General features: G+C 42.6%; 2 protein-coding genes across 2 annotated transcripts; one reads left to right on the top strand and one right to left on the bottom strand.

Moving 5' to 3' along the window:
* Positions 1-11,037: 11,037 nt before the first annotated feature.
* On the top strand, positions 11,038-16,885 carry TWIST1 (twist family bHLH transcription factor 1). Its single transcript, XM_063118949.1, has 2 exons — positions 11,038-11,830; positions 16,168-16,885. Exon 1 carries the CDS (start codon positions 11,167-11,169, stop codon positions 11,791-11,793), a length of 627 nt encoding a protein of 208 aa, XP_062975019.1. The 5' UTR covers positions 11,038-11,166; the 3' UTR covers positions 11,794-11,830; positions 16,168-16,885.
* A 61,340-nt stretch (positions 16,886-78,225) lies between these two features.
* Positions 78,226-246,970, bottom strand: LOC134413411 (histone deacetylase 5-like). The gene is made up of 14 exons (XM_063147590.1): positions 246,943-246,970; positions 237,800-237,933; positions 227,424-227,548; positions 223,238-223,283; positions 211,158-211,265; positions 195,916-195,971; positions 195,564-195,651; positions 181,452-181,571; positions 181,029-181,126; positions 141,767-141,885; positions 108,852-108,985; positions 96,798-96,882; positions 92,240-92,393; positions 78,226-78,265 (listed from the first exon to the last, which is right to left on the bottom strand). The coding sequence occupies exons 1-14, from the start codon at positions 246,947-246,949 to the stop codon at positions 78,226-78,228; spliced, it is 1,314 nt and encodes a 437-aa protein (XP_063003660.1). The 5' UTR covers positions 246,950-246,970.
* Positions 246,971-288,358: the final 41,388 nt, after the last annotated feature.

Here is a 288,358-nt window from a genome sequence, read left to right as displayed (position 1 = left end):
ATGGCATATATATGGTTCTGCTGCCCTGAGTCACATGTGTGTTTTGATGTGCCTGTGAAGCTCTTTAAACATTCTGTTCGATGATGTGGGGCCACAACAGCACCCTTGTGTTTTTCTATTGATATCCTCTTTTGAAGGGAATGGTGAAGCCTGAGTGACTAAGCTAATATAATAAACCATGTACCAATTCTTATTGATAGAATTCCTACCTAATGAAACATTGGAAGACATCCATTAATTCTAGCAGCCTTCAGAACAGGTTCAAAGATCCAAAATGTCAGACAATTAAAACATGCCATGTGTATTTATCTGTAGATCTGGGGAATTATTATTATTATTATTATTATTATTATTATTATTATTATTATTTGCATTTTTATACCACCCAATAGCTGAAGCTTTTGATATATACACTCTCCTTTTTAATATATATACTCTCCTTTCAAAGGCCAACAGCACAATCCTATATGGGTCTACTCACAAGGAAGTCCCAGTGAGTTCAGTGGGTCTTACTCCTAGTAAATAGGTATAGGATTGCAACCCACTGCTGCAATCCTGAGAACACTTACTTAAGATAAGCCCTGTTGGTCTTACTTTTGAGAAAACATGCATAGAATTGGGCCACGTATATGACAATGAGCTACATAATCAGCCTATTTTGGCATCTCTGGAAACAGAACTTTCTTTTTAATGAGTGTTGGGCTGTATTTCAGTTCTTAAGATTTTAAACAGATTTTCTTGATGTCAATTCTTCCAAATGCCAGTGGAATTTGGATCGGTCTAGCAACCTCTCCTATCCAAGAGCTGGGCAAAATGGGAAAGGTGCCATTTTGCCATCTGGCAAAGTTCCAGTTCAGTCACCATCTGTGCGATGTTCTACCTCAGCAGACACTTTCATTTGGAAGGGCTTTCATCCAAGTCTTGGCTGGACCTGGGAGTTATTACAGATAATTTCAACCCAGGTCAAGCTGACCAAGGTCACACTTGCCTCGGTTCGCAGAGACAGCTGTTCATTGCCTCTCTTTTTTTATGGACATAACCTACCAATCCCCTTTCCCCTGCCAAAGCTCCCCCCCATCTTAATTTTTTTAAAGCATTTGATGACATGGGTGTTGTTGGGTGGGTGGGTGTGTTTAAAGCTTGCCCTTCTTCATTTTATGGCTTTGTTGATAAAGATGCAGATAGCTAACTCAGGAAGGGTCAGTGGCGCTGGGATTCTGTGTAATGCAGGACTTGCTCTGGACAAGGCCCAGGCTCATAAACAGCCTCGAAGTCCAAGAGGGTCTAAAGGCCTGTCAGAGTGACTTCAGTCCCTCTCCCTGTTGTGAAAATGGGCCCTTTGTAATCACCTGATCCCAGCATGACTATTGGAGGGTGGGATTTCCAACTTACCCAACCTGAAGCACCACATGAGATTCTGTATGCATATCCGAGCAATTTGTATACTCCAGTAAAAGAAAAATTGTGGTCCACTGGACTTGGATCTAGAGACTCACATTCAAATCCCTGATCAGAGATGGAACCACTGGTTGCTTAGGTCGAGGAACTATGACTCCACCTCAGATTTCACCTGTAAAATGGGGGAGTCCTAGGAAGACCTATCTAGTCAAGCATTCTGTTCCTACAGTGACCAGCCAGATGCTAATGGAAAACCCACAAGCAGAACATGCTTACAATAGCAGTGCACCCTGCTGCTTTTGTTCCCTGGCAACTGGCATTCATAAGCATAGTGCCTCTGCTACTGGAAGTAATATTTAGCCACCCTGACTAGTAGCCCTTATAGCTTGTGCTCCATAAACTTGCCTAATCACCTTTTAAAGCTGTCGAAGTTGGTAGCCATCACTACATCGTGTGCTAGCGAGTTCCACAGTTTAACTATACTCTCTCTGCGTGAAGAAGTACTTCCTTTTATCTGTCCTGAATCTCCCACTATTCAGCTTCATTAGGTAACCCCAGATTCTAATATTATGAGTGATGAAGAAAAATGTCTCCTTATCCACTTTCTCTGTGCCATGCATGATTTTATACACCTTTATCTTTGTCCCCCTGCCCCAACTCAACTTTTCTTCTAAGCTAAAAAAACCCCAAATGTTATAAACTTTTCTCATAGGAGGTTTTTGACAATTTCCAGAAAGTTCTATATTAGTTTATTGCAGTACCTAAAAGATCAAAAAAATTATTTGGGCATAAGCTTTCATGGACTATCATCCACTTCATCAGATGCATGGAGCATTAGAGAGAGTTTCAGGTTTATGTACTTTAGTGGGGGAGGGGAGGAAATATGTCATATGTCAGCCTCCTCCCCAACTTGGTGCCCTCCAGATGTTTTGGACTACAAATCCAAGGACTCCTAGCCATTGGATATGTTTGCTTTGGATGATGAGAGTTGAAATCCAAAATGTCTGGAGGAACCAGGTTGAGGAAACCTGCTGTATGTACTGTATATATTACATACAGTACATACAGTATTCCAAGTGTATATATACAGTATTCCAAGTGTGGTCACACCATAAATATATCTAATAAAAACATTGCATTATTGGCAGTTTTATTTTCCTTTCCTTTCCTAATGATCTCCAAGGTGGAATTTACTTTTACACAGCAGCTGCACACTGAGTTGATGTTTACATTGAGTTGTCCACCACAACCCCAAGATCTCTATATGATCTGCCACCTGGACATAATGTATGATCAATAACAGGTGAATAGCAATGGTGATTTATAGATTAATTTTATAGCTATTGATTGCATCTTATTGAAATTTGATTTCAAAGGGACTTCAGTATGAATTTGTTTATCCTGCTGCTAAAATAAGGCTATGCACATCAAACCTATATTTGCAACTGTTAAAGAAATATTTTTATTATTTTTATTTTTATTTACATGGCCACAATTTATTTACATAGGGACTTTAAACATAGGTACCTCTCATATATTTTCCCCCATCCAGCAGCTTGAATCAAAAACTGTTGCTGCACAGATGAAATCACACCCCATATACTCTCTCTGTTAATGAACGTTAACTTCTGCAAGAAGCATATATTTAAAGGGTACAAAAATCTACTCTTTTTTACTGCTGTAATTATCATCATTGCTGCAAGTACAAAATGATAAAGGGAAAGCTAGCCTTACCTAGGCCTTTGAAATTATCCCTACAGATGTAAGTCCCATTGATCTCAATGACACTTACATTTAAGTAACCATGGTTAGGACTGCAGTCTTAACATTCAAAACCTGCTTATGGCAAGAGGAACTCAGGTCCATGAATGTCATTTGAACTGGCTTCCAAATAATGGTGTTAGAACTAATATATTTATTGTGAACCACTGAGAGATTTAATTATATTCAGTCATATGCAAGAGTCCCAAATAAATAATAAATAAGTAAATAAATTCATCATATTTAAAGAAGTGTTCAGCATCAAAGGACTTGATTTTCATCACACACTTTCTCCAAGAATCTCAGGGTGATGTCATGATGTCATCCAATGTTATCCTCACAGTGACCCTGTTGGGTAGGTTAGGCACAGAGAGATCATGATTAGACTCAAAGCCAGCCAGTGATCTTCATGGGATCTGAGCCAGAGTTCCCCCACCCAAAGCCAATGCTTTAGCCACTGCACCCCATCACCTCATTATTTTTCTTGTTTTGAAAATAGGTATGAAAATATGTAAAGAAGAGATTACTTCTGTGATGGCTTCCACTTGTGAGAGTGTGGTACCCATTTTTGCATTTCCCAGATCCTGATATGAAACTTTTAGTGGCCCTCCAGAAGTTCGCCTGCCATCAGACCCAGCCAGCATGGCCAATGGTCAGGGATGGTAGAAGCTGTAGTCTAACAACTTCTAGAGGTCTGGAGGTTGCCCACTCCTGGGTTAAACAATGCATGTTTGTGGGGATTTTTAATGGATCACTTCAGAATGTTTACTTAGGACTCTAAGACATGCTGTCTAAGGCTGTAATCCTAAACACACTTACTAGGAAGTGAGCCCCTTTAGACATAATGGGACTTACATTTCAAGGAAACATGCATAGAATTATTCTGCACATGGAACTTCCAAGTTCAGGAACACATACTGCAATTAAGAGGAACGTCCATCCAGATCTTTTGGGACTAAAATGGCCATCATTCCTGGCCATTGGCCATGCTGTCTGAGGCCCATGGGAGTTGGAGTCTAACAATTTCTAGAGGACTTCTGGTATCCTGAGGGGAGGGAGATAGAGAACAAATAATGGAAGAAGAAGACAGATGCCTCCTTAACCTGCTTGTGAACTTCAGAGAACTTCACCTCCTTGGCTGCTTCTTTAGGGAAAAGATGCTGAAGTTGATGGACTATTGGTCTGCTCTACCAGGGTCTATCTTTTTCTCTGCACAACCCTCTGTGTTTATGTTCACCAGGGCCCACCCCACCCCCGGGGCAAGTATGCATATAACAGCTTTCTCCAACCTGTCCCTCTCCAGATCTGTTGGACCACACCTCTCCCATCATTCCTGGGCAGCACAGTCAGTGGCCACACTGGCATAGAATGCTGGGAGTTGCAGACCAAGGTACCACGTTAGGGAGGGCTGGTATATCAGTTGGCAATCTAAAAGAATTTAAAAGTGCCTTCAGTACCCCTCTTACTTATTGGCAGCCAGTGGCTGCTTGTTTGTTTGTTTCATGCTGGTTACAGAGCAGAAGAAAACCCTCTTAAAATGCAGCCAGTAGTCTAGTAAATGTAATGGCTTTTCTTTCTCCATTACAGGCCAGTAAAGCTAAATCCCACGTCTCTCCTTTTAGAATCATCCACCAAGTTTAAACAAGAAAGTATTGCAGGCCTCTTCTTAGGTTTACTAGAAGCCTCGCTTCCAGGAGGCTGGCAATTGTATTCACTTGCAGGAGGGGTGGGGTGGGGGATTGTTCATGGTTTCTTCCCTTCCCTCCCCCACCCCCCACCCCCGTTGGCAGCACTTGAAGGGGTTTCGTTTATTCCTCTCTTTTCCCCAGCAACTGACTTGTGGCTTATTAAAAGCTCCATCTGATATAAATATTTTTGGGTGGTTATATTAGATCGGAGTGGGTAAGTTCCAGATAATGCAATCGTCTTGGCTGGAATAAAAAGAAGTAGAAAAAGGTGGCTCTGGTGCAGCTCAGCAAAGGAGACTTTTCGCCAGGAGATTCTCAAGGGGAAACTTCCTACTTGGGAAGAGAGGGTGATTTTCCCGCGTCAGTTTCAGAGCGTCTAACCTGCTTCGCGGGACTATCCGTACGCTTTGTTGTCAGTTTCATGGAAAGGTGGGAAAGAAAGGAGGGGAAGAAAAGAGAAAGTTTGTTTCAAGAAGCAATTCTCCACTTTCTGCTAGGCAGCACCTTGCGCGTCTTTCCGGTGCCCCTTTAGAGCAGGACAGTTCTACAAAGGGGAGGGCCGTTGCTCAGAGCGGGGGTTGCTGAGGTTTTGCGTGCAAACGGTGCCAGGTTCAATCCCAGGTAGGGCTGAGTCTGGATCCTGGCGAAGCTGTCAGTGTGGATCGGACTAAATGGACCAGTCCAATTCAGTCGGTTATAAGGTCGCCTGCTGTGACAGAGGTTGGATTTGGCTCATGAAGACCCCATTTAAAAACTTGCTCAGCCAAGAATCTCGTTGGCTCTTTCAGCCTATCCTACCTCGCAGGGTTGCTTTGAGACTAATAAGGGGAGAAGGGAAATGTGAACCATCTGGCTTCCTGGAAGGAAAGCGGGGTGCAGATGTACATTTATTTATTTATTTATTTACTATTAAATGTTATTGAAGTTTGGCAAAGTTATAAGAGATATCTCCTCAACCAACATCCCGCCTTCCCGTTTAATCCACACTGTATCCAACCCTTCTGAGCGAATCCCGCCGATTCTCTTCCAAGACCTGCTGGTTCAGATACATTCACGTGAATCGCTTGAGGAGTCCTCTCCATCACTGCATATGTGTGGAAGATCCATTCCTAGGAGAACTGAGTGTTCCTCTCAGCTCAAACACTCAAGGCTTTCCAGGGGAGTCCCTTCATACGTCCAGCCCTTATGCATGAAAGATGTGAACAAATCAGGTGGAGCAAAATGAGCGTCCTGCCTACAGACCGGGTTTCCTCGCGTTCTTCGCGTAGGACATCTGTAACGTCTGAAGTGGGAGGGGTGCTTAGAATCAGGAGCCACACTACTACGTTACAGCGGCATCGAAGTGCACTGACAATGGTTGGGGCCCAGGACGCACTCCATATACAGCTTTCAACCCACTTCCACAGTGTTATATCCTGCTTGTTGTAGATCTGGCCCCGGGGACCAAGCCATTCTTCTCTCACTCTTACCGCAGCTGCACTGGCACTAGTCTCGGCTGGAAGGGGATAAACCTGGAAAGGGCTGACCCCTTCCATCCCAAGCAGTGCGTTTAAGGCCATCGTCTGGCACCCGGGTCCTCTGCTCTTTTTAAATTGAAGCAAGGCCAGCTGCGTCCAGGGACCGCCCTGTCGATGCCCCCAAACCATTCCTTCCAAAGGCACCACTTGCCCCCGCGATCAGGTCGTTAAAAACCAGGAAGAACAGGGACGGGGCGGATTTAAACCGGAGAAAGCGGTGAAATACGCCTTTGCTCTCTGGAGCCTTTCTGCTCCCGATCCCTCCAGCACAAGCAACCATCGGACTTTCCTCAGGCATAACCTATATTTAGGCCCTGAATCCGTCAGATTGTACAGAATCCGGCTGAATACTAAATATCTCCTAACCATGCGGCTTGTATAGTGTTGTTTAGCCAATTTCCCAGCTACTCTAAGCTCTCGTTCACCATTTAATTTTTCTTTCTCTTCAACCCCCGGTCATCTTTTCCCCTCTCTTCCCCCTTCCCGGTCCATACAGGTTACTTTTTCCTCCATTATTTGAGGGAGCAGAGGAACCCAACAACTCTGTTTATCCCCCCCCACCACCACCACCCACAATCTCCTGTCTTTCAGATGTGGCTTAGTAAACCAACCAAGCCAAAGTGACGGCTTTCCAAAGCAGCGCTTCCTCTCTCGACCAAGCTGAACAGTTGACATATACTAAACAAAGGGGTTTTACTTTTATCTGTACTGAGAAGGAGATGGAGAAGGAGAAGACCTTCTTCCCCAGAGGAGGAAGGATTCCCATGGATCTTTCCCAAGGAAATGTTAGGAAGATCTTCTTGTTAGTCAACATAGATCTTAGGTTCTGGGTGTCAGGGCGTAAAAAAGAACCAGGAAAGAAAGGAAATGTATGTGTAAGCTTTACTTTTTGTATGCTGAGATGTCACTGTGACAGCTCTTTCTTGTGTTCTCTTGTCTGCGGGAGGGTGGGAACGGTTGGATTGTGGTGGTGTTGCTGCTGCTGCCAGAAGGTAGCGCAGGAAGAGATGTGACTCCGTTCCTCTCGGACTGCCTTCCACTCTTCTAACCCTGACATCACGCGTCCACTACAGGACGATTCTCGTGTTGTCGTTGGTGTGGATTTTATAGCCAAGAAGTTCACCCATATGCATAGCTGCAACCGTCCTTAATACCTGCTTTGACCTCAGTGGGATTGGACCATTTCAATAGTTTGGACGTGGGCAGGCGCGGCATTTGCGCCCGACCAATGGAATAAGTCCTCCCCTCTTATGTCATCAGCTGACGCCCCTACGACGTCATTTCCCTTTACTCGGCTCATTGGAGAATGACTCCGATCGATCAGCAGCCAGAACAGCTCGTATATACAAGTGCCCTGCAGAACATGTGGATTTTCTTTCTAAGGTGGAGCGATGTGGATTCTTCTAAAAAGCCCAGTTGTTTGTTTATTTATTTATTTGCAAAAGGAGTGGGAAGGGGATGAGGTTGAGTGTGGCAAGAGATGCCTTGCATTCGGTTCTACATATTTAAACATGCAAGTCACATATCACTTATTGAAAAACAGGGCCTCTGTAGTTGGAAAAAAGCAGGATCTTTTCGATGACCTGGCTTTAGATTTTTCTGGAACGAAAACTTTCTTCCCAGGCTCCTATATCTGGGCTGTTCCCGTTGGCTTGCCCTTTTTGGGTCTTTCCTAGACTAGTAAAAATAAAAATAAAAATCGAGTTTTAAGGAGAGTTTAAGTTTGAACTTTCCTTTTGAAGGACAAGGAGCTTCGATTGTTCTCCATTTCTTGAAATGTCATTTTCTGAGGATCGGCCTTGTCTGTCTATCTGTCTCTTTCTGTTTCTTGAAAATTAGGGGGAGATAATGTAACATTCTACATGTAGTTCTCGATTGTGAAGTAGAAGCTTTTGAAAGAAAGCGAAACAGAATCAACACAAATCGCCTGTTGTTTCCCAGGGAGGTGAAGGAAAAGGAGTGTGGAAATGCTGATGAAAACATCCGAATGCGAATCTGAAGTCGAATTAGCCATAGAAGAATGGGATGACGCCCCCAAAGAGAAAAGGGCAAGTTGGACAGAAGGAGGCAGGTGGATTACAGTGTATGTAAGGCTGCGTACATCCTTAAACCCACTTTCCCAGGGGTATATCTCTTTGAAATCCACATCACTTTCCCCCAGGGAAAGATGCATTGGGTGAGTTGTGTATGCTTAGGATAGAGGACCCAAACAAACTGATTATCTGAACTCATCCAGGCAGGATCTACACTACTGCTTCAAAATGGTTTATAACGGTATTGACAACCAGGACACACCCCATATACAGTTTTCAAAATGTTTTCAAAGTGTCATATCCTGTTTGGTGTAGATCTGGCCATTCGCTGAATGCAGTGGGGCTCATTCGGTTCGCAGACATTCCTTAAGAAGTAAAGAAATGCCTGCCAACTGAATGGGCCCCACTGCATTTCTTCCACTGCCTCCTGATCTCTCTCTACTACGTTGATCCTAAACCTCTCCATGTGGAACCATTCAAATCTATGGGAGTTGTTCTTCGGAGCAATCGAGTTCACCATTGGGGGTGGGTGGGGCCAGTCTTCCTCCTTCTTACCTCACAACTATGGCCCCATTTGACTTGAATGTGACGGATCCGGCGCAAACCCACTGTGTGGACAGAGGATTGTCCCACTCCCACACACCCGATTCGAAATATTGATTTTAATATCCGAAATTTTATTTGCACTGGAACGGGGAGGGGGATTCCTACATTTATCTTCCCATTTAATCCTCTCATGGAGTTATGCCTCTCTGCTGAAAATTAGCGAACTTCCTTATCCTAAACAGCCCCAGTGGGCATTTCCTGGACAATCAGCAGGCTGAGGCTGCAGCAGCCCACGGAAGAAGGCTGGTTTCAGAAAGCAAACTAAATTAAGGGCATAACTACGTCCAGCAGACACACTCACAGCTGGCACACCTAACATCGCGCTACCGCTGAGTGACCAGGTGCACAAGAAATGGTGGATAATTTGCTTGGGCAGGCAGGTGGGCAGGCGGGATGTGATGGCTCTTGGGAGCCGGTACAGAGGGTGAACATTAGAACATAAGAAGAGCCATGCTGGATCAGACCGAGGGTCCATCTGGTCCAACTATCTGCTCACACAGTGGCCAATCAGCTGTCGACCCGGGTGGAACAGCGAGACACGGGTGGAACAGCCCCCTCCCACCCATGTTCCCCAGCAACTGGTGCACAGAGGCTTACTGACATCCAGTCCGGCTGTGGATTTCACCTCTTCTCCTCTTTGAAGCTGCAGCCAGGAAATCGGCGGGCGAGGAGGCCACGCGACCCTGTGGCTGGCGCTCCTGCTGCTGCACTTGGGCTCAGCCACCCATTCATTCATTATACGAAGGTTCAGTCGCCGGTAGCGACGGCTCAGCTCGACGGCCTCTGCACTTAAGCCGGGGTATTGGGATGCAAGAGCGTGCCTTGATCGCTGGCCCGCACGGAAATTAAGACAAAGTGCCCTTGAGAGCCCTGCGAGGATTCCCTCCCCCACCCGACCCATCGCCCAGGGCACGCGCGCGGGCTGCACAGCGGAGGCGCTAAGCCGGAGCGCCCGGGTTGGGACTCGGTCCAAGTGCGCATCAGTGAGCTCCGCAGCCCGAGCCTCGCCACTTCCTCTTCTCGGAAGTCAGAGGATTTCCCGGGACTTCGCTTACGGAAGTGAGCCGCTTTAGGATCGCAGCCTGAAGTTTTCCGAGGCGAGCGGGCGGGAAGCGAAAGGGGGTCCAGCGGCTTTGTCTTAAAGGGGGTGGGTCGGGGTGGGTGCGGGTATCCCTGCGTCACAGCCGGATCCCAGACGTATTGCCTTGAAACGTCTCTCCCCTGGAACCGGCTCGCAGTGGCAGGCCAATGATTTCAGCGCTCGCCCCGGGAAACCTACTTGCCCTTCGAGTGCGCGCGCGCGCGCGCGTGCGTTGGCGTAAGACTCGGAAGTAGAGGCGATTGAGATCAATGGGCCCGGCTTCCAAGTAAACAGAGTTGGGCTGACGTTAGGGGGGTCAGTCGCCCCCATTGATCGGAGCGAAACTGGCTTCAGTGGCCGAGCGCTTAAGAGCGCAGCCTCGGAAGGAAACGGTCTGCGGATCTCCGGAGCCCGTGAGCGAGCGAGCGAGAGCGAGCCAGGATTCTCTAGCGCCGCTGCCCCTACCCAGCCGCCGCCGCCGCCGCCGCCCCGCTCTCGGCCCCGCTTTGGGGAAAGACTGTTGGGTAGTGGTATCTTATAACACCTACATCAGATGAGAGGGACCGGAGGCTTTGGGACGGGGGCTCCATGAGATCACTGGCTAACGGTCTGATGGGGAGGGGAGGGGGAAGCGGAAACTTTCGTCTAAACTTCGGCAAAGTCCCTCCTCTCCACGTCAGGCCAATGACACCGCTGCCCCCAAACTTTCCGCCAGCAGGAGCTATAAGAGCGTCCCAGGCTGCAACTTTCGCCTAACTCCCAGCCAGCTCCAAGGAGCCAGAGGGAGGGAGGCTGACACCGCCGGAGAGATTCCTTTCCCCTCCTCCTCCTCCTCCTCCTCCTTCTCCTCCTCCTTCGTCGTCGTCTCCCTCTCTCTTTTGGGGCTCCCGATGGCCTCCACCCACCCACCCAATTGAGGTCCTCCCCACCCCACCCCACCCCCTGGTCCTCCTCCTCCTCCTTCTCCGCTTGGGCAGGCCAAGGATCCAGCCAGGGGGAGCTGGCTGGCTAGGCATCTCCCCCCTCCCGCTCCCTCGCCCCCTCAAAAGGGCCGCTCGGTGCGCTTCGGGTTGGCCCCCGAGATGATGCAGCAGGACGAGTCGAACTCTCCAGTCTCGCCCGCCGACGACAGCCTGAGCAACAGCGAGGAGGAACCCGACCGGCAGCAGCAGCAACTTCAGGGCGGCGGTAAGCGAGGGGGACGCAAGAGGCGATCGAGCCGCAGGAGCGCCGCCGGGGCCGGAGGAGGAGGCGGAGGCGGAGCCGGCGCGGGGATCGGCTCGGCGGAGGAGCCGTGCAGCCCGGCGCAGGGCAAGCGGGGCAAGAAATCCGGCGGCGGGGGCAGCGGGGGAGGCGGCGGCGGCGGAGGAGGAGGCAGCAGCAGCGGCGGGGGCAGCCCGCAGTCGTACGAGGAGCTCCAGACGCAGCGGGTGATGGCCAACGTCCGCGAGCGGCAGCGCACGCAGTCGCTGAACGAAGCCTTCGCGGCGCTGCGCAAGATCATCCCGACGCTGCCGTCGGACAAGTTGAGCAAGATCCAGACGCTCAAGCTGGCCGCCCGCTACATCGACTTTCTCTACCAGGTCCTGCAGAGCGACGAGCTCGACTCCAAGATGGCCAGCTGCAGCTATGTGGCCCACGAGCGCCTCAGCTACGCCTTCTCCGTCTGGCGCATGGAGGGCGCCTGGTCCATGTCCGCCTCCCACTAGCGTCCCGCGTCGCCTGGCCCGGCCCGAGGAGACCTAGGTAAGCGGGGGCGGCGCAGGGGCGGCAGCGGGGCAGCCAGGGAACCAGCGGAGGCCCGGAGCCGCGCTCGGCCTCCGCAGCAGGCCCGACAGAGGCTCCTGGCTCGCCGGGAAGCCGCCTCCAACCCCGTGCTGCTGGCTCTCCAGCCTCTGCTCGACGTATCTCCCCCGGGCGGGCAGCGAAGGGAGCGTGGCGGGAGCTCGGCCCTCCTGGCACCCACCCTCAGGCTGGAAGTCACGGTCCACGGGGAACGCCTGCCCAAAGGCCTTTGGCAGGACTCCTACGCGAGAGGAAGCCCTCTCACCTCTCTCTTTAGAGCGACCCTTGCCAGGGTGCCAACCCGGGCCGCCGCGTTCTCTCTGGAAGACCCCCAGGGACTTCGAGAGCCCTTACCTGATGGAAGGGGATAGTTCAGGAAGCGCGTGCCCCAGCACACTGCATCCATGGGACCCTCTTTCGTAGCGAGGGGCGGGGAGAGAGAAGGCCCCTAGGGATCTCCTCCAACTGATGAGAGGTTTAGGATCGCCAGCCACTCTGGCGCCTATTTAACCAACCGCTTCCTCCTGAGAAAGTCCTCCTGGACTCCGAAGTGGACTCGCTTCTTCTTGAGGATTGCGGGGGAGAGGAAGAGAGTGGCCTGGAGAGTAACATCCCCTACTTCTCTTCCATCTCCCCTGGATGGAAGTCTTACCTGCTAAGAAGCAGGCCCAGGACCTAGCTGCCCATCTGAGACGTCCTTGCTCAGTTGCAAAGGACTGGATTCCGTGGGTTACCAGGGGAAGCCCGGAGAAGCTAACCGCCCCTTGAGGAACCTCTCCTGGGTTGTAGGGGTGTCTACACACGCGTTTTGAATGTCACCTCTGCTACACACCCACCTCCCTCCCCATCGAAACGCATGGCCCTCCCAGACATGCACGCTGCGTCCTCCTACTCCCATTCCGAAGTTTTATATTGACTTCCAGGGGACTTCCCGGATTGTCGCCTTAGAAGGATATTCCCTTGAAAAGCAGGGGAGGGGAGGGGGCTTTAAAATGCAGCCCTTAAGGCCCCTGACTCCCCAGTCCAATAAGCCCTCTTCCCAAATGTAAACACGTCGCCCACGTTTATTTGGAAACGAGTGTTCTCCACATTGGGAAGAAAGCAGAGCAGCGGGACAATCTTGGGGAGCGACTTTTATGAAAGAAATCGATCCATCCTTAGGAAGAAACAGGATTTCCGTGTGTGTGTGTGTGTGTGTGTGCGCGCGCGCACACACACACACACACACACACACACACACGCTCGCGTACTGAACACGCTTTCTGGTGGAGGTACCCTCTTGACTTTGGCGTTGCCTTTAGTATCGCTGCTCACAGTGTAGCCAGCCAGTAATAATACACCATCCTACAAGCATCTACTTAAAAAGCATGTTCCCCTAAGTTTTGCTGTGGTATTAAGGAAGTTTAATCTTAAATCGCACCAAAATCTTGTGGACTTCCCAAATGCATCCGCTCGGAAATTCCCGTTGATTTCGGTGCTACTCCTTCCCAAGGCAACAGCGGTTTTAAAGCAGAGAATAGTTATAAGTTAGGCGGAGAGCCTAAATACAGTCCTTCCCCCACCCCACCCTCTCCCTCCCGAGAAAAATCTCATGGATTCCTGTGGGATAGGCTTACCAAAGGTTTGATGGAGGTTGCGCCACCAGGCTGACTGATTTATTTGCTAGGCTACTTGAACATAATTCTTCAAATCTAACCAAACTACTACTAGCCTACTAGAAACTTATTTAGGGTTGCCAAAGCAGTCTATTGAGCAGTGAGTCAAGCACATGTTTCCTTAGACTCCTGTACCCACTGACCTGGGAGTAAGCCCTATTGTACTTGATGGGACTTACTTCCGAGTAAACATGTCTAGAATTGCATTGTTGGGGATTTTAAGGACTGTGATGACAACCTCACCATTACTGTCCTGCAATGTGTTTTATTATTTGCTGTAGCTGCATCCACTGCTAAGTAAATAGCATGGATTTCAGTGAGGGTTTGCTGCCAAGTGAACATGCTCAGGATAACAGCAGGATCCTGTGCATGTTTATTTGGAAGTAACTCGCGCTGTGTTAGAAGGCGATTACACCCGAGTACTCGCATCATACTGCGGCCAAAACCTGTATTGGTGTCACCAATATGCCAGGGGTTTTTTTTCTACAAATATTTTCATGATCCTTTGCACAGTTACCTGGGAGAAAGCCTCACTGAAAGCCGAACTTTCTTCCAAGTAAGGGAACTTTCTTCCCTTCTTCCATGGGATCAGGCTGTAAAACTGATTACTTGGAACAAAATGAAGTCTCATTGATTTTTAATGGTTCCTTTTTAGATTCCTACTCGTGGAGCTTGGTTCCTTGGAACCCAGACAGGATTATCAGCCTTGTAAGGCTTTAGGATAAAAACAACAACTGTGATTTTTAATAAACGAGAGAAAATAATAAGAAGATAAGTAAAATAGATTGCTCAAGGAGTGCAGTGTGGAAAAGCATTTCTGCTTCTTTGACTTTAAGCTGCAAGGGAGGAAGGTCTATTACTTACTCCAGAGTCAATAGGTTTGATCCAGATTTAGTAATGTGCTTAGAGTAGACTCTTAATGTGACTAACCTTAACCAAATATGACTAAATCTGGATCCAACCCAATATGTATAAGATTGTGCTAGGGATCTCCTCACTTGCGGCCTAATGTATAGTTCTTTGAATCAAGTCCTGATGCGATGAGGACAGTCACGTGGACTGAACGTGCATCCCTCGGAACCTTCTGCAGCCACGTTCTGCAGGAAAAGTGTGGAGGGTGATGTGGAAAGCTGGGACCTGGGAGACAGAGAAGTCAGTCCCACCTCAGCTGCCCACAGATCCGTAGGCATTTGAGGGCTCCAATGTTATGCACGATCCCTTAAGAATCAGAGCTTCTTGAGAGATTTCAAAGTAAATATGTACAGCTTCGGGTTGCATGGCTGCAGATGGGTGCACCTTCCTCGGGATGAGATGCCATTGATTCAGCAGGGCTGAAACGTGCATGGGACCGACCGGGGGCGGGGGGCGGGGAAGACAAGAAAAGACCAATGTTAGTCTAATTTAAGGTCCATTTATTTCAATGGGTCTACTTTGAGTAGGACTCTCATTTGATGCCATCCTGTCCTCCCCCAGGCAACCTGAGCTCCTAGCCACATCAACTCTACTTTGAAGTCATCCTGGGCTTACTTCCGAGTAAACCTAATCAGGATCGAGGCCTTAAGTGATACTTCGCATAACACTGCTGTGTGTCATGTTTGCCTCACGGTAGCCTCTTCGAATTGCATCCGGTATGCTATACTGAACCGGAGGGGCGGTGAGGGTCGCGATCAGAGTCTTCCTTGTCCGAGAGAGGGGGTGGGGGGTTAGTGGAGGTTAGCAGCTTAACTGTCGCGGGGATCGCACAGTTGGGCGTGCTTAGAGCATCTGCCGCAACCGAACTGCCATCTGCAGACGGAGGTGGCTGGATGCCGCTCTCCTCCCGCCTTTGGCGAGATGGGCAGGGAGTGAAGTTCCCAAAGCAGGGATGCTCTCGTCCTTTGGCCACTCCGCCGCCGCGGGTTAGGCGTGCACCGGAAGAGAAAGTGGGCGGCTGCGGAGCGTGCCCAAGCTGCTGTAACACAAAGCAAAACAAGCCGGTTTGGGTGTCCTTCCTAGTAGTCTCCAATCTCTTTGGGCGCAGCGCGCAGGCAGCCAATGAGAAAATCCGTTTGGAACCCGGATTATGTCGGCCTTGAGGTGGCTGGGACCCGATCCACCCACCCACGCCCTTAGCAGGCTGGATTTGAGTTCCAACTAGACCCTCCTAACCGCAGTGGAACGGCTCGCCTCGGTGGGTTGGTTCTTCTTTCACCTTAGAAGTCTTTCAGCATCTGTCAGGGGATGCTGAAGCGTGCTTAGGATCGCTAGGAAGAGGCTTCCTCGGAAGTGAGTTGCCCTGAAATCCAGTGGGACCTGCTTCCCAAGTAGCTACGCTTAAGCTCCGGCAGGAGGGGGGAGAGAGATAATGTGTCCCCCATCTACTAGATTCGCTTAGATATCCGTGACACTTCCCTTGGCGCGTTTCCTAATTTCATGCCTTGCCAACTTTCCCCTCCCCCTCCTTCCTTTGTGCTTTAATCCCCCCCCCTTCCCCCGGTGCACATACAAAGTACACATCCAGGCAAGCACCTTGTTTTAGCCGGCTTGAACCAAGCATGGTTAAGTGTTGCGAAAAGCAGCGATTTCTTTATCGTTTTTATTTCTCTTTAATTTTCCGCTTCCAGTAACGGTTTCCTCCTCCTTTCTCTCTCTGGGTTTTTGCAGATGACATTGTTCCCAAAGGAAGAGAGAAAATGGACAATCTAGAGACTCTGCACTTGGATTCGCCACCCCTCCCGCCACCCCCTCTCACGCAACACACTTTCGCCCCCCCCCTCCCAAGACAATAGAGCGCCAAGGATTTTCTTGGAAATTTAGAAGCGTTCTTGGCTAAGGTTGCAAAGAGCTGGGCGTGGGGAGAACATTTGAGGCGAGAGACCCAAGGGCCCCTCGGACGGTGAGGCGGCTGATCCAGGGAAAAGGCTGAATGGCCTGCCAGACATCTCTGCATTCGGATAGAAATCTGAACCGGCTTATTTTTATTTTTCTATTTTGACGAAGAATGTTGGAATTTAACTTTTTTTTCCCTTACTTCCTTTTTTTTCCTTGCATGCATGCATTCCCATGAGCCACTCATGAAAGGAAATACGTTACTGTGGACTCCCCCCCTCTTCGTTTTTGAACAGCTCTAATGTCAACGAAATCTGAAATACCCAGTTTAGAACGGGTGAGAAAGGAAAATCTATTTAAAAAGTGTTTAGGATAGCAAAATATTATTGGCTCAAACTCTTGTACGCAAGCCTATCCGGTTCCTCTTTCATTTTTTTTTTAAAAATAATTCTTCCTGAAAAATGGAAGGGGGGGGGCAAAAATGAAACATTTTATTTATTTATTGATGACCCATGTTAAAATGCAAATAGATCCGGTGTCTAAATGCATTCCTATTTTTATGATTGTTTTGTAAATATCTTTGTATATTTTTTCCCTGCAATAAATAAATTGAAATGTTAAAGAATTTTAAGGTTTGGTCTGTATGGAGGAAAGCAGGCTTGAAACTCAAGGTAAATAATCCTCGATCGGGTAGATCTGAAGTTACCCAGGAGAGTTGGGGGCGAGGGTCGGAGGGGGAGGGTATATAAACAAACAAGAGAAAAACGCAAATAAACTAGCTACTGACAGACACATGAGTGTTAATTATCGAGACAGGTTTATGATTCTCTTTGGGGCTTTGCTGGGCTTCAGATTCTCCCCATCTTTCAATCAAAATGGCCAAATACACAGAACTTTTTTTTAATGAGAAAGGTGGTGAAATGGTTTGTTTGAGTTTAATCCTCCGATCTAAATTGATGGCCATTCTTCGGTCTGGATGTGATTTCCACACTGCTGAGCCTCTTGCTATCTCAGGGCAGATATTGATGTTTAAATGTAAGGTCTGTATTTGTGTGCTGTGTGAGAGGGGAGGAGTTAAGGCCCATGTATAAACCAGATACATAGAAAGTTTTGTTTCTGTCTACAAATCAGTAGGGAATGGAAGTTTTCACTTCTGCCTTCGAAACAGATTTATAGGAAAGGAATAGAGTCCATTTAATTATAACCTAGCCTACTTGATAGGATCAGCAGGCTGGGTTTCAAAGTCATTGTCAGTTTTCTAACTTTCAAAATGTTTGAGCTGCCTAACAATAACCAACAGCTTTAGAGTGCAACCCTGTACATGCCTATTCTGAAATAAGTCCCATTGAATTCAATGGGGCTTACTCCCAGGTAAGTGAGTACATATGACTGTAGCCTAAAGGCAGGAGCAGAAAGTGTCCCCAGATACTTTTTGTTGCTGTGGTTCAGAATAATGATGACCAATAAATGAAAAGCGGTCACATACACTCACGGCCTTAACAGAGGGCTTGCAAAGTAAATCCCGTTCATTCCCAGTGAACTTACTACCACTGCGCCCAGTTTCCTAGCAAAATCCCAATGTGTTTTTATTATTTCAAGCATAAAAGCTTGTGATTGTGTGTGTGTGTGTTTGGTTATTTATTTTTTTCATCTGTAGGAAAGCTTAAGTTCTCATATTTCACTGCTAAAACATTTGATCTGTTTTCATGTTGTTGTTTCACACAACAGCACAACTAGCCTTCCTTAACCCATTTACAGATTTCTGAGGGGCGCACCTCATTGATCCCAAATGTATATAAACCGAAGTGCACCCGGATTCAATCCGATTTACCCTAAAGACAAAAGGGTGTGATCCTCCTTCTGTGTTGGAGTCAAGGGCAAACTCCACTATTAATCATGGAGCAAGAATACGCCCATTCCGTGGAAGTAAGTACCAGGGAAAGCAATCCAAAGGTTCCAAAAGCCAAATGCTGCAATCCTGTGTGCACGCTTACTTGCGAGTCCACGGGGTCTTACTTTCGAGTAAACAACGCATGCATAAGATCGGGCTGCAAGTCTGTTGGCATTAATTCGGCTCCAAGTGTCTAAAGATCCAGTTGCAGCATCGAAGGCCACACTTCTGTCGCTTCTCTCGGCGGGTTTCTATCTGAGCGAGCTCACCAGTACCCACAAAAAATGGACCTTGAGATCTTTCTCCGCCGATCTGCGATGGACTTGAATTCAAAGCCCTCCCGAAAGTTTGGGAGAGCCCAACAGGGGGACAGGCTCTCGTTTCTCCCTAGCTAGCAGCAACACTGTCTAGGATCAAGTTGCATGGTGTGTTTCTTCCCAATAAGCCGTGTTTGATTAGCCCAGGTTGGGTTGACTTTTTTGTCGTCTTGGTTTGCCTGTTTCTATATTCCGCTGTCTAACATCTCTTGCTGACTTAAGCATCTTTGTGATGGCTTTTCAAGATCCGGTAGACTTGGAGCGCGCTAGTTACAGTATTTTACTATATATTATTATATATAGCCTGCAGAGTTTGTTTGTATTAAAGGAGATTAGCCAGAACTTTGAAAAGTGGATTGAGGTTTGCGGTGCTCCCCGCGTCAGAAAGAAGGATGCTTCGGCAGAGCGGGTCGCTGAGAGGAGACGACGCTTTGGAACCGACTGGATTTCCCAAGATCAAAGGGCGTAAGATTGCAGATGTCGAAAGCTTCCTGCCGAGATGTCAGCTAGATCTCCCCCAGAGCCCCAAAACAAGAGCTAGTTGAAAAGGTAGGAGGCAAAATCATCTCTCTCTCTCTCTCTCTCTCATTGTTTTCGGGTGGGACACAATATCGATCTTCTGAATGCATTGCGATTGGCGGAGGGGCGCGCGCACTGATTGTCAGCAAGTTGGGATCTCAGCCCCATCCGACCACCGTTGCTGAATTCGAATTCATTCAACTAGCCCGAGACGCACACTCCCTTGGGATTACGCTTTCTTCAGTCCAATGGGATTTACTTCTGAACAAACATCCATAGGGTTGTAGCCAACGTCGAGCCTTCTTAAAGTAAACCCATTGAAATGACTGGGATTGAAAGCTAGTCATAAATAACTTAAATTTCATTCATTTCAATGATCTACTTGGAGTAGCAGTGACAATGAATACAACCCACAGTTTGCGTCTGCATGTCTCACTCATTTCAGAGGTTTACTGCCAAATAAGCATGATAAGGAACGCCAATTAGGGCTGCGATCCTAATTACACTTATTATGGAGTAAGCCCTGCTGAACGCAGTGGGACTTACTTCTGACCAAACGTGCCTAGAACTCCACTGTAAAGCTGCAGTCTTATCCACACTTACCTGGAAGTAAGTCCTATTGAACTTAATGGGGCTTACTTCTGAGTAGACATGTACTGTATGTGTTTGCATCTGGATCCTAAATTATTGCAGCTATATAATAAGGCCCTGTGATTTCAATGTGGATGCCAAGTTAACATGCACAAAATTTCAGCCTTAGTTCAAGTTTAACAAGGATTATTCGGCAGTAAGATCCCTTGATTTCCAAGTAAGCTTTTTTACAAATACAGCCTTAAGCTCGGCTGCTGAAACCCGACAGAAGTGCTGTAATTCCTCACCTACGGAGGTAGGAAGGTTGTGCAGAGACGTTTGCTTCTAGGCAAAAATGTGTTGGGCACCATCAATGGGCCGAAACCTGCTTCAGTCAAAGTCCTTCGATGTATTGGCCGGACTGAGAGTGCAAACTGGAAGCCCTTCCAAACGCATGTCCTGTTTGGAAGGGCTTCTCTAGCTAGGATTGCAATCCTATATCCACTTACTTGTGAGTAGACCCGTATAGGATGGCACTAACGCAGTAGGATGACTCCTTTCTCTCCCGCTATTCGATCTTTCATTTTACCTCGTTAGCCACAACTAAAACCCTTTTGGCTAGCTTGGTGGCGCAAACAAAGAACAAAACTATGGGGAATACCTTTCCAGTGGGGTTGTTTGTTCTTGTGGGGTATACCATTCCCGTTAAGGGGGGGGGCAGCTTGCTTCAGAAATCCAGCTGTCACTGGGGCCCTCCAGATGTTTTGGACTACAACCCCTATCATCCCGAGGCAACATGGTCAAAGGTCGGGCATTCTGGGAGTTGTAATCCCCAACATCTGGATGGCACTTGGTTACCTATCACTACTTTGGAGGATGGCCACTCTGCCTAAAGTGCAGCCACGGACTGTAAAAGCGGACCGCAGTGCAGAGCTCTTGTCTTCGGGGTATTGAGAAACTGCTGCAAGCGGGGAGCGGTGGGGGAGGTTAGGGGAGAAGAGCCAGCTCTGGGTTCGGAAGAGGCAAGGAGAGTCTCTGGCTTCAAAAACGCGCCCGTCCAGGGGCTTCGTACGTTCCGCGCCCCCTCCCCGCCCGGCGTCACCTCTGCTCAAGTTCCCCATCGGGCATGTTTGGTTGCCATGGTGATTACGGTCTTGCGCAACAGGTCCTGATGACAGGCGAGAAGGCTTGGAGAGTCGACCAGCCCGAAAACTGGCAAGGGAGAACAATGCATGCTGGGACATTGTTGCTGGTTGGTTTAAGACTTGTTTTCGCAAAGGCTCCTGGGACTTCTTTTGTCCCTGGGCTTCAAAGACGGCGAGAGGGCCTTCCTGCCCTTCTCCTCATTCAGGAGGTGATGGTGGTGGGTGCGCTGCTGCTGCGGCAGCAGCAACCCCGTCTTGGAACCCGGCCCTCGTGCGAGCCCGCCGAGTTTTCTTGCACATTCCACGGTTTGGCAAACGCCGACCTAGTTATTTTCTCTAGTCCAGTATCAAATTCTTCTCAGGCATACGATTTCACTTGAAGTCCTGCCCAGGAATCCTTCAAAGTGAGCGCTTGTCTCTCCCCCCCACCCCGCTCCCAGCTCTCATGATGTCAGGCGGTTTTCCCTGCATCTGTATTTTGATATTATTATTATTATTATTTATTAGGAGAAAAGCAAACTTAAACTTGCGAGGACCATCAAATGTGTGATGGAAATCCAACCAGAATTCGATGAAAATTGGATTAAGCAGATTGGAAGGGGTGGGGACCGGGTATTTTACTGCGACTTAAGTACCTCCTCAGGACGGGGACAATCGGGGCGTTGGGGCTGAGCAATGCGGAAAGGGCATCTCGCATCGCGATCCTATGCGCCTTTACTCTGGAGTAAGTCCCACTGATTTCAGGGGGAAGTCTCCCCAAATGTAGCTTGCAGAGCACTGTAATCTTGAACACGCTGGCATCTAAAAACCCAAACGCACTAGGAGGGTACCCCCCCCCTCGTTCCAATAGGACTTCCACGGAGAGAAGGGAGCACTGGATCGCAGCCTGCTTACCTGGAAGGAAGAGCCATTGAACCCTATTGAGCTTACTTCTGAGTAAATATGGATAGGGTGACGCTATAAATCGATGTGCCATTCCATGGAAGTTGGGTGGCTTTAGACTCAATGTGCCGGTAGTCCAAGAGAATGTATTTCGGATCTAATAGCTGGCCGGCATGCAATAAAGCGCCATCCACAAGCCAGCCAAGCCGAAGCAATTAGAATATAATCCTGATGTACAAAAGTTTAGAACCCCACATAACTCATTTATACCTTAATTCTACGCATGTTAACTCGTAAATCCCACTGTAATCCGTGGGATTACTCCCAGGAAAGTGAGCAACAGGACCTTAGCCTTAGGCTGCGAAGTTATAAATACCCTTACTGGAGAGTAAATTTCACTGAATTCATTGGCACTTACCTCTAAGAAAACAGGATGCAATCCTATATCGGTTTACCTCCGATTGAACTCAAGGCTTACTTCTGAGCAGACATGCCTAGGATTGAGGGGTTAGAATTGCTCTGTAGGAGCTGTCCCGTGGAGTAGTGAGCTAAGGATCGCAACAGGAGTTTCTCCCAAGGAGAGATATTAAACAATCCCGGGGAAATCCAAGCAATATATATTTCATTTTAAGATGGAGTGTATCTTACAGGTTCCACTGCACTCAACGTAACTAACTTTCCAAGAAAAGATGGTCATTGTGTGTTTGACTGAGGTTTTAACCTGCAGAGAACACCCGAGCCACACACGAAATCTACCTATATGTGTATGATTCGGGGCTAGCTCAAATCTTGTTTGGGCTAATAAACTGCAGTTATTTATTCAGGCTACTCCTGCGCTGTGTGTTGAATGGGGGAGTTGATGGAACCGATATCAAGGCGGTCGGGTACTCTGGTGTGCTCCGAATTAGGAGCAGCAGCACCGGCAGTTCCTAACTCGCCCCCCACCTAACCTCACATATTTCTGCCTGAGACGCCACGGGTTGCAACGGCACCTTCTGTAAACAAAGCAGGTGCTTTGTCACTGACCTTTCAGTCCTGCCCCAGTAGAAGTTGGTTGCACCGAAATTCATTTGGGATCAATATGCCAGTTGAATGATCAGGCGGATGACGACCTCAAGATTATACTTGGCAAGAAAGAGGATGAAGGAAATCTGCGCTGAACGCCAGGTGTGTGCCCTTATCATGCCACCCGACTCGTGATCCTTCACCTCCTATGCATCCATTCAGACTTTGGTTAGGGCCTGATAGTTGCAGCATTTTTTTTAAAAAAAAATTGTCTTGATTTGTAATTAGCTCTTTCATTTGCACATCGAGCATACGCTAAATCTCCTTAAGCTTAATGGTCCTTATTCCCGAGTAAGTGTGCGCAGGTTTGCATAGCCCCACAGTGCAATCCTATGTGTGTTTACTCCAGGTAAGCGTGTGTGTGTGTGTGGGGGGGGATGCAGCCTAATGCTGCAATCCTATATACATTTACGTAAGTCCTTTTTAGCCCATAGGACTTGTTTCCAAGTAGGTATGCATATGATTGCACCGTTAGTCTATTTTCTGTGCCTTTCTTAAAGGAGAAAGAAAGACCTTGAGATCAACCCACAACAATCTTGTCTAGTAGACCTGGAGAAATAAAACGTCTTTGGATCCCAAACCGCTTTGATTCATTCACTAAACAACAAAATCCTTTCCTACCTCTTCTCCAGGCAGTAAACATTGTACAGAATTCCATCAATATTTTTTTTTTAAAAAAAAACACTTGAAATTTCTTTCTCTTCTCCTCTTGCAGGACTTTCTTGCAGTCTTCGGTTGACTTAAATGGTCTTGGCAAATCAAAGCACGTGTTCTTTGAAGAAGGTGTGTAATTGGCGTTTAAGGCATGTATGGAATTCCCAGATGTCTATAAAATAAGAAAGTGCATTTGGCAGGTCACTTCAAGGTGGAGCAGGTTAAAATCACTCGCACAAGAAGCCCCCCCCCCCCGCCCGGCGCTCCCTAAACAGCAAACCCTGTTTCCACTTTAGAAAGGGCCAAACACGTGATATGAATCCGGAAAAGGTTGCGGCTGGTATCCAGTGGGAATAATCAAATACTTGTTTGAAAAGACGTCTAAAAGGCGATCGTTTTAATTATACTCCCTCCCGCTCCCAGTTAATAATGCAGATGCACAGATTCATGTATTAATCTTACTTGTTTAATCAGATCCTGCCCTAAAAACGCGTGCTTAAAACAGATGTTCAAAAGGAATCCAGGCAATGCATTTGGCCCCAATTCTTGAATCCAATTACTTGGAAATAAATCTCACTCCTTCTCAGTAAAAGTGTTTAGGATTGGAGATTATCTGTTTTGTTTTGTTTTGTTTTTAATTATGATTTTATCTAGTTCAAGGAATTTTCCATCTTCACAAACAGTCAATATATCCACGTTTATTTGACTAGTTACAGTGCAATTCTGTACGTGTCTACTCAGAAGTCCCGTTGAGTTCAATGGGATTTATTCCAAATAAATGGGTATCAGATTCCAGGTTTAATCTAAACAACAATGAGTCTCGTGGCAATTTAAACACTATCCAATTTATTATGGCTGGAGCTTTCGTGTACTGCAATCCACTCCACGAAAACTTCCGCTGTAATAAATTGGCTAGTCTTTCAGGTGCCACAGGACTCTTTGTTGATTTTGCTGCAACAAACTAACATGGCTACACCTCTGAAAGTGTGGACATTAATCTGATTTATTGATCGTCTGCTAAATCCCTGGAGTTGGTGGAGAGGTTTAAAAGCCTAGAGAAACCACCCAATTGCTCTTAAAACGCAATCCTATACATGCCTACTTAGAAGAAGGAAGTCCATGGGGTTCAATGGGGCTTACTTCTAGGTCAGTGAATATAGAATTGTAGTTGAATTGGTTCATAATGTGGTGTGCCTCTTCCGTTCATCTCTTCCACAAGCAGGTTAATTAACAAAACAGAAAGTGGAGGGTGAAAGAGATGTTTCTCTGAGTATGAAACATCTGCCTGCACATTATTATTATTATTATTATTATTATTATTATTATTATTATTATTATTATTATTAAAATACAAACGTCCAGCTTGATTAAGGGTTCTGAATAACTGGAAAACTGGCATACTATGAATCTTGCTTGATCCTAATGAAGTTCGTCTTCTACTGTTTTAAGGGCCAACAGGGCTCCTCGTTTATGATGCCACTCGGATGCGTGTGCCTGCCGAAACGCTGTACGAAATTCCCTGTCTTAGATATACCTAGCAAGGAGTTTTGTTGGTTTGTTTTTGTTTTTAACAATACGATCTGAAAGGACCCGTGTAAATATTAACAAAGAAAGGCGACTTGTGGTCCATTAAGACCAATGGCTCAATCTTCCACATGTTTACTCAGAAGTAAGTCTGATTGAGTTCAATGGGGCTTACTCCCAGGTAAGATTGCTGCCTAACAAATGTAGGCAGCCTTACGGTGGCAGAAGCTTTCATGCGCTTAAAAAACCCTGCGTCAGATGAAAGTCCATGAAAGTTGTTATTTAAGATGGCACAAGGCTCTTCGTTTTATTTACTTGTATTTATTTAAATCTACTGATTTATTTAAAATACTATCTGTTGTGAAAGACAGCACCCCCCTTTTGGACTTCAACTCCCATTATCCCTGCCCATTGGCCATGCTGGCTGGGACTGTAGTCCAAGCCATCTGGAGGGCACCACGTTGCCTATCTGTGGACTGACACTTGGTGATGTGGAGAAGTTAAAGAAGGAACTGAAAAACTCGGAGCCCTTTGGAAACCCTCAAAACAGCAAGCGAGTTTTGACATTCTGGTGCTGCTGCTGCTGCTGTTAACTAGGAGGAAATCGTTTGGGGCTTTTTTCGGAAGCAAAGCGTGGCTTCTGCTGGTCGGTGTTTTCTTTCTTTCTTTCTTTCTTTCTTTCTTTCTTTCTTTCTTTCTTTCTTTCTTTCTTTCTTTCTTTCTTTCTTTCTTTCTTTCTTTCTTTCTTTCTTTCTTTCTTTCTTTCTTTCTTTCTTTCTTTCTTTCTTTCTTTCTTTCTTTCTTCCTTCCTTCCTTCCTTCCTTCCTTCCTTCCTTCCTTCCTTCCTTCCTTCCTTCCTTCCTCCCCAAGTGATTTTTCAGCCTCCTGCCAGGATTGGCAATCGGGATGGGTGTCTGGGTTTTGGCCCCGAAGCTTTCGCTTACTTGAGAAATTAAGGCTGAGATCCCATCCCGACTTGCCTGGCTGGGAGTAAGGAAGCCCCACGGAACAGAATCGGATTGCCTTCTCCGTCTCGTTGCAGCCCCGGAGATCACAGCCTGCAGTAAATCGACTTGACAACTGGGTGGGTGCTTCCAGACAATACTTTGATTGTGCGATAATAAATTCACCGAATTTGACATAGGGGTCCAGAGGTGAACAGGCGATAGGCTCGTTTCGAATTGCTGGGCAGGAGCGAAAGCATCGTCGAAAGTGACATGGACGGATTTGATTCGTCCCTGCCCGGGAGGGAGGCTGCGGATTTCTTCGAAACTTAGTTCCCCCAAAAAGAAAGCGGGTGTTTACAGGTTTCGAAGGGGTGTTGGTGAACATCACTTTCTTAGACTCGTGGGCCCGGTGTCTTTACTCGGAAGTAAGTCTCACTCACTTCAACATTCCAATACCATGCCTAGGATTGCAGCCTTAGGGTTGTATCCAGAGCGTGCCTAACTTAAGTCCCATTCATTGCAATGCGTCTACTCTAAGTAGGACTACCGCTGGCCATGGGCGTTTACTCGGAAGTAAGTTGTACTATGTCGAATGGCGCTTACTGCCGTGTAAGTCTGCAGCCCGATCCATAGCATGTTTACTCAAAAATATGTCTGGCACCATAACTGCAGGCAGGGTTGGAGCCTTAGCCTGTCATCTTTGATGTGGCTACTCGGGAGTAAGCCCCACTGAGTTCAGCTAAGTGTGCATAGGATTGCAGCCTCAAAGCGACAGCCCAATCCCCAACCCCTAGTCACGACTAACTTAAGTCCCAATTATTTCAGTGGGTCTAGTCTAAGTTGGACCTACGTTACATTTTATCCATTGGTCCCAACTTCTCTTTTCTGCGAGTATTGTGCCTGGGTGGGTGCACTTCTTAAAAACGATCCCACTGCTACCTTTGGGTATGGTGTGTGTGTGTGTGTGTAAACGCGGAGCTCTGCAGTCAGAAAGCGGTTGACCTCAGGTACCTGATGGAGGCTGATTTTGAGCAGATGTGGAAGCTGGGACGGAGGCACTGTCACATGAAGCGAGCAGATGTAGAAATTGCCAGCCGGGCACCACCTTCCTTGTTCTTGCTAGTGAAAGAGCGGGGGAGGGACAGGCTTGAAAGGAAGTTCAATCACAACTTCTCTCTCTATTCCTCCATCGCACCCTTTTTAATGCCCGTGTGGGATTTTCCATGTAAAAGAAGTGATTGCCCACAGCAAAAAACCAACCAACCAAAAACCACCTTTCCATTACCGTCTACTGCAGGAAGGCATTGGGATAGGATCGCGCTTAAAATGAACAACGGTTTGCTTTTTATTTATTTATTCCCCTCTCCTGCCCTGCTTTGTCTCCTTTCCCCGCTTTGGTAATTCGATTCAGAGTTCTTTGATCTCAAGCGATTTCTGAGTGCTAAATCGCACTCCTGGAACCTGGGAAGAAGTCATCAACCTCTGATCGAGTGAAGAGTGCCCTTCTCTAAAATAACAGTAAGGGTGCGATCCTATGCATATTTAGGCAGAAATAAGTTCTAACATTCCCAGAATTCCCCAGCCAGCCATGCTCTGTGAACAATGGGGAGACATCTAGAGCCGAGAGTTTGGATGATATCCAAAGGCTTGAAACCCGGGAGCTCCTATTTTGGGGAAATAGGGGGAGGGGTGGGCTGAACCTGACGTGTATTGGGGTGGGGGGAACTGAACTGAAAGTAGTGAGAAGAAGGTTGTAGAATTTAGACGGGGCATGTAGTTGAATGACATAATCCTGTGCATGTCAAATAGAAAAAGTCCTACAAGCTGGCTGGGGAATGCTGGGAGTTGTAGGACTTTTTTTCTGTCCAAATATCCAACCGATTGCTCCCATAGTATGCAATCCGTGCAGTGCAATCCTGTTCATGTCTACTCAGACTTAGGGCCCAGTTAAGTGTGTATAGGATTGCAGCCTAAGAACCGTTACCTGTCAGTAAATCCCATTGATTCCAACGAGCCTTGGACTCTAATCCCCAAAACAAGGGCAGCCCAGTCATAGGGCAAAGTTCAGTGATGTCTTGCATTTGGTTCAAGTTCCGGGCGTTTCCGCTTAAAATTAGCAGGTGAGGGGGAAGTCTTCTCTCGGCCTGAGCATCTGGGAAGCAGCAGCTGCTAGTCAGAGTAAGCGATAATGCTGGGCGGGATGGGCAAATAGTTTGACTTGATGTTGCGCCTGTTCCCGCATGCACAATTCCCTCTGAATCCAATGGTCCCAATTCAGCCTTATTGGAAGTCTGTTTCCTTTCATTCACATCAAGGGGATTCATTTGACTGTCTGTCTGTCTAGCCTGCCTCACAGGATTGTTGTGAGGAGCTGGCCTGAGCTCCTTGGAGGAAAGGTGGAATAAAAACGTATGAACGATTTCCAGATAAATGAACTGAAAGTCTGGGTTTAAAATGATTTGTGTTTATGAGTAATTTGTGTTTTGGTTAATTTTCAGAGGTTTAGCCTTATTAGGCTGCTATACCAAAACAAAACAACAAAACCCAGCAAAAAGTCTTGAGGCACCTTATAAACTAACAAATGCTATTTGGTAGACTAGAAAAAGTGGAGTCTGTGCCATAACACCTTTGTTAGCATTAAGATGTTGCAAGAGTCTTTCTCCTTTTTGTTAATATGACAAAGTTCTGTAACTCTTTAACAATCTTTTCATTGTCACATATCAGAAGAGAAAGTATTCTCAGGTGCCTAGAAAAACTTTTTGGGCCCCAACTTTCTAGGTACCGGAGACCACTTTCTCTCCTGATTTGTGACATTATTATTAGTGCCTTTCTCATTTGCTGTTTATTTCAGCTTCATCACTGACCAGCCCTGTTGGGTAGGGTAGGCTGAGTAACTTGCCAGAGGCATATTCCTGAGTCAGGATGTGAACCTTTGTTGACTACCACTGTACTCATCCTTGCTCCATTTCATTTGTCTTTACTTGGTGGGTTGTGATCCACTATTCACCAAAGGTGAATTGTAGTGTACCACCAGATCCATCACCATTTTCTTCACTGGTCCTTTCCAAGAGGAGGAGATTGTATGGTCAAAAGACAGAGGGAAGAGGTGGGTATCTACGGTATAAATAAATACATTTAGGGTACAATCCCATGCATGCTTAAATAGAAAAAGCCCTAGAACTCCCAGGGAATCGTAAGACCTTTTTGCTGGGAATTGAAGGACCAAAGTGAAGCACGTTTATGTTCCATTGACTTTAATGGGATAAATACACTAGACCTGCAATGCTGTACCTGTCTTCTAAGAAGTTCAATGGGACTTTACTCCCTGGCAAGTGAGGATCGCAGCCTTAAGCACACACTTAAAGTTCCTGTTAGAATGCATGGGATGGCAGAGTGCTTCACTTGGGATGGATCCTGCCAGTTATGCAGGTATTGATTGGGGGATAACACCACTTGGATTCGGTAGCAAAGTCTTTCCTTTAAACGCAGCGAATGAAAAGAATTGGAGTGGTCCATGCTGCCCAGTGCTGGGTTGGATTTGGATCGGAGAGCGCTGGAAGATGCTGCCAGTCTCTCATTGGCATGACGACCCCTCCGCCTGTAAAATGGAAATTAGACCCACCTCCTGAGACCAACCTAAGAAAGCAGCCCGGAAATACAAAAGGTGACAGAATGAGTGAGAACATCATGGGCCAGATCTACACCAAGCAGGATACAACGCCTTGAAAATGATTTGAAAACAGTATGTGAAGTCTGTCCTGGGCCCCAAGAGTTGTCACTACTGTTATAAACCATTTTAAAGCAGTAGTGTAGATGCTGCCACGTTCTTTTCCATGTCTTTTATTAGTGGACACTCCGCACTTAAGGCAGGTTCGTTTAAAGACCAGCACCTCTCTGTAGGAAGGCGTGGAGGAGGAAATGGGGGCGTGTGCTCTCGTATTGCTGTGAACCAACGTAGAGCCGATGTAGAGCCGTGGTTACATGTTGTTGGTCTTGGCTATGGAAAACCCAGATCCAAATTCCATCAGAAATCCAGTGGGTGGCCTTGGAGGCAATTCACCTTCCCCTAGTCCAACCTACCTCACCAGGATCGAGTAGGGTGGGGGGTTGTGAACTTGGGAGAAAAGTTAGAAGTAAGCCGCTCGGAACACCGACTAGCAAAGGGCTCTTCCTGGCTGCTTTGTGGGGTACTTTGCCGGAAAAGTTTGCGACTGTGGAAACCACACTTCCTAGACAATGTAGAGTGCAACTTCCAGATCGAGAATCCATAGGCGGGTGCGGGGCGGGGCGGGGCGGGGGGGGGGGAGGCAGGCAGGCGAACAGCTTGCCCCCTCCCAGCCGTTTTACCCTGGCTAGACGCCTGTGGTAACTTAATGGAAAGGCACCTCTCCCATATACAATTCAACCGATCCCTAAAAACTGGAAATGAAAATGAAATCTGGTCACTCTAGCATAGAAATACAAGAGAGGGCAGGGCTCCTGAAGCCTTAACTGTTGTAGTGAAGAGGGAATTTCACCAGGTGCTGTATGCATACCAATGACACCTGCTGCAATTTCCTTTTCTATTCAACTGTTAAAGATACAGGAGCCCTGACCTCCTTTCCATATGGTCACCCTAGTTTCGCCACTGGTACATGCCTGACTCGGCCCACATTGAGTTTCTCCCATCCTACCTGTCTCATCCCACCCTGAGTTTTGTAAGTCAGCAGCAGGATGACTTAGGCCAGATCTACACCTTGTACTAAATCATTCATTACCAATGTGGAATAAGCAGGATATAATACTATGAAAATGGAAGGTGGATTGTGCTCCATAAGTTATCAGTGTGCTTCAATACCACTATAAACCAGTAGTATAGATCCAGCAGTGGTGGAGGCAGCACGCACCCAGCAAAGAAAATCCCATGGAAAGGAATGAAACCGGATCACGCTTTTTCGCAGCTCCGTTCATCTTAATGGAGTGTGTGCAGAAGGACTTTTCCATTTGGTCGGGCCCTTGGGCTCTACTGTAACAACTTCCCCTGACCCCTGTCCACATTGTTTTTCTGTCCCTAGTTGTTTTGACATATCTGGGGGATGGCCCAGCAGCACAGGCAACCCATGCTAAAAGGGAGTGCTTCACTTGCATTAGAAAATCCGACTTGGGACAGGACCACTTGCAAATTTATTAGATTCCGGCTTCTGCTCCTAAACTTACTTACTAGGGAGTAAATTCAACTGAGCAGTGCCGGGGCTTATTTTGGAGTAAAACTGTTTAGGATTCCTTTAAGGGCGCAATCCTGTGCATGTTAAGCTTCCATATGTTATATTTTATGCTGTACGTTGTGGTTTTAATTTTTGTGAACTGTCCAGGCAGCTTCAGCTATTGGGTGGTATAGAAATGAAATGAAATGAATAAATAAATAATGTTTCAACAGAAAAAGTTCTACAACTCCCAGAATGCCCCAGTTAGCTGTGCTGGCTGTGGCATACTGGGAGTTGTAGGACTTTTTCCTGTCTAAACATGCATACGATTGCACCCAAATTGCACTTTTCTGCGCTCACCTTCTTAAATTCCAGAAGGGACTTAGCTTTTCTGGCATTTCATCATTCAGGACATCAGTTCATACCATATGTCAACGGAAGGACAGCAGCAGGTATACACCATATGGATCTCGAGTAACAGGGAGAATTAAAGGTTTCCCCTTCCCTTTTTCCTATGGACTTCTTCTAACCCATAGCATCACTCCTCCTAGCATCAAAACAATAACTAAGTTTTTTAAAATGGATCTCAAAGAAGACAGTCTTGTGGCACCTCAAAGACCAGGGGCCAGAAACTGGTGATATTGATGGACTGCAACTCCCATCAGCCCCAGTCTGCATGGCCAATGGTCAGGGATGATGGGAGTTGTAGTTCATCAACATCTGTAGGGCTGCACGTTCCCCACCTGTCTTAGAGGCTAAAGGCTCAAGCCTATGGATGTTTAGACAGAAAAAAGTCCTACAACTCCCGGCATGGCTGACTGGCTGGGGAAAGGATACAATCCTACACTACATTACCTGAGAGTAAGGTCCATTGAATTCAATGGGATTTACTTCTCAGTAGATATGTATAACATTATGCTGTTAGGCTGCAATCTTATGCATGCTTACCAGAGATATTTATTATGACAGAAGCTTTCTGGTAGGAGAGCCCCACCTTCTAAATAATAATAATAATAATAATAATAATAATAATAATAATAATAATAATAATAATGACCCCAAGTAACCCTTTGCCACAACGTAAGGTTCCAGTGCCCAATTTATTTGGCAACAAAACCCAGTGAACAAAACCCAGTTAGATTGTAAGCCTATGCGGCAGGGTCTTGCTATTTACTGTGTTATCTGTACAGCACCATGTACACTGATGGTGCTATATAAATAAATAAATAAATAAATAAATAAATAAATAAATAAATAATAATAATAATAATAATAATAATAATAATAATAATAATAATAACTCAGTGGGCCTGGATCCCTTTCCAGCCAGTGCTGTATAAAAGCCCCCTAGACCCGAGTTCAAGTCGCATCAGAAGCCAGGAAGGATTGCAGCCTTAGGGCTCAAGAAGCCATGGAGCTCATTGGTGCCCCCTTCCCAGCCCATCTTTATCTCTTATCCTGGCCGACCTCACAGGGTTGTTGTTTGCAGCTACATCGGGTAGGTGGAGAACCAGGGCTAGATCTACATTACTGTTTTATAGTGGTATTGCACTGATAACTGTTGGAGCACATTATGCTTTCCATATCCCACTTTCATAGAGTTATCTCCTGTAGTGCTTTTGATTCCACAGTATCCAAAACACCGCAACAAATGTAATTGCATGTCCTATGAGGTATAAACGCGCAAGAGCGATGCAGCATTACATGACGGGATCGTAATGATTTTGCCCAAGGCGTAGATATGGCCGTCATGTCCACTTCCCATAGTTCCTTCGGAAGAAGAAACATACCAATGTTATACATTAAAGACACGGGGATCGGATGGGGAGGGAAATGGCCCCGTGGCCTTCGAAGCTTCTATCCATAGCGCCTTACACAGATACACAGAACAGATATTTGGGTGTCCCCCAACTCTCGAGTGGAAGTCTCAGGTTGTCCATCACTGAGAGAAGATGATGGTGATGCAGCAGCCAGAAGAGAGTTAGTATCAAAAGGGAGGCTTAATTCCAACAACCTGCAAAGGGAGATGTAATTCCAGTAGAACTTGCAGGTACATTTTGTAACACTCCTTTGCCAAGTCATACTGTCTCTTACTGACTATTGATCTTCTTCATTATCATCATTATCATCATCATCATCATCTGGAATTATTCTACATTTCACTTCCGACGCTGGGGCTGTGGTAGGCAAGCTCTTGAGCCCTGTGGAAATGTAACATAATCAAATATTTCAATTACGCCGCTGGTGCGCGTCTCTCCTGCGCTCGCTCGCTCGCTCGCTCGCTCGCTCTCCTGCCCCATTTCTTTTCCTTTCTTCTGTTTGCGAGCTTCCCGGAGCACCTTTCAACTTCAAGGGCTTTACACCAATATAAACCAGATCCAGACCTGAGCGGCTTTTCCTCCCCGCGCCGCAGCCCCACCTCGCTCCTTTTCCTCTCAGATCTAAACTTAAAACATATATCATAGATCAGTTTTCATCCTGCAAATTTAGGCGCAACCCCGAGACCTGTCTTTTCAAAGAGTCTGGAGGCTGGAGTCTGCTATATTTAATCCAGTCAGCTATTAAATGTCCTCCGGCTTGAATCGCGAATTTCAAACAGGAATCTGGAAATGGGAATAATGACAGGATTTCTTTGCTTCTTCTTTCTCTCTTTCTCACTCTCTGAAATAGTTGGGCTAAGTCGGAAGCGAGGAAGAAAACAAACGGGTCTTCGATTTTGAAAAACAAAACAAAACTCTTTCCCTACAAAAGAACACAATTAAAAAGAACACAATAAAAATGAGGAAAAATAAATAAAAGATAATTTGGGAGCTTACCCCTGGGCCCAGCACAATTTCTAAGGGCCATGAGTTAACTTTTTTTTTTCAATAGCAGCAATGATGACCACAATGTCATCCTTTTTGCCTACTTCCTGACTTGTGATGCAACTGGGCCCCATTTGTTATAATAAAACACACATTTGTATTTCAGAGAAGTAGCACATGCAACAAGTCTTCTAGTGTCTGAGTTAGATTAAGACTCTGTGAGACCTACTTCTGATGATAGGATTGTTGCTATTATTGTAGCATATGCTTCCGTAGACAACATCCTGATATAAGGTCCATGGCTGGTGGACAGAGTGTCTCTCTCTCTCTCTCTCTCTCTCTCTCTCTCTCTCTCTCTCTCTCTCTCTCTCTCCAAAAATAAAAGATATTGATATTTGGAGGCAAAGTTCAAAATATATGAAACAATTGAAGTGACAGCAGCTGGGCATAAAAGCAAACCTTCCTAGATTTTCTGAAGGTAATTTAACATGTGCAGTGGGAAAGAAACTCTTGGTCTGGATTGAGTCCTAAACAGCATCAAGTCTTCCTTTGAAGTCTTTTTGTTGGTGAACTCCTTTCACTCCTCCCTCCCTCCTTCTGATATTGCTTTGTCCAGTTCATTGTGTCCAAACAGCTGCTCTGCTTCCTGATGTGTTGCTATCACTGATACAAGATGGTTTTCTCTTTCCCCAGTCCACAAATGAATTTAAATTTGCTGAGGAGGTTTCTCTTTTACCACCAATCAGATCAAGGACATTGTAGATGCAATTTAAAACTCACTTGTCATGATTGGGCCTCCCACAGTTTGTTTTTAGGATCGAGGTGCACAAAAAGAGAGGGGACCAAAACAATCAAGGGGATGGAGCAGCTCCCCCCTGACAAAATACTATATAATGTTTGAGACTGTTTAGCTTAGGGCGAAAGGGTGATAGAGGGGGGCATGATAAAGTTGTATAAAATTACGTGTAATGTGTACTTATACCTGGAATCATCCAGCGAACCTCATTTTTGGGAGATTCCAGACAGATAAAACAAAGTTACTCACACAGCGCATAAACAAACTATGGAATTGGCTACCACAAGCTGTAGTGATGGCCACCAAGGGATTAGACAGATTCATGGAGGACAAGGCTATCAATGTCTACTAGTCATGATGGCTATATATTACATGATGGATGCCAGTTGTTGGGTACTAATGTGCTCATGCCCTGCTGTGAGCACCTGGTTTGCCACTGTGGGAACAGAATACTAGGCTAGGTAGGCCTTTAGCTGAATCTTATGTTCTTCAAATGTATTTTGAATTGGAATGCTCATTTTCTAAGGCTGTTGTTTTCAGTTTCTTCAAATTATCTGAACATAGACTTGATTGAAATCCATGGGTTGTATCCAGTCTTGGAACAGATCCATTGCATCTGAGTACCACTAATAGGAAAGGGTAACCAGAAAAGAACAGACTTCATCTCATGCTATGCAAAGTCTCCAAGTAATCGAAGCACTTTGTAAATTATTAAGTCCTTGCAAGGCGGCAGAGCTGCCTTTCCCAGATATTTTAGTTATAGAATCATAGAATAGTAGAGTTGGAAGGGCCTATAAGGCCATTGACTCCAACCCCCTGCTCAATGCAGAAATCCACCTTAAAGCATCCCTGACAGATGGCTGTCCAGCTGCCTCTTGAATGCCTCCAGTGTGGGAAAACCCACAACTTCCCTAGGTAACTGGATCAATTTTTGTACTGCTCTAAGTTTCTCCTGATGTCCAGCCGGAATCTGGCTTCCTTTAACTTGAGCCCCTTATTCCGTGTCCTGCACTCTGGGAGGATCGAGAAGAGATCCTGGCCCTCCTCTGTGTGACAACCTTTTAAGTATGCTATCATGTCTCCCCTCAATCTTCTCTTCTCCAGGCTAAACATGCCCAGTTCTTTCAGTCTCTCCTCATAGGGCTCTGTTTCCAGACCCCTGATCATCCTCGTTGCCCTCCTCTGAACATGCTCCAGCTTGTCTGCATCCTTCTTGAATTGTGGAGCCCAGAACTGGACACAAGTTATTAATGGATACAATCTAACCAAAATCAAGTACTTGAGCTATGAGATCCTAAGTATGTTTACTCGAAAATGGACCCTCTGAGAGTAAGGCTGCAATGCTAAACATGCTTACTTGGGAGTAAGTATGGGAGTAGTTAACACTGAATTCAGTAGAACTTGCTTCTGAGCAGGCATACATAGGATTGCTCTTCACCTGTGCATAGCATTGCAACATTCAACGCTGTTTATTTCAATAGAAGGGCTTTGTCGTGCTTCTGTCTCTTGCATTGATGGGCTTTCTAGCCTCACTTTGGAATAACAATCCCATCCCCACCCCACCCACTGCCCAGTTTATGCCACAGTAAATTTATTAGGCACCTCTAGACTCCTTACTATTTTTGCTGCAACTGATGAACAGAACTACCAGTCTGGAAATTAGCATCAATAGGACTTAAAAGTGCTGAGCATTGGTAGAACCCCCACTCAAGGTTGACTACTAATCAGCCTGTAGGTTAGAGTGAGCATATGAAAAAGAGGTCAGGGCTCCTGTACCTTTAACAGTTGTGTAGAAAAGGTAATTTCAGCAGGTGTCATTTGTAGGCATGCAGCACCTGGGGAAATTCCCTCTTCATCATGATAATTAAAGCTGCATGATCCCTGCCCTCTTTTGAATCTTGTCATGCTAGACAGGGCTCCTGCAGCTTTAACTGTTGTGATGAAGAGGGAATTTCACCAGCTGCTGCATGCCTACAAATGACACCTGCTGAAATGCCCTTTTCTACACAACTGGTTAACATACAGGACCCCTGTCCTCCTTTTCATATGGGCACTTTATTGTAGGTAGTAGTTCTTTTTGCTGTTGTTGTTCCTCACAAGAATTCTTTGAAGCAGGTAGATATTACTTCCGTTATACAGATGGGAAATTAAGGTCCCATTGATTTCAATGGCTCTACTCTAAGTATGACTACATCTGGATCTAACCTGACAATCTAGAAAACTCATTTCTGTTTATTAGGAGATGGCGGGTGGTGTAGGGTGCCAAGCAATTTGCAGGTGAACCAACCCAGGATTCAGCACACAATGGCCAACAAAATATAAATGGCAATAGGTTAGGATGACCATCTGGAAAGAAGGACAGGGCTCCTGGAACTTTAACAGTTGTATAGAAAAGGGAATTTCAGCAGGAGCCATTTGTATGCATGCAGAACCCGGTAAAAATCCCTCTTCATCACAACAGTTAAAGCTGCAGGAGTCCTGCCCTCTTTTGTTTCTGGTCGTTCTATAGGGCAGAGCTCCTTCAGCTTTAACTGTTGTGATGATGAGAGAACTTCACCAGGTGCTGCATGCCTACAAATGACACTTGCTGAAATTCCCTTTTCTATACAACTGATAAAGGTACAGGAGCCCTGTCATCCTTTCCATATGGTCACCCTACAATAGGTAGAATACTAAATGCCCTCGCCCCACCAGCCAATATCAAGATGCACATTACCCAAGGCTGGCAAAGTTATCTTGACACTTGAGGCAGAAAATCCCACAAGCACCTCTCCTTTGGGAAGAAATGCACCACAATGAATGAATGGAATTGCTAACAATTTGCTCCCCTTTTGGGACATCCAAAATCAGCTGCCTAAGGGAGCTCTTTCACTCTCCTGAATGCAAGGGCTGATCCCTGCAAAGTAAAGGCATTTACATCCTGTTAATATTAGGAGAACTGAATGTCTCTCAGATCCCCACTTTCTCTGCTGATCAAGGTGCATCCTCTGGGTAAGCCAGCCTCTGCCTCTCCTAGGTGTTCAAGGCTTGAGGAGCAATCCTTTGATCTTGAGACATGGCAGGGAGAAACTCGTGAGGGGTCCCAAGGCACTGGGAGTGTGTGATGGGAGCGCAGTTTGGCTTTGATTTATGAGCGAAGGCTTCATTCTGACATCGCCAGATGTAGAACTTCTTACTCCTGCAGAAAAGCTGGAGGAACTGGGGGCAGGGGGGTGGGGAGGAGAAAGGCAGGGGCTGTAAACTTTCTTCCTCACCATCCATTTTTGCTTCTTACTTAAGGTATCATGCAGCATGTTTACTTGGAAAGGAAGTTGCAATCTATCTCCTAGTGTATTCATTCTGTTCCCTAGCATGTTTCGTCTCAATGAGCATTTATTTATTTATTTGTTTATTTATTTATTTGAAAGGTTAATAGCTGCCATTTAAGGTAAAGCCTCTCATGGCAGTATACAACAAAACTTAAAAACCATAAAACATAATAAAATGATAATAAGAATGACGATAAATGAGAATGAGAATGTCAAAATGCCAGTGTGGTGTAGCGGCTAAGGTGTTGGACTGAGAGTCGGGAGATCCGGGTTCTAGTCCCCACTCGGCTATGGAAACCCACTGGGTGACTTTGGTCACAGTCACAGACTCTCAGCCCAACCTACCTCACAGGGTTGTTGTTGTGAGGATAAAATGGAGAGAAGGAGGATTATGTACACCGCCTTGGGTTCCTTGGAAGAAAAAAGGTGGATATAAATGTAATAAAACAACAACAACTTTAAAACCAGGTAATACCTTATGCACAATGGCTCCAGTAGAGTCCTAACTCAATTACTGATTAAAATAAAATAGATAAATCAGTGTAACACTTAGGGCCCAGTCCTAGGCATGTCTCAACAGGAGAGTCACATACTCCTCAATGGAACATCCGAGATGCTTTTCAGTGGCAGCCGCATGGAGAATACCTTGTAGTCATCCAAACGTGGTACAATGAATGTGTGTGTGTGTGTGTTATGGTGGCAAGATCTGAAGAATCTGGGAACAGGCATAGTTGGGGCACCCACATCAGACATTACATAGTATTGTTTTTTAAGGGGGGTACAAACCCACCCAACCCCAGTTGAATCCCTATATTTGGATCAGCATTTCAACTCTCCAGGATCATCACACCTTGTTGACAGGATTAGGCCACAATTTGTTTGTCCAAGTCTGGCACATTACTTCTCCAGGGAGTGGTTCAGAATCTCACCAGGCTTTTTGTTATCTTTCCAGTGCTGGGTAATCCCACCCACCCCCACCAGGTCTTTTACTCCTTCTGAGATTGGTTTTATGCTGCTTTTGTATGCATTTTATTAAATGTACTATTGAATGCACAGTTACAAGAAGGGGGATACTTGGCTCAGCAATACTACAAGTGACAAGGAACTTGGAATCTGTTGTAGATCACAAGTTGAATATGAGCTAACAGTGTGATGTGGCTGCAAAAAAAGCAAATGCTATTTTGGGCTGCATCAGTAGAAGCATAGTTTCCAAATCATGTGAGGTACTGGTTCCCTTCTTTTCCCTTCCAACCCTACTATTCTATTATTCTAGTTTTAAACTTGGTGATTTTTTTTTTTTAAAAAATGATTGCATTTTGTTTGAATATGTTGTAAAGTTTCCTGGAGTACAATTTTCTTTTCAAGGATGGGCTATAAATCTTATGATAAACTAATAAACGGATCCAGCTCTGTCCAGGTTGGAATAGCCCTTAGTTTGATACAGTGAAGCCTTCAAACAAAGATCTGTAGCTGGCAAGAGTTGGACGCATTGGGTAGATCTGGATCAGGGCCCTTGCATCTACTCCAGAATAAAAATGAGCAAAAGATACAGATTTAAAATAATGTCCATTTTGGCTCTCCTTTGTGCCGTGGATGGATTATTATTATTATTATTATTATTATTATTATTATTATTATTATTATTATTATTTGCCCTTTCGTTTAAAACAGTGTTTGAAAAGCATAATTTCTTGTGAGGGGGGGAGATTATTATTTATTTATTTATTTATTTATTTATTTATTTATATAGCACCATCAATGTACATGGTGCTGTACAGAGTAAAACAGTAAATAGCAAGGCCCTGAGATGCTGTCCTTTCCTTTGTTCTAATAGGTCTTTCAGGAATTACTATGATGAAGACCCAGGGCTAGCCCAAGACATTTTGCTGCCTGAGGCAGAGTAGCAGATGGTTCCCCTCACCTACCCAAGTCAAGGTGCATACAATGCAAAGCCAGTCACGTTGTTTGGGCACGTGAGGCAGAAAATCCCACAAGTGCCTTTCCTAATCTGTAGCAGTAAAAATACCATATTAACAAAGTAAATAGCTAACAATTTACTGCCTTTTTAAAACTGCTGCCTGAGGCGGCTGCCTCACTCTACTTCATGGTAGGCCCCATTAAGACCTATCATTTTAGTTCACTCTCAGGTAGTATAAGCAGATCCTTGAATTTCTTTTGAGTCTGTGGACTGATAACAGTGAGCTTCACCCCCATACCTCATACATATATTCCTTGCATGTTTACTTGGAAGTAAGGGCCACTATGTTCAATGAGATTTACTTCCATGTAAGTGTACGCTTATATGTATTCGCTTGTTTGTGTATACACTTAGATGTGGCACTAAGTTCCTTTGGAGCCAGGGAAACTTACTTCCAATAAGCATGCTTCGGATTCAGCTGCAATAAGTGATTGACTTCTACTATTAAGGCTAATCAAAGGCAGCACAGTCAAGAGATATCTTTTGAATTGTTCGCCAGATTCATTGCCCCTTTAGGGAGTGTTGTGGTTCAAAAGAGAAATAGTGAAGTAGCCATCTGTGTTTCCCACCACAGAGCCGTGGAGGCTGGTAGCTCTGATTTTGGTGAAATCTGAATCAGATTACTGAATCAGATTCCAGGATGATCAGGGGTCTGGAAACAAAGCCCTATGAAGAGAGACTGAAAGAACTGGGCATGTTTAGCCTGGAGAAGAGAAGATTGAGGGGAGACATGATAGCACTCCTCAAATACTTAAAAGGTTGTCACACAAAGGAGGGCCAGGATCTCCTCTCAATCCTCCCAGAGTGCAGGACACGGAATAACGGGCTCAAGTTAAAGGAAGCCAGATTCCAGCTGGACATCAGGAAAAAACTTCCTGACTGTTAGAGCAGTATGACAATAGAATCAGTTACCTAGGGAGGTTGTGGGCTCTCCCACACTAGAGGCCTTCAAGAGGCAGCTGGACAAGCATCTGTCAGGGATGCTTTAGGGTGGATTCCTGCATTGAGCAGGGGGTTGGACTTGATGGCCTTGTGGGCCCCTTCCAACTCTGCTATTCTATGATTCTATGATTCTATAGAACTGTGAATCCATTCTGAGTTTCAGTCAGAACCAGCCAGAACTCTGAACGTGCTATTTGAAGTGATGAACCCTATCCCCAAAATGGATTCAGCATCTTGGATAGCACTTTTAGAGTTCTGGCTGGTTCTGACTGAAACTCAGAATGGATTCACAGCTCCATCGAAATCTGATTCATAGCCCTACCTGCCTCCACCACCACCAACCCAAATGCTGTTTACTGATTGAAGCTGTGTTGTTAATGAACCATTGCTTTGATTCAGAAAGAGGGGGGTGCCTATAGCCCCCATTCCACCCATGGTCCACTTGGAAAAGGGCCGAAACATAGTGGTAGAGCACATGCTTTGCATTCAAAAGCTCCCAGGTTCCTCGCATCTCCAGGGCGGGTGGGGTTTTTCTCAAACCCTTGAGTGCCACTGCCAGTCAGTATGCAGACTGCAGCAGCTATACTAGAGTGACCAGGTACAAAAGAGGGCAGGGCTCCTGCAGCTTTAACTGTTGTGATGAAGCAGGGATTTCACCAGGTGCTGCCTGCCTACAAATAACACCTGCTGAAATCCCCTTTTCTACTCAACTGTTAAAAATACAGGAGCCCTGTCCTCCTTTTCATGTGGTCACCCTATTTATAGGAGACTTACAGGTGTCAGGGGCAGGTTAAGGAAAATTTGAGGCACAGCAGGGCCATCCTATGCATGTCTACTCAGATGTTAGCCTTGTAGTTTTCAATGGGACTTACTCCCTGGTAATTGTGCTATATAGCGTTGCATAAACCCATAGAGCATAGCAACAAAACAAAATACAAGTGCTAGAATAAATGATGGAATTGGATATGAGATGATGGACGGGGTAATTTTTTTTTCCTTTCAGTCCTTTTGAACTTGGATCCCCTCCCCTTCTTCACATTGCCTTCCAAGACCTTCCCAAGTTGCTTTCAAGTTTCAACCATCTGTTTGGCAGGTGAGTACAGCAAAGATTTTATGGAGTTTGGATGTACATAAGTGTGTGTGTGTGTGTGTGATTGCACAGCAATGTGCATTGTATCCAATAAACAATGTGTGTGATCACATTGTGTGTGAGAGTGAGAGAGAAGAGAAAGAGAAAGTTCATATTGTGAGTGTGATCTGATTACAGGCCTGTTCTGAAGACACCTTAAACCCTGCAGCAGGGTTTAAGGTGTCTTGTGCGATGCGTTTTGCTAAACACTGCTCACTCATTACCCACAGTCGGGCCATCTGCAGCAGGGTTAGCAGGTCTAACCGTGGCTTAAAGTGCTGTGTGTGACAGCATGGCTTGGCATTAGTGCGAACCCCAGAGAACCACAGTTTTGCTAATCACAGAGCCTGAAGTGTCATCTGAACAGGCCCAATGTGTGTGAACACATATAATTGTGGGTAGATGAGTACAGCAATGTGCATTGCATCCAATGTGCAACGTGAAGGCTGAAGCCAATGAAGATGAAAGTTTGTAGTTGGAACACTGCCCTCTTCCCTCTGCTGTATTACCCTCCTTCCCTTGCCTAGCAGTGAGACCCACCTGGCTACTCTCCAGGATGGGCAAGTCAGTTCTACTTTCTCCTGCATATGACTGTTAAAATCTCAAGTCTTTTCTGTATCAAATGTGAAGAGCACTACGGATTTTAGTACATTTTTACCAGAAGCGAATTGATACTAAATTCTCGCCCATCTCCCCAACCTAAATTCCATAGGGCACAATTGTTCCCAGCATGGAGAGGACTGTGATGTACCTGCCTGCTATGTTGCTGTTAAAGACGGGGAGTCTGTCAGTTAAAAGGGGTGGCAACCCTAATTCAACACTAAAATGCATCCAAAGACAGACCTCTAAGAGCTCAACACTCAAAGCCCTGAGCTTAGATGGACAAATCTGTCAGTTGAAGTTTCTCTCACATTTGCTTTTTAAAAAATAATAATCTCAAATTTGTTTTATCCTGAATATGGAGAACTTTGCATATTTTGGTACATTCTTATTGAAACCGAAATGCAATGAAATTCTAACCTATCTCTAGCTACTCCAGGCATCAGCCTGAACAACAGGAACTGACTGATCAGCTCAGTCAAAGCTTCATCCCGTGTACCTGCTTCTGTCGGATTATCCCCGTAGCGCAAAGCTTTCGCGGTTGTTGTTGTTGTCTTTGCTACCGGGCGACAGCAATCCTTTGCATACCGGGAAGTGAGTTTAAGGGGGGAAATGTAAAAAATAATTAAGAATCAACGGATGACCCAATTCAATTCAAATGTGGTATGCTTAAAGCTCTCCCTAATATCTATTACTGTGACAATTTTTGTGTCTTCATCTTTAAAGCTTACACAGATGTAAGCATTTCTTTAAAATCCTGCTCCTGCGCCCCAGCAGGGGCTCGAAACATACGCTCAAAATGTAGGGGCTAAATACAGCAAATCTTTCTGCTTTATTGCACTATTAAGGTAGGATGCATGGGAGTACTTCACAATCAAAGCAGATTATAAGGTAGAAAATTTCTGAGTCCTTTGCATGAAATTCACAGTGATTGCACAGTATAACGCTAATGTGGTAAAGCTCTATGTCACATCAATCCCTTACTCCCTGTAGGATGGAGAATATCACAATCATGGTGGCAGTGGCTGTCCTGGTGATGACAGTGGGCAATGTAAAACATTCAGTCTATAGTATGTATACTTGAGAATATGGAGGGAAGACTGGCAAAGGTATATGCAGTTGAATGGGGGCCTGGGGTAGGGAAAAGTAGTCTGGGACCAAAATGGTTCTCAGTTTATGAGCAGACCTTTGAAATAATTTTCCTAGTGGGGTTTTGCATTTGGCTGGGATACAAAATCCCAAAGACAAATCCATTAATCTGCCACAACAATGTCTTTTAAATTACTGTCTAGAACTGGATCCTATCCAGAATGAAATCAAAAGGAATTTGGCTAATAGAATATACATAGTATTTGAATTAATTCTGTTGAAGTCCATCTGGCTGGAGGCTGATTAACACATTAAAAGGAACGACAGAGCTAGTTGGCTTAATCATGGATGGTTCAGAGATGAACTTTTCATGACAGGCTGTGCAGGCGAGGGATGTATGAGAACTTCATTTCTGCATCCTGAACATGAGCAGGAGCACTTTTATGTGTGAAATCGTTGCAAATTCCCAAATTTGCAATTGCATTTTTTAAAAAATGCATATTATTTTTCAAAAATGTTCACTTTCAATGGCAGATCCCTCCCAATACACATTTTCACACTTCAGTCAATGTGTGGAAAGTGTGCACTTTTGAAAAATATGCAAGAAATTGGCACTTTTCCCATCTCTAATGCACATTTCCCCCATCCGAACAAGCTGAAAATGGGTCAAAAACTCAAAAGAGATCAAGCTGAAGCAATGTTAGAAGTGATTTTCAGAGAATTTAGGCAAGCTCAGAAATTGCTGGTTCTTGGAGGCTTTTGTCCGGATGCCACCGCCCACAGTGGAGCAACGGGGGGGGGGGGGGTACAAGGGGCAGAGCCTTCTCTGTAGTGGCCTCCCGTGTGTGAAACGCGCTTCCCAAGGAGATCATCAGGGCATCTTCATTTTATACATTTAGACACAAGGCTAAGACCTTCTTCTGGCAGGCATTTAATCTTTAATTTGCTGTATTTATTATCAGTTTCATTGCTGGCTCTTTAATAATAATTTTAACATGTAAAATATTTTTGACATTTTTGTCATTTTCATTGGCTGTATTATTGTGTTGGTTGTTATTTCACTGTCATTTTGGTTCTGTTTAATGACAGTAAACTACTCTGAGGTCATTTGTCAGTTGGGCGGTATATAAATCTAATAAATAAATAAACAAACCCTGAGCTGGGAGGTAAAACCATTGGTAGCCCCTCAACTTCAGTCACTTGTTGTTGTTTATTCATTCAGTCGCTTCCGACTGTTGCTCTTGCATAAATAAACCTTATTTCTTGTTCAATGCACCAGGTTAGCTGGGCCTGCCAAAAAGCTGATGAATGCATTGAATCAGATTCTTAACTGGATGCTGCTGAAATGATATAATGGCCAATTATATATTCTGCCTAAGGGCGCAATTCTGTGTACATTTAGGGAGGAGAAAACATCCTACTGACTGGGGAATGCTGGGAGTTGTAGGACTTCTTCATGTCTAAACATGCATAGGATTGCGCCCATGGCTTGTTTATTTGAAAATGGTGATTCTGGAGTTGTTGTTTTTAAAAAGGCAGTCCATTCTCTTCACCACCACCACCATAGCATGTGTGTGCGAGCACACACCCACACCCACACATTTCCTGATGATCACCGACCAGATCGAAAGGGTTGGGTCGCTTTTGTCCTGTTTCACGTACATCTTGGAGAGAATTTTAAAAGCGATGCTTCCCCAAACTTCAAGCCTATCAAATATTTAGCAGCTGAGAGGGATATTTGCTTTTAGGAGGGAGGCTGAAATGTCAGTTAAAAAATTAATTATTTCTGGAACATATGGGAGCACTTACAAGACCAAAAAAAAGAGAGAGTGATACTAAATATTGATATTGAGGGGATAGTGAACAATATATTTTCATAATTGCTGGTCAGGACCATGTTCACTCTTCCCCCAATGGAAATGGAATGCTGCTAACTGAAATCGTAATTAAGCATGACAGGACCCCAGCATCTAGTATAGCTTGCCCAACTTGGTGTCCTCCAGGTATTTTGGACTACAACCCCCAGAATTCCTGACAATGAGCCATGCTGGCTGGGACTGATGGGAACTGAAGTTCAAAACATCTGGAGGGCACCAGGTTGAGGAAGGGTGCTCTAGTAATACAGATAGGTCAACGTTCAGGTTATGGGTGTTGGAGATCTCTGCAACAGATTCAAATGAGTTTGGATTTCTATGAATCAGATTTGTAGGTTCAACAGTGAAGCAGCCTCTTCCTAGTCACGTGGATTCCATGGACTTATGGACCAGTTTTTTGTTTTGTTTTGTGTGGGTTTTTTTGGCATTTTTTACTTCTGGAAAGGATGTGCATTTGCGAACAGGAATCTGATTATTACACACACACACCGGAAAGAATCCGATTCCGTCAGTGAGGAGACAACTGAATGAAAGTTGCTTGATAATCTACAAAACAGAACAGATTTAATAAAAGCCATATACCCCTAGTTCACTCACATGGGGATGCCAGGCGGTACCTACGGATGCCACAGAACTCCACAATGTCTTGTAGTGCTCATATTTCTATTTCTGCAGGTTCTGCAGCAGACCAGCTTTTTATGAGCTGTGTGGACTGTTCTTTACTTTTTTGAGGGTTGGTGTAAGTGCTCATTTGTGTATGTATAGGGTGACTATATGAAAAGGAGGACAGGGCTCCTATATCTTTAACAGTTGCATAGAAAAGGGAATTTCAACAGGTGTCATTTGTATGCATACAGCACCTGCTGAAATTCTCTCTTCATCACAGCAGTTGAAGCTGCAGGAGCCCTGCATCTGGTCATCTCATGTATATGCACAGTTGCAGTAATGCAGATTAGTGCAAGTGTGCAAGTGCATGAATGTGCATTTGAAAACAGGAGAAGATCTTATTGATATAGGGCGGGAAAGAAATATTTTAAATAAATAAATAAATAATTCTCTTAGATCCAAAGGAAAAAAATGTGATTCCATCAATTGTGGGGATGATGGAACAAAGACACCTGAAAATCCATGAAACACAATGGAACAGATTTTGCAAAATCTGTATGTCTGTAGTGGTACCTGACTCCAGTTGAATGATAGAAGGATACCAGACTTCCATCTGTTAGGAACAACATGCATTGTTTGTTTATGGTAGTCAACAAGAAAACAAATATTTGCATGGAAAATTGTTGTAGTCCATAATAAGTCACACCATTGTATGGCTGTTTGTGAGAAGAGAACATGAGTTGTTGGCAATCCAGTCATCACTTTGCATATTAACCTTCTAGCAATTACTATTCATTTGTTCTCCTTAATGTGGGTCAATTCACCCATGCATACATCTTCATCTCTAAGTGCTGGTTCACGCATGTAATGATCGTAACCAATCATTACCAATCATAATGATTTTGAGGACCACAAAAGATTCACTGCAACAGACAGACATTTTCTAATTGCTGTACAGTGAAGCTCCTACTATCTGTTGGACATGCAAAGGGGGATCCTTGCATTGAAGGGGTGTGGAGATGTGTCACCGGCCCCTCAACAGATATACCATAGCTTTCCTGTCCTTGATGTCCACCCATCATGCATGGATGTCTGCAAAACAGAAGCTTATGTGCATGTTCTGTTACAAAAATAAATAAATAAAAATTAAACAATCTCTGAGATCGCAGGGTGACATACAGACTGAGACGCAAAAATCAGAATGCAATTTTAAGAAAACCTTTATTTAAATAAAATGCAATTAATGTCAATTCATTCACACTTCCCACATTGGCTCAGATAGTTATCACTGTTGGAGCAATGGAAACTGGTGGTCAACCCAAGTTGTATACTCAGAAGCAGGCGGTGTACTAGTAGGCAAGCTGCTTTTCTGGTATTCATTTCTTCCTCAGAGTTTGGCTGATTTTAGTGTATCTTATACGCTCTTTCCCCAGGTCTTGGCATGATGTGGAAATGAATGTTCTTTGACTACATGTTTTGGTTGTACATTAATTGGGCACATCTTGTTTCTTTTGGAAACTCTTCTTTTTGATGCAGAAGGACATCACATTTCCCTTAGAAATGTGTACAGCCATCATTCCATCTGCCAGCAGCTTTCCTGAGTTTTTGAGTTCTGGGCTTATCTCACTTGGCATCTTCTAGTCAGTGTTTTCCCGAAAGTCATTTAATTACCCACATTTTGTGGTTCACGTTCCACAAAATGTAATTCCACACTCAGTTTTGTAATGCTGCACTCAGCGTTGCACATATGCACACCTGTTTTTCTAATTCTTCAGCCTTTTCCTTCTGGTAAGAACTTTGCAAGTCCTGCTGGGTAACTTTCTTCCATTCAAACCTTCAGCAACCCTTTCAACTTACAGGAGGGGCGTTATGTGATTTTACATGATGCCTCTATGTACGTAGGCTCCCCTGGGATTAAGAACCCCACAATGCTGATCAATGTGTGGACAACAGGGGCAGGAACAAGAAAGCCCCCTTGACTGCAGTACCAAGCAGTGACTTGCCTGCGTGAATAAGACATCACAAACCAAATGCCACAAAAAGAACCTACTGTGAGTTAGGTTAGGTTGAGAGAGTGTGACTAGCTTAAGATCATCCAGTGAGCTTTGTGGCTGACTGGAACCTCAGGAACCTGAGACTTCCTGATGTGAAGCAAATACTGTGACTGCTACACCACACTGCCCACTAATCCCTTGCCTCCTCAGATCCCTCTCATCACAACATTTCTGGTTATAGGCCTGCTGTGTGGCTCTTACTCCCTACAGTGCATTAAAGTATTATCACATCTGTTTGAAACCAACTCATCACAGGAGAATATCTCAGTCATCTTCTTGTCCCTTGAATTCATCTCAGTGTAGTGATTTGGGCGATAGTTCATTGGATCCCTGAAGTGACTCCCCACCACAAGCTATGTTGATGACACCAGTGGGTCAAAGGGTGGTGGAGGATGAGCCGCACCACAAACCCTACAGCTGTCCATCACCAACAGGTGATGAGTACCACAGGGAGATGTATCACAAGGTCGGCATTTTCAGTGCAGAAATGCGGCAGTGGGGACAGGGAGATCTGCTCGTTCTCATCTTGTTCTTCATACTTTGACAGTAATAGTTCTTAGGCTCATTAATCTGGATAGATTTGTTCTCCGGCAGTTCATTTTTATCGTGATGGGAGGGAGGCATTTGCAGGGACAGTGTCTCTGATTGGCTGCACTTGCACATACTCGGAGACAGAAAGCTTTTCCAGGGACGATGGATATGGTAATGTTTATTTGCTACCTTGCTTCAGAAAAGAATCAGTCATCAGGTTTGAGTTGAACTTTCCTTTCCTTTACTGAGACAACATCAAAGTCAAGGTTTAAAGTCCTGTAACCTTTTCTTGAGAACAGTTCTCTCGTGTATTTCTGTTTCTTGTTTTGTTTTGTGGTCACTAACCACAGGAGAAATTTGTCTTTTCCCCCCCCTTTAATGTATGCTGGAAATAATTTACTGCTCTTAGAAATATTAAACCACCAAAAAAAAAAAAAAAGACATTAAAGTAATGTGAAGGGTCTGCCTAAAACCCACAAAGAGCCAGGAAATTGAGAGGTAAAACTGAAGTACCAGGCTGACACTCCATCCTTAATTCACCTTGGAACACTTTGATTGGACTGAAACTTCTCAGGCCAGCAGATGAAAGATACTGTGAGATGTATCTTCTGAGCAACTTCCCTGGGATGAGTAGGATGCATAGGGGCTGATTTCTTTTTACTCTGGAGAAAAACATGGACCGGAGAAGAACGCAATGGATTCACAGGCGCCTTCTTTGTAGCTTCTGTTATTTCCACTATAATCACTCAAGGGAAGTAAAATATTCACTCACTAAACTTCCCGTTATGCCCCCTCCCTTGGAGTCAAACAAATCTATACAGCTGCAGAAGAACTTTGCTTCTTTGCAAGCCAGGAGACAATAGGTCTTCCAGATAGTCTTCCCTCTTATGCTCTCATGCTGCTTAGAGAAGCATCACTTCCACCTACAGCAGGGGCTTCTTCTTCCCCAGAACTGTTGTTTTTAAATGAATACCGTTGTTTTTATACTGTTGTTTTTAAGTTTTTGATGGTTTTAAATTTTGTATACTTTTTAATGTTCACTCTTTTTAACTTTTGTAAACCGCCCAGAGAGCTTCGGCTATGGGGTGGTATATAAATGTAATAAATAAATAAATAAATAAAATTCTCCTGACATTTTTAAAAATCGTATTGAGCTCCCTATCAGAGGTTTAAGGATTCAAACAGGGTGCTTCCAGACAGAGGGCTCCTTGAGCTACCAACCCAAAGGCGTTGTGCAGCTAGTCCGGCTTCTCTTCCTTAATGGATTTTCCACAGTAAGAAAAATGATGGGAAAGCAGTGGGAAAACATGGGAGGGTTAAAAGTGTTTGGACCTCCATGAAATTTCATGAATGATGTGACAAGAAAAGCTTCATCTGGAAGCATTATATGATGCTTGAAAGAGGGAAAGGAGATAGACGTCCAGTAGAGTAGTCCTTGGTATCCAATAGAGAAGCCTTTCCCAGCATGGTGACCTCCAGATGTTTTGGACTTCAGCTCCCATCAGCCTCATCCCTATCCACATTCTCCATACCTTGCATAATATTGTACACCTCTATCATGTCTGCCCTTATCCTCCTTTTTTCCAAGCTAAACAATCCCAGCTGTAAGCTTCCCTCATAGGGGAGATGCTCCAGCCCCTTGACCATTTTAGTTGTCCTTTTCTGTACTTTTTCCAACTCTAGAATGTGTGTGTGTGTGTGCGCGCGCGCTGACCAGAACTGTACATAGTTTCTAAGTGTAGCCACTCCATAGATTTGTATAAAGGCACTATGATACTGGCAGTTTTGTTCTCAATTCCAATTATTTATACACACTCTCAAAACCAGGGACATGGATGGATAAAACCCTGCTTCCACAAAGCCAGACTTGGAGCTTTTGCTCCCTCAAACAGCATTGGTCCACAGCAGTGGCATGCACCAATATGCACTCTAAAAACCATGCTCTGATATCCCTTTCCAGGTTTGGAAATTGATCTGTGCTACAGATGCACTTGCTGCCAAACCTCTCGGTTTTAACTGCTGCAACTTATAGATAACAGCCGTTGAGATTACATCACTGTTTTTTAACCCCCTCCCTTCTTTGCTTTTAATTTCTTTCTTTTCTCCCCCCCCCCCCGCCCCGGCCTTTTCCTGTGTAAAGCTTTCAAGATGGCACAATCTTAAAGACCTCGCATGGAAATGATAAATGGCTTGGTGCGCCTTCACTTTGAATGGGTTTTCCCTGCAGAGTATCATATTTAAATAAATTGCCATTGAGGAGAGCAAGCAGCGCAATCGTGTGCATTCAAGTGGAGCCTTTTGATCATGTCGTACAAGGCAATCAAGAACCACATGAGAATTCAAGGACATAATGGACATTATTCCATGCTAAGTAGGTAATGGGGAAGGAAAGGAAAGGATAGAATATTAATTGGGAACTTCAAGTAGTTGACAGAAACATTAAGTCCATCTCTAGCTCTGGTTTAAAACACTTGTTTGCATATCATTGCAAAGTGTTCCTTCGCTGTCTTGTAATACGAACTGATCAATGTTCACAGCCAAAGACAGTTAATGTCATTATTTTAAAAAAGAAGGAAGAAACCTCTCTCTGTTTTTAAAGACCCGGGATTTTCATCCTCAGTGCACATTAGGATGGCCCATTGGGAATTGCTAACTGATGGATTAATTGGGGAAATGTATGGATGCTGTTGAACTTCAGCTAATAATTTAGATGATGGATTTAAGCAGAGGCAGCAGATGTGGGGCCTTGTGAGGAATGCGCTGCCCCCGCCTGAGGAGATTCCTTGCTATCATTTCAATTACAAATGAGAAAACAAATACAGCGGGAAAGTGATAACTAATGCTGTCTGGCAATATTACACACTTGACCAAGAGATGCCATTTGACAAGTGTGCTTTATTGGTGGAATATTATTGCTGCCACCCACCACCACCATGTATTCAGACAGCCTTGACCTCCCTCATTGGTCTGCCTGTCACACAAATTATTTATTTGTATTCTCTTCACTTCAACACCTGGCACTTGAGATGTCTTCCTTGATGTATCAACGTAGCGCATGTCTAGACCTAGGGAGGGGAGGGGGAGGATCCTGCGAGATGGTGATTGTGAGATCCTCCCCCTCAGTCCACATGCGGCACACAACATCCCGGGAGGAAGGAGGATGTCACACCCGCCATATTGTTTTTGCTTTTCTATTGAAGATGGGCACACGAGCGCTCCATCAAAAAGGTAAGTGTTTTGTTGTTTTTGTAAAAAGATCCCCCTCCCCCTCCCACCCCAATGGGCACAGAGCTCCTGAAGAGCTCTATGCCCCATACCCAGTTCCCAGCTCCTCACATTTACCCGTGAGGAGCCATGATGAAACCGGGACAGCTGCCCACATGTCCTGTGTTCTTGGAACGATCCCGAGACCACGGGAAAAGTTGGGATTAAAGCCATCCTGGTTATCCCGGGGAAAGGGAGGGATCATCCCTCCCTGCCCCCGGGATCCCCTGTGCATCATGTGAACGCACAGGATGATCACAGGGTGATCCCCAGGATAAGCCCTCATGTAAACATGTTCATAGTCAGGGCCAGCCCAAGGTGAGGCGAGGTATAAAATAGTGGCCTCACCCATTCCACGTTCAAAAGCATCAAGAAGACTGGCAGCTGGATCTTAGTTTAACACAAGCAAAGGGACAGAATTCTCCAACACACATGAGGCAGCAGAATAGCTGGGGGGTGGAAGGAGGTTGTGTTGTACACACAGGTCTGACCTCCAACACCTCACTACCACTTCTCACCTCATCAGCATCTGCTGCCTGAGGTGGCCATCTTATTCTGCCTGACGGTGTGGCCCAATCGGGACATTTTCTTCCTCTAATACAGAGAATGTTCACATGCAAGAGGCTCTGGCTATTTGCTCAATGGATCCCTGCTCTTTGGTAAGAAGACCATATCATCTTTAGCCAGATCTACACTAAGCATGATACAGCACTATGAAAGTGGTATGAAAGCGGAATATGGAGGCAGGATCTACATTACTGCTTTATAGCGATATTGAACTGCGCTGACAACTGTTGTGGCCCATTGACACATACCATATAATACTTTCACACTTTCATAGTGTTATATTCTGCTTGGTGTAGATGGGCCCCAACAATTGTTCAGTGCACTTCAATACCACTATAAAGCAGTAGTCTAGATCCTGCCTTCAGCAGACACTCTTTCTCCAGACAGGAGGAAATCTTTAGGGGTGTGCACAGACCCCCCGCTCCGCTTCACTTGCAGATCCGCCATTTTCCGGATCGGGCCGCTCCGCCCTGCCCCCGCTCCGCCCACTTCCGCTCCGCCCGGAGCTCCGGATCCGGATCCGGAGCTCCGTTTCCCCCCCCCCATAGGCTTGCATTGAAAGCTAAAAAATTATACAACTTTTTTTCTGTTCAAGTTAGAAACCTCATGTTTGGCACCATGACACCTCATGGGGATATACACACGCATGCCAAGTTTCAAAGCAATCCCATCATCCCCTGATTTTTGGCGAATTTTTGAAAATCGGGCACCCCACACACACCATCCCTGCGAGGTGGGCAGGGGAGGAGGGAGGGAAGGCAGGCAGGCATGCAGCTGGCATTTCTGGGGGCATAAGGAAGTGAGCCAAGGATAAGCCAGTAATGCATATAAAATGGAATAAATCAATCAATAAACAAAGGAGGGGTGGAATTAAAAGCAGCAGTGTTGCTCAATAAACAACAAGAAGAACTTTTTTAAAAAGGCTATATCTGTCTTTTACCAGCAATAGGGGGACATGCCCGGGGGAGGGGGAAGTAGCTGCCAGTTCAAGACACTGACAGCCACAGCTCTGAGAAGAAGTAAAACGCTCACTTCGACTCAGAACAGGCATTGCTCCACCACTGAAAAGTGACCATTCACTTCAACTCATGAGAGGCATTGCTCCACCGTTTTACTCTCTTTGGAAGGCTCTAATGGCCTTCCAGTGCAGGAGAGAGTGGGGGCACGTCCACGATGAGATGCCCTAGGGGAGCTCATCCCCTTGCACCACATCGATTCAGTTGTTCCCCAAGGTTAGGGTGGGGAGCAGTGCTGTGTTTCTATCTCTTATTCTTGGCTTAGTATATGATTTCAGGTTGTGTTTGTGCATTTGGTGGGGCTACTGTGTTAAAAAACACGGGGAAAAGCCCGTTCAGATGAAGAAAGAGAAGTTTCCCAGAATCCCAAGTTACCTGTTTTGCCTATGCCCTCCTCCAACTTTGGGATCATCATGACCGGGAGCTGACTCTGCCCCTCAGCCCTTTGAAAAAGGTATTTTTCCCGCCGATTTTTTAAAAACGTCTAGCCCGCGACCCGTACGATGCAGAAAGTTGAGAGTGGTCTCAAAATGACCCCCATCCACGACTCTCTGTGCACAAGAATTTTCAGAACGATAGCTTAAACCCCCCCCAGTTATCCCCAATTCTTTCTCTCAATGCAATCCTATGGGCGAAAAGCCGAAAACGCAGTTTGAGCCGCGCGGTTGACCCGATTTTCACAAAAATATAGCCCGCGACCCGTACGATGCAGAAAGTTGAGAGTGGTCTCAAAATGACCCCCATCCACGACTCTCTGTGCACATGAATTTTCAGAACGATAGCTTAACCCCCCCCCAGTTATCCCCGATTCTTTCCCTCAATGCAATCCTATGGGCGAAAAGCCGAAAACGCAGTTTGAGCCGCGCGGTTGACCCGATTTTCACAAAAATATAGCCCGCGACCCGTACGATGCAGAAAGTTGAGAGTGGTCTCAAAATGACCCCCATCCACGACTCTCTGTGCACAAGAATTTCCAGAACGATAGCTTAAACCCCCCCCCAGTTATCCCCGATTCTTTCCCTCAATGCAATCCTATGGGCGAAAAGCCGAAAACGCAGTTTGAGCCGCGCGGTTGACCCGATTTTCACAAAAATATAGCCCGCGACCCAGACAACGCAGAAAGTTGAGAGTGGTCTCAAAATGACCCCCATCCACGACTCTCTGTGCACAAGAATTTCCAGAACGATAGCTTCAAAAACAACGTAGTTATGCGCGATTATTTGCCGCAATGCAATCCTATGGCGAAATGTTTTCAAGATGGCGACCGGAGCGCTCCGCCTGAACTCGGAGCTCCGAAAAATGGTCGCTTCTCTTCGCCTTGCTTCTAGGGGGTCCGCGGTCCGCTCCTACTCCGCCTCTGGGTAAGGCGGAGCAGGCCAATCCGCTACTGCTTCTACGCTGCTAATCGGAGCGGAGCACATCCCTAGAAATCTTATTCATGTAACCTACCATTATCACTATGTTAGGATCGGAATGCAATTTTATAAATAATTAGATCAATTTTAAAGATCCAGGAAAGCAATAAATAGAATGAAAGAAAGGTCAAGGTATAAAATAATGATGATTTAATCTCCTTGCTGTTTTGCATAGCTATATGTATGGATGTCTAAGGATGTGAATGTGTAATTGAGATTGCTTAGTCAGAGCTTGCTGAAGAGGCATCAGTCATTCTTAACACCATTTAGAGTTATGTCGATTCTTTGTACAACCATTATCATTGGTTCTTTTTTTTAATGCTGTTTCTGGTTATGTTCTGTTTTATACGTTGTGTTTGCATTTTACTCTGTTTTTATGGTTTTAAATGTTTATGTCTCAGAGAAACTTGGTTATATTACAGTGTATAAATATTGTAAATAAGCAAAGATATTATATGGCCAGATAGATTATCTGTGTCCATATTTTTTTTTTATTTCCCCTTAATATTAGTAATGATGCTGAAATATTTTCAAATTTTTCTTTAATGGTAGGAGTTTCTTGGGTGAAAGAGCCTCGTGTGGCGCAGAGTGGTAAAGCAGCAGTTTCTGCAGCTGAAACTCTCCCCATGGCCTGAGTTTGATCCCAGCGGAAGCTGGTTCTCAGGCAGCCAGCTCGGGTTGACTCAGCCTTCCATCCTCCCGAGGTTGGTAAAATGAGTACCCAGTTAGCTGGGGGAAAGGTAATAACGGCCGGGGAAGGCAACAGCAAACCACCCCGCTGTAAGGCCTGCCAAGAAAACGTCAGCAAAAGCTGGCATCCCTCCAAGAGTCAGTAATGACTCAGTGCTTGCACGAGAGGTTCCTTTCCTTTCCTTTCTTGGGTGAAAAAGGTGTCAGCTGTGTCAGCTGCTTGTTTATTTCTGCATGAATTGAGGAGAGCTCTACACAAATGGACTCTCAAAATTCTCCATCTTGTTTGTGAACGAAGAAATTGAGGGGACTATTTCAATGAATTTCTCCGGGGGAAGGAGAAATTCTCCAGCCAATTCTTGGGAGTGAGGCTCATCAGTAGCAGTAGCAGAAGCACGGCTTCTTTCTCTTCTCCTGTTTTGTTTTGTTGCTGCTTCTGCCTGTGTCATCAGCAGCAAATGTTCTGACAACTTGGCTGCCATTTTGCATCCTTCACAATGATGGTGGACACTCTCATACACGGCGGAGAATATTCAGAGAAAATTCTGCAAAGTGGTCCTGTTTTTTCTTAATGTACATATATATCATGGGGTTTTTTTTACGTATAAAATGATATTTTCAAGAAGGGGAGAGGGAGGGAGAGAGAGAGAAAGGACAATAAATATTCTACAAGTTACTAGAAAATATGTGGTCTAATATTGTCCTGATATTTGCTATAATGTAAATGAATGTCAACATGCAGTGTACCTCTTTTTTTAGGAGGGTGGAGGGGGTGAAAGAAAAGGTGAACAAAATATTAGAGAAATTTCAGCACAGCTCTAGAGACATGCTAGATGCAACCAAAGGCCTGTCTAGTTCAGCTTTCTGTTCACACCAGGTACCCATGGGAAACCGACACAAGCAGAGCATAAGGGCTATAGCAGCCTACTGTTTATGTTCCCAGCAACTAGTATACAGCCTTTGACACTGGAGGTAAAATATAGCCACTGTCACTAGTAGCCATTGTTAGCCTTATCCTTCAAGAGAGAAGAAGCTGTCATTTCTTGCCTCAGCACATGAGCCTTGGTGAAGGTGTAATGCTCACCATCAAACTGAAGTCGAGCACTGTGGCCACAGCTAGACCTAAGGTTTATCCTGGGATCATCCAGGGTTTGCCCCTGCCTGAGCACTGGATCCCCTGTGTGTCACCTAGATGATCAGGTTTGACCCCTGGATGATACAGGGATAAACCATAGGTCTAGCTATGGCCTGTGGCTACTGAGATTTGCTTTGGCTTGGGTTTTAATCCAAGCCAGAGATAAACTCCTCATCCCCCCCCCACCTACCTAGCTGTCAAGCAGGAAGGATGGGAGGGGGTCTCTCCTTCCCCCTCATTGACACCTTTAAAATGCTGTGATAGCTTCAAAGTTATCAGGAACAGGGAAGGGAAGAGAAAACTCTCTCCTTAGTGCTGCCAACTCCACCAAGGAAAGGGAGGAGAGAAGAGAGCGGAGGAAACTACTCCTGTCACTGGACTAGCAGCAGTGACTAGATAAGGGAGTCAGAGGCTCATTGGGAAGAGGGTTGTGGGCAGTGAAGGCTGGTGACTCTGCTTTCGGTGAGCAGTAAATCCATTCCAGGTTTCAGTCAGAACCAACCAGAACGCCAAAGGAGCTATCCAAGGCATGGAACCCTTTTTTTGGTGGGGTGGAATAGTGTTCCTTGGACAGCTCCTTTAGAGTTCTGGCTGGTTCTGACTGAAACCCAGAATGGCATCACAGCCCCACCAAAGTCAGAGCCATCAGCCTCCACTGGTTGGGGACTTGTGGACTGGGGCAGTAAAGGGCGGGGGAAGAGTTCTTTTCTGCATGTTCTCCACTTTTTCTTATAATGGCTAGTCCTAATCCAAACTGAGTCTAGGGGAGTTCAAACTAGTAACCAACATGTTAAATGGATGTTGATTTTGAACTACAAACTCTGAGGCTCTTTGATATCACCACAGCTCAGTTCACCAAAGAGGAAATACATGACTATATGTGCAGTTTATGGGTTTGGGATAGTATCTTTAGTGTTTAGTTCATCCGTGGGTAATCAGATAGACAGGTGGATGACCACCATTCACGCAAAGATGACATGATAAAAGCAAGGAAACAGTGAGTAAGTAACTGTCAGGCTCCTGGCTTGCTCAAGCCCAGGGAGAACCACTTCAGAGGAGGAGGAGAAGGAGGAGCGCTGGGGTTCCTCAGCAGGCCCCACTCCTACAGAAGACATGGGGCAGTGTCACCAGTCCAGTTGCAGGGATGCCATGCATCCACACCCCTGGAAAAACAACACCCTTTAATCCCATTCCAAGTAATGCTGTAGTTCCTGACAATCCCCCACCCACCAGCGGAGGCTGGTTGCTCCAATGTCAGTGGGACGGTGAATCCGCTCTGGGTTTCAATCAGAATGAGTCAGAACTCTAAAGGAGATATCCAACGTGTGCAAGAAATTCTGGGGATTGTAGTCCCTTGTCCCATGGTGCTCCAGAGGACCACTGGCGATGGACCAGGTGGAACATGCAGAGTCATCGTCAGAGATGGTCCACACTGGGATGGCCTTGTAGAGGCAGCCAGCACAGTTTTCTCTACACTGACTGCAAGACAGAGGGGGAAGGAAGCTCAGACTCATGGGTCCAAGGTCAAAATGGTGTCTCTGAGCTTTGATCCAGGAATCTGAACTGTCCTATGGTCCCAGGGACTTTATCTAGGAGCCACGGATAGCTCTCCCAATGAGAAATGTAAACACAGAAACATAAGGCAGGCAGCAGGCATGTCATATTGACATCCATGCCTTGATACTTATGCATCATAGGGTACTTACAACTGAGTCTAGAGCTGAGCAAGAAAATTGTATTTAATTAAAATACCAGTTTTGCAATGCCAAAAATACTTGTATTAAGAGAGAGAGAGAGAGAGAGAGAGGATTTTAATTAACTCATTTGACTGAAAACCATATGACTTTTTCAGCATCCAGCCTTTTGTCAACGTGGCTTGCATTCCTTAAAGCTGGAAAGCTGCATGGAGGGAGGGTAGATAGCACGCAGAGGTCACTAATGACTTTAAAGGGGTGGAAGTCCTCCAAGTGAACACATTACATATACTTTCCCCTCCAAACATGTTCCTGAACTGTAAATGCATAGGTTAAAACTTGAGCAAGGAACCAAAGTCCTCTGCTGCAATTGCTTTCTCATAGCTGGATTCCAAAGGAGAGACAAAAACTGGCCAAGCGCTGTATATCCATTCTAGGTTCTTTTCACCTAGAAAGGGAGGCTGAAATCCCTTTTTAAATGTATAATTCGAGCTGAAATCAATCTCTGAAAGAATACTGTCCATGCTGGGTGAAACGGTCTTTCCGTTTGTTTTCGAGAAAGAAAGCCAACTACCCCAATGCTTTCCAATATTAGATTTACACATTCATATTTATATTGAGTTAGACCATTGGTCCATCTAGCCCAGTGTTGTTGACACTGACTGGCAGCAGCGTTCCAGGGTGTCAGGCAAGAATTTTTCCAGCCCTACCTGGAGAAGCTGGGGATTGAACCTGGCACCTTCTGCATGCAAATCAGGTGCTCTGCCACTGACCTATGGCATGTTACAAGTGGAGATGTGCATGAATTTCATTTCAGTTCGCAAAACCTCTTAACTCGCCCTGTTCATAACCTTGAACATGAAAGCAAATGATGGCACATTTCTCGAAAATGTCTGCACATTCCCAAACTTGCAATTGCATTCCAAAATGTGTATTACTATTTTTAAAATGTGCACTTTGAAATGCCCATTCCCCCCTCCCCACAAAGTAAGTATTTTCACACTTTAGTCAATGGGTGGAAAGCATGCATTTTCCCATCTGAAATGCACACTCTTCCTGCTTGAACAAACTGAAAAACAAGTCGCAAACGGAAATGGGAACAAGCTGAATCGAGCTTCAAAGCTTCGGAGAATTTGGCAAGTTTGAATGTCCTTGTTTGTCCCATTGCAAGCTACAAGTAGACTCTGAAGTTGAACGAGAGCAACAGTAGCTCTAGCCAAGGGCTCATTCAGAAGGTGGCTGTTGTGGCCCTGTACAGCAAACCATGATGCACAGGAAGTTGTCCTAGAGAAAACCAGATTCCTTTCCTTCATGATACATGCAGGAAGCTCACCATGCAGATTTCAAAGCCCCGAATGGTTCCTTTCTAGCCTCTATTAGCACAGTGGACTTCTGCAGTGTATTATTATTTTTATTCTTGAAAGCCAGTGTAGTGTAGTTGCAAGAGTGTTGGAAGCTCACTGGGTGACTTCGGGCCAATCTCAGCCCAACCTTCCTCACAGGGTTGTTGTGAGGATAAAATGGAGAAGAGGAGGATTATGTCTGCCGCCTTGGGTTTCTTGGAAAAAAAAGGTAGGATAGAAATGCAATAAATTATTATTATTGTTATTATTGTTATGATTCTGCCATTCAGGGCATATACACTTACAAAGTGGTTTACATATACAATAACAAAATGCAATAACAATACCACTACAACATTCCAAATTATGTTTGCAAAAGTACCAAAAAACCCACCAAAAAAAACCCAAATGGAAAGTGGGAATTGAAAAGGTGTGAGAGAATGGAATGGAGGATCTTGGAAAAAGACATATCTGGCTGGCTGGCTGGCTGGCATCCTGAACAGGAGTTCTCTACACAGCAACATTTAGTTGCAGGTTCCACTTGTATGCATGTATATGTATATTTAATATTTACAATCTCCTATTTTGATTTTGAAGTTCAAGTTCAGTTTAGATGGATATGTGTCAAAAAAAAATTGCAAATTCATCTAACGGCAATGCCATTAAGATCCCTCTTGCCAAACTCAATTTGTAAAGGTTGCAACAGCAAACAGGCTCCTTATGTAATACTGCACTGCTCTTCTGGGCTGCTCCGAAGGCTCTATACTTGAATGGCAGGAATACCCCAGCCAGTTTGCACACAAAACAGAAGGCACAGTGTATGATACAGCCCAAGAGACCTCACTTTTAGTGTTTTATAAACATGTAGTCTGCGGCAAATGAAACTACAAACCGATCTGCTAAGGAGTTATTCAAAATGACAGCAAAGCATGTGAATCTATGACCCCAGCAATCAGTGCTGGGTTATTGAATATGAGAGTTGTAGGGTAACTAGGGTGGGTGATAATACATGATAATGAATAGGGTCCCCCCTGGACAGGAGTGCAAAATGGGCATCCGAGATCAAGTACTATACTGCCAGTTGTTAAGTTAATGTCAAACTATGTACAACTGTCTCTTGAGCATGGGGTATGTAAGTATGCTGTTGGGGTGGTAGATAACATGCCAGATATCAGCTCACTCAGAAACTTTTGTGAGGTCAGAGTAGTATCATCAGAGCTTGGTGCCTGCAGCTAAACACAGCAAAGCACATTCAGCTATTAAATACTGCTGATGGGAAAGGGAGGGGGGAATCAGAGGCATGAAGCATTTGACAGCATCCACCAACATCTCCTGGGGGTGGGGGCATTCACAGTAATGCTTTGGCCCCAGGTTCCTTTAAAACCCTGTGGTATTGCAGCTGCAGGTGGGGATAGTTAATCCTCACGGCAGGAGGGAATGTAGACTTTCTGGCAGGCATTCAGCTCATCAGACCTGCCCCCTGTCCTATGCCCAGGCTTCCTGCTCCTCCAGTGACCTCACAATGGTTGTGATCCACCCCCAGAATGCCCCCATCCCGAAGCTGAAACGAGGTCACTACCAACAGACAGTGGGAACAAGGTGGTGAACATGTAGAAAAGCAAAAAGTCCTGGTAAGTCCCTGGCTTTTTAAATCTACAGCTTCAGTGGAAAAGTCCCATGGTGGCTGCGAGCCGGCAGCTGTGTCATATAACCGATACAGCACCACTGCACAGCCACCACAGGGCAAATAGGGCACACGCACACACCCCGATGTCTACTTTGATATTATTAAAGAGCAAGGTGAAGACTTGTCTATTTCCGCTGGATGGGTTTATGTTGCTCTTTTAAATTACATTTTTACTTTACTTTGAACTCTTTGTTTGCTACCCTTGGATATTTTGAAGGGCTTGGTATAAATAAATGAATGAATAAATAAACAGGGAGGCTACCCCAACATAGAAGTGAAAAGACTAGTGGTTACAGCCCTGTACGAGGGTCCTCTGTTAAATCACCTTTTTGACCAGAATTTGCTCCTCCCAGAACTGAACGCAGACTCAAACACAATATGCAGCCAGAAGTCCATACAGTTCTGAGCTTGCAATGCAATTTGACCCAAAACAACAAAACTTGCATTTGGATAAAATGTGTATATTTACAAAATGCATACAAACACACTTTAGTCAATGGAAGGAAAAATGCACACCAACAATGCATAAATTTTGAAAAAATGCATACCAAAATATGCACACATTTCCCTGCAAAGGAGATGGGGGGAAAGCCCACCAATCAGTACAGACGAGGGTCAGAATGAGCTTTGGGGTAGAAACTGGAGAACCTCAATGTCCTCTAGTTTGGCAGATCCATGCATCCCTACCCTTGGTCACATATTCTTTCCACTGCATGGGGGCAGGTATGCACAGTCTTGCCCACTATGTGACTGGGTTTTTCAACATCTCAGCCATCACCACAAGATCTTCTGGGTGCTGTGTCTAGCATGCTGGAGTGTTGGATCTAGGATACTCTGGTTATCACCCTGGTTCTCCCATAGATTCATTGTGTAACTTTTTCAAGTTCTGACTGTGAGCTCCATCACACCAGTGGTTTAACGCTCTCTTGCCATGCCTGGGATCTGGTTTTGCAGCGTGGGACTCACACGACACCATCCCTGTCCTGCACCCATTTTGCCTCTTTTCCTCTGTTTTGCATATTATTTGTAAATTGAAAATAATGGTAACCTTCCTCATGGGGTTATTGTGAGTGGTTAATACTAGAAAACGGGCAAAGTGCTTTGGAAATTAGATGCTTACATACATTTTATATATAGCTGGCATTTTATGCATTTAGAAATGGAGCGAGGTTGTAACAATTGCACTATGCCCGAGCCTCTTTACTTATTTTAGTAATTTGTTACATTTATATGCTACCCTTACTCCAAGGCGCCCAAGGTGGCATACATGATCTTTCCCCTCCATTAGATCCTCACAACAACCCTGTGAGGTAGGTCAGGCTGAGAATCAGACACTGGCCTAACATCATCCACTGAGCTTCATGTCAGAATGGGCACTAGGATCAGGGTCTCCTAAATCCCAACCCAACACTCTAACAACTAAAACACAGTGGCTCTCTTTCCTTCTAGATCCTCGGCATTTGCCTTTTCCTTTTTCTAAAGAAAAGCCCAAACAGCAGTAACGAAATGCAGCACAATGGAACGAGGGAGCTAACTAGGACACAAATGATCTCCGTCCTTGGAGTAATGGCTGCAAGCTTTCCTTCACAACCACACGTGTTCTTGTTGTGCACCAAACTGCACTCCAGAAATTTGCCTATTCACCTGTTACAATTTCCAAGGTTGTAATAACACACGAACACCAAATCCCACATGTTTTTATTGCAGGCAAAGAAGGTTGGGTGTGCATTATGTTTGCTTCACATCATCACTGCTCACCAAAAAGAAAAAGAAACAAGGGAAGACAACCATCTCATCGTAACAATAAGCAGAAGTTCCCTGATTTTGTTTTGCCACATGGCAAACTACTCTGGTGGGGATTCCATTTCTGTAACTGCTCTCTAAAAAGATATCACTTGGACTAAGAGCTTTATCACACCAGCGTTATACTGTGCAATCCCTGCGAATTGCATGCAAAGGACTCAGAAGTTTTCCACCTTATAATCTGCTTTGATTGTGAAGTACTCCCATGCATCCTGCCTTCATTGTGCAATAAAGCAAAAAGATTCGCCGTATTTAGCCCCTACATTTTGAGCGTATCTTCCGAGCCGCCGCTGGGGCGCAGGAACAGGATTTTAAAGAAATGCTTACATCTGCATAAGCTTTAAAGATAAAGACACCAAAATTGGCACAGTAATAGATATTAGGGAGAGCTTTAAGTATACCAAATTTGAATTGAATTGGGTCATCCATTGATTTTTAATGATTTTTTACATTTCCCCCCTTAAACTCACTTCCTGGTATGCAAAGGATCGCTGTCGCCCGGTGGCAAAAACAACAACTGTGAAAGCTTAGTGCTATGGGGATAATCCGAGGGAAGAACAGGTACATGGGATGAAGCTATAATTTAACAGAGAGAAGCCTCTTTCCACCACCACCACCACTACCACTCACACACCCTTTGCCTGATGAACTTTAGCCTCCCACTGAAATGTTCTCATTCATTTCTTTAGGCAATATATATATATAGCTTCAAATCATTTTTTGCACTACAGTTTGAGGCACACCATGACACTGAATTACGGCTGCTTAAATAATTACAGCGTGTTAGCTACAAACAATTATGTGCATGTATCATGTTTAGGCCATGCATTTTGCACGCATATTCCCATAGCAGTTTATGTAGGGCGTTCTGTAAATTGGGGAGGGGGGGGGAACAAATCCCTTTTTGAATTAGTATATTATATTGTGGGAAACAATAGTTCAAGGAAGCCAGTGTTCACAGTGGAAAAATAAATAAAATCAAATGGGAATAAGTTATGGTGGGACAGGGGGTGGGTAGCGGGAAAACAAATTTCAATCAGCATAGCTGGTTCTCACTCTTAACCTTAGTTTGAAGCTAAAGAGAATTTGATTGTTAAATGATGTCTTCTGTTGTCTTCATAAGATTTTCATATGACCTCTCAGGGCATATGGAACCTCTTTTCTCATATGGCTGTTTTTGGCATTTATGCGTATATATATATATATATACACACACACAAATTAAGGAACTGAAATATTACAGAAACCCAAAATTGTGGGTGGTGGAATTCAGATGGATTAATTATATAACTCTCACAACATAAAATAGAAATAAGGACTTTTTTTCTCACTTATCCCTTTTACAGTGATAATAACAGGGCCAAATGAATTCATGCCGTAATGGTTTTTAAAGACCAAGCTTACAAGCAGGGATTGGAAATCTAGGGGTCTTTCATTGCATCCTAGTTCACACTGTCAATCCGTATTTTTGACAATGTGTTCTGGATTAAGCACTCAAGTCGATGAAGCTCAGTGGGTGGTCGTGGACCACTCTTCACTGTTCAGGCAAACCTATCTCAAACCTCTCCATATCCAGTCTGGATTTCCTTGGAGGAAGATCAGGAGAGGGATAGATTTAGAGCTGAGCCTAAATGGGGAGGCGTTTTTTTGGAAAGACTTCATTCCTTTTGAAAAGCAGGATTTGAGAGGGAGGGGGTTATGATCTGACCAAGAAAGAGATCTTGTGGTGGACAGCTCGATAAAAATGTCAACCCAGTATGTGGCTGCTGTGAAAAAGGCAAATTCCATGTTGATTAGGAAAGGCATCAAAAATAAAACTGCCAATATCATACTATCCTTATGCAAATCTACGGTGAGACTGCACTTGAAATACTGTGTACATTTCTGGTCACCACACTTAAAAAAAAAGATATTGCAGACCTGGAAAAAGCACATAAAAAGGGCAACTAAATTGATCAAAGGGCTGGAGAAACTCATTTATGAGAAAACATTATAGTGTCTGAGACTGTTTAGCTTAGAAAAAAGGCGAGTAAAGAGGGACATGACAGAAGTGTACGAATTATACATGGCGAAGAGAAAATGGATAGGGAGACATTTTTCTTCCTCTCTCATACTAGAACCCAAAGAGGTCATCCCATGGTTGACTGCTGGGAGATCCAGGACAGATAAAGGGAAGTACCTCTTCATACAATGCATAGTTAAACTATGAATTTTGCTACCACAGTATGTAGAGACGGCCACCAATTTGGATGGCTTTAAAAGGAGATTAGACAAATTTATAGAGGATAAAGCTGTTCATGGCTGCTAGTCATTACCTGCTGTATGAGAGGTAGTATGAGCATAAGGGTGCTATTGCATCTATATCCTACTTGTGGGTTTCCCACAGGAAGCTGATTGGCCAATGTGTGAACAGAATGCTGGACCAGATGAAACCTTAGGCTAATCCAGCATGTTCTTCTTATGTTCTTATGATGAGGGGTGAAGGTGCTTGTAAAGGAGTACTTTACTCAGAATAAAGGCAGAAAATATTGCACTCATTCTGAAATTGCTTTGAGATGTAGTCACACAGCCAGATCAGATCGGCTATGTAGTGCTGTGGTTTCATCACACGTGATCCCTGACTGGCTGGAATCACGTTGCCAGCCAAAATATGACCATGTCTGAAAATGGTGGGGCAGTGAGCACACACAAAAAGTGTGAAAAGTTAATATTTGTGTTGCAGGGAGAAGACATTATTTATCATTTATTTATTTATTTATTTATTTATTTATAGAATTTATACTCCACCCCATCCCCAAAAGCCACAACATGACTTACAAAATATAAAAACAATAACCAATCATAAAACACATTTGTAAAAGGATAAAACCAGCAACAATAATAACACAGCAAATAAATAAAGTATTGAATATTTCAAACCCCCCCTTAATCTTCCTTTCATGCTAGTATGTATTCAGTTCAAATGTGATAGATGAATAATAATACATCCCTTTTCTATTTTGTATATATAACAAAAATTTAGCCCAATGGCATTCTTACTTGATACATGAAAAAGTCATACCATTCTTTATGTATATCCAGTTGTATAAATGTGATTTGCATAAGATTTGTTTCACACAAAGTGCTTCAGAGTTATTACATTAAGTGGAGAAGATCAAAGAGGGGCTGTTGTCATTTTTGGTACAGATGGGGAAATCAAAGGTGGATTTATTTTTTCCTGACTACTTACACATTATGATGGATATGCATTGGTGACTTGGTCTTTTGAATCATTCTTTTGAGTTGTACAATGGTACAATCCAGATTCAGGTATCTTCTGATTTGCCATAAGATCAGAATGCATCTTGAACTATTCGCAAGATTAGGAGGTGAGTGAATATCTGGCATCAAGTTTAGCAACAGCTGATTGGCATATATTTAGGTCCATGCAATGTCAAAGGTGTGCAATGGAACTAAATCTAATTCCAGTTTGAGTGAACAGTCACAGAGAATTTCCTCCTTCAGTTGTCGCCAACTTTGGTCAGAGATGGTACTCTGCCTTTACTGTAGATCTCCATACTCCAAAAATACACTAGCTGTGTCTGAAAACCTGGGAATCAGGGGGAACAGTTCAGCCCCACGTGGATCTGATGTCAAGGAGTGGTTCATAGCTTAAATGATTGGCATATGAACTCTTGATATGGGGGAAGGTCATAGATTTCATAATGGGAGAGATATGTGATTCCCTTATTTGGATGATACACAACCTAAAAAGAAAACAGGACATTCAAGTCACTTCCACTTCCTGTTGCTGATCTTCGTAACAACCAATGTAGTTACCTACTGTTGGCTTTCCTGTCTTGTTGCAGTGGGTATCCATTCTATGCTGTAGTCTCATTTCTACACCAAACAAGAACTATCCATGCCTACTATGTTCATTTTCAGGTTCCATTTGAAATTATGGACAGTTCCTTCACATTTCCATTGTGAACAGTGACACTCATATTAAATCTCTACAATCTCTTATTATTATTATTTTTATATTATTATTATTATTATTATTATTATTATTGAGCTGCTTTAGCCTACTCATCTCAAATATTAAAGAAAAATAGGAACATGTTAAAGGGAAATAAAAATAAAGAAGATGCTGGATGTTATTCCTCTTGTTTGACTTCTTCCTCCATTTGAATCTCTTTAATCTCTAGGATGCAACAGTTGATGATACAGCCATTCTCTGTTTACTGTAGTTAACTAGCTAACTATTTTAAAATGGTTTCTTAAAGGAGAATGCCTGTAGAAACAAAACATGGGTTTCTTTTTAATGAATCATATCCGGACGTTTTCTTGTTTAGAAGACTTACCTCCTTTTTAGAATAATCTCGGGGGGGGGGGGGGTAAAAAGCAGAGGGGATTGTTTTGACTGTGCACAAAAGGCATGAACAAATCAATGAAATACATGAAATCAAATCATTCATTTTCATTATGGACTTATCAAAGAAGTTTATTTTAGGAAATGCACACTTAGCAAACATGGTGCACCAAGCATAATGAAGAACACATGATTGCCTACAAAGTTCACAGACTTACAATGAAACTAATGAGAGATTCAGGCTGCAATCCTATACTCATTTACCTAGAGGTAGTGCCATTGAACTCAGTGGGGCTTATCTTTTAGTAGGCGTGTATAGTATTGGACTGTCAGTGGATTTATCATATATCTGCTAAGTGCATCACACCAGAAGATATTCTTACATATTTTGACATTGGAAAAAGACTCCAAAAATCTCGATGGGGTCATGCCCCCTTGAGTTGGCATTTTATCAAGGTTTTTTTAAGGTCAAACGTTGGGCAAATAATACACATGTGTTTAAACCATAAACCTTTTAGAACAGGGGTGGACTACTTGTGGACTTTCAGATGTCTTTGCCTACAACTCCCATCATTCCTCAGCATTGCCTATGCTGGGCTAATGAGAATTGTTGGCCAAAACATCTGGAGGGTCACCGTTTGCCCACCCCAGTTTTAGAACATTAGCTGTCTTCTAGAAGACTCAATAGTAGGGATGAGGAACTAGCTGCCCTCCAGATGTTGCTGTACTACAAGTCCAATCATTCCTGACCATTGAAGGGCCACAGGTGCCCCACCTGTAATCCAGAGCATCCTACTGGTGGTTAGTATGTTATCTGCTGGGCAAACAAGGGAAGTTTGACATGTGGACATGTGTCTTAACTGGGAGAGGAAAGGGCCCAAGCTTGTTGGCAAGAGTTACATGGCAGGAGGCCCTTCCTTAGAGCAAGGCACTGAGCGAGGGGTGTCCTATGCCTGGCTCTGAGGAAGGACCCCCCTCAGAGCCAGGTATTTTGCTGTCTCCCTGAAGAGCCATGCCAGGAGCTTCCTGCCATTATTGCAATTCTTCAGATAGCCTGTCTTCAAGCATGTTGCGGTATGGGAAAGGGGATGGGGGGCATGACTAGGTCTGTAGCCAGGGGTGGGCTAGGGGGAACCAGGCCCCCTAAATTTTCTCACACCCATTTTTTTTACAAACAAATACTAACAACAACAACAACAACAACAACAACATTTACAATTACAACATTTACAATTTTGTCTTCAAAATGCCTGCAAACTGGATGAACTTTTTTGACAACCCTCCCCCCCCCCCCCAATGTTCTGGCTGGCTATGGGCCTTGGAGTGATTCAGCAAGAAGGGGTGTGGGTGCAACATGGTAGACGGAAGAGGGTGGGGTGAGGAGTGCAGTGGGTGAAAGGGGTGTGGGCACAGCGCAAGAGTGGCAACATGGGTTCTCCCACCTCAGCCAGCAGGGGTGGTCTTTAAGCATGTACAGAGTGTTTTTTCTTCCACCAAAAAAAGAAGAAAAGAAGAAGTGCTTTTCCTTCAGTATGGGATTAGAGGGAAGGTTTGACCAATTTCTGAGAAGTTTAGTATCTCCCCACCTGGCATTTCAAAAACTAAACTTTGTGCGTGTGTGAGGAGTTATTGGTGTATGGCAGCCTTTTCAAATGGAGAGGAAAAAAATAGGCCTGAGCTTTTCATACATTGGTAAGTATAGAATCAGAGTTTGAAGTTGCAGTCTTAGCTTTAGATATTTTTCTTTTTCTTTCTGTGGGTTTTAGGCTGACATGTATCATTACTTTCACATTAATGCTCGCGGTTCCTTTTTTTTATGCACTCCAGCTTGATGGTGCTCAATGTCTTTAAGTTTTTATAGTTAAATTCCTATGATTCAACTAGGGTGGCAAGTTCAGATGCTACTTCTGAAACTTCTATTTCATCCAGGATTTTCAATATATATATAAAAGGGCCAAACATCAAATGCTCTTATTTCAAACAGTGTTCTTTAATACACACAAGAATGAGAGTATAGCCAAATAATTATACAAAACACAAGACGAAAGGAATGTTGTTGTTTTCAACCTGATTGAAGACTACTTCCAGCAATTTCAAAGCTTACATATTTACAATATATACAGATTTTGGAGCACAAGATGACTCTAAATTATTCACCGGACATTCTCAGATACAGAAATGTATCAGGAATAACAATTAGAATACGGCTTCGTAGGCCCCTCTTTGTCATACCAATATGAGTCCCTTTAGCAACGCCTGACATTTACAGCACAAGCCTAGGCAGGTCTACTCAGAAGCAAGAAATATTGTGTTACTTCCAGATAAGTGGATATAGAATTGCAGGCTTAGAATAACTTTGCCTGATCAAACTATTCCCATTGATAGTCAAGACTTTGGGCAAAATTAGATGGTACATTAAATGCCTGTCTTGTTTTTGCCTTTAAAATGAGAACTAGTGTGGTATGGTGGCTAAAGTGTTGGACTGGGACTCAGGAGATCCAGGTTCTAGTCCCCACTCAGCTATGGAAGCTCACTGAGTGACTTTGGGCCAGTCACTGACTCTCAGCCCAACCTATCTCACAGGGTTGTTGTGAGGATATAATTGTGAGTAGAGGAGGAAGATCATATAACTTACCTTGGGTTCCTTGCAAAAGGAAAAAGGTGGGATTTAAATCTATCTCTATCTATCTATCTATCTATCTATCTATCTATCTATCTATCTGCAGTAGGATCCGATCAAGAATGGGACTTCTGTGTGTTGGAAGGAGAGCTTTCTTGGTGCCAATAGCAGTTTACCTTGGAGGGGCAGAGCAGTAGATTGGGGAAGGCAGATTTTTCACTGGAACCGTTACTGAAAGGAAGAAAGACCTAAAAGAAAGCCCACCCTGAGTGTTGCATACCTTTTTCCTCATCAGGGACTTCTTTGGCTGGTTGTTGACATTGTTGTTTTTAATGCACATTAAATACACCTAACAATTTAACATATTTTCCAGCCTGACCGTTTAATGAGAGGCAAAGTATATTTTGTCCACTAAGGTCTACCTTATGGTGAAAGTGCGGGAAAATGAATTGTGGAGTAAATGCTGATCATTTTAAGTAAAACAGACGCTGCAGTTTGCGAGGTCAGAGTGATTTTGCAATAAGTGGATTGTTTTCCTCTATGACATCATATTTTGAAATAATTACTTTACAATAGATAAAGTAGCAACCGGCGAAATGGAGGGTTTTTTATAATTAAAAAAGTACTTTCTTTTCACGATTAAAAAAGTCTATGTATTTTTATTTACTTATTACATTTTTATACTGCCCAATAGCCAAGGCTCCCTGGGCAGTTTACAACTGAAACCATAACATACAACAAGTCAAAATTTTAAAATTTTAAAATACCATATAAAACCAAAATAAGTTATAGTCTGGGGAAAGCTTGTCTGAAAAGATATATTTTCAGGAGGTGTTTAAAGGATGTAAAGACAGTCAGTGATGGAAAGGACAGTTGTGCATATTTATTTATTAAAACATTTGTATATATCACAAAGATCTGAGGGTGTGGTATATATGCATGGCAAGTCTTCAGTTCTGCTTTGCCATCTTAAATTCAACTCTTCCAGAATCCCGGCATTTAAGTGTAACTCACTCGGCTTCATGACTCTGACCCACCTTAGCTCTGTCAATAATGCTAGGCACTTGATGGCCAATTAGATGAGATTTAAGAGATCAATTCTCCTGATGTTTTCATTTTGACTAAACCAGCTGTGGGGCCACTCCAAATTGGATTGGAGGGATGTGTGAAAAATTGGTTTTGGATTGTTTTTGAACAGGATTTACCCAGTTCGCACCTCCGAGAAGAAGCACAGACTCAGATGCAATCTGCAATTGAAGTTCATACACTCCCAAGCTTGCAGTGTAAATTCGCTTACCCCCACCACCCTCAAAAATCCATGCAATCACATGAGTACATTTGAGAAATATAGAATTAGAAGTACTTCAGTGAGTTCAGGTTTCACTCATATGCGCATCCGTATTGAACCAGTGCAGCTGAGGGTGGACTGTTTCTCCTGTCCCACATGTCCAGAGAGCTTCCACTACTGGGAGTATAGAAATGTAGTGAGTGAGTAAGTAAGCAAGTAAACTGTTACCTTCCCAAATTGCTTTTAGCATGGCTAGAAAAACAGACAGGTAGCCGTATCATTCCTGTATTCCCCTCCTGGGACCTACTGTCCCAATCTATTTCAGAGAAAAGTACTGCATCTCCTTGGAAGTTAAAATAAAGATGTTGAGAGATCTGATCGCCGATCTGCTGTATCTCATCTGTTCCGACCCCATCTTGTAAGTCTGGAGTAAATGATGATTTTCAACATTAGAAGCGGTTTGAAAAGAGAGATCACTATTCGTGGTCCCTGCTCCCTCTCTCACTTTTGACTTCTTTTAAATTTGTTTCAAGAAACCTGCAAAGCCTGTTTGATCAGAAGCAGCCGGGCGACCAAAGAAACCTGTGTACAGCCACTTTCAACAGCCTTAAAAACGATTGTCTGTCTCCCCAGCTTTAGCTGGCGTCAGCTAAATTTGGATCTGGCTCTACACGATTCGGCTATTGCAGATGTTCACGTCAGCCTGGAATGTAATAAATACCATTGGGAAGACCTTGAAAAATTAAAAGAGAGAATCTATCTGTGTATTTTGACATAGAAGATTCCCCCCCCCCGCCACCTAATGTTGCAGCAGTGCTGTGACAGTGTGCCCCCTCCATTTTAAACACATATTTGTATGTTGCAGTGGGTAACACACTGCTTACCATGGGGGCACTTATTTTTCTTATAACTGGCTGTGAAAGCTTTTGCATTTTTCTATGTTGCATTTCTCTTTATTGTTTGATAGTGATCACATCTAGTGGCAAGCTTATAACAACTCAAGACACAACTTGAGAATTTCAGTTATGAAGATTTCCCCTCTCCATTCCACCTACTCATAAAAAAAGATGCCCTGATCAAGTTAAAGTTAGTCATGACAGATTCCTCTTGCAACCAAAGGAACAAGTTACTTTTGACTAACTCAATTCCCCTGGTTTTAAATCAGACATGTAATTTGTCCTATGCATGCAAGTAAATCATACTGAGTTCTATGATTTCCTCTCAAATTGTCTTGTGTAGAATTGCAGGCTCAAGCAAAACTAACTTTAGCTGGATTGGGTTCTTTGGTTATTATTGCTGTTTAATTCGTACAACCAGGGTTGGGAGCAGGGATGCTTGAAGTTATTCCCTCTTGTGAATTCTCAAGTGAACAGACCTGATCAGCACATTTCAGACTTATGTGTGAATTAGTACAGAGTCATCCTTTGATTTCACATGTCTCCAATTTTGTGATGCAGTTCTCAACTCAAAAACTACACATAAATGCATGAAAATGTGCATTTTAGGATGAAATCTCTTTAGAGATATGTACTTTGAGATAAGATACATTTATAATTTTTGTCAGGAAATACATTCATATATATATATATATATATATATATATATATATATATAATTTAAATACCCATTTTTGTGATTTATTTAAAATTGCAAATTATTGTGGGGATGGGACAGAACAGACTTATGAAGGAATGCATATGAAATTGACACAGATCAGAAAGAAGGCTGATCCATCTGTCCTTGGTGTGATGTGGAAGGTGGGGTTGTCTTCTCTCGTCAAATACTTCATGACTTTGCTTCTACTGCATTAACTTTTGATTACATTTTAAGCAGACACAGAGGCGGAGAGATGAATGTTCATGAAACCTATACATTATTTGGAAAGGGAACTACTGTTGGTGAATTTTCCTGATATATTTTTACCATTTATACTGAACAAAACGAATTCATGCCACTGCAGTAACAGAAGTGAAATGTGGTAGAGCAGGTTGGCACAACCTAGTGCCCTCCAGTTGCATTGGACTAAACTCCCATAATTCCTAACCAGCATGGCCCTTGGTCACATTGACTGGGAATTATGGGAGCTATAGTTGAAGGGCACCAGGGTGGGCCTGGCTGTGGTAGAGGCATAACAGAGCTGCCTGCCCTGAAAACCCACCGGAGCTTCTGTTTCTGAAACTGCTGACCTTCCCCTCAGGCTTCACCCCACCCCCAGGTGCTGCAAATAAGATCACTTTTGGGGGACCAATGGCAGCTGCAGGGCAGCCATTTTCAGTGGGGAAATGTTGCACAGGCAAAGGGTTACTCTCCTTTTTTCCATGTCATAGCTGCTTGTTCTTAAGATAGAGAAGTGGCAGTTCCAAGCATGTTTTTTAAATAGCTTGCTTAATCTGCCATGCAGTTTGGACCTCAAAAGCAGTTTGTGATTTAGCACTGAGGGGCACAGTTGTGCCACTCAAAGGAATTTTTTTAAAAAGCAATCACTGGGCATGTCCAAGCCTTTGGGTGCACCTAAACTAGCTCATTGAATCAGGATTGGCTCAAGATGTTTTCCTGCCTGAGGAACATTACAGCTGACCCTCTTCCTCCACATCACAATGCATATGTGGTACCCAAGTCAGTCAAGTTGTTTTGGCACCTGAGCTAGAAAAACTCACATGTACCTTTCCCTTTCCTGGACAATAACATACAATAATAATACTAATAATGTAAATTGCTTACCATTTGCTGCCCTTTTATGGCACTCAGAATCTATTGCCTGAGGCAGCTGCCTCACTCTGCCTAACGATAGGGTCGGACTGGCTTTGGATTTGAGACTCTGTTTGAGCCAAGAGCCTCAAGTCTGAACATTACACAAGGATACTGACAGGCATCTTAACCACATAGATTAAACTCTCTTCTACTAATAGTTTGGCAGAATTCAAACACATTTTGGAAGGAGGTGAAGCCATTTCTAGATGTGCAGCATTTGTCATTTCATAATAATAATAAATGGGTGGGTATTTATTGGCTTATTTTTAAAGTTATTACAAGTAGATGGGCTAATTGGTCAGTTTCATTTTTTTTCTCACATTCACTTTTTTTAAAAAAAAATATCTCATGTTCTTTCTCTCCTGAATATGAAGAATTATACAAATTTTGGTAAATTTTGTTTAAAAAATGTACTGAAACAAAATTCTTACCCTTCTTCAACAGCTAAATTAATTAAATGCAGCTATTCCCAATCTGGAAAGGACATGATGTACCTGCCTGCCATGTAGCTATTAAAACTGAGGAGCCTCCCAGAAAAAAAGAGGTGGCAACCATTCTTTTTGCCCTGAATATGGAGAATTTTACAAATTTTGGTACGATCTTATCAAAATTGAAATGAAACCATCTTCACCAAATCCTAATCTCACATTGGCCCCGTTCAGACAACACACTAAACCATGCTGCTTAACCACAAAATAGTTAACATAATGCACTAACCTTAATGCATTCCATTAACCATTTTGTGGTTAAGCAGCATGGTTTAGCATGTTGTCTGAATGGGGCCACAGAGGTCCCAGCGACCTTCCATCCAGATTGCTGCACAGCTCTATCCCAATTTGGCTTCGGTAGTGCAGCAGCGGCTGGTGCTTCCAGATATTCACTGAGTCCTTATTGGCTTTGTGTTGTTTTTTCATTAACATATCCTTACCCATCCTGAACCTCTAGAGCAAGTTTAGTCTATATAAAACCAATGGAATACCAAAGCTTTTTACAAACCCTTGGATTATCTGTGTACACAGATCTCTGGGTATCTACCTGCTCCACTCAATGGATGACCAGTGCTGTCACGTTGACACTCTGTTTGCAGAACTTAGCATTTTCCTAGCAAAATTTGGATAGTATCACATAAATCATGTGTGAAATCACAACAGGAGTCAGATAATATGCATGTTTCCTCAGAAGGAATGTCCACTGGGTTCAAGAAGACGTATACCTAAATTAGTGTGCACAGGCTTGTAGTCTTATTGGTTTGGGTTGTTTTTGAAAAGCATCTCTGTCTGAAGCTTAGTGCTATGTAGCTGAAATGTGCAGTTTTCTTCTCTAAATGTTCAAAGCTAAATGGGCAAATCTTAATTGTTTATCTTTCTCCCAGTCATTTCATTTTAATTTAGGCTTCAAAAGGGAACCTTAAAATGATAACGATAGAGGGGATATTTTTCTGCACTGGTATTTAAAACCATGAAACTGAAATAATAAAAAACACCATCAGGCATGGTGGCTAATTTTCCATTCAACATACAGTTTATAGGATGACGATTAGACACTCTGAGCAATTTGTCAAGTAGGATCACTCAGACAGGCATTCAGAATATATTGCCTTACAAATGTAATCCTACTGGCATCAAAGAACTAGATCCAGTATCCATGCTCAGGCAGTTTTAATTTCTTTAAATTACTTCTATCAAGTCAGGAAAAAGGGAATTGGGCAATAAACTTTGAGTAGGATTTGATTTTTCCAGTAATTAATTGTAAACATGTATCTCATCATAACAATTTCATAACAAAAGACAATTCCATGTTCAACTGGGTTAAGTTCTCTTCCAACTTCCTATTTCAAACCCTGCCTCAGATTTCCAAGTTCTATCAGAGAGTTCCCATATAAGTAGTAAAAAGAATTTCACATTAAAATGCTAATTGTAAACAAACCTAAACACATTTGGGTCGGGGAGGGGAATGCAGCCCATCTGTATAACAAAAGAGAATTATATAATTCTATTTGAGTGAAATCTTTCATCTTTGATTTACAGGTTTGAGTCTGCTCTAACTGAAACCACATTGTTCCATATCTTTCATACCACGGCTTTCCCCTAAAACCTTGTTTTAATTAAGGTTTTCTTTCAGATTTCTGAATAAAAAGCATGACAGTGCTCACTTATGGCTTTTATGTATCCTTTGAGCTTGGAAAATATATAAAACAAGAACATCACTTGCCGTTCAAAGGAAGGCCGGCTATCGGATACTGTAGAGTAGAAAGACTGAAGGTGGATAATATACTATGATCCGTGTGTGTGTGTGTGTGTGTGTGTGTGTGTGTGTGTGTGTGTTTGTGTGTGTGAGAGTTTTCAAAGAACCACCATAACTCCTCTATCATTATTTGCATCCCTTAAAAATACTGAATAAGTGCCACAGTCCCTTTCCCTTTTGGTGACAATAAGGCAACATGTGTAAGAGTTTAAACGTTCGGTATCAACAAAAGGCACATTTCCTCAGCAACACTCTCGAATCCTCAGTGATGTGTGTCACGGTCTTGCTATGTTGAAAGAGGGAACAAATGGACCGCTGGAGGCATCTCTTCAGTACTACATTCCAACCCTCGATGAGTCTCAACAGAAGAGTGTGGTTGATACTCCAAATCCGTTTTAAAAATCAAGATCTGCAGAAGCTTCAAGCAAACCTCACCAGGGTCCCTCCTGTTTACCTCCCTTTAAGGTGGGCCATAGCCATGGTTTGAAGCACAGCTAAATCAGCTAGAATTGTAAGCTTGGGGAAGTCTGATTCTTGTAAGCCTCTCTGGGAGTCTTTTGACTGAAGAGATAGACATACTTTGAACAGATAAATAAAATCATAGTAAAGCTGTGGATTTTTGAGAACTGATTAGGATCTCTTGTGATCCTCTGCTTACTAGCTAATGTTAGCTCCAAATTGTGCAGCTGTACACCAGAGACAAACCTCCCCCCCTTCGCCTCAGAGCCAACATTTTGTTGCTCGAGTTTATAAAATGCCACATTAAAGAGAGAACTAAAAACACAAAGAGGCTAACAAAGACTGCAATCCTATCCACACTTACCCGGGATTATGTCCCGTTGAACTCAATGAGGATTAATTCTGAGTAGACGTGTACAGGACTGCACTGTTAGAGAGCCATTTTATGTATGGTCCTGTTTGGGACAGCTGAAAAGCAGCGGAGCGTGAGTTTTCTTTTGGCTGAGTCTCCATGACCCTTCACCAAATCCATTACCCAAACATGAAATTGCTACAGCAACTTTAAAAATGGCACTACGGAGGAATGACCCAGCATTTCTTTGCATTAAGAACATTAAATCACGGGAACGACCTGTTTTGTATTTCTAACCGTGTGAAGAGAGGGAACAATCCCCAGTAAAATGTGCTCAAAAATGTCAGAAGCAGTGGTATTTGTGATGCCGTTTTGGTTCCAACCCCTTCCCCCGCCAGCGGTTTTGCAGGCTGCTTCAGTTTTTATAGACAACCCTAGTCAAGAATGCAGAATTGCTTTAATGTTTCTATTCTACCGTTGAAGTCGGTGAGTGGATCACACAGCATACGAAAGCAGGCTCTAGACTCAGGCTCTCTCCCTCTCCCTCTCTCTGCAAGGTCTGGTTTACTGTAACTTTAGAATTGTAGCGGTTACATCGATGGAGCCTCGGAAGGGCCTTTCAAGTGCATCCAGCGAACAAGTGAAGCTGCTGTTCAGAATTTTGTGCCCAGTGTTTATGTTCCATCTGATCTCTGCCACCCAGGCAGCAGACAAGACATGTCTAAGGGTGCCTTTTGGGGGGGGGGTTACAGGGGGGGATACACAATGATGTCACACACAGGAAATATCACGGAGGACTTGGCACTTCACAAGCCTGGCTCTTCTTCCATGGGCTCGCCAGCAGTTCTAGAAAAATAAACAGGCAATCAGAATATGGAACCAGAGTACACAATGACATTGTAGATTTTCATGCATAATCAAAGCTGATTTTTCAGCTCTCCCCCATGTTTATTTGTGTTCTTCAGTTATCCATAAATAAAGTTTCTTTCCTAGGAAGTATAAACAAATGTCAAGTGGAAAAACATTTTCGATGCAAGCAATCACTGCAAAGGGTTCCTGTTTATATTAAAATTGTCAGAATATTTTATAACTTTAGGTTCAGAAATGCACATGCTTTGTGTCAGCAAAATCAAATCGTTTAATGTGGGGTCGGGGTGGGTGGGGAGGTGCAACTCTTGCCCTCTTGCTCTCTCTTTAAAAAGAAATATTTATGGATCCAATTTATTCAATTTAACAATGGGATCCCCTCTTCGAAATCAGGTAACACGCAAAAGAATTTAAGCCATGTCTCCAAGTCATTTCGCTTGTGCTGCTTTGCTTTCAAGACCGTGTTGGCTGCTTGCCTGCCTAAAACTTCCGCACTCCAATTCTGAATTTGATTAGCAGACCACTGCCATAAAGTAGGTATCTAATAATAATAATAAATAATCTGATTATGCACATCGTCTTTATTAGAAATCACCTGGGAGACAGCCAACAAGCTGAACTGAATTGGCTGTTGGAAAAGAGAGAGAAAGAGAGAGAGAGAGAGTATCCTCCCCTCCCGATAGCTCCAAAGAGTAAAGAATCATAGATTATTTTTAAAACTGCATCGACGGCAGGATGAGAGGTCAGATAGATTAATTTAATCCTACACTGATGTTTGAGGACACATACCTCTCTTACACACACACACACTTCATTTTTTATTGATGCCCTTTTAAAAGATACTTGCACCAGGAAATTGCAACGGGGATGGAATGGAAGAATTAATCGATGTTCTAAAAATTTATCATTTGCAGCTTGCGTCTAGTTCTATGAGTTTTCACAGGAAAGAGGCTTTTTTCCCCCTGGGAAAAGATGTGGCTGATGCATTGGTGATTGTTTCCTGTTGCACATGATGCATCACAATCCTCATGCAAATTGGATAAATGCCATGTAGCCATGCCCAGGTAGGAATTAAGGCACCTTCATGAGGACAAAAAGTAATAGGAGATTTCTTCATGCTATACAGTATGTATGCACGTGGACACACACACACACACACACACACCTGATTCTAGCAAAGAGCTAAAAACAAACAAACGCCACCCTATACCTACCAATCACAAGGGAAAAAATTCCCTAGGTAAAAACAAACAATATGATTAAGACTTACTGTACCTGGCTTGGCAAACATGGGAAATATAATTATGATGGTGAAATGTTTGTGACAGCTGTTAAAAATAATACTGCACAGCCTTAGGTTACAGCATTTGCAAAACATTGACTTAGCAAAACACTTTTGCATTATCAAGCTATACTTATTGTGTGTGTGTGTGTGTATGTAGATAGATAGATAGATAGATAGATAGATAGATAGATAGATAGATAGATAGATAGATAGATAGATAGATCCCGTTTGGGTTCTTCTGTAGATCTTGGGTCTTGGGAATGGCCATTGAAATCCTAGCTAAGGCTCACTTGCACAAACTGCTACTTATTGCCCCGAGAAAATATGAGCAACCTGCCTTGTGTGTTAACAGAAAAAGAAAAGAATTGCCTTGCTGGATCCATCTAGCCCAGCATTTTGTTTCCATGAGCAGCCAACCAGGTGCCTCTCAGAGCTCATGGGGAGGCATGAAACTGGTGGCCATCCCCTCTCGCTTCTCTTCAGCATCTGGTATTCACAGATAGACTGCTCCTGTACATGAAGGTTTTATTTAGCTGCTGATAGGTCACACAAATTTGTTTCCACATTATTGTGAGTAGCAGAACACAAGAAGAGCCTTGCTGGAACAGACCAAAGGTCCATCTAGTCCAGCATTCTGTTCAAACAGCGGTCCACATGAAACCCAAAAGCAGAACATGAGTGCAACAGCACCCTCCCACCCATGTGACCCCAACAACTGGTGGACATAGGAATAGTGCCTCTGATATTGGAGGTAGAATATAGGTATGTAAAGCCCTTTGAACAACAGTTAAAAGACCTACTTCAGAAATGGTACATAATAGTACGTGTAGCAGTTTTGTATTACATCATCCCATCTCTCCCAAGAATCTGCCTAAATCTGAACGCATTCAAAAGCAAACTCCCCTGTGGAATGTTTTCAAAGTAAAAGATTATGGATGCTTTCTGTCCAATGCAAAACTCTAATCAGTCCAGGGTAATCTCATTTACAAAATGAATGGTTATCAGCACGTATGATGTGCAGAGCATTATAGGACCACGGCTGCTGTTTATGGAACAAACTTTTCATTTAAATCAATAGTAGCATCATTTTCATTCTATTTCTTTCATCTGCCATCAACCACATCTCTCTTACCTATCTTTTTCCTCTCTTGACAATTTCAATTAAGTTCCTGCTTCACATGAACACAGAGGGCTCTGCTTTAACAAAACAAAACATTAAAACACCCAGAAAATCACAGCTTTCCCCTGAAGCCTGCTCCGCTCGGCATGTCAGTATAAATCAAAATGAAATAACTGTTTATTCTGTGATGTCACTTTAACAAAAAGAGAGAGAGAGGATGGAGAAAACAAGAGGGGAGTGGGTGGGAAAGCTAAGCACGATGCTTAGCCACGACTGTTTTCTCTTTCTTCTCTTGGTGGTGAATGAGTCAGATATTAGTTGGCCAGGGAAAGAGCCGCTTTATTCAAACTTTGGGTTGGAAATGAGTCATCTAATTCTGAGCACCAATATAACTTCCAACATAACTGGCAAGCTTTTTTGCAAAAAGGACATTTCTCTCTCTCTCTCTCCCTCCACACACGCACAAAGCAACAGATGTGTCAAGCCAACCAATCCATAAGAAAGCAGGGCTGGAATTTCCCACTATCCCTGCTTGATGCATGTGGGTTTGTGTGAGGCTGTGCTGGTGAATAACAAGAAACATAATGGGATGCTATGCTGACACTTTTTTTTTTTTTAACTGTGAAGGATCCTGGAAGAAATGGGAGGAAACGGTTGTTTTATCATCATAGGAACACACCTTATATCTGGCCAGACCATTGGTGCATCTAGCCCAGTACAGTCTGGTCTGGGCTGGTGGTATCTTTTCAGGGTCTCAGACAGAGGCCTTTCACACACCCTGCCAGCTGATCCTTTTAACTGGAAATGCCAAGGATTGAATCTGGGACCTCCTGGATGCCAAGAATGTGCTCTACCACTGAGCTACAGTATTGCCCTATGTGCTTTGAAGGACAGGATAAGAAGAAATCATTTCCAACATGCATGGTTTTGGCATTAAATATCAGGAAACAAGCCTATTGATAAGGACAGGTCAGTCATTGGACAAGTAAAGGGTCTGGGGTTTTCTCCCCCCCCCCCACCACCACCAAGACTGAGGGTGCACCCCTAGGCACATTTTTCTGTCTAAATGTCCATAGGATAGCACCTAGTCTTGGGGGGGGAACCCTATACGTGTCCAATGACTGACCTGTCCTTTGTCCTTAGGCTTGTTTTCTGGCCTTTTTTTCAGTCCTATAACTCCCAGCATCCCCCAGCCAACAGCTGTAGTACTTGTTTCTATCTAAACATGCATAGGATGGCATCCTAATGGCCTGAACATTGGCAAATATGAACACCTCGGCTTTCTTTCTTTCTTTCAATTACATTTATATACAGCCCTTTAAAAAATGTCAGAACGGCTAATAAAAAAGAAATGTGTGTGTGTGTGTGTGTGTGTGTGTGTGTGTATTTATGTGTGTGTGTATACATTAAAACACAAAAACATAATTACTTAAATGAAGAAACTGAGCAGCAAAACCCAGAAAATAATAAAATAATCAGAATAACAGAAAAACCCACCCACCAAATGTCACTGAGATCACGCACAACCAAAGGCCTTCCTAAAATGGAAGATCTTCACACACGATGGTGGAAGACCATCACAAAACGAACAAGGCCAATGTCTCTGGGCAAGAAATGCCAAAGCTTGGGAGCAGCCACTAAAAGGGCCCTCTCTCTGGTCTCATTAGTCCTTTATGGATGTGGACGGTATCACTCTACCCTTTGGCATCTCAATTCAGCCCTTGACTGGAAGTGCTATTAAAGACTCAGATGATGCAGAATTAAGGGGGAGAAATTGCTTGGAAGAGTTATTAAGGCAGCAATTCTATATGCACTTACCTAGGATTTTCGTGGCTTGTACATCTGCACTCAATGTGTGGATGTTAGGGATGGGGTCAATGGTGCAACCCTACTGCCTTTTTAAACCATGGAACCTGCTGCAGGTGATGATTAATGTGTGTAGGGGGCTACTAACATCCCTACACCAAAAGTGAACGTGGAAATCAGGCTTAAAACTTTGGTTACAAGATGGTCTAAAATGTACCAAAGAAGTAAATAAATAAATTGGTGCTTTGAAGTTTCTTCCCTGATGACATCATTAATTGGATACATAAACAACCTTGGATTTAGGGCGTCCACTTACCAAAAGAAGAGGAAATGCATAACCCGAAAGCAGCATACAAAAGAGGGCATTGATTTGCATGATATTTACATAAACTAATCTATATGAATTGATACAAACTTGGAAGTAATTAGCGTGTGCTTGCTGCTCATTCTACTTTCCAGGTGCTCACTGTTGACTGGCAACTCAACCCCACACTTTCCCTCTCCTGCAGCAGCACTGGGTAATCCCAATGCAGAGAAGGGAGCGTGGGGTTTCTGGGTGGCCATCCGGGTCTTGGAGCCATCCCTGCCCTCTTCCCACTGGAAGGCAACCAATCTCTGGTCGCCTTCCACCAGGCTTCAACCCCGGGTTGGCCCTGGATTGGCCGTGGAGCAATGTTACATGGCAGAAGTAACATGTTGATGTCCCTCCCTTTGAAAAAGTCGTGGTAAATCCCAAACTTTTTCAAGTTGGAGCATTGCAGGGAAGCTCCGCAGTGGCTGTAAAGCTGCACCTGCATCATCTAACCGTTGGGGCACAGATCCACAGCCGCTGCAGGGATTTCCTCACATGAACACAGCTTGGGAGGTCCTGGGCTCTCCTTTCTGATGGTTATCTTTAGACTGGACTTGGACTGGGCAGCCCTTCAGTTAGAGAACTTCCTTCTATGAAGCAGGACACAAGGCCATGCTGCCTTAGCTCCTGTGTGGTAAATGAGGGGTGCATAACTATGTGTGGCCCCCAATGCCATGGCTGCAGCCATCAAACTCAGTGCTGGAATCACTGCTCTGCCATGGCTCTAGACTCCTGCCTCTGTCAGGAGCTCCCAAAGCAGGTGGGAAAGCAGCTCCCATGATTGGGGTTGCTGAGACGAGGCTTTAAAGTTGGGGTGGGCAACTTCTGGACCTCCAGATGTTTTGGCCTACAACTCCCATCATGCCTCACCACTTGACTATGCTGGCTAGGGCTGATAGACATCGCAGGCCAAAACATCTGGAAGGCCACAAGTTGTCCACCCCGCCTTAGAGTCTAAATAGACATTAAAAGGCTTTTGCTTCTGTCACAGAATTCCTTTCCAAGAGGTTTTTCTTTTCACTAAAGAAGGGGCAAGGACTGTGAAGCCCTTTGTATTACATCAATGTTTGGTTTATTAATGGAATACAAGTTTTCTTTTGGCTGCAATGGTCACAGTGACTTACACTGCAACCATGTTCATGTGTACTTGGAAGGAAGCCCTGCTGTCAACCAGTGTGATGTTTTGGCTTGGTACCAAACTAGGTGTCAAACTGGGCCTGAGAACATCAGGGTTCAAATACCCCTACCCCCACTCAGCCAATATGTTCACTGGGAGACTCTGGGACAATCATATGCTCAGCCTAAACATCCTCACAGGACTGTCATTTGGGTGACCATTTATGAATCGCCAAAAAATCCAGTCCCCGCCCAGCCTAACAGTTTGGGCGGGAAGCCGGCCATTGAGAGGGGGAGGAGCAGAAGGAAGGCATGTCTCGTGGCATGAAAAACGTGACCTATGTAGGGGTGGTGGTGGAGCTGAGCCTATAAAAGGCAGCCCGCCAGAGGCATCGGCCTCTTTCAATTTTGTCTCCCACCGTCCCACCCTTCTTCTAGTATGGGATTAGCCAATTGCTCCCTTTGGAGGGGGGGGCTGAGTAGGAATTTTTCCATTTCATGATTTTTGCCTACTCCATACTGGAGGTCTAATGTGAGAGGGTAGATAAGTAGGTTGATTGGCAGCAGGGATTTGCAGGAATTGCATATATTAGAGAGGGACAGTGAACACTCTGGTACCTTTTGGTGATTGGCATAGCCGGAGGACCTGCTCCTCGGGGGTTCCACAGCTCCCGTGTCAGGATATGGTATGCCTTTGGAGACCCTCCTATTTTCACCTACTCGCTGTCGTAATGGCAGTGGGCGGGGGTGTCATAGGGCGGTCTCCCCACACTTACAAAGTGTCATATAAGGAAGGAGCCGGCTTTCCTGACTCCTTGCTTTGGAGAGTGGCTCGCCCATAGGACAGGCATATGGCCTGAGATAAGGATTTGATTCCTGCACTTTCACATGCAGATCCAGGGAGGGATGAATCTACCTAATTATTAATAAAGAGGCCCTAGTTTAACCCAAGCTCTTGCGTCTATGTCTTTATTCTATGCTTCTGCATTCACTCGCAATAAAGGAAATGCAAAAAAGAGATGGAAAGAGGGATTTACATAAATTTTGCATATGCTAATTTATATATATAGATGCAAATTTAGAAGTATTTATTATCATTTATATAGTACATCTGACCATAGTGTAGAAGACTGTGACCATGGGACGTGAGTGTCTGCCTGTTCAGCCTGCTGCCCAGGTGCTAACTGCTTATTGGTAATAGTAGTTCATATGGCTCTCTGTATTTAAACCAGAATTGAGCAGGGCAACCTTTCAAATAGAGGACCATCCTCTGGTGGCCCTTCAAATGGAGGACTATGCTCTGTAAAAAAAAAGGGGGGGGGGAAATGGCCACCCCTAGTTGTCATGAGGATAAAAGGTGCAGGGAAACAGTCTATATAGTACTCTGACTCATACTGAAGGCAAGGCAGGATAAAGTTGTAATATTAGATAATAATACAGCCCTGTGTTCAATGGGGGCATGCTCCCATGCAAGAGTGCATAGGGTTACAGCCCCAGCTACTGAGTCAGGCAAACTGAGGAGATTTTCAAGCACCACAATGGATCCTTCAAGAGAACGAAGTCATTTTTCCACTGCACAATTCGACGTGATGAATGTATCCTGATTTCGCTTCAGATTGATGAAGTGTAATGAATATGGCAACTCCCTAAATCCCACTTCATAGATATTATTGTTATGTTTGTTTGTTTCTTCCTTCCTTCCTTCCACTCCCCAGTTCAATTGGTGCAAAAAGAAAAGAAAAAGAAAAAAAGAAAGGGAATAGCTGAAAAGGCCACAACGGATGTTCTGATGGCTTGCTTAATATATTTACACAAGAAAATGCATCATTAATCAGGGTGGGGGTGGGCAGTGGCTTTATTTAAGCTCTTAGCAAATCAATTACTGTTGAGTGGCAGTGGTTTCAAATTAGCACACACTCAAAATATGACAATTAGCTGCTAATTAGTTTAAACACTGAAATTTGATATGCTAAACTAATTACACTTTGTTTTCATTTGTCCAAAACTCGCCTTTATTTCACCATAAGAATTAGGTTCACTCAGACCTAAATTATGGCTTGCGTTTTCTTCCAAATCTCTCCACATTAGTAAAAGATGTTTCATGTTTACATCTTGGGGTGATAAAAAGAACTCTGCAATTCCTATAATTTTGGCTTCTCTTCCTACAACTCTTTGGGCTCTGTCATCATCATCATCATCATCATCATCATCATCATCATCATCATCATCATCACCACCACCTAAATTCTGCCGTAAGGAAAAAAAATCCCTGCAATGAAATTATACAAGCTAACGCTTATGGAAAATGAGCTTAATTTGTGAGGAAATTAATCATGTTTAATTCTGAACCCTATTTTGCATTACTGTTAAATATATCTTTTGTTTGTTTTACAAGGAGCAGAGTAATGTCAGGAAGAAAAATATGGGCAATAGAGATGTGCTGAAGGAATGTGATTAATGGTTCTGAGAAAAGGATAGGCAATCATACAGGTCACTGAGGGCCTGCCCTCTGAAGACCTTTGCGGACACTTTCAGTATTTTTCCTATACATATTTGTGTATTCATGAGGGCCAGCTACTTGTGTGTTATTGCTATTTAATGAAAACTAAAAGATTCAATAATCCATGCTAGGTATACTAGATTATTGTATGCATATATGGATATGCAGAAAACAAGCAGCCTTTTGCCTTTAAACCCTTCTGTAAGAGTTAGTTTACATCTGCAGCTTTTACAGCATTTTCTAACCATAGTGCTTAAAATTTCACTGTAATTCTTTAGTGTTTAGTAGGGGTGTGCATGGACCCCCCGCTCCGCCCAGCACCGCTCCACCCATTCTCCGCTCCTCTTCGCCGCGGAGCTCCGGCTCCGAATCGGAGCTCCTCAGTGGAGGGGAGTGGTGCCAGGTAAGGCCGGGAGAGGAGGGCGGGGGGGTTACTGGGCCCTGCCACTGTCGCCGCCCGTGCGGCAATGGCGGCAGAGCCCGGTAAGGGACCAAGGAGGAGGGGGGCCCTACCTGCCTCCGTCCGCGGTCCGTTGGCTTCTTCAATTGAGCCCGCGGTTCAGCCAGGAAGTCTGGTCTGCAAGTGCAGCCTAGACTTCCTGGTTGAACCGCGGGCTCAATTGAAGAAGCTGAGGGACCGCGGACGGAGGCAGGTAAGGGAGAGGAGGGGGGGGTTACCGGGCCCTGCCGCTGTGGCATTTGTTCCATTGTCATATTGCTCTAACAGTCAGGAAGTTTTTCCTGAGTCCAGCCAGAATCTGGCTTCCTGTAACTTGAGCCCATCATTCTGTGTCCTGCACTCTGGGATAATTGAGAAGAGATCCTGGCCCTCCTCTGTGTGACTTTTTTTTTTAACATAATTTTTATTTTCTAAACTTTCAAACAATACAAACAATACAGTATAAAACACTACTCCATAATACACAATAATACATACTAAACAATTTAATAAACATATATATTAACTTAATTTCATTTAATCTAATCATTGATTAACATTAACATGCTCCCCTGACCGCGGGATCTTATTCTAATTTCCAAAATCTCATTACTTCCTCTGGAGGTGTTTTCCCTCTCCCCTTTAATAATACAAAATCTAAAAACTGTTTCCATATTTCTTCAAAATCATTCGTTTTTATCATTCCTCTTCTAACTCTCATATTACATGTTAATTTATCATTAATAGCAATATCCCATATTTCTTTATAGCAATCTTCTATATGATAAACCCCTTGAACCTTCCAGTTCCTAGATATCATTAATCTTGCAGCTGTTAACAAATTCGTTATCAATTCTTTTGTCTCTTTATTACAATTCAGTTCTCCATACACTGATAACAATGCCACAGTTGGTGTCTCTTCTATCTCCATTCCTATAATATCTTTGATCTCATTAAACACCATTTTCCATAATTTTTGTACAAATTCACATTCCCACCACATATGTAAATACGATCCTTTCTCTTGACAACCTCTCCAGCATAATGCTGAGTTCGTCTTATTTATCATATTTAATTTCACTGGGGTTAGGCACCACCTCCAGACAAGCTTGTAATAATTTTCTTTTATCCTCACGGACATATTTCTCAAAACTCGTTGTTTCCATATCCCTTTCCAACTCTGTTGCCCAATTTGTTCCTTCAAATCAGTTTCCCATACCATCCTACCTATGCTTTCTGTCTCTCCCTTTTCCACTAATATTCTCTATATTTCACTCATTAGTCCTTTTATTGGTTTCTTTTCTCGTTTTCTTTTTTTAAAATCAACTCCTCATACTTAGTAATTCCTCTGCACTCTCCATTATCTTTTTGTGTGACAATTTTTCAAGTACTTGAAGAGTGCTATCATGTCTCCCCTCAGTTCTTTCAGTCTTTCCTCATAGGGCTTTGTTTCCAGGCCCCTGATCATCCTTGTTGCTCTCCTCTGATCCCCTCTAGCTTGTTTGCATCCTTCTTGAAGTGTGGCACCCAGAACTGGATACAATATTCAAGATATGGTCTAACCAGTGCCAAATAGAGAGGAACCAGAACCTCACGTGATTTGGAAGCTATACTTCTATTAATCAGGGTGCCTTAGACAAGCTACACAAAATGCCTCTTCAGTACAACCACAAACTCCCTCTTTCAGTTTTGTGTCCAGCTTTGCAGCAGAATACAAAAGAGTTCATCTGAAAGGGATTTAGTTTTTCTATCCCTCCTTCCCCTTCCTTTAACTCAGTGGAATAAGTCCAGTTCTACTACATTTGGACTCTCCTTTGCAGTGCAAATGTGCCAAAAGTATTTGGCATGAATAAATGTAAGAACTCTATAATGTCCTTTTTACAGAGTCACTTTCCTGACTTGATCAACTCATATATATAACTACACACACACACACACACACACACACACACACACACACACACACACACACACAGAGAGAGAGAGAGAGAGAGAGAGAGAGAGAGAGAGAGAGAGAGAGAGAGAGAGAGAGAGAGAGAGAGAGAGAGAGAGAGAGAGAGAGAGAGAGAGAGAGAGAGAGTTGTTCCATGCATGGAACTATTCACAAATCATGTTGAAATACTTGATCGGTGAAGTGTATTGGCAGTTGTTCTTTCATTTTATAGAACTGTTAAATTCATGTCCAAGTCAATCGTGTTAGGTCAGCGCAAAACAACAGCTGACAGGCAGGAGAAATGAACACTCCCTTCTTTATTCATTGATCACACTTCAACTGTAGGAAACAAAGTGTGGTTAGCCTCATTCATCGGAGGACAACTCCTAGTTTTGGCCAAGCTAATCCATCAATATGTTTTCTTTATCATAAGAGCTCATTTACATACATCTTAGTTATCCTTCTTACATCAAAGTGGTGTAAGTTTAAATTCAAAACACCTTAGTTGAGCTGCATAATATCCACTTAGGAGGTTAATACAACAAGAAGCACTTTCTGTTTAATCAGATCTTCACTTCATTTCCTAAATATATTTTTTCCAATTCAAATGTTATAATTCAAATGATATGCCTGGACACGTATAAGCCTATGCGAATGTTCTGAAGAATCACACTCCGTGGTCCCACCAATTCCGTTCCACTGGCTATATTCTTTTCCCTGTCCACCCACTCAAGACCACCTCTGATGTTCCATTTCCCCACTCAGTGTTAAAAGCATGTATAGAGAAGCAGCTAAAAAGTGACTGGATGACTTGCCCCTTTAGGCAAAAGAAGCAGAAAATACTTCCCAAATTATGTATGTATTTATATCCCATCTTTCTTCCAACATAAAACTCAAGGAACGACACATGGGGTTCTCAGGTGGCCTTTCATACAGCCAATGACAAGGTCTCAACCTGCTTAGCTTCAGCAAGGTTGCTGCATCATGTACCTTCAGACCATGTCCTGGGAGCTATCAACTCACTGCTGCAAAGACCCTACCATTTCCTTGACCTGTTCCTTTTAATTTTTGAAGACTGTGCACTCCCCATTTTCAGCACACATCTCCTACGCATGCCAAATGGGACTTGTCAATTTCCACTCCCTAAGATACAAAATTAACACCATTTTTGAAGCAAATGCATTTCCCCATTTATCCAGTTTCCATGGGGGCTGGCTATACTGTATAATCTATGGGAAACCTATGTGGGAAATGCACATTGAGGGGGGGGATGTGGTTAGGAGCTGGGAAATGTTTTGCAGGTTTATATGAATAAGTCTCCAAGATCATAATGGGGAGCTCCAGATAATGACACCCTAGCAGGGAGCCCAACTGGCCATGGATTGAGATATATATTCAATAAACAAAAACCTACAGTTTATAAAACAATGTTAAGGATGTACACTTTTCCACCAAGCACCAAAAAGCGGGGAAATTGGGAGTTAAGGCTCACCAGTCTTAACGCCACATCCTCCCTAAGGAGGCAGAAAGTACCAGTGAAATTCTCATTCTGCCAAAGCAGATAAACCATGAGGACAGGATGGAGAATAGGATATGCAGAGGTAACTGTGGGGTTGTGGAAAACTGATGACGAACAACTTAGAGCCACCTACTTCTTTTTTTGTTTAGAGCAGCCCTTCCCCAACCTTGCTTCTGGGTGAAGCATAGGGGGCTCAATTGAAACCCGGGCCTGCCGCCGGTGGACAAGGTAAGTCGCATCCCCCCCGGTCCCCCCCCCCCGCCACGCCAGGGCCCGCCACTGCACAAAGTGCAGCGGCGGCTCCAGGCAAGGCCCCTCACCCCACTTACCTCATCTCCTCAGGGATGAGCGCAGACTGCGCTCTCCCTGCTTCTTCCCTCTCTCCCTCTGGGGAATCTGACGCTGACGCGCATGCGTTAGCTTATCAGATTCCCCATAGGGAAACATGGGGATTTTAAAAAATTACTAAAAAATTGATGGAATGGTCTTTTGAAAAAAGAAAGGCCATTCCATCAATGGGGAGTATAGGGCAATGCAATCCAACTAATGGATTGCATGGGGAGGCTTCCAATTGAGCGCTATAAGTGCGGGGGGGAAAAAAAGTCGCTAACCCGGAAGTGTGCCTGATCAGATTGATACAGACATGCTTCCCCACCTTTTTCTTCTTTAAACTCCCATCCAGCCCTCAATATTCCAGCAATCTCCCTGAAACGCGCAGGGTTTGTAAAGCCAGCATTTCTTTCTGGCAGTACTGCGTTTCAGAAAGATTGCTGAAACATTTTTTTCATTTTAGGCTGCTAGGTTGACCCTCCCCCCAGTAACTCCATTTAACATGGCGGAATGTTCGTTTTACTGACCGTGGATAGCACACACGACTGTGCGCAGTGATATATATATATATATATATATATATATATATATATATATATATATATATATATGTTATTTAGTGAAATGACTAAACCAGCCGTGGAAATACATTTGTCATATTTTGTCACACTGCTTCTGACCGTATGAATATTGCCTTTTCAAACCCCATATTTTAATCCGGAGAAATTCTGCCACTGATTACTGTTATGTGGACACCAGTGCTTAAATTACCGGGGGGAGGGGAGCTGACCGTTTTTGTGATGGTTCCCCTAGTTACTGTTTAGAAGTTTTTTGAGGGGGCATGGTTTAGCTATAGGAAGAGCCAGGGAGTGGGGCTTGCAGATTTCATTAAGGGGCCTCAACCTCCTCCTGTCCTCAGCCACACACACACACACACTAAACTGAGCCCTGTTGGGCATGCTAATAAGTGGCAAGCATTTTGAATGGAATCACGGAAATAAGTTCCACATTCTCAGAGTGCAAAATTTACAGTATGCTGTGGCTCAGGGTTTGCGGAAGACATCTTGCTGCCTAGGGCAAAGAACAAGATAAGCCACCCTTCCCACACCATGTACAAAAGTTGACTAGACCAACAATTGAATCTTTATTCAACACCGACAATGGGACAGCATCTTCCGTCACACCTGAAGGCAATCGGCTAGCTTAGAGGCCACCTGGCACCCAACAGTTTCCTCCAACACCTTGCTGCCACCTCCCAGCATCTGCCACCCTGGGTGACTGCCTCACTCTGCTTAATGGTAGGGCTGGCCCTCTTGGGATTACAGGCTAGTTGTATTTGATGAAGGTCTGTATTAGTGTCACAACCCAAAGACAATGCAGAATGCTCTGCCACCTCTGGTTGTTCCAGTGTTGCCCAGAAAAAATCATGAAGTTTAGAGCATCAAAAAGATCCTGGACTTTAAAATCAAAAAGAAGCTGCACTTAAAATGTGTTTCTTCTTTCATACAACTCAAGCACTTCTGTGGCTTGTAGGTCTAAGATTTTGGACGTACCTGCCATGTTCTTGTGGAAAAGACTGTTCAACGTCCACTGAGAGTAAGGCCATAGCTGACACTGCCTCTGTCTCCTCTCTCTCTTGCTTCTGAGTCTCAGCCAGTTTACAGCTAACTGGCACCACATAAGGCTTCACAGACTTCCAGTACTTGCCTAAAGAAAATACATCACAATTTATGGGACTTGAGCTAGCATGGTGGTATATACCCCTAGTAATTGCTTAGGTACAACACAGAGTTCTTATAAATGTGTGAATGGTTGTAATTGGGATTTCAAACTGCTGTGATGAAGTTATGTTTCTGGATCCCACATTGCCAAGCTGGAAAGTGTTCTCTTTCCAAAGTCTATGTCAGAGCCTTCCTGAGAATGTAATAAACTGAAAGAACAGCACACAGTTTAATGAACTCCTTGTATCTGAGAAACAGCCAGCCATGGATTCTTTCTACAGAGCAAGAGCTTATTGCAATATCAGTATTTGCAAGAGCTGACACTGGTAAGAATAGTAGGCACATTTAATGCAACCATAAATAGGAGACAGAAAGAAAGAAAAAAAATCAGAGATTACTATAACAGGAACAGAAGTTAGGAATGCCAGAAGGGATTACACAGTTATGTTGCCAGAACAATCAGGATTGTTAGTCCTGGATGTTCTTTCGCCTCTAACCTCAGGGTATGTACTAATTTATTTAAAATTTTAATATATGTACTGGCTGCTGTTGGAGTCTTGCCATATATTATAAGGTGGCTTAGAAAAAGGTAGGCAAGGGAATATTAGTTCATTATATAATGTGTGGAATTAAAAGAAAAAAACTGAGCTTTTAGCTTGCAACAACAAGACGTCTTTGAAAAGTGAACCAAGTTATCCAGCTGAATGAAAAATAATCACGCGCAAATGGAACATTATTAATGGCACACATGTATTCTTCCTGGTACCATAACCTTTTGAGTGCTTACTGATTTCCAGATGGATGGCATCTGGAAGTCCAAAGTGTGTGGAAGTGCTGGCAAGCCAACATTCCTTTCAAAGACATGCCAGTAGCTGGGGCACAGGTTGAGTTTGAGTGTATACCCAGGAACTAGGTGGCCTCACGATTTAGGACAATGTCCTCAGAAGAACCCCAGAGAATTCACATCTACTTTGAAAAATTGCTACACCCTTTAAGGACCAATACCAGGTAGCAAGTGAAAAACACATACATACACACATACCACATTGTATACAATGCCTCCTCAGTGTAGAGGTCCAAGTTGCTGGGGAACTAGGGCTAAAATGAAATTTTGCATACATTTTAATTTGCCATTTTCAGAGTTCATCTTTGAGTGCTTGAATTAGGGCAATTTTCTTTGCTTTTGATATTTATGAATCATGCAGTTGAGCTGTGTTTTTACTGAGTTGCATCGAATGGCGTCCCTCTGCTAGTGCAAAGTTTCTACCACTTGCAGAAAACACCTTTTTGTTGTGCATCCAATACTTGATTCCACTTGCACAAGCTGTTGTAGAAAGCATTAGCAACCTATTGCATAAAGCATTCCACAACCTATTGCAAAGGCCTTCTGCAAAGCATTGCACAACTTATTATGACTTCATTAAGCCAGGTGTTACTTAAGCTACCAGAACCACTCAAACTCTTGTTTTTCCATAACGTTGGATATAATCCTTTGTCAAGATGAACTCAATACTTTGGTTGTTGATGATGTTTTCTTTTCCCCATACTAAATATTAGGATCTCCCCATGTGAGCCTGCATTCAAATCCAATATGCACCACCTAAAACTGATGTAGTAGTATCACCTCAGGCCAGTTGGTATGATCCTTGAGGAGCTGGATGGGGACTTGTTTCCCAAAGCCAAGATCGATCAATAGATCCTAACTCTCAGATAGTTCTGGATTGTGGAACTCCCACTCACCATGCCCTTAGCCAGTGGACTGGGATGCAAGCCTGTTTCATGGATGAAACAGGAGATCTGTACTTCCCAAAAGCAAAGAGATGAGTTAATTGGGCATATCTGTAGCATTGTTGAAGATGTTCAACAGCAAGGACTCAGAACTATGCTGGATGTCAACTCCTTCCCTCAACATTTGGGATGGAACATAGCTTCAAAACTTTAAGGATTGATTTCATCCACAAACAAAACAGGTGTCATCTCAAAAGTAGCCAAAAGGCCAGATGGAAGGAAAAGTACAACCTGCTTCATCAACAGTTAGCATGATGTGGAGGCAGCTTTTTTGAAATGTAGCCCCATGACCATTTCAGTTGTTAGCAGGATCTTTCTGTACCAGCGAATTTTAGGGGGATAAAGCTGAAAGCATATTAAGTATCTTATAAAAAAATCAGGTTAAGTGATAGAAGCTTGGCTTTTCTCCAAAGGTGTAAAATCCATGACTAAAAACGACATATATAAAGCACTAACCAATTGCTAGGTCTGGCAAACTGTATTTGAAAAAAAAAAAAAGACAAAAACATTCTCTATAAATGGTACATTTAGAGACTATAATCTCTATTCATTAAAACAAAACAAAAAATTATTAAAAAGTTATATAGGCATTCATTCCAGAATGTTCCCACAGAACATTCATGCAACAGTCAGACTTTGCCATGAACAAGCAATTCAAACCCCATTATTTATGGGCTTCAGAGTTTGCAAAGTGGGTGGGGGGTTGCTAGAAAAACAGATGTGCAAGAAAACCAGATCTGTTGGCATAGGAATAATACCCTGTTCTGCCATAAAAGAAATGAACCCATGTTCACCGCTGGAGTTTTGCAAGGGCATTAATAAAAGAAAGTAATAGGAACTCACAAGCTGGGTTCTGCTCTTTTGACTGTACTCCTTTGGATTGGGGCCTTCTCTCGCCCTAGAGTTTTAAGCCACTGGTTATTGGCAAGATGTATGAGGTGTTGAACTTATTCAGTTTTTATAAGATTTTCCCAACAGACACCACAAGAGGCAGAAAATCCAAAGGTCAGTCTTTCTGGTGCTGACCCTGGCCCTAGAGTGCAACCCTATGCATATTTAGACAGAAAGAAGTCCTACAACTCCCAGCATTCCCCAGCCAGCCTGACTGGGGAATGTTGGGAGTTGCACAACTTCTTTCTTGCCAAACATGTATACATTGCACCCTTAATGGCTAATAATTGCCATTTCAGGTCTCATTCCATTTAGAAATGCTTCAAATTTGCTTGAACTATTTTTGCCCCAATAAGAACTCTGTGATGTGTGCCAATAGTAAAGACACCTTCATCTCCCCTATCTCATTTGGTGAAATCAACACAATACTCAACCCTCTGCTTTTGCTCTGATGGTTGTCCCTTGAAAGACAGGTTGAAAATGTAGAGTAACACTCACAAAATTGTGTTATTTTTTTAAAAAAAAAATATCCAAAAACATAAACTTGTGAACCGCCCAGAGAGCTCTGGCTATTGGGAGGTATAGAAATGTAATAAATAAATAAATAAATTATTTTAATTATTAACATGACAGCTTGGGAAATAGACTTTTTTCTTGGAGTATCAGAGTCAGATACTTCTGAATATTTATTATGAGAGACTTGTTAACAGATCAGCTGTGCTGAAGAAATTGACAGCATGAGCATACATTGCAAAGAATGCATCTTACAAATGCATCAATGCACTATACGAACATAGACAAATTAATACTAAATTTCATTTATCAAAACTTTGGAATATATTTGATTGCCTATATGTACTATACCAGCGACAGACAATTTATGGCCCTCTAGATGTTTGGCCTACAACTCCCATCAACTATAGCCAGTACAGCCAGTTGTGCAGATCATGAAAGTTGTTGGCCAAAACATCTGGTGTGGTACCCTTGTACTATACCCAACATATAAATCCACATCAGCATATCTGGGAGTATCAAATGTTCTCAGAGACCAATCCAATCAGTCCTTTATGCACAAGTCTAGATATGGACAGCTGTCCCATGAGTAAAGCTGTCCACTTATGGGAGGTCTGCCAACGGACAGAGGAAGCCAGGAAACTCCTGAGCATGGAACTGGATCACGTCTTTAGTATATGAATATTATCCAGACTATTCAGATAAACTGGATTGCATATGTATTTTTCTAATGTTCATGTATCTTGCAGAACCATTCTCCGTGAGTCCTGCCAAAGGAAGTGAGGCAGGTGGCTACCAGGAGGAAGGCCTTCACCGCTGTGGCACCCCGGTTGTGGAATGAGCTCCCTAAGGAGGTTCGCCTGGCACCTACACTATATTTTTTTAGACACCAGGTGAAGACTTTTTTTTTATTCTCTCAGTATTTTAACAGTCTACAAATTAATTTTAACTTTGCTGTTTAAAACTTGTATTTTAAATTTGCATTTCTTCACTGCTGCTGATTTTAACCTGGTTGTGCTTTTATACTGCATTTTATATCATGTTTTTATACTGTTATTTTATACTTTGAATGGTTTAAATTTTTTGTGAACCGCCCAGGGAGCTTCTGCTATTGGGAGGTATAAAAATGCAATAAGTAAATAAATAAAACAAGATCCAATACAGAAACACTGAAGTTCAAATAAATCCCGAAACTTACTGTGGATTTCAGTAGTCTTTTGCAAAGAAACCATCGCATTTACATTAGGGGTTTGATGGAGGATATCTTCAGAGAGGGGCTCCAGCTGCAAGAATAGAACAATTTAAGTGCAATTTTTTTTTTTACTATAAATATGCAGGAAGCCACATGGTAGCAAAGCACACTGAAAATGCTTAATCCTCGTGAAAATTCTCAGCAGAGAAGTAGCTAACTTGTTGAGGGGATTCCTCCCACTGAGGACACAGTTTTGCTTTCTGTTTTTCAGCCATGTAATTGAATTCCAAGGGGCCTTTCCAGTGACTGCAAGACTAATCTATGGAGTCTCTCGAGCAGGTGCAGGCCTGTGTATTAGTCATTTAAAAATGCTAGTTATTTGGGTAATTTTTGTAGGCTCCTCACAAATCAAATTCCATTGTGTGTCTCTGTGCAGCTGTATGCCAAAACAAAACTTTGCTGAAGTCGCCTTAGAACTGAAACGGGCATGCCATTGTTCTTATTCCACCCGCAACCCTCCTTCAGTGTAGCCATAATTCATAGAAGGAAAAATCAGGAATGAAGTTTACACACCCCGAATACTGGGTTGGATCCAGATTTATGCTGGATCAACTGTGCTGATGGAAGTGGACTTCCCTGCTCCCTCCTTCCCACGGTAGCCCCTCCTAAAAATGCTACACAGAGAGTCAGGGCCCTCTGCTGAATGGGATGAGATATAGTGTGTGGGAGAGGGGATACCCAAAATTGGGCGAAAGAACATTCCACAAAGGGAGCCCTTCCTCTTGAGGAAGACAGATCCTGGATTCAACCCATTGTAATTCATAAAGATTATAAAATATGTGTGGGTAGACATAATATTGCACCAAAACAACAGTGTATATGCAATGAAATCCCACTAGTACCACTTCAGTTATTGACCACACACATACAAAAATTTGCCCTCAGGTCTGTCCTTCATTTGTGCATATTATTTTGCAATAGCTGTGTTATTTTATTTATTTACTCTTGTTTGCATATCATATCCCATTTGAATAGGTGTCTTTGTGGCATACGGCAAGCCACACTCATTCATTACATAAGGGGATTTGTCACACCAGTCTGCAGCCAGAGAATCCTTATGACCCTGAGCAGGCTTCTGCAGCCGTAGGCACACAAATGTGAACCACTGTGTTGGTACAGGTGGGTTACTGCATATATACAAAAAGGTTGTTACAATCACTTTCAAAGAATCAATACAATATATAAAATGAATAATTAGAGTCCTCTAGTTGTCTCTCTTTGCAGAACAACTGGATGGTGTGATGACCATTTTTTTAGGGCATGCGCCATATGTACAGTTTGGCTTCTGTATTGCACACAGTTGGATTGGGATGAATGTTTTTCAAATGGGGTGAGAATTTGTGTCTATGGTGCTGGATCTACAATGGCTATTCACACATGCAAGTCATCAGTAGAGATGGCAGTCACTGAGTGAACCAGTCTTTAGTAATGTAAGACCTGTAGTCAGTGGGGGTGTGGGGTTATCTACACAGAGCATTTACTCCGGTTCTACTCCACCCCAAGTCGATCTGGTGAGATGACACACGCCCTTATCTGTAGCCAGTGTAACATTTTTTTGCCCTAAATCCATCCCCCACTCCCCTAAACTTATTTTGTAATGGATTTTATCATCACTGTGGATTCAGTACAGTTTGGGAGTCCATGTGACCTCAGCTGGCTTCAGCATGGGCTGGTGGAAACAGCACTGAATAACTGAAGGCAACGTTGTGCATGGCAGGGGCATGGTGAGAGCAGAAGACTGAAAAACATGGCTACTTGGAAGTAACTCATTGCCTTTCATTGCACTGAGTGGGTAGGGGAGCCAGCCCTGCTGCTTTGAAACTGCGCTGTTGTGGATGTGGACTCAATCGCTACCTTTCCATTCTTTACTTCTACACTATTTCACATTGTGTAGTTGTGGAAACCTGTTGATTCAAAGTTTTGCAACTACGAAGGAGCACAGCTGAGAGAGGGTGGGCACCTGCTGATTCAAAGATGCAGAGGTGCACGGATACATCCTTTCACTGCTACAGAGTTGAACAGAAGAAAAGAAATTACTTTTAGAAGCCCATTGAGAGTTGCTATTTGCTGTGCATTACAGCCATATAACTGTTCCTGTGAAGTTTTGGGGCAGGATATTCCATGTTCATTCCTGTCCATGTATTGTCGCTCTGCAACTGCATTGCTGTGGTTTGGGGAAGGGCGGTTATCAGCAGTGAAAGCAGATGCCCCCTGGGGGAAAATGGCATCATGAAGAAATCATTAGTCCAAGGCACTTTGATCTTTCCAGCTCCCTTCCTTGCACATGATAATCTGGATCTTGTATGATCAATGAAAAGGAGTTAATGTGTAGGGTGAAGGGAGATCCTACTTTGAGGGCAGAAACTGACTATACAAGTGTGTTCCCAACCTTGGGTTCCAAAAGTGTTGAAACACAATTCCCATCATCTGCAGCCAGCATGGTCAGTAGTTGGGGTGATTGGAACTGCAGTCCATCAACAGCTGAAGACCCAAGGTTGAGAACCACTGAAGGCTATGAGCTTGAGACAGTGGCCTTAGTTAGACCTACCTTAAATCCAGGATGGAGGAAGGAAGATCTCGCGTTGTGTTTAACGCGAGATCCCTCCTCCGTTTACACATCAGGCGTGACGACCTCAAAGGAAGAGAGGCGTTGCGCCCGCCATTTTTTATTTATTTAAAGGAGAAGCAGCACACAAACGCTCGTGCACTGAAGGTATTTTTTAAAATTTAATTTAGTTTCCCCGCTCCCCACACCCTAACCCCGATGGGTGCAGCTCTCAGTTCCGCGTGAAGAATTGTGCAGAGCTGGGTCAAACCGTGGCAATGGGCCACATGTTCCACGGTCTCGGGCTCAGCCCGGGACTGCGGAAAAAGTGGGCCCAAAGAGGAGGGCTCTATCCTGGGGCAAGGGAGGGATCATCCCTCCCTGATCCCGGGATCCCCTGTGCATCATGTAAACGCACAGGGACGATCCTGGGGTTCTCCCCGTGATAAAGCCCGGTCTAGCTAAGGCCAGAGCTATAAGGTTCAATTTAAGGGTTTCTCCTGTAAAATGGCTGGCAACTCATTTAAGAACATCAGAGATGGCTTTTATTCTCTCGTCAGCTTCTGCTCCATGTCAGGAAAACCTCATCTGGCTCCAGAGGTAGGATCAATGCACATTTACCTGATTTGACCCAGATGCACCATTGCTATGAAAACACCAGTAAAAAAAAAGAAGCCAGTGAATTGTACTAAGCTCTGTTCTTCCGGAGAGGAGATGGGAAAGAGAGAGAGAGAGACTGTCTGCATAACGGAGAATAGTTTCTGATGGCAGTGATCCATTTTTTTAAAATCATTAAACCAAATAGAGAAGAGGGTGTCCCTGGAAAATATCATGAGACCCAGCAGTGAACAAAAGGAATCACTCTACAGCTGACAGGCATAGCACTGTCACCTTCACTCCCACACTTCTTGGCATTCTATTAGCTCTGGAGCCAAAGAGCACACACACACAAAAGCCCTGCAAAAGAGCTGGAAATACATCTTTATAAAAGAATTTTGCATAAACAACTGTCTAAGGTCAGCCCAGGAGCAACAAAGCCATTTGATGGATAGGCCTGAAAAGATACCCCAAGGAATATTTTTCAAAGTGTTAAAGCTAGCCCATTTGGCCTCCATGGATGCTTTCTTATAGCTACTTCCAGATAAATCTGTTTGCATGAGCAAAGGATTTTCAAAGAAATGGCATCTCCAAGTAGGCCAGGTAAAGGTTGCCAAAGCTCTGCCGTGCCTTTACAAGCAGATGTGAGCGAACCAGATCAAGCAGTTTTAAAATACTTGGGCAAGATGGGAGATTTGAGGGCGGAGGTGAGATAAATAGAAGGAAGGAGCTGCCTTATACTGAATAGGCCACTGCTCTATCTAGCTCACTGTTGTTAATATCATCTATCTGCCACTAGCTCTCCAGTGTCTCAAGAGGTTCATCATCTGATCCCTTGAGGTCTGAGTAATCACACCTCCATTGGCTGTGCTGCTTCATTATAATGCCCCGTCCTAAACTTTATTATTATTATTATTATTATTATTATTATTATTATTATTATTATTATTATTTCTCGCTCATGTTGGTTTTTCTAGACAGACATGATGGGCTTTGCCAAGTCATGTTGTCTTTTACAGACACAGGAATTTCATGACAATTGAGCATGTTTTAATTATGACTCCTTTCTGGATGTTGTTGTGGATGTATTTTGGTAGGCCCAGTTTCTGAAGGTTTTCTGTATAGTTTTTTGATTTATTTATTTATTTATTTATTACATTTTTATACCGCCCAATAGCCGAAGCTCTCTGGGTGGTTCACAAAAATTAAAACTTTGATGTGATGTCACTAATGGAATCATTGTGACCTTTTCCTATTGCCATAGTTCTTTGACTTCCATAGCCAGTGGTGTATATTTTCCTCTCTTTTCCTCTTCCTTTTCAACACATTTGTCATTCGGTATTGCTATGTCGATGAGGTATGTTTTTTCTTTTCTTTTTTGTCTATGACCATTATGTCTGATCAGTTGTAAGGTATTGTTTTGTCGGTATGAATTGTTCTGTCCCAGTATATTTTATCATCTGCATTTTCCAAGTTTGTTTCAGGTGAGTATGTACAGTATGGTGTAGGTTGTTTGATAAGGTTGAATTTGATGGCCAGTTGTTGGTGAATTATTTGTGCAGCTGTATTTTGTCTTTCCATATAGTCCATTCCTGTCAGATTATTATTATTATTATTATTATTATTATTATTAATAATAATAATAATAATAATAATAATAATTCAATTTATGAGTTGCCTTCTAAGGGCGACATACATACAATCAAATGTAATAAAGCCAGTGATAAAAGACATAACAAAAATAATTTTAAAAGCAGCAACAACAATCATTCGAAATAATTTTGAAGGGAAGCAGCTGAAACATGGGAAAATGTCATTTTAAAATGCAGCTTTACTTGGAATAAGGCTCAATTTGTTTTTATTCAGTTTGCTTATTTAAAGTAAATCTACTTCTTTGATAAGCTTGATTGAACTGATTTTATTTAAGGGAATGTAGATTCTAAGTTTGGGAAGAGGGTGGTCAAGTCTTTAATATCCACCTTAGGAGAAGATCAGTCCAGTCTTCCATATTTAGATTACAACTGGTCCTAATAAAAGTGCCCTTGCTGTCTTGTCAAAAGTATTTCTTTTTTAAAAACAACAACAACTACTCTACAGATGAGCATATGATAATAAATTTTGATGCATTAATTTAGGGGCTACTGGGAAAAATCACCCTTCTACTAAATGAGGTATCTCAAATTACCTAAAACAATATGGCACGCTGAACAACTTGTCTGTTTGCAAGCCATTTTTTTTCTAATTAGCTGAAACCATCATTCCTTTTGTTTTGACAGGTGCCTGTGTAATGGATGTGTTCTAAAATCACTAGCCTAATGCTTCAGGGATATTTGGCAGCAGCTTAACCTGCCCCCCTTTCCCTTCTCTCTCTAATTCATGAATTAAGGATTTCAGTATTTTTATTTCAGATTTCAGGAGGAACCCAACTGCTTAATCTTTTTACACCTCTCGAGAGGGATTTCTTCTAAGGTGCTACCTGGGGTGGGAAGTGGAAAAGAAACTTCTGAACAGTGTTTCCTTTCCAAACAAAACAAAACAGAAACAAAACAAAACCACCCAAGCCCTATTCAGGCGTTATGTGTTTGAATGCATGGAAGGGGAGGAGGCTGTACACGCTGCACCCCTGACATTTCCAAATTGAGTGGGAAGATCTGAGGGGGATTCTTTCTGTGATTGAATAAGGGACAAAACAAACATTCATAGTGACATCGCTCTCTCTCTCTCCCCACTCCCTTCATTTTTACTTTAGAGTTGGTTCAGGGCCTCCAATCTGGGTCAGGATGCTAGCGTGGGGGTGGGGGTGGGGTTAAGTTCTGCATCAGGGCCTTGCACCTATTCTAGAATAAAAATTAAAAAAGAAAAAAGAGGGGAGAGCTGTAGCTGCTAGACTATGGATGGCCGTCAGTTTCACTTCCTCCCATATTTGAATATTTTAAAAAAACGCATGTTCTTTCTCTCCAAAATATGAACTTTGCAAAATCTGGTAAATTCTGATCAAAAATAAACTGAAACTAAATTCTCACCAATCTGCATCAGCAAAATTCATTAGGTATAGCTGTTCCCAGCATGGAGAGGACTGTGTTGCACCATATAACTATTAAAGGATTTACAGAGGAGGCTGCCATTAAAAAAGAGGTGGCAACTCTAATTCAGCACTAACATTGTTGAATATGTAGAGATTCAAACCTAGACATTTAAGAGCTAAACACTCAAAGCTCCGGGTCCAATGAATGAATCTGTCAGTTCCAGTTTCTTCCATTTTTAAAAAATCTCAAATTCTTTTTGTCCTGAACATGGAGAACTTTGTGAATTTTTGTAAATTCTTATCAAAAAACAATCTAAAATGAAATTATCACCCATCCCTATGCTATAGACAGAGTTATAGGGCTGTTAATCGACTTTTAATCTGCTGCATCTACTTTTGGTTTCATTGCAGAATTAAGATCCAAACACTACATGGGGAGCATTTGCTTTTCTGCTACATAACCTCTAGGTGTCACTGTGATATAGCAGAATAGCACAAAATACACAAGTGGAAATTCTGCTTCCTTTCACTTTCACAATGAAATGCCACATTTTCCCTGCTCCTGAAAAACAACCACCAAAAAACCCTCACCAAAAGTGTTGGATAGATACAGAAGCAAAAATGGAGAGTCAAGATTCCATCTAAATCCTGAGTAGGGAATGATGAGTGCATGAGAAATGCCTCATGTAGAAAAGCATGTCTGTTTTGGCCCTGAATGCATTTAGTATCTCTGCAGTGATGAGGAACCCAGATGGTGCAGGATTCCCAGTCGTGAGGAGGATTCTAAGTGTGTTTCGTTGACTGAGTGAAGATTTCCCCTTCAGACATTCTCACTCAACATGGGAAGGTTTGGGTTGGAACTAGCACACACAGGGACATCTTCCACCCACCCACTGCATGTTCAGTTTGAATGCCTCAATAGGTCTCCAGAAACCTGGGCTTTGGATACCCACATAGCCTCAACCCATTTCCACATCTTTTTTTTATATAAATAGTGATGATAAGCTTCTTTGGGAGGAAGGCCAGTGGTTCTCACAGTTTTATTCTGAAACTTAAAAAATAAGTTGAAACTTAGAAGTAGGTCCCATTGGTTTCACTGGAATGCAAGTAAGTGTGATTTGGATCCAAGTTAGGTTTCTGTGTAATTTCCACATTTGGGCTGTGATCCAAAGCACACATTCTTGGAAATCAAATACACTGAAATTAATGGGACTCACTTCCAAATCAAATGTATTTAGAACCGAGGCGTAATATTCAAGGGAAACAGGGTTGGTTTTGATGGTGCATTAAGTCGCCTGTGGCAGCAAAATTGAAGGGGCATCCATCATGCCAGAACAGCTCATGAGTCTCAACTCTTGTACTGCTTTTACAGCATGGCTAAAGTGAGAGGGCAACACAGAATCTTCTGCAATGGCACTGTGGTGAGGAGGCTTGGGTAGTACTTTCAGATGACACAGGGGATGCTGGCTGCTCTCAAGCCAGCAGGAAATTTTGAGTTGGCTGGGAGGGAAATTTGAACACACAGACGAATAACTGGAGTAATGATTCACACCTCAACAAAACAAATTAATTTTTGATTAGTTCTGATTTGTCAGCAGCTTCATGCAAGAATTTCCTGTTACTCCCTCTTTTTCCCCTTTTTCACCCTCTTTTTTTTTGGGGGGGGTAAAACAGGCTACTTGGTTTATACTTGCTTTGATACGTTTTCTCCCAAACGATCCTACCCACTTACTAAGATCATCTGGGAATGGGTGAATTTGTCAATTTCAATTTTGTCTCACATTCAATTAAAAAAATCTTACATTCTTTCCCTCCAAAATATGGAAGACTTAGCAAATTTTGGTAAATTCTGATCTCCCAAATATGAAGTACTTTGCAAAGTTGGTAAATTCTGATCAGAAACAAAATTCTCACCTTAACTGTAGTCTGACCGTATGAAAAGGAGGACAGAGCTCCTGTATCTTTAACTGTTGTATTGAAAAGGGAATTTCTGCAGGTGTCATTTGTATATATGGAGAACCTGATGAAATTTCCTCATCATCACAACAGTTAAAGCTGCAGGTGCCCTGCCCTCCTTTAAATCTTGTCACTCTAGTATAGCTCCTGTAACTATAACTGGTGTGATGAGGAGGAAATTTCACCAGGTTCTCCATATATACAAATGACACCTGCTGAAATTCCCTTTTCTATGCAACTGTTAAAAATACAGGAGCTCTGTCCTCTTTTTCATATGGTCACCCTACCTAACTGCACCATTCAAATTTAATAGGTACAGTTATTTCCATCATGGAGAGACCATGTTGTTGTTGTATCTGCCTGCCATGTAGCTTTTAAAGATGAGGAGCCTGCCAGGAAAAAAGGAGGTGGCAACCCTAATATACAGGAATTCAAATCAAGATTTTGAAGTGCTATGCATTCAAAAATCCTGGGCCAGTATAGACTAATCTGTCAATTTCAGTTTCTCCCACATTCAAAATGTATAAATCTAAAGTTCTTATTTTCCCTAATATGGAGAAGTTTCAAAATTTTGATAAATGCTCATCAAAACTAAACTGAAATAAGATTCTCACCCATTCCAAAGATCATCATTGGAGGGCCTCTTACGTGCCCCAACACTGGAATCAGTTTGGACTCAGTCTTTCTCTGCGACTCTGCACCTAAACTTTGGGGTCTCCTTTCTAGGAAAGACCACTTTCATAGTTCTTTGTTGGTCTTCCACAAGATGAGAGCATAATCCAACAATGTCTACTCAGAAGTAAGTCCCACTGAATTCAATGTGACTTACTCCCAGGTAATGCAGGTAGGATTGCCATAAAAGATCTTCATGAAAAAGTCTTTGGGTTTGGTTTGGTTTTTTAGGTGCCCTGTATGAAATGTGGAATGTTTGAGCTTCCTAGGCTGCTTTTACATAGAGTGACCATATGAAAAAGAGGACACGGCTCCTGTATCTTTAACAGTTCTATAGAAAAGGGAATTTCAGTAGGTGTCCTTTGTATGCATGCAGCACCTGGTGAAACTCCCTCTTCATCACAACAGTTAAAGCTGCAGGATCCTTGTTCTCTTTTGTATTTGGTCAAGAGGGCAGGGCTCCTGTTAAAGATACAGGAGCCCTGTCCTCCTTTTCACGTGGTCACCCTGCTATTACATATCTACATGCATGCATACATAATACAATACTTGTTAATGAATTCTTTATTGTTGTCTTTGTAATCAACCCTACTTTTAAAATATTTTTAAGCAGTCTTGAACATGAATAGAAAGAATAACATGACACAAAATTGGGTGGGATAGCTAATACCCTTGGAAGCCAGAAACAAACTTCAAAGTGATCTTGATAGGCTGGAGTGCTGGGCTGAAAACAACAGAATGACATTTAATAGGGATAAATGCCAAGTTCTACATCTAGGAAATAGAAACCAAATGCACAGTTACAAGATGGGGGATTCTTGGCTCAGCAATACTACAAATGAGAAGGATCTTGGAATTGTTGTAGATCACAAGCTGAATATGAGCCAACAGTGCAATATGGCTGCAAGAAAGGCAAATGCTATTTTGGGCTGCATTAATAGAAGTATAGCTTCCAAATCACGTGAGGTACTGGTTCCTCTCTATTCGGCCCTGGTTAGGCCTCATCTAGAGTACTGCATCCAGTTCTGGGCTCCACAATTCAAGAAGGATGCAGACAAGCTGGAGCGTGTTCAGAGCAGAGCAACCAGGATGATCAGGGCTCTGGAAACAAAGCCCTATGAAGAGAGACTGAAAGAACTAGGCATGTTTGCCTGGAGAAGAGAAGATTGAGGGGAGACATGATAGCACTCTTCAAATACTTAAAAGGTTGTCACACAGAGGAGGGCCAGGATCTCTTCTCGATCCTCCCAGAGTGCAGGACACGGAATAACGGGCTCAAGTTACAGGAAGTCAGATTCCGGCTGGACATCAGGAAAAACTTCTTGACTGTTAGAGCAGTACAACAATGGAACCAGTTGCCTGGTGAGGTTGTGGCCTCTCCCACACTAGAGGCCACAACCTCACTAGAGGGATGCTTTAGGGTGGATTCCTGCATTGAGCAGGGGGTTGGACTCGATGGCCTTGTAGGCCCCTTCCAACTCTGCTGTTCTATGATTCTGTGTCTTAAGTGAAACAATGGATCTTGCTAAATCAATCACTTTTATGTAGGTGATGTATGCCGAAACCAATTCTCTCTCCTTTTTTGGTGTGCCTTGTTTCTTCCATGTTGGCTGTCAGGATGCTTTCCTTCCAGGGACCATGAAACAAATGAATGGAAACACACTCTTCTCGCTGCTAAGCTGGTGATTTGACATCTTCATGTCTGACTGGCTCACCATGAATGCTGGAAATTGCTGCTCATTTTACAGTTGCTTGACTTGTAGGGGTGTGTGTATGTGTGTGTGTGTGTGCGTGCGTGTGCGCGCACGCACCGCCATGCGCTGATAGTAGCACGATCAGCGTATTGCTGCATTGACAGGCTCCAGCCAAGAACAACAAAGTCAAAGCAAAAGTATTGCAAAGCCCCCTGCATTCATGTTTATGAATTCTAATCCTCAGCACATGAATAAATACATCTGACAAACTGCAGAGAGCCTCACCAAGGCCTTTCCTGACCTTCCTAATTTCAGTTCAATTGCATGGGCCACAACGAGAAGCCAATGTTGGCCTTGCCAATGTTTTTTAAACGCAGGCTATGTTAGCGCTATTTGTGAAGGGGAACTGCCAGAAAATAAGTACTAATTACCCTATTAATCACCTGTAGAGAATTGTATCTTCAAATTAGGATAATGGCTGGCTCAATTTGACCATTTTTCTTCTTCAACAACAACTCACGCTTGGAATGGACTTTATAGCTGGCTGTGCAAGTGAGTAGCTGAACTGGGGCAATTTACACCAGGAAGGAGTCAAGAGATTGTCAGGCTACAGTAATTCAGCCCAGCCCCATTAAATCTCAGGACATTAACCATCTGAAGACCAAGCCTCAGAGCTGTCTATAGGATCGTGAAGTTGGGCTGGATCCAAAGGTGCCCTGCTGTATGCAACAGTGACGTCAGCTTTCAGAAAGACTGTTTTACATTTGGTCTTCCCACCAAAGCACACAAACCCCGCTATGTCCTTGCCCTATTGGCAGCTGATGCAAGTTTGAGGGGGTCATTTCAGTAGGGTGACCATATGGAAAGGAGGACAGGGTACCTGTATCTTTAACAATTGTATAGAAAAAGGAATTTCAGCAGGTGTTATTGGCATGCACGCAGCACCTAATGAAATTCCCTCTTCATCACAACAGTTAAAGCTGCAGGAGCTATTCTAGAATGACCAAAGAGGGCAGGGCTCCTGCATCTTTAACTGTTGTGATGAAGAGGGAATTTCACCAGGTTCTCCATATCTACAAATGACACTTGCTGAAATTCCCTTTTCTATACAACTGTTAAAGATACAGGTGCCCTGTCCTCCTTTTCATATGGTCACCCTAGGACTGGGGGAGTAAGAGGGTTACATTTTGGGAGGTGAGGAAAGTACTGGCAATGCAGCACTGCTCCTAAAAACTACTGGATTAAGGTTGCCATTCCCCTCGCAGGAGTGGATGTAGAATTATACTATGCGCTGACTAGAATGAGGCTCCAGCTGATTTTCTCAGCTGGAAACCACCAAATGTTCAGTAGTTGTGAGAAAGGGGGTGGAGCCAGGGGAAGGGGCTCGACAAAAGCTCTATTTTTGGACCCCAGGAGTTCCTGCACATGATGGACTATTAATGCACCCTGTCATGGCAAAATATACAAGAAGCTTGCATTGTCTTCCAAGCTTTTTGACTTCACAGTTTTACCTCTTTTCCTAGCAGAGCACTTAGGCAGGCTTCTGATGCGTCGCAGATGGCAGTAAGGTCATGTCCTCCCTCCAGAGCCAGCACCATGCGACCTCCCGCTAGCGTCAACAACTGTTTGATGAGGTGACCAAAACCTGGTGTGCCAATAGAACATGCAAATCATTACATGAGAACATGAACACAGGAATGACAGGCTGTATATTACGGTATGTTACAAAGTTGCGGTGACACGCTGTGGTCACAGAACTAGTTACTCATGCTCCCTAAGTGTTTCTGCACCACCACTGACTCGTCCCACATAATTATGCTCTGTCTGCTTTGGGGAAGATCCCGTCCGTGCAGATGCTCCTACAGAGGAGGATGTGTGAGCGTGCGGATTGGGGGTCTTCATAATTCTCCATGACCATCGTTCTTGCTGCCACCTTTGCCGGCCTTGATCTCCAGAGCTTGAGTGACTAGAAACTTTAGCTTTCCAGGTTTGCTGGTTTAACTATACTGTAACCATTTCACTGCTTTCGAATTACATACAGATTAAAAAAACAAAACTTAATTCTGTAATCTAATCTCAACTTTCTCTCATGGGGAAGTTGGGGGGGGGGAGAAACCTCTACAAACGACTAAATTTAGACAGGATAATAAAAAGCAAGGGAAGAATGGAATGCAAGTAAACTTTGATCTCTAGCCAATTTCCACTTCTTTCTTTCTTTCTTTTTTTACCTTGAGGATATATTTCCATCCGTACATTACACATATGATCTTCAGATGCAGAATGTCAGGACAGTGCAGGGGCACCGTGAATCGCCCTAGTTGTTTTACAGGAAATGAATGACTATTTACTTCCATCAACTGCATAACTGTGCAAGAAACCTAACAATATTTTGTAAACACCTTTATTCTTTTCTTTTAGACTGCTTCAGTTAGGAATGGAAAGTCCATCTTAATCCAATCTCTTGTTTGCATTCTGAAGCTTTATTAGATCATAGTCATGGCACCAGAAGCATTTTCTGAGTAATGTCTTCTTCTGAGGGCTTGTCTAAATGTATTTTTAATCTCTCTCTCTCTCTCTCTCTCTCTCTGTGTGTGTGTGTGTGTGTGTGTTCTCTCCCCCATCAGTTCTACTCTGCTACATCAAGGGTGATAGAGAGAGAAGGGAAGCTGGTCAGGGACTGCATGCCAACAGTGCCGGGGGGACGGACGGACGAACGGATGGACAGGGACACACCTGATGTGGGATGGGGCCATACCAAATGTAGGAGGGGCACTCCACTGCTGGCATGCAACCTTAATGTGATTGCTCAGTGTAGGATGACCATATGAAAAGGAGGACAGGGCTTCTATATCTTTAACAGTTGCATTGAAAGGTGAATTTCAACAGGTGTCATTTGTATGCATGCGGCATCTGGTGAAATCCCCTCTTCATCACAACAGTTAAAGCTGCGCTAGCTATACAACATTGGCCAGATACAAAAGAGGGAAGGGTTCCTGCAGCTTTAACTGATGTGATAAAGAGGAAATTTCACCAGGTGCTGCATGCCTATAAATGACACCTGCTGAAATTCCCTTTTCTATGCAGCTGTTAAAGATACAGGAGCCCTGTCCTCTTTTTCATATGGTCACCCTAGCCCAGCCCCCATTTACTCACATACACTAGGGTGACCATATGAAAAGGTGGACAGGGCTCCTGTATCTTTAACAGTTGCATAGAAAAGGGAATTTCAGCAGGTGTCATTTGTATATATGGAGAACCTGATGAAATTCCCTCTTCATCACAACAGTTAAAGCCGCAGGAGCTATACTAGAGTGACCAGATTTAAAAGAGGGCAGGGCACATGCACCTTTAATTGTTGTGATGAAGAGGAAATTTCACCAGGTTCTCCATATATACAAATGACATTTGCAGAAATTCCCTTTTCAATACAACAGTTAAAGATACAGGAGCCCTGTTCTCCTTTTCATATGGTCACCCTAACATACACATACACAAACACTCTCTCACACACAATCATACACACTCACGATCACACACATATCACCCCTCCACCACTGTAAACAGGCTTTTAAAAGCTTCTATTGATGCAAAGGGGCTATTTTTCAATGTAGGGTCACAGGGTTGGAGAGAGGGAAATGGTTCCTTCCCCCCAGCAGTGATCCCCTGATTCAGTTTCAGATTCTTCCCACTTCAGAGGAGCCCCACTTTGTATTCAGACATCTCCCAAAACTTTCTGAATCAGCCTGATTTGATACTGGATTTGGGATTCAGCCAAATCTGATGCAGACCCCTACATGGGGGAGAGGGGGATAAATGTTGTTGTTTTAATCTAAAATGATTTTTAGGTCACCTTGAAGCACAGAACTCTCTTAAGGCAGCATACAAGATAAAGCAATGCAAAAGTACACAAAAATCAAATAAACAAATAAGAAATAAATATTCAATAAAACATATAAAAACAGATTGCACAAATAAAACAGGTAAAAGTGGTAAAATCTGCAGCCTACAGTTTATAAAGAGGCCAGCAAAATCAAGTGGATCTGAAGAGCCTTCCTGAAGACCTGATGGAAGCTGATTCCAGATGTGTGGGGCCACCACTGAAGAGGCCCTCTCCCTTGTACTCGTAAGTCTAACTGAGCTTGGTGATAGGCAAATGAGAAAGGCCTCTGCTGCTGTAATGCTGATTTTAAAGATTATTTTTTTAAAATCTTTTTAAAGTGCATTTTGGTATGAGTACATTCTCAGTGACCTTACTGAATAAGTGGCTTTTAGCTTACAAAAGATTCTGCCACAATAATTGCGCAATCTTATACAAATCTACTCAGAAGTAAGCCCCCTTGTGTTCAATGGCATATCCTCCTAAGTAAGTGTATATAGGGTTGCAGCCTCAACGTGTTAGCCTTTGATGCCTTTGCTGAGTTCGTGGCAAGTGAGGAAGACAGACAGCCCTCTGGAATTTGTCCACTGCTGTGTAGACTTGTGACATTCTTCAGGGGTTAGCTGTGCCCACTCTCTGCCACAAGGTTTACTGATGACATCAATGGAAGAAGAGCTTGGGGAATTATGTTTCTGGCAGCTGTGATAAAACATAAAAATTCAATGTATTCCCAGCATGACCAGTGGGAAATATTTCCTGTGCAAGGTACTGTGCATTATGAATTTTCTGGGGAAGAACCATAGAATGTAAGTAAATGATAGATCATTTGTTTGTTTATGTGTTGATGCTTCCAGGAAATATTAGTGGGAATATTTGCTGCTCGCTTTGGTGATGATGTCTGATGTTAATTTTACAAGGGTAGCTGCTGGGCTCTAATCTCCTTAAAGCCACAGCATCTGAACTGGAAGCACAACTTCCTAATTGTAGATGTACAGAGATGGACTGAGCATCTGCTTTACTGTATACGATTAGGCTGAAGAAAAGGCACTCTGAACATGTTCAAGGAGCACTGCCTTCTTCACAAGTCCCAGCGCATTGAAATTATTAGATTCTAGAATACGTTTCGTGAGCCCAATCTCAGATTAAGTCAAGGTGCTGCTCACACAAACGACCACACCTTAGCAGTAAAATTCCCCAATATCATCATCATCATCATCATCATCATCATCATCATCATCATCATCATCATCATCATTTGATATTAGCAATGTCCAAAGCCTCCAAAATGAGAGTTCGCAGTAAACTGGGGGGGGGGGGGGATCTACACTATTGCTTTTAAAGCACTTTGAAAACGTTTTGAAACCTGTATATGCAGTGTGTCCTGGGCCCCAACAGTTGTCAAAACTGTTATAAAGCGCTTTAAAGCAGTAGTGTAGATCCCCCCTGCTGTAGGGAAAGGAAATGGCTTTAACCTACAGCATCATGGCAAGCTCATGACTGAGTTATGGAAAATCTTAGGAAAGGTTTGGATCTGGCACATTCCAAGAATCTTCAAAAGGCATAGCTTCCTGAAGGAAATCCCCCTGCAGTGCACAAGGAGAAAAACAGAGGAAAAGAAATCCCAGGCAAGTAATGGTTTTAGATGAGCGTACGTTTGTGCCAAATAATTCAGGGCAGGGCAGGGGAACAAAATCAAAATCAGCCTAGGAGCATTGTCACAACGGAGGTTCTGTCTTCTTCCAACACACTCAGAAGGATCAACTTTCCAAATGCTACTCAGATTGGACTTTGAGTAGGTGGCGGCAAGGAAGAGGAGACACAGAGAGGGTGTTCTCTTGTTCCTTCACCTTCTGAGTCACACCAAACCTCAGAAACCAGGAGCAGATCCTGGTGCTGGCCTTCCACCAGAGACCACGGTTCCTTGTGCCAACTGTGACAGTGGCTTCACAAAACCCATTTCCATTTGAGCATGCCGTACTATAAAGGAGGTGGTTTTTCCTGTGGCAGGCGAGATTTATAGTAAGATGGCATTTTCTGTGAACTGCGACCGTTCAGGGGAAATTTTAGAATGGAAAGTCTTTTTAAGATGGAAAATCAGGTTTTCAGGCCAGACTTAAACTAGACACCCATTTTAGAACCACCAATTTGGTGGGTGCCAATATTTGCCAACCCGATTGAGCCTATTTCTGCATTTAAGGCTAAAATTACTCTGGGTAATTAGTTTCATAGATCTACTCTACAAAGGGTAGGGTTACATCTAATCTTTGATAGGTGTCAATTCCCTGGGGAAAAAAACTTATTTGGGGGAGTGAAGGAGTGGCAAACCCCATTATTAGATAAGCAAGGATTTTTATGTGGTTAACAGCTGAGGGAATGAATGGGGTACCTCTCACTAGGTGTTAGAGTTATCCCTGAAATCCACTGATATTTCTGCTTACAAAAAGATCTGACAGACCATGGAAGCATGGAATGGATTCATATGCTTAAGGCTACCATCTTATGCTCACTGACCTGAGGGTAAGCTCCATTGAGCTTATTGGGACTTATTTCTGAATAGCAATGGGCAAGTCTAGTCTACACCATGCCTATATCCCAGGGTTGTCTCCAGATTGTCCCTGTGCATCCAGATGATGCACAGGGGATCCCAGGGGCAACCTGGAATGACCAGGGACTTTCCCTAGGATATTTGTGACTGTGGATTTACCAATTTTTCTGCAGTCCTAGCACCATCCTGAGGAGCACGGGCCATGTGGCCACCACTCCCGGGTCATCCCTTCTTCCCTTCTAGTAGCAGGGCTCGGCACAGAGCTGTGTGGGGTGGCTCCATTCCCATGGGGGTGGGGTGGAAGCAATTTTGCCATCCCTGGGATGGCGAGCGAAGTTTGGCAGGGGGTGTTTTCCCCCCTCACTTTTTTGCTGCGCATGCACAGCTCCTCTTCATTACAAAAAGAAAAAGAAAAGAGGCTACCACAACATCCCTCTTTCCTTCCAGGACGTCTCATCACTGTCAAGACACTGAGGGAGGATCACGGAAGCAGGTAAGTCCACGATCCTCACCCGCCCGCCTTCTACACTCTTAGGTGTAGACAAGCCCCATGTAGTTGCAGTTAGACTCCAATTCCCACCAGCCCCAGCCAGCCTGGCCAATGTCTCCCACATGTGAGGTGGACTGTTGTTTTCTGGAATTTCTCATTTCTGCTTCACATGCAGCTTAGTTCTTATACTGCAGGGCCACTGTTTTCCACTTATCCCCCTTAAAATGCATGCTCAGTTCCTGGGAACGAGCTACTCAGAGCATACTGAGGACATCTTAATTCTCCAGCGTTGGAGCTCCGCTGCCCCTGTCTTTGAGTCATGTACTTAACCATTATTTACCATTTAATCATACCATTACTCTCTAATTTGCTTGAGAATGTGTTTTCCTCTCATTAAAAACGTTGTAGTGGCTGCTGCCAAGTCTTCCCACCCACCAGTGTTCTGCACTTTATCCCTGCGGTTCTTTCATGACCGTTTGATTAATTTTCATTGATATGCTTCCAACAATAGCATCTAAAATTAACTTGGTCAGGGTTTTGTATGCGTGTGTGTGTGTTTTGAGAGATATATATATATATATATATATATATATATATATATATATATATATATATTCCTGAGTCATCAAGCTCTGTGTCCTAAATAAATACATCCACACAAGAATGAAATGATAGTTCACCCTTCCAATGCTGGACTGGAGCTGGAGATAATTGGAAGAAATTGCCTGTGCTGATTCGAGGGTCGTTGTGTCTCCTCCCCCAGCCCTGTTTATTGATTTATTACATTTATTTACTGCCTTTCTTCCATCATGGTCCTCAATGAGCATACAGGGTCCCCCATCCAGGCACCAACAAGATCAAGGGTAGGAATCAGCTGAGACTGCACCCTCGAACATGCCCCAGAATCCTCTGCAATGTGTTGGGCTTCCATGGGAGGTGTTTAGAGGTTTTTTGGCCAATGTGCCATTGCGGAACGGGGCTCTCAGCAAACACAACATTTGAGAACCACCGGTTCATGGATTGTGAATAAGTGCAGCATAAGAAGCTGTGGTACACCAAGTCAGATCACTGATTCATCAATGTTGTCTACTGCAGGAGTGGGGAACCTTGTACCCTTCCAGATGTTGATGGACTCTAACTCCCATCAGCCCCAGCCAGCATGGCCAATGGTTAGGGTTGATGGTCTGCAGTGACTAGCAGCAGCTCTTCAGGATTTCAGACAGGAGTCTTTCCAGCCCTACCTGGATGCCAGGGTTTGAATGTGGGACCTTTGTTATTTTGAAATGTGCTCTTCATGGAAAGTCCAAACATGCAGTCGGCTCTGTTGATCAGTGTCAACAAACCAGTTCTAACTGTTTTAATCTCCACCACCAGGAGCAGGACTTTTGTAAAGCTAATCAATTTTCATTACCCATTCCATACCAAGCCACTTCAGAATACTTTGCATTACAATGGGAATAGCTCACAACAATATATCTTTGCTGGGGAAAATCCACCCCCACCCCCCACTTACTGCGAGGATTGCAGCTAAACTCAATGTGAACAAGGAAGCCTGTGGGGTGGAGGTGACGGATGACATCATCCTTGAAAGTCAAACATTGCTGGTTCTTTGACCCAGTGAGGCCTGGCTCCACCTCACTGCTGTCTGCCACTGAACAGTAGCCTCATTAGTTTAGGGGGTGAATCAATTGCTGTATCGATTCAATATCCCCTGAATAATCACCACTATAAGAAGTTACCAAGTACCAGTAGTGCCCAAAATATTGTTTTGAAATACATTTTCCACAGCAATTAATCTTAATCCTAACATAATTCAATTTATTTATTTATTTTAGAAAAGATATTTGGTGTTTTCTCATTTATTTATTTTTTAAAAATCATTAGAAAAATAAAGTCCAGTAATCATTTAAATTGTATGTTCCATGCTGGCTTCTAATTTTTATTGTGTTCGACAGTAATTGTACGTTAAATAAATAATAGTGGGTTTAAAACATATTGTACAGGAAGTCACCATTTATATAATAGATCATTTCATTATGTGGTTGTTGGTTCTACAGTATTTTTCCCAAAAAAATTAATCTTTAATTGCTAAATAATAACCTATTTTAACAAATCCATAGTAAGTAGTGCAGTTTTATTATCCAAACCTTGGTTATCTTCAACTATTAAGGTGTATTATCCAAACATACTGTTTTCTTCCACGTAACAATATGTCAGTATAGCTTTGGTGTCTGGTACAAATAGTAAACGATTCCCGTCTGTTGCTTGCTACTTGGATAAATGAAAGCATATGAATATATGTTCAGCCAGATCCTATTCATGTTTACTCAGATGTAAGGTTCACTTATTTTAATTGGCTTTACTCCCAAGTAATTGTGCTACTTTTAGGTCATTTCTACACCTAAGGATTATCCCAGGAAAATGGAGGGGACATCCCTGCCTGCTCCCGGGATCCCCCGTGTGTCATTTGGGTGCACAGGGATGATCCCTGGGGGAAAAGGAAGGTGTAGAAATGACCTTAGTTATTCTAATTTTTATATTGTAGTTTGTTCACCTGTCAAGTACATGAAACATGTGCAAAATGTGCAAAATTACACATGTGAAATAGCAAACTGATGAAACAGAAATATTAAAATCCCACCCCTTCGCATATAAATTTGGTTGCCAAAAGCTGCATCAAATAAAAAATGACTTTCAATGCTTCCCCAATGCTTTCAATTTATATGTACAGTTCAAAACTATGGGAAGCAGTGAAGGCTGGTGACTCTGATGTCAGTGGTATGGTGAATCTGCTCCAGGTTTCAGTCAGAACTGTGAAGGAACTATCCAAGGTGCGGAGGCACTAACCCGAAGTGGATTCACCACCCACTGACATTGGAGCCACCAGCCTCCACTGATGGGGGCTAGTTATAAGAAGGTACCTTATACCACAACAATGATCAATCTAGCCTACTATCATTTATCATGGTTAGCACATGCTCTTCTGGATCTCAGGCAGAAGTGTTCCCCAGCCCTGCCATTTGAGATATTTGTGAGATCAAAAAGGGATACCACACATTGAACCTGAGATTACACATGGACAAAGCATGTATTCTATCACAGAACTTTTGATCCTCTATTTGGTGTTCTGTGTTCTGTCACTGAATTATGTCCAGGTCTCCTCCATTTATTTATTAATTCTTTTAGAACAGTTCTATACCATTTCTCATTTTAAAAATCCTGGAGCAGTTCAAAATATCTTACAAAACATAATTAAAATCATATCAGCCTTTAGATGAGTTAATGGTTGGGAAGAGCCAGGGTAAACAAGTAAGTTCTTAGTAACCGTCAAAGCACATGATCATCACTGCCTGATGTATTGCATAGGGAAGGTCGTTCCAGAGGAAAGGTGCCACCACAGCGATGGCCCTTTCCCGTGTTGTTGCCAGATGGGACTCTGCAGACAGCAACACCTCTCCTGAGGACTGTAACGGGACTAGATAAGAGGAGATGATCTTTTAGGTAGCTTGTTCCTAAGTTGTTCAAGGCTTTCTATGATAACGTGAGGTACTGGTTCCTCTCTATTCGGCCCTGGTTAGGCCTCATCTAGAGTATTGCGTCCAGTTCTGGGCTCCACAATTCAAGAAGGACGCAGACAAGCTGGAACGTGTTCAGAAGAGGGAAACAGGATGATCAGGGGTCTGGAAACAAAGCCCTATGAAGAGAGACTGAAAGAACTGGGCATGTTTAGCCTGGAGAAGAGAAGATTGAGGGGAGACATGATAGCACTCTTCAAATACTTAAAAGGTTGTCACACAGAGGAGGGCCAGGATCTCTTCTCGATCCTCCCAGAGTGCAGGACACGGAATAACGGGCTCAAGTTACAGGAAGTCAGATTCCGGCTGGACATCAGGAAAAACTTCTTGACTGTTAGAGCAGTGCGACAATGGAATCAGTTACCTAGGGAGGTTGTGGGCTCTCCCACACTAGAGGCCTTCAAGAGGAAGCTGGATAAGCATCTGTCGGGGATACTTTAGGGTGAATTCCTGCATTGAGCAGGGGGTTGGACTCGATGGCCCCCTTCCAACTCTGCTATTCTATGATTCTATGATAATAATAATACCTTGAACCTGGCTCACTAGCAAACTGGCAGCCATTGTAGCTTTCTGCACAGATGTTATGTGTGCCTGGCAAAGCACTCCTTTCAACAGGCTTGCTGCCACATTCTGCACTAACTGCGTCTTCTGAACCAGCCTCAAGGGCAGCCCCACGTAGAAAGCATTACATTAGACCATTCTTGAGGTTACTGATGCATGGATCACATGTAGTGATGGCCACCAATTTGGATAGCTTTACGATGGATTAAATGGATAAGATGATCAATGGCTACTAGTCCTGATGGCTATGTGCTACCTCCAGTATCAGAGGCCATACACTAGTGGCTTGTGATCCAGTGTGGGAGAGTGCTATTTCACTCCTGTCCCACTTATGGGTTTCCCATAGGCAGCTGGTTAGCCACTTTGTGAACAGAATGCTGGACTAGATAACCTTTGGTCTGACCCAGCATGGCTCTTCTTATATTCACATGCATAGCCTTTATGCCACAGCTGTATATATTGTGGGTTTGGAACTGTTCTACTGACTTCTTGGCTGGCTTCCTTTTTCACCTGGCTTTAGCTGATCCTCTTTGTGGTTGTTAAGGCACTAACCTGTTTCTCACAACAACTCAGGAACAGCAGCTGTGGTGTGCAAATTGGGTCATAGCTAGGCGCTAGTTACATGTTTGCACATCATGACAACCTAGGATTCAGCAACCCACACCCAGCCCATACTCTGGGTTGTTGCTATGTGTGAACCAGGTTGCTGTATTATCCTAGCACCCCACAATAGTGCATTCCAACGTTAACTTTTGAACATCCACCTATATCAGGAAGCAGGTGTTTATGTTGCGAGTAGATAACTCAGAGGCCAGTTTTTTTCTGAACGGGTCTGATGAATGAAGCTTTTCAAAAACACGTTCAAAAGAATAGGACATTCAGCAGCCCCCTTGCTAATTTGAACTTCATAACTAAGTACCATTTGGGGTAAAGGAGCTACTATTGTGCAATTTGTCTCAATATGATTTCCTTCGTAGCATTCCACTGAACATTTGTGGTGGGGCGAAAGACTGAATCAAAGTCATTTGAACCCCAGGCGAAGGTCCTAATCAGTAGACCTCATCTGGATCCTGTGTATAAATAATCCACCATTCTGAACCTACATAAGTACAACTGGAATGGGTTTTCTGTTAGTAAATGGCCTTGAGGATAAGGCTAAATCTCCTGGCACTGATTAGCACCTACGCTTCCACTGAGTGTCAAAAGTGCTCTGCACCTTCTGGATGTGGGCCTCTGTGTTTAATCAATTCCATTTCATAGTAGCAGAGGGACTCTGAAACACAGTGCATTTCTGAGGGATTACTGCACATCTCTGGTAGTTAGTCACTTTCCTTTTGGCTTCATGCCTCCCAGATCCACCTGACACATGGCATAATCAGCCAGAAATGCGCTGCCTGTCATTTTTTATTGCAGAGGTAATGGATGAAATTCAGCAAAACAGAGGAAACTGTGTTGAAATTTAGTTTTGGCCCCTCAAAGCCTCCTGATTAATTGTAATTTCCAAATAAAACATCTTGAGCAACATTCTGTTATGTTCTATTACAAAGACGTGTCAAGTGAAACTTGAAGTTCTTGCCAACACTATATAGTCCATTGGAGCCTAGCCAGAGGTACTGAGAAGCAGTTTTGATGCCTGAATTTCCAGTTACCGGTCCCCTCAAGGCACCTAAAACTATGGTTGAAATGCAGATGATTTAGCTGGTTCTACCACTTCAAACTTCCCAAGAATCCTAAGTGTGGTAGAGTCCTGCTATCAATCAGCATAGGCTTCAGAAGACCACAGGCAGATCCCCAAGTGGCCAAGTGTTTAGGAAACACGAACGATTTAGAAGTTGCTGAAATTGTCAAAAGGTTTCTGAGTAATAATTCCTAATTCAGAACATTTTCCCATTAAGAGATGAATTATTGGAACCAACCTAAGAATGGGGTTTCTTAAAAGAAGAAATCAACATGTGTCCTTCTAAGAGACAACAAGGAAGTAATGCTCTTCTGGCATCTCCCAGCTGGTTTTTAGCAATAAAAGGGCAAATAAAAAAGTATATGTTTTGTTCAGACTTAAAGCTTCTTTTGTGGCTGCTGATCACTGATACTTCCAAGTCATTTGGAGTGAGGGTTATTAAGACAAGCCAATGATACGTACTTGGAGGGCAAGGAGAGTGAACACATACTTCCAAAACAAGGCTTAAATTTATACCTCTAGAATTTCATTTCAATACTTCTCTTAACTCCACAAAATAACATTACAGCAAAAGAAGACAAATTATATTTGAGTTCATAGAGTGCTTTTGGAATGTTTTTCATCATTTCACATACATTATTTCAGCCATTCTTACAACTGCCTAGTAAGGTAGGCCAGTATTTATCATTCCCATGTTATAAATTGGAGATTGAGGAGAAGAAACGTGAAGAGAAGATGTCTGGCCTAAAACCACCTAGTAAGTTTGATGTAGGGTGACCAACTGTCAGGATTTTCCCGGATTTGTCCTGGTTTTTGTTCTTTCCATGGTGTCAGGGGGGATTTTCTATAATTTTCAATAATGTCCTGGAATGACACACCTTCCCCTTTAAGGCTGCCATTAGCATGGCAGGAGGGAGTGACATGCTTTCTTGAGGCACATCATTCCCCCACCCCGAGCTCCAATTGAGGTCTTAAAGGGGAAAGTGGGTCATTCGTGGACATTATAGAAAAGGCCCCAATTGGAGTGGATGGTGGTGGTGCAGAATGAAATCCTTTCCCCTCCTCCACTCCAATCGGGTTCTTTAAGGTGGCGGGGGAATAACGTACTTTCTGCAGGACTCAGAAAGCTGCTTCCCCCCCACACACACACACTAGGTGTCCTCTTTTTTGGTTTCCCAAATATGGTCACCCTAGTTTGATGCATCCTGGGCCCTCAGACCATGCCATGAAACCTATAAATCTCTAGAAAACTCTATGCATGCCAAGAACTTGGGAGTTGCTCAGAATACCTGTCTTTCCAGGAAATGGACAAGTAAATGAATTTCCAATGGTACATTTTTACATACACAAGAGACTTTGAGAACAAACAATCTTATTTGACAGAGCATATTTGGCTGCAAGGTTTTAGTTTCTAATAGAATGTGAAGAGAATTAAGCTGTCTACTCAGCCGGGAGCATTAACTAACTACATATAAAAATGTTGATAGTAGCGTTATCACTCCATGTGGGTAAAACAAATCTTCCTGTATTAATACTGGATGTCTAAATATAGTTTCACTCTATGAGTAAGACACAAATGATCCAACATTCCACATCCAAACTTCAAAATGTGTTTGGATTCAAACATCACAAATGAATCCTTCCCTTATCCTGATATAGTTCCTAAGTGAATACGTGTGGGTGGATATTGGCGATCGAAAGAAGAGTGCTTATAGGAATTGCTCAGGGTGTGTCAGCAAAAGAATAAACTATCTCTGATGTGTCAGTGAATGAGTAAGGAAATGAATGTAACACTGTATACGCTTGAGCCAAAGGGATATTGTGAGTGTGTGAAATAAAATACTTGATATATCCAATACCTTGGCCCTAAACACGTTGGACACCATCCAGAAAAGGGCACAATGAATGCATATGGGATTTCTTTCCAGACTGCAATCAGCAGCAGCACACATACACACACGCCAAAGCAGCAAATTGCATTTTCTCTTAAAACAGTACAAAGAAGTGGGAAATGCAGATTTTTGAAGTGACTTCTGCCTCTATTTGTGCTTCAGATCTAGTGAACAGAGGGAACCTCACACATCTCTGCCATGTGGAGGTACTTGATCTATAGCTGGGGTTTTCAATGTGGTGCCTCTTGGCACCTGGCAAACTGATTGCGCTCTCTGATATTTCCCCCTAGATATAAAGTTGTTGTTGTTGTTCTTTTAACTGGAGGTTGGAATACTGCAAAAGGAAGTGCTGACCTCCTGCACCATCTGTATTTTTACGATGCGCGTGGGGTCCACATGGGCCCCAGAGGCATTCTTAGAAAAAAGAAATGTTGGGTGGCTGTGGCTCAACAGCACAGCCGCCCAGGAAAACAAAAAGCCAGCTAGGCATGGTAGGAAGTGCTTTGGAGGTGTGTGTGGGGGGAGAGAGAGAGAGAACAAAGAATAGTGCTTTGCCTGTGCCTTCTATGTGTGCCTGGGTTTTGTCTGGGTCTCACCAGTTTACTTTCTGGGAAATGGGTGTTTTGTGACTGGCCACACACCCCAGCAGCCATTTTTGTGATAGCTTTCATGATGTTCTGAAAATTCCAAATGTGAGCACTGACCAAAAAAACTTCAGAGCCCTGATCTATAGTATAGGTTCTATCCCAAAATATAGAGCCCATGCATCTCACTATATGGGAGGCTCATATCTCTATTTCCCCCTGCTATTCCATTATGTCCGTAGCTGTGGTTGGCAGTGTTTGTAAAGCAGTTCAGTCATTCTCTTGATGCCCATTAATACATTTATACTAGGTTCATGCTCTAGAGCATGGGATCATAAATATTAATGGCCACACTATGGTTTTTCATTAGTGTCTGCACTGAAGTGCATAAGACAGTTCTTGCTCATGCCAGCGTTCCAGGTACACTTTTCCATCTCCATGGTGGAGCCATTAGGTCAAGGAAAATGTATTTGGGATCAAGGTGCAAGTGCACATGTCAAATGCATATGCAAGCCATGGGTGCACATGTCAAATGCATGCATAGGGTTGTAATAATGACAAGAAACTAAGCTTGTATAAGGATCATGAAGGACTTGGTATGAAATCATACATTCCTATTTTCTTGTACTGTATTTTTGAACATGAACTTTCCCCAATCTGGTGCCTACAACTCCCATCATCCCCAGCCAGCATAGCCAATTACCATGTTTTCTGGTAATGGTGGTAGTTGTACTCCAACACACCTGGAGGGCAGGAGGTTGGGGAAGGCAGACCTAGGCTGTCATCTGGAATAGAAATAAGTGGAAAGAGGTTATGGAATCCTGTTACAAAGTTGGCTTGAGCTCTCATAGAATCTTTAGTAGGCGGGTGCCAATTGCTTTCTGGTGCATCACATCTTTATAAAGCAATGCTATGCAACTGACAGCTAACATGGGCCACTGTTTAGCTATGCGGTCTATGGCCCAGAAATAAATCCTCGGGGTGAAAGTTCAGCGGTAACTGCAGGGAACTCTACCGAATTGTACTTCATGAAGTCTAGAAACTGGAAACCCTTTCATGCTGTTGAAGGATATTGGGAATATTGGAAAACAGTCTAAGGAAAACAAGATTCCAGCCAGCATTGAAAAGAACAAACTTCACTCCACATCCAGATCATTCCACTGTACTCCATCAAGTAGGATTGCATTGCTTCCTGTCCCCCAATGTTTTGTTTGGGTAATCTGGGCTGCCACCCAGGAAATGTTACCCTCTGCCCCATCCACCCAAACACTTCTAGACAAATATTCTCTATGATTCTGAAGATACTACATGTAGGCTCTGTTAGCATTTAAGGCACAGGAATCAACTCAAATGAAGACAGACCTGCATAAACAAGGGGCTGGATAAGTAATGAGCCAGTGCATAACCAATCCCAGTGCTTCAATAGGATGTGAATTATCACAGCACTTAAGAGGTGGGGGACTGTGGTCAAGATGAGATTGGGCAATAGTCACTCTGTCGGTCCTGCCAAATGAAAGAGACAGTAGCTGTTTTATCTTGATTTGCCATACCCTGGATCTGATGTTTACTTTCAAGCCCATATATGAAATTTATTTATTTATTTATTTATTTATTTATTTATTTATTTATTACATTTCTATACCGCCCAATAGCCGGAGCTCTCTGGCTGGTTCACAAAATTTTACTGGAATCTCCTGCTAAAGAAGAGCCGCTTCACATCTGAAATATACAATTAATCTACTTATTTTACGGAGACGCCCTCCTGCTTGATTTTATGAGGCCAAGCTAGTTCCATCCGTACCTCAACTCTGGAACCAGAGAGGTGGCCAAACAAACAAACAAACAAAACTGTGGGTGGGTGGGTGGGTGGGTGTTTGTGTGTGAGAGCGAGAGAGCACATACGCTAGCTGCACTTGTGTTGACTCTACTAAGAGATAGGCTCGTGCTATTAGAGTTTTCAAGCTGTTAGCAAGGAAGTTAAGCAAAAGGGAGACAAGGGTCCTTCCTGCTCCTGAGATTTGACATTCACTTTCTTCCTCCAGCTCACTTATGAGCCAAGGACCCGATGGCCTTAACAGCAGCAATCACTTGCTAAGAGGGTAGGAATGGGAGAAGGAAAAAGGTGAAACCTAGGCCTTAGCTAGACCTACAGTAAAGTCTGGGGGAGAGGAGGGGAGACCTTGACAAGAAGAGAGGTGTTGCGCCTGCCATTTTCTTTTATTTTCTTAAAGGGCTGGCAGTGCACGAGGGGAAAGGTAAAGTTTTTTAAAAAAAAATGATTTCCCCACTCCCCCCACCCTAGCCCCATTGGGCGCAGCGTTCCTGAGGAGTGCTGCACCCCATGTGCGGCTCCCAGCTCCACGTGAGTAATCGCGCGGAGCCGGCTCAAGCCGTGGCAATGGGCCACACCTTCCACAGTCCCGGGCTCAGCCCAGGACCATGGTAAAAGCAGGCCCAAAGTGTAGGGCTCTATCCCAAGGCCAGGGAGGAATGATCCCTCCCTGATCCCGGGATCCCCTGTGTGTCATCTGGACACACAGGGACGATCCCGGGGTTTGCCCCCGGATAAAGGCTGCTCTAGCTAAGGCCCCAGTGTCTATCCTTGGCCAGCATATAATCATTTCAGTGCCAAGTCAAAACATGGCTTTTAAACAAAGCCTTTGACAGCTAACTTCTGCGCATACTTTTCATTGTTTTCATTGTTTCGACTGCTGTTTAAATTCTATACTGGTTTTAACTTGATTAATGGTTTGATTTGTTCTTAGCTATCTGTATGTCGCCCCTGAAATTCTAGTGATATAGGGTGGGACACAAATGTTTTAATAAAATAAATAAAATAAGTCAAGGTACGGTTGTCCACCGCTTCATCTGGCTTTTGCAAACATGGGTTGAAACCACAATCTAGTGCATCCTTCCACAACCTGATGTCCTGCAGCTATTTTGAACTTTAGCTCCCATCAGCCAAAGCTAGCATGGCCAAAGGTCAAGAATGCTGGGAGTTGTTGCCCCAAACATCTGGAGGGGGGCAGATTGGGTAAAGGTGGTCTAAAATGTATACTCTGATTGGATTATAAAAGGAGCATGGCATAGGCCTAACCATCCATAGGTGAACAAACATGTATTTCCCCAGGTGCTGCATGCATACAAATGACACCTGCTGAAATTCTCCTTTCAATACAACTGTGAGGGCTTCCACACACAGTCTTCGGGGTGCCCCAAAAGCGCTTCAGGGCACCCCGAAACTCCTAGTGTAGCTACCTGGTCAGAAGAGACGGAAGAAGAGGCGGCGGGTGGCGGCGGGTGGCGGCAAAAAAGTTCCCAGGGCTCGGCGGCTTCCTTGCCGCAGAGCCCAACTCCCCACCAGCCTCCTGCTGCCGGCGAAAGAGCCACCCGGGTTGGAGAGCTCGGCAGAAGAAGGTGGGCTCTTCCGCCGAGCTCTCCAACCCGGGTGGCTCTTTCGCCAGCAGCAGGAGGCCGGCGGGGAGTTGGGCTCGGCGGCAAGGAAACCGCCGAGCCGTGGGAACTTTTCGCCACCGCCACCTCTTCATCTGTCTCTTCTGACCAGGTAGCTACACTAGGAGTTTCGGGGTGCCCTGAAGCGCTTTCGGGGGGCCCCGAAGACTGTGTGTGGAAGCCCCCTGTTAAAGTCACAGAAGCTCCATTCTCCTTTTCATATAGTCACCCTATATCAGATAGGGAAAGGACCAAAGTGCAGCTTGATGCCATCCTTCGGGCAAGGCGGGGAAACACTTCAATTATTGCTTTTAATATAACCATTGCAGGGTTGGGTCATTTTCTTTTTCACTCGTATTTTCTCATCAAGCCTCCTTGTGGCATCCTTTTGAATACAAATGTTTCATTTTATTCCATAAATGCCTGAGAAGGATCAGGTGTTCAAACTTATTAGGGTAACTCCCCATTTTATTATTGTATTTCTTGGAAAGGGGGGAAATGTCTTTTCTCATTGCACCAGCTTGGTCAAGTTTGTAAAGTAAAGATCAAACAAATAAAGGAATGTAGAAGCAAAGAACAACCAACCAACTAACCTTCATGTCTTTAAAGGAACAGATTTCATAAGAAGCAATTTTGGGGAAAATAGGAGAGCTAAAACAGCACATTTATTTAGTTTTAATTTTTGTGCTGTCATACTTTAGCACTGCAGCCCTGATTTGGAACACATGCCATTTCCCTTTGATGTCTTGACTGGTTTTTTTAAACAATGGCCAGAAAGATAGAAAGGAATTAAACTGCAACCCAAATCATAAAACTGGGCTTTTGTGCTCTTAATTTACATATGGCTATTTTGGTTTTGGGAAGGCATTTTTTAGTTCCCCAGAGCCTCTGGGAGAAAAAACCAACCCTTTCTGCAATACATTATTTCTCAGGGGGCGAGGGGGCTTTTATTGAAGGTCAGGTTTTTCTCATTCAGAGTTCAGAATTGGATCCTCCATCTTTTCCTCCACTTTCTCCCCCAAGTCTTGCTGCCTTTGTCATTCTAACTCCTGTTTCTCTGTTGGGATATGCAAGGAGTGGTGGTTGGGGCAATGGGGGGGGGATGTAGAGAGTCCCTTCGCTTTATCCATTTTCATGATTAAAACTTTCATTGGTTTTGTTGTTCACTCTTTCTGAAATGAAGGCACACCTGGGGGGTGTCTTCACGTTGTCTTTGCCCTAGGGTTGCTCCGAAGCCACGCTGTGTCATTCCTATGACGCAGCTGCAGATTTGAAGTCACCTTGGAGCAAAGAGGCAAAGATGCCTGCCTTACCCTAACTTTTCCAACCACAGCCAGGTCAGCCTGACTCTTCTGCTGGTCTGTCCTCGCTCAGAGACACTCCGGGGGTGTTCCCAGGTGGAAGGTGATCTCCTATTGGTTGCTGAAAGCCATGGGAGGGGGAGGGCCAAGAGAGCCCAGTGGCCACCAGAAAGCCCGCTCTGCTTTCCCTAAGGAGAACTTGCCACCACCACACATCAGTGATAGAATGGGATTTGGTGTTAGAGCGATGCCAATCCGTCACTGTGAAGAGAGCACCATGTTTACCTGTGGTTTGGGCAATACTGAGAAAGCTTCTTATGGAAGGAACAAACAGGCATCCCAAATGCAGCTACTGCCGATACCCTTGGATCAGAGATGGATGTAAGCTGCTGCATCTAAACCAACCTACCATGTATCAATGCTCAGTAAACAATGCCTAGCCAATCCATGGGGAATTAAACCCATTGCTATTTCTCTCCAATGGCAGGAGGTACCACTGGTAGAGAGCCTCTTCTGTTTGGCTTGAAGTATATAAACAACTGGGACTTGTGACAAAATGCTGCAGTGCATCTTTACGTCCTAGCGTGAGCATTCCTGTTCAGAGTGCCAGCCCACCAGCCCATGCCTTTACCCAAGATCCCATAAGCTAGCATTGAGGTTTCCAATGTGGTACCTGCCAGGTTCCCTGCTCCTCCTGATTTTATTTCATTTCCGAAGATATTTATTTATTTATTTATAAACAAAAACTGGGAGGCTGGTATGTTGCAAAGTGAGTGCTGTCTCTAACGCCATCTTTATTTGGATTCAAAAGAGTGGTTTTGTGTTTTGGAGCTCTCACTCCACCTCTGTCTTGTAATTAGTTTCTTGGGCAAGTTACTTTTCTTTTAGCCTCACGGGTTTACCATCTGGGGAATTTGTGTTTTGTGACCAGCTATTCCCACTACAACAGTCATTTTATGGATGGGCAAACCCCTAACAGCCATGTTGTGAGAAAGCCCATAAGACCCACAAAATTCAAAATGTGCCCACCAAACCAAAAATGTTGGGGACCCCCCCACTCAAACAAGATATTCCTCTCTGCCCTCTTCGTAGTTTGCTTTTTTTTCCCTTTTCCAACTCAACATTTCATGGCTCAATCCTCACTGACCTTTTTTGGGGGGTGTTGTTGTTAGGGGGCAGTTGCCTCATTGCAGAATAGAGAACATTTTTTATTATTATTATTATTGCAAATCTCAGGGTCCCCTTGACCAGGCTAATATCACCCTCATTTCTCAGGGGCTCTGTTTGACTCTATTTTTGATTGTAACTCACTCACCTCTACTAGAAGGTATATAAAACCAGCAATGGGGTAACTTGTTTGAGCATTATTTTTCTGACATGCAATTAATCTCTGACACATGAAAATCCAAAGTAGCCTTGGGATGAAGCATGAGCAAGGGTATATTGTATTTCGTATTTGTCTTTTTAGACAAATATTTGTCTTTTTTGTCGTATTTGTCTTTTTATCTCTCCTCTCTCATCTCACACTATTGCCCCGCTCGTGCTCTTCGCTCCTCTGATGCCATGTTTCTCGCCTGCCCAAGGGTCTCTCTACTTCCCTTGCTCGGCTTCGTCCATTTTCTTCTGCTGCCCCTTATGCCTGGAACGCTCTTCCAGAACATTTGAGAACTACAAGTTCAACCGCAGCTTTTAAAGCTCAGCTAAAAACTTTTCTTTTTCCTAAAGCTTTTAAAACTTGATTTTGTTCTGACTTTATACTGTTAGTTTTACCCTACCCAGTGCCTGTTTACCCTACCATGTGCCTGTTTGCATTCTCTTCCTCTCCTTATTGTTTTATTATGATTTTATTAGAATGTAAGCCTATGTGGCAGGGTCTTGCTATTTACTGTTTTACTCTGTACAGCACCATGTACATTGATGGTGCTATATAAATAAACAATAATAATAATAATAGATTGTTGGTTGTTTTTTATGCTCTTCATGGTTTTAATTTTTGTGAACTGCCCAGAGAGCTTCAGCTATTGGGCAGTATAAAAATGTAATAAATAAATAATTAAATAAATAATAGCACAACAACTGATGCTTCTTTAAATAGAACAACCCTGCAAGAAAGCCAGTTCTGATCCTGTAGTATTGGCATGGTGCCTGCTGACATCAGGAAAAACTTCCTGTTATAGCAGTATGGCAATGGAAACAATTGCCTAGGGAGGTTGTGGGCTCTCCCACCCTAGAGGCCTTCAAGAGGCAGCTGGACAACCATCTGTCAGGTATGCGTTAAGGTAGATTCCTGCAATGAGCAGGGGGTTGGACTCTTTGGCCTTATAGGCCCCTTCCAACTCTACTATTCTATGATTCTATGACTGCAGGACAGGCAAGGGCAAAACAGATCGCAAGCATAGATGATTTGCAATTTCCTAAAGAAAAACACACACTCACACCATACTTTAATACATTAAACAGAGGCTTTTTTTTATGAAAGCCAAATCAGGGGGCTGAAGATATAAAGCCATTTTTTTAAAATGTATATCTCACTTAGATCTTGAATTAAGAATCCAAGCTGGCACACTGACGTTTTTGTGCTTACGTTTCACATTAGTTTGTTCCAAGGCCATGCTTGAAAGTCCCTATTTATAGTACTTCATTTCCTGATTTATAGTCCAAAATATTGTTAGAAATGCACAAAAAGCCAAGATCTTTCGCCGCAAGGGGAACATTTCTTTTCCTCTCCCTCTCAACCCAGAAAGAACAACAAAACCTGCCCTAGTTGGCTTTCCACAGCCACACTTTTCTGCTTTGCTCCTTTGATCTGAAGAGAGACATTGGTGTTATCTTCCAGCCACTGGCATCGTTAGAACTGTGCAAAGGAATGGGCTCATCGTGCCACCATCACTGTCTGTACAGCAGAATTTAACTTTAGATGGGGACTCAAAGCTCACAGTTCTAGTCAATGGACATGAGTGCCAATCTATGCGTTATGCTTGTCATGAGGGTGTCATTGCACACAATTTCCCTCCACCGAATGTTTTTCCCCCAAGTCAGCACATTAAGAAGTATTAAACATGTTGTAAACCGCCCAGAGAACTTCGGCTATGCGGTGGTTTATAAATGTAATAAATAAAATAAATAAACATGTACATTGCATGGCAACTAGGGGGCTTCAGCTAATGGGCAATATGGCAATGTAATAAATAAGTGAATAAACCTAAGAGTAGTATCCAATTGTGCCCCAGTGAAGTTGCACTAGCATAAACAAAAGCTTATGCACAATACGTAACGCTTGCTAGGGCAACGGGAGAAAGTGGCAATTTGCAGCTGGCAAAAGGAGGTACTACAGCAGTTGGCCAGGTGAGCCTCTAAGCTCTGTGGCACACCGTTAAAAAAAAAACACCTTACATTTTGAGTAGCAGTTATCTGAATCAATCAGGTGCTGCCTTTGGGGGGACTTAACCAATGAGGGTATAGCAGTAGCAAAGGGACAGTCTTTACACCGATGCCCTCATGAAGCCCTGCCATCTTTAGGGGGTAATTTGGACGCCCTCTCAGATCTTGGAGCCCCGGACCTCGGATCCAGCCCTGGTGGTGCCACTGACGAAGAGTCAATGATTTACATGCACAGGTACCAGAAGCAAGAACTGGATCTGGTAAATGGGGACATTGGACTTATAGTCGGGATGCCCAAAGATTTTGTTCAGCCCATATTCAGACTGATACGTGGATCAGAACAGTTATCCTTTATTTTTTTGCATGTCTCCAAATTTTGCAATACAGTTCTCAGCTCAAACAATGTACAAAAATGCATTTATAATTGTTTGTTTTAGTGTAATATGCATACAAATTGCACATTTTATAGTAAAATGCATATTTTGTGAAAAAAAATATTGAAAATAATGTGATTTTTCATGCTTTTTTTAAAATCACAGATTGATTTTTTTTAAAAAAAATCATATGCAAAACTGGCATGGACAGGAAATAGATTGATCCACCCATTCCCTAATATAATCCATCCATTCCAGTCCATGTCACTGTGCCTCAGCTTAACCTACTCCATAGAGTACTTGTAAGGCTAAAAGGAATGCAGAATATAATTATGACAGATGTTTAATAAATGAATAAGGTTACCTACAACATTGAGTTAGACGATGTCTTTTGCCCATGAAAATCAACATTGGATTGTGGCCTAAACCTGGCTAATCCTTCTGCTGTTGAAGTATTTATGACCTGCTTGAGACAGGCGATAAACGTCTTCATGCAGCGTGCCCCAACTGTCTCCACAGAGGCATTTGTGTGGAGAGTGTAAGATGTGACCCTGGCTGTGGCCATGGATACAGCCATATCGAGCTAGAAACAATTCCCAGTGTGAAACCGTACTGGTGAGATAAGGTGCAACTTGTGTGTAGGAATGGCTCAAACCACTCTTTATGTTCTTGGCATGAATTCATTCCCAGAAACATTTGGAGTATACCGTTTAGATTGGTTTTCTGCATATCTACAGAATGTTTGTGTGTGATGAATTTCATGGTCAGTTTCTTTAGCAAGCCTTCATTTTTTGAGAGGCTGGGATGTGTGGGAAGATTATACTAAGCTAATTAATTAGAAATAAAATGAGCTGAACATGTAATACTAGAAGGCTACCTGAGTTTTCTGAGCATCCACTAGCATTTAATTTGAAGGGTGCTCTAAAGTGCAGACAATCACAAGAAATATTATATGGGCATAGTAGTAGTCATAAGCCAATGGGGCAGTTTAACCAAAATCCTTAATCTCTCGAGTAAATAGTGAATAGTCATGCCAATAGTTCTGTTTGAGCTATTGTAACTACTGAGGCTTTGATAGGGTTGGTGGCCACATATTAAAATATCTGGAGGTTTAGGGATGAAAAGCTTTCTCCCTCAGGCGAGAAATAAATTTCAATAGTAGTGCATTATTTTTCTTGTACATCATTCTTTATTGACTTCGTGTCGTTCATTAGTGAAGACTAAAGGTCTAATCCTAGGCTTATTTAGACAGAAAAAGTCCTACAACTCCCAGTATTCCCCACCCAGCTGAGTGGGGAATGCTGGGAGTTGTAGGACATAGTCTGTCTAAATGTACATAGAATTGTGCCCTTAAGAGAGCAATAAGTGTCGGTGGGGGGGGAGAGTGAAGTGTGGATCACCCACCACTTCCAAAGTGGGAAGTACAGGTAGCTTTTTTAGCCCAGTGGAACTTTTATTAAAGTCTCCACCACTAAAACCAATTGGGAGAATTATCCAGTGTGTATCCAAAGCCACCTCTGCCCTTATTCCCTAATTTTGGGCCCAATGCAAGCAGGAACATCACTACCAGTAGATTAACCAAACCCTTATCTCTTGATTAAATACTAACTAGTCATGCCAAAAGTTTTACTTAAATGATAATAACTTCTGCAGATTTAAAAGGCTTGGTGGTCACAGAGGCATTAGCTAGACCTACCTGAAAGTCTGGGGGAGAGGAGGGGAGACCTCGCGTTGCGATTAACACGAGATCTTGCCCTCATTTACATGTAAGGTGTGACAACCTCAGGAAGAGAGGCATCGCACCCGCCATTTTTTAATGTTCTTAAAGGGAGAGGAGTGCATGAATGGTCATGCGCAAAGGTAAGTGGTTTTTTTTTTTTAAAAAAAATCATTTCATTTCCCCGCTCCCCCACCCTAACCCATACACAGCTCCTGGTTCTGCACAAGTAATTGCGCAGAGCTGGGTAAACCCACGGAAACAGGCCACATGCTCTGCGGTCTCAGGAAAAAGCGGGCCCAAAGTGTAGGGCTGTATGCTGGGACAAGGGAGGGATGATTCCTCCCTGATCCTGGGATCCCCTGTGTGTCATCTGGACGCACAGGGATGATCCCAGGGTTCACCCTGGGATATAGCCTGGTCTAGCTAAGGCCTGAGTCTGCGGAGCACTCTGCAGGTGTAACTTGGGACTCTGGAATGGATATAGCCCACCAACGGAGGAGTGCTTCTTCACAAGCAGAGTAGCTTGTCTGCATTGGCACCCCAAGCCAACAGATCTGGGCATTTGGATTGCTCTGCCTGCCACAGAGTAAAATTCCCATCCAATTTTTATCCTTGTCAAAGCATGCTCATTACCTATAATGCGCAATATTTTGCAAAAGATTTCCAAAACTGCTGTTGCAATTAAAAAAAGATGCCATCACTGAAATTCCCCTGATTTTCTTTCAACTAACCCCATACTCTACTTCGTAATAGTTTCAGGAAACTATCAATACATTTCATTTTTTTAAAAAAAATAAACCTGGGCAATCACTTGAGAAAAAGAGAAGATATCACCATAGGCTAACGTCAGATCTTGAATGCCGGCAGTACCTCAAACTGAGGAGTACACCTCAGGAGGAGAATGTAGGAAAGATGAACTTACGGACCATGAAACAGATGGTCTCTAATCACCTCATGTACTTAAACACACCACAGCAGACTTTAGAGACGCCTAGGTTGTCTAGGGTCTCTGTCAGATTAAGGGTTATTGCCTCTTAGGTCTTCCTTGTGCTTAGCTTTTGAAATCCATGGCCAAGGGGCCAGTGTGAAAATATTGCCACTGATAAGAGGCATTTGTTTTGTGAAGTATTTGAGGTAATGATGTCAAGGAACCCTTAACAGTTCAGCAGGGAACCATGAGCTCTAGCTAATATCTGCCAACTCCCTGCTGGTTTCAGGACTACCCACCATAAATAAATATTATTACTAGCTATTTATTTGAAGAGCACACATAAAGATCTATGGAAGGAGCCACAGTAGCAAGGATGTGAAGCTCTTAGAAATGAGCTCCTTATCAAATTAGGGGTTTCTCAGTGCCATTTTCTTAAAAGAAAGAAAAAATGTAAGGAAGGAAGGAAAAAGAGGGACGGAGGGAGGGAGAGAAAGCAAGAAAGAAAAAAGGAAGAGAGAGAGAGAGAGAGAGAGAGAGAGAGAGAGAGAGAGAGAGAGAGAGAGAGAGAGAGAGAGAGAATGATTAATCCTGGTTGTGATTTTATCCTGGTCATGCTTTTATGTTGTATTGTATATCATGTTTTTATACTGTTCGTTTTATACTTTTAATGATTTTAATTTTTGTGAACCGCCTAGGGAGCTTTGGCTATTGGGCGGTATAAAAATGCAAGAGAGAGAGAGAACAATAGAAAGAAAGAAGTGAAGAGAAGAGAAAAAAGGAAAGAAAGGGACAGAGAGAGGGGGGGGTTTGTTTAGACTTACAATAGCTTTCCTTTCTCCAAATCTCCTCTTGCACATACAGTAGGGAAATGGTACGTAAGTTACCCTGTGAAAATTGCTGCCTTTCCTTTTCTTCTGACTTTGCTCAACACACACCATTGGAAGCACAGCAGCTTGTCACAGCTTGAAATGTAGCTGCTGAGCAAACAAACAAATGCAATCTGCATCCACACACACACACACACCCCACCGCCACCTAAGGTGCTATGCAAGATAATATTTGTCCCTTGTTCAAGCCCTGCCTTTCTCTCTTTTTTGTCACCCCCAAAAATAAGCCTTCTGGATTCACAGCGATGTTGGTTTGATATATTTGACAGACTTTTCCTAATCTGTGATAGGTTCTTGTCTCATTCCATCTCCCTCTGTGTGTTGGCGGGGGGGGGGGCTGAATACAAAGCAATGATCTGCAGTGATTCCCATGAGAAGTAAAAACTACAAATAAATACACACATTCATATTGTCAAGTCATCATTACTATTTTCTATGAGTTTTTTTTTAAACTTAGTGCATCACCCAAATATAAAAATAGATATCTTCAGCTTTACAAATATAAAAACCACCCTGTTGCTCTTTATTATTGTTCTTTGCTTCCCAAGGGTGTTCCTGTGTCTTCCAATTAGGGCTTGGGACAGAACCAACTAACTGCTGGGTTTTATATTTTCATCTATGTTTTGTTTCCTTGTCCCAATACCCATGGATTCATTTTAGAATCTGTCTTACACCATGAGCCTCATCAGCCGGGGGCGGGGGGATTGTGTTTCCCTACCGTCGCTTTGCCTCCTGCTTCTGTCCCACAATAGGGACAGCAGCTTCCTCTTTCTTCACATGGGGAAGAAAGAGAAAGCAAGCAACAGCCACATGGCCCTTTCAGTGGGTGTCTTTATTGCGCTGCTTCTCCTGCAAACAGCAGGAAATGGCTGCAAGTTTTGCTATAGCCAAAAAGATCGGATTTTCTCTGATTATTTTATGATGGAAAAAAGATCAGGAGGAGCGTGAGATGCATGGGAGGCAGATGGCAGAGTCAAAAGGACCCACGAACATATGTGAGTGGCCAGTTACGAGTGTGCTATAAAAGGCTCATCCGATGATGCTCCACGAGATGCTAACGCAGTCGCATCTGCCGACTTCTCCTACATTTCAGCTTGAGATTATTCTGAACCTGGAGAACAACTACACCACTCCCAGCTTTTTCTCCCCCTCCCCCATTTTGTTTAACATTCTGCTTGATTAAGCATTTTAAATTCTAAAGGTTGCTCACTAATGTGTGACATTTTAGTTGGTCCTAAGAAACGTAATGCCTGATTTAGGGATGTACGGATTCTGTTAAATCCCTCCTGTCTGTGTTTTGCGGACTGTCAGGCGTCTTTCATTCCGTCGTCTGCGCATGGACAGAATTGGGAGGACGGGGGGTTAGGCATGTACAAGAATAATGTTCCACTTGCACAAATGAGCATTAGTGTTAATGCACATTAGCACAAGTATCCACTTGCACTGATGCATACTTGTGAATCCTCCCCAAAAGTTTTTTTTTAAAATGAACCACAAGTTTGCAGAATCCATGTGACTCAGAAAAAGTTGGGCAGGATCTACACTACTGCTTTATAATGGAGTAGTGACAATTGCTGTGGCCCAGGACACACTCTATAGAGAGTTTTCAAAACATTTTCAAAGTGTTATTATATCGTACTTGGTGTAGATCTGGCCTTGGTCTGCAATGGAATCCAAACTCATTTGAATCTGCTTTGGATTTCTCTAATATCCCTAGCCTGACTGGAGATTCAAGATTTGTTTCTAATGGACCAGCATATTTACCTATGCTTTCCTCCCCACCACCACTCATCACACCCTCTCACTACCTGAGCCAGGCAAAAGATATCCTGAGATAATACTTTATTTCAACAAAAACTCTTTGAAAAATAGATTTATAATTTAACTTCTTTCCCCCCCCTCCTTTCTTTAAATGCATAGGGATGCAAGTCCACCATAGATGCCCATCTCTGCATATAGATGAGAATCATGTTATCATACTATACTGTACTGGCTTCTCTAATTGGGCACAGCAGATATCTAGTGTCACACTGAGTGATTTGCCTTCTTTTCTTATTAGTATTTATCATTCTGCTTTGCCCATTGGTTTCAAATATTTTCATCGAGATAACAAAGAAAAAGCAAGCACCAAGTTCTACTAAGTCAACTAAGTCCAGCCTTTTTCATGGAAGGCAGAAGCCCTTCCAAACATCCAATGTTTTGCTTGACACTTGACTGTTTACCATCTTTGAGATAATTGCCATTTAATGGCCCTGTTACTATCTTGAGTGATAAAGCGGTATCAAGAACTTTTAAGGATAACATTTTTCTTCCTGAGGGTTTTATGATAAAGCAAATACAAAGGGCACAATCCAGCCAAGGTTAAGCACTTTTTAAGTCCCATGGACTTCAATGGGAGACACTTAAGCACATGCTCAATTTCCCCAATTAAATCATTATGGAGTGAAAAAGTGGATCACTTTGGGGCTGGATCATGATGAAAATATTTTGCATGGTGGGCAAGTGTTACAGGGAAGGAGCCCTTTAATCCAAATGGAGCCAATTATTTCTCATGGATGCAATAGAGCCTAAATGTATAATGAACATACTTTTGTTTTTTTCAGATTGCATGGCTAGAATACTAGGCTCCAATGTGGAAGACTTGGATTCATTTAACCACCCATTGACAATCTTTTTGGGGGTAACATTGCTACTTCTTAGGCAGGAGCCACACTGCTGCTTTGTAGTGGTACTGAAGTGCACTGACAACTGTTGGGGGCCATGACACATCTACACCAAGCAAGATATAACACTATGAAAGTGGTATGAAAGCAGTATATGGCATGTGTCAATGGGCCCCAACAGTTGTCAGTGAACTTCAATACCACCATAAAGCAGTCGTGTGGATCCTGCCTTTTATATACCGCTTTCATACCACTTTCATAGTGGAATATCCTGCTTGGTGTAGATGAGCCCTTAGTCTACCTTACAGGATTTTTGTAAGGATAAAAGGAAAGAATCATGTATTCCATCCTGAGTTACTTGGAGGATGACCAATAAATGGATAAATAGAGTTGTTGTTGTTGTTACTACCACCATCATCTTTAGAATAACCATATCCTGTCCTCCCCTCACCTCCAGATTTCTGGTTATAATGGTGATTCATCCAACTGAACCTTAACATAGAGGATTTGCAAACAAATCCTAAGTGCAACCCTTTAATAAGTAAATAGTTTTATGACACAAGACTATCGTTTATCAGAATTTTTAGAGATGAAATTATAAAACACAAATACAGAACATCCCCACCACGTGCGCTCTAGTGTTCACGTAACAATCCCACCCTTGGAGTTCCTGCATGACAAGACTCTTCCTTGCAGTTCTATGGTGAAAAAGGCTGCTCGTGATCAATGGGATGCATAGGCATAAATTTTCCCCCCCTATCTGTTGAGGTGAATGAATAGAGGAGCTCTTTGTATATATCACAACACCTACGCCTGGCATACTGCTGGATTGATGTGATTAGTTACTAACACGCTGTTCTTTAATATTTTGCTCTTGAAATAACTGTCCTCCTACTCTCCTCCTATTATCAGTTGCCATATGAAAATATAATAAGGTTTTTAGCAATAAAAAGAAAATATTGAAAATATTGAGTGAGGGTATAATATAGCAAAAGGGAATATACAGATCTTGAGTTCCACAAAGCATTTCCATTGATATCAGCAATTGCAGTGCATGAAGATCAAAGACGGTATGTATGGTCTTAATTTGGGGCCGTGGGGAGACTCTTTTATGGGGTGTTACACTAAAATTCAATATAATATCTGAAGAAGTGCATATGATGCAGTTTATGGACTATGCTGAAATGAAAATTGTTCATTACATTTGTGTGTGTGTGTGTGTGTGTGAGAGAGAGAGAGAGAGAGAAAGAGAGAGATCTTATAATCTATCACCCCCCTCTCTCTTTCTTTAATACATAAGTGCTTAGAAATTGTCCCACTGAAATAAAGTATTTATTCAATCAAAGCAGAATTGAAGTACACTGGGCTGAATTATGAAAATGTTGAATTCTTAACACTTGGGACTATAGTCTTAAATAAGATGAAAACAGCTTGACAGTCAGTTTAATGATACTTCATTGTAGTGTATAATACAATTATTTATTTATTACATTTCTATATTGCCCAACAGCCAAACCTCTGGCTCATATCTCTAGCAAGCAAATTAATGCTATTATCACCATAGGACCATTGGATACCTTAAATGGGGCAGCCAAGAATGAGGAAGAAAAGAGGTGGATTGTTTATATAACTTAGGTTGTTTAGTTTATTCTTAATATCACATGTTGTAGCCATTCCTGAATTGCATCACTTTAGACAAATATGAAGAATCACATATTTTAATGGTCCATTATGTTAACTTGCCTGTAAAAAGCTAGCATTTCAAGGAGGGGTTGAACCTGACCTTCTCCCTGACATACAAGGCTTTGTTTGCATGTTTTTATGTGCCATGAAGAAATATTCAAACAGGTGATTGTCCTGGAGGGGTCTGAAGAGGAACTGCCCAGGAAAAGTTATCCCACTCTACTTGAATATACATTTCCCCCCCAAAATTGGAATGTAGCTCTATGCGGACATCTGTAGACATTCAACTACATGCGGTGAATGGTGAAGGGCAGGGTGCCTATTTATTATTTATTTATTGCATTTATATCCCACCTTTTTTCCTCCAAAGAACCCAAGGTGGCGTACATAATCCTCCTTCTCAGCTCCACTTTATCCTCACAACAACAACCCTGTGAGGTAGGTTGGGCTGAGAGTCTGTGACTGGCCCAAAGTCACCTAGTGAGCTTCCATGGCCGAGTGGGGACTAGAACCCAGATCTCCTGACTCCCAGTCTGACACTTTAGCCACTACACCACACTGGCTCTCACTGCCTATTTGTCTTCCTTCACAGAGGACAGATCTCTATTTGAAGGTGTCCTCTATGAGAAGGGGTGTCCAGTCCTACTCCAATTTACAGCTAAAGGACTATAAGAAGGGAAAGCAGCTGGGGCCGTCAAGTTGCCCATCACCAGTTAGTACCTGGGCAGGAGACTGATTGGGCACACAGATCATCTGGGCTAGATCTACACTACTGCTTTATAGCGGTATTGAAGTGCACTGATAATTGTTGGGGCACATGACACATTCCATAAACTGCTTTCATAGAGTTATTCCCTGCTTTGGATACCACATTTGTAATGATTTGACACAAGGCCCATTCTGCCATGCCCGGCAAAGCCTGGGCATGGGGAGGGATTTGTGGGCAGTGCAGGGAAGAGACGTGGCTATCCTGCATTGGCAGGATTTCGCGCCACTAGGGCTGGGAGGGGTTTTTGGACTTTTAAAAGTGTGTGTCGCACCCCAAGGCACTGTTACAGTGATTGGTGACTCCCGAGGGCTCCCAGTGTTGAGCCTTGTGGCCAGGCTGGGGGATAAGGACCACCTTTGAGGCCGACCTCTCTCACCCACCTTGAGCCTGAGGGCATGGGTTGGGGGTGACAAGGGAAGGTCTCCCTACCCCACATAGGGGATGGACAGCAGGGCGGCGAAACAGAGCGCCACCCGCTGGGCCTGGAAAGCTCGCCCCTTCACTTAGTAAGGCCTGACGCGGGCCAGGCTGGATGCCCGGTGGGAACCCTTTGCAGATCTTGAATAAATGTGGCCCAGTTTAATTCCAGCACTTGTGTCGTCTCTTATTTCTTGCGTCCGTCCCACAAGGTGCAGAGTTGGCCCGTCATCATTACAGTTCTTTTAAAATTATAGTCATGATCACCAAATGTAGTATGCATATATATTTGTGTCCTTGTTTGTCTTCTTTTTGGTGATGCACTTCCTCTTGGTGATGCATTAAGTGGCTACCCTGATGAGAGTAGGGAACAAACCATGCTCCAAGCTATGCACATTCAGTGTACTGGATGAGCAGAACCTATGTGCACACAACCTGTATGCATGTAGGCTTCCACACAAGAAGAGGAACCCTACAAGAAGCAAGTTTCCAGATCACACAGGCAAAGGCTGCACATGCAACATTTGTCACACAATGGGGACTTTGTGTAAAATGTTCTTAAGTTATGTAGGTTGATGGAAGGTTCTCCTGACACATTTTCAGTGTACAGAGATGAATATGGCACATACCTACTGCTATGTATGTAATGTGACAAAACAAAATCATCTTATAAGGAGCTGTAGGAATTTTTAGTAAAACTTAAGCACAATGGGTGGCTCTAATGTAGGGATGGTGGCATTAACTGCATAGTTCTAGGCTAGCTCAACCCCTAGCGGTTGAGAGCAAACAATGGGTTGGATCCAGGATCTGCCTTTTGTGAGAAGAAGGGGCCTCTCTTCATGGAAGAGATTTTGAGCATTCCTGTTCCCCGCTCCCACCGCTCACCCTATTCAGCAGGATTTCCTGAAAACTCTGTGTAGAATTTTCAGAGAGCTAGACGGGCTAAAGGAGCAGAGAATTTAAATTCTGTCAGCGCAATTGACCCAGCATAAACCTGGATCCAACCTGATATCCGTGCAATTCTCCCTGAATGCAGGCCTCAAAAACAAAACAAACAAACAAACAAAGACAAATCAAGATTTCCTTCAAACAAGAACTTTGTTATGCTACAAAAGCCAGAACGTTATGTTATATTCTCCTAATTCCATACATTTGATGGGTTGACATTGGTTGTACCAAGCTCTGGTATCCCTCTATCAGTTGGCTGCCTTTGCATAGGGTGATCATATGGAAAGGAGGCCAGAGCTCCTGTATCTTTAAGAGTTGTATCGAAAAGGGAATTTCAGCAGGAGCCATTTGTATGCATGCAGCACCTGGTGAAATTCCCTCTTCATCACAACAGTTAAAGCTACCCTCTTTTGTATCTGGTCAAGAGGGCAGGGTTCCTGCAGTTTTAAGAGTTGTGAGGAAGAGGGAATTTCACCAGGTGCTGCATGCATATGACACCTGCTGAAATTCCCTTTTCTGTACAACTGTTAAAGGTACAGGAGCCCAGTCCTCCTTTCCATAGGGTCACCCTACCTTTGGACCTTGCTGATTAAAGCAGAACAATAAATGATCAAATCAGGCAAAATTTGGCCCTGCCTATAATAGTCAGGGAGGTGGGGAGAGTGGGGAGGAAAGATTTTTAAAACTGTGTACATACATTTAGCTGTCACTTTGTACCCGCCTAGAGGAGGGTCATGGCCTTCCACAGCATCAAAGCCAGCTGAAACCAAGACAATGTCCGGCTCGAACTCAGAGGCAATTGGCATAATCACAGTCCTGGAGGCAAAGAATGGACAAGCAGTTATGAAGAAAAGTCATCCTTGAACAACTGATTAGCATGATACCCCCACCCAGAGTTTCTCTAGAACCTCCCGTTTACACTCAGTTCATTTTTTTCCCTACTTTCTAGGGATTTTTTTTTAAAAAAAACACACCCAAAAACCAGTAATTTGCAGGTACATATGAGAGGTTCTAACATTACACACACATCTGGGCCTATTTTATCCTGCTGCCTATAAAGACTGACTCTTCAAGGGAAGTGACTAATGGATTACAAAGAGAACGCTGAAGTCTCAGTGGAAACTTGGATTGCCCCAGTTAGTGTGAACTTGGTGTAAATTTGAACTATAAATTTCTTTTGGGGAAAATGTTTGCTTTTCAAACTTATCCCCTGCTCTTAGCATTTTAAAATGTTGGTCGAGCTGGGGGGTGACTCTCTTAGAAAGGAAAAAAATCCTGAATTCTTGTAATCAAAGCCAGGCCCTGTTGTCAGGATTTTTCTGAGGTCATGCCTAGCAGGAATTCGACAACCACAAGCCAGTACCAGCACCCCCTGCTGGTCTTAGGAAAAAATGTCGGGGGGGGGGTTTGCATTTCCAGGTTTCAAGGTTATTAACTCTTTCCCCTCTGGTGTTTTACATTACCCCCTTCGGTATTGTTTTGTTTTTGATGAGCATGGCAAGGATTCCGGCCCTACCATGCCCCCCAGTCTGCTTCAGGCAGTGGAATTTAGGGGGCATTTGAAGGCTTGAAATGATGTCTGAATGATGCAGCAAGGCATTTTAAAGTGTTGGCTCTAACAAGTGGGACGGGTGCCATTTGTTGTGAAGGTTCTGGAAGCAAAATGTCTGGAAAGAAATTGGAAATAGTTTGTCATTGTAAAAGTAATGGCCTTTCTAAACCAGCCATCTTTGAAGTCATGTTTGGAGGGTTTATGGCCTAAGAGACTAGTCTTTGGTGAACAATATACTTGTCATTCAGATTATGCCCCCAATGAGACTAACTAAGGAGTGCTGCCTACAAGCCTTAGAAACCAGAAGAATGGATAGGATTAGCTGGATCCCAGAATTTCCAATGGTATAAGAGATGGAGGGTGGGATCCATTCCTCCACAGCATCCTTATGAAAGCTTAATGGATTCACACATCAGAAATTTGCTTTATCAAGTGGCAACTAGAAACTCCAGTTGGAACACAGAGTTCCTCCAAAGTAGGGATGGCTGAGAATTTCACTAGGTTCGATTTTTTTATAAGAACTTACCAAACTTCACAAATTCTTTCATAGGAGGAATGGAAAGAACTTGAGCTTAAAAAATAAATGAATGTGAGAAAGCATCCATCCATGGCCTATGCCCTTAAAAGTCTGGGTTTGTTTACTCAACCGTGTTTGCAGTGCTGAATTAGGGCTGCAACCTCTTTTGTTTTCTGACAGGATCCTCATCTTTAAAAGCCACATAGCCAGCAGGTAAAAACATGGTCCTCTTCATGTTGGGAATAGCCGCACCAACTGAACCTGGCCAGTGCAGATGGTAACAATTTTGTTCAGTATGAACTTAACAAACATTGCAAATCTCTTGGTAAATGTGATTCAGAGAACTTGAGTTTTTTTTGGTGGGGGGGGATGTTGGAAACATTGATACTGACAGATTCATTCATCTGAAGGTTCCCCAAACTTTTTGGGTCAGTGAGAACATTAGGAATTTTCAGGGAGTATCATAGGAGCTCTCACAAAATGGCTGCCATGGGTCTTGCTCATTCATAAAATGGCAGCCACGATAGGTATGGCTGGTCATAAAAAAATCTATTTCCCAGAAGGCAAATTGGTGAGAGTAAAAGAAAAGTAACTTGAAAGTAGAGAACATAAGTGCAAAATAAGTGCTAAAACACAAAACGACTCTTTTGAACCCAAATAAAAATGTTGTTGGAGGGCAGCACTCTGCTTTGCAACATGCCAGTATTCTAGTTCGTAAGTTTGTAAGGAATAAAATAAGTAGAGATGAATTTGGAGAATGTTTTTTTTAAAGACGGAGGAAGAAAGTGGGTTGGAAGTATAGATAATCCACTCCTGAGGACTCAATGGGAAATTTGGAGTAAATTTAAAGGGAAACTGCTTCCGAGCAACTCTCCCTTAGCACCGATAATAATGTTAAAGAATTTCCCAGAGGATCTAAAGGGTAGATTATGTAAAATATTAAAAGAGAAAAATAAAATAAGATTAAAGGATTGGGTAAGAGATATTAAAACAAGAGAGGATATGGAAAATTTGTTAAAGGAGAAGAAGCTATCTTGGCTAGAATATGGTCAATTAGAGCAATGGAATAAAAAGTGGATTAAAGATAATAGAATGTGCAGAAAGATGATGAGGTTTGAAGAATTAGTAGTAAGTAAGGAGGAAGGGAAAGGAGGGAGTATAGTTTCAAAAGGATTAATGAGTGAAATATATAAAATATTGTTAGAGAAGGAGTTTAGAGAGAATACAGAGAAAATGGTTTGGGAATCAGATTTGAAGATACAAATAGGGCGACAGAGCTGGGAGGGACTATGGAAACAAAGAGTGTTGAGAAGTTTATCAGTAAGAATAAAGGAGAATTATTTTAAAATCCTATGGAGGTGGTACCTAACCCCGGTTAGATTGAATAAGATAAGTGATCAACATTCAGCAAATTGTTGGAGAGGTTGTGGGGAAAAAGGAACGTATTTACATATGTGGTGGCAATGCAAATATGTACAAAGATTATGGAAGATGGTGTTCTCAGAAATTGAAGAAATAGTGGGAATGAAAATAGAACAAACACCAAAAATAGCATTGCTGTCACTATTTGAAGATATAAAGTGTGGAAAAGGAACTATAGAGCTGATATCGAATTTGTTGGTTGCAGCACGACTGATGGTAGCTAGGAACTGGAAGGTCCAAGGGGAATATACTATTGAGGAATGGTACAAAGAAGTATGGGACATAGCCATTAATGATAAACTGACATGTAATATTAAGTGGAGAAAAGGCGTAACTAAAATAAATGAGTTCGAAGGAATTTGGAAACAGTTCCTAGTGTTTGTGTTTACTAAGGGAAGTGGGAAACCACCAGCAGAAGAAACGATTAGATTTTGGACTCAAGAATGATCCCGAGGTGGGGGGTGCACTTTTATGTTAAGAACGAAGATGTTGTAGTATGATAAGGTATATGTAATAGTTTTTGATATTTGTACTCAACAATCATTCAATATGTATGCAGCAGATATTTGATGTTTTTCTTTTTCTTATTGTGTTTTGTTTCAGTTATATTTTGGTAATGTTTATCTATGTTTATATAGTGTTGAAAATGAATAAAAATTTAATAATAATAATAAAAAAGGAATAAAATAAAAATCAGGAGAGACTCTGGTGGGCCCCAAAAGAATTATCTGCAGACAAATTGGTGCTCATGGTGTCTATCCCTACTCCACAAGGCCATATTTCTAGTATTGTAAGAAAAAAAGGGGGCAGATCTAGGGACTTGCAGCTCCTGTGAACACCAAGTTATAACGCTCAATGTAGCTCACCAGGGAGATGACCTCCAGCCCAGCCCACAAGAGCAAAACTGCTTTATGGAGTAGCCCTACATGTTGGAAGTTTCTTCTCGAATAACAATACTTTGCCACCTCTCTCATAATTTCGAATGGATCCTGAAAACATTGTAACTCCATCATGACTTTCATTAATTGCATGGCCTACAGTTAATTTCTTTTCGCTACAATTTAACTCTGCTGTTTTAATAGATTGTTTTGATAGATTGTACTGTAATTTTTTTCATCCTGATTTTATATTTTACAAGCTGGCTTGTGAGGTTTGGCCCTAAAAGGCTGAAGAATCATCATCATCATCAATATGTTGATGGAAGTCCCTCACCTAAAATGAATCTCTGGCATTGGTGATGTTTCTTTTTATTTCAGCTCTCTGCCTGCTCAGGGACCTTTGTGTCTCAGCCAGGGAAAGAGATGGATCTGAGTTACAGTCAGCCTTTATATTTTCAGAAATGGGGTTCAGCCATTGCTTCTTGTCCCATGCTAGCTATCATCTGACACCTACAACACCTACCAGTGATACATTTAGCCAACAATTACCATTTTGAAACTGAGTCTCTAAATTATACAGACTTCATGGCCACAAGATCAGGTCTAACTTTTGAACTTGTCTGTTTCTTGCCCCATCCCCTGCTTCTTGTATCACCTAGAGATGTATGGATTTTGTAAATTCCTTTCTTTCTGCATTTATGCAGATTGTCAGATGCCTTTTGTCCCACCATCTGCTCATTGATGGAATCTGATTTTTCCCCAATTTCTCAAATTGTGCAAATTCGTATTTGAATAAATTCGCATTTGACAAATCCCCTCAAAAATGCATAAATCTGTCCAAAATATGCATTTTTGCACTTTAGCTTATTTGCGGAAATACACATTTTCAGCTTGTGTTTTTTATTTTAATAATTTTCTACAATTAAATTTGCATAAAATTCTGGAAAGTAAAAAACAACAACAGTCTATAAATTTGAGGGATCCATGTGACTTGAGAAAGGCCAGTCTGCTGTGAAATCTGTGGGTTGGATTCATAGGCCTCAGCTAGACCTACGGGTCTAGCGTGATGGAGGGGTGATGATCTCGTGATGTTATGATCGTGAGATCTCCCCCTTTCTGTTTACATGTGGTGCACAATGTCCAGGAAGAAAGAAGACATCACGCCAATGGAAAAAGCAGGCTACAACTGTAGGGCGATATCCCGAGGAAAGGGAGGGATCATCCCTCCCTGCTCCCAGGATCCCCTGGGCGTCATGTGGATGCACAGGGACGATACCGGGGTGATCCCCAAGATATCACCCCATCTAGCTATGGCCATAAAAATCTAAACTCATTTGATTCTGTTGCGGGTTTCTCTGACATACCTAATATTGCCTAGATTGATGAAACCTGTAGAACTCAACTACTTGAACTATCTTTTATGACATTTTGTTTGGTCTGAAAGATATTGCCTAACTGTGGATTTGGATTCTTTTTCCCATTCCTGGATTTTGGATTTGATACATCACAATGTGGTTCAAACATTCCCATTTCCGTCCTTCCCAAGCCCACACAGACAGAAACTTCTTATTAAAAATGATACAGGGTTTCTGGTTTTCTATGTGTGGCAAAATTATTTGTTCCAAAGTATTTTGTATATTATGACCTGATATTACAGCCCTAGTTTCTGTTTTCTGCTAGGCTCCCCACACCCCCTCGTCTTTTAAAAATATGAGCAGGAAGATCATGGCTCATCCAGCCAGCCAAAGCATTGATTGTACGCCAGAGCCTTACAATCCTTCTGGAACAGCTTCCTCCTTTCAAAGCAAAGTAGCTTCTCCTCCATTTCAAACTTGCCACCCTGCAAAATGTTCTTGGGAAGCTGGAGAGATTCACAAAAGAAATATCCCCCTGTGTGTCATTAATGCTTTCAGTCTGGCCTATTTTGATGTCTGTGAAGAAGTCATAGGCTGGTTTCCAGTCATTGTGAAAATAACAGACATGTGATTCCCCAGTATGCATGTCAGATGCAAGACATTAGGATGAGGTTTTTTAAAAAGAAAGAAACAACAACAGTACCACCCGCACCCCCACCCCAGACCATCATTCACTTACTGTTCCCCCTCCACCCTCACCCCTTTAAAGTATTTTCTTCTGTGCTTTACAGCACATGGGACAGAGATGTTCCTGAACATTTTCGCTCTTACAAGATAGGGAAATTCATCTGGACAAGAAAAGAAAGAAAGAAGGAACTCTCATGAAAATCTCCAGGCACAGATTGAGAAGACATGGGAATGTCACTCAAATCTATAATCTGCAAAGGTGAAATAGGAGACAAATATTTTATGGGCTGTGAAACTTAACAGATCAGACACTAGAGCACCCGGTTAGGAATACGGGAAGGTGTTACATGGACATTCTCCCAGGCCTATGAGGACAGTCCTCTGCAGTCCCTTATCCACTACGTTTGGAGTGACTCAGGCCTTAGCTAGAACAGGCTATATCTCGGGGCGAACCCCGCTGCGCCCATCGGGGTTAGGATGGGGGGAGCGGGGAAACCAAATTAAATTAAAAAAAAGACTTACCTTTAGCACACAAGCATTCATGAGCTGCATCCTCTTTAAAAAATAAAAATGGCGGGCGCAACGCCTCTCTTCCTGAGATTGTCGTGCCTTACGTGTAAACGGGGACGAAATCTCGTGTTAATCCCAACACGAGTTCTCCCCCCCTCTCCCCCAGACTTTCAGGTAGGTCTAGCTAAGACTTAAGAGACTGAGTTACGAATCAGGAAGTCCCTAATCTGAATGTTGCCTCTGCCATGATATCAATAGGTGGCTTTAGTAGCCACTCTCTCTTAGGCTCATTCTCATCTGCAAAATAATAATAATAATAATAATAATAATAATAATAATAATAATAATAATAATAATAGATCTACATTACAGGATTGAGGTAAGCTAAATCATGCATTTGCAATGTTTTAAAAACTAGAGCGTTCTATTATTATTATTATTATTATTATTATTAAATTCCATACAATCTGCCCCACACACTCAGGCCCTCCGGGAAGGGTTTACTCCAGTCAGCCACAACCAGGCTGGGAACTGTTACCTAGAGGACCATTTTTCTGCCGCCCCCAGACTGTGGAATGGCCTGCCAGAGGAGATTCGTCAGGTTAAAGCTCTCTCTGAGTTTAAGACAGCAGTAAAGACTAGTCACTAGGGGTGTGCACGGACCCCCCGCTCTGCTTCACTTGCAGATCCGCCATTTTCCGGATCGGGCCGCTCCGCCCCGCCCCCGCTCTGCCCACTTCTGCTCCGCTCCGCCCGGAGCTCCGGATCCGGATCCGGAGCTCCGTTTCCCCCCCCCCCATAGGCTTGCATTGAAAGCTAAAAAATTATACAACTTTTTTTCTGTTCAAGTTAGAAACCTCATGTTTGGCACCATGACACCTCATGGGGATATACACACGCACGCCAAGTTTCAAAGCAATCCCATCATCCCCTGATTTTTGGCGAATTTTTGAAAATCGGGCACCCCACACACAACATCCCTGCGAGGTGGGCAGGGGAGGAGGGAGGGAAGGCAGGCAGGCATGCAGCTGGCATTTCTGGGGGCATAAGGAAGTGAGCCAAGGATAAGCCAGTAATGCATATAAAATGGAATAAATCAATCAATAAACAAAGGAGGGGTGGAATTAAAAGAAGCAGTGTTGCTCAATAAACAGCAAGAAGAATTTTTTTAAAAAGGCTATATCTGTCTTTTACCAGCAATAGGGGGATGTGCCTGGGGGAGGGGGAAGTAGCTGCCAGTTCAAGACACTGACAGCCACCAACAGCTCTGAGAAGAAGTAAAACGCTCACTTCGACTCATAACAGGCATTGCTCCACCACTGAAAAGTGACCATTCACTTCAACTCATGATAGGCATTGCTCCACCGTTTTACTCTCTTTGGAAGGCTCTAATGGCCTTCCAGTGCAGGAGAGAGTGGGGGCACGTCCACGATGAGATGCCCTAGGGGAGCTCATCCCCTTGCACCACATCGATTCAGTTGTTCACCAAGGTTAGGGTGGGGAGCAGTGCTGTGTTTCTATCTCTTATTCTTGGCTTAGTATATGATTTCAGGTTGTGTTTGTGCATTTGGTGGGGCTACTGTGTTAAAAAACACGGGGAAAAGCCCGTTCAGATGAAGAAAGAGAAGTTTCCCAGAATCCCAAGTTACCTGTTTTGCCTATGCCCTCCTCCAACTTTGGGATCATCATGACCGGGAGCTGACTCTGCCCCTCAGCCCTTTGAAAAAGGTATTTTTCCCGCCGATTTTTTAAAAACTTCTAGCCCGCGACCCGTACGATGCAGAAAGTTGAGAGTGGTCTCAAAATGACCCCCATCCACGACTCTCTGTGCACAAGAATTTTCAGAATGATAGCTTAAACCCCCCCCAGTTATCCCCGATTCTTTCCCTCAATGCAATCCTATGGGCGAAAAGCCGAAAACGCCGTTTGAGCCGCGCGGTTGACCCGATTTTCACAAAAATATAGCACGCGACCCGTACGATGCAGAAAGTTGAGAGTGGTCTCAAAATGACCCCCATCCACGACTCTCTGTGCACAAGAATTTTCAGAATGATAGCTTAAACCCCCCCCCTCAGTTATCCCTGATTCTTTCCCTCAATGCAATCCTATGGGCGAAAAGCCGAAAACGCCGTTTGAGCCGCGCGGTTGACCCGATTTTCACAAAAATATAGCACGCGACCCAGACAACGCAGAGAGGTGAGAGTGGTCTCAAAATGACCCCCATCCACGACTCTCTGTGCACAAGAATATTCAGAATGATAGCTTCAAAAACAACGTAGTTATGTGCGATTATTTGCCGCAATGCAATCCTATGGCGAAATATTTTCAACATGGTGACCGGAGCGCTCCGCCTGAACTAGGAGCTCCGAAAAATGGGCGCTTCTCTTCGCCTTGCTTCTAGGGGGTCCGCGGTCCGCTCCTACTCCGCCTCTGGGTAAGGCGGAGCAGGCCAATCCGCTACTGCTTCTACGCTCCTAATCGGAGCGGAGCACATCCCTACTAGTCACTTCCAGCAGGCCCACCCAGATGAATTTTAAACCTAAGAAGTTTGAGATGCTGTGATTGTTATTTTAATATTGTATTGGTTTTTTATGCTCTTTTAACTAATTCTATGCATTGTATTGTATTGTATTTGATGTTGTTCCCTACCTCGATCCAGAGGGAGAGGCGGGTAATAAATTATTATTATTATTATTATTATTATTATTATTATTATTATTAACAACAACAATACAAAGCACATGATTTGTACTAAATGAAAAGTACATTTTCACCTAGGACATCAAAGCATTTAATTACAAACAATCACACCTATAAGTTTTGGTCACAGGTGAGCAGTTTGAAACAGAGACAACATAAAACTCTTCGCTCAGATTTCTTACTTGCCTGTACAAAGGTATATTTTATAAAGGAAATGACAGAAATACAGGGTTGTGGAGATAAATTAAAATCCATTACCACATCCAACCTTCTCCAATGCCTGATGCCCCATGCGTGCCCCAGGCAATACGGACAGTTGCCATGTGCAGAGAATGATCAGAGGGCACATGATGTTGCCACATTGTTAAAGCTAAAGAGAAATTTTTCTGGAATCAAGGCTGCGTAAGCTTCGGCTATGGCTTTGGAATTCCGAAGCATAGTGGCCATTTTGTGTAGAATCCACCATTTTGTGCATAGCCCTAGTGCGAAGACAGAAAAGGGCCCTACAACTCTCAGCACACATTGCGGTTAAGGATGGATGGACTAACCATGATCCAGGAGCCTCTGAATGGCTCACCGTGTGATCTGTGGGTGCCCTGCACCTGCCCCTTCCCCTGTGAGCTGCCCACTTCTCCCTGCCATCTGTAAATGCTGGGCTCCTGAAAGTATGCAGGTCTGATCTTGCGCACAATGGCTTCCATAAATAGCCATTTCTGCAAGATTAGAAGTGTAAAAGGGGCCCGAAGCTCAAGCTTGCCCAGCCCTACCTAGAACCCCTTTTAAGCTCCACTGAATTCCTTGAATGGAAAGCAAGCATGATAAATAGCAGACACATAGGTCAGACCACACATTAGTCTATGGTGCTGAACTTCCTTCAGCGAAATTCAATTTCAGAGAAGCTCTCAGGAACTACACTTCCGTGGTGGATGGGGCTGAAGGCAAAGGGGAAATGGCTTTTAAAACTTGATTTTGTTCTGACTTTATACTGTTAGTTTTACCCTACCCAGTGCCTGTTTACCCTGCCCTGTGCCTGTTTGCATTCTCTTCCCCTCTTTATTGTTTTATTATGATTTTATTAGAATGTAAGCCTATGCGGCGGGGTCTTGCTATTTACTGTTTTACTCTGTACAGCACCATGTACATTGATGGTGCTATATAAATAAATAAATAAATAAATAAATAAATAAATAATAATAATAAAAGCAAAAAGGGTGGAGGCAAAAATATAAACAAATACAAAAAAATACCAGTATAGTACAGTTTAAAGTTCTTACTGCCAGTAATTAAGACTTAGGAGAGAAATTTTAGCCATCTAGAATGGGGGTAAAAATGGCACAAAAGCCAGGAAACCATCAAATGATTGGAGGTTGGGGGAAAGGGGCCATTTGGCGAATGCCTGCATTAGGTGCTCTAAAGATTAAAAACCACTTGATTCTAGTGCATCACAAACTAAGGGCTCATCTACACCTAAGGGTATAGCAGGAAAGAGGGGGAGGATTGCAGGCTTAACTGCTTCCGCAATCCTCCCCCAGCTTCTATACGGCTGTGTGACATCCAAAAAGGGAAGAGGGACATCACAGGCACCATTTTCTTTTTATTTATTTTTTAGAAGAGTAGCCCGCTTTTAAAAAAACCCAAAAACTCCATGGCCAAACACACACACACACATTGCCATCCCAGGGATGGTGAAATTGCTGTGTCCCACCACCAAAGGGCACGGGACGGGCATCCACACCCCTGTGGAGCTCATGAACTTCTTTAGACTGTGGGAAAAATCAGGATAACCAAGGTCTCGGTTATCCTGAGGAAAGTCTCCGCCCATCCCTGGTTGCCCCCGGGATCCCCTGTGCTTCATATGGATGCACAGGGATGCTCCTGAGCTGATCCTGGGATAACTGCATGGTGTAGACATGGCCTAAGTGCCCAGTGTGCCTTTTTTCACACCATACCTACTACTAAGCCAATGTTTCTCAAATGTTGTACTTCAAGAGTTAAGGCTTTGGCAGCACAAATAAATACTAAAGCATTCACAAGACTAAGGTGCATGGGATATTGCATTGGCTACGTTGGCTGGGGATGATGGATGTTGTATCTAGAGGTCACCAACTTAGGGAAGGTTGCTCTTTCAGCAGACTTAAAAAACATTAAGAATTTGTGAACTCACCACTCTTATCAAAAGATCTATCCCAGAAACCAGAAAGCTCACATTCCTATTTTCTGCACCATCAGTCTAAATATTAGGGATGTGCTCCGCTTCTCCTCGAACCGGAAAAGCAGGAGCGGAGCGGGGGGCTTTGCCTACCCTTAAGGCGGAGGCGAAGAGAGTCAGGGAGGCTGCGGATCGAGGCGAAGAGGATCGCCTCAATCTGGAGCTTCACCTGAAGGTAAATGTGGGGGAGGGGACTAATCTGGCGCTGCCGGCGCCGCCATCCATGCGGCGGCGGCGGTGGCAGCACCAGGTAAAGGAGCAGGGAGGAGGGGCGCTTACTTTCCTCCATCGCCGGCTTCAATTGAGGCCCCGGTTGAAACCGGAAGTGAAGGCCGAGGCCTCAATTGAATCCCGCGATGGAGGAAGGTAAGGGGGTGGGTTTGGGGCAGGGGCCGGGGCCTGGCCTACCTGGTGCTGCTGGCGGCGCCATCCATGCAGTGGCGGCGGTGGCAGGTAAGGGAGCAGGGAGGAGGAACACTTACCTTCCTCCGTCGCCGGCTTCAATTGAGGCCCCGGTTGAAGCCGGGAGTGAAGGCCGAGGCCTCTTCCGGCTTCAACCGGGGCCTCAATTGAATCCCGCGATGGAGGAAGGTAAGGGGGCGGGGTGGGTAGGTGGTTTATCTTGCGCCGCCGCCGCCGTCCATGTAGTGACGCCGGCGAAGCCAGATCTTGCTCCGCAGAGCGGAGCGGGAGACGGGCGGAGTGGTGCGAAGAGGATCGGGCCCGATCCGGATTTTCCGGATCTGGCCACGAAGCGGATTGGGGGGTCCGTGCACACCCCTACTAAATATCTTTTGTACTTCACCCACATTTTAGATTATGCAATAAACTTGCAAGTCTCCTTTCGCTTAAAACCTCACATCCCATTCTTTGTTACTCTTGCACCACCTACCCATTCCTTCCGTCCCCTCCTTCTCTCGTCTTCCCCACTGCTACAGGGCTGGACCATGACATTTTGCTGCCTGAGGTTAAGGACAACACAGTCCTACTGGGGGGTGGGGGTGGATTTGCCACTCCTCCTGATCCATCCCTGCTACTTCCACTGCAACTGAGGGATGCAGCCTAACTTAGGGGTGCAGGGAAGCCTGCATGGCACATACAGCTCTGTCTTTGAGAAGAAGGGAACTTCCAGGGGGCTCACAGGGAATAGCCAAGGGGGATGCCGCTGCTCTCTCCATCATCTGCTGCCTGTGGTGGTTGCCTCACTCTGCCTCATGGTAGGACTGGGCTGGCCTTGCACTCGCAACATTAAATGACCAGCTTCTTGAGGTAAGATCCATCTCCTTTCATTTGCCTAACTATATAAAGCAACATGTGAATTGATCACACCATCTTCCTGATTTCTGTGGGGAAATAATCCAGAATAATATGTAACGTTAGGTGGGAAATGCGGGGGGGGGGGGGAATATTATAATGAAAAATTAATGGTGTGATCCAACATGCATCCACTCAGAAATAAGCCCCATTGAATTCAATGGGATTTACTTCCAGGTATGTTTATATAGGCTTTCAGCCCAAATTACAGTTGGCCCAAAGCAAAATATTCAATCCTAGAATTAAAGTTTATCCAAGTTTAAGAAAGCATGTGGACACAGCGGTGGGGGTATGTAATGGGGATTCATGGATAGGAAAGTGGGGAGATCCAATCACTCACATTCCACATCATGTGTTGTTTGGCCCTGAGTTAATCCTTTCTCAGAACACAGACTCTTCTAAGTTTTGGTTCTAGGTCAGGACCCATTTTCATGAAAACAACTCCACATAGACATTCCTTTTCTTCTAAATTAATGTCCTTTTAACCCCATCAGGAAACTCCCAAATATAAAATCAGTTTACTGACTACTGTATGAGAGAGTCTATTTTGCAAAATGACTTCCAACATTAGCCAAAGAAAGGCAACTTCAGTGGGCAAAAAATATAGCTTAGGCTGAAGAATTTCCCTCTGAAATCGCAAATATTGACATTTTACCAGTGAGATATTTGAGTTATCATAGGTCACCAATCATAGCTGAAACAATTTCTTAAAATATCTTTAAACACTCTTTTGTCTGCCTAGCTTTTAATATTCCTTGCTGTGGTAATTTCATAACCTTTCTGGGAAGGTCTTTCCTGTTGCTCAATAATTTTTTTGACTGGAAAGAATGTTAAAGTTGTGACATAGATTGATTCCTTAGAACTCATCACTTCTAAGAAGAATCAATGTTTGTGGCTGTCATTTTCTTCTCTAAAAGGCAAAGTAGAACAATGAGGCTGAAAACAATGACATGGAAATTTCCTTCCACTTAACAAAGGAATTTCTCTGATCTAAGGCAGGAAGATGTTGACATTATAGATGGCAGCAGCATCCAGTACGGTTGGCCCTCTTGATTCTCAGTAGGGCCATGAACATCTCACTGAAAGTATGACACATTTTTCCCACCGACAAAAACATCCAATCAGTGCATTCTTTTCAAAAAATATCAATTTTAAAGGGCCAACACTAGCCAAGAACAGACCACAGACAATACTTTGTGTGCCAATAAAGCTGATGTGCTAAATTCTTCAGGCCAATCATAAAGAGATACAGCTATGGCTCCAGGCTCTAATGTTTTGGGAGTGAAAGTGCAGACCTCTCAGGCAATGATCTCAAAAAGCCCTGTCTGTGTTCTCAAAAATGGGATGATTTGACTCAGTTGTGATATCTATCATTCTAGTTATTATGACCAGTAAATACTTTATGAGTAAAAATAATAATATTAAAACTGAAAGGGTGCTTGCCATTAACGGGGCCTTCGGTCACAGAAGGTGCCTCTACCTGATTTTGGGGAATCCCACCAGCTCACCAGCACCACAACATACCCCATCCAGCAGGATCCCCTGACCACCTGTTAGTGTTTTCAGTGTGGGTAAAAGGGCTGTTGTGGGGAAGATGGGGTGGGGTGCACATAGAGATGTTGGGTTGGAGCTTGACAGGTTTTCCTAGATTTGGCCCCCACTGCTGTGCCCAATTCTGTCTGCAGCAAATCAGCCCAGTTTGTGGATTTTCTAGGTATTTTGTGCATTTTCCCACTGCAGGTCCCATAATTTGCACAAATAATGGCCAAACTTGCACAAATTCAATCATAATTTACGCAAGTTACTCAGAAATGTGTGCAAATTGTGGTACCTGCAAGGAAAAAAAAATGCAAAAAAGTTCCTAGAGTTCGAGGAACAGCCCAGTTCACAAATGCAAATCAGGTCATACACACATCGAGTAAACAACAAGAACTGGATTTCCCAGCTGGAAGACATCTCTAATTGCACACACTTACATCTAGATGGAACCTGATATAGAGAGAAATTGTGCAGATTTCTACCACAGATTTTCAGGTCTACCTTCAGTTCCAGGAGGTAAACTCAGAAAATTCTGTTCAAAAGTGAACTGAAACTTCATTTCTCATATAACCTTAGCAACTGGATTAGGTGAATCATTAATGGCCGCTTCTCCTTAGCAAATTTGGAACACATGTAAGAGCTGCTGTAAGCTAGTTAAAGGGCTGTTAGGATGACCATATGGAAAGGAGGCCAGGGCTCCTGTATCTTTAACAGTTGTATAGAAAAGGGAATTCCAGCAGGTGTCATTTGTAGGCATGCAGCACCTGATGAAATTCCCTCTTCATCACAACAGTTAAAGCTGCAGGAGCCCTGCCCTCTTTTGTATTTGGTCACACTAGTATAGTTCACCCCATTCATCAGGGTCTCCTGACTCTCTATGTAACATTTTCAGGGGGCTGGAAGGGCTGCAGTGAGAAGAACGGGGTGGGGAAGTCCACTTCCATCAGCGCAGTTGAACCAGCATAAATCTGAATCCAACCTGTTGTTGTTGTTGTTGTTACAGCATTTCCTGTGGCATAGGAGGTCACTGTGTAAACTCGATAACTCCACAAAAAGAAGCTCTCAAGGAGGCAATGCAGTAAATTAGTCTCTGCTCTTCAGTTCTTTCAGTATTAGCTAAGAGAATAATTAAGTGCTGAAAAAACAAATGTAGTGCAATCTAGCAAAGTAATAATTTCAAAGCAATTATTTTTCATACCCAGATCAAACTTGCAAAGAGTCTTTTTGTGCATATCATAGAGTAGATCAAAGAAAAGTATTGTTGGTTTCCTGACTACAGTGAGCATGAAAGAACAAAAGGGGGGATAACGGGGAAACCTCTCACCAAACAAATGGTAGCTAATGTGGCTTAAAGGCAGAATAGCTAATAAAAGAAGTACTGGGCACAGCACACGTCTTTATTTATTTGACTTTCCGTGTGAAGACTCGAACATACTTGTTAACAAGGTCAAAGCTAGCGTTAAGAAGAGCCCTCTCTATAGCACATCTTGCTTCTAGTTGTGGCTTTGTTCCTTTGAAACAGAACTGTTCTGATTTAGGTCATATGGATGCTATTTCATAGTAAGAGCAAGGATGAAAGAAAACATAAGGGGGAAACCATGAAATCAAAGGGGGAGTTGGGGAAAGTAAATTTCAAAACCAAATATAAAATAAAATCTAGTATGATATTGCTTGCATGCTTAGCAATTAAGAAGGAATTGTCTCTTTTTCTTTTGTTTTTCTTGTTGTATATACACCTAGTAAACTAAAACAACAACACATAAATCTATAATCGAGATTAAACAGAGCACCAATTCGTTGTAAATTAAATTCAATAAACAAAAAACCTATAGTTTATAAAACAACGTTAAGGATGTACACTTTTCCACCAAGCACCAAAAAGTGGGGAAATTGGGAGTTAAGGCTCACCAGCCTTAACGCCACATCCTCCCTAAGGAGGCAGAAAGTACCAGTGAAATTCTCATTCTCCCAAAGCAGATAAACCATGAGGACAGGATGGAGAATAGGATATGCAGAGGTGACTGTGGGGTTGTGGAAAACTGATGACGAACAACTTAGGGCCACCTACTTGTCTTTATTTTGTTTAGAGCAGCCCTTCCCCAACCTGATGCCCTCCAAAGGTGTTGGACTACAACTCCCATCATTGCAAGTCAGTATGTCCCATGGTCAGGAATGCTGGGACAGCAGGATGGGGAATGTAGGGCGGCGGCTCCAGGCAAGCCCCCACCCTACCCCACCCCACTTACCTGCTCTGTCATCGCTGGGCCCGGGCTTGAACTGAGTGCCCTGGTGCACCCGGAAGCAAGCCCACACCTGCAGCCTTGCTTCTGGGTGGACCCAGGGGCTCTATTCAAGCCTGGGCCAGGTGATGACGGAGCAGGTAAGAACCCCCCCTCCCTCCTGGCCCCTTACCTGGACCTGCCACCACCGCTGCACAAACTGCGGCAGCTCCAGGCAACCCCCCTCCTGTCTGGCTCCTTACCTGGAGCCACTGCAGCACGAACTGCGGGGGCAGCAGCTCCAGGCAAGCACCCCCGCACCCCATCACTTAGCTTCTCGGTCGTGGCCAGGCCCGGGCTTGAATCGAGCCCCTGAGTCCACCCAAAAGCAAGGCTGCAGGTGCGGACTTACTTCTGGGTGGACCAGGGCGCTCGATTCAAGCCCGGGCCCAGCGACGATGGAGCAGGTAAGTTGGGTGGGCTGGGGTGGAGCTGGTGCCACAGTTCGTACAGCAGCGGCAGCGAGTCCAGGTAAGGGCCCAGGCGGGAGGGGGGTTCTTACCTGCTCCTTCATCACCAGGTCCAGGCTTGAATTGAGCCTCTGGGTGGACCGGGGTGCTCAGTTCAAGTCCGGGCCCAGTGATGATGGAGCACGTAAGTGGGGTGGGGCTTATCTGGTAGCAGGGCCAGGCAGGAGGGGGGGTTCTTACCTGCTCCATCGTCGTAGTCCAACACCTTTGGAGGCCACCAGGTTGGGGAAGGGCTGCTCTAAACAAAACAAAAAGACAAGTAGGTGGCCCTAAGTTGTTCGTCATCAGTTTTCCACAACCCCACAGTCACCTCTGCATATCCTATTCTCCATCCTGTCCTCATGGTTTATCTGCTTTGGGAGAATGAGAATTTCACTGGTACTTTCTGCCTCCTTAGGGAGGATGTGGCGTTAAGGCTGGTGAGCCTTAACTCCCAATTTCCCCGCTTTTTGGTGCTTGGTGGAAAAGTGTACATCCTTAACGTTGTTTTATAAACCGTAGGTTTTTTGTTTATTGAATTTCATGGCTTTTTGTAAAGGATGACCAGATATCTTTTATATCTCAGATAACTGTATCTTTAACAGTTGCATAGAAAAGGGAATTTCAGCAGGTGTCATTTGTATGCATGCAGCACCTGGTGAAATTCCCTCTTCATCACAGCAGTGAAAGCTGCAGGAGCTATACTAGAGTGACCACATTTAAAAGAGGGCAGGGCTCCTGCAGCTTTCACTGTTGCGATGAAGAGGAAATTTCACCAGCATTCAAACAGAGATGCTTCCCCCCTTTTGTCCTTTGAACTCCCATCCAGCCCTTAATATTTCACCAATCTTCCTGAAACGCACAGGGTATGTAAAACCAGCATTTCTTTCTGGCAGTACTTCGTTTCAGAAAGATTGGTGAAATATTTTTCATTTTAGGCTGCTAGAATGACCCACCCCCCAGTAACTGCTTTTAACATGGTGGAATGCTCTTTTTACTGAACATCCTTAACTACAGGAAACACGACCATGTTTCCTGTAATACTTGTCTACCCTCAAAGGTCTAAACCCAATGTACCATTAATGAAAGAAAGTGCAGTGTGAGAGGAACTCTGCTGTCTTTTCCCATTGTGCAAGCAGCTGTGCAAGCCCAAACCACTTTGCAAACCCAAGATCTGCAAGAGGTTGCACAAGGAGTTGTGCATTAACTGGATCCTTTTTTTGTGCATAGTTTGGAACTTGGTTTCCACTACTGCAACATCATTTGAGTTAGCAGAATGACACCATTGGCTACAACCCATTAGAAGAACAAAATAAATGAAACAAAACCTGAAGTCATGTATGTGTTGTAGGGTATTCATTGTTACGACAACTCATAGCTAGCGGGACCACTTATGCATTACCAAAAAAAGAGGAAATGCATAATCGAATAATAGAATGCAGATTTGAATAAATTTTGAATATGTCCATCGCCCTCTTCACACAATGCCATTCCAAGTTGAGTTTATTTTATAACACTATAAAATATGTAATGACTGTCCCTTGCCCGGCTGCAATTTAGAGGGAAGGCTGGGGGAGAAGCAGCAGCAATGCTTTTGGAAAGGGGGGTGTTAAAATTAGAGTGTTGATCCCCAGAACGGAGGGGCAGAATATGACTTAAAGTGATTATTTGGATCACGGCCTAAAAGGAAGTACCCGACAGTAGGGGCCCAGCTGAATAAGTGGCTTTTCTGCGTACACGCACTGGATTGCAGCCCGTCATTTTGATCCAATGATGTCCTGTGAGCATGAGGATGCAATCCAGGCAAAAAGTTTGCCTGGTTGCCAACATTGCTCTTATCTACTTTGGTGAAGAGGGCCTCCTGTCCATATGAACAGACCTTCAACACTTTCAGAGAGCTTCTCCCTTGATTGAACTGGGGAGACTAAACATTGGAGGACATACAGGACTTTTGATCCGGTCAACAGTGCCGACTATCCAAAACCCTTCTTGCACACATGGCGCTGTTTGATAGCTATGGCAGAAACAGCATGGCTCATACTTGCATGGAGTGCTTTCCCCTGTCATAGCTGGCCATGAGAGAGATTACTGCATCACGGCCAACAAGATTTAGGGCTGGTGTGGACAGGTTTTCATTCTGTCATCTGATAAGAAGCGGGTGTCAGGTGCTCTAAATCCAGAATATGTATTGAGTATTTTATTTGTGTAAGTGTAAATCTTTATTAATGAAAAAAGGAAGGTCACCAATCCACAAGAAGCAAAAGAGAAGGAGGCCCTCAAAAGTGCATGAGGCACAATGCTGTTGAGACCCAATGTGTTTTGAGTCAACAACTCTTTCTCAGGGGCAGCTAAAATTACTTCTTGAAAGGAACAGCTCATACTCTTTGGGCTGACTGAAAGCAAGTGGTTTCAAGCAGTTTCATCCTCTCAGGAACCAGTTTCAGGTAGTTTCCAAACTGGGCATTTACTGTGGGGTTGCCACACTTCCTTCTCTAACTTTTTACAGGGCACTTGCATGACACCATGAGCAAAACATCCTCCTCCCATGTAGTGCCCTCTAAAATGTAGTGTGTGTTTTTCAGAGCTCAGAAAATCTGACTTTTTAAACAGAATGTAGCAGCTGGCAATCTCCAGGATAGGTAAGCCATCTAATGCAGCTGTTCAATATATATCTGTATCTATATCGTAATGGCCTGTATTAATTGTTCCAGCCATTTCCTTTTTCTATGTCTGTCCCTTTTTTCCGGGAATCACTTTAACCCACTGTTTAACAACAACAACAACAACAACAACAACAACAACAACAACGCATTGCTTTTATATCTGTTCCTTCCCCCCACCCCCACCCCTCTTTCTAAATTAGAACCAAGTAGCAGGGTATAAAATCATAATCTGGACTGCAGTGAGGGGGGAGTGTTTACTCATTGAACCATGATGTCAATGACTCCTCCCACATACACACACCAACATTTTGGTGCTGGGGAAAGGAGCATTGTCCACATGGCTACCAAATGTCATTTGGATTTCAGGGACCTTGAAGCAGAGATGCTGTTCTGTTCGCAGCTTGCAGCAAAACTGCAGCCATTGGATGCTTCATTTTCCCCAAGGAAAAGTCTTTGTCTCAAAATGTATCAGGCCTCAGTCAACTGCAGTTTCCTGTGTACCTTTGAGGTTCTTCCAACAGCAGAGATTGAAGGAGCAGCTAGCAGTGTGTGTGTGTGTGTGTGTGTTGGGGAGGGATTGACAGATTCTGAAAGGAACAATTTTGGAACTAAAACACTATCATTGTTGTTGGTAAGATATTGTACAATAATCCACTTTGTAAAAGTAGGTAGATGTAATCTCCCTCTGCTACAGGGACTCTCACAGGATCTCCTGTGTTTTCACAGAACACCTTGCATTCACTCATATTACCCCTAAAGATATCATGCCAGATATAAAAGATCCAGTCCTTTGGGGTGTCAAACCTGTGCACACACTCTAAGAGTTTCCTCTCTAATTTCCACTTCAAAGAGGCATTAATAACCCTTTCTATTTATAAGATGGCTTAGCGTTGGTATTTATTTATTTATTTACCCCAAGGTGAGTAATTAGCGCTTTGTATCCCCACTAAATACAAGGGCTTCCTTCACAAGTCATGGACAAACAAAATGTTTTGAAAAGTAATCATTTCTTTCTTTCTTTCCCCCTTTTTTTTAAAGTAGAAATTTGACTTCTGTGTTGTTAGGAATGTCCACACATAGCCCAGTGAAATTCAACACTGGTAAATGATCTGACTACCTCAAAGTGAAGTTTTTGCCTTCCTACAGTGGCCTTTCACCCTGCCCTTTCCTCCAATCTGAGGAGAGCTGATGTTGATGGAACATATAATGGCTCCTTTCCTGTGTAGTAAAGTCAGCAATAAAGCTTAGTAATTAAGGTGACCGGGGAGGCCCGGCCCAGCAGGCCAGTGGTGTGGCGAACACTTTTAGAACTTCAAACAATATCAAAGTCATTGAGAAATGGGCCTAGTTCAGGACTGGTTTGAATTAAGCCTCACTTCCACACGCACTTTTCAAATCCAAGCTCAAACAAGAAAGCCAAGGCCTTCTGGATTTCATTAGAGCCAATTATCTTATCTGTTTCATCTCGGGCCTGACCCTAAGGCTGGCAAACAGCTATTCAGTGCATTTGGTTGTTTGAGAAAGCCTCCAGCCAGCCAATGGCCTAAGGTACTGATAATTAAAACATTGTTGCCCCCTGCCTCTTGTGATTAAATATTTTCAAGCTTTGGTAAATAATTTTTCCATTCTTTGCCCCAAGCCTCAAAGGTCCAATACATGCAGCAATTTACTTGCTTTGTCAGAAAATACTGCTGGAAATAAGGCTGTAACAGAAATGGAAAGAGAGAAATCTTAAGATTCATCCTAACTTCCGAATGTGACATTCAGTAAACTATCAAAACCTGTATAGCATTTCTGATGTAATGGTCTGTTTCGGTTTGAAATGATGGATTCTCTAACTGTAGATGAACATCCAGAAATTCCAACATATCATGTGAGCTGTAGCAATGATTCCAAAGTACATATGTTTTAACGTTATGCCATTGCAGGGTGAGACACAGTAGCAAACACGAGTTGGGAAAAACTGAAATTTGAGTAGGAAAAGAAAGGAAGGGCAGCACCATGAGTACTAGAAGCCATGCAGGGCAGGGAGGCAAAGCCTCAAATGACACTCAAAGTTGAGATATTTATTTAGAAACATAGTATGTCTAATGCATCTCAGCATTTTCACCTTTTCCAAGTGACAAAGACAGTTTGTTCCACTTGTTTGAAGCCATGTATTTTGTGTGGACCACCACAATGATTGGAACAAAGTTCTTTGGCACAGAAATATTTATTTATTTATTTATTTATTTATTGGGTTTTCTATAGCATCTTTCTGAAGCCAACCAAGGCAGTTTACAAAAAGTTCAAAACATAAAAAATAGTCAAATAAAAACTTAGTAAAACATTAATAATACTAAAAAAAAAGCCACCTCAACAATTTAAAAAGCCAAGTTAAAAAGATGTCTAGTGCACCCAAAAAATGGGCGTATGCAAGCAAGGGTGTCTTCAAAAGGAGCTCTCCGGCTGAACTTAATAAGCAAGTTACGTTCATACTGAGATTGGCGGTATCTCATCATTTGAGGGCATCATTTGAGGTTTGCCTTCCTTTTTTATTTTATTTTTTGCTTTAAGAATTTAAGTTACCAATACCATTTCATGCTATAGTGCAAAACTGGCCACCTATTCATGTAGTATGTATCCTAGATACTAATAGCGAACTTATGGTCTGAGTGTGGGCCGTGTGTACCCAAAATGGCACCATCCATGCACAAGAGAGAGGGAGGTAACTGCAGACTTGCAGGAATCCCAGTGTTTGAATTTTATGTATTTATGGTGTTTGGATCTGTGTTGTACCTTGCCTCGATCCAGAGGGATAGGTGGATGATGATGATGAGGATGATGATGATGAGGATGATTGCAGAAGTACAAAAGATTGGTGGGGGGGATTAAGTGGGGGGACCCCAAAAGAAAACCAGGGAGGATTGAGCATGCTTAGTGGGCCCAGAATCCTAATTATCTTTTGGGAGGTAATGGAAAATTTGTGGAGAGGGATATGGAATGGAGTAGCCTAGAAATGGGCTGGTTGGCTAGAACCATGAACCAAAGCATTCCACATGGCAACGTTTTCTTGTAGGTTCCACTTGTCATCTTCTAATAACAAAATTATGGGGATGCACAGAAAAAGATGAAAATATCTATGCAATTGCTGCACCAGTAACATATCCATTTTTGAATATTTTAAATAGAAAACTAAACAAGTATTATTAACGGCACAATCCTATGCATGTTTAGACAGAAAAAAGTCCTACAACTTTTATGCTGGGTGGTGAATGCTGGGAGCTGTAGGATTTATGGTATTGCATCTTACATGTATTTCATCAATGCTTCCATCCACAACCCACTGACTATAAAAAGGGCTTGATTTCTCCAATGTACATGGGAAGTTCCCATCAAATTTAGTTGGGCATGTACTACCAGAGTTCTCTGGGTACTGTACTCCTAATTCCTAGCTCTTCTTGGATATTTTCCAATAAATTTCAAAGCTACTTAAAATAGAAATAAAAGATGTGTGTAGAAAATCACATGATTTTGGCCTTTGCAGTCACTTTCATTACATATTTCCCAGCCCATTCAATTTGTGTTGTCTGACTATCAATCACAGCTTTCTGGAACATCTATCTGGGTGAAAAATGGCTGCAAGGGAGGTGTGGGAAGAAAGTGACCAGTGGAGGAACAATTAAGCCTGGCCATTTCTGCCCTGCAAGTCATCGCTCCTCTGTGGAGTAGGAACATCTGGGGATGTTCCACATGACATGGAGACAGAACACATAGGCCTTAGCTAGACCTAAGGTTTATCCCAGGATCATCCCGGGGTCATCCCTGTTCATGTAAATGACACACAGGATATCCCAGGAGCAGGCAGGGACGACCCTGGGACGACCCCGGGATAAACCTTAGGTCTAGCTAAGGCCATAGTTCTGCCCTCAGTTTAATTGAATTTAGCACAATTGTTCAGGAGGATCACTGGCAACAAGTATAGTACATGGTCTGCACAGCATGGAATGTGATTGTCCATACACACCTGTCCCAGTCATGTTCAACTAGAAGTTGTGACGATGGGATTCTCCATCGTCACAACTAAGATAATTATGTACAGTACGTAGTAAGAACCTACCTCACAAGTTTCATAAGAAGATGTACTAAATACATGTGTTGATGAATGCTTAGACTTTGGGCATGTCTACACCAGGTGATATCCTGGGGATTGTCCCGGGATTGTCCCTGTGCATCCACATGATGCACGGGGGATCCCAGGAGCAGGGAGGGATGATCCCTCCATTGCCCTGGGATATTGCCATACCCTTTTTTCTCAGTTTTTCCCATGGTTCTGGGATGATCCCGAGGACCGCGGGTGGTGTGGCCAGCTGTCCCGGCTGCTGCTTCCCTCTTCCCCACAAGTAGCGGGGGCCATCTGAGGGAAGGAGCCAGGAAGGGAAGAGTCCAGGGCCATTGGGGTGGGGTGGGGTGGGGTGGAGTGGGGAGCAGGGTCAGAGCTTCTTCTTTTTTTTTACTTACTTACTTTTCTGCTGAAGTGCAGGTGCACTCCAGCTCCTGTATTCTTAAAAAAAATGGTGGGTGCAATGTCCTCCTTCCTCCCTGGACGTAACACACCATGTGTGAATGCAGGGGGAGGATCTTGCTATCAGCATATCATGAGATCCTCCCCCCTCCCTCCCGGAGGACCTAAGAGCTCTGTGCCCCATGCCCGGCTCCCCGCAGTTACTCGTTAGGAGATGGGACAACCCACGATGCCTGGCCACACATTCTGCGGTCTTGGGATCATCCCGAGAGCGCCAAAAAAAAAAAAAAAACCTGCAAAGAAAGGGTAGACCCACTATCAACTACTGAGGGTTTTTTTTAATCATCTGCACATTTGTAATAATTTGATTTTACCATTTTCAGAAGGATTAGGAACACTTATCAAAAAGTCAGATAGGTTTTCTTTCTTTCTTTTTGACCTAGAAGCTAGGTGTTGAAACATACTGTTTGTGACTTGGCTCACATGAGGTATGAGGCACGTGTTTATGCTCATCTCTCTTGCCTGCCCCCAATGCAGCCATGTCAGTTAAAGAAATTGCACATCCAAAAGAAAGTTGCATCACACTAATTAATTTCTGTAATGAAAAGGTTTCATTCTGGAGCTCCAGTGGATTAAATGAGCTTCATCTGCTGTTTTAAAAAGCTAGTTTCAGGGGGAGTAGCAATGGGAGTTAAAGGTGTTTTGGTGAGAAGAAGTTGGAGTTCCCAAATAAAAAAGGAAAGGAAAAGGGCTTGTGTGTCACAAAATAAAAGCAGGGTTGCTGGTTTAGTTTTATTGTAAACTTTGAAGTATAACAAGCCATTCAGAAGACCTCGAGGTGTTGCATTCCGGATAAAACTCTTCTCCTCCCACCACCCTTTTTTCCATTCCTCCCTCCAAAAAAAAAAAAAAAATCTTCAGTCCCTTGGATATTGACAGAAAAAGATGCCAAAAATTAAGGCACGTGTGCAATAGTGTGTAACAACCCATACTGCCAAAATATTCCAAGAGACCAGACTTTGCTCAGCAGAATGAAATAAACCAAAAAAATATTGTGGAAGTGCCACATAAATCCTTCGGCTTTTCTGGGACAATTTATTCCATCAGGGTCCCCTTTCAAGGTTTCTCGCCATTTCCTATAAAGCAGCTGGGGCTTTTCATGGCTGCAGACAAGCTGCGAGAGGGGACCGTCCTCCGAAGTGGAGGGAAAAGAGCAAGAGATAATTTTTCAGCGTCTAACATTTCTTGCATCATAGCACACTGTAACGCCAACCCTTTGGGCAAGTCGTATTTTTTAAAAAAATAAGAAACGGTGACATGACAAAACCTCTTTCAAGTAAATCACACACATGTAACGGGGATGGTGTGCGAGGCAAGTCAGCCCAGAGATCGTACATTTATCTCCTCATCACTTTTCCACCCTGATTACACCATATGAGAACAAACTTGGAAACAAGGACAAGCTTGGAGAGAATGACTGTGGAGCTCTGGGAAATGTATTCTGGCAATCCTTGAGTTCTGTTCATTTTCAAACACAGTATGCAGCTCTCTTGCAGTTCCTTTTCTTTTCTTTTTTTCAGTCTATGCTTTGTGGCTTGCTGTTGTCACTCGTACCCTGAAGACACCAAGCTATTGTATTTTATATTATGGTTTTATACTGTTGTTTTATACTTTGAATGTTTTTAATTTTTGTGAACCGCCCAGAGAGATCCGGCTATTGGGTGGTATAGAAATGTAATAAATAAATAAATAAATAAATAAATAAATAAATAAATTCTCTTTCTCAGACATCATATTTAAAATTCCTCCCATTTTACTTTTGTATAACATTTTGTTCTCTACCTGTAGAACTCATTCTTTACTGCTTAAGTTGAAAAACAAAATAGCAGCTCTCCCCATTCCATACACAGAAGCAGACCAGAGTGGTAGTTAGGGTGACCATATGAAAAGGAGGACAGGGCTCCCGCATCTTTAACAGTTGTATAGAAAAGGGAATTTCAGCAGGCAGCACTTGGTGAAATTCCCTCTTCTCACAACAGTTAAAGCTGAAAGAGCTATACTAGTGTGACAAAAGGGGGCAGAGCTCCTGCAGCTATAACTGTTGTGATGAAGAAGGAATTTCACCAGGTGCTTCATGCATACAATTGACACCTGCTGAAATTCCCTTTTCTGTTCAACTTTAAAGATACAGGACCCCGGTCCTTCTTTTCATATGGTCACCCTAGAGATAGTTGTATTGTGCTTCAACACTGGCAAAAGGACAAGATCTTCCACTACATCTGAGGGCAGCAAGCTAGCTTAGGGGCTACAGGGCACTCTGCACAGCACAAACAGCTCAGTCCTCCAACACCTTACCACCATTTCTTGCCCCACCGCATCTATGGCCTGAGGTGGCTGCCTCAGTCTGCCAAATGGTAGGGCTAGTGCAGCATTTTTGCCATCCCCGGGATGGCTCTTGGTGATTTTGGCACCATGTTTTTCATATGTTTATACACTTACTTTTGGCACAGGATCGCACCCGTGCCATTGCGCAATGTCTCATCTTTTTTTTTTTTTTTAAAAAAAACCCACAGCGTCAGAACATCCCTCTTGGATGATGCGCTGGCATTTAGATGCATGGGGACGATCCCAGAAGCAGGTAAGCACAGAATCCTCCCCCCACCCACCCACATCCTGGAAGGCCTCTAGGTGTAGATGAGGCCCGACAACAGTGGTTGTGAAGAGGTGGAGGAGCAGATGTCACCACCTAATTGCTCACTGGCTTTCTTCCTGTCAAGCAAGTAAGTGTTAGCAAGGATGAGACAGGAGTAGGAGCAATAGCAACTGGTGATAATAACTGTTAAAGATGCTGGAGCCCTGTCCTCCTTTTCATATGGTCACCCTAGACCATATGAAAAGGAGGGCAGGGCTCCTGTATCTTTAACAGTTGTATTGAAAAGGGAATTTCAGCAGGTGTCATTTGTATATGTGAGGAACCTGGTGAAATTTCCTCTTTATCACACCAGTTAAAGCTGCAATAAAACCTGCCCTCTTTTAAATCTGGTCACTCTAGTATAGCTCCTGCAGTTTTAACTGTTGTGATGAAGAGGAAATTTCACCAGATTTTCCATACACTGATTTCATTTCAACGCCAAATAAAAACATGGCTTTTTAACAAAGCCTTTGTTGGTTAAATTCACTAAGATGGCTCATTGTTTTAACTGCTTTTACTGCTTTTAAATTATATATTCTTTTAACTTGGTTCATGGTTTAATTTGTTTTTAACTGTACATATTTATTGTTTTATACTTTATGCTTTTATCTGTATGCCACTCTGAGATCTTAATGATATAGGGCAGGATGCAAATGTTTTAAATAAATAAATAAATACAAATGACACCTGCTGAAATTTCCTTCTCTTTGCAGCTGTTAAAGATACAGGAGCCCTGTCCTCCTTTTCATATGGTCACCCTAGATAATGGTGCTTAGAACATAGACTCACTGAGACAGGGCCCCCAGTGAGGGTGTCTTGCCCAAAGATCCTCGAAAACCTGGAACCTGCACTTATTTTGGACCAATTCTCAGTATTCTTGACCATTGGCCATGCTGGTTTGGGCTGAACATCTGGAGAACATCTGGAGAAAACCCTCATATGCACAACAGCCAGGTCTAGAAGCCAGGAAGGAGATCAAGCCTGACTCAGAAGCACTCAGGATAAACCAAAGGACAGCCTGAAAAGTCATTCTAGGCCACTGGGGGCAGTCAAACACAGATCCAAAGGTTCCCTAGCCACAGTGCTCCTCAACAGCCCAACACTTCTGTGGTGTAACCATGGGCAAATCAAATCCTCATGATCTAGCCTTACTCCTCAATCTGTAAAATGGGAATAATTGTGGCAAGCCTTGTAGGATTGTTGTCAGACAGAGAAACATTATTATTATTATTATTATTATTATTATTATTATTACCCGCCTCTCCATTTTTATCGAGGCAGGGAACAACAATAAATGAAAAAATACATAAAACTGAATTAAAATATAATATACATTGTTAAAATCATCGTCATCATCATCATCATGTTTGCAAGATATGCTGCTCATTTTAAAAGTGCTATGAATAGATACACTAAAACAGCTAGATAAGTCAGCCTAATATATAGATATAGATATAGATATATAAGCTGACAAAAGCATTTTAACTACCATGCCATGAACAGCTAGAAACAAAAGCAAAGCAAAACCTCCTATGCCTCGAAAATGGAGAGGATCCATCAAAGTTGCCCTATTTGCTGCAAGATAGAAGCCTTAAAGACAACTACAAAGTCAGGAATAATCTTGGGTCTTGAGCTCCTAAATAGCCCTTAGGATGCTCCTGCTGGAGCCTTTACTTATGAGCTCCCTGCTGACTGTGAACTAGCAGGTCTGGATCTTTTATCTCACACAGCAGAAGGTCGTGGTTGTAAAACTTGCACTCAGCTTCAGTTCCCTCCACTGGCAACCTACTCAAGGGTATTCTGTTACATATACAAGAAAATGGGCTCTTTTGGAGGCCTGTACCAGGGTGAAACAATTCATAGGAGGGGGTGGGGAATCACAGAACAAAACATGGCAGGCTTTACATGGCAAATAATATGTGCTTAATCTGAAGCTCCTCAGTGCATATAATGCTCCAACATTTGGTAAAAAGGTGCTGAGCCACTTACTTAAATGTTGGGAGACATCAGCATCTCATGGCCTGATGGTGACAAGAGATGTTGAAGATAGATTTACATCTATTCCAAACTGCTCCTCAGAGCTGTAATTCTTAGATAACAGTGCTAATGACAACACGTTAAGCCACAGTAGTTAAACATTTTGAGCAAAATATTACGGCTTAGCGTGTCATGTAAAACATGACTTAGTGTGTCATGTGAACCATTCCTAACTGTGGTGGCTACATAACTACGGTTTAAGCAGGCTCACTAACCAGTTGCTGCAAAAGGGTTAGCAGCCTAACCATGGCTTAGCGTCTTGTCTGAACAAGTCCAGTGCTAGCAAACATTCAAAATGCTCCAGTTGGGAAGAGCAATTATCATTGCTTAGAATTGACAATCAGATATGATTGCAATAGTAGGAGCTCAGTAAAAAATGTATTCTGGTAGGTAATGAAGACTAGAATCTGAAAAGCCAGTAACTGTAAGAGCCAGAATAATAATTTATTTATTTATTTATTTACTTTATTACATTTATATACCACCTCCCAGCCAAAGCTCTCTGGGCGGTTTACAACAATTAAAAATAGTAAACATTAAAAGTACACAATTTTTTTAAAAAAACATAAAAACAGTATAAAAACAACAACAGTATCCATTTAAAATCAACAATTCTGGGGTCCATTAAAAACAAACTTAACGTTATTAAATGCTGCTTAAAATGCCTGGGAGAAGAGAAAGGTCTTGACCTGGCGCCGAAAAGATAACAACGTTGGCGCCAGGCGAGCCTTATCGGGAAGATCATTCCACAGTCGGGGGGCAACCACTGAGAAGGCCCTCTCCCTTGTTGCCATCCTCCGAGCTTCCCTTGGAGTAGGCACTCGGAGGAGGACCTTAGATGTTGAGCGCAGTGTACGGGTAGGTTCATGTCGGGAGAGGCGTTCCATCAGGTATTGTGGTTCCAAGCCATGTAGGGCTTTATAGGTTAAGACCAGCACCTTGAATTGGGCTTAGGAAACATATAGGCAGCCAATGCAAGCAGGCCAGAATCGGTGTTACATGCTCAAATCTCCCTGTTCCAGCTATCAATCTGCATTTTGCACAAGCTGCAGTTTCCGGACCATCTTCAAAGGCTGCCCCATGTAGAGGGCATTGCAGTAATCTAATTTGGAAGTTACCAAAGTATGGACAACTGAAGCTAGGTTATCCCTGTCCAGATAGGGGCGTAGCTGGGCCACCAACCGAAGTTGGTAGAAGGCACTCCGTGCCACCGAGGCCACCTGTGCCTCAAGTGACAAAGATGGTTCTAGGAGAACCCCCAAGCTACGAACCTGCTCCTTCAGGGGGAGTGCAACCCCATCCAGAACCGGTTGAACACCCCCCATCCGATCAGAGGAACCACCCACTAGCAGCATCTCAGTCTTGTCTGGATTGAGCTTCAGTTTATTAGCCCTCATCCAGTCCATTGTCGCAGCCAAGCACCGGTTCAGCACATCCACAGCCACACCTGATGAAGTTGAAAAGGAGCAGTAGAGCTGCGTGTCGTCAGCGTACTGATGACAGCGCACTCCAAAACTCCGGATGACCGCACCCAACGGTTTCATGTACATGTTAAACAGCATGGGGGACAAGACCGACCCCTGTGGAACCCCATACCGAAGAGTCCACGGGGCCGAGCAATGTCCCCCAAGCACCACCTTCTGGAGCCGTCCTGCTAAGTAGGAGCGGAACCACTGCAATGCAGTGCCCCCCACTCCCAGCTCAGCCAGACGTTCCAGAAGGATACCATGGTCGATGGTATCGAAAGCCGCTGAGAGATCAAGGAGAATCAACAGAATCACACTCCCCCTGTCTTTCTCCTGACATAGGTCATCATACAGGGCGACCAAGGCTGTTTCCGTGCCAAAACCAGGTCTGAAACCCGACTGAAATGGATCCAGATAATCAGTCTCATCCAAAAGTGTCTGGAGCTGTCCCGCCACCACCTGCTCAAGGACCTTGCCCAGGAATGGAACATTTGCTACCGGCCTGTAATTACTAAGATTTTCCGGGTCTAAGGAAGTTTTCTTCAGGAGTGGCCTCACTACCGCCTCTTTCAGACGGTCTGGGACCACTCCCTCTCGTAGAGAGGCATTAATCACCTCCTTGGCCCAGCTGGCTGTTCCATCCCTACTAGCTTTTATTAGCCAAGAGGGGCAAGGATCCAGTACATAGGTGGTTGCGCGGACCTGTCCAAGCACCTTGTCCACATCCTCCAAAAAATAATATTTTTTCAACTGACCCCACACCAAATCTACCAAGTCTCCATTCATGTCCCATCAGATTCTTCCAGGGTTTGTCCCTGACCCATCAGACCCTGCTTCTGATGCCCCTGACCTAGTATCTTTATCCATGAACTGCCAGACTGTGCCCAGCCCTGGCAGTGAGCATCCAAGCACACCTGCTTTAAAAGGGGGTTGGATAAATTCCTGGAGGCAAAGGCTATCAATGGCTACTAGCCCTGATGGTTGTGTGCTATCTCCAGTATTCGAGGCAATAAGCCTGTGTGCACCAGTTGCTGGGGAACACGGGTGGGAGGGTGCTGTTGCACCATGTCCTGCTTGTACAATCCCTGGCCGATGGCTGGTTGGCCACTGTGTGAACAGAGTGCTGCACTAGATGACCCTTGGTCTGATCCAGCAGGGCACTTCATATGTTCTTATGCTTGAATACTTGTGAGCAAGATCGTCTGTGCTCACCTTGACCTTGCCAGCCACTTCTACTGTTGCCACCTTCTCCCTCCCTTTTGGGTCCTGTAAAAGGTAACCAATGACAGCCAGCTCTCCCAAGCACCGGAACTACCTAGGGTGGCCATATGAAAGGGAGGACAGGGCTCCTGTAACTTTGACAGTTGTGTTGAAAAGGGAATTTCAGCAGGTGTCATTTGTATGCATATAGCACCTGGTGAAATTCCCTCTTCATCACAACAGTTAAAGCTGCATGAACCCTCTCCTCTTTTTATCTGGTTACTCTAGTATAGCTTCTGCAGTTTTAACTGTTGTGATGAAGCGGGAATTCCACCAGGGGCTGCATGCATACAAATGACGCCTGCTGAAATTCCCTTTTCTATACAATTGTTAAAGATACAGGAGCCCCATTCTCCTTTCCAGATGGTCACCCTAGAACTACCAGATAAGGATTCCCTTGTGGGAAAATGGCATGACTGGCATCATTTCCAACTTGCAGTGCATGCTCACAAAAGCACAACATATTTTTTTTCAGGTACTTGTATGGGATAGCTGTGCATCCCTGTGACCCATAATACCACCGAGCTCCTTCTCTCAGCTGCCAACTGCCACACTACCTTGACCTACCTTTGAGAGCCAACCTTTGCAACTCTCATTGCTATTTGGCTTGGAAAGAACAATTATTTCTTTACTCCTTTAAAAGGGACAAAGTTCTCATTTTCTTTAGTTGAGGGAGCTTGAGGCAAGAGACATCTCTTGCATTCATTTTGTTGTGTTTCTTTTGTGCATTTAAAGGGTTTAAATGTAGGGCTGGGTGAAGCCCACTAAAGGAATTCCATTGGTAATTCTTGTTTTCCTGCCTCCCCCAGACAGATTTATGCGGAAAATCCATTGCCCAGAGCAAAATTCCATTTGGGTCTCCATCCTTCACTGCTTTTTCAATTGTTCTTTCTAATTCCATCCTGCAGATATTTTTCAGCACGTGCATTTTTGCTCACAGTCTCACTGGGCCTATTCTGACATAACTCTACGCCCTTGACATAGCATTACAAGAAGGAGCGGGCAGGAGTCCAGGCACAGGCACTCTGTCCTCTCCCTCTTCCCCTGGGCATTAGCACCTCAAGCTAGATACCCATTCATGAGAATGTTTATATATTTATGCAGCTTTAAGGCTACCAAACCCATGTCACATTGGAGCTATTCAGACTTAGGAATGGGTGACAAATTCATTGGGTGACATTACTCAGTTTGCACCACCTGGAAACTGAATGCGTACCTGAACTCAATTTGAGGTTGGAAATCCATAGATTCCTGAGTTTATGATGGATTCTGCAACACAAAAATGTGTTCGACAACATGTGCACATTTGAAACATGTGCAAGGAAAATGTGTACATTTCTAAAATGTGCACAAACACTTTAGTCAACGGGTGCCTGTGTACAAAATTGTTTACATTTGAAAAATGAATGCAAAAATTGTGCATGTTTTGAAGAAAAACACACACATATGAATGTCTGTGTGAGGAAAGAAAGCTTCTATAAAACTGGGACAGAATGAGATCAATGGTGGAAAACTGAGAACCTGAATGAGATCAAGCTTGATTTGAAATCACCCATCCCTATTCAGATGTGATTTTCACCAAATCCTTCATATATTTAGATTAAAAAAAAACCTGATCTCCTATAAGTAAGTTTTGAGCATCTACAATCAAAGCAAACTTTCTGCTTCTTTGCTTGCACAATATCCCATGTGTAATTTGGGATCTGTACCGTAACTTGACAAGCCAGTGAATTCTCTGCTCTACACTTAAAGTACATGTGCATTACCATTGGAGATGTTATGGGAGTATATATGGCTCCTGAAGTAAAATGAAGGCATAGTAACCATGGGCCAGGTGGTGCAGCAGAAGCCCAGGCAGGGTGGGAGAGTCTTGGTTTGCTCCTGTCCAAAGGCATTCAATTCAAAAGAGAGAGAGGGCCTTTTCAGTGGTGGCATTCTATCTGTGGAATGTTCTCCCCTGTATGCCTACATTAAAGTTTTTTCCCCAGTATCAGGTAAAGACTTTTTTTATTATTCTCCCAGACATTTTAAGAACTGTTCTTAGTGCTTTTAGTACTCCATCATGCTGCTGGTTTTAATCTGGTTTTACGATGTTGTAATTGTTTAATTCTTTGCTGCTGGTTTTCTTTCAGTTTTATTCTGTCCTGTTTTTGTTTTTATTTTGTTAATGTTTCTAAAGTTTTTCAAAAAATGTTTAATGTATTATACACCACCCAGAGAACTGCAGTTGCTGGCAGTTTAAAAGTATAGTAAATAATACACTGAAAGGAAGGGAAATTAAAAGCATCTAGAGAAAACAAAACAGATAGTTTCCTTTACCGCAAGTGAACTTTCTCAGCATCAGAAACAGTATGTTGAGCTGAAATTTCTCAGAATACATTTTTTTTCTGAGAACATTTCTGAGAATTCTTTTTCTCTTCTTCCCTTGAAAAATAAGGCAACGTTGCAGAAATTTCTCCAAATATTCTCCACCATAGTCCCCCCCCCCCACTGCAGCGGTCACCATTCCCCCCGCCCTACATGCCTCAGAATGATGCCAGGTCCAGGACATTGTGGAAGATGCAAAATGACAACCAGGCTGCCAACACAGCTGCTATTGCTACTCACAGTGGCATAACAAAACAACAACTCAAACCTTAAGAAAACAAAAGAAGTTGTGCTATTCATGCTGCTAATGGCGAGCACCATTCCTGAGAAACTGTTGGGTGGTTTCTCCTTTCCCTGGAGAAATTTAGTGAAATACCCCGCCACCGCCACCATTTCTCTGCCCACAGATAGCTGAACACAGAAGGCCCCCAAGGTTCCTTAAATCTAAATGGATGGTTTATTTTGGAGAATATATTCATTAGCTGACACCTGTTATAAATTACCTGCTCCTTCAGATTACATATCATTAGTCCAGCCTTCCTCCAACCTGGTGCTGTCCAGATGTGTTAGGGTGCAACTCCCACCATAAGTGTTGACTATGCTGGCTGGGGATAATGGGACTTGAAATTCAACTCATTTGGAGGACACCAAGTTGGGAAAGGCTATAATATATATATATATATATATATATATATATATATATATATATATATATATATATATTCTGATAGGAATGTGGTGGAACTAATAACTACACTCGGTGTGTTTGCTTCAGCCTAACACTTTTAATATTACATCCTTATTCACTGACTGAGGTTGACTGTGAACCAAGCATTTAGGAGGTGAGGGAAGCTGAACTCCAGCACCAAACCCTTGAGCCAAGTAAACACCCTATCTTTGTGAGTGTGCAAGCTCTGCAAAGACCTTGGCAAAGGATTAATGAAAGCATTAGATGAAGTACCATTTGAGGCTTACCAGCTTTGACAACATACCTTTAAGTAATTGAATATTTGACTAGGTGTTTGCCACGATAGGCAAATGCTGTATATAAAATCAAAACCCATTTCACAGAAACAGTGCAAGACTGTGATTTTATACTATTTCTGTGTTTGGTATTAAGCTTCGATTTCAGGTGTGTTATGTCTGAATTACAAAACCATCTCAACACTGTGTATTCATGGACCACCCAAGAGTGATAGGGTGGAGGCCATGTGGAAAGAAAGTTTTATAGATGTTGTGGTATATTTGCAGTGCAGCAAAGGTATGCACTAGATATAACATTTGAAATTATAAGTTTTGACAGTGGTCCGAGCAGAAATTAGTGGTTTCATTGTCAGTCTGGAAAGTCTTGAACTGTAGCCTTTACAAACGTAACCTGACATTCTTGACCAAACTCCAACAGCTTGTCCAGCCCTGGCACGCATGATTTCATCAAGCGCTTTCACTGTAGTTGTTAGGTCAAAACCAGAGCTGCGCAGCTGCAGTAGTAGAAAATTGGGCTCAAAAGACAAGACCAGATTTGGAACCCTATGGTACACATCATTTGTGTTCTTTTTCCACGCCTAATAGTATAAAGCCACACATCAGTGATCCTATGGGATCTTTTCATGCGAGCTGCAATGTTGAGTTGATTAATTGAGTAGGCTATGACAGCAACTGCCAGCTACAATTTTTAGTTGATGTCAAAAGGGCTGCTTGTGTGAGATGGCTTCTTTGCCATTAGCCAGTCCCTGAATCCAAACAGCATTTTTTTTTTGCCCAGAGGGGAAGGGAAGAGTTCAGAAGAAATATGTCATCAAACTCCAGGAACCAGAGTGACTGCCATAAACATTTCTAGTTATGCCTAATATATTGTATTTTTTGGTGAATTTACATGGTAATCCACTTTGGGAGCCAATCATGGCTGAAAAGCTGAAAATACAGTGAACAAACAAAGGGCATGTCTACACCATAAGTTTATCCCAGGGCCATCCCTAGATTGACCTTGTACATCATTTGGATGCACAGGGGATCCCGGGGGCAAGCAGGGATGACCCCTCCATTTTCCCGGGATAACTGAGACCTTGATTATCCCAATTTTGCCATGGTCCCAGGACCATACCAAGGACCATGGGTGGTGTAGCGCCCGATTCCTGCTTCTCCCTTCCTCCCCACAAGTACCGGGGCTCTTAAAATGGGCACAGAGCTGCACGGGGTCAGTCTGTGCCCAATGGGGGTGGGTGGGGGGAACAGTTTAAAGGTGTTTTTTTTTAAAAAAAAAAAACTTACATGTGCTGGAGCACAATTGCACTCCATTTCCATTCCAGGGGAAAATGGCGGCCACAACATCCCTCTTCCCTTCCAGGATGTCGCACAGCCGTCAAGATGCTGGGGGAGGATTGCGGAAGCAGGTAAGTCTATCCTACCCCATCCCTCCCTCTACACCAGCGGTTCTCAACCTGTGGGTCACGACCCCTTTGGGGGTCGAATGACCCTTTCACAGGGGTCGCCTAAGACCATCGGAAAACACATATTTCCGATGGTCTTAGGAACCGAGACACCCCTCCTCTATCCGTCTCCAGGAGGGTCCGCCCACATGCAGATACGCCCACATACAAGTGCCCGGCGTGATGACATTTATTTGTAATTAGAAATAAATATTTCACAATATATAATTACATATTGTTTTTGTGATTAATCACTATGCTTTAATTATGTTCAATTTGTAACAATGAAAATACATCCTGCGTATCAGATATTTACATTACGATTCATAACAGTAGCAAAATTACAGTTATGAAGTAGCAACGAAAATAATTTTATGGTTGGGGTTCACCACAACATGAGGAACTGTATTAAAGGGTCACGGCATTAGGAAGGTTGAGAACCACTGCTCTACACCCTTAGGTGTAGACATGCCCAAAGGCTTGTAGCCAGGATCAGCCTTCCATTGACAGAAGGTGCCTCTACCTGATTCTTGAGGAACCCCTCTTCCCCATCACACCTCTGCTTGCCCCATCCAGCAGGGTCACCTGCCCCACTGTGTAGCATTTTCAGGAGATTAGAGGGGCTGTTATGGGGAGGAGAGGGCAGGGAAGTCCACTTCCACCAGCAATTTCCAGTTGCAAATGCCTAAATCCTATTCCAGCCCAATAGATTTCAAATCTTGCCATTGACTAAAGTGGCACCAGTTCACCGGATGATAGCTTTATAAAACAGTTGCTAATTCTTTTTAATATAAGAAGTTACAAACAGCTGATAGGCACCATTTTAGAACAGGCATCCCTTACACTTTTCTCTGTAGTGCCTCTTTTAGGATGGTATCTGCAGAAGCACTTTCATTAGAAAACAAGGGAAATCATTTATAAACAAGGGAAAGATGCTTTTGTCTTCATCTGATTGTTTATTTGTATGCAAGCTATGAACATATAATCAGTTAATTCATGTACTGATTGGCTAAAACCCATGTGATTAATCATCTAAGATTTCTTTAACTGGCAAAAACTCTACTTTTCACATATTTAGCTCCTGGCTCAATACATGTTCATTTATTGACCACAATCCATATGTTCTCCTTTAATACAGCCCTTCTGTTGTGGGAAGACCTCATTATCTGCGCACTGAATAAAGCAATATTTCGATTGGGAAAAACTCTTTCGTTCTGAATGTGACTACTGTGTGGAATGTGGTGGCACTCATCTGTTACACGTGGAAGAAATATTTGCTCTGTGGTATTTTGCAATGCATAAAATTGAAGCTCAGTTTTAGCGACTGTGCTGAAAGGCCCTTAGAACTCATGAGCCAGAAAAGTAAATGATTAGAGGTGGGGGTGTCGGCCATATTAGTTTACTGCAGCAAAAAGAACAAAATCTGGGGCCACTTTAAAGATTAAAGGTGCATGTTTAGGCAGAAAAAAGTCTTACGATGTCCAACATTCCCCAGCCAGACATACTTGGACTGCTTGGAATTATAGGACTTTTCCCATCTCAACATGCATAGGATTGCACCTTTCTTGTGGCTTAAGCTTCTGTGGGCCCAAACCCACATAATCCGATGCATGGATTTTGGTAGGACTTTTATCCAACTCAGAAGTATATTAGACAAAATCTCTCTTCACAAGTTAGGCTCCATGAGTAGGCTAAACATGTGAAGGAAGACCACATGGGAAGGAAGACCACATGGGAAGGAAGACCACTCCCGCAATCTCCTGTGTGACTGGCCATATTGAGTGTAGCTGTCTGAAAAGGGTAACTCATACATGTACAGTTGCACATGCATAGGATCAACACACAGATGTTGAGGGGCAGGCCAGCACAATGCATGATGTCATGGGTAGGGCTGGCAGCCGCAGTCCTGCCCTGCCCCCACATGCTTCACTTATGCAGAGGGGCTAACTTGTGAAGACCGTGAAAGCATATCTTGGCCTATATTTTTAAAAGCCCCAATCTTTAACATTACATGGAAGATAGTGCCATTGAAAGCAGAGAGACTTAGGCCTTAGCTAGACCAGCCTTTATCCTGGGGTGAACTCCAGGATCGTCCCTGTGCATCCAGATGACGCACAGGGGATCCTGGGATCAGGGAGGGATCATCCCTCCCTGGCCCCAGGATACAGTCCTACACTTTGAGCCTGCTTTTTTTGCAGTCCAGGGCTGAGCCCGGGACCGCGGAAGGTGTGACCTATTGCTGTGGCTTGAGCCAGGCTCTGCGCAATTACTCGCGCGGAGCTGGGAGGAGCACTGCGCCCATCAGGGATAGGTTGTGGGGAGTGGGAAAATCAATTTAAAAAAACAAAACAAAAAAACACCCTTACCTTTCCGCTCAAGTGCTCGTGTGCTGCTGGCCCTTTAAGAAAATAAAATGGCGGGCGCGACACCTCTCTTCTTGAGGTCGTTGCGCCTTGAGTGTAAACGAGGGTGCGATCTCGCGTTATTCACAATGTGAGGTCTCCCCTCCTCTCCCCCGGACTTTACTGTAGATCTAGTTAAGGCCTTACTTTCACAGAACTTTGTTCAGGGGTGGGAGGAGCGGGCAGTTAGCTTGAAGCTCCGAGAACATTTACATGAATGCAAGTTACAGGGAAATCAATGGTACCCAAAATAAATTGTATTCATTGTATTCTTTGGATTTGAGAAAGTGTTTTACGGCGCAATCCTATGCATCTTTAAGCAGAAAAAAAATCCTACAACTCCCAGCATTCCTCAACCAGCCATGCCGGCTGGGGAATGCTGGGAGTTGTAGGGCCTTTTTTGTCTCTAAACATGCATAGGATCTTGCCCTTATTCCATTTACAAGCTGAAAAAGTATTCAACAATCTGAAGTTTCTTCATCTCTACTTCAGGCATTGAATGAACTTTTTTTTTTCTTGTGGGTGGCCAGTAATATTAACATTGACTCTTTATTAAAATCAGTGAAGTCTTCAAACACTACATAACAAGAGGTCTTTTTTTTTTTTTTTTACTTTAAGCCAGTTTCACCATGGGTCATTTTTATGACTTTCAAGACTGCTGCAGTTCTAATTCTTGTAGGTTTCAGGCTGTTACTTCTGTTTGGCATTTTCAGAAGGAAACAATAACCAACCTGTATGCTGTGAGGTACTCTACATCTCCCATGGGGGGATCCAGGCCACCTGTCCAAGCAATATTTATATTATAACCTTCACCAGGGCCACTTCCAACCTAAAAGGAGCAGGAAAGGAGGGGGGAAGTGCCAGAGGGAGGGTGGAGAGGAAAGGCAGGGAGTGAATCAAAATAAGAAAACATACAAAAATGTCCTTTTGAAACAAACATCAAACAGTGCGTCAAATCAACCCAGCCCTGCTTGACAAGCGCTGTTCTGGGTTATGCACTTGTTCTACCCTGGTCCCCAGGTCCCAGTGGACTATTTGGTAATCTAGTGCAATTTAAAGCACCAGTGGAGGATGAGAAAATTAGGGGTAATCATGCAATGCAATTACCTGAAAAGATACAAATAAAAATGGGGCTCTAAAGAAATAAACCCAACCTCATTTGGGGCTCCGCTTCCAGGGAAGAAGTTGCCTTCATCATAACGATGGAGGGAGACGTACAGGATGCTGGGGTCAGCATAAAAAGCCTGCTGTGTACCGTTGCCATGGTGAACATCCTACAGGGGAAAGAAAACAGATGACAAATGCAATCATGTCCAAGCCAAGAGCCCCTTTTGCTTTCTCTTCTTCTCTTTTCCCCCTCTCCCTCTCTTTGTCTCTCCCTCCTTCTTTCCTTCCTTCCTTTTCTCCCCTCCCCCTCTTTCCACCCACCCTCCACCACCCCAAACTTCCTGAACTTTCAGGCAAATTACTCTTTAATACACTCATTTTTTAAACTGGCTTCTAAAAATCAGGAAACCACAGTGAGCATGCCCTTGAGACTCCAGATGAGCAGTCATTGAGAAATCCCAGTCCTTTTGTACAATTAGATATTATACACCGGCTCTTTGTACTCCTTGTCTCAGTGATGGAATCTAGCATCCTGTTTTATGGAGGAATTTTATGACTTATTAACTGCCAACAGTTCATAACCCCTCAGGCTTAATTAACTAGTCTCATTGGCCTTAAAAAAAAAAGATGAATGTTTAAAATACAAACTAGCATTTTGCAGAAGGAGCTATGGGCTACACAGCATTTTTGCCATTCTTGAAAGAACACTAAACTTTCGTGTATTCATTGATTTGCCAAATTCTACTATTGAGGTCAAAGGGTTTGCAACCAGCTGAGTAAATTGGCTTCCTTGAAACGTTCAGTTCAGTTAGCAGTCCCTCAGCAGCGAGATCCACATCAAAAGGGAACCCAGATGCAGAAAAGACTTCATACTTCATGTTCATAAAATCATGACGGCCGCAGTTGACGATATAAGAATATGATCTCATTAGCTTTGAGCGGCCTGATCCTCCAAAGGCCGCAAGTGCCATTCATCCTGTATGATATGTGCTGGCAGAGCACTCCAGTGAATGGCTGAGTTGCAAATCCTCTGGCAAAGGACAGCTGATGTGCCTAAAAGCTCTGCACGTTCCCCCAGTACTGCTACATACATGCTAATCATTAGCAGCAGCAATTTCTCCAGCACTTCTAAGCTGCAATGCTAAGCATGCTTTCTTTTGAAGTAATGCCCGTTGAAAATCCAGAAAATCTGTTTAGGGTTAGAACGTCAGTGTGCGAAACACTTTGCCAAGCCTCAAGCTGTTCATAGTCACAACAGCCTTGTGAGGGAAACCTCTATAAAACATGCTTCTCTGACAGGACCGGCACCAGGTTTGAAGGGACGTTGCACAAGGTGCCCTCTGGGTGCCCTCAGCACCACTCAGATTACCCCCTGCCCAGCCCCCGGCCCACAAGTAGGCATGAGTTTTCTTCAGTTTGAGTTTTGCTGAGAACTTACAAAAAATGGCAAATTTCTTCATAAGCAGAATGGAAAGAACTTGAACTTTTTTTAAACAAAAAATGAATGCAGGAGAAACAAAAACTGACAGACCCATCCATCCAGGTCTAGTGCTTTGAGCACATTGCTCTTAAAATCCCTACATATTTAACCATATTTGTGGTGCTGAATTAGGTTTCCCCTTCTTTTTTCTGACAGACTCCTGAACTTCAACAGCCTACATGGAAGGCAAGTGAAAACATGGTCCTATTGAACATAGCTTGTTCAGTTTTTTATAGACATGAGCTTAAGAAAAATTGGAAATTTCTTCATAAACAGGGTGGAAAGAACTTGGAAGGAAAAGGAAAGGAACCTCTTGCGCAAGCAATTGAGTCATTGCTGACTCCTAGAGGGACGCCTGCTTTCGCTGACGTTTTCATGGCAAACTTTGTAGCGGGGTGGTTTGCCATTGCCTTCCCCAGAACTTGACTTTTTCTTAAAAAAAAAAAAAAAAATCATATGTGAAAGATGTTGATACTGACAGATTTGTTCCTCTTAGGGATCCCCAACCATTTTGCCACTGTCCTCATTTCCCCAGATTGCCCTGGGTCTTGACATAATGTATTTTGGATGGCAAGGCAGAGAGGCCTTGGGGGTAATGAAGTTGGTAGCAGCTGCCTGGGCCAGCATTTCTCTTCACTGCACTGGACCATCAAAAAAGTTCATTTTTTAAAAGGTATGTCAATATCAGCCTTGGGCCATGTCTACACTGGCCTTTTTTCCCTGGGTCCTCCCTGGGTCCTCCCTGTGCATCCAAATGACACACAGGGATCCTGAGAGCAGGCAGAGATGACCCCTCCATTTTCCCAGGATAACCAAGACCTCTGTTATCCCAGATTTACCCATGACCATGGGACAATCCCGAGGACCATGGGTGGTGTGGTCACCTGTCCTGGCTTCCACCCTCCTCCCCTTGAGTAGCGTGGGTTAGCAGAGAGAAGGAGCCGGGCTGGGGGGAGTTCAGGGACATCGGGGGGGGGGAGCAAGGTCATCTTTTGCTATTTTTTACTCATGTTTCATTGGAGTGCAATTGCACTCCCAGCTGCTGCCTCTTTAAAAATTGGTGGACGCAATGGACATGACATCCCTATTCCCTTCCGGGACATCATGCTTCCATTTGGATGCCCAGGGAGGATCGCAGAAGCAGGTAAGTCCGTGATCCTCTCCCCTCCCTTCCTCTACACCCTTAGGTGTAGAAAAGACTTTGGTGAGTCCTCCAGACCTTTGGCCCTGCCATTTGCCCCATTGCAATGCAGGGCATGTTCTCTCAGTTTGCATGTTGAAATAAATAATTATTGTAGAGGTCATGAAAAACACAGGCCAGAAAAGGAAATTGCTAAACAAACAATGGATGCCCAATAACTTAATAGTCCAGATCAGCTCATACGAGCCTCTATAAACTTCTGTGACCATACATACTGTGACCACTACTTTAGTTAGAACACCTAATGGATTCAGCTAGCTGCCACAGATGTGCTTCACCCAACCTAAGTTCATGCCTCACCAACTCATTACCAGGGTCTTGCCTCACCTTACTTCCTGGATCATGCCACTCCATATAGCCCCACTTCTCCTTGAATTGGCAGGTAGCAGAGTTTCTGTGAGTCAGCAAGGACTAGAAGTGTGTCTGTGGAATGAGTGGAGCACATGTGGAATTTCAATGGTGTGTCAAATATATGTGTTATGTGCTCTGAAGCTGTCTTTTGAGCATGATGAACATGGAGAAGGCATGAAGATTTTGGCCACAGCTAGACGGGGTGATATCCCGAGGATCGTCCTGTGCATTCAAATGACACACAGGGCATCCCGGGAGCAGGGAGGGATGATCCCTCCCTTGCCCTGGGATATCACCCTACAGTTCTAGCCCACTTTTTCCACAGCCTCGGGATCGCAAGATCCTAACCCCTCTGTCGCGCTAGACCCGTAGGTCTAGCTGAGGCCTTGGATTGTGAAAGAGGTGAATCCTTACCCCTTTACCAAAGTCCTGGAAGGATTGAATGTCCTCTGGCTGAGACCCTTACTAATATACACATTGGTTTTGTGTGGGAGAGTGTTTGCTGCCCAGTAATCTCCAATGTGCTTAGAAAGAGGGGCTCAGCTACTTCATTCTATGATGATGTTTTCCTGTGCATGCTTTTAGTAGGAGATAGTCAGATCCACTTTGATGACCGTATTGGGATTAGTATGCCTTGCAGCAGTAGCAGGTGGTATCTACATGTGCAGGAATCTTTTCATGCTCATCTTTGGAACAGATGATTGATCGTCAGTTGACTTGGAGGGGTCCTAGTTCAAAAGATTGAGGAACACTGTCTCAAGTGTTTAAATTATAATGTGACAAGGAAGATCACATGCTGATCATCATATTGAAACTAGCCTTTTATTTCTACGGCTGTGCTGGGCAATAAAGACATACGCGATGCTCTAGATAATTTTCCAAAACTGAAGCGCAGAAGTATAACTTAATTAGTTTACTGAACAAGATAATTTTATTTCTTTTTTACAAATGACCGCTATCTATTTCACAAGGCCACACACCGAGTAAAGAAGGGAGTCAGTGACCTAGAATTCTTGGATGTCTCTCGCTTTCTTCCTCTTGATGTCATTAAATGCACTCAGCTCCAGTGGGGATATGGGTCTTCCAAAATAATGAAACTCAAGTATATCTATAGCTATCTATTCTCTACCCAATCTGAGGTTCAGTTTCAGTTATTTTCGGGTAATATAAAGCTGGAGTTACTCAGCAATCCTGTGGGATGTTTTATGAATCCATAATATTATTAGGCTATTATTGGTATGTTCAAATTAATGCTGAAATGGGATTATGTTATTTCATTAAGGAAAATAGCTCCTGGGAAAGTGAAACCGCAAAACCTATTTTAAGGATTTTAAAAATTCATGGTGAGCTCATTAGAATGTTCGGCAAAACCTGTTCCCAAGGAGCTGTAATGGCGGATTGTGCAGGTAATCATTGTAATATATCACAGTATGTCATTCAAAGATTTCCAGGTATAATGAAGTTGAATATAGTCCAGTTGCATTCATTATTGTGAGCTTGAATGTCACCAACTCTTTAAAATGTCAGTTCTTACAACTTAGGAGCAATGTTTAAGCCACATAGGCCATGAAAGTCTTTCAATAAAAGTAGGAGTTCAGTCGATATTAGGAAAAGGTATGGTAGATGCAAAAGGGCAATCTTTCAGAAAACAGGGCCAAGCCTGCTACCTGGGTGCTTGTTAAAAATACTGGTGTCTCAGAGGTAAAATAAAATTATCTAGGAGACACTCATGTCAAAAGCACACATTGGGTTAGAGCCAGACTTAGGGCTCATCTATACCAAGCAGGATATTCCACTATGAAAGTGGTATGAAAACGGTATATAAAAGACAGGATCCACACTACTGCTTTATAGTGGTACTGAAGTGCACTGACAACTGTTGGGGGCCATGACACATCTACACCAAGCAGGATATAACGCTATGAAAGCAGTATGAAAGCAGTATACGGTATGTGTCAATGGGCCCCAACAGTTGTCAGTGCACTTCAATACCACTATAAAGCAGTAGTGTGGCTCCTGCCTTTTATATACTGCTTTCATACCACTTTCATAGTGGAATATCCTGCTTGGTGTAGATGAACCTAAGGGCTGGATCAAACCCTTTAATTTTAATTTGTTTTGATTATCACTTCACAACCTCCCCATTACAGTAAATGCACATTACCACCATCCATGTTATGCTTTTCCTAGTTTAAATGTTACCACGACCACACATACATCTAACTAGTGCAGGAGAAGTCACACCCCATTCTTGCCTACTTCTATGCTGGCAAGAAGTTTTATGCTCCGCAACATTTCTAATAATTCTTTGCAAGGAAAGGGATTAAAAATAAAAGCGGCAATAGCCATAAAGACTTATACAAATCTATAGTGCAACCACATCTGAAATACTGGGTAGAGTTCTAATCATCTCATCTAAAAAAAGAGAGATATTGTTGAGTTAGAAAAGGTGTATGGAGCAGCTGCCCTGGAGGAAAGGTTACAATATCTAGGACTGTTTAGCTTTATTATTTTTTTTAAAAAAAAAAGGTGGGGGGAAGGAAGGTAAGTATGAGGAGAGATATGCATGGTGTGAAGAAAGTGGCAAGTTCTCCCTCTCTCATAATAGTAGAGCCTGGGGAATCTATTGAAGCTGATAGGTGGGAGGTTGAGGACAAACAAAAAGAAATACTTCTTTGCACAGTGCGTAGTTCAAATATAGAATTTGTTACTACAAGATGTGATGGTGGCCACCAGCTTAGATGGCTTTAAAAGATGGCTGGGGAGAAAATTTGTGGTTGGGGAAATTCATGGTTGAAAACCTGATTCAAGCATATTTAAGGACCCTGGATTAGGGTGACCATATGGAAAGCAGGACAGGGCACCTGTATCTTTAACAGTTGTATAGAAAAGGGGATTTCAGCAGGTGTCATCTGGATGCATGCAGCACCTGGTGAAATTCCCTCTTCATCACAACAGTTAAAGCTGCCCTCTTCTGTATCTGGTCACTCTGGTATAGCTCCTGCAGCTTTAACTGTTGGGATGAAAGAGGAATTTCACCAGGTGCTGCATGCATACAAAGGACATCTGCTGAAATTCCCTGTTAAAGATCCAAGAGCCCTGTCCTTTTCAGATGGTCACCCTAAACTAGATGAGACAACAGTCTTATGAGCAGTTACCAACAGGTTTTATATATTTTTCAAAATTGAAATGCAGCTGCAAGGAACTAGGTTTGGAATGATGTGTGTGTGTGTGTGTGTGTGTGTGTGTGTGTGTTTAATACATTCCTTCTGGGCAATTTTTCCACTCAAAAATTTTCTCCCTGGTTGCTTTTCTCCTCTTAGATGAACAGGATACAGGGACCTAATACTGTCCTCCTCTTACTAGGTAGCCTTAATAAAGGGGGGGCATGATTCAGCCTCATGCCCTCCCCAACTTCACGTGCAATATGGGGTGGTCAAAATGGTCAGCCATGCTATGTAGTCCTCCATTCTGTTCCCACAAGAGACCAGCGAGATGCCTTTGCCAAGCCCACAAGTAGGCTGTGAGTGCAGCAGAACCATCCTGCTCACGTTCCTCAGCAACTGGTATTCAAAGACATACGACTTCCAACACTGAAGATCACTAGTAACTATTGATAGTGTTTATCCTCCGTGGATTAGTGTGATCCCTTTTAAAACTGTTTAAGTTGGTGGCTGTCACTGCATTTTGTGATACCAAATCCCATAGTTTCGTTCAATGAGCTTTATCACACCAGCGTTATACTGTGCAATCACTGTGAATTGTATGCAAAGGACTCCGAAGTTTTCCAGCTTATAATCTGCTTTTATTGTGAAGTACTCCCATGCATCCTGCTTTAATTGCGCTATAAAAGCAAAAGACTCACCATATTTTGATACTAGATTTCGGGCGTATCATCTGAGCGGCCACTGGGGTGCAAGAGCAGGATTTGATATGAATTAAACAAATGCTTACATCTGTGTAAGCTTTAAAGATAAAGACTTCAAAATTGGCACAGTAATAGATATTAAGGAGAGCTTTAAGCATACCAAATTTGAATCGGATTGGGTCATCCATTGATTTTTTAATGATTTTTTTACATTTCCCCCCTTAAATCCACTTCCTGATATGCAAAGGATCTTGCCGCCCGGTAGCAACAACAACAACAACGCCAACAGCTTAGCGCTGTAGGGATAATTCGAGGGAAACAGGTACCAGGTACATGGGATGAAGCTAATTATGTGCTGTGTGAAAAACAACTTCCCGTTGTCTGAGCTGAATCTCCCACCATTCAGCTTCATGGGATGATGGTTATGAGAGAGGGAGAGGTTTTTCTCCTATCCCTTATCAACACATTAAGCATAATTTTATACACCTCTACCATGTCCCCCTTATTTCTAAGCTAAGAAGCTCTAAAGTTATTGAGTTATTGGAAAGTACTGTGAACATTCAAACGTTTTAAACAACTATTTATTGTTATTTTGAGTCAAACCATATGGTTATGAGTCAGACCACCATACTGCAGTACTGCCAGTTGTCTTCTGGCTAATGGCTCCTCCCAGGTCCCAGGTCAAGGTATTTTTCCAGCCTTCAAAGATCCCAAACTTTAGATGCCAGGAAAGAGATGGTCCTTATTGATCAGACTTTGGCGACACATGGCTGTGGGCTGCATATGCCCTCCGCCATCGCCCACCGTACTGCTGAATTTTCCTTTGAATCAGTGACTTAACTTTAAAGCATGGTGTGTTTTCTCTGTGCGCCTTGGTTTAAATAGAAATTGTTGCCTTTTTTTTTGCCACTGTGCCACTAAATTTCAGCGGAAAATTTGGTGGTGCAGTGGCAACAACAGTTTTAGTGGCAGTATGGGTGTGTGTGGACCCTGGTGGGTTACAGATGCCCAGAAGTTGCCTAGCCCTGTTATAAATGTCCTATTGAAATATAATCCCTTCCCTTCCTTTCAGGATGTTTTGTAATAGATACAGTAAGAAATAGTATCAGATTTCCACCATTTAGACTGCTCTTGGGTACTGTGCTACAATTCACCATAAATTGCTGAGGTAACCTTCCTGAGGGGAAGGGAATCCACTCCTCTCTTTTGTCAATCAGCAAAGGCAATGCTCATGATTCTGTGCAGGAAACGATGTGTATCCCATTTTATCCACATGCAATGCAGGTGAAAGCAAACACCTGAATATGTGCAATAAAATAAGGTTGACTGCCTTCCCCCCCCCCCAATGGGGAAACAGTCTTTTTCACACTGCCTTGAGAAGTTTCTACCCTTAAAGGAAGCTTAGACATAATCATAAATAAATAAATAAATAAATAAATGCCATCATGGAAATGTATTTTAATTTCCAACAAAATACGAACAGCCAGAAAAATGGGGGAAATACACTCAGTATAGCATCCAATCAATGTATGACTGTTGGCTAGTAACTGAGCTCAAAACACACCGACACAAAAGATAGAAGATTGACAGATAGTAGATAGATAGATAGATGATAGGATGTATCCTGCTGTTGTATGGGGCTCTTAGTGTTCTCCCAGGACCAGGAGATCCCACACATTGAGACCATGAAAATATATTAACATTTCCTTGCTGCCCCCCACTTCCCTAGTAATAACTGACAATATGGACCAATTAAGATAGGTTCTTCATGGAACAATGAACAGGCTATTCCCAAAGGCACGGGAGCCCTGAGAAGATTCAATACAGTTATTTTGGACTTCAGCTCCCATCAGCCCTAGCCAGCATGGCCAATTGTCAGTAATGCTGGGAATTGTGGTCCAAACCATCTAGAGGGTACCAAGTTGGAGAATGCCAACATGGTATATAAGAAGGGTTTCTGAAATGCTCCATTATTCTCGTAATTAGAAAGAACCTTTCCCCACTGAATTGTGGTTTCTTGCTCCGTTCCAAATATATTAATAGCTCGGGAACCACCAGTTGCTCAGTAGCACTATTCCACATTTTTATGCTGATTGCTGGATACTAATCAATGGCAATGTCCAAATGGCCTCATTTACACTTTGCTGCAAACTTAGCTGCTAGTCAATAAATTGTACCTACAACCTCAACAAATGCTGAAGGAATGTGTTGCAGATCTTTAATAAATGTCATACCATTGAAGGTTATTATGCCATCGTCATGATCTATTGGGATTTGTCAAAGTACCATATGCCAGGGCACTATCAAGATATGAAACAATCCCAAAGAAAGGGACATGATTTCCCTCAACTGAGCTTTCCTGTTGTGACCTACTAGAGCATATTGTCTGGAAACATTGCATTAGTTTTAATGATGGAGTTTTTGATAGGAGGGAATATCTTAATAGCAGGAAGCAAATGCTGGCTCAAGTCATCAACAGTACAATTTCACCTCTTTAGTCAATAAATAGTAAACCATGTGTATGATCTCCACTTGTGCATACTTAAACTCACTAGAAGAGATTTTATCATTCTTTCTATCAAACAGTGCATCATGGTCTCCTCGTCCTTCTGAATTTATGTACTGTCAAGCTCTGTTTCCATGCATTTGCAGCCATCTATGCCATCATCTCCTCATACTGTCTCATTATGGAGGATCCCCCTTATTTTGACAAGATCCACCAATGAACTGCAGAGGGATATTCAAGTTAAGCTATAATCTGGTTTTGAATCATAGGTGCAGATTTGTTTAATATCTTGATCGCACCCAGTTGAAAAGATTCTATGCCAACTTTGATTTTCAGACTGTCTTCAGAAATTTGCTGTTGTATTCTGAGTTTGAAACAGGCAGGTTCATTGTTTCTCTTCAATATTTTTCAATAAAGCTGACACAGTCTATACATGCACAATAGAAGAGCCATGGCATCATGATACTGAAAGCTGAAAATTGCAAATTATAAGAAAATAGTATCTGCTGTTCTGACACAAGGCCAAAACATTTCAGGCATTTTGATAGAACAATATAAAGTTAAGTTTTGGTTCCTTATTTTGACAGATTCCTTATATTCCATGAACACAAATAAGGAAAGAAGTAGTAAGAGTATGGCAATTTCATTGGTAACCAATGACTCAGTATAAGGTAGCTTCCTATGTAATGAGTTAGGACCCTGGTCTACAGAGTATATAGCAGACATCGGCCATAGCTAGACCTAAGGTTTATCCCTGGATCGTCCAGGGGTCAAATCTGTTCATCTAGGTGACACACAGGGGATCCAGTGCTCAGGCAGGGGCGAACCCTGGATGATTCCAGGATAAACCTTAGGTCTAGCTGTGGCCATCATCACCCTTACAAATGAGACATAAAGAGTCCATGCTTTGTATGCAGAAGGTCCCAGGTTTCAATTCACAATGCCTCCAAGAAATGCTGGAAAAACTCCTGCCTGAAACCATGGAGAGCAGCTGCTAGTCAATGTCAGTGTCAACCGTACCAGGCTTAGATGAATCAATGGTCTGACTTAGAGGGGCAGTTCGCACATAACAAGAAGCCATCATGGGTTAATTTTTACCAGGTCAGGAGAAATTATGTTTGGTCCCTCATCATGAATACTGATGCTCTCTTCCCGTGCATTTCCCATTCCTTTTCCCAAAAATGCTTAATTTTACATTAGTTTGTTGTTTCAGGGTCATAATTATTCTGCTGTGATAGTTCAAATAGGTTGCAAAATGTTCATTAGCTGGATTAGTGTAACACATCATCAGTATTGTCATGATCATAAGAACTCTAATAGTCATTTAGGTGACTATCAAGAACTCATGTATATGTCACCCTCAGGATTTTTCATGTTTCACCATGTATTTATTTATACTTATTTATTTATTTATTTATTTATTTATTTATTTATTTATTGCATTTATATACCAACCCATAGCCGAAGCTCTCTGGGCAGTTTACAAAAGTTAAAAACAATAATCATTAAAACAAATATACAAAGTTTAAAAACATAAAAAGCATAAAAACACAGTATCCTTATAAAACAGCTATTCTGGGGTCCGTTAAAAACAAACGAACTCAGCATATGTTGTTAAATGCTGTTAAATGACTGGGAGAAGAGGAAGGTCTTAACCTGGCACCAAAAAGTTAACAATATTGGCGCCAGGCAAGCTTCATTGGGGAGATCATTCCATAATTAGGGGCCCACCACTGAAAAGGTCCTCTCCCTTGTTGCCATCCTCCAAGCTTCCCTTGAAGTAGGCATTCGGAGGAGGACCTTAGATGTAGAGCGCAGTGAGCACATAGGTTCATGTCGGGAGAGGCGTTCCGTCAGGTATTGTGTAAACATGAAACATGAAAACATTCCTTCTAGATTGCAGATTTAAATCTTTAAAAGGAATGGTAAACGATCAAGCAGGGATGGAGAACCTGTGGCTCTCCAGATGTTGTTGGACTACAATTCTCATCATCCCTGACCACTGGCCATGCTGGGTAGAGCTGATGAGAGTTAGAGTGCAACCACATCTGGAGGGACAGAGGTGTCCCAACCCAAAGGATCAGAAAAAGGGAAGTAAATTTTTACAATCTGGCTTCAATTTATTTTTCAATGCCCACGATCCTAAAATCTAAAAGATAAGGTGTTTCCAAGGCTGACTCAAATATTTTATATTTGTTGGCAATGATTTCATAAATAATAATAAAAAATCAGGATAATAAAAAAACAACCAGCTGCAGCTTGGCACTATCCTGCTGAGGGAGATGTCCTAAACAGAGGTCAAATGGAGGAGTTGCATGTTTATGAATAAAGTGGGGATCCCCATCTGTGTTTGATAATTTGAGAACACAGTAAAGGATAACCCTTATTCTAAAGACCCCTTCATGCATGAATCATGTGAAGGGCATCATGCTTAGAAAAGGGCTGTGGGGCCACACTTCTGGCCACACCCCAAGGACACTCAGCTCCTCAGCTCCACCCCTGACATCTCTGCACCTAAGCGAGACTTTTGGCTCAGGTAAGCGGATCGGGAGGTAAGTGAGTTTCTCCATACGCACACCTTGTTTGCTGTTATTGGTTACCTATGGGGCTGCTTATTGCAGTGCTGCCGCCAGTCTGCTCCACCCTCATTGGCATTTGCTGGTCACGTCGGTGTGCTAAAAAAGGACCCCAAAGGTGCATCCAAATAGACGCACAAATAGAAGACAAATGCCTCAGGTTGCTGAAACAAAGATTTGATCTAAATCTTTGTTTCAGCATCCTGAGATGTTTCTTTTCTATTCGTGGGGCACTTATATAACTGGCACTTATATAACTGTGTTGCATGAACTGTAACGGTGCCTGTGTGGGAGCAGAGTTCCCGCAGTGGGAGTTGAACTCTTCTTCTAGGAAAATGATGGCCTCTCCATGCATGCCGCCTACCCATTGGCCTATTGAGCTGGCTCATTGTTGCGACAGGTATGGCTCCACGTGGCACTGGTTGTTTGCCGGGCAAAAGAATGGTTGTTTACAAGCTGTCATCTTTGTGATGCCATATGGGATTCAAAGGCTCATAGGTGTCAGTAGCAACTCTCCTGCTCTTTGGTGATCTGGACTACTGGAGACACGGCCATTTCTCTATGGTTGTTTGCTTGTGTGTTGTGTGTGGATGGTATGTATTACTGGGCGACAGCATGGGGTTGTTTATCCATAGTTCCATGTTGAATGACGCTTCCCCTTGCATGGCCAATGTCGGCATTGGGGTGTGTGTGAGGAACCTCTTGATTGGTGGATGAATGCAAGGTTACTCCACCAATGTTGCTACTTTGGCTTTCATTTTGGCAGCTATTATTGTGCTCGCTCATCTGCTGCTGGTTGACTATAGCAACACTCCATAGACATTAGTCCTGCTGTAGAGGTTTCTGAGAATAACAGGGGCCACAGGATCATCCTGTCAACTGCCCACCATTGCAGAAAACCATATGTTTTATTTCCACCCTAAATTGTGTACATCTGCATCACAGGGATAAATATGTCTGAAAATGATTCAAAATGATTACATTCCAATCTAAAACATTAGCCCCAGTATCCTTTCACATTATTATTATTATTATTATTATTATTATTATTATTATTATTATCATCATCATCATCATCCTGCCTTTTTCCCAGTACTGGGACTCAAGGCGGTTATACATATCCCACTGGGGGAGGGGGGGAGCGATAAATACTAAAGTCATGACGTCACAATAAGATTTAATTAGGAGTGCTGATAAGTTTTAAACTATTGAGTCCATAGCATAACTACAACAAAAATCTTTAACCTATTTTGTCTTTAAATCTTTTATCACCTGCAAAAATTAATTAAATGCAGATGCAACAGGTTAGGTTTGGATGCCAGGGTTCATTTCCTGTCTATGCTTTTTCAGTCAACTTATTACACCTCCTCCCGAAGTGTAGGCAAAACAAAAATGTGCTCATAAATCAACTTCCAGCTTCTCCTTAAGGCTGTGTATGAAGCTGGTCCTTAAGTAGGAGGCAAAGCTCAATTCATTATTCATCAGCAGAATCTATAGACAACATGCCAAATGACAACTGCATTTGAAGCAACCATTTCTTTGAAACTCTAGTATGCAGTAAAAGATAAATCTAATCCATGGAGGTCAACTTTTAGTTGTTATTAAATTAGTTTTCTTGCATGAAAGTCATCCTGTAGTGGCATATAGAAGATTTGGAAACCTCTTCGGAAAACACACACACAAAAAAACAGGTCTTGTTGATTTGCTTCAAAAATGTTCGTGTTGCATAACTAGCCAAATTATTATCGGCTTAAGAAGGAAAGCCAAACTGGTTACCAAACCAAAGCCACATAGTTTAACTATTTCAAATTTATATTCTGTAGGGAAAAGTAAACTTAGGTACTTGTTGGGTCATTTTTAATAGTGGAAGTATCAATTCATTTAAGGACCATAAAAGTCACCCTGATCTGCGCCTTCTTCTCATTAAAATTGCAGTTAACGCCATTAAAGTGAAACATACATGTTTATGGTTTCAGTCCTGCCATCCTGAATTTAATGAGTTCCCAAATTCAGAGGAAAACACACACACACCTTTATTACTTCTAAGTATTAAAGGCAAGAAAGCCTAACATATAAAAGAAAAACACAAAACTTTTTTCTTCCTCCCTCCCTCCCTCCCCCCTGCCCACCTTTTATCTATATGGACTGAAATGATGGCGCTTGCCAAGAATACATACCAGATCTACAATCAATATCTTGCCTATATTTAGCTTGTCTCTCAAGTATTTGGCAGTAATTGCAACCGAATTAAAAAAGCAGAACCCCCTGTGGAATAGAGAAGAACAGAAATTTTACAAAGCACATCGGTCAGGAAAACAGTTATAAATAATGTGCGTGTGCGTGTGTGTGTGTGTATGTGTGTTTTTAAAAAGCTATATGATCTCTGAGACCATAAATCTGCTTCTGGGAGTACCTCGAAAGCCTTTTCAGTCATCTGCTAACAATTAGAGTTCCTCAGAGACGTGCACAATGCAGGTGATTGCCAGTAATCCTAGCGCTCCAAGATGGGCAATATTCCCTGGTACTTACATGGCTGTTGACTCTTCCGCATGATGGCCTGGGGGCCTTACAACAGCAAAACCATTCTGTAAGAACAAGATAGGTTTTCAATTACCAAATTTTAAAAGACGAAGCGGTGGGGGGGGGAGAGAGAGAGGGAAGAGAACTCTCCAGTCTTTCTATGGAGCAAACAGCAGCAAGCAAACAGATTTAGAATGTATTAAAGGCTACTAAGCACCTTTTTCTGCCCGCCCCCCCCAGCTATTAATCCCCTGTATCAACTTTTGTTAATCCACTGTTACCAACTTCCATCACAGACTTGAGATCTGAGTACTCTGCTACATAACCTCTAGGTGGCAGTGTAGCATGACAAAATAGCACAAATACAGAAGTGGGGAAAAGATTTTCCTTCCGCTTTTACAATTCAATACCGCATTTTCCCTGTTCTTAAAAAAGACCTCATAGAAAGTGCTCTTTAGGCACAAAAGCAAAACTGGAGAGTCATGACATCATCTAAAGAACCTGTAAACAATTGTGAGTAGGGAATGATGAGTGCACAATAAATGCCTTTCATATATTTCACGCTTTAATTGATTTTGCTGAAGCAGTGCATGCAATCTCTGCTGTAAATGTATCATGCTTTATAGCGAAATATGGACAGAGCTGATGTTGCTGGACTCCATCTCTCCAATCATGTTGTTGGACTCCAATTTACAACATCCCTGGCCATTAGCCATGTTGACTGGGGCTGATGGAAGTTGATGTTCAACGGTATCTGGAGGGCCATATGTTCCCCATCCCTGGACTATGGTGTGTGTGTGTGTGTGTAGAGTAGACCCACTGAAATAAATGTAAGTCATGAATAATTTGAAATCAATAGTACTACTCTGAGCACGGCCAAGTACACACACACTGGAAATGCACCAACTTCCAGCAACCCTAAGCCATCCTTTTAGCCCAGCATTCTGTTTCCAATAGTGGCCAGCCAGATGCCTCCAAAAGCTCGTAGCACTGCTAGGCATGAAATGATAGCCAACCCCTATTGTTTGTCCCTGTTATCTAGTAGCTTCCATATAACTATCATGGCTGAAATATCTATTCACTAGCCCCATTCAGACAACACGCTAAACCATGCTGCTTAACCACAAAAATGCATTCCATTAATCGTTTTGTGGTTAAGCAGCATGGCTTAGCGTGTTGTCTGAACTGGGCCATAGACTTATTTGTCACTACCTGCAATCTAAAGCTCCAATGTGCGCATAAAGCTCTACACATCAGCAGCCGTCCATTCCTTTTCATGCCAGGGAACGCTCCACATGCACAGCAATTTTGTACTTCTGAGCAGACATGCACAGTATTGCACGGTTAATGCAGGGTTTCTTTCAACATGCATTTTGTTGCACTCAATCCAGAAAGGTTGTAAGCAATGGAAACTCTGGAATTGTACTGATTTCCAACTGTGTCCATACAGAAACTACAAGTAAAATGCATGGGAAAGCCACATTAAATAGCAAGGCAGCAACACAAACAATCTGATAGATCCGGTATATGGTAGAGAAAGCCAGCTTGAATACAAAAATTGAGTGAAAATGAAATTGCTCAAGGTATAAACAAAAACCAACATTATTTTAAGTCCTTTTATTTATATTCAGTTGCTTCGAAAACACTGTTGTTGTTGCTTTCCCTTTTTTCCTTTTTGCATGAAGCAGATGATAAACTTTCACATACAAAAAAAGTCATTGGGGAGATCAGGAAAAAAAAGGATGATGGACATTCCATATTTCAGTAGACTGTAAATCTAGCTTAGAAGCCTGCCAAAGCTTGTAACTTTATTGGATTTCCTAAGTCAGTTTATAACACACATTCTGGACATTTTATAGAAGGTTTTCATACAGAGCAGCCATCAAAAAGTTGTGATTTTTCTAGGAATACCTTAAGCTACTGATTCACTGCAATGCACCACTTACAACAAGTCTCCGTTCCCTCCCAGCACACCATGAAGCAAAGGAAAGACCTATAAATCTTTCCTAAATGACCGCTGCCCAGAAACTCAGGGTAGGTAGCAGACATGTAAACACTCTTTGCTGATAAGGAACCTACTGTTAACCATCTGCTGATTCTGTATCTTCTCAAGATTAACAAGGAAGAATTATTTTGAATTTACAAGAGAACAGTAACTAAAAAAGTACAACTCATTGTCTGCCCATGTCTGCCATCATAGTGGCATAGTGAACCGCCCAGAGAGCTTCGGCTATTGGGCGGTATAAAAATGTAATAAATAAATTAAATAAATAAATAAATAAATAAATAAATAAATAAATAAATAGTTAAAAATCTGGAGGCTGGTGTCTATCCTGCCCCCCATGTAATTATCAGTAGTATACAAACTCTGAAAAAGAGTCAGGTTGAGCTGACTTCAATTTATCTAACTCAGGCCGTTTCTACACCTGCCTTTTTTCCAGGGATCGTCCTGGGATCATCCCTGTGCCTGCAGATGGCACACAGGGGATCCCGGGAGCAGGCAGGGATGATCCCTCCATTTTCCTGGGATAATGCTTAGGTGTAGAAAGGGCCTCAGTGTGGCCACTTACGCAGCCCACCCACTCCCCACCAAAAAGAGGAAATAGATTTGCATAAAATTTGCATGTGCTAACTTATAGACATAGATGCAAATGTATGAGTAATAACTATAATTTAGTTTAAATCTATATCTCAGTATATTTGGTAAGATTGTGACTAGGTGGCCTGTGTGTCTGCTCAGTCTGCTGTCCAGGTGCTAAGTGCTGATGGAAAAATTCAAGGGCTCTGCTCTTCTTTCTTATGATACATGGACTAGACATCTCTTCAAACAGACAATGCCTTCAAACAGAGCAGGGCTGAGGAGACTTCAGGCTTGTAGGGAGTACTTCGTCTTACTAGTTCTCTGAGATCCACCAGCTGGAGGCAAGTGTTTGTACAGCTGCTTTTGTTGGAAGTCAGAAACCCTTCCCAATCTACGACAAGTCACCCAAAGAACTACCAGTAGAACCTAATCTAATCTTTGCAATGGATCTAGGATATCAATTTCATCCAAGAGTTCCTTAAGATGATCGGCAACCACTTGCTCACCAACCTTAAGCTGATTGGCAAGCACTTACTCAGGATGTTAGCCACCGACCTATCATTAAGATTTTCTGGGCCCAGAATAGTTTTTCTTTTTCTTTTTTCCAGAGTGGTTGCACTACCACCTCTTTCAAGAAGACTGAGACCACTCCCTCTGTTAATCTCCTGAACTCTGCCAACCAGTCCTTCCTTGCCAGATGTAATAAGCCATGAGGGGCAAGGATACATGGTCAATCCTGACCAGGCACCTTGTCCACTTATTTTATCAGTGTGTGTAAGGTCTGTTGTTCTACATAGACTATGTACTTAAAACAGAATTTAGCTATACGAACTGTACCCAAGTTGTTGACATTATTATTATTATTATTGCATTTTTATACCGCCCAATAGCCGAAGCTCCCTGAGCGGTAATGTGACTCAGATGGCAAGTGGATCTCACCAATCAATACTATTTTTTTTTTTGAAATCTCAATATTTAATGCTTTGGAATATGACAACAACAATGTGCATAGTTGTGACACACAGACACACATGTTTAATTTTTAGGAATACCTATCTTTGCAAGTTAAGTATTTAAAACATCTTCAGCTAAGCATGACAGCAGACACCATAATAGTGGCTCATAATATCTCCAGTTCCTTGCACAGTTATTATAAAATAAGTGCATCAGACATTTTGTGTTAAAAATGGGAGTATACTTAGTACAGAAAAGACCATCAAATCCAAGGTACATTCAACTTGATAACTCCTGCTCTGTATACGCCTGAATTAGATTGGACAGCTGAGCCAATTTAAGTCATCCCCATACAGACTATAGACTCCCTCCTAAATACAAAACTATTTCTAAGTGGTTGAATGTGGATTGGCTCAATTAATGGTCATTCACTTTTGGGCACCTATCCAGGAGGATTAAGTCAGGGGATGTCTCCCCTCTAGCTGTCTCTATGGTTAACTGTTCTATAGCACGTTTGTGGATTCTGTCTGCAAAATGTATCTCTTTGTCATGATCCAAATACACTTTTACCTGGTCAAAGGATTTTTGAAGTCACCCATTGCATTTTCTCCTTTGGCTAGTTTCCAAATAATATCTTTGGCTATCACAAGGCCCTCCCTCTCCTCCTCCTCCAGCATTTGGGCATAAGGTCCAAAGTAGGTCCTTAGTACTAAATTACTTTCTGAACATACTATAACTGAGAGCCAGTGTGGTGTAGTGGCTAGAGTATCGGATGGGGAGTTAGGAGATCCAGTTCTAGTCCCCACTCAGCCATGGAAAAACACTTGGTGACTATGGGCCAGTCACAGACTCTCAGCCCAACCCACCTCAGAGGGTTGTTGTTGTGAGGATAAAGTGGAGAGGAGGAGGATTATGTATCCCGCCTTGGGTCCCTTGCAGGAAAAAAGGCAGGATATAAATGCAATAATAAATAAATAAATAAAATATTATCAATGCACAGCAAATGACTAATCAGTTTTAATCATGTATGCCAGACTTAGTAATTAGCAATTGTTCGCTTCTAGGAAAAGTCTGACAATTCCTGTGGCTACTAGATCTGCACAAAATTGTCCCATATTAGCAGGAGGGTGTGCAAATTCATTTATTTGGGCAATACTAAATACCAGACAGTGATCTCAGAACAGTGGGTGAAGGTCAGACAGAAAAGCAAAAATATATTTCAGAGATAGACAGTCTAACAGTGAGCGATATGTTGAAAATGTAGCCAACACACATAAATTCAAAGCCTTTTTACACAGACGCTTGTTTATACTGGGATACAGACACCATTATACATAGACAGAAGGTTAAACTGACTGACAGAAATGCATATTAGAGGAAAGATTCATGTCTTTGTCATTATAAGCCTGATTTTTGTGTGTTTTAAACTTCAAGATATGATTGAGTAGAAATGCACCAAACATGGTCTGAAGTCCAGAAATGCTTAAAAAAGAAATGACAAATCAGCAGTATATCAAAGTCTTCACCCAGGGAGGGAGTTGGGAGGAATCATTATTTCATGTCATATCACTAGCCTATTGGAAGGGACAATGAAACCTCAGTCTCCTCATTTATAAAGTATCACTCAGTTATGTGCTAAATATATGACAGGTTGTTTATTTTACAAAGTGTATGATTCCCATACACCATCTTCCTTTTCTTCACTGGTATGTAGTTCAGGAATTTTCAGATAATAAAAGTAGAAGGCTACAGAACACACTCCAGAAGCCTGGTGACTTGTAATCACTTTGGCCAACTAGTGAACTTTTTAAATTTACTAGAAGCCATCTTGGATCTGTTTGCAATGAGTTCAAGTTACAGTAAGGCAGATTTTGGTTAGACATCATGATATGTATCTTAATCAGATTTAGTCAATGAAACAAACTGACCAGGGAGATTGCCAAGTCCAAAAATTGGATTCAAGTTGATTTGAGACTAGGGAGTCCTAGTATTATAGTGGCTCGGCCTGGGAACACCAATGCTCAATTTTTATTATGAGACACATAAACCTGATACCATGTGCAAGATACTGGGCATCAGTGATCTTTCTGCTTCCTTTTAAGTGTTTCTGCTTCTTTTCCCATTAGTATATGGATTCACATACAAATAGCAGCTGAATAAACCTGCAAATGATATATTATTATCAATTTACTTTGCAATTGTGGCCCTTTTGTTCCCCTACTCCACACCCTGCAGTTAGAAACCATGGATTTTTCTTTCATCTGAGGTATTAGAAATTGCTTTGACATTAGATGAGATCTTGGGTAGAGTTGAACTAATGTATTCATCACATAGGAGGACTGGGTGCCAGACAGTAATTTGGAGTAGCTTTACAATTCCTTTCCAGTAACATTTTGCATACAAAACCCCATGAACTTAACGGAATTACACAAGAGCATTTTTGATTGCCAGGAAAATAACAATTTTTATCTCCTGAGATAGCCAGTGCAGTTTAGAAAAATAAGTGTACTATGGAGAAAAGGTCCAATGAAGAGCTTCCGTCTCTCTGAATCAGGGATTTGAATTTGAGATCTGCCTTTGACTCTTGGTAACCCAGATGTACACCCAGCATTCTATGCACTGTAGCACACAGGCTTCCTTTTCATATGATGAGTTCAAGCTAAAATAAATGGTACCCATCTGGGTACTTAACTAGGTTGAAACCAGCACTGTTTTTGTGGCTCAGACATTGTTACTTTAAGGATCTCCTACCAACTGTTCCCTACTGTGCATCCTGATCAAGAACAGAGGCCCTACACTGTCTCCACCCACTGACAGGTTTGGTGGATAGCCATAAGCATCAGCACCTTTAGTCTATGGGGCTGTCTTGACAATGACGCATTGGCGCTGTGAGCCCCCAAAACCATGCGGGGTTTGCATCCTTCAAACAGAAAAGCCACCACCACCCCATGCACTGCCGCTCCATGCACCGTTGTGCCACCAGGCATCGCCCCACGAGCGCTGATGCACATCCATGCATCTCTCCCTGGTTTCCCACACACACCTTATCTTGTGGGGCTTTCCCTGCCAAGCGATTCCTTATCCCCACACTGGAGGAAGCATGGAGGTGTTCCAAAGGCCATTTAGCTTCCTGGCATGCCCCTCCCCCCATGTCCAGGCAGACAATGACCAATCAGGGGTTACCATCTGCATGGCCATGCCTCCACCATGACTCCAGATGGTAGATGTGCCATCATAGCCTCACCCCAGAGAAAAAAGTCAGGGTAAGTACCTGACTTTTTTTTATTTCGGAGCTTTGGGGGAAAGCCCTAGGATGCCTCCGCAGTGGCTTCTGCATCGTATAACCAACACAGCACCACTGCGGAGCTACTCTGAGGCTTTCGCCATGTATAGACAGCCCCTAGACATCATTATTCCGGAGTAACCCTCCCATCACTGCTAACATTCCATACCTGTTCCAGGAGAATTTCAGTAGGTGACTATTTTGATTATCTGCTGTTTGTTGTTTTTCTTTAACATGATCTTATTGCTTTTATGTATATTCTTAGATTGCTTTAAGCAAGTTGCTATTTGCTGTTGAAGCTTTTTCATAAAAGAAAAGCAGGATAAACTTTTATTAAGAATAAATAAACAAATGTGTGAATTCCATTGGCTGGAACCAGAGTTTTCTTCCGCCAGAGGTAGCATCACCTGAGCACAGTTCCACTCAGAATAATTACACTGGAAGAAAGGGGAGGGACCAATTTTTGTCAATTTCCCCATCCCACTGGAGTCCCCAGCACCATACCCCAAACTGTTCTAGAGTGTTCCCATTCTGCAGAACCACTTTTCCTAGTTCTCCAGGGCTGCAAATGGAGGGGGGAATTGACAAATCTTGCTCCTCTATTAGGGCAGTAGGAGTCCTCAGGTGGAGCAGAAGCTTTCCACAGATAGATTTTACTTTATTTGTTTACAGCATGCAATTTTATTTTATTTTGGAATCAAGTTAAAAATGGAGGCAACAAAAAAGAACTCACATAACAATACAATAAGAACAGTAAAGAAGGAAACTCACTGATTATAATATCATTACATCATGGGTATGGTTTAGGGATAGCTAAAGTAAAGGTATTTCAAGATGAAGCTTTTATCATGATATCATGATTTGATAGTTTAATAGCCCTGCCTCATCCATGGAATTTTATGGGGGGGGGAACCAGATGACATCACCTTTCACTAGTACGCTCTCATGTTTTCTCAGTGATTCTTCCATCAAAGTTGTGGCTCAAAGCTAATTCCAAATCCCATATCCAGGTTTTCAGTTTGGCAGTATGGGAGCAATTGTTCTTTGTGAAATTCATCATTATTGGGGAAACACCTCCACAACCACCCTACTTATTATGGAAGCCTTTAAGCCTGAAGGATATTTTGGGACCTCTGCTCTGTGCATTTGACTTTTATGCTGAAGGCTTTGGGTAACATCAAACATACAAACTTATTTGAAATCACTGTTGTATGTTTCATTCATGTTACCCTGAAATAGCAAACAGACAGCAGGGTAACAATGACTGGATACAGGAAAACGTTTTGATATTGATCAGTCCTGACATATCAAAAGGAACTATCCCAGGAAAGCCTACAGTTTTAGTTTCCAAGGATATTCATTTCAAACTATTTTAATTCAGTTAAATGATCCCTGTCTACCAAGAGGGCAATTCCATGCACTCCATCTGAAGAGAGGCTCAAAAGGCCTCTTTGGTTCAATGCAAGTGGATGTTCAAGATAATGTCAGAATTTATCATCCTGGAATTGATGTCTCTCCTACTTCTCTCCAACTCAATGTGGTTCTGTCCTCAGCTCATGGAATCTTGTAACAGCATTTTGGAATTTACAAGGAAACCCATTTCTATGATGCATATTTTAAAATTAAATCATGCCTCTAAGATTCTCTGGCTTTGCGGGTGCATGGTGAAGCTTCGCAAGAGTGTTTTAAACAGTACAATGAGATTCACGGTTGAGAGAAGGCCAGGATGCAAAGAAGGAACATGCCATCATGGCCAAGAAGCACTTGTCTATTTTCATCATAGCAGTTTGTCTCTTTCGCAGCAGGAAGAACTGCTGCTCTGAAAACAAACAAAGCTCCAGCTGCAAATGTGATGCTGTCCAGCTCAAACGTCTCATTTCTAAAGAGACAGAGCATGAGGGGTGGAAGGAGCACATCCAGCCTAAGTCAGTTACTAAGTCCCCATTGAAATCAATGGATCGTAAGTCACAGGTGACTAACTTGTCCCACTGATCTCAGTAGAACCTAACTGAAGGCCTATTTAAGCCTTATGAACCTCCAGGACTGCCCTAACATGAGGCAGAGTGAGGCAGACACTTAACGCGACAGATGCTGAGGGGCAGGGCATGGTGTTCAGGTATTGGAGGACAGAGCTATGCATGCCATTGTGGCCTGCCCTGCAATTCTAAGCTAGCCAGCACACCTCAGATGTGGTGGATGACAGCGTTCTATCACCAGTGTTGAAGATGCATCTGCCAGTCTAGTCTTCTTTATGTGGAATAGGGGAGGGTGCCAACCTTCGCTGCATCAAGCAGAAAATGGCTTGGACCAGCGAACCTGTGAACCTCTAACTATGGCGGAGACAGGGAGATGTGTGTTAGAAGTTCATAACAGCTCTGTAGGGCTTTATTCTGGATCCAACACATGGGCAGCAAGCTATCTGGTGCTAAACTCTACAACTTTAGGTTGAGGTTGACAGGGAGGGGAGGGGATATTTAAATACACTGTTATGCAAATAGCAATAACAAGAAATCTCCCTACACATTCAAATTTTGTATGTCAAGAAGAAGAATGCTAGTCTAGAACCTTTGAAGCCCATGGATTGCAGGATGCAACTATAATTATTTCCTTCTCCTCCTTTTGTGCTGGGCATGGAAGCTGGGACTTCAGTCATGCAAAGCTAGAACCATCTGTGCACTACCACAGATCTATGGCTCTCTTCTTGGGAGTCAGATTATATGAAGTGAAAAACAGGCAGATTTAGTGGCATTTGGGATGTTCACTTGGTGACACCGTTTAGACACCAGGTCAAAATGATCACGCAAACATTTAACAATACCCTTATGCACCTTAATTCCTTGCGTAGTTTAAGAGAGGAATTGGTGGGTAGAGAGAAATATTTACTCTTATTTAATTTAGAGGATGTAGCCCTACTCCAAAAGTGTCCCCCCCTTCAAGGCAATGTTATCCATTGTTTTCCTCTACTCTATGTCTATAATGAAGCAATGACAGTGTCAACAAGAAGAAAAGGAGAACTCTGTTTTCAGACTAAGAAGAAAGTTGTATGAACGTGGGATAGCATTTAGCAAGTTTTTCATTCTTTGCATGCTTCTCAATTACAAGCTTTGAGTATTCTCCCAATATTTGCATTTTCACCAAAGTTTAAATTTCTCATGCCAAATCATCTGCTGTGACCTTGCGCGCAATATAAATGATGCCGTTCAAACGTGACCAAAGACATGTAGCATTCTTGAGCATTAAAGCTCCTTGATGCGATGTGATGTCTCACAAGCAGACATTAACCCTCAGTATCTGCCAAATTCCAATGTAAACCCACACATTCTGGATAAAATTAATTGCACGGTTCCAAACTTCAGGGCAGGGTAGGGGGAGATAAGTTAAAGCACTGAAACCCACTAGGAAATAAAATCTGAATATCTCCTTTAGGTTCATCTCTTACAAGCAAAACTGTCAACCCCCCTCCCCCACCAAAAAGATTAATAGATGCCACATCAGACAGGGTGAGAATGGAATAGAAAGAAAGCAACACTATTGCATATCTTATCATTTATCATAAGCCTACATTGCAGTGACCTAGGGCACTACTTAAAATTGAGAGATTTGTGCCAAGGATCTGCTCACTGCATCTACCTAACAATAGAAAAAGCTCAGTTTGAATGACTTTTTTTTCATTCACTTTTATGTCCTCTGGCAAAATATCCAGCCTTAGATTTCAGAGATAGATGTGAGATTTTCCTTACAAAAAAAATGTAATTTACTATCTCTTCTTAAAAGTAAGAATCAAGTATTGTTTTACAGTTTCACAGCTGGTATTTTATCCATTAGCCAGGAATGATTTTTTTTAAAAAAAAAAAAACACACCACGTGGTTCACAAGGGATTCCAAACAGAATGGAGATATGTTTATTATAGCTACAGAGCCTGTGTTTCAATCAAATTTGCCTGCTTTTGGTCAGATACCAAGTTATGTTTCTGTTCTGAGAATTACGTAAGATGGGAGGGATGGACTCAGGAGACAGGATTAAAAAAAAACTATTTCCAGGTCACTATGTGGAATTTGGGAAAGCATCGAATTTGGTAAATCATGATAATATTCACTTATGCCATAGACACCCTATGCGACCATGAGATTGACAAAAGAGTGGCGTATCTTTCAAATTGTGAAATCATATCTGATTTGTTAAAAGTATGTACAGGGACAGATGATCCGAGTACAAAGATGGTTAAAAAAGGATCAGTTCGTTGCCAGCTCTTCTCAATAAATATGCAACTAAATCTATGCCAAAGAAAAAACACGTTATTTGCCACCTTAGCTGCAATTCTATACCCACTTACCTGCGGTTAAGCCTCATTGAGATAAATTTCCAGAGGGGGAGCTGAGTTAATCTGTTGCAGCAAAAACAACACTTTGGCCTTAGCTAGACCTAAGGTTTATCCCGGGATCGTCCCTGCCTGCTCCCGGGATATCCTGTGTGTCATTTACATGAACAGGGATGACCCCGGGACAATCCCGGGATAAACCTTAGGTCTAGCTAAGGCCCGTGTCATATGGTACCTTAAAGACTAAGGGTTACATCCTGTGCTATCATTCCACTGATGAAAGCAGTTCTGTGGGGGGTGCTTTCCCCACAGTCACTCCTTCCCACATACCCTCAAAATCTGCTTTTGATTTTGGGAAAAAGCTGGTTTTGATTTTGGGAAGACGCTGGGAAACCTTCTAGGGCAGATTTTAGGGTGGCCAGAGGGCTGCGGTAAGGAGGAGAAAGGCAGAAAGTCTTGTCATGCTTGTGGACGTTCTGTAGCATGATGTTAGATTTAACTCTAAAATAATAATAATAATATGACGTTCATTTTCCTGCACCAGAGCCCATGTCATCAGATCTCTAGCGCACTCGTCCCAAACTCCATCTTTGAGCTAGCTGCACACAAAAAAATACACTGCACAGGTTCACCTGCACATAAACTAATCACCATTAGATCCCTATTGTGTGTCTTTCATACTCCCAAGATATTAGGAATGGCAGAGAGACAGATTTCCTCCATGCTTTGAAAGGAGACATTAGCTATGGGGTGATGAATCTGTATTAGTGATTGTGAGAACAGAACTAGCAGGTGATAGTTATTCCAAAAGAATGGATAAATTTGGAATAAGAGTGTGTGTCATCCTGTAGTTATCAGTTTTCAATATCGCCCAATGCCTCTGAAGATAAAGATAGAGTGATTTCTACTCCCTGAGTCCCATAGTATTTTAATCACACCACTGTCTGCTCAAACTGTGGTATTGCATTTGAACGCTATGTGTATGACCTTATCTTCAGGATTCAGTTCCAGACAAATGTTTCACTTAGAATCTTTTAAATTTTCTTCTTAAAATAAACTGCAAACATTTTGGTGGGTGGAAATCCCATCCATGAAGTATTTGCTGCTTTATTGCAGCTACTTCAGTGACCATTGAAAAAGTAGATTGATTGACAACTTCGTTTTTAAAGCTCTTCATTACACAGAGATAAACAGTGAAGAGTAAATTCACAATGTGAAAGACCCCATAAATCCAGGGAGATAAGTAAGAAAGGTCTTGCAGCAAATCCTGGTTGTGTCAACTGCACATAAAGCATGTCTGATTATTCTTATCTAGCTTGGCTTTTAAATTCTGTTATATCAGGGGAAATGTACAGTGATTAAAGATAAGAACAGGCAGTAGGTTCATCTCCCAATTATAATACTTTTTACACAGAAAATACGGACACGCAAGTCAATATTTCTGACAAATTGGTACAAAATTCAGCAGCTGGATTATTGACTGGGACCATATGGACCCTATCTCTCCAGTTTTAAAAAAGAACCTTCTGGGTCATGTGTTTCTAGAACAAATTCAAAGCGCTGATACTGACCTCTAACATGTTTCGTTTTTTTTAAAGGTTGGAAACTGGGTATCTAAGGGCAGAATCCAACTGGGTGCTTGCACCCCTGACTCTCTTATGGCCCACCATTTTTATTGTGCAAGCACACCTACCACTTGGCATCAGTGATTTACCACTTCCATGGCAACCCAAACTGAACAGAAATGCTTGTTTCTGGAAGGAGGCAAATCAGTATAGCTCACACCAGGAGCCTGTCTAGACGAGAGGTTTGCCCCAGAGTGGGTTCGGAGTGGCGGCAGGTCATCTATATGACCTAAATTCAGCTTTTAAAAAGTCGGGCACTTACCCTGACTTTTTTTTAAGTGGAAACGTGCCACAGCTGATGGTACCCCCTGATTGGTCACAGTCAGCTGGAGGACGGCCGGTTCAGGCACTGCGCATCCCTCTCTTCCTCCCCCTCTGGCTGCCCTATTGCTTCCCCCCCCTTGGCCGTGTTTTTTTTAAAAAATTAATCTGTAGGTGCGAACCTTCACATCTTCAGATTAAAGAAAAGGAGGGAAGGAACATGGCAGCTGGAAGGGGAGGAAGAGAGGGACACGCGGCACCCAAACCAGCTCCGAGCATCCCTCCCCCTCTGGCTGTAGGTTTGCATCTACAGATTTTAAAAAATGGGGGGGGGAGGAACAGGGCAGCCATTGGGAGGAGAGCCGGCTGCCCATTCCTCCCCACTCCCCGGTGCTCCACCCAGCAGTGGTGGCAACTCCGCATTGGCCCTCCTTCCCATGCAGATGCTGGGAAGAAGCGCCAATACGGGAGCCTGAGGTCTTGCGGCACCAATGCGACAACGTCAAGATGGGGCCAAAGGAGCTCTGCCGACCTGCCTCCTCCCAGAAGAAGAATTTCTGCTCATTTTGAGGCTTCCCATAGGAAATAGGAAATCTCTCTTGCATAAGCAGTGACTCCCACTGGTGCAATTTAATTGGCAGGACCCACCACTTGCGGAGAGGAATCGGCGGGGCATAAAAGAATCAGCAGGGGCGTAAGTGCTCCATTAGATTCTGTCCTAAAAAACACCTGGACCCATATGAACCTGCCTGAATTAGAACTTCCGCAGAAGCCCTTACATCCCACCCTGGCAAGAGTGATCCGTCACTCCCTCCCTTGGAACATGCTAAGAGGGAGTGCGAGAGACAGAGGGAGGGAGACAAGTGGATGGCTGAAAGAAGAGAGAGAGCGAGAGAGAGAAGGGAGGTGACAGAAAGAGAAAAAGGCGTGGCCCCGCCCACTTTTTACTCTGGCTCCACCTACAGCTGGCTTCAGACCCTGCCCATGCTCAACATGCAGCCCCCAGCAGGACTTCTAAGAGAATGCAGCCCTTGTAAGAAAAAAGGCTCTCAAGCATGTGCTGGATCATTCTTAATCCTACAGCATATTCCTCTCACATTATTCTATACACCCTACATAAACAGCCCAGGGATAAAATGGAGGTTGGGGCGGAAGATGGACTGAGGCTTTGGATTCAAATAAGGTTTTGGGGGGCAGATCCAAATAAAAATTAATGTGTGAGAGTATGACAACTATAGATACATTCTGCCTTAATCTAAAATGGTATTAAATATCACTTCGGTCACATTCTCACTGCTTATTTCCCCCCACACTGTTTTAAGGCAAATGGCAATGGATTTTACAGAGTGACCAAACTCTATGTACATAGTTCAGATTTGACAACTATAGATAAATTCTGCCTTAATCTAAATTGGTATTAGATGATATGCGTATAACTTCTGTCAAATCTTAACTATGTACGTAGACGTTGGTCACTGTGTGAAATCCACTGCTACTGGGCCTAAAACTTTCATAAACCATTTTACTGACGATGTGTTACTTCCAAGAATGTTTATTGGGGTATCTGAGCATTCAGGCTGTACATGGTCTTCCTTTAAAATAGGGTTGTTAAAATATCAAATAAAATGTCAACATCTGTCAAGTGTGCAAGTTTTACAAATTGTTTAGACTGGGGATAATTTGGGTTTTGTACCTCATTCTTTTCAGATCATGTAGAAAGGAAGCTCAAACACAGAGGGGAAGTCTGAGATTGTTTGACGGAAAGGCATACTCTGCATCATTACCCTTCTAATCAACAATATCATTCTTTCTTCAAAGCCCGCAGGTCTATTATTTACTTTTCCTCGCTTTGGGTGGCATTTTAAGGCTATATTTACAACTCAATAAGATTTTTTTTAATCATTTCAAAAGGGAATTTCAGAACAGTATGCCAGATCTGTACATCCTCTGAGTCATTTTAACATGGACAATGGTTGTGCAATTGACTCTGTGGTAAAATAATTGTAATAATATTGTAGTATACTGGCAACCAAACCATCTCTGGTGAATTGGAAGGCGTTGAGTAATCTCCTGACTACCAAGCAAGGCTATTTAGATTACCACACCTTAGTGACCCACCATCTTCCCTATTCTCATTTCTCCACTCCCCTTCCTTCAACCCCAGAACAACAACATCGCTTTCAGCTTTCCCCCTAGTTTTCCCACACACAATGCAACCCAGACCTCACCTTCAGCTCCCCTGAGGCCACTTTGGAAGCCAATTCGATGACACAGCCAACAGCCATGCGTGCAGCACCGGACGAATGCAGCTCATTCCAAATGGTGTCACTGTCCACCTGAGCAAACAGTTAGCAGAGGGGCGGGGTGCGACGGGTAGGGAGGAAGAAAGGAGAGAGAGAGAGAGAGAGAGAGAGTAATAAGAGAAAACAAATCAGTGAGGGAGGGCTGGCACGGTGACAGCCAATGTACAATAACATTAGTCTTCCGTCTTGGCCAGCTGAAAAGGCCTTCTGGACATGGCTTTGCTTATACTTTTTCTCTACACTGACTTCTCCAATGGAAACACATTCCTGTCATGCCTCACTGCCATTCCCTGTTTAGATTTCGCATTACAAACAGTATTACATAGGCCAGAGCTGGCCTAGTTATGGGCCTGTTAGACACCAGGCCATAGGGATAGATGCAACATATATTCCACACAGCCTTAACTTCTGAGGAAATAATTGGTTTTGCGAAGGCCAGAACAAAAGTTTAAGTGAAATTCATACATACTAAAAGGAAGGCACAGCAGCAGCAAACACTTTAAAGAAAAGGCAATTGTGGGTCATAGCCCTAATATATATATATATATATATATATATATATATATATATATATATATATATATATATCAGTATGAATCAGAAATGGTTCAGTAAGAATAGGCAGGGAAAGCATTTTATTTTGTTTCAGGGGCCCAACTGTCGAGGAAACCCAGTGCTATGCTTTCTCCTCAGTCTCACTGCCAGCTAACACAGGTGGCAGCTTTGTCCTTTGGACAGTGGAATGGGAACAGTTGTGCAAATAAGAGGAGAGGACTCCCATGGCCACAATTTTCCTCAGGGCTTAACATTTCTCTCATGTGGGCTGCAGAGCAATAACCCTGCAGATAGAAATTACAAACAATTTATTTTGTAAGTGTTAATGATAGTCAGTCTGAATCACTATTCTTATATTTATAGGAGTTACTTCGGAGCTAATGGTGTTCTAATGCAGTGCACCTGGTGCATGCAATAGCCATAACAGCATCTTCGTAAATATGGTGCATTGTCTATATCTGATTCTAACGTTGAGGCCAGATTTACACTCTTGCGCATTCATACCATGCAGCACACACGCAATGACATTTATCTACACCAGCCATTTATCCAAGGGTCGGCTTGAGATCGTCCCTGTGCGTCCAAATGATACATAGGTGATCCCGGGCTTCAAACAGGGATGACCTCTCAATTGTCCCAGTATAAATGGCACTGCACTTATCCCAATTTTTCCCATGGTCCTGGGATAACCCGGAGATCCACAGGGGGTGTGCTGCTCGCTCCCGGGTCTCCTCTCCTCCCTGTGAGTAGTGAGGCTGAGCAACCGGGCACAGAGCTCTGGGGGGAGTCCATGCCCATTGTAGGTGAGGGGGGAGCATTTTCGCCATCCTCGGGATGGCTCTCTGCTGTTTCTGGTGTCAAGTTGTTGTTGTTTTAAAAGTACTTACTTTTGGCGCAGGATCGCACCCGCACAATTGCGCAACGTCTCTTCTTTTTTAAAAAAACACCACACCAGAACATCCCTCTTCAGTTCCACGATGACACACTGGCATTTGGACCCTGGGGGATGATCCCAGAAGCTGGAAAGCCCAAGATCCTCCCCACTACCATCCCGGAAGGCCTCAAGGTGTAGGCCTGAGTCACATACTAATGATTGAATAAGTGACTGTGTTAATGTGTATCTTCAGACAACATCACTGAACGTGTGTGCTTTTAAACACAGTACATTGACTTCTCTAGGTTAAACCACAGTGGAACAATGCTGACTTAGAACAAGGTCTGGATCAGGGGTCTGGAAACAAAGGCCTATGAAGAGAGACTGAAAGAACTGGGCATGTTTAGCCTGGAGAAGAGAAGATTGAGCGGAGACCTGATAGCACTCTTCAAGTACTTGAAAGGTTGTCACACAGAGGAAGTTCAGGATCTCTTCTCAATCATCCCAGAGTACAGGACACAGAATAATGAGCTCAAGTTACATGAAGCCAGATTCAGGCTAGACATCAGGAAAAACTTCCTGACTGTTAGAGCAATACGACAATGGAACCAGTAACCTAGGGAGGTTGTGGGCTCTCCCACACTACAGGCCTTCAAGAGGCAGCTGGACAACCACCTGTCAGGTATGCTTTAAGGTGGATTCCTGTATTGAGCAGGGGGTTGGACTTGATGGCCTTATAGGCCCCTTCCAACTCTACTGTTCTATGATTTTATGAAGGTAAACAAACCATGATGCAATGCCTGTTGCTTTCGTTATGAGGCTAGGTGCTGCACCTGTCGCCTCTCCCGTGCTACTTGAACTGTGAAGCATTTGGAAGCACTTTGCTCAGTGAAGCTCTCTTGTGTAAAACAGCCTGTTTTACTTTCATCTCACGTTTCTTCCCCCCAGCCCCCGGCCTCCGTTCTTATTCATTTCTTTCAAACACTTAAAAAAATCTATAGAGACATGCATACAAATGCCTAAACTTTTGAGGAAGTCTCACACACACACCAGGCCTAAATGCCTTCAAGTCTTATCCCAGTGCATACAACTGCAGGCAATTGTAAACAATGAGGGTGTTTTTAAAAATGGCACTATATGGAAAAGATGCTCCAGGGTGGAAATGGGGCCCATAATTACAACGTCCTAGTCCCATACACGCAAACAGAATCCACAGCATATTTCATTTGCGCCTTCGTTCTGGTTTGGGTGATCCATATGTATTTTCTTTCTGTTGGGCTATTGTGGTTAGTGAGTCAAATTTTCCAGATTGCTATTGCACTGCGCAAACCAGCGAAAAGCCGTAACAATTGCTGAAGAACCCTTTCACAGCACTCGTTTTTGTTTTTCAAAAAATATATACCATCTTATCTTAATAGCTCAGGGCAATGCAGAAAAAGCAACATAATACACGAACATTAAAAAAAAGAAAAACCAGGACCATAAAATCTGATGAAAAATCCAGCATAGAGCAAAACACACACAAGGAGCCAGCATACAACCGGCACACATCAAAACACAGCCAGAGGCAAGAAAATCAACCTTACCCTTTGCTATGTTCACTTTTCTGGCAAGCACGGATGTTCCTAATAAACTTACTTTGCTGCTCTCTGTCTTTTGTTTCTTCCTGGTGTGTGTGTGTGTGTGTGTGTGTGTGTGTGTGTGTGTGTGCATCTGCATTTAGAGCTGCTGTTTGCTCTTTGATAGAATATTTGATAAAATATTTGTATGGGTACAAATACTACCTGGAATATTCATTACAGGAAATAAATACCTTAAATTAGTTAAGACTTTGAAAAGCCCTGTAAGCTCTAACTCATAAGACGAACTTCATATTATACGCAAATGCATGTATTTGGCATGCATCTGGCACAAATTACACATTATATGACACAAACAACATCTTTATTTATTAAAACATTTTAAATCCACTCCTCATCCTTGCAAATACTAGGGCAGTGTAAAAATATTATTAGAATGATATATAATACAATGAAAGCACTAAATCCACATCATCATGATATAGAAAAAATGGCACCAAATACAATAGAAAGGACCAAGAACAACTAATTAAAATGCCTTGGCAAACAAAAAGGGTTTTGAACTGGCAGTAAAACAATTGCAATGTAGGTGCCAGTCACATTTCCACAGGGATCATATGTCCTACATATGGCCCAAACATAGGCGTGCGCAAAGGGTGTGCCCAGGCACGCCCTAATGTCTCAAGCAATAAGCACCAAATTGAGTAGGGATCCAGTCGCAGCAGGAACAGGCCATTGCGCCAAAGAACTGCTGCCTCTAAGAGAGCACCATCACTCTGCTGGAGCCGCGCTTCAAAAAGGCCATCTCATGGGCCCCTCCTCTGGCCAGTGTCTCCTCATTTACACACCCCTCACCTGCAACGGCCCCCTCACAGTCAGGCAAACTGAACGCGGTGTAGGACATCAGTGTCTACAGTGTTTAATGAATAAATGAATGAATAAAAACAATGTCCTATATGATTGAGTATTCAATAAACGTTCACCTAATATATATATTTTAATTCCCCGGGTGCACACCCTAATGAAATGTGCTGTGCACGTCCATGGGCACAAACTACACATTATATGCATGTATTAAAACAGCTACAAGGGACAAGGAGCTTTAAGAACCTAAAAAGACCCATGCGGAATCAGGCCAAATGCTTTTCTATTCCAGCATTCTCTTCCCACAGTACCCAACAAGATGCCCATGGGAAGCCACAATCAGGAGATGAGGACAATTATAGCAGTCTCCCACTCATGTTCCCCAGCAACTGGTATTGAAAGGCATAGTAGGGTCCTTTCCTAGGCCTAGTGGAGACATAAGGATTCTGGTTAGTTCTGACCAATTCGGATGAAATCTAGATAGGCCTTTGGACATTCATCAGGAATTGTGGCCCAAACTGAGGTACATTAATTTATCCACAGAATTCCTCCTCTGGGCTTTTGCTCATCTCTACAATTTTTATTTTCTGCTCTGAGGCCTGCTCCAGGTTTGACAGTCCTTTGTGGCGGTGGTGCTCACCCTCATCTCCTTCTCTTCCTCCTTCTCTCCTTTCCATTAGGTACACAGGAAGAATGAAGGGCCCAGAGGAAGACAGCGATGGCAGTAGCTGTGTTCATCAATAAGCCTGGGTCAGTCACTATTGTAATTAGCCACAGTGTCCCAAAGTACTGTAGCATCACTTCAGGGCATTGTGAAAAATTACAATAACAGCTGCCCATTGCTAATCAAAGTGCCGGAAAAGAAGGCCCAGGGCAGTGTTGTCAGCTATGGTAGCCCCTCAGCAGCTGCCCAAAATGTTGCCTGCTGTCACCAGGCCTGTTGTGCCCCTTAGGACACAATCCGATATACATTTAGACAGAAAAAGGACCTAGAACTTCTAGGAATCCCCAGCCACTGGCTAAGGAAATGCTGGGAGTTGTAGGACTTCTTTCTGTCTAAACATGCATAGGATTGCAACCTTGGAAATTTTCTGAAGCTTAAATCAACATGACACCACATACAATATATATATATATGTAGGTAACAAAGGGAAAATGTGCATCTGATGGCTTCTTAAAAGCAGTAACAGTTGTTTTGAAATACAGCTACACTAAAAGTTGGAGCAGCATCCTTGTTCGTATTTCAGCAACACTTCAAACGGGTAGAATCACTCATGACAACGTTACAAGCCAGAATATACAGTCCCACTCTGAAGTCTAAAGACTTTTAAAGCACATATGGATTTACTTCATTCAGAGTTTCCTGAATGAATATAGAGGTTGTGAGCTTTTCCAAATACAGCTGACATTGCTCAGTCATTGGCATGTGTAGCGTAGCTAGACCTAAGCAAAGCCACAGATTATAAAAATTAAACCACCTGCCCCTGAAGTGTATATGGAGTTCTAAAAAAAAGAAAGACTGGATAGCTTAAATAAAAATTAATTTGCATTTATTGATGTGAAAGCTACTGGACTTTTTTCCTACATTATGTGTATATTCCACACACTCACACCCACACACACACTCACAGAAATAGTCTCTGAAAGAAAGACCAACTATTCCTCTCTCTGAGCTTTAATACACAAAGCTGTTAATCCACTGAATCTACTATCAGTTTCATTGAAGAATTGATATCCAAGCTCTAGGTAAAGAGATTTTCCTTCCCTGCTTTTCTGCTACATAACCTCTAGGTGGTGTTGTGCTATAGCAGAATATCACAATTACAAGTAGGAAAATGCATTTTCTTTTGCTTTCACAGATAATTCTCCATTTCCCCCACTCTTAAAAAACACACACGTAGGAAATGCTTTTAAAAAGCGGAAGTGAAACTGGAGGATCATGATGTCACCAAAAGAATCTGTAAACAACAGTGAGTGAGGAATGACAGGTGCACAATAAATGCCTGGAATAGGAAAGCACTATATCAACATTCTTGAATTCTAAAACCAAGGATATATCTATGATTTCCTAATGGGCATCTCTCATCCCGATACAACATCAAACAACTGTTTGTGTATTGGCAAACAGCATGATTCCTCACAGCTGAATAGCTTGTTGGGTCAATTATAGGGCTATTTAGATGCTCCCTCCCCACTTGTATACCAAACACACAGAGCAGCAAGCAGGATCATGCCCCATGTTCCCACCCTTGACATGAGCACGTCTTTACCCCTACCTGCACATATTCAGTGGAGTGACAGAAAGGGCTTCCTACGTGAGGACAGCTGTGCCTATATAGTAGGCACCCCTTTTAGACACTCCATTGAACATATGCTGAGGCATGGTAATGTTGGGAGTGAGGGCAGTGGTCATGGTCTTGCTTTCCCCTTCTCACATTAGGTATATGGGGGGAAGGGGAGTGTCTAAATATCCTGTTGTCTGGGTGGTTCAGTGATGTAGGGTGACCATATTTGGGAAACCAAAAAAGAGGACACCTAGTGTGTGTGTGGGGAAGCAGCTTTCTGAGTCCTGCAGAAACTACATTATTCCCTCGCCACCTTAAAGAACCCGATTGGAGTGGAGGAGGAGAAAGGATTTCATTCTGCACCACCACCATCCACTCCAATTGGGGACTTTTCTATAATGTCCATGAATGACCCACTTTCCCCTTTAAGACCTCAATTGGAGCTCGGGGTGGGGGAATGACGTGCCTCAAGAAAGCATGTCATTCCCTCCTGCCATGCTAATGGCAGCCTTAAAGGGGAAGGTGTGTCATTCCAGGACATTATTGAAAATTATAGAAAATCCCCCCTGACACCATGGAAAGAACAAAAACCAGGACAAATCCGGGGAAATCCTGACAGTTGGTCACCCTAAGTGATGGCTGTATAGGCCTTTCAGTCACCTGGAAAGATCCTGGAATTAGTGGGATGGCTTGAAGGTCAAAGGGCATAACATACAGGCAGACCTGAGCCCCAGTATCTCTTACTGAGAAAATAAGCACTAATGAACAGCCAATTAATAATTGCCTTGGGAGATTTACAGTGCAATCCTAATGTCTACTCAGAAGTAAACCCCATTGAGTTCAACATTAAGTTCAACACACCTAGTTAAGTGTGCTTACGAATGTGTGCATAAATAATTTCTTCACTAACTTAAAGTGGCTTGTCTCTGCCCCACAAAATCTACCTATCCCTGTCTGTCTGCCTGGAAAAAAAAATATTTACATGCCACACTTTCTGTCACAACAAAATGACCTTCAAGATAGTTAATAGTTCATTTAAAAACTAGATTTAAAAATTAGTATGTTTTTAACAATGTATATTATGTTTTAATTGAGTATTATGTATTTTATCATTTATTTTTGTTCCCCGCCCTGATCAAAATGGAGAGGCATGCAAGAAATAATAATAATAATAATAATAATAATAATAATAATAATAATAATAATAATAATTCAATAAAAATGCATGACTAGCACAGATAAACAACAGTTTCAAAGAATGGAAACAAAAGCACTATTCAAGTTAGTAGCCAAAGTCACAGTGGACTAAAACTGTTTACATGGGACATCAGAAAGTTATCAGCCCTGGGACAACCTGGGCCACCCTCAGGTTCTAAATATTTATTTATTTATTTATTACATTTATATCCTGTCATTTTTATCTTCATAACAACCTGAGACGAGGTCAAGTTGAGAGATAGTGACCCAAGGTCATCCAGTGAGTATCAAGGTTGTGTGTATAGTGAGATGCAATAAATACAAAAATAGCATGTTGTATTGAGATGCAACAAATATAAAAATAGCAGAAACTAGTATTAGCCAAGTTAGAAAAGTTGACAACCTTTGTGGATCTAGCAGATCATAAAAAATGAGAAGTAATTCTGGAAACCACGGATTTGTCATGTCATCTGTTGATTTATGGTCTCTTTACTGAATCCATGTGTCTTAGTAGGTACAAAAGCTTTTAGAGGCTCACACTTTGCCATTTGTTTCCAGAACAAATATGTTTCCTTTAGTCTCCCTGCTGCCCCTCCAACTCCCCACCCTTTACTGGCAAGCCAGTAGAAACTGAATCCATTCCTTTCCCAAAGTGTTCCTGCCTTTAAGAGTTGTGTGTGGCATTAAGATACGATTGCCAATAACAAGCTTGTCATTCCCAGAAGACAATAGTGCCAGAGCATGTTGGTGGAAGTCCACAAGTCTAGAAGAGCTGGCTGAATCCCTTGCATAAGCCTACCGCTATCGTAGGGTGGGTTCAAACGTTACTGCTGCTATGTGAGCACTGTCCAAAGTTAGACCGCGTGGCTGTGCTCCATGTTAAATTGGAACAACTAAATATTTCTTACTGGAAGGGCCTAAGTAATGTCTGAAACAGCCTTTTCACTCCTAAACAAGCCCTGTTGATTTCAATGGATTGCAGTGTAAATGTCGTCCATGTGGAATTTTACATGTGGAATCATCAGATGCATAATTTTGCTGTACATCAAAACGTTATGTTTCTCTACTTTTTGGCACAACTAAAGAGTCACAGATATATGGGTCAGGTCTTAACAGTTGCCCTTAATGAATGGCTTGTCTCATATGCTTTTCAATTGTGAAAAACTTAACATTGTTATTTATGAGTTGGACTTGCATGTTGTTTCCCCCTTAAACTCCACACAGATGAATTATATGATAGGATGAAGATGCCCCAACACTGTGTTCTTCTGATATTACATTTTTATTATGAAACAAACAGGGTTACCAGATTTTTGCTGGTATTCCTGAGAATACCACAAGAATACCACAAGAATCTTCTACCGTGATCTTCAGATCCCACATTGCTTCCAAAGTAATGCAATCCACCCATATGCTCCTTTACTTGCCAGCTGAAATGTGGATTAAAAATGGGAGATCTCATTCTATATTCCAAAGTATGTGGCAGCAGATAATCAGGGCTGCTGCCATTCCAAGGCATGGACTAGCACATTTGTTTACAATGAAAGTCTCTTCTCCACAACTTCCCATAAAAGGAAAAGGATGCTCCTCCAGAGTCAGGAGCTGCTGGGCCTAGAACCAGCAACCTTCACTTCTGTGTATCTCTGCCCATGTGGTAAGTATCAGAATTTGAACTTGGAGCATCTTTCTGGCTCTTAAGTACTCTCAAGCTCTGGACTGGCCATTCAGACGTTTGGGCTGGAACCTTGCCTAAACAACATCTTCCTGGCTCAGGTATGTTTCCATATTTCCTAGGCTCTGACATCTTGCTTTGGAAGCTTAAGAGGTCCCCTGAATCCTGAGGATCAATGAAGCGTGGCAATGTTGAGAAGCACATCCACTTTAGTTGCTGTTCACTACAGGTTAATCATAACAACAGTACCTTGAACCTTAGCTTTACTATGAATTTGTCTTAAATCAGGAAAGGTCAGCCTATGGTTCCAGAGTATTATTCAATTTTATACACACACACAAACACACACACACACACACACACACACACACACACTTTTCCCCTTCTACCCTTCACCCACCTACCCCACACACACTTTTTAATAGTTCTGGCCTCCATAAAAATCAGCTGAAAATCTTATACCAAAATTTTAAAAAATGGTTTATTTTATTTTATTTTTATTTCTATGTAACTATTTATCCATTTTTGTTTAATTATTTTACTCTTATACAGGATGATATGAAGAGGGAAGGAGAAAATCTAAAACAGAGGGAACAGGGGCAGAAAGGGGGGTGAGGGAAATATTTATTGTGTTGAAAAATGGAAAAATACCATTAATAAAAAAAGAGGCACATAAAAAGTCTCTTCTTCTTCTTCTCCTTCTCCTTCTTCTCCTTCTTCTTCTTCTTCTTCTTATCCTCCTCCTCCTCCTCCTCCTCCTCCTCCTCCTTCTTCTTCTTCTTCCAAAGTTTTAGTGCAGGTTTTTTTTTACCCCTCTCTCAAGAATCTTTTCCCCAAACACTGGGGATAAGAATCTCAGAAGAATACTATGCTTCTCAGAGACGTTCAAACCGATGCCAGTTCATGTTGGCACCCACCATGTTCATGGGAATTGCGCACAACTAAACCATGCCAAATAGCCACCACAGCCTTCTGGCTCATGATGTATCACAAATGTATCCCTGTATAGTAAATGTGTTGCCTAGTCTTCTGCTTTTGGATCCACTTCCATTAACCCAATTTCCAGAGAGGTATGCTTGTAGTACACACCAAATCATTCTCATCTGCTCAAGGTAACTAGGCTGACTAAAAGGGATACAGATTTTGGCACAATCCATTTCCTGCAACTAATCCTAACTTAACACTTTTGTGATACATACCTGGATTCCTGCAAGGTGTTACATTGGATCGTCCTCGGCATGGCTCCATCCAATTTAGAGATCTAACACTGTACATTGACCTTTCCCTTTCTGCTTGTTTTTCTTCCTTCTTTGTTTTTTAGCCTCTCTGTATTGGGCAGCTGCCTCATTTTATAAGATAAATGTGGAATTCTCTTTTGTCTGCAGGGCAGTCCCTTGGGCACCAGGACTGAAACCCAAACTTAGCCCTAGCACAGCTTGGTAGCCCATTCCTCATCTAAACAAATGCTGCAAAACCTTTTATGCTTTTTACTGCATGTCAAAAATCATATTGACTGCCAATAGTGATGTGATTGGTGTTGCCTCCTCTGAGCCATAAAAGAGGTAGTCTGTTATCAATTTCTGTAAGTGTATCCAGGGAATTGGGGGCAAGTTCACTTCGAAGTTATAAATGACAACTCAAAAGCCACAGAAGCTTTGAAGCTAGAAGCTGATGATATTATCGCAAAGCCTGCTCTTCCTTATTTATTTATGCCTACTAGTTGAACTAGACAACACTAAGAAATAATTTCAAGATTTCATCAGAAGAAATGTTCAGAGTGTGTAGATAAGACTTATTTAGCTTCTGTTGGTATTTGACCATTACTACTGCTGCTGTATTATTTAACATCCATCTAGCATCAACAAGAATATGCTCGCTCAATGCTTTAGAGAATTGAAGCATGTGGTGCCATCTCTCTCCCTTGCATCAAATCCTTCCTCAAAGTTCACATTTTCCATGTGGCCTTTGGCTTATCCCATTAATCTTAACTTCCTACTCTATTCTAGTATGTGTAAATCCCCATGTTCTTCTATCTCTATCTTTAATGGTACATTTTAGATTGCAATCTTCTGTGGGACAAATATCTGTCTGTTTTTAACCATGGGGATGTTTATACATTGATAATAAATGTGTGAGGAAGTTTTACACACATCAAATAAGCAATTACTCAATGTAACACATATTACATACAATATAATTGTATGTAATACAACTCAACACTTACAATATATAGGGTTGGATTGAGATTTACACTGGATCAAGTGCACTGGCAGAAGTGTGCTTTCCTCCACCCACACCAGAAAATACTACACAGAGAGTCAAGCGACCCTGCTGAATGGGGTGAGCTGTAGTGGGCAGGGGGCAGTAGGGGAGTGGAATCTCCAAATATCAAGTGAAGGGACCTTCCACGAGCGTAGCCCTTCCTGTCATGAAAGGACCCGACCTCTCAATGAAGGCAGATCTAACTATTGGCATATACATGTCATATGTGATACAGTATATATTGTACTTGGTTCTAACAGCTTGAGTTAGGAAGCTTAAAATAGCATTATTTGTCTAGTAATAATGATCAAGTTTAAATCCAGTTTTAAAAGATTACAAATATATAAATATACGCCATTCAGTTACAATTACACACTATGGCCTTAGCTAGACCTAAGGTTTATCCCAGGGTCGTCCCGGGGTCATCCCTGCCTGCTCCCGGGATCCCCTGTGTGTCATTTACATGAACAGGGATGACCCCGGGATGATCCCAGGATACACCTTAGGTCTAGCTAAGGCCTAGGACATTGTACTGAATTCCTGAGATAGAAATGACACTTGATTGGAATGCTGTAGTGAAAATATCAACATGTTCTTATGAAGTCAGGCATTATTTAGCATTTATTCCACAAATATAAAGACAGCGAATATGCCATTGAAGCACTAAGTATAATATGTTTATGCCACTTTATTACACTGAAGGAAATCCTACTTACCCCAAGGCCTCCACAGGGCAGCAATGAAAATAGTTTTTGAGGCACACTGCCTATATTAAAAAGAGGGGGGGAATGTAAACACAAAGGCATAACTACTTCATTCCAGTAATTTATTGTCAATCATTTTCTATAATTAGTCAATGAATAACAATTCATCACTTAAATCCTTCACAAAAATGGAAAGTAGGAGAAACCTGAGACTGGTTAAATTGTACACAAAGCCTCTAGAACAGTCTAACCCAACCTGACGTATTCCAGATGTGTTGGACTACAACTCACTTCATTCACAACAATGATTATGCTGGCTGGGAATGATGGGAGTTGTAGTCCAATGCACTTGGAGGAACTCAGCCTGGGAAAGGCTAGTCTAGAACCTCCCAGGCCAGGATAATCTATGGGATATAATTGATACAGGGACGTTGTCTGTTAGGAACTGGGCTTTAGAAATAAGCTTAAGAGTTTAGATATTTGGTCTTTCCATCTTACACATTAATTATGGACATTTGGTTTGACATACCTGGTTGTAACAGCAGGATAACTTTGCTACAATTCTGGCATACTCCTGTTTTTTAAATGTTACACTGATACAACAATCGACATGTTCTGTGAAATACATATTCTACCTTTTGGAGTAAGATTGGGCCTTCAGGATTTTGTTTTGTTTCTAAATCCCAAACTCTGGGAACTAACTATGGACTGGGAGCCCCTGGTTCATTTAATAACTGAGCTGAAACAAAAGCCTTCAGTAACCCCACTGCTATTATGAAGGCGAAAATGCTGAATGAACACAAATTTGTTATGAGAAGAGATAAAGGGAGGAAGAAAATGACTATCAAGTATGCTCAAATATTCCCTCTTGCTTAAAGAAGGCAGTAATAAGACCTTTATTAAAGAAAACTTCCCCTGACCCAGTAGAGTTATGTAACTCTAGGCTAGTCTCAAATATACTATTTCTAGCCAAAATGATCAAGAAGGTGATGGCCTCACAACTCCAGAGACATCTAGATTATACTGATTACCTGGACCCATTTCAATCAGGCTTCTGGACAGAATATGGGACTAAGGCTGCTTTGGTGGCCTCAGTGGATGACCTATGCTATGAACTGGGGTGGGGGTGGGGGACTGTAGCCCTATTAGTTCCGTTGAACCTATCAAAAGTGTCAACTATGGTATCCACTTGGCACATTTGGCCTTGAGACCACTGTATTGCAGTGGTTCCAGCCCTTTCTGTTGGGTCAGGTCCAGAAGGTGAGTGCTTTGGAGCTACTGATGGACGCCATAGCTTTTGGTTTATTGTGTTTTGCCAGCGGGAATGCCATTGGCTTACATCCCTAGTGAACAAGATTAAATCCAGACACAGTGGAAGCACTGTTGATTAGTAGAAAGTCTGGCTCAGGGATTAGAATTCAACCTGTTCTGGAAGCGCTAATAGGAGATTTTAGCAGTATATGACAGAACCGTAGGGCTGCTTGGAACCGTACCAAAAGGCTGGTATCCACTCTCCCACTGCAAGGTAGGACAAACCAAGTAGCAGCTCCCCATAGATCAACCATGCAAACCTGATTACAGTTTGGCACAAACCAGGAATAAGTGGTTGAGTCCTAATGATTCAAGCAAGGCATCAATACTACAAAATAAGGGGGAAAGATCAAGGATCTCGTAGGATCAAGGATCTCCTAGGATCACCACTCTATTATGAGTTAAAAACTTGCACTGTGACGGTACACATCTATGATGGATGTACAAACAACTTTTGATAGTCAATTACAAAGAATGTTTACCTTTAGGAAATTGGCAAAGCAGTTAAATAACCGGTTATTCTACCTTGGCTCAGGAAAACCAAGTCTTATGTAAAGTCTTATTATCTGGTTACTCTTATAGTTGAATTTGCAATGTGCAATATTTGCGTTCCTGGTTCTGTTGCAAACTTATGGTGTGATGCTCCTGTGCTGGTATTTGTGTATGAGAATATATGCCATTACTTGCAAGTTAATGGGAACCAGGAGGGGTCCGAAGGTCTTTAGTGGTTTTCATTATCATCACTTCAGGCATATGGCGACTCTGGTAAGAGCATGAAAAAAAGTGCCTCAAAACTGTAATGTATTCACACATATTGTACAGATTCTTTATGTGTCAGTTCTACTTAAAATGAAGCATTAGCCATTGAGATGGCCTGTCACATAATTTAGGCATTTATAAATTTGCCATCGTTAGGAATAGATGTTTTTTAGAAATACTAAGCTAGCAAATAGGGGAAATGGAAACCAAAACTGGCCAATTGACCTGAATTGTTCTAATTAAAGGAATGCTGTGTAGTGCCAATTTAAACATGATAATAGCTTACATCACATCAAGATGTCATGTTGTGTGGCACAGTGTATAGTAAGTGTAATGAACCGTAAGTTGTCAAAATGATGAGCTTTTCAGAGGTGGCATAAGTTTAAAAGGGTTTTTTTCCTAGTGGCCTCGCTACACTTGTTTTAGAAATGCTCTTAAGTAGATGCTTAGCTAAATCACATCAACTTCAGTAGGCTATGAACACATTTTTAACGAATCTTCCACTTTTAGCTCCACCATTCCAGAGTTCTTAATGCAAAGTTTGTTGAAACATGTAGGTATTAAATTGCTAAATTACCCCTTAAAGCCATTTTCATTTGATGACAGACCAACTCCTTTTGGCTTCTTCCAGAAGTCTGTAAATTAAGAACTGGGGGGTCATGTTTACTTTTTTTCCCCTCTTCCCTCCTCCTCCCTTTTGTATCATGACTTTCAGTTTATAAACCTGGAAGCAGGGGCTGTCTCATTTTTTATGGTTCTATAAGCCTTTCTGGGGTCATTTTGGCTGAAGAGTATAGCAAACAAACAATTCATTATGTCCTAGTGGTCCAATTGTTTTTATGAGATTCAACATACTTTGCAGAGTCATATTATTGTAAAAATAGTTAGTATATGTTCCACCTTTCCATAAATGCCAGTTTGGCAATTCTGTCCCCTGCTCTGTTGCATGAAAATATCAGGGTCAGCCAAGCCATGGAGGACAACAGAGTGATGTGCTTCAGGCAGAATCATGAATAAAGCAGAAACTAGGCTGCAGCGCTCTACATGCTTGCTTGGGATTAAGAGCTTCTTCACATGGCGCCAGGGGAGGGGGGAGGAATCACCTCCTGTCACTTTGAATCATGTTTCTGTCCCACAATAGGGATGAGCAGCTTCCTCTTTCTTCAGATGCTGAAGAAAGAGGAAGTAAACAAAGACACTTGGCCCATTTGGTGGCTGTGGGTTTTCCCCACTTTATTTTCCTGCACACAGCAGGAAATGGCAGCATGTTTCGCTTCAAACCGAAAAGGATGGATTTTCTGGGTCTTATTTTTTCATGGAAAAAGGACCAGAAGGAGTGGGAGACACACCGGCGAACATCCGTGAGTTTTTCAGTAACAAACGTGCTATAAAACGCTCGTCTGATGACATTTTAAGTCCCCATGAACTCAATGAGGCTTTCTTATAAATAGAGATGTACAGGTTGCACTTTCAGTGTCTAAATGGTGCAGCAAGAATGTTTAAATACTAATAGTAGCAGTGTGGGTGTGTCTGGACACTGCTTCAGGCCATGAACTTTATTGGATCTGCACTGGAAAACAGTGCATGTGTACTCTGATAACTTTATGTCTTCAGCACCTGTAAAATTCAGTGCTGGCCCAAGTTATTTTGCTGCTTATAGTGGAGCCCAAATGGTGCTAAGGTCTTGCTTCAGATATCAATCCCTCCCTTCATCTGTCCCGCCTCCCACCCCTTCAAAATAGGCTGAGAAACTCCAGTTCAGGATATGGCTCAAATGTCAACCTTGAGTCTATTTGCTCTTCCCCTTTCTGACCATTCATTGCAATGTATATATTAGGACTGTAAATGGTTAATGTCCATATGATCATAAAGCAGAGAGAGAGAGAGAGAGAGAGAGAGAGAGAGAGAGAGAGAGAGAGCTCTATTGCTGCTTTCTAGCCAGAGCCTTTCCCTAATCTATGTTGGCTGCCACTGCAACATTCTCTTTCCACAATGCAATGCATTTGGAAAAAGTGATACTTTTTTTTCTTTTTGTTATATTGCTTGCCAAGTATTTTAAACTGACTCCAGCTATGACTAATGACAGTGCTGGAATGTGCTGTTCTCAGTAGAATAGAGCCCCCTTTACAGACCTAGGATTTTCCTGGGGTCCAGCTTCTGTCTGTTGAGGGGGCTGGTGCCATACAGCAGTGAATGATGTTCAGAGTGAACCAGCTGTATTTCTTCCAGACTGGCTTTTCGACCTCGGATCCGCTGAAAGAAAGCAGCAGAGGTCTACAATATTCCACTGATAATATACAGGGGAGGGGAAAGAAAGCAAATCCAAAATAACATTTCATAGGCTTAATCATGGGCAGTAATATTGCATCATACAGGAATGTGACACTGACTTTGTTTAATCAAGAAAATAAAAGCCTAGGGGGTGTTTAATAAATGCATTGATTTCATGGCAAATCAAAACATGTCAAAATGACACAGCACTTTGCATCCCAAAAAGAAATGCCCCCCATTGGGCACGGGGTGGGATTCATTCAAACCAATAAGGGCTAGCCCCTTTCTGGGAGGAGGTAACAATAAGGATGAACTTTGTACTGAAACAATCTATAATGTGGAACAATGTCTATTTCCTCCTAAATTACCCACCAGCTTCTTGGAAGTTCACACATGGTCAGCACAGTTGGATCTTCAGAGTCCTTATGACAGCTAAAAGACTTGTACTATCACATTGGAAGGACAAATTCACACCTCCCATAATGCAATGGATCAAGGACTTAATAACATTATCAACTTTTGAATGGGTGTTATATAGACGCAACTTGCAATTGGATACATGGATCTCTGGTCTGCTTTTCTTGAAACCTTGTAAAACTCTCCCTCTTTTTTTATGAATGGTACATACGATGGAAATCGACGATAATTCTATATATGTAAATAAATGCTTAATAATAATAAGTGTTGGGAGCTGCAGAAGACAGCATTGGATTAAAGCCCACCCTTCTCATTAGGGTCTGGATTGTACCTGCTATTTACACTTAAAAATCCATTAACACAGTTGCTAATTGCATTAATGGTGTCATGTTTAGCTTGGCCCGAAGAGAATACAAAAAGAAGCCTTAGGAATATCTGCATTGAAAGACCAAAATCCAAGCTTCGTTTGTAATGGACTGGAAACCTTTGATAAAATATTTGCAAGTAGGGGTGTGCACGGACCCCCCGCTCCACTTCTCTTCCAGATCCACGATTTGTGGATCGGGCCACTCCGCCCCCGCTCCACCTATGTCCGCTCCGTTCCGCTGCGGAGCTCCGGATCCGGATCAGAGCTCCGTTTCCCCCCCCATAGGCTTGCATTGAAAGCTAAAAAAGTATACCACTTTTTTTCTGTTAAAGTTAGAAACCTCAAGTTTGACACCATGACACCTCATGGACGTATACACACGCACACCAAGTTTCAAGCCAATCCCATCATCCCCTGATTTTTGGGGAATTTTTGAAAATCAGGCACTCCATTCACACCCCTTTCGATAGCTCCGTCAATTTGCACGTTAGAAACCTCAAACTCGGCACCATGATAGCTTATCCAGGGATACATATGCACGCCAAGACTCAAGGCAATCCCATCATCCCCTGATTTTTGGCGGGGCTCTAACCTTTTAATTCACCCCAAATCAAGTCCCATTTTACAACTACGTCAATTTGCATGTCAGAAACCTCACCTTTGGTCCCATGACAGCTTACCCATGTGTCCACATGGACGCCAAGTTTCAAGCCAATCCCATCATCCCCGGATTTTTGGGGAATTTATGAAAGTCGGACACCCGAGTATCTGCAGACAGCTCAATGGGCCCATTTCAAAGGAAATCCCAACATGCCATGAATTGGGGAGTAGAGATAAACCTAAATATGAATCTTCTTCCACACTTGAAAAATGTATTTATTTATTTATTTTATTTATTTATTTATTTATTACATTTTTATACCGCCCAATAGCCGAAGCTATTACATTTTTGGAACTTCCAAAAGTCTAAGTGAGCGCAGGAAGGACTTATCCCCTGAGTCAAAGCAAGACACACAAAAACCAAACCATCCATGCGAGGTGGGCAGGGGAGGAGGGAGGGAAGGCAGGCAGGCAGCAGACATTTCTGGGGGCACAAGGAAGTGAGCCAAGGATAGTTTCAAATCCAGTAATGCATATAAAATGGAATAAATAAATAAATAAATAAACAAAGGAGGGGTGAAATTAAAAGCAGCAGTGTTGCTGAATAAACAACAAGAAGAATTTTTTTAAAAAGGCTATATCTGTCTTTTACCAGTAAGAGGGGAGTGGACGTGCCCAAGAGGAGGGGGAATCATCTGCCAATTTGACTGGTCCTGTCTAGGTACCAGTCTTTAAGAAGCAAACGATCACTTCAACTCATGATAGGCATTCACTCCAGTGATTTACGTTTGGAGGGCTCTGATGGCCCTCCAAGGACAGGAGAGTGCACAGAGCACATCCCCAAAGTTAGGGTGGGTAGCAGTGCTGTGCTTTTTCTATCTCTTATTATTGGCTTAGTATATGATTTCAGGTTGTGTTTGTGCATTTGGTGGGGCTACTGTTTTAAAAAACACTGGGAAAAGTCCGTTCAGGCTAAGAAAGAGAAGTTCCCAGAATCCCAAGTTACCCATTTTGCCTAACCCCTCCTCCAACTTTGGGATCATGTGATCATGACTGGGAGTTGACTCTGCCCCTCAGCCCTTCGAAAAAGGTATTATCCCGCTGTTTTACCCGATTTTTCTAAAAATTCTAGCAAGCAAACTGCAGCACGCAGAGAGCTGAGAGTAGGCTCAAAATGACCCCCAGCCACGACTCTCTAAGCACACGAACTTTCAGAAAGATAGCTTTAAAAACAACACAGTTATCCCCTATTATTTTCAGCAATGCAATCCTATGGGCGAAATTTTTCAAAATGGCGATCGGATCGGTCCGCGAAAAGAGAAGCGCTCCGCGTATGGGCGCTTCTCTTCGACGTGCTTCTATGGGTCCCCGGTCTGCTTCTACTCCGCCTCTGGGCAAGGTGGAGCAGGCCAATTCGCTTCTGATTCTCCGCTTCTAATCGGAGCGGAGCACATCCCTATTTGCAAGAGTTGGAAAAAAAATATTTATATGTCTGTGGATTCAGCATATTATGTCGGTGAATTTAGTACACAATACCGTGCTGGCTAGAGAGAAGTAAGAATGATATAATGTTACTGTATTTAGGGAACTAACTAGTAAGAACAGATAGCCCTTATGTCTGACATAAAGAATGCCTTAAATGTATTATGGCCTTGTATGTTCTATATATGTGTTTTTATAAGTAGTATTGTTTTGCTTGTTAAGTTTTGTCTTTTAGTGTAGAAAACAATAAAATTGTTGAACCATCGAAAGACCAAATCCATATTAGGGTAATAATTAGGCCAACTCAAAGATCACCCCCCCCCCAAAAAGCTTTTCAGATCTCTGGATCCCTTCGCTAAGCAAGATGTTACAAAAAGCAGGTTGGGGTGAGAGAGAGGAGGGGGAAAAGGCTGACTCAGTGCTGAAGTCATGAAGTCTGCATGGTCAGAGTCTCCTGATGGAATTCAAATCAGGCTCTGCCAACTGCTGTAATGGTTTCAGGTTACACCTGGAAAGGGTCCTAGGACTGCTGAGATGAAGAAACAAACAAACCATAGTTGATCCTTTTTTTTGGAAAATCTTTTATAAAGTTTCTTCATCCCAGCAGAAAGTATTGCCCTAAAATGGATTTGGGAATTTTTCTTATGGTGAATGGCTTCCTTCGCTTTTTGGTTGAAATACTATTTTTTTTCCTATGCCATCAGACACATTGTGATAGTGTGATATATAGATATTGAAAAAGAGTAGACAACCATGGTTGTCACAAATGACACAGGCAGTGTTGTTGTTTTTGTGTGGATTATCTGCACAAGAGAAGACAGGCCTATATGCCATTCTATGGTGGAGAGGAAGGCCTACACTACCAGAGCTCAGCTGCTGACTAGACTAGTCTGGTCAAAAACTGATTTAATTTGAGGGACCAGAATCTTATCCATCAGCCCCATGGTGAGCCTCCATCAAGTTTCAACATATAAATTTACTTGCCTCCATAAAAATATGAAGAATTTGCTGATCCTGGGAGAAGAAGAGGTGGGACTGGATTCCAGTGCCAAGAAAGTAGTTGTAGAATGGATACTAGCCAAAACAGCAGTTGGGTGAGGGATTCTTTAACCCCAGTGGTCTTTAAGGAGTGGCTGGTTCAAAAGAGACTTGCTTTGGTTCAAAAGAGACTTACTGTGCTGGAAGCACTACATGAACCTGAGCTGTTACTGGCATGGTTGGCTCTGTGTATGAACTGAGAGTCCCTTCAGGATCCTCTGTGGCTTTTCAGGGATCTCTGGGATGCATTGTCATTCATGCAGGGCAAACGTTCCCTAGCCAAGGAGAGCAAAGAATCTTGAGCACCCTTATATCCATCTATCAGGCAAAGGCAACCTTGTTTGAGCTAGTTCAATAGGGAGAGAGTTCTACAAATGTACCTTGGGTTAATGAAGCATCCATATACCCTGTACGTCAGGGTGTGCAAAACCTCTTTCAGCTCTCAGGGGTCGCATTCTAGTTGTGGGCGGGTTGGTGAAAAGAGGAGGCATATGGGAATGGGAGGGGCTTTGTGGGGAATCCCAAAGGACTGGACTCGGACATTTGCAGGACACCACACATGCGAAGAATTCACACTTATGCAAATCTGCACTTGCAAATCTGCAAAATCCCACCCCCAAATGCAAATTTTCAAGCTTAAGCTTATGGGGAGAATGCACATTTTTGGCCAGAGTTTTTTATTATTATTATTATTATTATTATTATTATTTTATTTTACACATTTTTTCTATGACTAGATTCGCATAAATTCTGAAAAGTAAAAAATAATAATAATGGTCTGCATGTCCACAAAACCAGTGTAACATGAGAAAAGCCAGTGTGCTGCATAAGAATGGTGTGACAGCTGGTAATTGCAGTTTGATACATCTGCTGTGCATCAGGTTGGGGAAAGATAGCCCACATGGTTATCAGTGCATACCTGCCATGCAGTAGTTAGAGCTTGATACTTCAGGCCCCTCCTGGCCTTCAGGTTTTTTAAAAAATCACTTTGCTGAAATGAAGCAAAACAAGTCTTCACAACGTGCGGCCATGAAGGCGCTCAAAATGGAGAAGTGTATTGGGAAAGGTGGTGCATTAGGAAAGATCTGGATTTTGTACTGATAAATACCTGGTAGGCCATAATAAATGGTCTGTGGGTTACATTTGGCTTAGGAAGTTATATGCTGGGCAGGACTGAAACAGGATGTGGCTCTTTCAAGCAACTTTACCTTTCTGCACCAACCACTGCCCAAATTCAGGAATCTATTTTTGCTTATTCTGGCAAAATACAGCCATGGTTTTTAAATGCTTCTGTTCTCTCTGCATAAATCTACTCCCTTTTTATGCTTCCAGTACCTTTCCGCCCACCCTACTACCATATTTCTTCAATTCTAAGACACACTTTTTTCCCTATATAAACATCTCTAAAAATGGGGTGCGTCTTAGAATCGCGGGTGTGTCTTAGGGGGTTTTTTTTCTGTTGGTGGTACTGAAATTAGTGTGCGTCTTACAATCGATGGCGTCTTACAATCGAAGAAATACGGTATAGAGACATCTATCAGTATTTACTATCTTGTCCTCCTAATACCATTTTAGCTCTCCCCATGCAATTGCTTACCAGAGAATTAAGAGGGCTGTGCCAAGCTAGAAATCAAGGATATTTCAAACAAATTTCTGGTAACAAACCTTTTAATGTTAGTTCTGTTGCATGAGCCAGAAAGAAACCACTCTCATAAAGATTTGTAGTCCTCGCTAGTATTCCAATGGTAACATTACTTGTTTTCAAAGGCCAATAAACATTTAAGAAAAGGGGCTATTTTTTGCGACTGTCAACAGAACTTGACATAATGAACTGAATTTGGGCTCTCCTCTGCCTGAATAATCAGAATATATTTCCTAACACTTGGACTAAGTCACAAAATGGTCTCCAAAGGAAGTAGTGGAAGCCTCTATTTTCCTTTAGCAACTTAAAGTTGGAACATACCCAAGAATGGAAAATGCAATTTCCACTGTCCAAAGCCTTCTATCTCAATCTGAAACACCTTTATTTAGAAGTACATTACTTCACTTATTGATGTGTGATATCTTTTCCCCTTGAGAAATTTTGCTAATCTGATTAAAATTGTTTCAGCTTCCATTAAATTTCCCCAGATGTTATGCCTGAGAAGGAAGCTTCTCCCTCCTTCCCCCAACTCTCAAATTCACTCCAAATTCTGCTTTAGCTGAAATTTTAGTGTCAACTCTCATTTCAATGGAAGATCTAGCCAACTAAATATGCTCCTTTAGCCTCACAGACTAATTTCTCCACCTCTCTCAATCCTGTAAGAGAATGTGTAGCCGAGGGATAATATCTGAAAAACAGTTGCATAAAATCAAGAGCATACTGTTACTTTGTGGGGAGCATAATAAACTTCATAATTGTTCTTCTGGGACTGATAAAAAAAACACCTTCGTACATCAGGTGATTGATAACGTTCTTTCATTTTCCTTAAATTATATGTATTTTCTTGAAGGAAAGGAAAAGGGATGTGGTATAATATAAATGTTTTTCCTGGAATGCGCTTCAGATGACTGCATAGCAAATCAACGAAGAAACCCCAGGTGGTGGGCACTGTGGAGGACTCCTTCATTTCCATCGAGGGTTATGCATTCTCTAGAAAGGCTAATTAAAATATTTAAGCGGTTGGGGTAATTATTAGTCATTGTAGCACTTTGTCTATTAATCCAGACACTCTAAAGTACCATAAACATCACTGTACTTAAGCAGAGAAAACAACAGTTAGTTTGATTTTAAAAAGACCTTTGGAATGATTTGTAGTCCATTCCTGAGCATATTTACCCAGAACTAAGCCCTACTGAGTTCAATGGGACTTACTTCCTCATAAGTTTGCTTAGGGATTGTAATAATAATAATAATAATAATAATAATAATAATAATAATAATAATAATAATAATTGTTCACAAGAGTATCATATGTTTCAGACCTTGTATTTAAGGACTGGGAAAATGCTATCTCTAACCTATGTATCCCATTGGAAATCTAGATCCACCCACCTCAAAATGTGTTGAGGCATCCTAATATGATCATCCTTAGGGAAATGTGACAAAGTCAATAGCAGAGAAGCAGCAAGCATGTGATGCTCCATATGTGATTGTGCTTCCTAGGGCATATTCGTTCTGCACACATATGAGTACCACACTGATCCCAGAACAATACTGTATAGGAGCTAGAGCTACATCAAAAGATGGGTATTTTCTTTTTATTCTCCCAGCATTTTAACAGTCTATAAATAAATTTTAACTTGGTGTTTTAAATTTGTAATTTTGCATTGCTGCTCTTTTTATCTGGTTGAGCTTTTATATTGTATTTTATATTATGATTTTATACTGTTGCTTTATACTTTGAATGGTTTTAATTTTTGTGAACCGCCCAGAGAGCTCCGGCTGTTGGGCAGTATAGAAATGTAATAAAGAAATAAAGAAATACCTGTGCCTACCATTCAGTAACAGCAGAGGCTGGTGGACATACTATGGTTTCATAACAAGCAAAGGAAAGTGAGGAGGGAAGAAGCAAAATATCCCATGTATGAAAACTAGCAAACAAGGAACACGACCAGGTGAGAGGCATGAGCAAGAAGCAGCAGTAGTCCATTGGGACCTGGGGCCAGCGCTGAACTAAATATTATAGCTTCTGTGCAATGTCTGGCAAAAAGCACTTCCATGTAGTAGATTCTCCAGAAGATCCCACTGAACCACATACCATCTTGACGTGTGGAATCTTTCCACACCAGTATACATGGGCTGACATGACAATTCTCCAAACATATCTACAGGAGATATGGGGCTGGATCCAAATTTATTCATATTTAGAGTAGTCCCATTGAAACCAATGGTATTTAAGTCAGTCATGATTAACTTAACCCCCACTGATTTCAATGGGTCTGCCCCAAGTAGGATTAAATCTGGATCCAACCCCTGCATAGTAAGCAGAGCTATACATTATAGCCCACATATTAAGAAACCATGAAATGGAAGTATTTTTAGAGGCTCCCATGTGTGGTCCATAAGAGGTGGTTTGGCCTTGAGAGGCATGTAGACGAGGAAGCTAGCCTGGTACTCAACCAAAGAATGGCTGGTGGGACTGGATGGCTGTGGAAGATGGAGATATGAAATGAGTCAACCAGCCAAAAGAATAACATAGGTGAGTGTAACTGCATGCAGTAGGTATAGAATTATCCTAAGGGGCTCTAAAACTCAGAAGCCCCTAAGATCAAATGTGTATGGCTACACATTTGATCTGCTTTCACAAGGAATGTTCAAATTCCTACACTCCTGTCCCGTGTGTTGGACACTATAAAGCCAATTCCCGGCACAGCATGTACTGGATTACCAGTCCCATTAATCAAAATATAGGGAACTCATATATCTAGCACCTGGAAGATCCAAGATCTCTGTGAGTATTTCCAAAGATCAGGCAAAGTTGAATGTAGGGAAGTTATACCAATTAAATCAGATGCTAAGTTCTTTGATTAGCACAGGCATAAAATAACTTTTAACACTTAGAATACATTTAAAAAACGATTGTGTAAAAAGAATGTGACATCATCAATCTTGGCTTGCTTAACCAATATCCATCATATTACTATTTTACAGCAAAAACAATCCTTATGGGAACAACTGTGTAAGAACATTATAACAACATAATGATTGACCAAAGAGAGAATCAAAATATTGTTGATTTATGCTGTGATAAAAGTATTGTTCTTAAGACTATTTGAGTCTGTTAGAGTCTAGAGTGCACTCTAAGTGGGAAGACAACCACACTATTTTTTTAATTACACATTTCTTTATAGCTTCACTTGTAAACCTTCTGTCTAATGTAGCCTAGCTGTGTTGAACCAAGCAGGATCACACCGAACCACAACACAAAAACAAAATTAGTCTACTTGTACAAAATAAAATGTACTTTACATGCTCCTTTAAAAATAAAAGAATTGTATTAAGAAAAGGCATTACACACACTTCTAGGCACCATATTGCTTATGTGCACAGGATTCTTTTCCTTCTTATAGTCAACAACAGAGTAGCCGGCTGCAGCCATTTACTAATTCAGTTGGATGATAGCCATTGTGTTAAGGATTGAAGAGTCTGGATTTCATGGGGAGGATACTATAAAAAGCCATACTGAACTAGCAACACCTTTGAAGTTTGCCGATTCCCCAGTCTTTCAGGCAGGGGTAGCAAACGGTGGTCCTCAGACTACTTTCTAAAGCCATCTGCAAATGATCAGTCCAGACCTCTGATAAGGGTGATCTGCCCCTTCCCTGGCAGCCCACTGTGTGAGAAGGAAGAGGAGGAGGGAGAGAAAAAGGCAGAGAAAAAGGACCATAGAAAGGCAGAGGTCCTTTCTACACCTAAGGATTATCCCAGGGAAATGGAGGGATCGTCCCTGCCTGCTCCCGGGATCCTCTGTGTGTCATTTGCATGCACAGGGATAATCTTGGGACAATCCCTGGAAAAAAGGCAGGTATAGAAATGGCTAGAGAGAAAAGGGGGTGGCAGAGAGAGGGGGGGGCTCATCTACAACAAGCAGGATATTCCACTATGAAAGTGGTATGAAAGCGGTATACAAAAGGCAGGAGCCACACTACTGCTTTATAGTGGTATCGAAGTGCACTGGTAACTGTTGGGGCCCATGGACACAGACCATATACCTCTTTCATACTACTTTCATAGTGTTATATCCTGCTTGGTGTAGATGTGTCTATCGGCCCCAACCATTGTCAGTGCCCTTCAATTCCGCTATAAAGCAGTAGTGAGGCCCCTGCCTTTTATATACAGCTTTCATTCCACTTTCATAGTGGAATATCCTGCTTGGTATAGATAAGCCCAGAGAGAGAGGTGGCAGAAAGTCCACCCCCATTTTGGCTCTAGCCCCACTCACCACCATAATGCAACTTGCAACAGAATATTCCACAGCTGATGCGGCCCTCAACGGGGGGGGGGAGGTTTGTCCTCCTTTTCTTCTGCTGCACTGACAGAACTGTACCCTCCACTGAAACAGTTGGAATGTGGTTTGAACCTGCTGATCTGGGTACTCTATTTATGCATCGAAATGTTCTCATGGAACCAGTGTGTCATGGATGGAGTCTCAAAAGGAAAGACATAACTTTGTCAGTTCTTTTTGTGAGCAATATGAGCACAAAGAGTCCATAGCACACTTGTCTCATGAAGTACAAGGGGTATTCCCATACTATCTGCTTGGTGCTTACGGACGGAAGAGAAGATTATAGTATGCATATTGCGACGCTTAAGCCTAAATATATTTGTGTGGTCATGATTTGATTACCTCACATTTATTTAGCAACCCGCTTTCTTGCAGCCTTGACCAGATGCTTTGTATTCTTCCGGCATGCTCAGGATGGTTGGTGTAACTGCCACACATACACTGGTGCTTCAGCATTAGCGCGTCATACACAACACCTTCAGTACAAAGAGAATATAACAGGAAACGATAAGTAATGATAAGGAAATGATAAGGAAAACTAAAACACATTCTACATAATGATTTACCTTTCCAGAAACTACGTCTTGCAATGAAAATACACGAATGTCTCTCAGTCTCTTTAAATTTTGTTTAAATCACAGGCATCTGGAGTGGAGGAGAATCTAGATCAGGAGTTTAGTGTGGGCGTAGCCCTTTTCTCCATGCCACTTCTCCAGTGAACATACCCCCTGAAGCTGTTCTTTGCCCCTATAGCAAATATATATAGACAAAATACGTATGAGCCAGGCCCATAGGTTTTTGCTAGGGTGAGAAGTAGAAGCTTCATGCGTGTGGGATGTCCCAGTGGCGCTATTATGGCAGGACTTTGAGGCAGTTGTCTGGAGCCCCATTCAGTAGAATATGCAGGAGGTCCCCAAATGCAGCAGGGCTGGCTTATTGCACTTTGAAGTGAAGTAATACACATTGCCATGTAAAGAAAGATGTGAATCATATAAATTACCTAACTGCACTACAGGATAGGGATGTCAGGGAAATCCATTTGGGGGTGGAGTTTGATGGGTTTTTCTAGGCTAGCACCCCACCCCACCCCTGGACTTTATTTCATTCCTGCTGCCATGCCTGACTTGATCTGCAGCAAATTGGGCCAGTTCATGGATTTTCCAGGACTGTCAGAGGATTATTTATTTATTTAAATAAATAAATGTTTTGCGGGGGGGGAGGTTTTGCAATTTGTGCAAATTTCTGGTCAATTCGTACAAATTACTGCCAAATTTGCACAAATTATGGCTGATTTTGCGCAAATTACATCTGAATTTGTAGGATGTACTTTTTTCCAAATTTGGCCATAATTTGTTCAAATTGCTCAGAAACTCCGAGTAAAAAAAAAGAACTGGACTGCCCAGCAACAGACATCCCTACCACAGGGATGTCTACTGGGGAAAATGATATGAGGGAAATTCTACAGTTATTCTGAATTGCCCCGGCCCTATGGCAGATATTTGAATGAAATTTAAAGAGATGGGGATGCATTCATATATCTCCATCCTAATGTGTAGTCTGGACCTAAGATTCATGAAAAATCCACCCTACGCAAACAGCACATGAGAGCGGTGGCCAAACATCTTGAATGGATGGATAAGATCCAATGTGAAAGATAAAATATGAGCAACTGGAGATTACCACAATGGCGGTAGAAGATGTGTGGTTAGGGGGTATGGGAAAATACCTAAATGCACTCATGTGTCTCATTGATCAAATGCATGTGCCTTTTTGCTGGATCGTTTCTCCTTTTGTCACTCCCCCACCCTTCCCACACACGCACATGCAACATATGGTTACATCCAAAATGTTGACATTTAGATCAAGAATGTATACACAGAAAGCAAATGATATTATTACATAATTTCAGGGCAACCCCATCCTCAGCACAAGCGTGCACCATGAGCAGAACAAATTAAGATGTGTCGTGTCACAAGTGCTGGTTTGCAACAGCATGTTGAGATAACTCAAACACAGCTGCTATACCTTAGGAGAAGGTCCACACAGATTTCTCCCAACTATGGAAGCAACTTTCTTCCCAATCTCAAGAATGGTAAGGGATGTACAAGCAAAACTCAATTTCATCAAAGTTCTCCAAAATCCAACTCAATGCTCATTCCAACTTGTATGCATCCCAGATTGCAACTCTTATAGTTGTTGTTTGCATGAAAATTCATATATATATATATATATATATATATATATATATATATATATTCATGTGCATTTTTTCCAAATATGCGGATCGATTGTGCCTATGTCTGAAATGTATGCATTGGTCTCCTAGTGATTAAAGCATGTTTGTGCATATTTTTCAAGCACATTTTCAAAACATATGAGTGCTGTCAAATGCATTTGCGGGGGGCGGGGAGGCAGTGTCCATAAATCACATTGCAAGCCTGGAAATCCATGAACTGCAACCCCAAATTTCATTCCAGTCCATGTTTGGTCCAGAACATGTGAACTGCATAAATCCTGACCAAAACATACTGAAATGTACATCCCTAATCAGGGCTACTCCTAATGTTCCATTTAGGGCATGTGATTTCCCACACACATACACACAACGGGATTAGGCCTTAACCCCCTGCAGTTCTGGGTCACTTCTGATTGTCTTCTGCACATCTAACTGCAAACTGTACTGTTGTTGAACTAACCATTTTATTTATTTTATTTATTTATTACATTTTTATACTGCCCAAAAGCTGAAGCTCTCTGGCGGTTCACAAAAATTAAAACCATTAAGAACATAATAAAACATCCAACAATCTAAAAACCCAAATACAAAATACAATATAAAAAGCACAACCAGGATAAAACCACACAGCAGAAATTGATATAGGATTAAAATACAGAATTAAAACAGTAAAGTTTAAATTTAGGTGTTATAGGGTCATTTACAGTAGTTAAACATTTTGACAGGCTATGGTACTAATATGACTTGAAAATTCAGGCTCTTCAGGTTTCATTTAGCAATTTAGATATACATATGAATACTGCTGTACCTGGAATAATACAGGTGACTGTACAGGGCTGGCTCCTTTGGTGGCCCCCCTCTTATGTCGGGGCACTCCCTTGAGTCCTGATGGGTTTGCCTAAAATGCCTGGGGAGTTTGGAAGTGCCATTTAAATGTCCCGCTATGTCCTAGAGTGATACTATGTTGGGGATATCCACGGGCTTTACAGGAAATTCCAACGACAGCTCCAACCAACCAATACTCAAAAGGGGGGGCAGGACAGGCATCCATGTTGGACCCTGCCAAGATTCTGGGACCCTAGCAACTGTTCAGGTATGCTAAATTCCGGCCCTGTGATGGTAGCGAAAGCTGCTTTTAAGTCTGCTATTGAAATATTTATTTATTTATTTATTTATTGCATTTATATACTGCTCCCATAGCCAGGGCTCTCTGGGCGGTTTACAGTCCTAATAGTATATTCATTTCCCCCAACTAGAACAAAGGGCAAATGTGGTGTAGTGACTAGAGTGTTGGACTGGGATTCAGGAGATCTGAGTTCTATTCCTCACTTGGCCATGAAGCTCATTGGGTGACTTTGGGCCAATCGCAGACTCTCAGCCTAACCTACCTCACAGGCTGAGGATAAAAATGAAGAGGAGAAGGACCATCTGAGCCACCTTGAGTTCCTTGCAAGAGGAAACAGACAGGATATAAACCACCCAGAGAGCTTGTGAACCACCCAGGGAGCTTCGGCTATTGGGCGGTATAGAAATGTAATAAATAAATAAATAAAATATAAATGTAATAATAAATTTTAAAAAAAAATTAATGGCTGCTTTGAAGGGTCCCTTGGCATAGTGCCCTTTGGTGAGGTTCCCTCACAACACCATCCTGTGTGTGACTACTCAGAAAGAAGTCCCAGCGAGTTCAATGGGACTTACTCCAAAAGAAGTGTGCAGCTCTGGAATTAGTTTGTCTCTAAACGAATAATTAATTCAGCATGGATCATGTCAAATGCTGTGATCTGGGGCTCTGTCAGAAACATTTCAACTCAAACTTTTAAATGGTAAAAAAATACTCAGTCTCACTCCTAACTGCATAATGTCTGATGAAGAGGATTCCTTGGTTTAAAATGAAATCTGAATGCACTTTTTTCTCTCCCTACATTCACTTCAAACATCTAAATTGATTTAGGATGTGCAAATAATTCACTTCTGCAGCTGTGGGTCACACAGCACGTGTGCTACAGTACCACAACATAGCAACAGAGCTGCCTACTAAAAATAGACTGTAGGATTCCCTAACATGATCCAGCCAAACCTACCCCACCCCCAAAAAGTAAAGAGAGAAGAGACAACTGTTTTCAATTGCTGGCTGCTGTGGAATGTTAGTGGAAGATAATTATTCAGCTCGGAATGTTGTCTTCCTTCAAGCCAATGGCAAAATTCCCCGCTGAAATCGGAAGGGCCAAGATTTTAACTTGCTGTTTCTTTTTCTGCAACCCTCTTTTCTTTTTTTTAAAGTCAGGTTCTCATCTAATTAGTGTAAATCACGAACTTGCATCCACATATGTCAGGGTGGAAATTAGCCTCCAGAGAGAAATATACATTTATTTTAACGCATAACTTTATTATCCTTAAGGCTCACAGTGGGTGACAACTTTTATGAACGTTCATTGACAATGTGGATATAGAGCTGAATGATCCCAAGCTCCACCTTCACTGACAAATGCCGGCCCGAGTGAAATGTTTTACTCTACTGTCAGAAAACGGCCAGACTATGTGCGCTAGCTGACTTTAGTTGCCATTAATGCATGCATGCATTTAACGGATCACCTACTTTGGGCCTTTTTAATTAGCTGTGTGGAGGTGATTGTGCAAGGAAACTCTTTCACTAGGCCCTTCCCTGTGGAAGCCTGTGCATGGTTCAGAGAAATGAGGAAGCAGTGTTATTTGTTGAGACGCACATAAAAAAAAGAAAATACTACCACTTCCAAAATCAGTAGCAGAGAACATGCTTTGCATGCAGAAGGTTCCATAAGAACTTAAGCAGAGCCCTGCTGGATCAGACCAAGGGTCTATCTAGCCCAGCACTCTGATCACAGAGTGGCCAACCAGCTGTTGACCAGAAACACACAAGCATAATATGAGTGCAACAGTACCCTCCCATCCATGTTCCCCATCAACATAGGCATACTGCCTCTGTTACTGGAGATAGCAGATAGCCATCTGGATTAGTAGCCATTGATAGCCTTCTCCTCCAGGTTCAAATCTCCAACATCTCAAGGTAGGGTTGAGAAAGAATTATCACTGAAACCCCAGACAGCCAATCAGTATAGATCAGGGGTGCACAACCTTTGCAGCCCCAAGGGCCACATCAGGTGCCTACTAAGGTAGCAGGAGCCATACACACCCTTCTCGTACTAATCTCAACAGAAACAGATCTTAGTCTTGCAGCAACATCAAGATTTCAAAAGAAAAATGTTGAAGAAGACCACTTCCTCCATTCACAACAATAATGTATTCATTGTATTTAATGGCACTGAAATTCGGTCATTCAAAATCCCTAGTTGACAGTAGTGCAAGTGGTAGGTTTTAGAGGCTTCAGAAAGCTCTATATCATGTACATTTAAAAACACACACACAGTCTCTGGGATGCAAAAATCAGGAAAATAATAAAATGGGATTTAAAATGAGATCAAAACTAGGGCTATGCTAGTTTGTCTCCTCTGAATGAATACTTAGAGGCAGTAATGGGCTGGATGAGGATAAACAAACTGAAGCTGAATCCAGACAAGATGGAGGTGCTTGCTGTCAAAGGCCACAACTTGGGTTTGGAGGTGTGTCAACTGGTTCTGGATGGGGTTACACTACCCCTGAAAGACTGTGTTCACAGCTTGGGGTTTCTTCTGGATCCGTCGCTCCAAATGACAGCCCAGATAGATGCTACGGCCAGGAGTGCCTACTATCAGCTTCGGCTGATACGCCAGCTGCGCCCCTTCCTAGACTTGGAAGACCTAAAGACGGTAGTGCACGCACTGGTAACTTCAAGGCTCGACTTCTGCAATGCGCTCTACATAGGGCTACCTTTGTGCCTAGTCCAGAAACTTCAACTAGTTCAAAATATGGCAGCCAGGTTGGTACACCTAGGGGTGACCACATTACACCAGTTTTAAAATCTCTTCACTGGCTGCCAATTAGTTTCCGGGTGAAGTACGAAGTGTTAGTTATCACTTTTAAAGCCCTACATAGTTTGGGTCGAGGCTACCTGCGGGATCGCCTTCTCCCCTACAATCCACCCCGCACACTCAGGTCCTCTGGGAAGAATTTACTCCAGCCAACAAAAACAAGGCTGACAACTATTACCCAGAGGACCTTTTCTTCTGCCGGTCCCAGTTTGTGGAATGGCTTGCCGGGAGAGATTCATCACTTAACAGTCTTCCAGAATTTAAGAAAGCCATAGACTGATCTCTTCTGGCAGGCCTACCCAGTTGAATTTTAAGATGCCTTTTTAATAATGTGCTGCTTTTAATAATGTACCCTATTTCTTCGATTCTAAGACACACTTTTTCCCCATATAAACATCTCTAAAAATGGGATGCGTCTTAGAATCGCGGGTGTGTCTTAGGTTTTTTTTTTCTGTTGGTGGTACTGAAATTAGTGTGTGTCTTACAATCGATGGCGTCTTACAATCGAAGAAAAACAGTATTAGTTTTAAATGTTTTAATTAGTTATATTATTTTATGGTGTTTGCATTTGTGTTGTACCCTGCCTTGATCCCAAAGCAAGAAGCTGAGTGGAAGTGGACCAATTTGGCCCATCTCAGTCCAAATCCAGTTCAGGACCAGATTGAGCCTCCTTGGACTGAAGCAGCCAAATCACTATGGGGCAATTCGGCCCCTGCCCGCTTGCCCACCCGCAGGACTTATCTGGGGCCTCCATGTGTGCTGGTGAGCCACCCAGCCTCCTCTCTGGACTGCTGTAGATTTGGTGTTGTAAACTACGGCAACTGGAATTTCCAGCTGCAGTATTTTACAACACTAAATCCAAGGCAGTCCAGAGAGGAGGCTGGGTGGCTCACCAGCACACATGGAGGCCCCAGGTAAGTCCTGCGGCATCGGCATATGCATAGGCCTCCAATAAAACTCACTCACCCCCTCCTCTCCCAGCCACTGATCCCCACCTGCCCATGGGACTTACCTGAGGCCTCCATGCATGACAGTGAGCCTGGCCTCCTCTCCAGCCTTCGTAGTTTACAATACTAAATCAACAGCAGTCCAGAGAGGTGGCTGGGTGGAGACCTTAGGTAAGTCCCATGGGTCGGCGGGTGGGCAGACGAGCAAGTGGGTAGTGGCTGGAAAGGATCAGGTGGAAGCAGCTGGGAGGGGGATTGAAATTGACTCCCGGTGGGCCTCATACCCAGCCTTCCCAGGAAACCCCAGCAGCCAGCCCTGCTTCAGATTCAGATACAAATCCAAAATATGGTGATCGAAGACCGAGGCACCCCAAATCAAATTGGGGCCAGTTTGGAAGCCCTGAATTGGCCTCCAAATCGAATCACGGGGAGCTGTGCACAGCCCTAATCAAAACCCAGTAAATTTTGAGGGGGGGGGGGTGAGGGTAGGGTGACCATATTTTGGAAACCAAAAAGGAGGACAACATGGTTGCCCCCTAGGGGGTGAGTCCAGTACCAAGGGGGCGTGCCCACCCGAACATAGCCTTGGTCACATGTCTGATTTTACAGCACACATTTAAGACAAATCTGGTCTACATAACATCTTAATGTTAAAATCACTGAAATAAAGAACAAGTGAGAGATTCAATGTATCTGAAATTAACTTCAATCACTCCTACTTTGGTAGGTTTTGCTGTACTTTGAAGCTTTTGCTATACTCTGTGTGTTACATTCTCCCCTTCCCTCAAATATCTTTTCTGACTGTATCTTCACTCATTGCAAGCTGTTGTTGTTGTTAACAGGGTTTGCTACTGCCCCCAGATCTGTTTCAAATTTGGTACAGCTAAAGCTCTACCTAAAAGCTTTCATGGTGCCAACTTTCATCTCTTTATCTTTAAAAATGACAGTTTAAAAATAATAATTTTAAAACCTAATTTTAAAAAAAATTCCTAAAAAATCAATGGATGAACAGATCTGTTTCAAATTTGGTGTGGCTAAAGCTCTACCTAATTCCTATCATGGTACAAAGTTTCATCTCTTTATCTTTAAAAATGATGATTTTAAAAACAATATTTTTAAAACCTCAATTTTTAAAAAATTCCTAAAAAATCAATGGATGAACGGATCTGTTTCAAATTTGGTGTGGCTAAAGCTCTACCTAAATCCTTTCATGGTGCAAAGTTTCATCTCTTTATCTTTAAAAATGACAATTTAAAAAATAATAATTTAAAAACCTCAACTTTTAAAAAAAATCCTAAAAAATCAATGGATGAACGGATCTGTTTCAAATTTGGTATGACTAAATCCCTTCCTAAGAGCTACCATTGTGCAAAGTTTCATGTCTTTATCTTAAAAAATGACAGAGTTATAAGCATTTTTGTTAATTCCCATAAGAGCTGCTCTTTGAAAAAAATCCGGATTTCCCCTCTCCATCCCGGATCTGCTATTAAAAATCTGGGCAAATCCAGGCAAATCCGGTCATATGGTCATCCTAGGTGAGGGTTATATAATTGTGGGCCAATTTAAATACATTTCAAATATCCTTCATCATGGATATTGCATGAGTTTTTGTAACAAGGATTCAACTTCCCTTGAAATAATTTCTTTGTCATCATAAATAAGTGCCTTTCATGACCTATGTTTACTGTACCCCTCCCCCAATACAATTCAATGACAGGGAACATGAGGAACTTCAAGAGGAAAAACAAAACTCTCTGTAATTCAAACACCATATGTACCCAGTAGAACATCTTCATCTGTAAATACCCCAAGCAAATGCCAATAATTCTTTGCTGATAGCAGGTGTCACTTTCCAGGTAATTTGTGTTTCAACCATGGTTTTGTTTGTCACGGTGAAGAAAAAACACTTTTTGCATCAGTGGAGGCTAATTGTGGATATCAGAATTATATATCCCAGTCATGCTACTTATGACTACTTATGAGAGATCTCGTTTCAACTTGGTGGTGGTCTCAGAAGAGACAAAAAAAAATAAAAAAATAGGCAGAACAAAATGTGGACTAGAGAGAGAAAAGAAAGGAAAATGGTAAAAGGCTCTAGAGCACCCAAAATGCACCTGTTGCTTGACTGCTAAAGCTAGTCAACAGCGTTAATTTATGAGTGTGTGAATATTATCCCTTATCAGCTGCACTAGTTGACTTGAAGCCAATTTAAGGCCATAAAGTGCAGTAGGATTGAGGGTAAAAATGAATGCATTACTACAGCTACAAGAGGCATTCATGGCATTTAAATCAATTGATCCTACTTGAACCATGCATTCATTCTGCTTCTTAACTGGAGTCTTTAGGGAATCCTACCAGTCATGAGGGTGTGCTGTATGGGCTGATCCACTGCTGGGTGAGGTAATGCAGGAGTTGCTGGAGAAGACTGTGCCCTGGCAATGGGCTGACGTTTATCTAATTGTGCCACGCCAACCGTCGCCATCTGAGCCCGGTACATTTGCAACTGCTGGATACGCCGACGCTCCAGGATCTGCTGTTGTCAGGAAGGAAGCACAGTAGAAAGAAATGTGAGAAGGGATCAAGCAGAACACTGAGGGAAATGTGTCAACAAATTAAGTTCATTAGGTCAGAGCTCTAATAAACAAGTGTGGACAAAGTTTCACCTAAGAGCTACTCAATAAATCTATCCAACAGATGTGTTCACACTGACTCTGATTGCCTACACATCTTGCTAGTCCCAGCATAAGTTCAGCATCTCTAAAAGGTGAATGTGGTTGGAAACTATCCTTATGGAAATGCAGGTCCTGGAAAGACATTCAATAACAATATCTCCAATAAAACCAAGTTATCAATACAGAAAGCATCATCCAATATAGCTTCAAGGAGATTATTGGATAAGGCAGAAGGTACAGAATATAATGGGTTCGATCCAACTTTAGTCATACTTAGAGTAGTCCCTCTGAAATCACCAAGATTTTAGTTATTCCTCTGTATACCTAAGGCCTAATCTACACCAAGCAGGATATTGCACTATGAAAGTGGTATATAAAAGGCAGGAGCCACACTACTGCTTTTAAGCAGTATTGAAGTGCACTGACAATGGTTGGGGGCCCTTGACACATACCATATACCACTTTCATACTGCTATATCCTGCTTGGTGTGGCTCCTGCCTTTTATATACCACTTCCATAGTGCAATATCCTGCTTGGTGTAGATCTGGCCTAAGTCTGGATCCAACCCAGTGTATTCAAGTGATTAACCAAAAAAAGAAAAAAGAAATTATCTTTACATTGAAATATATTTTTACGTTGAACCAGCCTTTAGGCTTGGGTGGCACAAGCCATCCTAATGTTCTAGTACTCCAGTTCAGAACACCACATATGCTTTGATATACATCTGGAAATTTTGTACCTGCAAGCTTCCAGAAAGAGAAGATCCCTGCACACAAAAGAGAAAGAAGCACATAAACAGATCTGTTACCCACCTCCCCATCAAAGTGAACAGATACTATTTCCACTTCATCCATTCCCATATATCTTGAGAAAGTTCCTAACTGTGCCAAAGGCAACTTTTGAATCTACATCTCTATGCACCGAAGTTCTAATAATTGTTAAGAAATGTGGATTTAATTAAACAACTTCTCTGTGTGCAAAGACTTTTACATGGGAAAACCCTAGTTTATTTCAAGGTAATAAAATACATGATTTGACTACTAAAGTGCTCTGTTAATAAGCTGCACACTATCCCAACTTACTGTGAATACCATTTCTAAAACATTGGTATTCTTATGAATACACTAAGGCCACAGCTAGACCTAAGGTTTATCCTGGGATCACACAGGGTTCGCCCCTGCCTGAGCACTGGATCCCCTGTGTGTCACCTAGATGAACAGGTCTGACCCCTGGATGATCCAGGGATAAACCTTAGGTCTAGCTATGGCCTAAGGCTTCACTGACTCATTTACTCATGGGCTTTCCAAATGGTGAGGGTGTATAAGCAACAGTTGAAATTAGAGCACATTTAGTTCAAGAAACCCAGATTACTAGAAGCATATGACACAAAATGCCCAGCACCACTTCAGAAAGCATACCCAGACCACAACTACGAATAATGCCAATCCATGAGAATGTCCCTCTAACAGGCATATGATCCTTCCTTGGTAGCAGGTGATGGGAGAAAGGGAACTCACAGTGGCAACCCAGAACATATATCTCAAAACAGGACAACCATGTGTGGAGGAATGGAGAGGGGCTTACTATCTAGTAGCAGCCAGGAACATACGCCTGGAGTCCACAGGTTCAATTTTCTATCATTGTAATACTATAATTGTATACGGTAATGTAAATGTAGTACTATATCTGCATAAGACAAAAAGGATAATATCTAATCCCAATGCAATGCTAATAAGGAAAAAGCTCAATACAAAAATGTATGATATTCTGATCTCCTCTTTAAATAATGATCACATTCTAGCAAAATACTAGTATTTTTGCTTTACAATGCTTGCCAAGAGGCCATCGGCTATGTCACATATTCAAGGGAACAGGATGGCCATTAACAAGTCAGGCAGCCCCCCACCGCACCGCCCCAACCCTGGAGGGATCCTTCAGGCTCTCTTGCTCTCTCTCTCATTTGCCCCACGGCAGTGCAAGAGCCCTTGTCCTGGTAGGGCACTGCTATATGCAGTGACTGAGTGCCCATGTTGGCTCTGTAGTGACAATACCATCCCGTCCTACTGTCCCCTCCAGCTGCAAGGCTGTGGAAATTGCCAAGAAACACTGCAAACAGTAGAGGCAGTATTGCTTAGCTGATAGGAAATCTATCAGCAGAGTGGCTCAAAACATTTTGCTGCCTGAGGCAAAGAACAAGATGGAGCCTCCCCATATTCCATGTATTATTTTATTTATTTATTTATTTCATATTTATACTGTCCAATAGCCTAGGCTCTCTGGGCAGTTTACAATTAAAACCATAAAATCCAATTTAAAACATTAAAATCACATAAAACCAGAATAAGTTACAGTCCAGGGAAGGCTTGTTTTAAAAGATATGTTTTTAGGAGCCATTTAAAAGATATTACATTTTCCGTCTCCCGAACTGCACAAGGGAGGGTTTTCCAGAGGGTGGGTGCCGCTACAGAGAAGGCCCGCAAAAGCCAACCAAACTGACAGTGCAATCTTACTTCAGTTCTGGCAATGGGACAGCGTCTTCCACTATGCCGGAGGGTAGCAGGATAGATTAGGGGGCACAAAGCAGGTCACATGGTACACACAGCTCTGTCCTACAACATTTTGCCACTGCCACCAACCCACCCACACCTGCCGTGGCTTGAAGTGGTTGCCTCACTCTGACTTCAGTCTACCAGAAGGGAGATGACACATGAAACACTGCCTTCTACCATTTCTACCTCATTTGATAATACTAGCCCTTTGACAGCATCACATCAGAAGGAGGGTGTGAAGAAGGAAGTCTTAAACTGACTTATTGTCTTGTAATGCTACTCTGTCAGTAGGCCCAACATTAGGGTGACCATATTTGGGAAACCAAAAAAGAGGACACCTAGTGTGTGTGTGTGGGGAAGCAGCTTTCTGAGTCCTGCAGAAAGTACGTTATTCCCCTGCCACCTTAAAGAACCCGATTGGAGTGGAGGAGGGGAAAGGATTTCATTCTGCACCACCACCATCCACTCCAATTGGGGCCTTTTCTATAATGTCCAGGAATGACCCACTTTCCCCTTTAAGACCTCAATTGGAGCTCGGGGTGGGGGAATGATGTGCCTCAAGAAAGCATGTCATTCCCTCCTGCCATGCTAATGGCAGCCTTAAAGAGGAAGGTGTGTCATTCCAGGACATTATTGAAAATTATAGAAAATCCCCCCTAACACAAAAACAACAGAACAAAAACCAGGACAAATCCGGGGAAATCCTGACAGTTGGTCACCCTACCCAACATGTTAAAAAATAATAATACCTTGAACATAATGCCAGAGCACATATAGAACATTGCAGGAAATATTTAATGAAGTACAAACCTTTAAGACAGATGTTTCAAGATATTACTTTCATTTTAAATAACTTAGGGAAGCTGAAGGCACAAACCCATACATAGCTTTAAAATGGAGAATCTGATGCACAAACAGCCAGCCCTACCATTAGGCAGATTATGGCTGCTGCCTCAGGCAGCTGATTTGGAGAATCATGAAAGGGAGAAAATGCTAGTGATTCAATGTATAATCATAGAAGGATGCTTGTGGGATTTACTGCCTCAGGTGCCAAAATAATTTGGCCAGCCAATTTTATACTATGCACCTTTTCTTGAGGAGGGAGACATCGTTTGCTATCCTGCCTCAAGGTTCCCCCTGGATACACATGATCTGAGACCTTGGCCTGCCCTAGTGCTCCCATCAGACTGCACGGAACAACTGAAAAGGTAGGTCTACATAGTCCTCACTCCTCTCTATATTTAACTTTTCTTCCTTCTGCCTGCACTGCATCAAACAGCCCCAAAACGTCTCCTGGGCACAGACTGCCAGATAGTTGTTGAGCAACTGCTGCGGTATTACCTGGAAAAGCAGTTTCCATCACCCTGAAAAAAACTTTCCACTGCAAGATCCCAAGTCTACTGACCGCTCCTGTCATTGTCTTTCCCCTCCCAGCGGCTGATGCTTCAGGCCCTCTAACTATTATAGCCATCTCTGCCTAAATAAAGTTTGCAAAGACATAGGACCGCCATGAGCACCAACAAAGACTAATTGACAGTGACACATTTGGTTATTTAGAAAAAGAAAAAGAAAAAAGCAATCCAAATTTAAGCAATCCCAGGAGGACCTTTAAAGATGCCGTGATGAATAGAGTCTGCTATTAAGTCAAGTTTGAAACTCAGCTATGGAGGTACTTTAATGTGTTCACCATTTCAGACAGAGTGGAATCTTTGGGGCAGGTTTGACTGCATTTAATGTGAGATCACTCAGTGCCAGCGTGAGTTAATTTGGGGTTGGGCAAGGAGGAGTGGGGGTGTCTATACTTGCTGACCTAGGTATAACTAGAGGATCAAAATGTGGAAAATAAAATTAGGGCTGCGTTAGCACATACTATATTACAGGCTGCATAGTCAAGTGTCGTTTCCAGCTTCTACTGTCTCCAACTGATTTTGGACCAAGGAAAGCAGAATACATTTTGAAGTAATCATAGCAACTGAGACCAGTGGAATTATGTGATTGTACAGGAAAGCCCCAGTAAAAGTTAATGGATACTCTGGCTTTAGTAGGGCTTGGTGGAAAGAGGGAGATGAAATCCCAAGGTGTATAGAAATAAAGATTTTATTGGCCCAACGTGTTTCAAATTAACATGTCTTGATGGGCACTTAAAAAGCATACCACTGTGTGCTCTGTAAGCAAGGCCTAATCTATACCAAGCAGGATATTCCACTATGAAAACGGTATGAAAGTGGTATATAAAAGGCAGGAGCCACACTACTGCTTTATAGCAGTATTGAAGTGCACTGACAACTGTTGGGGCCCATTGACACAGACCATATATCGCTTTCATAGTGCTATATCCTACTTGGTGTGGCTCCTGCCTCTTATATCCCACTTTCATACAACTTTCAGGGTGAAATATCCTTCATGGTGTAGATTAGGCCCAATGGACAAGAAAAGCTGCCCCAGAATGTTTTATCATTCAGCAAGTGGGAAGCACAAAACAGTAAAGCAACGGAGATCCATTTCACACAACACAACACCATTTCCTCTGTGGATATTGTTCTCATGCAAGAAAACCATATGTACACTACCATGTGTGAAAAACATACCACAAATCAATCTGTTTTTCCCCCCATATGGCTGGTATAGGTTCCCATACCATGTACATGCAGCGAAATAGACACATATGAATGAGTCACATGTGATGGTGCATAGGTGGTGTTTTGTCACACATTCCAGGGCATATGATTCTCTTACATAGATGTGATATTTATTTATTTATTTATTTATTTATTTATTTAATTAATTTTATTATTGCATTTATATCCCACCTTTTTTCCTGCAAGGAACCCAAGGCGGCTCCTCCTCTCCACTTTATCCTCACATAAACAACCCTGTGAGGTGGGTTGAGCTGAGAGTCTGTGACGGGTCTAAAGTCACCCAGTGGGTTTCCATGGCTGAGTAGGGACTAGAACCCGGATCTCCTGACTCCCAGTCCGACACTCTAGCCACTACACCACACTGGTTTTATGCAAGAAATTGTCTTATTCAAGTATGCCTAGGAGAAAGGAAGTTAAGGAAAACCATTTTAGTTCTTTGATGGTGTGAGAACATAACGGTAGAGAATATACTGAGGCCATGAATACAAGTTACACTTACTTGGGAGTAAGCTCCATTGGACTCAATGGGAATTACTTCTGAGTAGACATGCATAGTCTGTTTTTAAGCTAGAATATATACCACCACATATCAACAATGTTTTATATTTACTAGAGGAAAATGCATTGTATTGTGTTTTTTCAGAACCAACACTGGCGCTTAAAGTAGAGCTGTTTTACTAGAGCTACTTTAAAAGCAAAAAGCGCTCTTTTTTGAAGGAGGACCTCCTGGTGGATCATGCTAATTTTGTGATTTTTTGTTTTGTTTTGTTTTTAAATCAGTTTTAGCTCTATATGGTAAGAGTGTCTTGACTTTAAAACTCAGATCATGCAAAATGTTCATTTTAATTGTTCTATTTAGCTGGCCTTGGTTTGTGACAAGCTTGGTATTATACAGATTTCCTACCTGCCACCCTCACTTTGACCAAGTGAAATTATACAGATGACGCTTCTTGAAGCTCACCTCTTTATTCCTAATTATCTTGGCCCTGTGTTCACTCAGAGAAATATTACAGTTGTCCCCGGGAGTTCTCATTTGGGGAGGAGTGACAAACTAAATTATCCAGTGTTTGGGAATTTAAAAAGGAAACCCCACAAACTGCAAATCCTTATATGCTGAAAGGCAGTCTTGTATATTTGCTACCAGCAGATTTGTGTACTCCTCTATTGGCGTTAATACATAAGTCACCTTAACCCATTTTTGGATTTTCTTATTATATCTCTAGAGTTCACCTGAGCAGTAATGTACCTTTGCTATAACACACATGTATAAGTGTTTTTAAATTCTTGAATTTTAAAGGTTTATTTTGTTTTATCATGCTGTGAACCTCCCAAAGAGTTTTGGTTATTGGGTGGTATGGAAATGAAATGAAATGAAATGGGATGGGATGGGATGGGATGGGATGGGATGGGATGGGATGGGATGGGATGGGATGGGATGGGAAGGAAGGAAGGAAGGAAGGAAGGAAGGAAGGAAGGACGAAAGAAAGGAAGAAAGGAAGAAAGGAAGAAAGGAAGAAAGAAAGAAAGAAAGAAAGAAAGAAAGAAAGAAAGAAAGAAAGAAAGAAACCCATCCTTCCAGTTAAATAATAACATAAGCCTGCTTAATTCAGAGTCTTGTGGCCCTAAGAGATTAGCAGAGCCATCATATACATGTCTACTTGGATATAAGCCCCATTGAGTTCAGTGAAGTTTACTCATAGGAAAATGTATATAGGATCGCAGTGTAAATATGTCATAAGCTTCTGTGTGCAAGATCCCACTTTATCAAATGTATGAAGTTTAACCCTCAGTAGGCATAATTATACAGAAAAGAACATAGTAAACAATGAAGCCAGCCATGAAATACAATGGATCTGTGACATCTTTATGCAGATGTCAAATGCATGCACAAATCACCAGTAATGCTACCACAACATTCTAGCTATGTTATCTTTCTAGCTATATAAAAAGAAAGGTCCTGGTAGTTTTATTTCTAATTGTTTTTAAATGGGTTTAAATTTTTGAATGTTACATTATCTTATCATGCTGTGAACCTCGAAAAGAGTTTTGACCATTGGGCATATAGAAAAGTAATGAAAGAAAGAAGCCCATCATTCCAGTTAAGTCTGAAATGAATGGAATTAAATTTGGCAATGCAATCACAGTTTCACCCAGGACCCTCCCTTTGAAGTGCCTTTGTCAAAGTATGGTGACCCTGAAGTCTGCCAGAGTGCATCCTGGGAGACTGAAATGTTTCCCCATTCTGAATGCTGCCACTTTTAGTAATGCATTTATTTATTTTTAAAATTAAAATATGTATATCCTGCTTTTCCAAGGCCAAAGAATGACCAACTGCTTTACAATGAAAACACAAAAACATGTAGAAAAAACACCCCATACACAATACAATAAAAACAACATCAAAAACACCAAAAACATTAAAACCAACAGAGCAGCTTCCTTGGTGAAGCAAGGAAGATGATAGGGAAAGGCTCTCCAAAGACTGATAGTGGTCAGCAAGTGAGGCAAAGATTGCATTTTCCCACAAGGGAATCATGGGTTGGACTACAAATACCATGATTCCTTGGCAAGTGCCCAGCATCTCGTTGTGCGGCCTGTTTCCAAGATTTGGAGAACTATGTTCTGTCTTCTATCTTCACTTCTTTCCCCAAGGTTAGCCCTCTTCTTCCTTTCCTGCTCTCACTTTCCTTGTGGGGAGGGTGGGGGAGGACTGGCAGTGAATCGGAAAACTCAAAAACCCATTGCAAGCAGGCCCCACAAGCATTCACAACCCCTCTTGAAGTTTTGTGGGTGCTTAAAGGCATAGTCACAAAACATCAACTTTGAGAGCTGAGCAAAGCAAATAAATTGATAAATAAACCAGTGGATGATGTCAGTTGCATTTAAGACCCAGAAAGCTCCAATGTGGACAGGCTGGAATTCCAACATTTCAGTGGATAAAGTTCCCCAACAGAAAACCAGTTATTTCCAACAAATCAACCAGTACCCAACATCATTACAGGTTATGGCAGAAACAATTAAAAGATCCCACAAAGCGGTTGAGAAGGAGTGCCAGCTTTATTATGACATATGAATCGGCTATCGCAGAACTTGCACTTATAACAAAAGCAGATGAAAGTCCTGAGTTTGACAAGTTGTTCCTAATGTTTGCTGGATTTCACGTCTGCCTGGTATATATCAAAACTGGACGAGACAGTTCCTCAATAAAAGTCTCTGAATGAGACAGAAGAGCCAGCATTAGCTGCCGTGACCAACGGTATGCAATTTCTGGAATAGAAATAAGACAACCTTCTGATTTCTTTGGAACACTAAGGAATGATAACTTCAAAGAAGCTCTGCTGCTGTTCCTAGTGAAAGCGTGAAAGTCTGATGATGAAATAATTCTTGCAAGGTGTTGCATGAAACGTTAAACAAAACAGTTACGTTTTCCATACTGTGGATTGTAGTATGCAGAGCAATAAAGAGGGTTCCTTCAAATGTACCCATGGAGAGGTAGATTCCCAGCTGATTTACAATGACGTGTGCCTCATCAAGTAACCTTAGTACAATGCTACAGATGGATTGACCATTCTTCTGAGAAACATTTCAGACTTAAAGGACGAAGTAAATGTTTGCATGAAAGTAGGCCTGCAGTCAAAGAACAGTTTAAGGTACATAGGTGTGAGGAAGCCAGCAAAATCACTGGGGTTATCAATGTGCAAATCCCTAACTGAATTTCATTGCTTCACAAGATGCAGCTACACAGCAGCCTTTTCAAGAAAGAGGACGAGACTGGAAAGAAATGAGAATGCACGAACTTGTTTTTCTTCATTAGGGCTTTGGGGCTGCAGTACAAGTGGGGGATGGGGTGTTAATGTTGAGCTTTTCTGGGAATTGTATTGTCATTTTTTTCAATATGTTCATAACTGAAATGAATACGTACAAACATATTATTGTAGCAAAAAAAATTTTGTTTAGATTTTACTGCTCAATAGTTCATAATTTCAGAACCAATCTGCATAGTTCCAATTAAGGAAATTGGAAGTTGTTATGGTTCTGAGCACATTAAGTGGTCTTACTGGAGTTGGCCCCATGTAAAGCAGTCAGACTGACTAATTGAAGATTCAGGGAGATGATCTCTACCAAGCGGTACCATGTACATTATGTGGTCATTAACAGTCTCCTTATTGGAAGGGTCAGAAATGGGGTACGCCCCAACAAAGTCAGCAAGACTAGACAGTCTAGAATTATATACACCATTCAGATGCTGCTTGTTTCATCTAGGTACTTTATGACTTAATTATTGGCCCCCAAAAGGATTTGCAGGGGGTGCAACCCAACAAACACCCCAGCAGTTGCACATAAGACTGGCTCTTTTGGAGATGCCACAAGTTTTGTAAGAGGTCCAGATAGTCAAAACTTTTGTATAGGCTCTTGGACTATCAGGAATTCAGTGATTTTTCACAAATAACAAGTGTCATTGCTAACATCTCCAGGGTGAAACCTACATAGCCAGATACCCCTAGTATGATGGTCTCAGTGCCCCAAACAATGGGACTTCCAGTACTGTCCGGTTTGAGCATTTTGCTAAGAGATCCCTTGTGAAGTCTCTTGCGGTAAATCTGTGCAGATTTTCTCCTTTACATTTTTACGAGATGCCTTCATTTGATTAGTTAGGTCATTTTGTCATTCCTCAATGGGGTCTGAGAATGGTGGCATGTAAAATGAGGGTTGGAGAGTTGCCCTGCAGTAACTTGTATTTTAACAAATTTGTTTGTGGTACGAACCCTTTTTGTGTCATAATTGTTTTGATGGATGGTTGTAGATCACATACTGTTCTAAACAGCTGAGATTATGTGACATGCATTCTGTTTGCTGATGATCTCCACCTTGGCACAGCCAAGGATCCAATATGTATCAGGAGAAGCAGGCTGCTGCAGAGCAGCTGTGGAACGTGTAATGATCTCTCCAGAGACTGGATTATCCTGGATCACATCAGGGAGTGGCCGATCATGCTGGTGGATGGCTGATCGCAGCAGTGAGCGGGTGATCACACTTGCGAGCCGGCTGGCAATCACAACTGCGGCAGCATGGAGGACACAAGTGCCCATTGTTCCTGGACTCTGGTAGATTCAGCCCTCCCGTGCTGGGAGTTGTAGGCTGTTTCTACTTTACGGAGGCCTAGGACTGTGCATTAAAATGGTGGTTCCGTCATAAAAATTCAGATCTGTCATGAAATCGCCATTGTGATTCAGAATTCAGAATCTGAGTCCAGAGGCTTGCACAGCCCTATATAAACTTCTAAGTTGGCAACCGTCAGGAGGGGTCCATGTAACATTCTTCTTTCTTTCTATAAAGTAGAGAGGATGGTGACTGTGTAGCAATGCATCATTCACTGGGGTGGGTGGGGTGGAGCTAGTCAGAGACAGTGGAAATAAGCCTACAGTTCATAGCTGGTCTGTATTAAATATGTTAATGGATTCCACATATTTTATCTTCTATATCTCAGTTATCACTATTCAGAAGAATTCACAAACCTCTTAGGGTAGCTTAGAGTCCAATTGTAAACAATTTCCAGAAAATCAAAGGATTTACTTCTAAGTAATTGGCAGGGGGTGGGGGGGAGAGACTGGACCTCTGAAGTTTATGGGACTTACGATCACAAGATCATAAGCATGTATAATAAGCTCAATGTAAATAAGATTAAGGAACTGTAATTGCTATCAACAAGACAAGGTTGAGATTACTTTAAAAAAGGGATATTAAGGGCCTGTCTTATTTGATAGCAAGAGCTTAGTTTGGAAACCATTTTACATTGAGGTAAATTGGCAATTATGAGGTAGAAGGGACAACAAAACATTCTTGATGACTTCCATTGTATTTCATAATGTTTCACTGTGTGTTGTCTTTTGTCCCGTCCATGGAATGTGTAACTGGGGTATGTATGGAAGCAGTTGAAGATCAGGGCAAGATTAATGTTAAGGCAATGTAAACTACAACTGGGATTCCTAAAATAGTTTCATAATTTCAGAGCATTATTTATTTATTTTATTTATTTATTTATTTTATTATTGCATTTATATCCCACCTTTTTTCCTCCAAGGAACCCAAGGCGGCAAACATAATCCTCCTCCTCTCCACTTTATCCTCACAACAACCCTATGAGGTGGATTAGGCTGAGAGTCTGTGACTGGCCCAAAGTTACCCGGTGGGTTTCCACGGCTGAGTGGGGACTAGAACCCGGATCTCCCAACTCCCAGTCCAACACTCTAACCTCTACACCACACTGGCATTATGTTTGTGTGGAGTGCATATGAATCTATTGTTCTTCTTAAAAACCCTTTAAAGTTCTCCTATATAAAGAAATGTTAGAGAAAGGAAGGCAGGCATAATTTAAATGCTTAGAACTTATATCGATCAAAGACTGTAATTTCGATACATCCTATGCCATGGTGGGATATTTGCAGGTTAGCATGTATAATGTAACAAGTATCATAGAAAGTGTGGATAATTTGTGCAGTACATACAGGGCCTCTTCGGTCACTGTAATTCTTCAAGATCTTTTATTGTAATTAAACAGTCCCCCCATTTTATATATACATCTATATATTACATATATTTAATATGTGAGAGTTAAAATATGGGAGAACTTCCCCTTACTTTTTAAAACGAGAGATGAGTTTAAATTCACCCTTAATTCTCTTTGTGGGTTGATGAAAAGCAGCTTTGCGACATCACGTAGTGAAAAGAAGTCCCTCCACACTATGCGCCAGTAGTTGTCTTCAAGAGCACAATAGAGACAATCTTAAGAGTGATTCCATGAAACGGTCACATTTCCCATCTCTGAATCTAGCAGTTACAGGCTCAAAGGTCCAAGAATTCCAAGATGGTCAGCCCAAACAGAAATCAGGCAAAAGGCAAGGGGTCAACTGTCCAGTCACAAGCAACAAGGTTCCAAGGCAACAAAGCAGACAAGGAGCAGGCAAAAGGAGAGTTGTCTTCAAAAGCACAATAGAAGTCTTCACGCCAGAAAGTAATCCAGCATCAAGGGAAGCTGGGTTCAGGAAAATCTGGTTGACATGGTTCCCAGCAACTCTCTCAGCCTTATACTGTGGTTTTTATGCGGAGGCTGTCAGAGCCACACCCGAGCTTCAGCTGTGAGCTGCTAGTGACTGCAGCTGAAAAGGTGTTCCTTGCGAGCAAGCCTCCTACATCCAAATCAACCTTTCCCCACAAGGCGTCCTCTGGCTCAGTCTAGAGCTCCTTCTCAGCTCTTGTCTTTTCAGGTGGCACCTCTGAGACAGAGTCCTTCTCCTGCATAGGGAGGGGATGTGGCTCAGCAGCAGAGCATCTGCTTTGCATGCCAAAAGTCCCAGTTTCAAGCCCCCGCATCTCCTGGTAGGGCTGGAAAAACTCATGCCTGAAACTCTGGGGAGCCGCTGTCAGTCAGTGTTGACAATACTGGGCTAGATGGACCAATGGTCTGACTCAGTATAAGGCAGCTTCCTATGTAACTGAGGGCCCAGGGTTCTCCTGGTCTACTGGCAGGGCCTGGACATTGCTGGAAGGAGATGGTTACAGGTCCTCCAGCTCCTCCTCCGAGAAGAAGTCTTCCAGTGAGGGAATGACAAAAATGGTCTTACCCCAAAGCATTTATTCAGAAGTCTCGGGATGCAGGCAACTCAGCATGCTTTTGTGTTTCCATCAGTTTCCTCACTCCTACTGCTTCTGCTGATCAATTTGTAGCAGAATTTTTGTGGGTTTGGTTTAAATCAACCAAGATAAATGAATAGAGATATTCCCAGCCAATATGTGCCGCCAGTTTGCTTATTGAAACTTCAGGCCCTGCAACACATCAATCGAGGAGAGAGTGAATTCTCACCTTTACCTGCAAGTGCCAGCAGGTGGGTGATTGAGGAAAAAACTACCTCAAGAAGCACCATGCAAGAACTGGTATGAGCTGCTGCTGACATCAACAAGGGCAGCTGTTCATCCACCAAGTGCTGATGGAGGTGTCCTTACTCTACATGCTCCACAAGGATTCAAAACTCTCCAAAATGCATGAAAACTTCCCTTTCCCTTCCAGTTGCCAACATGCAAATTGCCTTCCTGGCTACCACTGAACAAAATGTTCACAGAGTGATTCAGGTAGCCTTGCCCACTTTTGCCATAGTGGGGATCAACTAAACCTAGGTTGTCTGACGAGATCCAATCAGCAATGGTATATACTCCAACTTGATACAAGTAAGGATATTAAGATGTATCCCATCATGAACAGAACAACCATGACTTTTGAAGCACTGGATGATTAGCTACTTTGAAATCTCCACTTGGTCCTTTGAGATTCAAGCCTGGTTGACCTTGCCGCTAATTATGCAGCCCTACCTCTTTGAGAATCGCCAGCATTCTTGATTGCATTCTCCGGGCCTTTGCCTACTCAAATTAAGGGAAGTAAGGGAGATCAGGAAGATTGCCCGAGGGTGGGGCTGGGCTGTTTCCAGTGTGGTTGATCAAGGCATACAATGTCTTAAAAATTATCCTGAGTGAACAGTGTGGATTCACTGGGATTGATTATCCATGTTATTTTCCCCCTATATAGTTGAATCAGGGAACGATCTTCAAGTACTTCTTCAAAGTCTTTTGCAATTCAGAAAGAAGTAAAAGTGGTGCATCTTTTGCTGGAGAGCCTTACCATTATAGAAACGGTTTGTGCATATCTCTCACCACGTAGCCACTAATGTTCAATGAAAACATGACTGGCATGAATGTTGGCAATATTCCTTTAATTCATCTGCCATCTGGCACAGAATCTGGTTGATGGGAACACTCATATGCATCATCATACGAAGTTCGAGAAGGATATTGACAAATTCAGATATATCCAGAATAGAATGAGAGAGAGGGTGAGGAGCCTGGTGAGACCGAGTCTTAGGAGGAAGGTTGAAGGAATGGGTATGTTTAGTCCGGAGAAGAGATGATTAAGAGATGATGTGATAGACATGTTCAAATTTTTAACGGGATGTCACATAGATGACAGAGCAGATTTGTTTTCTGTTGCTCCAGATAAGAAAGCCCAAACCAAACATTCAAATTACAAGAAAAAGGATTTAGACTAAACGTTAGGAGGAATCTTCTGATGGTACCAGCTGTTCAACAGTGAAACAGAATGCTCCATAAGAATATAAGAAGAGCCATGCTGGATCAGACAAAGGGTCCATCTAGTCATGTACTCTGTTCACACAATGGCCAATCAGCTGTCAACTAGGGACCCACAAGCAGGACACAATGAAACAGCACCCTCTCACCCATGTTCCCCAGCAACCTTGTGTATATAGGCTTACTGCCTCTGATACTGGAGGTAGCACAGAGCCATCACGACGAGTAGCCATTGATAGACTTCTCCTCCAGGAATTTATCCAACCCACTTTTAAAGCCATCCCAATTGGTGGCCATCATCACCACTGTCCTTCATTAGAGGTTTTTAAACAGATCCTGAATTGCCATCCATCAGAGAAGCTGTAGTAGTGGATTTCCTGCATTTGCAGGGTTTGGGACCTGGTAACCTCTGCAGTCCCTTCCAACTCTATGGTTCTATCAGCAATTTGCATGAAAACAAACTGTACATAATATTACACATTAGGGGACAATTGTTCAATATACATGGCACATTGCAAGAGGTAACTTTGCAATGTGGGGAAAAATAGGGCTCAGAGTTGGAGTACAGTGAATCTGGCAGTTTCCACTAAGCAGTTTCCCTACCCTGACTTTGTGGAACATATCTGAGCTGAGCTGTAGGCAGTGGTCTGAGCTGAGCTAAGAACCAGGACCAGAACTTTCTCCAGGAGATGACAATTGAAGGATGAAGCCAGGACCAAAGGGCAAGGCAGAATTCAGGACTGGAGAATAACCAAAAAATGCAGGAATGCACCGAAGCCCGAGAGGACTGTGTTGCTCAGGCAAAGCCCCTACTGGAGCAGGTAGCTTCTTAGGCTCCTTCCTGACCAAGGGATCCAATGGCCAGCCTGTGTGGGCAGAATCACTGTAGGGCTGGGTGGGCAGAATCATTTCAGGGGGTACTTCATTGTCTATGAGATAGATGCTGAAAAGTGCAGTTCAGTAGCTCGCCACATGGGGCATGCACACACAAATCACTAGACACAGTCAGTTTGAGTCCCAGCAGCTTCCCACTAAAAACTTGCTTTTGTAAATCTATTGCTCATAAGGGTGTATGAGAAATTCGTTTCAATTCACTTTAGATCAGAATTTACCCAGTTCACACCTCCTGAACTGTAACCTGGACTTGAACGCAATCTGTAGTCAAAGTCTGTACATTTCCAAGTTTGCCATGTGATTCATGGATCAACAAAAAGTGTGTTCAGATTTGAAAAGCAAGCATGAAAATAGTACATAATTCTGAAAAATGTGCACAAACATGCTGTAAGCGATGGGAGAAATGTTTGTAACTTTTAAACAATGCACACAATTGATGCGTACCTTTCAGGGGAAATATGTGCAGAGGAACGCATGGATTTTTGTGCAAGCAAACAAAAGCTCGCAATCTCATGAGGTTACAAGGTGAGGCACGCTTCGAGGCGGAAATCAGAGAGCCTCAACAAGTCGGTTTTCGTGAACTTTCCTATCCCTAATCACTTGTGGCTGCTCAGCCATGGCCATGCCTTAGCAGCAGCTGAGATGCTACCACAGTTGTGCCAATCAGGGCTTTCAAGCAATCAAAGGAAAAAGGAATGTCCGCTTTTACCTGTAAACACTGGGAGGCGGTGGTGGGGTACGAATGTCTGGATTTGGTTCAATCTATCCCGTGTATGTTTCATAGATCATGTGGTGTTGTTCATTCAGGCATTCGTTCACAGATAGATTTAATTCCCCCCCCCTTTATGCACGAAAATATGTAAATAATTCCAAAAGAAAGTTTACAACAATTTACATAAACTATGCTAGTACATAATATTTAGTGTATTGCCCCCCATTCCTTTCAACGTTTCCCTGCATATATGTTCCAGCATGGTATACGTCTCAGCAGAAATGTGCATATTTTCCTGCGGATAAATTTGCGTAAATTTCAGGAAAGTAAAAAAACAAACAAAAGTCCGTGGACTTTGTGCAGCTTTGGGAGGCTGGCCTGCAGCAAATTCTGCAGGTCGGATTCTTAGAAATACAAACTCATTTTTTAAGATTCATTCAAGATTCATTCATTCATTCAAGAGGCAGCTGGAAAACCATCTGTCAAGTATGCTGTAGGGTGGATTCTTGCATTGAGCAGGGGGTTGGACTCGATGGCCTTATAGGCCCCTTCCAACTCTACTATTCTATGATTCTATGATTTTAGTCCATGTCAAATTTCTCTGGCATCCCTATAGAGGAGGCAGGGGGCACCTCAAGTCAGCACAGTAGAACTGCGGTTGCTGACTGGGTAGTCAGAATGCTGTGTTTGCCTATGTAGTCAGGAGCCTCCCGCTGCCAGAACTGATTCCAGTATTTACAGGTAAGAGCAGGAATTCCGCTCCCCCTTCAGTGGCCTGCAGTAATGCTCAGCAGTTCCATGTAGCTATTCGCTTGATTGTTTTTATTTATTTCATTATTTATTTCATTTGTATACTGCCCCATAACCAAAGCTCTCTGGGCGGTTTACGTAAGATTAAAACACTTAAGAACAATATACAAAATGTAAAACTACACAAACATACAACATACACAGAAACATACATTTAAAACAACTATAAACAGCTTTAAAATAAATCTAGGATCAGTCAAGCTCATCACAATTGCCCAATGCCTGGGAAAAGAGAAAAGTTTTAACTTCACCAACCATTGCTATATGCATGTTTTGAAAGTTGTGACATTGTAATTAAGATTCCAAGTATACCAATGAGTTTGGAAATAAAATTGCATTCTGCATTTGTGGCTCCCTTGGAAAACTGCATGTGTGTTCATATATGTATCTGTGTCCACAAGTGTAATAAGATAAAGGATTGTTGTTCTATCTGGGAATGCAGGGCTAGGGAGCCTGCGATGGTCCTTCAGATGGTGATGGACTCCGATTCCCACCAGCTCCAGCTAGCATAATCAATAGTTGATTATGGGTGATGGGAATTGCTGGCCATCGACATCTGGAGGGCCCCGGGTTCCCCACTTCTGCTGTCATGAGTAGATGGGCTTTTAGAATCCATGTAAAAAAAAATCGTGTGACAAGACTCCAAGCAAGATGTTGCTGCTGGTTCTCTCCCTCTCCCACACCCAGTGTGTGTGTGTGTGTGTGTGTGTGTGTGTGTGTGTGTGTGAATTCCTTCTCTAGAGAAGGTGAAGGAAAGATAAAACAACCAGCGGGAGTTTTGCTGCACACAGTTTCTTCCCCTCTTCTACTCTGAGCACAGAAAGGGAGAAAGCAGCTGCAGTGGCCTTTGACCCCGGCGAAGACAGAGGCAGGTGGTCTCTGTTGGCCTAATAAAAGGGACTTTGCTGAGAAGAAGGCCAGGGAGATGAAGGAGTGGATAGGAAGTCCTGGGGCTGGTGGAGTTTTTGTTTGTTTTAATGTTTATTTGGGGGAAACTGTTTTCTGAATATCACCTTCTCTTTCCTTTCCTATCTAAAGTTGAGACTGGAGTTTGCAAGGGGCTGGTTGTTCAGCTGCAAGGCATGAATAGATGACTTTCCTTTTCGGCCTCTTTTGCAGCACCCCATCGTCTTAATCTTTGCTTTTCTTGACCACACTGCCAGCTAACGACAGCCTGGGATGCCTCTTCGATACCACAAGAATGGTAAATACAGTTGTTCCCCAGTATATTTAGGAGCCTGTAGACGTTTCAATCAACGATGGATGAATAGTAAAGTTTGAAATGTCAGAAAAAGGAAACGTTTGTCATTATAGTGCTATGACCCTACTGGAGCCCATCTGTACATATTTGGACACAGTTTTATATCAAAGAACGCTAACAAGTACTGGTATAAAGGCTCCTTGATTAAAGGGATCTCCGTTTATCAAGCCTTTTTGAAAATCACAGAGCCAGCACAGACATTACTGCATGTTAAAGTTCTACTCATGGGACCAGGGTAACATCATTGGAGTTGACTTGAGAAAGATTGTGGCTCCTCTTCCACAATTAGGAAAGCCACATCCTATAGGAAATAAAGTGCATGGATACTATAGAGTACTGGTCCTCTTCGCTTGCCATACGTGCCTGAGTCAGGCACTATGCTTTCAGTTTCTGTTTTGCAATGCCTGTTGTCCTATGCTTTTCTCAATAAGCCTTATTCATTGAAGTTGTTTGTTTGTTTGACATCAGCTTATCATGGTAAGATATCAAGGCAGTAGAGGCAAAGGAAGCAGAAGAGTTGCCTTTGCCAAACGTAAAATCCAGCAGAAACCTTTTAGAAACTGGGCCAAACCGTATGTTACTTTAAATTTATTTATTTATTTATTTATTTATTTATTTATTATTGCACTTATATACCGCTCTCATAGCCAGGGTTCTCTGGGCGGTTTACAGAAATTCTAAAATTAAGATAAAAACAAGTATAAATGTGTCTACCAATTATGTTGTCTTTTCATTTTTAATCTAGATCAAGGACCCCTGATCCGGATTTTAAAACCCTCCCTATTCCCCATGATGTAAATTGGGGGGCCCTGCACCTACTCTAGAGTAAAAATGAAAAAGAAAACATAGCTGCTACACACACATTTAAAATAATGCCTGCTTTGGCCTCCAGACACTTCAGAGATAATTTTCTCTGAAATATTTTCCCCAAATGGAACTTGAAGCCTTATAGTGCTACCCAGCTGCTGTTGGAGTATCGGTCAGGGATAGGTCCCACGCTGCCTGCATGCAGAAGGTCCCTGGTTCAATGTTTGATAAGGTACTAGGAAACACCTTGCTCTGTGTTCCTGAACAGCTGCCAGTCACTTAAGATATTAATAGGACAGATAAGCCTTCCCCAGCCTGGTGCCCTCCAGATGTTTTTGACTCTACAACTCCTATCACCCCATGCAGAAAGTCCCAGGTTCAATCCCTGGCATCTCCAGGTAGGGCTAGGAAAGAATCCTGCCTGAAGCCCCGGAGAGCTGCAAAAGTTTATCAAAGTTATTCCCTGCAAAGGGCCCAGTCTATCTTTGATAATGCCACTGCATTGTGTCAGCAATACTTGGCTAGATGGTCCAAGGGTCTGGCTCAGTATTAGGCCGCTTCCTATATTCCTATGCCCCTGGCAAGCCTGATTGCCCTCTCCTGGTGTTGCACCTCTGATGCTGGCAGCGGTACAACAGGGTGGATTTATCACAACACCTTCAAGGAGTGCTTTATGAGCAGAGTGGGGATTCTAATCTGTGTAGATTAAGGCAATGATTGAGAATGGCTTTTATTCTCAATGTAATGAGCATGAAGCACAAAGTTCTGTATGTAGCAAGAGGCTGAGAGCTTCTAAAAAACAGTGAATGTAAAGTTGGCAAAATAACATACAGATTGTCAATCCTATGCCTGTTGTTTATCTGAATTGGAACTTCTCTTTTAACTTCGTGTGCATGTGAGGATTTTTCAATGCCCAGACTTTCTTTATTTTTTCTGTACACTGCATATTGTGAAATCTTTGGCTTCATAAAATGGGAGGCATTGTTTCCATCTCATTTAGCTTGCTCTCTTATGTGCTCGCAACATTATTGCACAATTTTGTTTTTAAAATTCAGGAGACACATTGGTTCATCAGTGCCTGACTTTTTGAGCTTCTGTGTGTTTGTAGCAAAGCTCTGAAGAATGCTTCCACGGGCATCATGCCAACATCGACTAGCCTCTAAAACGGTGAAATCTTTCCTCTGAACTGTCTCAGCTGCTTTGTTATGATCTAGCAGCCTATCCAGAAGATGTGAGGCAGGGGGAGTGCAGGGAGAGAGAGAATCATTTCTTCTCTAGGGGAAAAACAAAGACACTTCTATTCCAGCATCATCCCAAATACTGTCATGGCATTGGGATGGCTAAAAACCCAAAGAGAATTGCTTAAGTAAGCAGAGCGGCCTTCATGCTAAACACAGCAGCGTCCATCTATTTGCTGACCACAAGAACCTTTTTGGCAAAAGCTGCTTCCATCAAACAGGCCACTACAGGGCACCAGCCGCAAGGCAGCAAAAACCCTCATTGGAATAATTCTTTGCAGATGCCAGGAACCGGAAGTTTCACAAAGGGGGAAAATGAAAGCCATTCACTCTTCCAATGACACAGACCTTTGATACCCGCATAGTCATTTGGGCAGAGAGCGGCAAGGTCAGGAAGGCACATAAAGATTGGTGATTAGAGAAATACTATATCAGCAAAGTGTGGCGAGCTATTAAAAGAAAATGTAGCTTTTATGATTGTGTGGCTAAAGCTTCCCAGAAGCTATTTGTATTAGATATTGAGTTAAGCATAACTTATTTAGCCCTGGCATTCCAGAAAACATTTTGATGTGAGCTACTGCAGGAAAGTAAACACAAAGAAAAGGAGGAAACAAGACTGATCCCAAACAGATAAAGATTTTGTAATTTAATTTTCTGAAGTCGTGCATTTTTAAGAGTATTGAGACTGAATATTTTTTTTAAAAAAAATACTTTAAACTTCATGATAAAAACAACAACAACCCTCCTATCTTGTTACTTTGGCTGCTTGGAAAGCAACAAGGAAAAAACATGCTTGCAGTGATATTTTGTATGCTCGTATATGTGCAATAGGTGTACACACACAAACACACGTAAAATCACAACAAGACATGTGCTTTGTTTCCCCGGAGTTATAAGACCTATTCTATTGGACAATTATAGTACAGGCTGTTTATTAACAGCGTATTCTTTTGTAATATGATTGAAGCCATAACTTACAACAGCAGAGTACGTTGGGTCAGTACTATTAAGTAGATAAGTTGAGTGATTCATATTGGCGCCCACAATCCCCTGGGAAAATCACTGTGACTGTACATACCCAAAGAGAGGGAGCAACATATTTTCAAGTTAGGATTACAGTCTAGACCTAAATATTGTTGTTGTTGTTAATACGTCCAGGATAATTTTTAACACTGGTTTAAAAATTTTAAGGCTAACAAATGTACATGTTATAAATATGCCAATACGGTTATGCTCACCCCCACTTCTTCAGGTGGCAAGAAGTTCCAGCAACTTCCACATGAAATATTTGCAAGATGCAGCTGATTAACAGTAGGGCTGTACGCCGCCCCGTTTCAGGTCGTAGAAGCAGGAGTGAAGTGGGTTGGGGGGGCAGCAGAGCGACATGGAGCGATTCGCTGATTTGCAAAGTGCTCTGCGTCTTTTCAGAGCTCCATCCGCCATTTTGGACTTTTTCCCATAGGATTGCATTGGGCAAAAAAAAGCCTATAACTTCTTCTTTTTTAAAGCTAGATCCCTGAAAATTAGTGTGCTTAGACATTGATGATTGGGGGTCATTTGTGTTGATTTTCAGAAAAAACTGTTCAGCGGTTGCGTTGCTATTAATTTTTATAGAATGGGTAAAAGCAGGAGGGGAGAACCTTTTCAGCATAGATTGACATCTTCACCTCCCAATCGTGATAAGTGTTCAGCCCATGTGAAGCATCCTCCAATCCCAGTGTTGGAGGGGGGGAAATAAGCAAAAAGGGATACTTAGTAACTTTTCTTTCTTTGTCTTTGGCTCAAACTTTTTTCAGTTTGTATTGGATTGGTGAAGCAGTAGCCCAGCAAACTCACACACACAACCTTAAATAATATACAAAGTAAAATAACAGATAGGCAACACAGCACTGCAAGGTACCCACAATAACCTTGATGGACAACTGGAATACAGTGGTGCAACTGGATGATGTCCTGTACGGCATGTGGACGTGCCCAGTGCCCACTGCCCTAGAGGGTAATGAGAACCCTCCAAAGGGGAACCAGTGGAAGCCAATGATTTGCACGAGTTGATGTGTGATGTGGCTTCTCAAAGGCAGGCACCTAGACAGGACTAGCCGAACAACTGGTGGCACAGTCCACTGTTCCATGACACTGGGCACGTCCACTTTCCCATACTGGTAATAAAGTCAGACAGCCTTTTTGTTCTAATTCTTCTTGTTGTGATTATAGTATTATTATTGTTGTTGTTATTACAATTATTGGCTGGGCATACCCTGGAGTGTGTGAACTGTGATGGAGGTGTGTGTGTGGGGGGGTGCACCTTGAAAAAACAACACGTTATAGCACTTTGAAATGAATGGATGGCATGAAAGAAATTAAGTTGTTAGAAGTATTGTGACCCAAGTGTGGCAACGCAAGGTCTGAGCTGTTTATCCCATGACCAGCTATGTGCCTTACACTCACCCAGTTTAATAATTTTCTATCTTGAAGTTCCCTGTGTTCATTTTTGAAGTGGTTAAGCTGAGAGGAAGATTCTGATTTAGGTTTAACTTTAAAAATTCACCAAAAATCAGGGCATGATCTGATTTCCTTCATAATTGGCATGAATAAGGATGTATTTATAAGCTATCCTGGTGGGTGGTTAGGTATGTGTAGCTTACAAAATAACAGATACATGCATTTCTGTAAATGGGGGAAATCTTTTAAAAATTCACCAAAAATCGGGGCATGATCCAATGTCCTTCAAAATTGGCATGAATAAGGATCTATTTAGAAGCTATCCTGGTGGGCAGTTAGATGTGTGTAGCTTACAAAATAACAGAGATACATGCATTTCTGTAAATGGGGGGAGAAATCTTTTAAAAATTAACCAAAAATCAGGGCATGATCCTATTCCTTCAAAGTTGCCATGCCTAAGGATCTATTTAGAAGCTCTCCTGGTGCCCATTTTCATGTTTCTAACTTGAACACTAAAAAAGTTATAGGTGTTTTACATTTTCAATGCAAGTCTATTGGGGGGGGGGAAATGCGGAGTTCCAGATCCACCGCGGAGCGGAGTGGAGGTGGATCGTCCCAAAGCAGAGTGGACCTGATCTGAAAGTTGCGGTTCGGGATCCAGAGCAGATCGGGGGGTCCGTGCACAGCCCTAATTAACAGAATTGGCCAACCTAGAAAGAAGATACTTGCTAACAGTTTTGTTGGGTGGACTTGTCACATCGTTCACAACAATCAGCAAGAGTTTCATTGTGAGTAAGGGCTTAGAGACATTTCTCGGTTTCTATTGAATGGCAGTATAGTAATACGAATAATAAATAACTAAAATGTATAAGGCAAATTGTTTTGCTGCTGTCAACAACAGTTTCATCAAGAGTAAGAGGCAAACGTTAATTTTAGAGGGAAATTATTCTTGATTCTTAATACAGCCATGCATTATGAGCTAGACAAATTCATATCTCAAACCTGGTGATTATTACAAACTTTGGTGACATGTATAATTCTGATAGTTGCCTTCTCTGCATAGATGCATCCTTCATAAAATAATCTCTGCAGCCGGATATCCAGGTCTCAAACATACCAATTTTACATCATTTAGACAGGCAAGCAGCCAGAGAGCTCATCACAAGCTTAAACTTAGCAAGGTCCACAAAATATGTGATGTGGAAAGTCTACGTTAAAGTGCAATGGCAGCATTCTGCTGCAAATTGTTGTAAAAGTAAATTGCTGTTTTGGAGCTCCTCCAAATATCGGTCAAAAGAAATTACATACACAAGCATATCATTTCTCTCCCCCCTCCACACACCCGTTATATCATTGGTCTTCGCATTTTTCCCAAATAGAAAATCACAAACCAAATATCAGGAAGTTCTGTTACCATATCTTTGTGATCCATTTTTCTAGACAAAATAATGTCTTCTGTGCAAATAAGAAGAGCCAGGCTGAATTAGACCAAAGGCCCATCTAGGCCATAGCTAGACCTAAGGTTTATCCCTGGATCGTCCAGGGGTCAAACCTGTTCATCTAGGTGACACACAGGGGATCCAGTGCTCAGGCAGGGGCGAACCCTAGATGATCCCAGGATAAACCATAGGTCTAGCTGTGGCCATGGTCTAGCAAAGTTGGTGGTCATCACTACATTTTGTGATAGTGAATTCCATCGTTTCATTTATTCTGCGTTATGTTCTAGTATTATGTGAGAGGGAGAAAAGTATCTCCCTATCCATTATATCCACACCATGCATCATTTTTACACCATCACATCTCTCCTTAGTCACTTCTTTCTAACCAAAAACAGTCCCAGAAGTTGTTACCTTTCCTCACAGAAGAGTTGTTCCAGCCTTTTGATCATTTTGGTTGCCCTTTTCCAATTCTACAGTATCCTTTTCCAGGTGTGGTAACCAGAACTGTATACAGTATTCCTAGTGTGATCACAACATGCATTTGTCTAAGAGCAGTATGATATTGGCAGTTTTATTTTCAATTTATTTTCTAATTATGCCCAACATGGATTTTTCTTTTTTCGTAGCTGCCAGACGTTCGGTTGACATTTTCATTAATTACCATGGCCCCAAGATCTCTTTTTTGATCAGTCACTCACTGACAACTCAGATCAACATATACTGAATTTGATTTCTCCCCTCCCTGTATGTCACTTTACACTTGTTTATATTAAACTGCATTTGTCATTTTAATGGCATTTTTCCAGTTTGGAGTGATCCTTTTGGGGCTCTTCCCAATCTTCTTTCTTTTACTGTTTATATCTATGTTCACCACTCTGGAAGCTGTGTTAGATAATTGAGTGGTATATAAATGTTGTAAATAACAACAACAACAACAATAACAAAATATAATTACCAGCAAACTTAGGGCTCATCTACACCAAGCAGGATATTCCACTATGAAAGCAGTATGAAAGCGGTATATAAAAGGCAGGAGCCACACTACTGCTTTATAGCGGTATTGACGTGCACTGCAGGATCTACACTATTGCTTTGTAGTGGTACTGTAGTGGTACTGAAGTCCATGACACCTCTACACCAAGCGGGATATAACACTATGGAAGTGGTATGAAAGCAGTATATGGTATGTGTCATGGTCCCCAACTGTTGTCAAGGCACTTCAATACCACTATAAAGCAGTAGTGTGGCTCCTGCTTTGTATATACTGCTTTCATAGTGGAATATCCTGCTTGGTGTAGATGAGCCCTTGGTCACCCACCTCACTGCTCACTCCTATTTCCAGATGATTTATGTACAAGTTAAAAAGCACTGGTCCCAATACAGATCCTTGGGGGGCAGGTTGTTACATGCCTCCATTGGGAGAATTGCCCATCTCTCTGCTTTCTGTTCTTCAACCAGTTATCAGACCAGAAGAGGCCTGCTCCTCTTACTACATGACTGCTAAGTTTGCTCACGGGTCTTTGGTGAGGGACTTTGTCAAAGGCCTTTTGGAAGTCCAACTAAACAATGAAAACATTTTATTTATTTGATCTGCATTCTGCTTTTCTACCAAAAATGGCACTCAAGGCAGCTTGCAATTTATTTATTTTTACAATAGATTAAAATAGTAAAATTAAAATACGATGACCCTGTTCAGATGACACGCTAAACCACGCTGGTTAACCATTTTAGGTTAACCATGAAGGCTTAGTGTGTCATATGTAAGTCATTTTCCCTAACCATGGTTGATACATAACCACGTTGATACATAACCCGCAGACCACAGCCTCAACATGGCTGCCAGCCTCAGTCAGGAAATGGCTGTCCAGGGCCATGTGTGTCACAAGAGACACTGGGATGCAGAATGGACCAGTCGGAGGACTGAAGAGATCAGTGGAGAGGTACATGGTTAGGGTGTGGTTAGGGAAACTGCGCAGTGGGCTGTGGTTCCACAGTCATGTGGTAGAAGCACTAGGTGTGGTTAATGGAAACCACAGTGAGACATGGTTAGCATAACACAATCCTCAATGTGTCATCTGAACAGGGTCAATAAAAACATAACAATTACAGAATAAAAGGAGCAACCAACCCTCAAACCTATGTACAGGCCAAAGGCCTTCTTGAATAAAGCCATCTTTCTCTACTGTCAGAAGAATAGCAGAGAAGGTGGAACCTAGTCTTCCTAGGCAGAGAGTTCCACAGCCTTGGAGCAGCCACCAAAGAAACCCTCTGATGATGGTGGTCTTGAAATAAGGGCCTCTCCAGAAGATCTTAACAACTGAGCAGGCTCAAATGGGAGAAGGCGGTCTTTCAGGTAGCCTGGTCCCAAGCCATATAGGGCTTTGTTCCTGAAAGTAGGAGACCTTGCATTCAGACAACACTTTAGTCAATGGTGGGTTAATAGTCAACTCACAGTTGGTTATTTTGTGGGTACTCCCCACACAACATATTCCTGTGGAGTGGTTGGGGATGGCATTGAGTGGGCTAATAGTCAACCCAGTGTTTGACTATAAAGACTTAACTGGAAGCCAATCCCACTGAACTCAGTAGAACTTAATTCTAAGTAGACGTGTGTTGGATTTACAATGTTTTGGCACAATCTATACAGGATTACTCCGAAGTAAGTCCTATCTGAGTTCAATGAGGCTTTCTCCTAGGAATGTAAGAGAATTTTGTTTAGTTCACTAAATGTCTGAAACTGCCTCATTTGCAACCCCAAATGTGAATGGAAGTGCATTTGGGGGGGGGGGATTTGTCCACACATTCCCATACTTGTGATAGCATTAAAAATGCAACTTTTTTTTAAAAAAAAGTTGGGCACATTGAAATGTGCTTTTAAAAAAATGAATTTTCACATTTTATTCAATGGGGGGGAGTTCACACTTTTGAAAACTACACACAAAAATGTGCAGTGTTCATGTTAGAACAAACTGCAAAAGAGATTGCAAGTGAAAATTAGAGTGAGATGAACTGGACTTTGAAGTGAAGTTTAGAGAATCTTAGCAAGTATGCATAGAGTTACTGTCTTAGTTGATTAATTGGTGGAGCCCAATTTTAATCATTGGAATTGTGCATTAGGGACACAACTTGTGCTTTTAAAAATGTTTCTTTTGTTTGATTGTATGCATGACTGTTTCAGCCTTACCTTCTGTCAATGAGTAATAGTTTTTCTATATTAATTTGAAGTTACCTTGCATTTCCTACACTATCACCCAAACAAAAAAACAAAAACCATCTGTGTTGAGGCCTTGGTAAAATGCAAACATACTGAAATGTATTCTGTTTGATTGGTTTGATCAGTTTAAAGGCAGATGCTAAACCAACTAAAACTATTTAATTAGTTAATATCCCTATTATTTTGGACTGTTACTAAAATATACTGCGCAGGAGCCAAGATATAGATGAAATTCTATTACTTTGGAAACAGCTGTCTCCAAGAAGCCCTTGGATTATTTGTGATCTTTAAAATCTGTGCCCTGCAAAACATTTTGCCTTACTGCGGTAACTGGCATTATCGCCATTGTACTAAGAATGGAACAGAGTCTATTCAAGCCATGCCCCTCTCATTTCCTAAGAAGCTGTTGCTCTTCTGGGGTCCAGGAGAAATCTGGCAGGCAGGAACCATTGTGGAGAGCCTAATTGCATAGAGTTTATTCCTTGGAGGTCACTTCTAGGATAAATGTTAGTCTAATTAATATGTTCAAGCTTTCCTTTCCCGTTAAGTTACATACTGAAGCATACTTCAGGGTTGGTTCTAACATCTGCTGAAGTCCATAGAAAAGACTTTCAGTGAAGCTGTGGGTTTGGTGTTGTTTTTTTTAAGTAGACCCTTACGCCTAATGCTTTATATTCTTTCCAAATCAAACCTTCTCCATTTCTGGTCCTCTTTGCCCAGATTCCTATCTAGTCTGTCTTCTTTTATCTTTGTTTTTCTCTTTCTTTCATTACTCCCTGTGCAACTGTTCAAATTCAGTGCTGTCAGTCTCACTTTCTGCTGTCTTCTGAACATTTCTTTTTGCTCATCATCTCATGAAGCCCACCTCATTTCTCATGAACCCTTGCTGAATATCATACAAATCTACTTCTACTTCCTCTTTCTAGACTGGGTGTGATACATGCACGATTGTGATTATTGCTCTTGGAGATGACTTGGAAGAAAAAGGATGTAAGATGAAGGGCAATATAAAAATGTGGGGTTTTTTTTTAAGAAATAAGAATAAATAATCAATCCATCATAACTATGACAGCTGGATCAGGCAAAGGTTAGTCTAATGTGAGAAACAGTAATGTTAGAAAGATTATTCAGACAGACATGTACAAGTGGTCTATGGACAGACAGTGGACCAATTGGTTTCTAGTCATGTGTTGTTTCATGCAATCAATGTCCTACATTTGGATCTCCACAACTATTGAATCTGCTTAATTCAATGGGCCCAGCTGGGCACTGCAGTGCCTCTCCAGCTACACATTGGGCTGGGATACTTGAAGAGAAAGACCACTTTTCAATGGTAGAATACATGCATTGGGTGAAGAAAGTCCCAGATCCAATCTTTGGTATCTTCATTTAAAAGGTGTTGGGAAAGATCTCTGCCTGAAACCTTAGAAAGTCACTACTATTCAAAGCAAACAATACTGGGCTATATGGACATGCAGTCTAACTTGGCATAAGGAAACTTCCTTTGTGTTTATAATAGAGCTGTCATTTGCCATAATACATACATCTGCATGTTGTGTTTCTGTTTGTAGTTGTTTAACTTCAAAACCATTTGACTCAAGACCATAGCAAACCATCCCCCCTACACACACACGCATTCAAACACACAACAACAACAACAACAACAACAACAACAACAACAACAAGTTATGTGGACTGGGGGCAATGATGGCTTGAGCATACCATCTTCAAGTCAAGCTGTTTTATGCACACCGCCTAAATCTGCATTCTGTCTGCCAACTAAGCAATGGCAGATATTCATTCTATCTTGTGAATGCATTGTAAATGGCAATGAGAAATATTCTTTTGTTTTGTTTTATTAAAACATTGAGCTTTTGGTTCTTGACTTGCCATTCGTAGCCCTCAACACATATTGATGTGGCAGAAAGCAACAGGGACTTGGGAACAAGTCCTTGTTACTTGTGATTGTAATTTCAAGGACAGCTGTAGAGGAGTCCGAGTCCAAGCCCAAGGTAATCTATGCGCCTAAATGAAGAGATGCAGTAGAAAATGTAGTGGTGTATAATTGTCTGTTGTCACGTCAAGATGCTTTGCCTTTGAAGATAACATTCTATTTACAAAAGACCTTTCTAATGTCTCTTCCATTATCTTGTATTTTCTCCCTCTGTCTGGAAACCAAGTGACATGTCAAGATCAAGGGAGTCAATCAAAATAGACATAGTCCAGGAATCAATCAGAAGATAAATCACCATAACGAATGTAGATACCCTTTTTTTTCCTCCCCGAAAGAGGTATGCCCTGATTTGTTCCCAAGGCTGTGTGGGGAGGCGGGGGGCAATGTCTCCCTATTCATTCACCTCCAGAGGAACCCCTCATTCATTATACCAACCAGGTTTCCATGTATCAGCTCTCAAATGGGCTAATCAAAGACTGAGATAAACCAGCTCTTGGCCACTTCTTGCCCTTTGGACACTCAGACTTTTATCTCATTAAAGTTAAAGAGGGCCAATTAATCCTGAAAAGAAAATGAATTAACAGCCACTGCAGCAAGTCATCCTGGAGACACTTTGGCTTTCATCTCTTGCTACCTGACAGTGATCTCTTCAGCAACAGGGACCTCATTGTGCTTTAGATTGAGGGAGATCAGTCGTGTGTGTGTGTGTGTGCGTGTGCGCGCGCGCATATGTATTTAACTGTTCTGCTTAACCCACTGTGCAGCAGTAGTTCAGCTCCTCAGCTAGGAACTGGGGAGGGCAGAAGGAAAAGGTCATCATTCCGTCTCCGTTTCTCCGGTTTGATGTAGTGCTGTTTTCACTTGCAAAATAGGAAAGTGAAAACTGTAATTTATTACAGTACCAGCAATTCAAGATGTTTTGCTTGGATGCGGAACCCATAATCGGTCACTAGCATTCCAGCTGCTCTTGCTTTTGTTGGCTGCTACCCGTCGCATTGCCCTGGATTTCGTTCTGTAAATTTGCATTTTAAAACAATTTAATGACACTTTGATTTGGTGTGGAAAAAGCACAGTGGTGCATCCCCGTCCCTCCGTGCACGCTGCAGTTTTTGGACTGGGCTGTGTTTTAAAAGAGGCCGGGAGGATGTCTAAGAGACCCAAACCAAACGGCTCTTCCATTGTGATCCATTTCAATTTTTGCAGGGTGGGGAGGGAGGGAGGGGGCTGTATGTCTGCTGCAAAAGTTTTTTGGCCTGGCGTGCCTGAGAAGTGGGATCACTCCAGTAGCACAGCAGTAGCCTCTTGCATTGCCAAGTGAGATGCCTGCATTTTATAGTGGACCTGGGAGTCCCAGGCGGCGATTGAATTTGATTGTCTTGGAAAACGCTGTGTACTCCGCTGCTCTTACAGCAACACCTGCTGGACACTACAGGATGCTGTGCCTAGATGTGCCCACTGGGAGACCACAAAAGAAAGGAACGAGATCTTTTCTATCTTCCACCCTTTTGTTTCAAATTAAAGTTGGATGAAACTTTTCATGTTGGCTTCTCTTCATTTTTCAGTCATAACTTCAGTTCGTCTCAAAGTTAAAGATTTCTCTTGTCTTAAGTTTGGTTCATCTATTATTATTATTATTATTATTATTATTATTATTATTATTATTATTATTTTAAAAAAGATCACATGAAAAATTCACAAGCATTGTTTGTCCTAATAACTTCATTTTGGTATGCCTCTTCCCTAACATACACATAATTTGCAACCAATTTTCCTAATGTAAAGCATTTTTACCATGATTTTCCCTAAGAGATGCATTTATGTATGCCGTTTTTTACTGGAGAACTCCATTTCAAAATTCAGAGATGTGCAAATTTCAAAAGATGGCTGAAATTTAGTTTGCATAGTGATTTGAAATCATGAAATTAGAGAAGACCGCATTCAAGGGTACCTGAGACAGCGCCTTCTCCCTTACCAACCTGCCCATCACTGAGGTCATTGGAGGGCATACTCCTGGTGGGTCTGCATGGACCTTTGGCCCTATTGGAGTCCACCAGGAGAAGAGTCTTTAGTATGGTGGCCCCTTCTCTTTGGAACTCCCTGCCCCTGGAGGTAAGGCAGGCACCAACGCTATGCTGCTTCCAGAGACTCCTGAAAACAACTCTTTTCCTGGAAGCCTTCCTCAACTGACCTGCCACTGTTTTTATTTGTCCTTTGTTTTAAAAAGGAACAATTTTAATTTGCTGTTATTAATCTTTTTTCGTTTTACTGTTTTATCCCTATGTTTGCTGCTTGAAAACCTCTTTTAGAACTAGACTAGCAGATAAATATTGTAAATAATAAATAAATAAATGCAAACTGAATGACCCCCCCCCCATCTCATTGCAAATGAATTGCAGGGTTCTTTCATTCAGTGGGAAACACTAATTTGAATATGTTGGTATAATTCAACTCAAAACCCCAACCTATACATCTACATTCCCATAAACCCAACTATTCGAGTGTATGAATTGAACCCATGCTTAGTCACGCTAAACCCACTGAAATCAATAGACAAGGAAGTCATGACTAACTTATTTCCCATCGATTTCAATGAGTCTGCTCTTTGAAATCAATCTGGATCCAACCTTATGTGTACAGTTCCAGTCATTTAACCAGGACTGGGGCTGGAGCAGGTGGTCAGCTCTTTTTCCTCTGACCACCACAGCTGCCAATGTGCACAGCTGAAAAGCACGGAATGTGTTTTTGGATTCAGGACTCACCTGCCTGAGTATCTGAGCTTCATCATTTCCCCAAAAGTGATTTTCTAGCCCTGATGACAGTCAAGCTAAATCAAAATGTTTATGAGGAAAATGTTTATGGGTGGCAGAGCTCTGGTACCTGGACGTGTCCCTGACCCCTCCCCACTATGTGCAATGCAATTTCTTGTTGTTGTTGTTGTTTTTAAAAAATGGTTGGTGCAAAACAGGAGAAATTGTACACATTTATTCCATTTCTATAATGAAAACAGGCATTTTTTGTTTGTTTTTGCTCAGAATTTTGATTGCCTAGATGAAATGCACACACACACACACACACACACACACACACCATTCCTGCATAAATACCTATGATTTCTGCACTTAACAAAACAAATGTCAGATTTAAGAACTGTGGCTCCAGATAGCTTTGATTTTCAGAAGGAAGCTTGTTAAAGAAATAGAAATAACATGCAACTCTCTCCTTCCTGCCTTCTCTCTTTCACACACACACACACACACTTTTCGTGTCAAGACTAAATGCACCTCAAGAAGGATATTGTAAAGCTGGAAAATGTGCAGTAAAGGGCAACCAAGATGGAGAAATTCCCTATGAGGAAAGGTGACAAGGTTTGGGTTTGTTTTGCTGGGGGAAAAGGTGACTAAGAAGAGACATGACATAGATGTATAAAATTATGCATGATGTGGAAAGAATGGATAGGGAGACCATTTTCTTCTTATTTCATAATACTAGAACCAGGGTTACCCCACAAAGCTGAATGATAGGAGATTCAGGACAGATAAAAATGGTACTTCTTCATATGGCACATTGTTAAATTATGGCATTTGCTACCACAAGATGTAGCAACAGCTATCAAGCTGGCTAGCTTCAAATGGGGATTAGATAAATTCAAGTCCTGATAGCTATATAGTACCTCCAGGATCAGAGGCATTATGCCTCTGAATACCAATTGCTGGGGGACAAGAGCAGGAGTGTGCTATTGCACTCATGTCCTACTTGTGGGCTTCCCATGGGCATCTGGTAGACAGAATGCTGGACTAGGTGGGCCTTTGATAACATCTTGTCCAGCATGGCTCTTCTTAAGTTCTTACATTCACCTATGGCTGAACAGAAAATATGAAATCACTATGCCTGGTGTGTCCATGATCCATGTAAATAAGTCAGTGTGAGTTTCCCCGTAGTAACTGTCAAAGAATACACAAGAAAACAAGGTGGAAGGAAGTTATATCCTTTCTTAATAGACAGGGGGCATGTCTAGACAGGGCAATATCCCGAGATTGTCCCGGGATCGTCCCTGTGTGTCCACATGATGCGCAGGGGATCCTGGGGATGATCCCTCCCTTTCCCTGGGATATGGCCCTACACTTTAATTCCGTTTCTTCCCATGGTCCTGGGATGATCCCGACACTGCGGGAGGTGTGGCCGGGCATCCTGTTTTCATCCCAGCTCCTCATGAGTAACTGCGAGGAGCCAGGAACCAGGCATGGGGCACAGAGCAATTCAGGAGCTCTGTGCCCATCAGGGGTGGGGGTAGGGAGTGCGAGGTTTTTCTTTGTTTTTTTACCTTATTTTTTGCTGGAGCATGAGTGCACTCCAGCTCCTCCTTTTTTTAAAAAAAAGGTGCCTGCAACACACGTGATGTCCCTCGTCCCATCCAGGACATCGCACGGCCGTGTAGACACAGGGCAACGATCCCGGAAGTAGGTAAGTCCAGAATCACCCCCTCTCCGGCCCTCTACACCCGTAGGTGTAGACATGCCCACAGTTTCAGAAGAGTAGCCTCAATGAGGTAAATTCATTCAACCAAGTCGTATGTTGAGAAGTAGGCTGAATGGGCCACCTCTGTATGGAGTTTGGCATGCATGGGTGCAGCAATTATTTAAGCACATGGTCAATTGAAAGCACTGTCGTAAATCACACTGTGTTAAAAACAGTCAACCTTATCTCCATTTCATTTATAGAAGGAGAGTGTGCCATTAAGAGATTTTGGAAAAATTCGAGATGGACTAAAATGAATTTGGATTTCTAAGAATCCAACTTGCAGAATCCACTGCGGATCAGCCTTCTCAGGCTGCACAGAGTCTGTAGACTTTCGGATATATTTTTTTTAAAAAAAATTACTTTCCCAAAATGTATGCAAATTTATTTGTAGGAAAATATGCTGAGATTGGAAAGTATACATGAAGAAAAGTTGAATGGAGTGGGAGACAATACTCTAAATGTTATATATAATGTAAATTACATATCTTGTTATGAACCCTCTTACAGAATTATTTGTGTATTTTTCCTCATAACGACTTTAAAAAATCAAATCTGTCTGTGAACGGATGCTGGGACAAATGCCACTGCACAATGCACAAAACACATGGGACTACAGCGTCAGTAGACCCCCAACTGGAAATAGCCACAAAGCTCTGCCTGATGTGTACTGAGGCCTACTGATAGCTCCTAGCTGATTCTTCTTACAAACCCATACCTGGGAGAACCTTTGAAGGCTCAGCTGCAGGTTTATTCCAGCTGGCTTGTACAGCTGTGAACAATTATGATTCACTGGGAATGTACATCTAACCAAAAAAATGTGTTAGGACAAGCCAAAAGGGGGACTAGATGTCTTACTGTTAGATTATGTTTTATGCTGTTTATTTTCATTTGTATTATCGTGTTGATTATGGTTTATATTGACTTTGGGTTTTTCTGATATATAAATTATGGATTTCCATATTTTGTATGTGTGTGCAATGTGTGGCATGTGTAAATTGCTTCAAGGCTGCTATATTACCATTGTTGCTGTTGTTGTTACTTGATGATGATGATGATGATGATGATGATGATGATAAATGTTAATATTCCCCTTTTTTCTTTATAAGCCAATGGAGAGATATTGGTCATTATATACAACTGATTTCTTTGGACCAATGCTCCAAAGGCTATCCTCTTACCAATCCCTCAGGCATGTAGTTCATTGCTTGCTTTTACTATATAGAGTTTCTGGTCCACAAAGCAGTTGGGTTGGAGTCATTGGACACCATTTAGCTGCACTGCCTTCCAGGGGACTAACCTGGCTGTATCAGTCTGTAAGTAATCAGTAGAACATGCAAATATGTTTAGTTTTGGTTACACTCATACTTACATAAGTTAAAATGTAATCTCGCATCTACATGCTGCTTATTTCAGTGCTCAGTTGCTTTGCACCAGCAATACATCTGGAGGGGATCTACACTAGTCAAGTTAGAACGTGTCTTACCGTTTTTAAGTGTGCATTTGGTAGTATTTTGCCACATGACGTTCTGTTTGTAACGTTTTATTGTTGTCTGATCTCCGGTTTTTATTTTGAACGTCTCTGAAATAAGTTGTTCTGTTTGGTATGATGTGGCCGATTTCATCATATTAAATGGGTTTCCTGTAGTTCTTAATTAGCCAATCGCATTCCTGGGGTGCATATTTATGTAATTTCCGTGCCCAAAGTTGGAGCCGTTTTTTTCTTTCAAGCCTCTTTTTTGCAGACACTTTTAAAAACTGCTACGTTTTAAATCATTCAAAAACAAAACGTTCAATGACTGTAAAAACAACATTTCATATACTAGTGTAGATCCCCTCCTGATCTCTGAACTTCACACACATACATTGAGGTTTCAGCTCCTCCTTGTTCCTGCCCTTCTCTGTGGATGATGGGGGCAACAGTTAGGCTAGTCTGGGATGTGACATCTACATGGTCAGTTCCCCACATTTTAGACTGGGATATTTTTGAGGGGAGACAGTAACATCTTGTGCCTTAAAGGTGCCACGATGTTGCAGTATATTTCTGATTGCGAGATGTTGGGACTTCCTGCACTCCTTATTTGTGAATGCCCAGAGTGTGAAGTATGACTACGTCCTGGTTGGTTACCATTGGAAACAAAATGCTTGACTAAATAGGCCTGTAGTGTGATCCATGGAAGTCTTGGAGGAGGATGAATCCAGATGGTTTCCTGGCAGCTCTGAGAGATAGGCTAGCTGGTAAGGCTGATGGGTTTGCCGAAGCCCTGGTTAATCTCTGGAATGCAGAGATGGCCCAGGCAATGGATGCAAAACCTCCCAAGTATCTTTCTTCCTCAGGTGGAGCTCATAGGGCTTCTTGGTTTACTGGGGCGCTTGAAGCAATGGAACAAGGGGGAAGAGGGCTAGAGGATGGTGGAGGTAAACCCACAGCGAGTTCAACCAAACACAGCTTAGAGCTCATTATTGGGCTTATTCTATGGTAGAAAGCAGCACAAACTCTTACTTTGCGGTCACCGTTGCAGCTTCTCAATGTTGTCCAGTGAAGCCAGTCCATATGGTGAAAGGTCTGTTATGTCTTGAACCTCAGAAAGAAGTGGAGGGCTGTTCAGAAGCCCACTGTGACTTATTCAAGAAGCATTGACAGATACAATTGCTCAGATCTATTCTGACCTGGATTCCAGATTGTCAGTGTCAGTTCTGGGGTTTCTTAGGCATTGCATTTGACACATTTTATTGGATACGTTTATCCTTTTTGGCCCTAAGGATGTGGACCTTGGAGACATGCAGCCGACCATTCCCTTGCCCATCCTGGCTGGGGAAATCACTGCAGTTTGCTATGTATCTTGGGATTTGCGAAGAAATAAATACTTACAGAAAGAGCAGTAGTACAGCCTGTATTGAAAAATGAGAAGAAGTATCATTGGAAACCTCTAATTTAAATAAATACCACCCACTGTCAAATATCTTTTTTTTTCTTTTTCTTTTTTGAGACAAGGTACACAAGAGAGTGGTGATGACACAGGTCCAGGGGTTTCTGGATGACACTGACTATCTGGATCCCTTCATGTCTGGCTTTTGGCTTGGTTCAGGGCAGAAACTGCCTCAGCCAACCTGGTGGATGATTTGCGCTGGGAAATGGACAGAGCAAATATGGCCTGGTTCGTTCTCCTGGACCTTTCAGCAGCATTTGTTACTGTTTGCCATGGTATCCTTCTGGGTTGCTGGGAGTTTAATTGTTACATGGCTATTGTAACTTGCTTCATAGGGATAGGAATTGGGGGCACTGTGTTGGGCTGACTCTGCTCATTTCTGGGAGATAGGACCTAGGAAGTGGTGCTGGGGGCTTCGGCTCTTCTCCTTGGCTGGTGGCCTATGGGGTTCTGCAGGGTCATTACCCATGCTATTAAACATCTACTTGAAACCACAGGGTGAAGTCATCCAGTCTGCATAATCATCAATGTGCAGATGTTACGCAGCTCTGTTTCTCATTTACACCTGATCCTAGGGGTGCAATATTATCCTGAACTGCTGTTTGTCACCTGTGAAGGACTGGATGGGGCACAAGCTGAAACTTAATCCAGGGAAAAGAGAAGTACTAAGAACATAAGAAGAGCCATCCCGGACCAAACCAAGAGTCCATCCAGTCCAGCATTCTGTTCACACTGTGGCCAACCAGGAGCCCATGGGAAACTCACTAGCAGAACATGAGTGCAATGGAACCCTCTCACCCATGTTCCCCAGCAACTGGTGTATATAGGCTTACTGCCTCTGATACTGGAGGTAGCATATAGCCATCCAGACTAGAAACTATAGCCTTCTCCTCCAAGAATTTGTCCAATCCCCCTTTAAAGCCACCAAAATTGGCAGCCATCATTACATCTTCTGAAAGGGAATTTCGTCATAGTTTATGTGTTGTGTGAAGAAGTACTTCCTTTGATCTGTCCCGAATGTCTCCCTATCCCCTTTCTCCACACGTAGTTTGTACACCTCTAGCTTGTCTCCCCTTGCTCGCCTTTTTTCTAAGCTAAACAGTCCCAGATATTGCAACCTTTCTTCATAGGGTATTGCCGGTGGGTACACAATCTGTTTTGGGTGTGCAGCCTGTTTTAGATGGGTTTGCGCTCCTTTCCCAAACATCATATCTGTAGCTTGGGGATGTAGCTTGACCTGTTGCTCCTGTTCCCCCACACACAGCACACCCCATTCAGAAGGGTCTCCTGAATCTGGGTAGCACTTTCAGGTGGCTGAAGTGGCTGCTGTGGGAAGGATGGGAAGTCCACTTCTGCCAGCACAGTTGATCCAGAGTAATTCTGGATCCAACCCACGGCGCCTTAATTTATTTTATTTATTTATTAAACATCTATCCCACCCAACTGTTTACCTTTCTGTGGAATCACCCTACCAAGCAAGGTCTTTCAGACCTGGACACTTTTTTATTATTATTTTAGACAGTTGGTTAAATCCTTTTAAGAGAGTTTTTGGTTGACTTAATATTAATGCTGCTCCCTTTATGACTACTCATATCCTTGTTATGCTAGTATTGTTTTCTAGTTATTGTTGTTTTAGGAGTTGTTGGTTCTGATGCATGTTTTTATAATTTGTAAAATGTTTAGTTTTGTAAGCCGACCTCAATTCATTTTCTTTAAAAGATGATATATAAACTTTAAGAACATAATAATAATAATAATACAGAGAGACACTTCCCATGACCTTTTACTCATTCCCTCATGAGTAACCTTCCAGAGGGACACATGCCAGTGCCAGCCCACACAAATCCATCCATTCACAAACACACCCACACATCATTTGCACTCATCCACACACTACCTTGATCACGTACATCCATAGATCATACACTAGGGTGACCATATTTGGGAAACCAAAAAAGAGGACACCTAGTGTGTGGGGGGGGAAGCAGCTTTCTGAGTCCTGCAGAAAGTACGTTATTCCCCCGCCACCTTAAAGAACCCGATTGGAGTGGAGGAGGGGAAAGGATTTCATTCTGCACCACCACCATCCACTCGAATTGGGGCCTTTTCTATAATGTCCAGGAATGACCCACTTTCCCCTTTAAGACCTCAATTGGAGCTCGGGGTGCCTCAAGAAAGCATGTCATTCCTTCCTGCCATGCTAGTGGCAGCCTTAAAGAGGAAGGTGTATCATTCCAGGACATTATTGAAAATTATAGAAAATCCCCCCTGACACCATGGAAAGAACAAAAACCAGGACAAATCCGGGGAAATCCTGACAGTTGGTCACCCTATCATACACAGTCACATACATCTATATATCAGGATCATTCTTCCTTGCTTCTCTTTCTCACCATGGAAATGCAGCAAGCTGCCAGTGGCAGAAGAGAGCTTGGCCTTCTCATCAAAAGCTTGGACACAGGACTCCATGGCCATATCCCCTCTTCCACATTACTCAGCTGTTTCCTACCTATTGACAGATCATAGAGAGGGGAGGTTAAAAACTTTCCTCACCCATGGTCTTCTCTGCTCCACAACACTGCTCAACTGACCTGTGGGAACCAGCTGGGTAGCAGAAAAAAGGGGCTGAGAAGGGGGTTGGGCTGAGGAAAGCCAGTGGGGCCTGGTAGGAAAGGTCTGTGGGTCAGACGGGAAGGCCCTATGGGCCACATCTGGCTCCCAGCCTGGTGGCTCCACATCCTTCTCTACAGCAAACTTAGGTCTAATCTACACCAAGCAGGGTATTGCACTATGGAAGTGGTATATAAAAGGCAGGAGCCACCCCAAGCAGGATATTTATTTATTTATTTAATTACATTTATATACTGCCCCACAGCCGAAGCTCTCTGGGCGGTTTACAACATTTAAGCACTATGAAAGCAGTATGAAAGCTGTATATATGGTATGTGTCCATGGGCCCCAACAGTTGTCAGTGCACTTCAGTAATGCTATAAAGCAGTAGTGTGGCTCCTGCCTCTTACATACCACTTTCATAGTGCAATATCCTGCTTGGTGTAGATGAGGCCTTAGCCATTTCGCCTAGGGCTAAATTAACCATTAGGCTATGTTCCCCATCAGCTGTAAAGTGATGCAGTGGAAACTGGATTGCCAAATTCAGAGTTGGCCTGGATCAGCTACATTGACTACAATGAGTCGCTTGGCACCCTGTCAGAAAGTTCCCCTCCACATATACATGAGCCAAGTCACACTACATTGGACTACAGCCCATCTTAAAGTAACCCAGTACGAAAATGAAGCCTGATGTTTAGAGGTGTCCATATGGGACTCATTTAGCACAGCACCTCTTCAGTTATGCCTTTTGTCCCATGGAGACAACAGTGTTGGCAATTCTACACTGTTCTGATTAATATTATATAACCCTCAATCTATATGTTGTTCAGCATTTGAAAACAATACAATTCTTGCTGAAATGTATGATATCCATGAACACGATACACGTTGCTAAAGCTCTGTATGCAGTTTGGCTGAGAAGACATCAAAAGTTCAGTTTCTGTTGAAATGTAAATATGGAAATAACCAATGGTAATTTATGTTAAGTAGCAGTTGGAAGTAAATATTCATATTGGAGGTGGTCTTGGGGTTTTTTCTCTCTCTCTTTACCTTGAAGCCAAATACCACAAACCAGAAACCACCAACCAGCAGAGTCTCACAGTAACAAGATATTAATAGCCCATGGAAAAAATAACATAACCTTATATTATGCTGCTTACTGCACCTACCCAGTCTATTTTAATGCCTGAACTGACTGAAATGCAAGAAAAAGCAACGGAGTAAGGATGACTTAGAAGCAAGTTCCATTGATATTGATGGTTTTTACTTCCAAGTAAATGTATTTAGCAATATGGGAGTATAACTATGTAGAAAACTAGAAATTCTGGAGCTACATTTTATTTCTTCTCTGGCTCAATAAATGCCCCTGCTTACTTTGCTTTTCAGAGTGAAAGAAGGCTGACTACGTTTGCAAATTAAACTGTCTAAAAAGTATGTTGTATTTTGCCACATCTCAGTCTCCTAAAGGAGGATAACCCTGATTTTGTGTCTCTGCCCTAATTATATTGGCTCTATTCACACATAAAACTCAGCTCATGTCTACATAAGTATTAAGTCAATACATGTGTGTTTTCATTTCATGCTACAGGGCGTTTGCAGTTTACGCTAGATCGTCTAAGAAGTGACCCACATATGTACAGGCAGGTAGGCAATTTCACCGCAAGGTGACTAAAGCCAATTTATGGTTTTCTTTTAAGCATGAAATGACCATACAGAGAAATTGTGAACATCTTGAATTTGGTATTTTTAAAAAAGTAAAATAAACCCACTACTGAGTTTCAATATATTTTCTTTCAATGTACTGTGATGTGGCAGATAATGTAGGAACAATTATTGGAATGTACTTAATGTATTATGGACATTATATGAAGAAATCCCAGACTGAGTGTTTTCTGAAATATACAATACTATTTTTTGTTTAAAGTTTTTGAAGTGAAGCAGGCTCTGAGTTG

This window comes from Elgaria multicarinata, chromosome 1 (genome assembly GCF_023053635.1).
Source record: "Elgaria multicarinata webbii isolate HBS135686 ecotype San Diego chromosome 1, rElgMul1.1.pri, whole genome shotgun sequence".
NCBI classification, from domain to species: Eukaryota; Metazoa; Chordata; class Lepidosauria; order Squamata; family Anguidae; genus Elgaria; species Elgaria multicarinata.
Note: the sequence above shows the minus strand (reverse complement) of the source record. Positions and strands in the feature narration are given on the sequence as shown.

What these genes read in the sequence shown, in the direction of transcription:
- TWIST1 (XM_063118949.1), top strand. Translation starts at nt 11,167, where the DNA reads ATGATGCAGCAGGACGAGTCGAACTCTCCAGTCTCGCCCGCCGACGAC.
- LOC134413411 (XM_063147590.1), bottom strand. An exon ending in GAAGCGGAGCCCCAAATGAG is followed by an intron (nt 181,127 to 181,451) that starts GTTGGGTTTATT and finishes TGCTCCTTTTAG; the next exon opens with GTTGGAAGTGGCCCTGGTGA. An exon ending in GTACAAAGTGACAGCTAAAT is followed by an intron (nt 108,986 to 141,766) that starts GTATGTACACAG and finishes TTGGCACACCAG; the next exon opens with GTTTTGGTCACCTCATCAAA.